Source organism: Bos mutus, chromosome X (assembly GCF_027580195.1).
Source record: "Bos mutus isolate GX-2022 chromosome X, NWIPB_WYAK_1.1, whole genome shotgun sequence".
Classification (NCBI taxonomy): domain Eukaryota; kingdom Metazoa; phylum Chordata; class Mammalia; order Artiodactyla; family Bovidae; genus Bos; species Bos mutus.
This window is the reverse complement of record NC_091646.1, coordinates 24,994,144-25,234,815: the sequence shown is the minus strand read 5'-3', so window position 1 is coordinate 25,234,815 and position 240,672 is coordinate 24,994,144. Positions and strand designations below refer to the sequence as shown.

General features: G+C 39.6%; 1 protein-coding gene and 1 non-coding gene across 13 annotated transcripts; one reads left to right on the top strand and one right to left on the bottom strand.

Annotated features, from left to right (window-relative positions):
* Positions 1-117,034: 117,034 nt before the first annotated feature.
* On the bottom strand, positions 117,035-237,891 carry MBNL3 (muscleblind like splicing regulator 3). 12 transcript variants are annotated; one of them, XM_070366665.1, is made up of 11 exons: positions 237,744-237,891; positions 186,778-186,834; positions 185,986-186,216; positions 153,848-154,012; positions 136,387-136,581; positions 134,883-135,119; positions 131,548-131,710; positions 130,070-130,105; positions 127,193-127,287; positions 126,216-126,289; positions 124,299-124,439 (listed from the first exon to the last, which is right to left on the bottom strand). In XM_070366665.1, the coding sequence occupies exons 3-10, from the start codon at positions 186,160-186,162 to the stop codon at positions 126,233-126,235; spliced, it is 1,125 nt and encodes a 374-aa protein (XP_070222766.1). In that variant the 5' UTR covers positions 186,163-186,216; positions 186,778-186,834; positions 237,744-237,891; the 3' UTR covers positions 124,299-124,439; positions 126,216-126,232. The 12 variants fall into 12 exon arrangements, with proteins under 12 accessions (XP_070222768.1, XP_070222770.1, XP_070222772.1 ...); XM_070366663.1 differs by lacking the exon at positions 237,744-237,891 and adding an exon at positions 236,848-237,092; XM_070366664.1 differs by having other exon boundaries at positions 185,986-186,834.
* On the top strand, positions 178,268-178,370 carry LOC138986612 (U6 spliceosomal RNA). The gene has a single exon (XR_011463416.1). It is a non-coding gene; the product is annotated as a U6 spliceosomal RNA (small nuclear RNA).
* Positions 237,892-240,672: the final 2,781 nt, after the last annotated feature.

The following is a 240,672-nucleotide window of genomic DNA, read 5'->3' as shown; positions in this document are numbered from 1 at the left end:
TAAAATGTTTTTCTTAAAAAAAAAAAAAAAAACAGTGAACATGGAGAAGAAAACAAAACTTACAAGTCCAAGTATCTCCAAATGGGACAAAAATAGTAATTCAGTTACTTTTTCCAAAAGCATTTATTGTTAAAGGCCTTTTGTGTTTCCTTTTGGGGCAAAATGTTTATATGCTAGTATAGCTATCAATCCATCTTCTATGTGTGTTCTTAAAGTAATCTTACTACACACACCATTCTGCACCTTGCTTTTTCCACTTACCATATCTTGGTGATTTTTCCATTTCAGAACATATGGACCCACTTCAGTTTTTTTTAATGGCTGAACCATAAATTAGTCAACCAGTTTCCTATTAAACAATGCTGGTTGCTTCTAGTTCTTTGCACTGAACATCTTGCATGTGTTCTTGCCAGTTTAATGTTTAGGGTGAATTTCCAGTAGCTCAGTAATGGAAACAAAGTGTACTTGCATTAAAATTCTTCTCATAAATATTACCAAATTGTCCTTCAAAGAGATCACAAGTAATTCACATTTCCTGTGAATGCAGTGTGACCAACACAGAAACATATCTGTTTCTTTATAACCTTGCCCTAGGCATTATTAATTGTAGTATTTTATAACTATTGTTACTTGCTTTAGGGTATTTTCCAGACTAACAAATACAGGCTAGTGTTACAGAAGGAATTTGGGTGTCAAAGTCAGACAGTCCTAACATTGCCCTTTGCCAGCTAGATCTCGATTCCCTTATTTATAAAGCTGGGCATAATAGCAGTATCTAATTCATAGGGCTCCTCTGAAGAATAAATGAGTCAATCCATTAAAAGCTCTTAGCCTTCCAAACACTAACTGCTCAATAAATGTAACTGCGCAAATAATAACTTTCCACTCCCAAGGCTCAAAGTCGGGAGGAGGGGTCACTTCTCCCAAGAGTGTGCCCCTGAGATTTAGAACTTTTGCTTTAATTCTGTATGAATCTCTACTCCAAAGTAACTATTGCTGGGGGAATCATTTTCAAGAACATAGCCGATTTTTACCACAGCCAAGAAATCTTAGAGTATAAACTGTATGCAGTGTATGTAAGTTACAGGTACATAATCTCATTTTTATGCAATTAGCTTGGCACAGGTTTAAAGTGTTAAACAGTTTGCTTCAGGCACTAGTTGTTCATTTCTCTTATTCCTCACTTTTAGTTTATACTTCCTTCCGTGGTGATTGCTGGAGTCATTAACTCTTCTCGTTAATTGAACCCTCTCACTTTCCAGGTCCTGGGTGGTGGGGGTAGGGGGAAAGACCAAGCCATGTTCTATCCACCTTGCAGGCTCTTCTCTTTTGCTTGAAGTTGCCTTTGAGTTAAACTGCAGAAGGCGGAGTCGGTAGTGTCTTTGGTCTTTGCCTACAGAAATCTTCAGCAGAGAATTGCCTCTTCTTATTTCAGTGTTTTCGGGAGGCCTCTTGCTATCAGATTGTCCTGGGTTCTTTCCAGCCTCAAAGATTCCAATCTTCTTTTTAAAATCTTGCCTCCAGCTACACCACCTGTTAGTTCTGCATGTCAGTCCCCGCCGGGTACACACAGAATCCATTTTATACCTTTGTTATCTTTTCCTCGTTATTAAAAAATGCTTTGGTAAAACATTTTAAAAAAAAATTTAAAGGCCATTCCACTAGCCAAAGAAAAAAATCACCATTATATTTTAATGCCATTCATATATTTTTTTCCTCTGAGAATGAAATAATACTTTTTAAACTAAGAATGGGGTCATATAATTTGGCAAGCTTCTGCTTTTACTTACTAAATCTTCATGTCTGTGTAAAGTATTAAAAATGCTCATGTACTCCTCATAGCCTGAGTATGTCTTTTCCCTCGTACCTTTAGCTTTCCAATTGGTATTTAACCTTGCCCACCTGGAATCCTTCATCCACCCAATGGGATTTCACCGGAAGGACTGCTCACCACATAGGCCGATACCACAGTCCAGCCACGCAAACAACACTCCTCTGGAGACACAAAACTCTTGTTTTCCAGATGTGACAGCTCAGAGAGCTAGTTCCTTGGAACTCAGAGGCCTACTAAATAGGTATGTACCTAAAACAGATCCGATCTCCTTAATCATTTTCCCTCTCCATTTCTTTTTTAACTTCAAAGGTAGAAGTAAGGAAAAAAGCCTTTTCTAATTAATTAAGTACCAAATAAATGTAAGGAATTAGTTTTAATAATAACCAGGATCTTTTTATTGTTTATATCTGCATGTTTATTGAAATTTTTAATCTGGTGTTTAACCATACTCTTCATTTCCATGCATCTGAATCACCTGGAGTTGTTGTTACATTACAGATGGCTGGATCTCAGCCCCAGAGTTTCCAACTCCAGGGCAGGGCCAATAATTTGCATGTCTAGATTCCCGGATGACGCGGCTGCTGCTGGTCCTAGGAGCACACTTTAAGCGCACTGTTCTAAAAAGTGGTAGGACTTTGTAGTTAGACCTTCCCTGATCAAAATTCATTAATCTAGTCACTCAACACACATTACTTGAATTCCTACTCTATGCCAAGCCCTTTGCTGCTGCTAAGTCTCTTCAGTCGTGTCCGACTCTGTGCGACCCTATAGACGGCAGCCCACCAGGCTCCCCTGTCCCTGGGATTATCCAGGAAAGAACACTGGAGTGGGTTGCCATTTCCTTCTCCAGTATGTGAAAGTGAAAAGTGAAAGTGAAGTCACTCAGTCGTGTCCAACTCTTCTCGACCTTGTGGACTGCAGCCCACCAGGCTCCTCCATCCATGGGATTTTCCAGGCAAGAGTACTGGAGTGGGGTGCCATTGCCTTCTCCGAAGCCCTTTGATAGATAGTGGGAGAAAAAAGATGGATAAGACAGAGTCCCCTAAAGAGTTCATGGCCATTTGAGGAACACAGACAATGAAGTCAATATTTATATTAAAGTGTGGTGACAGCCATGATAGAGACATGGCCAGGATGCTCTGAAAGACTTCTGTAGGGCATCAGGGGGAGGATGTGGGGAGTCAGTGATTTGCCTGTAGGCATCGAGGCCAGACAGGGTAGTAGGGGCCATACCCAGATAAAGAGAAGCCTTATGTAGTAAGCTGAGGTCTGACTTTTGCTCTGGAGGCTGTAGGAAGTCATGGAAGGTGGTTTTTCGAAGGTGGAGCAGTACTGCACTGAGCAAAAGCAGAGGATTCAGAATCCAGGCCTAAGTTCTAATATTGGCTGTGCTACTTGTATGACCTAGGGCGAGTTACTTAACCTTCGTTGGCTTTCCCTTTCCTCATGTGTAAAGGGGAAAATAGCATTTACCTTATTTAGGTGTTGTGACGATTAAGTAAGAAAAAGTTACCTAAATGCCTGGCATGTGTTTAATGAATGGTGATTATGATCAGGTTTGAACTTTAGAAAGCTAAAGACATGAAAGACATACCTCTCAGATAATTATTCATTTCTTTATTTGAAACTACCAGGCTAGTTCAAATATCAACTAAGTATTATTCATATTTATACATATTATATATTTTTAATTTAATATGTGTAAAATAAAAGACTTCTCAGCCATAAAAAATGAAGGAAGTACTGACATTTGTGGCAACATGTATAAACCTAGAGGGCATTATGCTAGGTGAAAAAGAAGTCAAACAGAGAAAGACAAATATGGTACGACCTCACCCATATGTAGAATCAAAAAAACAAAAACCTCACCGAAACAGAGAGTAAATTGGCGATTGCCAGGGGAAGTGTATGGGGGAAATGGGTGAAGGTGGTCAGTGTTCAAACTTTCAGTTATAAGATGAATACTTTCTACAGTTGGAATGCACAGCCTTGCAACTATAGTTAACATTACTGTATTGTGTACTTGAAAGTTGCTAAGAGTAAATCTTAGATGTTCTCACCACACAGACAAACAAGGTAACTAAGTGAGGTGCAGATGCATTAACTAACCTTATTGTGGTCACCATTTTACAGTATATACATATATGGAATTGTCTCATTGCACACGTGACCTTTACACAGTGTTCTGTGCTAATTGTATCTCAATAAAGCTGGGGATATAAAGAAGTCATTTCCCCCTCCCTCATTTACTAGTTCATTCTTTTTTACAAATGGTAGTTTACAGTAGTTCCATGCAGGCTAAATTTCACCTGTTGAGTATAAACCCTTAATGTGAACTTGAGGATTCTTCAATTGATGAAAGTATGGTTATGAAAACATTGTGGATTTTGGTCCCATCTGACTCAACTTCCGAGGGGAATTTATCCTATATGTTCACAACTTACAGAAAGGGAAATTCAGACTTACTTGGGCCTTCATGTGCTTTCAGGAACTTCCCCAGCAGGTAACCAAAATTGAGACTAGAAAGAAATTGCCTAAACATTGAATTCTTAGTCATTTAAAAGAACTGGTGCCTGAATGCTTTAAAAGGCTGGTACTGTATAAATCCTGTTAATTTTTTTAGAAAAAATTTGGAGGAGCTAGTTGAATATGCAGAGTTCCAGCACTAGGTGTCAGCAATAGATTAAATTAGAAACTCCCACTTTTTTTCTTTTATTTTCAAAGTTTTTATAACAATAAAAATAAAGTACATTTCCTGGATTTTAGAAAAGAAGACACAACACACTTCCTTGCCGCTGTGACATCAGTGGAAAAGATGCCCCTGAGAGAATAACCATGGCTCCAGAAACTGTAAGTCTTAGTTTGACCTTCAAATTTGAATGGCGTGGAACTCAATTTTATGTCAACCGAAAAGCTTCGGGATTAAAGTGTTGAGGTAAGGGTGAGCCAGTTCCTAAATGTCTAAATAATGAATTACTTCACACACAGAAATCTAATTTTCAAGCTGACCACAGCCCTGGTGCCATTAACTCATTGAATGCTCTTCCCATGTGGACAAGATGAACAAAATTAACATAAAGTTTCACTTTGAGCCCTGGGAGTTTGTCCCATGCTGTGTCTGGTCTGGTATGTAGAGAGATTTGAGAAACATTTGTGTGATAGTTCTTTCCTAAACTTTGTAATAACCTAAATAATAGTGTGTATATCTCTAATCCTCCTACACTTCACCAGTGTCATGAAGCAAGTGTGTTTGAAGCAAGTCTGACTACATCTTTCTGTTGATTTCAGCAATTCCCTATCAAGATAGACTGCAAATACGTATGCGTAGAATATAAGGTCGTCTATAATCTTGTCCCTGCTTACCTTCTGCATCTATTGAGATGATCATATAATCATATTCTTCAATTTGTTGGTATGGTGCATCACACTGATTGATTTATAGACATTGAAAAATCCTTTCATCCCTGGGATAAATTCCACTTGATCATGAATGTATGATCCTTTTAATGTATTGTTGGATTCAGTTTGCTAGTATTTTGTTGAAGATTTTTGCATCTATGCTCATCTGTGATATTGGCCTGTAATTTTCTTTTATTATGCTGTCTTTGGTTTTGTTATCAGGGTGATGGTGGCCTCACAGAGTGAGTTCAAATACATTCCTTCCTCTACAACTTCTTAGAATAATTTCAGAAGGATAGACATTAACTCTTCTCTAAATGTTTGGCAGAATTCGCCTGTGAAGCCATCTGGTCCTGGACCTTTGTTGGGAGTCTTTAAGTCACTGATTTAATTTCACTACTGGTAATTGGTCTGTGCATATTTTCTATTTCTTCCTGGTTCAGTCTTGGGAGATTGTACCTTTCTAATAATTTGTCCATTTCTTCTAGGTTGTCCATTTTATTGATGTATAGTTGCTCTTCCCTGCTTGCCTTCTAAGTACATCCCTCCCCTTCACATCCTTTATGTTTTATGTTTTAGTACAACTAAGCTCATCATGGTTTTGGTTTTAGTAAATTTTCACCCAGTCTCAAGGGCCCAAATACCACCTGTTATTCTGCAGAATCCCAAATTTCCACATGCAGTCCAGACTACTCCCTTCAGCTCTAGATTCACTGTTACTGTATAGTTACACTTGTCTCTATTCAGACATCTCAGATTTAACATATCCAACACTGAACTTTGACAACCACCTCTCCTCAAAAAACAAACAAAAAAAAAAAAAAAAAGAAGGAGAAGAAGAAAAACCCATGCTCCTTAGTGATCTTCAGAATCTTAGTAAATGGCAATTTCAGCTTCCAGCTATTCAGGTCAAATCCTTGCAGTGGTCCTTGAGTCTTTTGTTTCTCTCCTGCCATATCCAATCCACGTGGAGATGCTAAAGGTATTAACTTCATAATATATCCAAAATTTGCCTACTTCTGTTACCAAATCAAACTTGAGTCCACTCATCCATATGCAATAAAACCAACTTACTGACACTGGGTTAGAAGATGGGTTAGGTAGAGAATTAAGAAAAATAAGAGACTTCAAGACTTTGACCTGAAGGTGGAGAATCTAATTCAGAGTCACTACCAGGGATAGTCTCAGAATTTACAGTCTCCAAAGACTCTGTTTTTGCTAATCCACAGCATATTTCCCATATTATGGGCTTCCCTGGTGGCTCACGTGGTAAAGAATCTGCCTGCAATGCAGGAGACCGGGGTTCGATCCCTGGGTTGGGAAGATCCCCTGGAGGAGGGCATGGCAACACGCTCCAGTATTTTTGCCTGGAGAATCCCCATGGACAGAGGAGCCTGGCAGGCCACAGTCCATGGGGTCACAGAGTCAGACGTGACTGAGCCACTAAGCATGTGGCAGCTCATAGCATGTTTCCATGAGTTAAAAGACAAGATATTGAAGGTTTGTGGCAGTTGTGTTATTTAGAAATGCTATCTTTACGATTTGAAAAGTGACCCCAAACAACTAGCAAATTTGTACGTCAGGCTCCTCTGTCCATGGAATTTTCCAGGCAAGAATACTGGAGCTAGTTGCCATTTCCTTCCCCAGGGGATCTTCCCAACCCAGAGACAGAACCCACATCGGCAGGCAAGTTCTTTACCACTGGCACCACTGGGGACGCCCTGGTATGTTATTAAATATTAATTATCATGTGACATCCCTTATGTTCAGAATCTAAAAAGAAATGATACAAATGAACTTATTTATAAAGCAGGAACAGACTCACAGACTTAGAGAACAAATTTATGGTTGCCAGGGGGAAAGAATGGCAGGGGGGAAAGGGTAGTTAGGGAGCTTACACGATTGACATGTATACATTGCCATATTTAAAAATGGATAACCAACAGGGTCCTAGTGTATAGCACAGGGAACTCCACTCAATGTTATGTGGAAGCCTGGAGTTTGGGGAGGGATGGATACATGTATATGTACGGCTGAGTTCCTTTGCTGTCCACCTGAAACTATTACAACACTGTTAACCAGCTATACACCAATATAAAATAAAAAGTTAAAAATACTACACAGAGAAAAATATAACACAAGTAAAAATCTTTGGTTCTTCTGGTTGGACTTTTGCCTAATGTAGTCATAATATAATCACATCACATAATCACATCATTTAAACCAACATTTTGATTGAACACAACTTCGTATTTTGGGTGTTACTGGCAATTGGACAATGTTTACTTACTACTCCATATGGGCTGAAGGTAAACAAGCTGAATTATTTGTTTATTTTTATATCTGCTTATATTGATCCAAACCAATATGTCATTAATATCTGCTAATGCTATTATTTGAGTGGAGTAAAATTGGACATGTATTATTATGAATAATGGGGATTTTTGTGAAGTATTTGAGACTGACTGCTAGGTATTATAAAAGAGATTCTGCTGATCTTTGCCTGTACATCAAGAAAAGCCCATATGCAGTATCATGTTAGGAAATGAGTGGCTGGGGCTTGAACTGGGACCATTATACCAAAGTGTAATGCATTTCCAGCAGTAAATCAGAAGTCAGAGGAGTTACAGTGAATCTGAAGCCAGAGGAGTTACAGAAATAAGGCTGCCAACCCATGTTGGATATACAAAGTTCACTCAAATAATAAGCAACTAGGAGATCTTATCAACCACTGAAACGTGGCATGCTGGCTATAACAGGGCACAGAGAAGCATGAAGGTCTGGGCTTGAAAGCCTGCTTCTAAAACAGCACTCTAACTTCTTACACAACAGAAGCATCCCTTCTTCTCTCTGAGTTTCAATCTCCTAAGGCTCTTTCTAGCTCTGTTGCCTATGAATCTATGAGTCTACTCAGTATGAGGCACTGTGCTAGGTGCTTCAGGGGAGCCTAAGTTGTACAAGACACTGTCCATGTTCTTAAAAATCAAAATAAGGATTTGAATGGTTCTATGCATATTTAGCAAATCTGCTACAGGTACTCAAGAAGGCTTCAAGTACTGAGGCAGAGATGGAGTTTATATGACAATGACACAATTCCAACAGCATAACAAAGCTCTGATGTTTGTCTTAGCTTCAGTTTTGTTTATTCTGCTCCAAATATCTATTTATACATGGCTAATATGAAGTGATAACATTGATTTAAAAACAAACATGCCAGAACTGAAGCATGTGTTCGGTCTCTTTGAAATAATATCCTTGAAAGAGTATTCAGATACTTGATAAGTCCCTTCATAGCCTGTGGCACATGTTCAAATTTACTCGGTTGGAATAGATCTTGGTCACTGGAGAATAGACAAGGTGTTTGGGAATAGCCGTGTGTCACTTAGAGTGAAGTCAAATGAATAAGACGAGTGATAGATAGGCCATACATTTTGAGTTGAAAATGAAGTGTGACAATTAACAAATGAGATTGGTTTTCTTGACGGCCATGTAATTGACTCTGAAAGCAGTTCTTATTCCTAGAGATGTTTTGAGCATCACGAGAAAAAGTAGATATTCTCCCGAGGGAAACAGTTTGAAATGCAACAGTACTCCTCTGGCATGCTTGTGATTTCAGGGTTTGTTTCATTACAAACACAAGCTACATTATAAACAGTTATATATTATACCTGACTGATCCTTGCTGTTACAGTTTTGGGACAAATAGCATCTTTCATCTGAAGGAAGACCTCTTAAAGTAACACGTACTGAACCTCTCCCTCCACTCAGGAATCCATTGTGCTAAATGAGCTAGATAACTCCCACAGCAATTCTGTTTGAAGTAGGCATCATATCCTCCATTTTATAGATGAAAAAACTGAGGTTCAAAAAAGTTAAGTGGCATATCAATAGTAATCAAGATCTTGGAGTTCACCAAGTATCATAAAAGAACCCTTCTCCTTAGTGTATTTAAAGAGTTCTTGCACAGTTAGCAATGTTGGCAGTATTAGCACACTTTCTTTTGTGGGGTGGTTGTAACACCAGTTTAACCAACCCAAGTACACCACTGCTTCCATACTTGCCTGCCAGAGGGTAACGTAATCAACATGATTTTTTATTATTTATTTGCTACTTGTTTCTCAACACTAACCCTTTCAAATTTGCCAGTTAGTTACAAAAGGGTTGTCCCCTCTTTTGTCGCATGGTTTGCTTTCTGTTATTTCATTTCAAGTCTCTTGATCCATAGCACATATTTACCTTGGTTCCTGGTAATAGTTCTTTTAACTCATCTCCAGACTTCTAACATTTTGTACAGCCAAGAAAATGGTAACTATCCAACCCTGGGTAATTCACTGATTACCTAGGTAATAATTCTGAACTATTTTCTTATCTTGCACCTGGGGATAAAAATATTTACCTTACCTCCCGTTTCAGGATTGATGGATGGTCTGAACGCAGTAATGTATTTGAATGGATGTTGAAGTATAATGCATGGTGTAAAATGCACAGAGTTGTTTTTTTTTTTTCATTGATTATGTGATTGACTAACTACTGAACCAATGTGGCTATTGATGTAATTTGATCTAGGCTGGCTCCAGAGAAAGATTACTTTCTTTGTTTCAGCTCCAGAAAGCAGAAAGGAGTCATACATTACTAAAGACCAGGCCCTGTCAGATGTCCTTTGGACAATTAAGTATGGCAGCTGTTACTACGCATTGTCAAAACAGTCAATTACATTTTTTAATTTATACAAATACTGAATCATTATGTTGTATACCTAAAACTAATGTTATATGTCAATTATATCTCAATTTTTTAAAAGTTTAAAACATGCAAAGTATAGTTTTGAGTTGAGAAGTTTTCTTAAAGTCTACATTGTTGCTGCTTCGTGAAAAAGATACAGAATGTGGTATAAGATTTGCTGTAAGTTATGTTACAAGACAATAAAAGTTGAAATGAGTAGTACACACAAACACCCAAACCCCATTCAATTAGATATTCTACATCAATGAACCAAATGGGGACTATTCTCCCGAAAGGCACCTGCTGCAGAGGGAAGCTGGTTGGTCTAGACAGGAAATACCAGGGGAAGGACCAAAGGATCTCAGCACAAGAAACAGGGGCCCTCCCAGGGCTTTCAGCCCTGATTCTTGCCCACAATTTGAAGGCAGGCAAGGCTCTGGTGCATTCAGATCATCAGTTTTTAAAAAAACTAAAACAAGAAGAGGGACAGAGAATAGTGCTTTGCTTATCTCATTGGGTCACTGTGAAGAGATTTGTCAACTGTAGAGAGCTATGCATGAGTAAGGAACCAACAAATGGTTTTTGAGTGCCTATTGTACACAGTGCACACCAATGAAACATTCACCTACCCTCAAAAACTGGCAGTCTATCAAAGAAAGAATAAAATATATAAAAATGAGAAATGTGAGGTAGACAATTGTCAGTGCTACAAATAAATAAACTAGGTGGTGATTGGGATTGATCAATAAAATGATTAAAATGAGGAAATGACCCTTTTTAGGCAAACTGCTTTAGCATATTTGCTTTATTCCTTGTACTTAAGTAATGTATTTTTCAATTAACAAACATTTACTGAGCAACTACTATGTGCTGGTTCCAGTGCTAAAGGCTACAGATATACTGGGAGTTAAAAATGCAGGTTCCTGCTTTCAATGAACTTAAGAGAGAAGAAATAAACATGCCAAAGTGAAAGCGAAGTCGCTCAGTCATGTCCGACTCTTTGCGGCCCCATGGACTGTAGCTTACCAGGCTCTTCCGTCCATGGGATTTTCCAGGCAAGAATACTGGAGTGGGGTGCCATTGCCTTCTCCAGGAGATCTTGAGCCAGGGATTGAACCCAGGTCTCCCGCATTGTAGGCAGACACTTTACCATCTGAGCCACCAGGGAAGTCCAAACATGTAAAGACATGATACAAAGTTTCAGGTGTAATGGGGGACACTTGGACAGGTTCCAGTAAGGGGTAGCACAAAGGAAGCAGTGATTAGCTCTTGGGGGTTGGGATGAATCTGGAAAACTTCATGGAGAAGGTTCCCTTTAAATATTAAATATTTAAATATTAAAGAAGAAGGAGGACTCCTTCAAGCAGACAAGAGGCAGGAAAGGAAGAACATCTCTGGCAAAGGAAAGGCATGAACAAAAAGGCAGGGGTGCAGAGAGCCTGGGGAGTAAGTGGCACTACTGAAATGAACTGTGGGAAGGGAAGAGGCACAGGAAAAAAAGATGAGCTGACTTTTTTGAGGTGGTGTATCACTTCATGGCAAATAGATGGGGAAACAATGGAAACAGCGAGAGACTTTATTTTCTTGGGCTCCAAAATCACTGCAGATGGTGACTGCAGCCATGAAATTAAAAGATGCTTGCTCATTGGAAGAAAAGCTATGACCAACCTAGACTGCATATTGAAAAGCAGAGACATTACTTTGCCGACAAAGGTCCATCTAGTCAAAGCTATGGTTTTTCCAGTAGTCATGTATGGATGTGAGAGTTGGACCAAAAGCATAGAAGAAATTGATGCTTTTGAACTGTGGTGTTGGAGAAGATTCTTGAGAGTCCCTTGGACTGCAAGGAGGTCAAACCAGTCAGTCCTAAAGGAAATCAACTGTGGATATTCATGGGAAGGACTGATGCTGAAGTTGAAGCTCCAATACTTTGGCCACCTGATGCAAAGAACTGAGTCTTTGGAAAAGACCTTGAGCTGGGAAAGATTGAAGGCAGGAGGAGAAGGGGATGACAGAGGATAAGATGGTTGAATGGCATCACTAACTCAATGGACACGAGTTTGAACAAGCTCCGGGAGTTGGTAATGGACAGGGAAGCCTGGCGTGCTACAGTCCATGGGGTTGTAGAGTCCGACGTGACTGAGTGAGTGAACTGAACCGAACTGATTACTATCTATTGCATAGTTATCCCAGTTGGTTAAAGTCTCTCTGTGAATTCTTTTCCTTGTTGGGGGAAAAAAACAGTCATGAAAACTTCAAGTAGCCATTCAGGTTTCTAGAATTCCAAAGCAGTTATTACATCCTTAAATATTAGTAGTATTCTGGAATATTTGTTAACTGAAGCCTTCATCCTGCCCCCACCCCCGGCAGTGTGTGTCTGTATTTGCATACAGTTTACCAGCGTGCTGAGAATGAGTTCTTTAGCTGGGGAATCACCTATTGGCTACTGTGTAACAGTTCATAGGAATGAGTGCTTGATGCTCCTGAGAAGCCGACATGTTAGTGCTCTTTTGTGATCTATCTCCCTCTCAAAATGGCAGAGTCTTTATCTACAGTTGACTCCAGGCTATCTTGCAGGAGCATCATTCCCGCCTCTTCAAAAGGAGCTAGTCCTGGTTCAATAGCCATTTGCCAGAGGGGAATTCCATTACCTCCCCTTACCAGCAGGATAGATTTTGTCTGGTGTTTACACTGAAGATGGAGGAAATGTAATTAAATTCTTTCAAGTGCTAGATTTACTTACACTATCAATTTACCACTAAACGCACCATTCTCATTTTGGAGAAAGAGAATAGGACCATATGTCTCAAACTTATCAACTGTCGGCACTTGCAGTAATAGCTTTCTGCTTAAAATCAAAGAAAGATTTGAGTTTTTGAGTCCCCCCGAAGCCCTCTAGTTAGAACCTTATGGACTTCATGATTTGGAACTGAATTGGCTATACACTTTTGTTTCATGGAATGAATTTTGCAGTAAATCCAGTATCTTATTTGCAAAATGTCTTAGGGCAAATTTTGGCAACTTCTCCAAAGGGTAGTTCTCTCCTCCATCATTGCCCAGTGAAAACTATGTAAGAATTAGATTAAACAATACCACTGCCAATAAATCTTGTGCATGTTTGGCCCAGTGACAGAACACTGGCCTGTGTAGGAAAAAACAAAACAGAGAAAACAAGGATAAGTATACATATTCATTTCCATGGAATATTAAATAGAGAAACTTGGTAAAAATTTTTGACAGCAAAGGGAATGATTTCACAATTTTGTCCAAAAAATATTATGGGAAGCTTCTCCCATTGAGTTTAGATGACTATTTAATTTATAGATGGAACAGAAATACATATGCATGTTCACATTTCTCTAATTTGTATACAATATATCTGATATTTGGATAAAAGCTGGAAAAAAAAAAAAAAAACCTTGACCAAAATCTAATGGGGCATGGGACCTGTCCTCAAATAGCTTATAGTGCAGTTGAAAAGATAAGACTTCCAAAAATATCATCATTAAAGTCAAAGAAAGTTTATGAAGAGTGAAATGGGTATAACTAAAAGTAAAGCTTCACAGTGCAGGCACGCATCAGGAGCTCTGGGAAGTTAGGAAAATGAACAAAAGACTAATGGTAGCTCAAGTCTTAAAGTTTCATGAAGAATGTGTGATTTCAAAAGCTAGGAACAGTTTGAATGAGGCATTCTGATTGAAAGGGGGGCGGGAAAGAGCAAAAGCATGAGAGAGTGAATATGATGGGCAGAAAGCAAAGAAGAGGCCAGGCTGACTAGGGTGGAGGATGTGAGAATGTTGGCATGGTAGGGTAGACTCAGACTTGTCAATGCAGGCTTAAGAGTTTGGTCTGGGTTCCACAGGCAAAGAAGAGCCATCAGGATCCATTGAGCATTGTACCGACATTATGAAAGTAGTGTTGTGGGAACATTAGACCAGGATTTATGGGATTACATATGGCCATCCAGATGGCAAATGCACCAATTGCAAAGACACTTACTTGCCAGGACTGTGAGCAGTGAGATGACTGTGAAAGGAAAGAGGCTGAAGGCTGGCATGAAATCAGGCCATGATGGAGGCTAGGACCAACCTGGGTGAGTTCAGATGGGGAGAACAGATAGTTTCAACTGGCAGTACAGAAGCGGTGAGATGAAACATTCTGATCATTCCAATACAGCACACCCAACAGAAAACAAGGAAATAGAGACACTAAAGAGAATAAGAGAGCTGGAATAGTGAGGTCTCATAGTTTCTGACCCCTGCCTCTCTTTTCAGACTAATTTTGATTCTTGTGCCAGTCATATTGAACTGCCTATAGTTTTCAGAAAACTGTTTTCTCATCTCTCCAGGCCTTGCCCTGAACACTCTTTCTCCCATTTTTCCTGAATGCAATTGTTGTAGGCAGAATGGGACCCAAATATATCCAGTTCCTAACCCCTGGAACCTGTGAGTATGCTACATTACATCGTAAAAGGAACTATGCAGATATAATTAAGGTTATGGACCCCAAGATAGGTTAGATCTAAGGTATCTGGGTGGGCCCGATCTAAGCCCATGAGCCGTTGAAAGCACAGAGTCAGAGATATTTGGCAGAAGGAGGAGTCAGAGAGAGCGGAAGTGTGAGAGGAACTCAACTCACTCTTGCTGGAAGGAAGCCATATGGAAACCATGGGAAAGAATGAAGGTGGCTTCTAGGAACAAAGACTGGCCTCTGGCTGACAGCCAGCAAGGAAATGGGGACCTTGGTCCTACAACTGCAGAGAACTGAATTTGGCAATCAACTTGAATGAGCTTGGAAGTGAATTCAACTCCAGAGCCCCAGAAAGGAATGTAGCTGCCGACACCTTGGCATTACCTTATGAGACTCAAAGCACAGAAACCAGCCAACGTACCCTGTACCCACACTTCTAAACCTGCAGAACTAGGAAATAATAAATGGATTTTTTTTAAGGCAATGATATTATAGTAGCCATAGAAAATGAATATAGCACCCTTTAACACTCAGCTTAAACATCATACCTGGGAAGGCTTCCCTATAGCACTCTATATGTTTCTTTACAAGGGCAAGGATGACATTATGTGGATGTCATCTGCTGTACAGCTGCTTCCCTCCTTAAGTATCGAATGCCTTGAAGGAAGGGACCACGTCTTAGTCATTTTGTATTTGTAAACGTAGCAGTTAGCATAGTGCCTGACAGCAGGTGCTCAGTAAATACTGCAGTGGAAAGAGGAGGAAAACGTGGGCAGAATAAAAATAATAGTTTCAAATATGCAAGGTCTTAAAAATGTTGCCTATCATGCACCCTTGCTCAGGTGGTGACGCTCAACCAAAATAAAAATGTACACCGAAAAAGAGATTCACAAAACAGGAATGCCATCCAGGGGAGAGGTGAAAGGGATTTATAAGATAACAACTGCGCAGCAAGTTTAGAAAGAAAAGGGTTCAGATTGGAGCAGGGCAGAGGGCCCCAGGAGGGATATTTCTAGGGAGAAAAAGGCCTCAAAACCCAAACAAAACTAAACAACAATAACAGAACTGAGAGAGAATCTGAAAGCTCTGCTTTCCGAGTTAACTGCCTGGCTTACCAGTAAATAACATTTGTGTACTCATAATGAGGCAAACCGGAGAAGGCAATGGCACCCCACTCCAGTACTTTGCTTGGAAAATCCCATGGATGGAGGAGCTTGGTAGGCTGCAGTCCATGGGGTCACTAAGAGTCGGACACGACTGAGCGACTTCCCTTTCATTTTTCACTTTCATGCATTGGAGAAGGAAATGGCAACCCACTCCAGTGTTCTTGCCTGGAGAATCCCAGGGACGGGGGAGCCTGGTGGCTGCCGTCTGTGGGATCACACAGAGTCAGACACGACTGAAGTGACTTAGCAGCAGCAGTAGCAATGAGGCAAACTTTAAATTGTAATATAACTATTGCAAGAAGAGAGGAGGGGGGATTGTAAGAAAATTGAATCCCCATCTACTACCATATGACTCCAATAGATTAATCATAATGATTCAAAAGATAACAATGCATGCATGTTATTTAGCAATATGGAAGCAAATGTCAGGAAAGACAGCTAAAATATTGAAAGTGAGGTAGGGCAAATTGGGAGGAAAGGAAGGAAGACAAAGAGATGGGGTCTTGCTTTCCTTTTTCTTCAGTAGTATAAACCTTTAGACACAGTAGTATGTGATTGTAAATCAGCATATATTAGATAAAATAATGATTGATTTTAAAAAGAATCAATGGGGGTTAAACATAAGGACATCAGGTTTTTTAAACCTCCAGTCTAAATCCTCTTCCCACAGATAACCTGTGGTTTTGTACTGTTCATTTTCAGAGAGGATAAGTCTGATAAACTCTTTCATGCTGACATCCTAGATGCTTAAGGGGCTGTCCTTGAGGGGGAGTGTCCTGGGGAGTGGGGTGTATGTTTTTTAAATAGGAGTTTGGAGCAGGGCAATGCTAAGCAAGGAATAATTTCTGAATATGTATGCATGGGCATTAGCACAAGTCCTGATCAGTATGGGATTTGATCACATGGGTTAGTGAGTGATATACTTCGTAGCGTGGAAGATTTCACTGTGTTCTCAAATAGAGTCATATAATGAAACCAAACATTTGTATTGCATTTATAAAAGGTTTTCGCCTAGATTGTTTTATTTGAGGCCCATAAGTGGGAGTTCCCTGGTGGCTCAGTGGGTAAAGAAACTGCCTGCAATGTAGGAAACACGTGCTCAATCCCTGGGTTGCGAAAATCCCCTGGAGGAGGGCACAGCAACCCACTCCAGTGTTCTTGCCTAGAGAATCCCATGGACAGAGGAGCCTGGCGGGCTACAGTCCATGGGGTCGCAGAGAGTCGGACATGACTGAGCGACTAAGCACACATGCATAAGATCAAGATGATCCAGCTAATACGTGAATAAAGATGGAGCAGCAGTGACCCTCGGTATCACTCTGCCAAGGTGCTTTCCTCCCTGCTGCCCTTAAAACCCCCCTTGGCATTGAACTAATGCTGCACATGGCCCAGCTCTTCCAGAATGTCTCCACTAATCTGCCCTGGCCCCTGCTCCTTTTGTTTCCAAGGTAAGCAAAGGCAAGGTAAGAGCATCAGCAAAGAAAGGTCAGGCAGGTGAGGCTGAGTCGAGAAGCGGTTGGGGAGAAACAGGGCCCCAGTGTCCTTTCTGTTTGATGGCTGGAATTATAAACATGGCCCCTCTATATACTCAATGCTCATCTCATCTCTGTCTTAGTGACCAATCCAGATGGCTATAGATCACAGATTACCCCCTCTATCCATCTAGCAAAAACAATGAGATGAACAGACACTCATTCACATACAGATTCACAGACTTTAGCCCTTTCCAGTGCCTAGTACTCAAGGCAGAATATGGGCCTTTAGGGTCCTACGTACTAAGAGGAAAACGTGAACAAAGGCATAACTGGTGCTCTTTGATCAGCAAACCTCCCAAAGTGCAGGTGTAGCAGTCTTCACAGAAACTTTATCAGTCTTCCCAGCAAGGAACCAAAAGAGCATGAAAGGTCTGTCCCATCAGGGCTTCTCTGATTGCTCCAACCAGACACCTGGCAAGTTGGAGGCCATCCAGAGCAGTGTCCCAATCAGCACCTCAAGCAAACCTGCCAACTCTAGCCAACAGCCTGGAAGGTTCCCCCCTGTGGGAATATTGGGAGGCGCCAAGCCTGGGAAGTGAAAGAGACACGATGAGAACTTTGCTCCAGAGTTCTTCAAGGGGCGGCCTCTGGGAATGCCCTTGCATCCACTATTGGTCTGGTTTTGAGAATCTGATTTGGTTAACTGTTGACCTTCTAGTGCTTGCGTCTCCTCAGGCTGGCCTCCCTATGAAGCTAGGATGGAGGCTGGTGGTGCCTGAGCAGTAAAAATGCCTCTGCCACATTTTTTCCATTTTCTGATGGCTCCTTCTTGTCTGTCTTAGTGACCAATCCAGATGGCTATAGATCACAGATTACCCACTCTGTCCATCTAGCAAAAACAATGAGATGAACAGACACACATTCACAAACAGGTATTTGAGACTTTCCCTGGATGCTTTGCATTTTAACAGAGGAGACATGAGAGAGAGTAACTCTTTACATAGCACTTCAGATATTCAAAAACCCATGGAAGTTTAGAGCTAGCACAACTCCTGGAACTCACCTGTCCACAGCCTCCCTTTACGGAAGGGGAAACTGAAGCCCAGAGAGAGGAAGGGACTTCCTCATAGTGCTTATGGAGTTAGTGGCAGATAACCCAAGTTCTTCTATTTGTGGTTCCATCATCCCTTGAAATATTTTCCTTCTCTGAATAGTAAAACTGTTTCATCACTGCTATGTCTGTGGTTTTGTCCCTGGGAAGGGAAGAACAAAAGGGAAGTACAGGTTAAGTAATTACCTCTTTTTTTAGTTCTAGGATGGATTTTATTTAATCAAAATAGAAAAATAGTTGATTCACAATGTTGTGAACCATTTCATTTTAAGAAAATAACTCAGACATTGCAGGTATCACTTCCCTACACATACTTAGTCACATGACCACACATTGCTGCAATGGAGATTGGGAAATGTAATCTTTATTCTGAGGAGCCAGGTTCATTGCTAAATCTCAGAGATTTATGTTACTAAAAGAAATAAAACAAGAAAATGGACAGTGGTAGAAACATTGCAGTCTCTAGCAGGTGCTGATTTGCTTCCCTTGTATCAGATCAGATCAGATCAGTCACTCAGTCGTGTCCGACTCTTTGTGACCGCATGAATCACAGCACGCCAGGCCTCCCTGTCCATCACCAACTCCCGGAGTTCACTCAGACTCAGTCCATCGAGTCAGCGATGCCATCCAGCCATCTCATCCTCTGTCATCCCCTTCTCCTCCTGCCCCCAAATCCCTCCCAGCATCAGAGTCTTTTCCAATGAGTATAGGGAAAGGCAATTTCACTTTTAGAGGGAAAGTGGTTTGATGGTAGGCTAGGGAGGGTCTGAGGCAAGACCAACCAGAGTTAATAGTGATTCAAGGTTGCTGGCTTGGATAATAGGGCAGCAAAAGTATGCTTACACATTCTGGATTGGCTACTCGCCAAAATTTAGCAGGATAAGGTGACACAATCCTGACCAGAGTGTCCCCAGTAGAGTCACTGCTACCTTTAAACTGCATCATTCAGCCTTACTTACTCAGTTTTACTTTGCCTGTTATGAAAATGTCAGGTCAGTCTTCCTGTCTGTTCATATTCCCTGACAAGTGCGTATTCTCCCGATGGACAGAGAAGTCTGAGAAGGGGGATCTGAATATTTCGGGTCTGGTCCAGATCACTGATATCATTCTTTTAGGTTGGCATGTCAATTGCTGGGAGTCAGTGACATGGCACTGCTGTAGACACATGGCAAAACAGAAGCAGAGATGCGGGCTAGATCAGTCCACTGAAATGAGATGTAAAGCAGGGACAGGCACATATTAAGGCAAGCAATCAGCACCAGGAGGTCTGAGATGAAGGGGAAATGTGGCCTAACAGAGGAGTTCATGGAATAGAGTAGTCCAATTAGTGGACTGGTGCCATGGAGTAGAGGAGTCCAAGAAACTGACAGCCATCTGTCCACGGGGAGCAAAGCCTCCGCCGCTGACTAGGGCTCTGAGATAGGGCTCTGCCCCCAAGCACTGGGACAGATGTGAGCACCTCTGAGATTGCAGGAAATGAGTCAGGTAGAGACCAAAGCAGATGCAGAGTATTATGAGCTCTGGTGTTCAGGTAAGGAAGGAGGGATGGTGACTCAGAAGCAAGTATTCCAGAGCTTAAGCTTTGTCATACAGTGCAGGAGAGAAGGAGGTTATGCTTGCTTCTGAGAAGGCAACCCCCTCCCAGTGCATGTTATGTCTGTTATTCTCTATGTTCAAATTAGAAAACTGGGTGTCATCTTTGACTCTTCCTTATCATCTTAGCCTATACTATTCACGATTAGCAAATCCTATGTATTCTATCTTCGGATGTTCTCTTGAAGAAATCCAATTATTTCCAGCCCTCTGCCATTACTTAGTTCAACCTATAACAAAATCTCTTTCCTGAATCAAAGCAACAGCTCTCTCCCTGGCCTCCCTGACTCCCCTTTTGCTGCCTTACAATCCATCTGTTATGTGCTGAATTGTGTCAGCCCACCAAAATTTGTATGTAGCGGTCCTAACCCCCAGTAACAAAGAAGGTGACTATATTTGGAGATAGGATCTTTAAAGAGGTAATTAGGTATAAATAAAACCATTAGGCTGGGCCCTAATCCAATATGACTGGTGTCCTTAGAAGAAGAGATCTAAGAAATAGGTACAGAAGGAAGACAAAGTGAAGGCACAGTGAGAAGATGGTGACCTACAAACTCAGGAGAGAGGACACAGGAGAAAGATCAAGGTGCCAACACCTTGATCTTGGACTTCCAGCCTTCAGAATTGTGAGAAAATTAATTCTGCTGTTTAAGCCACTCAGTCACTGATCCTTTCTTGTGGCAACCCTGACCAAACTAGTACACGATCCTCCATACTGCCTCCAGAGTGGCTTTTATTAAATGCAAAGTCCATCATGTTGGTTCTCTGTTTAAATTCCTCCTGCTTTCAGTCTCCAGTAACAACTAGAAATGAAGCTAGAATTTAAACGTGTGTGCATAAAGGCATTGGAAACTGGAAGCAATCATCATGGTGGGGGGCAAGATTTCAAAGAGTGTTGTGTGTGTAGGAGATATTATTTCATACCTGTTAGAATGACTATTATCAGAAAGAAAAGAGATACCAATGTTAATGAGGATGTGGGGAAATTGCAACCCTTGTACAGCTTCTAAGCTGCCTTAGAAGTAGGGGCAAAAGTAAAGTAGATGGTTTTCCAATGTTGAACCTGGCTTTGATTCACCTTAGTCATGAATTCAGCAAAGGTAATCTGCCCTTACCTGACCTACTTAACAGAGAAAAGAGTGCATCTTCTCTGAGGGAAGTAACATCATCTGGAGCCTAGATGATTACTTATACACAATTGGTTAACACTCATTCAAAACTTTCTAGGAATTGTAAGAGACAAGGTCATATGACTGAAAACCTAGGAAGAAAATACAGACAGTAGACACAAGCCCACAAGTGATCCAGATATTTAGGTTCGCAGATAAAGAATTTCTAATAACTATGTGTTCAAAGAATAGAGGGAAAGGTAGAGAAATTATATGAAAAAAGAATTTAATCCAGTTGTTGAAATCTATAAAGAATCAAATGGAAATCTGGCCTGCGACTGGCAATAACCAATAGAAGGCAACAGAAGTGAAATGCCAGTTCTAGGCATATTCTTTAAGAAGACTGGCAATTTCCAGTCCCTCTCTCTTAGAACACTCACTCTGGGGAGCCTTGTAGGAAGCCTGGCTCCTCTGCTGAAGGTACCATGCGGAGAGGAGTGGCCTTGAGCTTTTATGTATAGGAACAGAAGGCCAGGCATCTCAGAGATGCAGCCTAGCCTCTGGATGACTCCAGTTGCCATCTGACTACAACTGCAGGTTAGATCCTGAGTAATACTGGCAGAAGGACTACCCAGTGGAACCCAGTCAACCCACAGAACAGTGGGAGAAAATAAGATGGATGTTTTAGCCATTATATTTTGGGGGTAGTTTGTCAGGTGACAATAGGTAATAGATATACTGTTTTTCATAACGGCTCCATACCCCATACTATGAGCTAGGGTACTGGGGATCTGAAATCTGATGCTTCCTCAGCACACAAGGCCAGTTTTCCTCGCTGGAAAACTGTTCAACTCTCCATGAAAAAGGCTTTGCCCCTAGATCATCCTCACTTCCGTCTGAGCCAAACCTCAGTATAATTTCTTCCCAGAAGGTAGAAAGTATTATTCCAAGTCTCCTCTTGAGCTGTGCAAGAAAGACTTCAGTCCCAGACATTGGCATTTCTAGCATCAGTCGGCAGGTGAGGAAGCTCACACAATGATTCCTAATCCATTGCCCAGTCGTCTCTTCCCTCTACTTGTTTGCCTGTCCAAAGGCTGATAATTGCTCAATGGTGGCTTCTCTGGCAGCTCAGACAGTAAAGAATCTGCCTGCAATGCAGAAGACCTGGGTTCTTCTGCAGGTTGGGAAGATCCCCTGGAGAAGGGTATGGCAACCCATTCCAGTATTCTGGCTTGGAGAATCCCCATGGACAGAGAAGTCTGGTGGGCTACAGTCCATGGAGTCACAAAGAGTTGGACACAACTGAGTGACTAAGCACACTGCCTTTCTAGGGCACCGTATCCATCCATGACCACTGCATACCCTTACAAGTACTGGTTTCACTCAAAAATTCTCCCATATGAATGCCTGATGTCATCCTGAGTGAGGTTTGAATCAGACTGAGTTCAGAGGCATGATTCTGCTGCTTATTTAGTAAAGACATATCTGATTTTCATTTCCCTAAGAGTTCTACTTCAACAGGTCCTGTGAAAACATTAATTTGCTACTGTGATAATTTCAGTGTATCTTCTTGAAATAGCTGATAAGCGTATAATCCAAGAAGACCATTTGTATAAAGAAATCTTCTATGCATTGTTTTATTTATTATGCACATCTTTATTTTGTTAATATAGCCAACTCGATTATCTAGGCTATGAAAGGGCTAAGTGGTGTAAATAATCCATAACATTGGAGAAAAGGTCATTTATATCTGCCTTAGGGGTGTAATATAGTTCACCCCCCTCAGCAGCAGCAGGTGTGCCTAATTGATTTTGCTTAGACTAATACTAGAATTAACTCACACACTCTGAGCACATATATACTAAAAACATGTTGGTAACTGAGCAGGGAGGGCTGATCCAGGATTCTTATGAAGCTGTTTGATGTACAATTTCCCTACAAAATCTTGAATCCTCTTTGTAATGAATCTATCAGATTCCCCATATGAACTGAGAGCTTGTCCTCATTTTGACAGGCTGCATACCAGTCCCAAAGATGCCATCATTTCTCATATTCTCAAAATCTTTCTTCATGATTCACCTCTGAAACCTGCCTTCCTTTCCCCCTGTCAGTCATGAGATAATCCAGGCTGCTGTATTCACTCATCCATTGTAATGTCTGTCCCTGATGAACTCTGGGGGCTAGATGAGAGGTTTGATGGGCAGGCAGGGAAGAACACATTGGGATCAGCCATAAACCTCCATGGCTTCAGTCCCCCTATTTATCCTGATTACTGCTAAACTCCTGTACCTGGCTCAGACCTCTCTCCCAAGATCTTCTGGTGTGTGGATATGCCTATTTATCTCCCCTGCATGTCCCACAGGACCTTCACCTGAATTTCTCTTCCTCACTGCCTTCCAAATCTACTCCTCTGTACTTTTATATCGATGGCTGGTACCACTGTCCATCTAGTCCTCAAACTAAGAACTTGGGAATCTCCCTTGTCTTCTTTTCTTCATCTCTGTCCTTCTCCACCTGCCCCAGTTCTTGGTGATTTACCCCTTGACTTTTACTTCTGTCTATCTCTCTCTGCCCTCTTTTCCCCTCAAACCAAGCCTCTATCACCTCTTGTCTGTTCAAAACAAACATTCCCATAATTGACTTACATCAAATCTTGCTCCCACCCCCATCCATCTTCCACACAGGAAAGACACACAAACACTGTTCTTCATTTTCTTTTTTTTTAATGCAGTTTAAAAAAAAAACTGACCCTCCTTACTCTCCTTCAGCTTCTCAGAAATTCTGCCAGCTAGTGTATACTGATCTTAGTAACTGAAGGTTTATTTTACTTTATTTTTAAAAATTTTATTTGTATAATTATATATATATATATATATATATATTTTTTTTTTTTTAACACCAAAAACATTTTGTATTGGTGTATAGCCGATTAGGACTTCCCTGGTGGCTCAGACAGTAAAAGAAACTGCCTGCAATGTAGGAGACCCAGGTTCAATCCCTGGGTCAGGAAGATCCCCTGTTAGAGGGCATGCTATGCTATGCTATGCTAAGTCGCTTCAGTCGTGTCCGACTCTGTGTGACCCGGTAGACAGCAGCCCACCAGGCTCCCCCGTCCCTGGGATTCTCCAGGCAAGAACACTGGAGTGGGTTGCCATTTCCTTCTCCAATGCATGAAAGAGAAAAGAAAGTGAAGTTGCTCAGTCGTGTCCGACTCTTAGCGATGCCATAGACTGCAGCCTACCAGGCTCCTCTGTCCATGGATTTTCCAGGCAAGAGTACTGGAGTGGGTTGCCAACCCACTAAAGTATTCTTGCCTGGAGAATTGCATGGACAGAGGACCCTGGTGGGCTATAGTCCATAGGGTCACAAAGAGCTGGACACAACTAAGCGACTCACACACAAACACACACAGTTGGTTAACAATGTTGTGATAGTTTGAGGTGAACAGCGAAGGGACTCAGCCATACATACACATGTACCCATTGGGAATCATTGTTCTAATATACAATATCTCATCAGGTCACTCAATGGCTTCCCATGGCCATCAGGACAAAGTTCAAAATCCTTGCTTCGCCTACAAAGGTCCTGCTGCTGCTGCTGCTGCTGCTGCTGCTAAGTCGCTTCAGTCGTGTCCGACTGTGCGACCCCATAGACGCCAGCCCACCAGGCTCCCCCGTCCCTGGGATTCTCCAGGCAAGAACACTGGAGTGGGTTGCCATTTCCTTCTCCAGTGCATTAAAGTGAAAGTGAAGTCGCTCAGTCATGTCCGACTCCTATCGACCCCATGGACTGCAGCCCACCAGGCTCCTCCATCCATGGGATTTTCCAGGCAAGAACACTGGAGCGGGGTGCCATTTCCTTCTCCGACAAAGGTCCTACAAAAAGGTAACTCCTACCTAGTTTATGTTATATCTCTCTTCCCTGTGGTCTCTCCACTTCAGCTGTGCTCTATTTTTTCTCAACCTCAGGACATGCCAGACTCTCTCATCTCTGAGCCTTTCTTGAGGCCTTTGTCTCTGTCTGGGGCACCTTTTCACTTTCCTCTTCATCTGGCTCTCTTCCTCCTTCAGATCTGGATCCAAATGTCACTGACTCAGGACAATTTTCTCTGATACTCTAGACTTTTAAGTCTTCCTGTTTTATGCTCTCATAGCCACCCTGGATGTTTCCTTTGTAGCTCTCCTCCTTCTGTGGGGGCCACAGGGTGACAGGACATGTATGTCTGTGTTCTCTGCTCAAGTTGTTAGCACAGTGGTTGGAACAGAAGAGGAGCTCAGTAAATACACTCTGGATGGCTGACTAAGCGATAGCTGCTTAACTGGTCTCCCTTCGTCCACAGTCTTCCCTTCCAGCCTGTCTTTTCCACTGCCCCCAGGGTGATCTCCTAAGCCTGGAATCTCCACTCAAATCGCATTTGAGATTAAAAAGAAAAAGAATTCTCCCCTTCTCCTTGAGAATGAAGTCCAAATGCTTTTGTATGATATGACGTCAAGATCTTCTGTAATCTGGTTCTAAACTTACGTGTTTAGAATAACAAATAACTTTGTCTCAGTTTCTGCTTAGACTAGCCTACACTCCAGTCAGATGGACCTGTGCTCTTTTCCGGGTCCATGCCTTACTCTTTCTAACCTCTGTGCCATTGCTTCTGGTGATGTATCCACCTAACAAGCCCTTTCTGTGTCCTGCCTGTTAGGTCCCATCTCCCTTTCATGAGCCGACTTAAAAGCCTGCTCTGAAGCTTTGGCAGTTCCCTCTCCCAGCTGCAAATGACCACTTCTTCCTCCCAACATCCCCAGCCCTTTTCACCTTCCCCTGTGGCACTGATCCCATTACACGCACACAAGGCGAATTCTACACTAGGCCGTAAGCTATGGGACAGAGGGCCCCGGGTCTTTTCTGTGTGGCTGACAAGACTCAGGCAACAGGAGAGGGGCAGGGCCTATTTGCAGGCCTACCGCTTGCTTCAGAATCTCCCAAGTGTGGCCCCAACACAAGCTGCTTCAGTATCACCTGGGGGCTCATTATTCATTCACCATCTTCCGTCTCCCAGACTTCCCGAGTCAGAATCTGCATTTTAACAAGATCCTCAAGTGATCCATGTGCATTAATGTTTAAGTAGTGGACTGTTTATTAGACAAGAGAACATGCTTTCTCCAGATAGGACAAACACCACATCTTATAATTCGTTGCTCTCAGACCTGGGACCGGTTTACAGTTTAGCTGCACAGTATGTGTTGCTCTATTTCAAGAGCTAGTTTCATCCGGCTTTTAGTTTGGGGTCCTCCCTTTCTCCAGTGTCGTGGGAGGAAGCCTATTTTAGGCAAGGGAGACCTTTGCTCCTGGTAGAAGGCTGTGGATGCACAGAACTGGCTCCAATCAGCAGGGGAGCTGGGATTCTTCACAGCTTGCCTTAATCAGTGCAGCCTCTGGCCAAGCTGTGCGTCAGGCCTGGTGTCCTCTGTTAATCATCAGTGAAAGGAATGCCACGGAATGATGTCAAGTGAGCTCTGGGGCTAACCACTCCTAGAAACATCTGGAGCTGGCAGCGGATCGTGACTATGAATACAGATGAGGGGGAGCAATTGAGTTTAATCATAGTTGTTAGTGTCTTGTACAAAATGTATTTGGGTTTTGATCTAAAGAGGCAAACTATTAAGCAATATTTGTGCTTCTTAGGTATTAGAAGAGAGGTCAAGACTCCATCAAAATAACTTTCTTTCCTGAACTTTCTCCCCAGATGGTTTGAACAAGAACACCCTTGTCTTCTTCTCACTTAATTATCAGCATAGCTCCAGTGTTGTGCTCCTGCACCCAGGCTGTCCGCAGATGCTGATGGGTCATGCAGAGCAACATTGTCTCACTTCTTTGCAGTTTTGGAAAGTGGCAAAACCTGCTGTTTTTGCCTCTGGCGTGTATTGGCTGATGAGTTCCTGTCCCCCAAAAAAACCTCCTCTCTCATTTGAGTTGCTTGGCTTCTCATCAAAACCACACCCAGGCTGAGTCAGGAGTGTCTTCAGACTAGCTTCTGTCTGTCACTGGGAAAGAAAGACAAAAATGTCCTTCTGCCACAGAGATGACAAAAAAAAGCAAGGCTTGCTGGCAACGGTGCTGTCACAGGCCCCTGAGTGTGTGCATTTAATCAGCACTGTCTGTTGTCACACAGGGTTTTGCCAGGCAAAGAAACAACTGGTTTGAATAAGAAACTGGAAGATGACCAACAGACCACTAAGGGAAGCTGATCTTTCCCTGAGAAACCTGCCGCTGGACAAAATTGGAAAACAGACACATTGAACACTTTCTCTTCACCTATTTCCCTTTACAAGGTGGATCAGTCAAAATTTTTGAGAGAAACAGAACCAATAGAAATATATCCATATATTCGTCTTGATATGTATATGTATCTTTTTTGAGGGAGAAAGAGAGAGGGAACAAATAGAAATCTTAAAGAGTTGGCTCACATGCTTGTGTGGGGCTGGCAAGTTCAGAATCCTTAGGGCAGGCCAGCTGGCTGCAAACTCAGGCAGGATTTCTGTGTTACAGACTTGAGACAGATTTCCTCCTTCTCCAGTACAGTAAGGCAGTGCTGGCATTTCAACTTCAGGTAGTAGAGGCCATCTTTTGGTCCATATTTTAGCTAAACAAGCTAGACTGGGTGAGTGCCTGCTGCCCTTTCTGGTTATCCAAGGTTGTTGGTGTGGTCCACAGAGGAAGTATGGTAGGGTTCCCTGTAGAACTAGAAAGCCAGGAGGGGTAGACAGGGACATTTGTCTGATGCTCCCAGCATGTATCACAAGAATCTCTGGGGCTGTGTCAAGAGAGCCATACTCATGGGTTGTCACGTCTCGCAGGAGAGCTCCATGGTAGGCAGTGACTGAAGAGCTTTATAAGGCCATCTTTTGCCTTTAAGTCACAATAGTTTGACCCTCCCTGTTCCATACTGCCCAGCTCCACTAAGCTGGCCAATTCTTTTGAAATGAAAGAGTACTCACCAGTCTCTTCCAGTTCTCAGTGCTCCAAGAAGCCAGAGAGAAGATCTGATTGTGCCTGGCTGCTGCCAGGAGGAAATTGTTGTGACCTGGGGTTGGGCTTCCCTGGTGGCTCAGCCAGTAAAGCATCTGCCTGCAATGCGAGAGACCCAGGTTTGATTCCTGTGTTGGGAAGATCCCCTGGAGAAGGAAATGGCAATCCACTCCAGCACTCTTGCCTGGAAAATCCCATGAACGGAGGAGCCTGATAGGCTACAGTCCATGGGGTCGCAGAGTCAGACACGACTGAGCAACTTCCATTTCACTTTCTGGGTTGGGTACAGTTCTCAAATATAATCCCCAAAGCACCACCTATAAAGTTAAAAAGTGATAAACTGGTCTTCATCAAAATAAAAATGTTTATGCTTCAAGAAAGGATGCCATCAAGAATGTAAAAAAGACAACCCCCAGAGTCAGAGGTAATTTTTAGAAATCATATATCTGATAAGGGTTTGTCAGAAGAAAGAACTCTCACAATTCAACACTAAAAAGACAACCCAGTGAAAATTTGAGCCAGGCTCTGAATGGAAAATTCTCCCCGCAAAAGATATAAGATGGCTAATAAGTACATGAAAGTATGCTCAACATTACTAGTCATAAGTCACAAATCAAAATGACAAGATACCGTGTCACACTTACTACGATAGCTATAATCAAAAAGAAGTAGTATATGTTGGCAAGGATGTGGAGAAATTAGAACCTTCCTATGTGTGCTGGTGTGGATGTAAAATGGCTATATCATTTGTAAAACAGTCTGGAAGCTCCTTAAAGAGTTACCACATCACTCAGAAATCCCACCTGTAGGTACATACCCAAAAGAAATGGAAATAAATATCCAGCAGTTGGTGTCGCTGCCCCTGTCCCACATCCAGGTCATCATGACAAGCTCCCCCGAGGTGACCAGCATCAACCAGGAGGCGCTGGTGCTCACCACCAAGGCTATGGAACTCTTTGTTAAATATGTCTGACTCTTTGCAACCCCATGGACTGTAGCCCACCAGGCTCCTCTGTCCATGGGATTCTCCAGGCAAGAATGCTGGAGTGGGTTGCCATCCCCCTTTCTGGGGGATCTCCCCAACCTGGGGACCGAACCCATGTCTCCTGTATTGTAGGCAGATTCTTTACTGCCTGAGCCAGCAGGGAATCCCCTTTGTTCAATATGTCACCAGCTATTCCTTCAGACATGGCAGTGGAAAAGAAAAGGAGGCACTCACCTCCAGTGACTTATCAGATACTGCAGAGGAGTCAGAAGCTTTTCAGTTCATTGCAGATATATTACCAAAGAAGATTTTAGCTAGTAAATATCTGAAAATGCTTAAAGAAAAGAGGGAAGAAGAAGAGGAGGAGGAGAATGACAACAATGATGAAAGTGAGGTCGATGAAGCAGAATTCTAACCCCCAAAAATCAGCCTGGTGAGGACCCTCCTGGATTAGCAACTTGACTCTGAAGCAGGCCTTAGTCTGTCCACCCCCCAGAGACTTCACGTACATTATGTTCTTTTCCGGCTGAGACCGAGCATAATGTACCTCTGCCATAAATAGCCAACAGGAAAGGAACCCAGACAACAGCCTCTCTTCCCCAGGCCCACACCGCAGCTGGAGTGGGAGGGGACCAGAATGGGCTGCCTACCGGGAGGGACAGTCAGTCTGCAGCTCTAAGCTGTAGAGGCAAAGACAACTTTGCTTAACTTTCTAGTTTACAGATAGATTTTGAAGAACTTCCAAATACCGCTTGTATAGAGTTACATATGTATATTTTGAAATTAGTTCTTGTAAAGAGCTAGATCCTGTTTTAGCTAAATATGTAGTCTGTGAATAGTGTCTTACATTTGAAATTTTGTATTTCAGAACAATCTGGCTTTGTATTCGCCCAAATACTGCATTTTTTAAAACTATAAAATAAATTTTTCTTTCTTATTAAAACAAACTTGCATAAAAAGTTCACAGCAGCGTTATTTAGAACAAAAGAGTGAAAAAGGGTAAACAACCCAAATATCCATCAACCAATGAGGGGATAAATAAAATGTGATGTACTCATACAATAGAATGTTATCGGGGCACGAAAAGGAATGAAGTAAATATACAAGCTACAACATGGAAGAACCTTGAAAACATTATGCTAAGTGAAAGAAACCAGTCACATAAGACCACATATTATATGATTCCATTTACATGAAATATCCAGAATAGGCAAACTTATAGATGCAAAAAGTAGATTAATGTGGGAGGAATGAAGAGTGACTCATCATTAGTTTCTTTGGCAGGTGATGAAAACATTCTGGAATTAGTGGTGATTGTTGCCCAACTTTGTGAATATACTAAAACCCACAAGTTGTATACTTAGAGGATATAAATATGAATGTATAGCACAAGAATTATATTTCAATAAAGTTATTACCAAAGAATTAAAAGGTCCATAGTTCTCTATTGCTGTTAGCATTAAGTCCAAGGTTCATTGCCTGGAACGTTCGAGCCTTCACTACTATATACGTGTCTAATCCTTGGCATGCACTGGGCCACATCTAACCATCGCCTTTTCTCTGTTCTCCCAACGGACTGTGCATGACTACACAATTGTGCCTTTGCTCCTGTTTTTCCCTCTAATGTCTCCTCTGCCTTGTGTGTTTGGTGAATGGCCACTTATTTTTTAGAAAGCATCTCAAGCCTCTTCTCTCTCCCTTATCTCCACTCTCCCAGGCCAAGAAGGGTTATTCTTCCCTCTTCTCTGCCACAACTGTTCACAGCACACACCTGTCTCACTGCTCTTCTTACATTGTGTGGCAGCTGTCTGTGTTTGTCTGTCTGCTTAACCAGATGATAAGTTCATTGTGGGCAGGAACCATGTTGGATTTACCTCTCTATACCCAGCACCTCGCAGAAGGCCTGATAACACAGTAGGCTTTAGGTACATATTTATTGATTGAAGGAATGAATCTAAGTAGATTATCAGTTACTCATAGCCTGTTGTCACTCCAATTCATCAAAGGGATATCCAGTGACTCGTGAGCTGGCAATGAGATTTGAACTCATGGAAGAGGAGGGCAGACATATCTGGGGAGCATGGAGAAGGCAAGCCTGGCCAGAACACTGCAGTGCAGAACCCTGAGCAGCCAGGAGGCCAACAAAGGCATGTGACTGGGGGAGTAGCTGTGGAGGGGTCACGGGTGTTGAAAGAAGTAGATAGAAAGGGGAGGGAACATCAGTACTGAGGACTCCTCTTAATCCCACTTGCCTGAAGTCATTGACTCACTGGGTAGGGACTGTGTCTGATTTCCTTCTGAAGCCCTATACCTAGCACAGTGTTAGTCTCTCAGTCATGTCTGACTCTTCGTGACCCCATGACCCGCAGGCTCCTCTGTCCATGGGATTCTTCCAGGCAAGAATATTGGAGTGGGTGGCCATTCCTTTCTCCAGGGGATCTTCCCAACCCAGAGACTGAACCTGGGTCTCCTGTATTGCAGGCAGATTCTTTACCATCTGAGCCACCAGAGAAGCCCTGGCATCAAATAGCTGTTTGATGAATGAAGGATCTTTGGTTGCCTCTCAAAGTCATAGCAAGTTTTCTTCTAGAAGCTTTAGAGTTTTAGCTCATACATTTAGGTCTGTCATCCATTTTGAGTTAACTATTGTGTATGATGAACACTAAGAATCTGAATTTGTCTTTTTGCATGTGCACATCCAGTTGTCCCAGACCAGTTTTTGAAAAGATTATCCCTTTCCAATGACTTGCATTGCGTGTTTGTTAAAAACTAATCAACCATAAATGGACTCTCAATTTTCTCCCACTGATATTTTTTTGCCCATCCTTGCCCCAGTATTAAACTTAATTGATTTGTTGCTGCTCTGCTGTGCTCAGTCATGTCTGACGTTTTGCGACCCCATAGACTGTTGCCCCCCGGGTTCCTCTGTCCATGGGAGAATGACATGCAAGAATACTGGAGTGGGTTGCCATTTCCTACTCCAGGGGAACCTTCCTGACCCAGTGATCAAATTTGCATCTCTTGTGTTTCCTGCATTGGCAGGTGGATTCTTCACCATTCTGCCACTGGGAAGCCCTTAACTGATTATTGTGGCGTTATACTAAGCTTTGAAACCAGGTAGTTCTTCATTTTCAAAATTGTTCAAGCTATTCTAGGTCATTTGTATTTCTCTACAAAATTTGGGACCAGCTTGTCAATTTCTACACAAAGCCCTGCTGTGATTTTGATAGAGTTTGGATTAGCACTGTACATCAATTTGGGGAGAATTGCCATCCTGACAATACCAAGAGTTTCAAATCCTGACTGTGCATTCTGTCTGCATTATTAAGATCTTTATTGTCCTGTCACTATAATAATTTATAATTTTCAGTACACTGATCTTTTTCACATCTTTGGTTACATTTATCCCTAAGTTCATATTTTTGATGCTCTTGTAAACGATATTTTAAACATTTAACTTCTGGTTTTTTATTGCTGAGATGTAGAAATACAATTGAATTTTGTATAATGATCTTTTATTCTGTGCCTTTTCTAAACCTTCTATTCAGTTCAGTTCAGTTCAGTCGCTCAGTCGCGTCTGACTCTTTGCGACCCAATGAACTGCAGCACTCTAGGCCTCCCTGTCCATCACCAACTCCCGGAGTTCACCCAAACTCATGTCCATCGAGTCAGTGATGCCATCCAGCCATCTCATCCTCTGTCTACCCCTTCTATTCCTGCCCCCAATCCTTCCCAGCATCAGAGTCTTTTCCAATGAGTCAACTCTTCCCATGAGGTGGCCAAAGTACTGGAGTTTCAGCTTCAGCATCATTCCTTCCAAAGAAATTCCAGGGCTGATCTCCTCCAGAATGGACTGGTTGGATCTCCTTGCAGTCCAAGGGACTCTCAAGAGTCTTCTCCAACACCACAGTTCAAAAGCATCAATTCTTTGGCGCTCAGCCTTCTTCACAGTCCAACTCTCACATCCATACATGACCACAGGAAAAACCATAGCCTTGACTAGACAGACCTTTGTTGGCAAAGTAATGTCTCTGCTTTTCAATATGCTATCTAGGTTGGTCATAACTTTCTTTTCTTTTTTTTTAATTTTTTTTAAATTTTTTTTCTAATTTTATTTTATTTTTAAACTTTACATAATTGTATTAGTTTTGCCAATTATCAAAATGAATCCGCCACAGGTATACATGTGTTCCCCATCCCGAACCCTCCTCCCTCCTCCCTCCCCATACCATCCCTCTGGGCCGTCCCAGTGCACCAGCCCCAAGCATCCAGCATCGTGCATCGAACCTGGACTGGCAACTCGTTTCCTACATGATATTTTACATGTTTCATTGCCATTCATACCTTCCAAGGAGTAAGTGTCTTTTAATTTCATGGCTGCAATCACCATCTGCAGTGATTTTGGAGCCCCCCAAAATAAAGTTTGACACTGTTTCCACTGTTTCCCCAGCTATTTCCCATGAAGTGATGGGACCAGATGCCATGATCTTAGTTTTCTGAATGTTGAGCTATAAGCCAACTTTTTCACTCTCCTCTGTCATTTTCATCAAGAGGCTCTTTAGTTCTTCTTTGCTTTCTGCCATAAGGGTGGTGTCATCTGCATATCTGAGGTTATTGATATTTCTCTCGGCAATCTTGATTCCAGCTTGTGCTTCTTCCAGCCCAGCATTTCTCATGATGTACTCTGCATAGAAGTTAAATAAGCAGGGTGACAATATACAGCCTTGATGTACTCCTTTCCCTATTTGGAACCAGTCTGTTGTTCCATGTCCAGTTCTAACTGTTGCTTCCTGACCTGCATATAGGTTTCTCAAGAGGCTGGTCAGGTGGTCTGGTATTCCCATCTCTTTCAGAATTTTCCACAGTTTATTGTGATCCACACAGTCAAAGGCTTTGGCATAGTCAATAAAGCAGAAATAGATGTTTTTCTGGAACTGTCTTGCTTTTTCCATGATCCATCGGATGTTGGCAATTTGATCTCTGGTTCCTCTGCCTTTTCTAAAACCAGCTTGAACATCAGGAAGTTCATGGTTCACGTACTGCTGAAGCCTGGCTTGGAGAATTTTTAGCATTACTTTACTAGCGTGTCTAGTTCTATATTTTTATGGATTCCTTGGAATTCCACATACAGGATCAAGTCACCTGCAAATAAAAACAGTTTTACTTCTTAATTTTCAATCTGGATGCCTTTGATTTCATTTATTTGTTTGTTTGTTTACTACAATGTCTAGAACTTGTGATTCAATGTTAAATAAAAGTGATAAAAGCATAGACTCTCACTTTGTTCCCCATCTTATGGAGAAACATTCAATCTTTCAACATCAACTGTGATGCTAAGATGTGGTTTTGTTTTGTTTTTGAAGACGATACTTATTCATTTTGACCAAATCTTCTATTTCTAGTTTGTAGACAGCTTTTACCATCACAGGGTATTGGATTTTGGAAAACGCTTTTTTTGTGTGTGCATCTATTGAGATGATTATAAGACTTTCCCCCATTATTCTTTTTATTTTTATTTAAATTTATTTATTTTAATTGGAGGCTAATTACTTTACAATATTGTATTGGTTTTGCCATACATCAACATGAATCCGCCACGGGTGTACACGTGTTCCCCATCCTGAACCCCCCTCCCACCTCCCTCCCTATACCATCCCTCTGGGTCATCCCAGTGCACCAGCCCCAAGCATCTTGTCTTTTGCGAGACAGCAAAAGAGACACAGATGTATAGAACAGTCTGTTGGACTCTGTGGGAGAGGGAGGGGGGGATGATTTGGGAGAATGGCATTGAAACATGTATAATATCATATAAGAAACGAATCGCCAGTCCAGGTTCGATGCAGGATACAGGATGCTTGGGGCTGGTGCACTGGGATGTCCCCATTATTCTATTAATATAATGTATCTCATGACTTATTATTCAAATGTTTAATCAACTTAATGTAGCTGGAATAATTTTCACTTGGTCATGGGCTATAATACATTTTACATGTTGCTGAATTTGAGTTGCTAATACTTTAATAAAGATTGTGTCTTGATAATGGGTGATGTTGATCTGTACTTTTGGGTTGTTCTGTGTATAATGTGTTTCTCTGGCTTTGAATCAGGGCAATTCTAACCCCATAGATTGAGTCGGGAAGTGTTTCCACCATTATTTCTTGAATGAGTTTGTGAATAATAAATATTACTTCTATTTTAAATGTTTAATATAATTCACCAGTGAATCCATCTGAGTCTGGGCTTTTCTTTGTGAGAAGATATTCAGTTGCTATATCAATTTCTTTACTTGGTATATGTTTCTTCAGACTTTCTATCTCTTCTTTGTCAGTTTTGATAATTCACGTCTTTTTAGAAAGTTTTCCATTCCAGCTTTGTTGTCTAATTTTTGGCATGAAGTTTTTCATAGAATTTCATGATCTTTTAAACTTCTGTCATGTTGAAAGTGAAAGCTCTTCTTTAATTCCTAACATTGGCAATTTGTGTCTTCTTTTTTCTTGGTCAGTCTAACTTAGTATTTGTCAATTGTGTGGATCTTTTTGAAGAACCAAGTTTTGATTTAATTGTTCTAATTTTTTTCCTATTTTACCAATTCAGTTTCTACTCTGATTTTAATTATTTCCTTTCTTCATTTTGCTTTAGCTTAGTTTTCTCTTCTTTTATTGGTTTTTGTAAAGTGGACACTTATGGATGAGACTTCTCATAGTCACTGAAAACTAATTATTTGCTAAGCTCTGTGTTAATTGCAATCCATAAATTTTCATGTGTTACATTTTCATTTTTCAGTTAAATATTTCTCATTTTTCTCATTTATTTCATGCTTTATTCTTTGACCTATGAGCTATTTAGAAGTGTATTAATTTTTTTTTAGTATTTGGAAGTTTACCAGATTTCTCTCTGTTGTCAACTTCTCATAACATTTTATTATTAAACATACTTTGATTAATTTCCATCCTTTAAAATTTTCTGAAGCTTTCTTTATTGTCTAGAATATGCTGTATACCGGAGAAGTTTCTATGGGTTCTTTGGTTGTTGGGTGGAAGTTCTTGATTTCCAAAGCACTAAACTTATTGTTTTTGTCAGTCTTGTTCAGTTGTATGGTGACTTATGTGGGAAGATTTGCCTGTCTCCTTATTCAGCCATAGGCATGTGGAAGGGCTGGAAATAAAGAAGTAACATCTAATGTTTTGCAGGATAGAATGACCAGTCTAACCAAAATATGGATGAAGGCCTTTGTAGGACCTGTCTGAAAGCAGAGAGACCACTTAAAAGGCTGTTGAAGAAACACAAGTGAAAAATAATAGGATGCTCAGTGGATTGTTGCCAGTAAGATGAAGAAAGCTGAAAGACTTGGACACTGATATTAAATGCCGAAGCCATGGGCCATTTCAGTGGTTCGGTTGAGAGGTTATAAGGCCAGAGCTAGGACAGTATAAGTAGAAATGGAAAGTAATAGGTACTTCTTTGGAGGAGTTGCAAAGACGTGATGCCTGATGGGAGAATTGAAATGTGTAGAGAGGGAGAGAGGGGAGAGTTTGGGACTGGATTACTGGTAGGATTAAAACATCAGACACTGAAGGAACAAAAATGGGGACTGGTTGTAGGGAGAAGGAAGATAATTTTTAAAAAATTACTTTTGAAAAGCCATGAGGACATCTGAACAGAAATGCCTGGTAGGCATAGGAGATTTAGATCTGTAGCTCAGGAGCAAGGTGAGTCTCCACATGTAACAGCACAGAAATTTTGACATTCATATTTGGGTAGAGATGTCTCCAGAAATCAAGACATCTTTGGTGTTCCTGTTTTCAAAAACAAAATTTGGCCCTCTGTACAGAATCTCTTTAAAAAAAAAAAATTTAAGATACATTCTATTACATCTAGAAGATAGGTACTCACTCTTTCCTTTTCAAAGACAAGACAGTGAAGAGAGGTAAAAAGATTCTCCCAAAGTCAGAGCTGAGTATCAGAGCAAGGATTTGAACGCTGGTGTTCTCATCCATTTCTATTAACCCAGGTTTCCACACCTTTAAAGTGAGAGTAATGATGATAGCTACCTCACCAGTGTATAATTTATTATAAATTATTTTAAAGTATTCTCTTCAATGGATTGTTGTTAGAGAAAAGGTTGGACCAGATCAAACAAAAAACTGTTGAGAAATTCTAGCAGGGAGGCTTCAGTGATGGAGGTACACAGGTCAAGATTCTTAATTTCAAAGGATTCAAACTGACTCTGGCCAAGTAAATCAACAAGAAATTTGTTGGCTGGGCATTGAGTGGTTCCCAGACATAGCAGGAAGGCTGGGGAGCCTGGTTTTGGCAACGGGCAGGAGCAAGGGAAGCTGAGTGGCCACATTCACAGCCAAAATCTCCATAATTTCTTATGCTTACCTACAACCCCAAGAAGGGTTTTTGCCGTTGTTTGGTATTTTTTGTTTTGTTTTTTGTTTGTTTAAGGAAGTTGGCTAGATAGTGGCCATAGCGGGGAGGAACATATAAAGATTAGGTGAAAGAGTGAGAGAGGGAAGAAAATGAGGTCATATGAGAAAGGAAGGACATAAGACATACTAGGAATTTCTTCTGTCATCAATGTCCTAAGATTGTGATGTGAGAACCAGGCCAGAGAGTGACTGTGTTCATTCTCCACATCCCTCACTCCCCAATTTTCAATGAAAGGCTCACCTAGTCTCATGAACATCTGTGTCTATGTCTCACTTGCTTTGGCCTCATCTTTGTCTTTCTCGGTTTTTGTCTTTCTTAGTTTCTTTGTCAGGCTTTTCCTCAGGGGACTTTTTCATTATTCATCAGCTCAATATCTCATCCTTGGGCTGGCCCATGTTTCTCTGAAAGGCTGGAAGCTCCATCTGAGAATGCAAGGGCCAATTGCCCCCACATACCTCTAAGCTGTGATACTTTGGCCGCCTGATACGAAGAGCCAATTCACTAGAAAAGACCCTGATGCTGGGAAGGATTGAGGGCAGGAGGAGGCAGAGGATGAGATGGTTAGATAGCATCACTGACTCAATGGACTTGAATTTGAGCAAACTCTAGGAGATAGTGAAGGACAAGGAAGCCTGGCATTCTGCAGTTCATGAGGTCACCTAGTCTTAATGACCTAACAGCAACACCTCTGAATTACCACTAGATGGCAGCATCTGGGAACTTTGCTAACCTGGCCTAGATCTTTACAAGTGCCTGACTGCTGAGTGGTGGGGAGTTTTACTTGGTTATTCTGCTTTTACACTCCTACAACCAGTGGCTAACAAAAGGCACTATACCTAGTAGGATTCCTTTGTCCACACAGAAGAAGATTCATGTTTGTAGGACACCCAGGGCTGGAAAATCCTGTCCTTTAAGCTGGTGTTTTCCCCCACCTCCATTCTCACACAGTTCCTAGCTGCAAACCTTCTCTAGATATCCTTTTTTTTCAAATTATTTATTTTTAATTGATTGATGATTGGTTTACAGTATTTGTTACATTTTTGTCATACATCAATATGAATTAACTAAGGATGGTACTGATCAATCTGTTTGCAGAGCAGCGATGGAGACGCAGTCATAGAAAACAGACTTATGGACAAGGGTTGGGGAGGAGAGGAAGGAGAGGGTGAGATGAATGGAGAAAATGGCATGGAAGCATACACTACCATATGTAAAATAAATAGCCAATGGGAGTTTGCTTTATGACTCTGGGAACTCAAATAGAGCTCTGTAATAACCTAGAGGGGTTGGAATGGGTGGGAGGTGGGAGGGAGATTCAAGAGGGAGGAGACATATGGATACCTAGATATCCTTTTATTACCTCTTTAGCTGTTGTTTGTTGTTTGGTTTGGTTTTGTTCAGTTCAGTTCAGTTGCTCAGTCATGTCCAACTCTTTGCGACCCCATGAATCGCAGCACGCCAGGCCTCCCTGTCCATCACCAACTCCCCGAGTTCACTGAGACTCACATCCATCGAGTCGGTGATGCCATCCAGCCATCTCATCCTCTGTCATCCCCTTCTCCTCCTGCCCCCAATCCCTCCTAGCATCAGAGTCTTTTGCAGTGGGTCAACTCTTCGCATGAGGTGGCCAAGTATTGTAGTTTCAGCTTTAGCATCATTCCTTCCAAAGAAATCCCAGGGCTGATCTCCTTCAGAATGGACTGGTTGGATCTCCTTGCAGTCCAAGGGACTCTCAAGAGTCTTCTCCAACACCACAGTTCAAAAGCATAAATTCTTCAGTGCTCAGCTTTCTACACAGTCCAACTCACAGATCCATACATGACTAATGGAAAAACCATAGCCTTGACTAGACGGAACTTGTTGGCAAAGTAATGTCTCTGCTTTTCAATATGCTATCTAGGTTGGTCATAACTTTCCTTCCAAGGAGTAAACGTCTTTTAATTTCATGGCTGCAATCACCATCTGCAGTGATTTTGGAGCCCCCAAAATTAAGTCTGCCACTGTTTCCACTGTTTCCACATCTATTTGCCATGAAGTGATGGGACCAGATGCCATGATCTTCGTTTTCTGAATGTTGAGCTTTAAGCCAACTTTTTCACTCTCCTCTTTCACTTTCATCAAGAGGCTTTTTAGTTCCTCTTCACTTTCTGCCATAAGGGTGGTGTCATCTGCATATCTGAGGTTATTGACATTTCTCCCGGCAATCTTGATTCCAGCTTGTGCTTCTTCCAGCCCAGCATTTCTCATGATGTACTCTGCATATAAGTTAAATAAACAGGGTGACAATATACAGCCTTGATGTACTCCTTTCCCTATTTGGAACCAGTCTGTTGTTCCATGTCCAGTTCTAACTGTTGCTTCCTGACCTGCATATAGGTTTCTCAAGAGGCCAGTCAGGTGGTCTGGTATTCCCATCTCTTTCAGAATTTTCCACAGTTTATTGTGATCCACACAGTCAAAGGTTTTGGCATAGTCAATAAAGCAGAAATAGATGTTTTTCTGGAACTGTCTTGCTTTTTCCATGATCCAGCGGATGTTGGCAATTTGATCTCTGGTTCCTCTGCCTTTTCTAAAACCAGCTTGAACATCAGGAAGTTCACAGTTCACGTACTGCTGAAGCCTGGCTTGGAGAATTTTGAGCATTACTTTACTAGCATGTGAGATGAGTGCAATTGTGAGGTAGTTTGAGCATTCTTTGGCATTGTCTTTCTTTGGGATTGGAGTGAAAACTGACCTTTTCCAGTCCTGTGGCCACTGCTGAGTTTTCCAAATGTGCTGGCATATTGAGTGCAGCACTTTCACAGCATCATCTTTCAGGATTTGAAATAGCTCAACTGGAATTCCATCACTTCCACTAGCTTTGTTCGTAGTGATGCTTTCTAAGGCCCACTTGATTTCACATTCCAGGATGTCTGGCTGTAGGTGAGTGATCACACCATCGTGATTATCTTGGTCGTGAAGATCTTTTTTGTATAGTTCTTCTGTGTATTCTTGCCACCTCTTCTTAATATCTTCTGCTTCTGTTAGGTCCATACCATTTCTGTCCTTTATCGAGCCCATCTTTGCATGAAATGTTCCCTTGGGATCTCTAATTTTCTTGAAGAGATCTCTAGTCTTTCCCATTCTGTTGTTTTCCTCTATTTCTTTGCATTGATCGCTGAGGAAGGCTTTCTTATCTCTCCTTGCTATTCTTTGGAACTCTGCATTCAGATGTTTATATCTTTCCTCTTCTCCTTTGCTTTTGGCTTCTCTTCTTTTCACAGCTATTTGTAAGGCCTCCCCAGACAGCCATTTTGCTTTTTTGCATTTCTTTTCCATGGGGATGGTCTTGATCCCTGTCTCCTATACAATGTCATGAAGTTCCGTCCATAGTTCATCAGGCACTCTATCTATCAGATCTAGTCCCTTGAATCTATTTGTCACTTCCACTGTATAATCATAAGGGATTTGATTTAGGTCATACCTGAATGGTCTAGTGGTTTTCCCTACTTTCTTCAATTTCAGTCTGAATTTGGCAATAAGGAGTTCATGATCTGAGCCATAGTCAGCTCCCGGTCTTGTTTTTGCTGCCTCTATAGAGCTTCTCCATCTTTGGCTGCAAAGAATATAATCATTCTGATTTTGGTGTTGACCATCTGGTGATGTCCATGTGTAGAGTCTTCTCTTGTGTTGTTGGAAGAGGGTGTTTGCTATGACCAGTGCGTTCTCTTGGCAAAATTCTATTAGCCTTTGCCCTCCTTCATTCTGTATTCCAAGGCCAAATTTGCCTGTTACTACAGGTGTTTCTTGACTTCCTACTTTTGCATTCCAGTCCCCTATAATGAAAAGGACATGTTTTTTGGGTGTTAGTTCTAAAAGGTCTTGGAGGTCTTCATAGAACTGTTCAACTTCAGCTTCTTCAGCATTACTGGTTGGGGCATAGACTTGGATTACTGTGATATTGAATGGTTTGCCTTGGAAACGAACAGAGATCATTTGTCGTTTTTGAGATTTCATCCAAGTACTGCATTTTGGACTCTTTTGTTGACCATGATGGCTATTCCATTTCTTCTGAGGGATTCCTGCCCGCAGTAGTAGATATAATGGTCATCTGAGTTAAATTCACCCATTCCAGTCCATTTTAGTTCGCTGATTCCTAGAATGTCGACGTTCACTCTTGCCATCTCCTGTTTGACCACTTCCAATTTGCCTTGATTCATGGACCTGACATTCCAGGTTTAGGATGCAATATTGCTCTTTACAGCATCGGACCTTGCTTCTATCACCAGTCACATCCACAGCTGGGTATTGTTTTTGCTTTGGCTCCATCCCTTCATTCTTTCTGGAGTTATTTCTCCACTGATCTCCAGTAGCATATTGGGCACCTCCTGACCTGGGGAGTTCCTCATTCAGTATCCTATTATTTTGCCTTTTCATACTGTTCATGGGGTTCTCAAGGCAAGAATGCTGAAGTGGTTTGCCATACCCTTCTCCAGTGGACCACATTCTGTCAGACCTCTCCACCATGACCTGCCCATCTTGGGTTGCCCCACACGGCATGGCTTAGTTTCATTGAGTTAGACAAGGCTGTGGTCTTAGTGTGATTAGATTGACTAGTTTTCTGTGATTATGGTTTCAGTGTGTCTGCCCTCTGGCAACACCTATTGTCTTACTTGCATTTCTCTTACCTTGGACGTGGGGTATCTCTTCACGGCTGCTCCAGCAAAGCGCAGCTGCTGCTCCTTACCTTGGACAAGGGGTATCTCCTCATCGCTCCCCCTCCTGACCTTGAACATGGAGTGGCTCCTCTCGGCCCTCCTGTGCCTGTGCAGCCACCACTCCTTGGATGTGGGGTTGCTCCTCTCAGCCGCCACCCCTGACCTCAGGCAGTTTTGTAGGCACACTTATTTCCCCTTCCCTACCCAACCTGATCATCAAATTAGGTTGATCTCCTTTCCTCACTTTGAGCATGGCCTTGAGGGCTCTTATAATTCATTTGAAGTCAGGGAAACTGAGGCATATAAAGAGCAGAAACTTGTTCAAGGTGATATAAAGAATTCAAGCAGTCATATGGGTCAGAGTCTCTTGACATACTTTAAAAAAATCAGTATAACAAACATAAAATCAGTTTGACTTATAAATTGTGCTAGCACAGCTAGATGCCTGGAAAGAGGACAGAGGCAAGAGATGGAAGACATGACATCTGTCCTCCAGGCACTTAGAATCTAGTCTGGAAGCCACACTGGTATACAATAAAAAGATACTGCTTTTGAGATAAGGTGGTATAAGAAAACAGCTAATGTGGGTGACTGGCTCAGGGATTCAGAGAAGAGAGAGCTCTAAGGGGAAACAAAGCCATGGGGGGAGGTGAAAGGGTAGAGAAATAGGTGAAGCTTGGAGATGAGAAATTCAACAATTATAATTATTCAGAGGTCAAGCCCTAGACTGACGTAAGCAGAAGATGATGCTCAAAGAGAAGTGAGAGATAAGGCTAGATTGGTGGGTTGGGATCATACTGTTCAGACTTTCAAATGTCTAATTGGAAATTAGTAGGCTAATTTCCTACTGGGCTTCCCTGGAGGCTCAGTGGTAAAGAATCCGCCTGCCAGTGGAAGAGATGTGGGTTCGATCCATGGGTTAGGAAGATTCCTTGGAGAAGGAAATGACAACCCACTCCAATATTCTTGCTTAGGAAATCCCATGGGCAGAGGAGCCTGGTAAGCTACAGTCTATGGGGTCACAGAAGACTCAGACAGGACTTAGCAACTAAAAAACAACAATTTCCTGCTAATACTGAACAGGAACTTTGAAAGGCTTTGAACCTTCAGATTTTCTAATTTCAGTGGGAACTTTCCCCTAAGTTTGAATCCCCGGAAGTAGCCTCTTCACTTTGCCCTACTTTCCTGCATTAGTCTCAGTGCCTCAGAGATGAAGTTGAGCTGAAAATTACTGGTGCTTGTTTCCATTATACCTGTTTCCTAGAGACATAACTAAGAGTAATGTGGACATTCTCTGGCTCTAAACCCTATTTACTTCATTTCCATTCCCTACCCACTCATAGGAGTCTGAGCAACAAGCCTCCATACCCCACAGCTCCCTTTGTCACCAGGGGCCTTCTAGAAGAGTTGGAGAGCTCTTGATAGCTAAGCAACACCTAAAGGAGGTGAGCATGATTTCACATCAATTCCAAAAGAGGCCTCCAAACAAAAAGGCTCTTTAAAAGCAATCTTAACATAGGAGCAATCAAAGAGCCCTTTCAGATTGTCAAGAGTCCATTAGGACCCAAGCAGTCTGACCAGCCACGTTTCAAAGCAAAACAAGCTTGCTCTCTCCCCTTCTGAACACTCCCTTCATATCCTCAAATGGTTCCAAGTCTGTTTTTCTACCAAGGTGCAGTAGATATTCCTGTCTCAGCTCCCTCCATCTATACTCCTGCCATTTGCTGCCTCTCCTCCCTCCCCAGAATGCTATGCCTTACATCTTGGCTTGTGCTTGGTTCAGGGCCTGGAACATAGTAAGTGCTCAATAAATAGCATTCTCTTTCTCTGGATAGGTCTTACAGATTATCTAGGCATTGGACTCCATGGAGTCACTTCAGGGGTCATTGGGAAAATAGGCCGCTGGAGAACAGGCAGGCTGCAGGCCCCCATGGCTGAATCAACAAAGGGAACTCTATATTTATATGTTAAGTAATGGTTTGGACACTGGATAGGGATTTTGTTTTGGAAGGAAAGGGAATGTTCTCACTGATCTAATCTCTTCAGTTTCTAAATGAGGTCAGTGAGGCTCAGAAACACTTTGAGTAGAATCAGGAAAGCAATCCCACTTATAATTGCAATAAAAAGAATAAAATATTTAGGAATAAACTTAACCAAGGAAGTGAAAGACTTGTACACTATAAATTATAAGACACCAAGAAAGGAAATTAAAGAAGACAGAGAAAAATGAAAAGACATCCCATGTTCATTGATAAGATGACTTAATATTGTTCAAACATCTGTACAATCCTCAGTTATCTACAGATTCTATGCAATCCCTATTGAAATCCCAATTGCATTTTTTACACAACAGAGAAAGTAAAAGAAAAATTGTATTGAAACAGAAAAGACTCTGAATAGTTTAAGTGTCTTGGAAAAGGAGAATAAAGCTAGGGATATCACATTTCTTGATTTCTAAATATATTATAAAATAGTATGGTACTGTAATCAAAATAGTATGGTACTGGCATAAAAACAGACATATAGATCAAGGGAAGAGAATAGACAGCCCAGGAATAAATCCCCACATTTATGGTCAACTGGTGTTTGACAAGGGTGACAAGAACATACAATGAGGAAAGGAAGGTCTTTCCAATAAATGGTCTTGGGAAAACTGGATAAACACATAAAAAATCAAAATGAATTTAAGATTTAAACATAAGACCTGAAAATGTAAAATTGTCAAAAGAATAACACAGGGGAAATGCTTCTTGACATTGATATTCGCAATGATTTTTTTAGATATGACACCAAAAGCAAAAGCAGCAAAAGCAAAAATAGACAAGTAGGACTGTATCAAACCTAAAAGCTTCTGCACAGCAAAGGAGATAGTCCACAGAGTGAAAAGGCAGCCTATAGAATGAGAGACAGTATTCACCAACCATATATCTAATAAGTAGTTAATATATAAGCTATATAAGGAACTACTACACCTCAATAGCAAAAACATAAATAAATAATCTGATTTAAAAATGGATGAAGGAATTGAATAGACAGTTCTGTGAAGGAGACATACAAATGGCCAACAGACATGGGAAAAGACTTGCAGCGTTACTTAATTTTCAGAGAAATGCAAATCACAATGACAGTGGAATATCACCTCACATCTGTTAAAATGAGTATTATCAAAAAGACAGAGGATAGCAAGAGTCAGCAAGCATATGAAGAAGAGAGAGTCCTTGTACACTTTTGGTGTGACTGTAAATTGGTGTACCCATACAGGAAACAACATGGGGATCACTCAAAAAACTAAAACCAGAGCTACCTTATGACCCAGCAATCCCAATTCTGGGTTTCAGTTCAGTTCAGTTCAGTTGCTCAGTCGTGTCCGACTCCTTGTGACCCCATGGAATGCAGCATGCCAGGCCTCCCTGTCCATCGCCAACTCCTGGAGTTTACCCAAACCCATGTCCGTTGAGTCGGTGATGCCATCCAACCATCTCATCCTCTCTTGTCCCCTTCTCCCCTTGTCATCAATCTTTCCCAGCATCAGGGCCTTTCAAATGAGTCAGTTCTTTGCATCAGGTGGCCAGAGTACGAGTTTCAGCTTGAGCATCAGTCCTTCCAATGAACATTCAGGACTGATTTCCCTTACGATGGACTGGTTGGATCTCCTTGAAGTCCAAGGGACTCTCAAGAGTCTTCTCCAACACCACAGTTCAAGAGCATCAATTCTTCGGGACTTAGCTTTCTTTATAGTCCAACTCTCAGATCCATACATAAGTACTGGAAAAACCATAGCCTTGACTAGACGGACCTTTGTTGGCAAAGTAATGTCTCTGCTTTTGAATATGCTGTCCAGGTTGGTCATAGCTTTTCTTTCAAGGAGCAAGCATATTTTAATTTCATGGCTGCAGTCACCATCTGCAGTGATTTTGGAGCCCCCCAAAATAAACTCTCTCACTATTTCCACTGTGTCCCCATCTATTTGCCATGAACTCATGATATCAGATGCCATGATCTTAGTTTTTGGATTGTTGAGTTTTAAGCCAACTTTTTCACTCTCCTTTTCAGTTTCATCAAGAGGCTCTTTAGTTCTTCTTCACTTTCGGCCAGAAGGTGGTGTCATCTGCATATCTGAGGTTATTGATATTTCTCCCAGCAATCTTGATTCCAGCTTGTGCTTCATCCAGCCCAGCATTTCTCATGATATACTCTGCATATAAGTTAAATAAGTAGGGTGCAATATACAGCCTTGACATACTCCTTTTCCTATTTGGAACCAGTCTGTTGTTCCATGTCCAGTTCTAACTGTTGCTTCCTGACATGCATACAGATTTCTCAAGAGGCAAGTCAGGTGGTCTGGTAGTCCCATCTTTTTAAGAATTTTCCAGAGTTTTTTGTGATCCACACAAAGGCTTTGGTATAGTCAATAAAGCAGAAGTAGATGTTTTTCTGGAACTCTCTTGCTTTTTCCATGATCCAGAGGATGTTGGCAATTTGGTCTCTGGTTCCTCTGCCTTTTCTAATTCCAGCTTGAACATCTGGAAGTTCATGGTTCACGTACTATTGAAGCCTGCCTTAGAGAATTTTGAGCATTGCTTTACTAGCATGTGAGATGAATACAATTGTGTGGTAGTTTGAGCATTCTTTGGCATTGTCTTTCTTTGGGATTGGAATGAAAACTGACCTTTTCTAGTCCTGTGGCAACTGCTGAGTTTTCCAAATTTGATGGCATATTGAGTACAGCACTTTCACAGCATCATCTTTCAGGATTTGAAATAGCTAAACTGGAATTCCATCACCTTCACTAGCCTTGTTTGTAGTGATGCTTCCTAAGGCCCACTTGACTTCACATTCCAGGATGTCTGGCTCTAGGTGAGTGATCACACCATTGTGATTATCTTGGTCATGAAGATCTTTTTTGTACAGTCCTTCTGTGTATTCTTGCCACCTCTTCTTAATAAATTCTGCTTCTGTCAGGTCCTTACCATTTCTGTCCTTTATTGTGCCCATCTTTGCATGAAATGTTCCCTTGGTGTCTATAATTCTCTTGAAGAGATCTCTAGATTTTCCCATTCTTTTGTTTTCCTCTATTTCTTTGCATTGATCACTGAGGGCTTTCTTATCTCTCCTTGCTATTCTTTGGAACTCTGCATTCAAATGGGTATATCTTTCCTTTTCTCCTTTACCTTTCACTTCTCTTCTATTCACAGCTATTTGTAAGGCCTCCTCAGACAACCATTTTGCCTTTTTGCATTTCTTTTTCTTGGGGATGGTCTTGATCCCTGTCTCCTATACAATGTCATGAACTTCCATCCATAGTTTTTCAGGCACTCTGTCTATCAGATCTAATCCCTTGAATCTATTTGTCACTTCCACTGTATAATCATAAGGGATTTGATTTAGGTCATACCTGAATGGTCTAGTGGTTTTCCCTACTTTCTTCAATTTCAGTCTGAATTTGGCAATAAGGAGTTCATGGTCTGTACTACATTCATCTCCCAGTCTTGTTTTTGCTGACTCTATAGAACTTCTCCATCTTTGGCTACAAAGAATATAATCAATCTGATTTCGGTGTTGACCATCTGGTGATGTCCATGTGTAGAGTCTTCTCTTGTGTTGTTGGAAGAGGGTGTTTGCTATGACCAGTGCATTCTCTTGGCAAAACTCTATTAGCCTTTGCCCTCCTTCATTCTGTATTCCAAGGCCAAATTTGCCTGTTACTCCAGATGTCTCTTGACTTCCTACTTTTGCATTCCAGTCCCCTATAATGAAAAGGACATCTTTTTTGGGTATTAGTTCTAGAAGGTCTTGGAGGTCTTCATAGAACCATTCAGCTTCAGCTTCTTCAGCATTACTGGTCAGGGCATAGACTTGGATTACTGTGATATTGAATGGTTTGCCTTGGAAATGAACAGAGATCATTCTGTCGTTTTTGAGATTTCATCCAAGTACTGCATTTTGGACTCTTTTGTTGACCACGATGGCTACTCCATTTCTTCTAAGGGATTCCTGCCCACAGTAGTAGATATAATGGTCATCTGAGTTAAATTCCCCCATTCTAGTCCATTTTAGTTCACTGATTCCTGAAATGTCGACGTTCACTCTTGCCATCTCCTGTTTGACCACTTCCAATTTGCCTTGATTCATGGACCTAACATTCCACGCTCCTATGCAATACTGCTCTTTACAGCATCGGTCTTTACTTCCATCACCAGTCACATCCACAACTGGGTGTTGTTTTTGCTTTGGTTCTGTCTCTTCATTCTTTCTTGTGTTATTACTCCACTGATCTCCAGTACCATATTGGGGATCTACCAACCTGGGGCGTTCAGCTTTCAGTGTCCTATCTTTTTGCCTTTTCATACATGCAAAGAAATGAAATCTGTATCTCAGAGATACCTGCATCCTCATGTTCATTGCAGCATTTTTCACAAGATGTGGGAACAACCTAAATATCTGTCAATAAGTGAATAAAGAAAATTTGATATAATTATACAGTGGAAAATTATTCAGCCACAAAAATAAAGGAAGGTTCTGCTATTTGTGACTATGTGGGTAAAACTAGAGGAACAACACTAAGTGAAGTAAGCCAGACACAGAAAGCCCAAAAGTGCATGATTTTATTTATATATAGAATCTAAAAGAGCCAAACTCTTAGAAGCAGCAAGTAGAATGATAATGTCAGAGGCTAGGAGGAGATGGAAGTGGTAAGATGTTGGTCAAGGAGTACAGTTTCAGTTAGGCAAGATGGATTAGCTCTGGAGATCTAATGTACAGCAATGAGAATAGAGTTAATAATCCTCTATGGTGTACTTGAAATATACTAATCAGATCAGATCAGTCGCTCAGTCGTGTCCGACTCTTTGCGACCCCACGAATCACAGCACACCAGGCCTCCCTGTCCATCACCAACTCCCGGAGTTCACTGAGACTCACGTCCATCGAGTCAGTGATGCCATCCAGCCATCTCATCCTCTGTTGTCCCCTTCTCCTCTTGCCCCCAATCCCTCCCAGCATCAGAGTCTTTTCCAATGAGTCAACTCTTCCCATGAGGTGGCCAAAGTACTGGAGTTTCAGCTTTAGCATCATTCCTTCCAAAGAAATCCCGGGGCTGATCTCCTTCAGAATGGACTGGTTGGATCTCCTTGCAGTCCAAGGGACTCTCAAGAGTCTTCTCCAACACCACAGTTCAAAAGCATCAATTCTTCGGCGCTCAGCCTTCTTCACAGTCCAACTCTCACATCCATACATGACCACAGGAAAAACCATAGCCTTGACTAGACGAACCTTTGTTGGCAAAGTAATGTCTCTGCTTTTCAATATGCTATCTACGTTGGTCATAACTTTCCTTCCAAGGAGTAAGCGTCTTTAAATTTCATGGCTGCAGTCACCATCTGCAGTGATTTTGGAGCCCAGAAAAATAACGTCTGACACTGTTTCCACTGTTTCCACATCTATTTCCCATGAAGTGATGGGACCGGATGCCATGATCTTCGTTTTCTGAATGTTGAGCTTTAAGCCAACTTTTTCACTCTCCACTTTCACTTTCATCAAGAGGCTTTTTAGTTCCTCTTCACTTTCTGCCATAAGGATGGTGTCATCTGCATATCTGAGGTTATTGATATTTCTCCCGGCAATCTTGATTCCAGCTTGTGCTTCTTCCAGCCCAGCATTTCTCATGATGTACTCTGCACATAAGTTAAATAAGCAGGGTGACAATATACAGCCTTGATGTACTCCTTTTCCTATTTGGAACCAGTCTGTTGTTCCATGTCCAGTTCTAACTGTTGCTTCCTGACCTGCATACAAATTTCTCAAGAGGCAGGTCAGGTGGTCTGGTATTCCCATCTCTTTCAGAATTTTCCACAGTTTATTGTGATCCACACAGTCAAAGGCTTTGGCATAGTCAATAAAGCAAAAATAGATGTTTTTCTGGAACTGTCTTGCTTTTTCCATGATCCATCGGATGTTGGCAATTTGATCTCTGGTTCCTCTGCCTTTTCTAAAACCAGCTTGAACATCAGGAAGTTCACAGTTCACGTACTGCTGAAGCCTGGCTTGGAGAATTTTGAGCATTACTTTACTAGCATGTGAGATGAGTGCAATTGTGCGGTAGTTTGAGCATTCTTTGGCATTGTCTTTCTTTGGGATTGGAGTGAAAACTGACCTTTTCCAGTCCTGTGGCCACTGCTGAGTTTTCCAAATTTGCTGGCATATTGAGTGCAGCACTTTCACAGCATCATCTTTCAGGATTAATAGGGTAGATCTTAAGTGTTCTCACCAAGATAAAAAGGAAGGGGGGAAATAGTAACTATGTGAGGTCATGTGTATGTTAGGTTGGTTGTGGCGATCATTTAACAGAGTATAAAGTGAAAGTGAAGTTGCTCAGTTGTGTCTGACTCTTTGCGACCCTGTGGTCTGTAGCCTACCAGGCTCCGCCATCCCTGGGATTCTCCAGGCAAGAACACTGGAGTGGGTTGCCATTTCCTTCTCCAGTGGATCTTTGTGACCCAGGGATCGAACCTGGGTCTCCCACATTGCAGGCAGATGCTTTAATCTAAAATGTAAGTTGTACATCTTAAATGTATACAATTCATATTTATCAATTATGTCTCAATAAAGATTAAAAAAGAGGAATTACACAGAATCTCTATTTTGTTTTACTACTGGCTTTTAAACTAAGAGCCTAAGAGTTCTCTGGTGGCCTAGAGGTAAGGATTCTGGGCTTTCACTGCCAGGGCCGGGTTCAGTCCCTGGTTTGGGAACTGAGATCCCAGACAGTCCTTGCAGCATGGCCGAATAAATGAGTAAACCCAGTGAGAGACTTAGAGTCCCCACGGCTCAATGGAAATGCCTTAGGCCTCACCAAGAGAATGATTCTGTACTCTTCCTCCCTCTCCCATCCAAGCAGCTCCACTTTACCTGTTTTCTACAATGTAATTCTGCATAGAATTAATTTAAACAAATGGCTAAACCTGACTGCTGCTGCTAAGTCACTTCAGTCGTGTCTGACTCTGTGCGACCCCACAGACGGCAGCTCACCAGGCTCTGCTGTCCCTGGGACTCTCCAGGCAAGAACACTGGAGTGGGTTGCCGTTTCCTTCTCCAATGCATGAAAGTAAAAGTGAAGTCACTCAGTCATGTCCGACTCTTAGTGACCCCATGGATTGCAACCTACCAGGCTCCTCCATCCATGGGATTTTCCAGGCAAGAGTACTGGAGTGGGGTGCCATTGCCTTCTCCGAAACCTGACTGCTCCTGCCCATAAATCAACTTAGACTTAAATACCAAAGGGAGAAATATCTCAACATCAAAATGAAAAGTACATTTCCAAATCAGGGAGCAGACTTCAAGACACCAGCCCAGAGATGATTTCATAGACTGATTAACCAGTCCAATAGATCTGAGATAGGTGGCAGAAAAAAGGTTCAGCAACTAAAAATAAAGAAGTTATACTGGTGCCATGGCTTTATCTGGGAGGCAAATAGGATACAAATCTAAATGAGGAAGCAAGGGAAATGAGTTCAGTGATGTTAAGCTAGTCGAGAATGACATTTTTGGGCCTGAGAAACTTAGGATAAACTATGTCTGAAAATAAGCAACTGAGGCTGTCATGGGCAAGGTCACGGGTAGCAAGTTCACGATGCCCTTAATGTTCCTGCTTTGCCATGTACTTGCTGGCACTCAACCTTTCCAATCTTGCCTTTCCTCCTTTTCATTTGTCAATAAAATTCTCTACCCTGTTTGCCTCAGGAGATTGAAGGAGGCTCAGATAATATACTGGATATAAAAGAGCTAAGGATATTTTTGAAGGCTCTGCAAATGGTAGTTACTGTTATCGCTTCCCTTATAGCTCAGTTGGTAAAGAATCTGCCTGCAATGTGGGAGATCTGGGTTTGATCCCTGGGTTGGGAAGATCGGCTAGAGAAGGGAAAGGCTACCCACCCTAGTATTCTGGCCTGGAGAATTCCATGGACTATATAGTCTATGGGGTCACAGAGAGTCGGACACGACTGAGCGACTCTCACTTCCACTTTTATTATGGTCCAAGTGTTCTTCAGCTTGGTTTTTTTGGAGGGGGTGCTGGTGGGGATTGTTTGTTTCTTTTTTCCACTTGGTTTTAAAGTTGATGTATGGGTATAACTTGAATGTCTGAGAAGCGTTGCCTGCTCTAGACCCATCATATCCCCCAGTCTGAAGTCCCTAATTAGGCCATTCATCAACTGGTGTTAACACCATATTGTCAATGAGCTTAGCACACAGCTGGGTACTGGGAGGGGGCCTGGCTCCCCGGTGGGAGAAGGAGATGCTGCCTAGAGAGATACTTTCTCTGGAGAATGTTCAAGATCTGGCATCAGGTACAGAATCACCAATGTTGTCAAACAAAGATATTTGTTTTATATATACGTGTGTGTGTGTGTGTGTGTGTGTGTGTGTGTGTATACACACACAAACACTTATAACAAAATAAGAAAGACAAAGGGCTTCCCAGATGGCTCAGTGGTAAAGAACTACCTGATAATGTAGGAGACACAAGAGATGCGGGTTTGATCCCTGGGTTGGGAAGATCCCTTGGAGAAGAAAATGGCCAACCACTCCAATATTCTTGCCTAGAAAATCCTGTGAACAGAGGAGCCTGGCAGGCTATGTCCATAGGATAAATCGGTCACATGGTCATAGCTGGTATTTATAGCAACCTTCTTCTGCTATTCATTCTATATTATTTTTGCCTTCAGCAAGCTCTTCAGGTGGTCATGATTCTTTACCTGATGGAGTGATCCAAATTCCTCATTCTTGAAGAGTCTAGGCCATTATTAGTCCTGTCTGTATTGAATGTTGTAGTTTTGCATTGACTTTAACCACAGGTCACAGTGATATTACCAGAAACTCTAAGGAATCTCTTATATTCCAGACATAGTCTTCCTTGCTTCCATTGTGGAGGAGTAGTCCAATTTCCCCTGGGTAGTCAGGAACAGTCACCCCAATGAGTTCAGTAACTCTTTTCTTTGCTTATGGAGTCAGAGGCACAAGGACCCCAGAGTGGCTATAGTGCTCCAGCTGTCCAGCTTGGGAATAGTGGTTGTAGATCATGCAGAGCCATTTGTAACCCAGAAGAGCCTTTTATTCCCTTTGTCAACTGATGATAAGGAACTCCAATGAGGCCATAGGTATAGACTGTGAGAAGGAAGGTACTGAAAGCTGGATTGAGGACATTGGGCATTTGGGCCACTTCTTTATGTAACTTATTAGTGCATTCAGGACCTGCATGGGCCCAGTCATGTAGATGTCACTTCCATTTGACGACAGAGTGCTGCTGTGCATGCCCAACTGTATGGCTTGGTGGGCCAGATCACCTGGTCCATGATGGGCAATGCAGGTCACACGGTAACTTGGTGGCCATAGTTAAGCATTCAGTCTTTACAAAGGCCCAGTAGTGCCAAGAGCTGTTTCTCAGAAGGAGAGTGGTTATCTGCAGAAGAGAGCAGGGCTTTGCTTCAGAATACCAAGAGTCTGTGCTGTCATTCACCTATGGTGGCTTGTCAAAGGCTCCAAACATCACCCCTTGTCTGCACTGATGCTTCAAGCACCTTTGCATCTGCTGGATCCTCTGGCTCACGTGGCAGAGCAACTTGCACAGCAGCCTGGACCTGGTGCAGAGACTTCTCTTGTCCTGGACTTCATTCAGAGCTAGCCAATTTTCAGGCCACTCAGTAAACAAGTTGCTGTAACACACCCAAATGAGGAATACGTTGCCTCCAAAATCTCAAGAGGCCCACCACGTGTTGGGCCTCTTTTTTGGTTGTGGGAGGGGCCAGATGCAACAGCTTAGCCATCACCTTAGAAGGGATATCTTGACACCCTCCAAACCCCTGGAACCCTAGATATTTCACTGATATAGAAGACCCCAGAATTTTTGTTGGATTTTTTCCCCACTCTGTAACAAGATGTCACTCCATGGTCTTTCCACTCACATAGTGTCCAATCTGCTGCCATCTATATCTTTGTTCTTCAACATAACCTGCCTTTATTCTCTGGCTCCTTTAAAGATTTCCTCTTTATTACTGGTTTTGGGCAATTAGATTATGATGTGCCTCACTCTAGTTTTCTTCATACTTCAGGTGCTTGGAGTTCATTGAGCTTCTTGGTCCTATGGGTTTACCATTGTCTTCAAATTTAGAAATGTTTCAACTGTTAGTTTTTGAAATATTTTTCTGCTCCCCATCTCCCCACCAAGGAGGGGAGATTACATTGTATATTAAGGCCACTTGTTGCAACCTCAAGGTTGATGCTCTGTTAATAAATTTTTTCCCTCTCTCTGTGTTTCATTTTGAACAGTTTCTACTGTTAGGTATTCATATTCACTAATCTCTTCTGCATTGTATGTGCTTTGTACTCAGTCGCTCAGTTGTGTCCTACTCTTTGCGACACTATGGGCTGTAGCCCACCAGGCTCCTCTGTCCATAGGATTCCCCAGGCAAGAGTACTAGAGTGGGTTGCCATTTCCTCTTCCAGGGGATCTTCCCAACCCAGGAATCGAACCTGTGTTTCTTGAATCTCCTACATTGGTAGGCAGGTTCTTTACCACTAGCGTACTCTGCCATTAATCCCAAACCACTGAGTTTTTCATCTTAGACATTGTCATTTCCATTTCTAAAAGTGCGGTTTGGCTCTTTTTATATCTTCCATGTCTCTACTTATGAAACATAGTTATGATAACTATTTTAATGTCATTTCCTGCTAATTCTAACATAGTTATTCTCCTCACCATGGGTCATGTTTTCCTGCCCCTTTGCATGTCTGGTAATCTTTGATTGGGTGCCAGCCATTATGATTTCTACTTCATTGCATGCAAGGTAATTTTGTATTCTTATAGTATGGACTTCTGTTGTGGGATGCAGTTAAGTTACTTGGAAACAAGTTGCTCCTTTCATGGGCTAGCCTTTACGATTTGTTGCTGCTGCTGCTGCTAACTCACTTCAGTCGGGTCCGACTCTGTGCGACCCCATAGACGGCAGCCCACCAGGCTCCTCCGTCCCTGGGATTCTCCAGGCAAGAACACTGGAGTGGGGTGCCATTGCCTTCTCCAATTTGTTAGGAAAGTCTAAAACAGTGTGTAATCTTAGGGCTAATTGTTCCCCACAACTGAGGCAAGGCCTTCCTGAGTGCTCTACCCAATGCCCTGGAATTTGGAGGTTTTCCAATCTGACTGGTTGGGAACAGGTACTCTGTGGGCCCTGTGGGACTGCTCAGCACTGTTACTCCTGCTCCTTGTTGGGGGCACTTTCCCCAGCATCAGCTAGTTGTCTCACATGCACTGTTCAGTATTCCGCTGAACACTGTTGAGGAACCCTTTGTAAATGCTGATCATTCACTCTCTGTGCAACCCTCTCTTCTCTGGTCCTCTGTTCTAAGAACCCTAGCCTCCTTGCTGTCTCATATTATCAGCTCCATCTTCTTAACTCAGGGAGTCTGTCACCCCTTCCTGTGCCATGGCCTTGAAGCTCTCTCTAGTAAAATGGGGCAACCATAGGGTTCACTTCATTTATTTCCAATAGCTCAGGAATTACTCTTCATTTCCTGATGTCCAGTGTATTGAAGAGTGTTATTTCATATATTTTAATCTAATTGTTTTGGTAATTTAAGGTGAGTGGGTTCCTATTATTCATCATAACCAGAAGCAGAAGTCCATCTTCAAGGAAAACTCTTTTAACAATCTCACAGCTTCTTCATTCATGCTGCCGGTGATCCTCCTCTTGACCTTGTCCCAGATATTTCATCTAGTTGCAGACCACTCTGAATCCATGGGCTACGCTCAGGACACACACAGAATAGAGGCCCCATGTCTCTTCACAAAAGGATATACCGTGCCTCTTCATCTCCACCCTGATGAAAACTGTCCTTGTCTCTTTAGATTGGTAAACCCACATCTCACTTGGCTATAGACTCTGACAGTTTTCTCAGAATGAAGATTGGTGCCTTCACGCCGCTCCACCCCGCCCCCACCAATTCCCTTGATTGTTCTAGTTTTCTTCCTTTAGATGTCAGGCCAGGGGATTCCATTAGATGCAGTCATGTCAGTTCAGTTCAGTTCAGTTCAGTCGCTCAGTCGTGTCTGACTCTTTGCTACCCCATGAATCACAGCACGCCAGGCCTCCCTGTCCATCACCAACTCCCAGAGTTCACCCAGACTCATGTCCATCGAGTCGGTGATGCCATCCAACCATCTCATCCTCTGTCGTCCCCTTCTCCTCCTGCCCCCAATCCTTCCCAGCATCAGAGTCTTTTCCAATGAGTCAACTCTTCGCATGAGGTGGCCAAAGTACTGGAGTTTCAGCTTTAGCATCATTCCTTCCAAAGAACACCAAGGACTGATCTCCTTTAGAATGGACTGGTTGGATCTCCTTGCAGTCCAAGGGACTCTCAAGAGTTTTCTCCAACACCACAGTTCAAAAGCATAAATTCTTCAGTGCTCAGCCTTCTTCACAGTCCAACTCTCACATCCATACATGACCACTGGAAAAACCATAGCCTTGACTACACGAACCCTTGTTGGCAAAGTAATGTCTCTGCTTTTGAATATGCTATCTAGGTTGGTCATAACTTTCCTCCCAAGGAGTAAGCATCTTTTAATTTCATGGCTGCAATCACCATCTGCAGTGATTTTGGCAGTCATGTCAGGGATCCTAAAACTCTGCTCCAACACCACCCAATCCTGGGTGGGAAGGATGATGGAAGGGAAGTTGGTCTTAACTGACTCAATGTAAACTATTTTACTTTTGCAAATCTTACAGAAATATGACCAGTGCTAGGGCCATTCCCAGGGTCTTGGAAGGAATCTGCACATGAGGGGCCCTGAAGATTTAAGATTTCTTAACTACATGGTAAATACATCTCTGCATGCATCAGCTTGATATTCTGCCTTAATTCATATGCTGGAATCTTCCTTTTAGGGCCCATCTCTGTCTCTCCAGTGACTTCTTGCCAAGCAACTGATCTCTGCATTTGAACTTTGTCTTAGTAATTTATTTTGGCCACTCAACTACCTGCTTTCCAAAATATACAAATAAGGTCATCTGCTCTTGATTAAGTTTTGAAAAATAATATGTACAAATATGAGATGTCCTAAGATTTTCAAGGGGACAGTGATACATGTCTATGAAAACTTTTGTCTCTACCTACCCATCCTCATGGTGGTTATGGTGGGCAAGTATGGAACTTGGCTCTTGAGAGGATGATAGGATAAATTCAAGCAAAATGTCTTAGAAATGAATACAAGACTAAAGAACAGAATAGACCAATGTGAATGGCATGACAAGGGTGATAAATGAAGGATAGAGTCCAGACTGAGGGATCAGGAAGAAACTGGATCTCAGTAGATGCATATCAGGAGCAAGCACATTTTCTTGGACACCAGTCAGTGTTCATAGTTCATTTTTATGGGCCAATGGCTGTGTGGTAGCCTCTTGAGGTTATTCAGTCCATTAATATCAAGAACTAGTCAATTCATATAAACAAAACCCTACATATCCCAAATCTCCCCCTATCCATGAGAAGTGAGCATTATTACTCTTTGGCTCTACATTTTAATCACATCTGTAGAATGAACTTTAAGCAAAGTAAAAACAGGAACTCTTATTTCATCAGCAACTAGGAATGACTAACACAAAAGAGTAAAAGTTTAGTGACTATATGTTGAAGCAAATTTATTACTCTGTATTATACTGATCGGTACATTCCTATCTCTCCCAACAGATGGGGACCATTCTTATTTATTTTTCTACCCTTGATGTCTAGCACTATGCCTGGAATTTTGTACATTCTTGATAAATGATTTCTGGATGAATGGGAAACCTTGAAAATGCAGTGCAATGCTTTGTGAATTACATCAGGGTGACACCTGTTGGAGTGTTTAATGCTCCTCCAAGAAACTAACCTAAAAATGTCCCCTCTATCCCCTGAGAAGGTAGGATTGATTTAAATAATAGGAGGGAGTATGGGATAAGCTGAACCAGAATTTCAGGTTTACCTTTTTCACCATAGCTCATGTACCCAAAAGGGAGCAGAGCCTATCCTATAGTTAGCTGTTGTCACCTCCAAGTTCATTAATCTTTTCTTTTGCAGCATATAGTCAGCCGTTAGGCCCATTCAGTGAACTTTTCACTTCAGATATTGTGTTTTTTTCATTATGGAAATAGTTTTGTTTTTTTAATATCTTCCAATTCTCTCCTCTTTGAGTTCATGTTTTCCTTTTATTTTTTACAATGAAATGCATTTATAATGATAACATTTATATTTATAATACCCTGTAAAAAGCCCTTGTCTGCTGATTCTATCATCCCTGTAAGTGCTGAATCTGTTTATATGGACTGATTTTTCTTCTGGATATGGGTCACATTTTTCTGCATTTTTTATGTTAGTAATTTCTTATTGATTGCTAGACATTGTGAATAATACATTGTTGAGGGTCTGGATTTTGTTGCAGTCATGGAGAGTGTAGAAGTTTACCCTGACAGGAAGTCAAGTTACTTGTGGATCATCTTGGTCCTTTCAAGGATTTCTTTTAAGTTTTGTTCAGGTGAGTCTAGCATAACCTCTAAACTAGCAGTAATTTAGCCCACTACAAATGCGTGGCCCTTCATTCTTTTTTTTTTTTTTTTTGAAGGATAGTTAATTTACAATTTTTTGTTAGTTTCTGGTATACAGCAAAGTAATTCAGTTATATATTCTTTTTCACAGCCTTTTCCGTTATAGTTATTACCAGATATTGAATATAGTTCCCTGTGTTATACAGTAAATCCTTGTTATTTATTTATTGCATATGTAGTAGTGTGTGTCTGTTAATCCCAAACTCCAATTTATCCCACCTTGCCCCTTTGGAAACCGTAAGTTTGGTTTCTATGTCTATGAGTCTGTTTCTGTTTTGTAAACAAGTACATTTGTATAATATTTTAGGTTTCACATATAAGTGATATCGTACATTTGTCTTGCTCTGACTTACTTCACTTAGTGTGATAGTCTCTATATATCACATCTTCTTTATCCGGTCATCTGTTGATGGGCACTTGGGTTGTTTCTATGTTTTGGCTGTTGTAAACAGTGCTGCTGTGAACATTGGGGATGCATGTATCTTTTCTAATTAGAGTTTTCTCCAGATATATGCACAGGAGTGAGATTGTTGGATCTTATGGTAGCTCTATTTTTAATTTTTAAAGAAAACTCCATACAGTTCTCCATAGTGGTTATACCAATTTACATTCCCACCAACAGTGTAGGAGGGTTCCCTTTTCTCTACACCCTCTCCAGCATTTATTGTTTGTAGATTTTTTGATGATGACCATTCTGACTGGCGTGATACCTCACTGTAGTTTTGACTTGTGTTTCTCTAATAACTGGTGGTGTTGAGCATCTTTTCATGTGCTTATTGGCCATCGTCTGTATGTCCTCTTTGGAAAACTGTCTATATAAGTCTTCTGCCCATTTTTTGATTGGATTTTTTTTAATATATGCTATATGCGTGTGCATGATCGATCAGTCCCTCAGTCGTGTCTGATTCTTTGAGACCCCATGGACTGTAGCCCACGAGGTTCCTCTGTCCGTGGGATTTCCCAGGCAAGAATACTGGAGTGGGTTGCCATTCCCTTCTCCAGGCTGTATGAGGTGTTTGTATGTTTTGGAAATTAAGCTCTTGTAGGTCACATTGTTTGCAAATATTTTCTCCCAATCTATAGATTGTGTTTTTGTTTTGCTGATGATTTCCTTTGCTGTGCCAAAGCTTCTAAGTTCAATTAAGTCCTGTTTGTTTATTTGTGCTTTTATTTATATTGCTTTGGGACACTGACCTAAGAAAACGTTGCTATGATTTATGTCAGAGGATGTTTTGCCAATGTTCTCTTCTAGGAGTTTTATGGTGTCACGTCTTGTATTTAAAGCTTTAAGCCATTTTGAGTTTATTTTTGTGTGTAGTGTGAGGGATCCTTTCATTCTGCTCTGGGTGTTGAATATGGCTTCTCTACTTTGGTCAGAATTTAAATGTCCCCTAGCCAGTGTTAGTTTTGAGAATTATTCAGATTATAGATCCCCAGTAGTTTTTCCTTGCCTGGCCTTGTGGAATTTTACCATATGCATGTCAGCTTCATATTCAACAAAAAGACTCAAGGGGATCCCAAGCAGTTTTCTGGGGTGTTTTCTCTGCACAGCTCCCTCTTCCCTGGTTTTCTGTCCCATAAATTCCAGCTATTTCATCTTCAGTGAACTCTAATCTTTGTCTTCTTAACTTAGCAAACAAGACTGCCGTGTTCTGCTTTGAGGTTCCCCTCCCTGAGCTAATCGTCTGGAAAGTACATCCAGTCAGAACGCTGAGACGATCACAGGGCCTGCCTTATTTATTTCTCACATCTAAGGAATCATAGTTCTGCACTTTTTGTTGCCCAGTGTTGGACAACAGCTGTTTATATATTTTGTCCAGTTTTACAATTATTTATGCAGATGGTCAAATCTGCTGCCATTTACTCTGTCATGGCCAAAAGGATTTCTGTCACCTTCATAATTCATTGATCCACAGATTTATACTCAGCATCTTCTGTATTCCCATTCTGTGTAAATCCCAAATTATATATAGAAGAGAAGTAAAACAGCATCCCTGACTTCAAGGAGCTTACAAATAAGCCAAAGGGAAAAGATAAACAGGTATGAAGTCACTGTTCCCTTTTGCGGTCTGCCTTTGTGCCTGGCCAGTATCTACTCATCTAGCTCAAAGCCGGCTTCCTGAATGAGGTCATTCCTTGGGTAGAAATAACAGCGCTTTCCTTTGAACCTAACACTATCCTACAGGTATTGTATCTTTGCTCTTTAAAAACTTCCTTATATTTCTTTGTTTACATGTTTGTCTCTCTCACTAAACTGTGAGCTCCTTTAAAACAAAGGCCAAGTATTTTCCCCAGTACCCAGAAGAGGTGGATCATGGAATAGAAATGTGAGAGTGAAAGTTGCTCAGTAGTGTCTGACTGTTTGCAGCCCCATGGACTCTGTAGTCCATGGAATTTTCTAGGCCAGAATACTGGAGTGGGTAGCTGTTCCCTTCTCCAAGGGATCTTCACAACCCAGGGATCAAACCCAGGTCTCCTGCATTGCGGGCGGATTCTTTACTAGCTGAGCCACCAGAGAAGCTCAAGAATACTGGAGTGGGTAGCCTATCCCTTTTCAAGTGGATCTTCCTGACCCAGGAATCAAGCCGGGGTCTCCTGCACTGCAGGCAGATTCATTACCACCTGAGGTACCAGGGAAGCCTGGAATAGATATGCAAGGCAATAGATACTAGTTAAACGTAGGAATTAGTTAGTGAATATTTGGATGTGATATAATTAATTAATGCTAATATAATCATATTCTACTGCTAATTTAATTAATCTAATCATATTCTAGTGCATAATCAGATGCTAAACAAAGTGGTACTCACTCTTAGGCAATAAAAATTGAACAAAAAGAGACTGTAGGGCATTAGGAAAATCAGGAAAGGCTTTGGAAATAAAATGATCTTGAGTTGGTGTGGTTGGCAGAATAGTGGTCTCTCCCAAAGAGGTCTATGACCTAATCCTCATAATCAGGGCAAAAAGGACTCTATGGATATGATTAAGTTAAGGACCTTGACACAGTGAGATGATCCTGGATGACTGAAGTAGGTCCAATGCAATTCTAAGAGTTCTGAAGAGTCACAGAAGGAGATGTGAAGAGGAAAGAAAAAACAACAGAGTCACGCAGTATAAGAAAAGACTGGATCTGCCACTGCTGGTGTGGAAGAAAGAGGAATAGAGCCAATAGTCGAGGAATTTCAGAATGGAAGCCTCTGGAAGCTAAAAAAAGCAAGAAGACTTTCTCCCTAGAGCCTCCAAAAGGAACAGTCCTGCCAGCACCTTGATTTTTGCTCAGTGCGACCCATTTGGTACTTCTGACCTCCAGAGCTGTAAGATAATAAATCTGTCTTATAGAAGCCACCAAGTGGTAATTTGTTAGAGAAGCAATAGGAAACTAATAAAATTAGACATAGAGAGTTGGAATGAATTTATTTGGGCCTACAAAGGAATCTGGGCTGATGCAAGAATTGGAGACATTTGATGAAGATCCATGAGATTATCAGAGTAGAGGTTAGCAACTCAAACGGAAGGCTTCTGGACAACTGGAAATGAAAACATAGCTAGAACTACTCTCCAAAAGTCATGCAGAAGTCAGGCATTTCCATCCACATGCAGAGATTTCACAAACGGCAGGAATAACTATTTTACTTCACTCTCTCTTTGGGGGCAGTTTTCTGAATCCGTTTACAAAGATGGATTTCCTTGCAACCAGTCTTCTCAAAGAAGTGTGCTGATGGAATATTCATACATGTACTTGTTCATTTTCTGCCCAAATATTGATGAGTCACTAAATGTTTTCACTTTGGAGACACGGTCCCTGCCCTTTAGGAAACCATGTGTAGAGGAAAAGATAGATAAGTTTAACATAAGTACAGTGAGAAAGGATTCTTTTTCTCCTTAGCTCTCATCATTTCTGCTCCTCTGTTCTAGTGGAGAAAGTGCTTTCAGTTATAATTTATAATGATGCACCAAAGTCTTGCCATTAAAGATAGTTCAGCACTGCAAGAAGAAAGATCTTATGGCTGTCATATGCTAAAGGCTTTAACAGACCAAAGCCTGCTCCCTAAAGAGACTGTAAGGAGCCACTGGATGGGAGGATCCACTATCATGCCACCTCCTCAATTTAGAAAGTCCAGCCTCAGCTACACCAGAAGCTTCAGACAGTATGAAAAACCTGCAGTATGCAGCTGGGAAGAGTTGAGGGGAGAAGAGGGAGACTGGGGCTCTCATCACAAACGGGCTTTGATTGGACTGAAAGGAAAGCTCATGGATATCATCCTCTAGAATCAGAGTGTGGTTATGATGGGATACTATTTGGAAACGGGCTCTCCTTGCAAATCATTCCAAGGTGTTATTAATACATTAAGGAAAATGTGTCAAGTGCTATCAGAGAGACAGAGTGACATGGGGGTTCCACATTGATGTAATCAAAGAAGTTTCAACCATGATTTGCATCCCACCAAATCTCTCTCCACTAAGAGCTCAGAATCTGAAGTTCTGCCACTGATCCCTAACACATCTGTCTTGAACATTGCTTTCTTCCCACATTATCTATTGGAAAGAGCAAGTCCCCTCAGTCTTAAAGAGTTGATGGAATGACAGATGAAGCTGGTAGTAAGAGGGAAGATGCACCTCTTTGTTCTCATTTGAAAAGGCTCTGCTTTTCATCATGTGTAGCTAGCTCACTGTTTCCTGCTGCTGATGTGGTCTTTGCCCTTTAAAATTCCCTGAATATGAAGTAAAACGCACATTAAAATGGAATGCAACTGAATTGCTCTGTGCTAGATTCTGGTCAAGGGAGAGATTGCTGCTCAGGTTTTGGTTCCTCTGAAAGTAAATCTCATACCTTGGGTGACAGACCCTACTATTTTTTATCAAATAGTCAATACGCTTATTCCTCATTCTGTGTGTGTGTGGGAGGGGTGCTTAATCTTTAAAAAATAGTTTTATCGAGGTATAATTTACATACCATAAAATTCACCACTTTTAAGGTTAAACTGTGAAGTCATCATCACAATCCAGTTTTAGATGGTTTCTTTTTTAAAAATTTTAATTTTTTAGACCCTACTTTTTTAAACACTACAAGATTTTCATTTTATGTGCTTAGAAAACAGGTCACTGAATAAAGGCAGCTACTCAGAAAAACTGTAGCCATGACATGCACAAAATGGTTACATTACCAGAGCAACTTTCATTTTCTACCAGAAATAGTGGTCTATATGCTGGCAGTCGGGGGCTGCTTTTGATGCTTCTAGACTGAACTTTATTTTTTTAGGCTCCAAAATCACTGCAGATGATGACTGCAGCCATGAAATTAAAAGACGCTTACTCCTTGGAAGGAAAGTTATGACCAACCTAGATAGTATATTCAAAAGCAGAGACATTACTTTGCCAACAAAGGTCCATCTAGTCAAGGCTATGGTTTTTCCTATGGTCATGTATGGATGTTCTTGAGAGTCCCTTGGACTGCAAGGAGATCCAACCAGTCCATTCTGAAGGAGATCAGCCCTGGGATTTCTTTGGAAGGAATGATGCTAAAGCTGAAACTCCAGTATTTTGGCCACCTCAGGTGAAGAGTTAACTTATTGGAAAAGACTGTGATGCTGGGAGGGATTGGGGGCAGGAGGAGAAGGGGACGACAGAGGATGAGATGGCTGGATGGCATCACTGACTCAATGAACGTGAGTCTGAGTGAACTCCGGGAGTTGGTGATGGACAGGGAGGCCTGGCATGCTGCAATTCATGGGGTCGCTGAGTCGGACATGATTGAGCGACTGAACTGAACTGAACTGAACTGAGACTGAACTTTATTCAGATTTTCCCTTCAGATTCCCCTGTCATGTTAATGCTCATCAAGTCCCACTTGCAAATTTCTCTTTCTCTCCTTCTCTTGAGGTGCATATCTTGGGTGGCTTCTCTGGTGGGGTCTATGCCTAAATACCCCTCTGCACTATTCTTGGGCAGAACCAGCAAAGCAGGGAGTGTAGGAAGTAGCTCACAAGAGACTAGCAAGTGACCCTCAGGTACCACCACCCCCCAGGCTTCTTCCCCTTTCCACTCTCAGTCACATCAATCCCAATAGAAGGGAATCAGGCCTGAGTTACATGATTAGAACAGCCTGCCATTGGTCAAAGTTGGCACTATCCCTTAGTAACCAGCAGAAGACAGCCAACAGCAGAACAGTGGAACCACAGAGGCAAATTAAAGGTACAAAAAGTACATTCAGAAACCCATCGTTTCAGCCCTACTGACCCCAACTCCTCTGACTCAGAGCTTTCTTTGGGGTTAAAGACTCGAGCAGTCTTGAGAACAGTTGACGAGATTGGACGTCTATGATCCCAATGACTTCATTTCCTTCCTTTATGCAGTTCCTCTTTATTCTCAAACAGAACCCAAGAAGTAGCATCATAAAGAGAAAAGAGCATTTGTCTGCAATTCAGAAGACTGAGTTCTAGTGAGCCATTATTTAGTTCTGTGGTCTTGAACGAATACCTTTCAATTCCTCAGCCTCAGTTTCTCCTGTAAAGTGAGAAGTGTAGTCTACATTGCAAAGGACCTTGAAATCTCTGACATTCCCAAGAGTCAAAATAAAGCATAAACACCTTCGCTCTACCCTGTGTATCTGATCTTAGGCAAATCATTTACCCTCTTTGTACCTCCTTTCTCCATCAAGAATGTGAAAGGCTGGACTTTGTCACTTAAAGCCCTGCCAATTCTGATATTCTACGCAACATTTCCTGAGGAAAGAGCCAGTGCTGACTATCTATGACAGGGAAGTCCTCATTAGGCATTTTGGGAGGAAAAAATTGTGCTGCATCCCAGCATATATGCTCACGTGTCTGGCATAACTCACTAGGTGGGTCCAGTTTTACAACAGTTCCCTTTTTGCTGGTTTGATTTCTTGTCAGGACAAGTGGGCAATCCATTTTGGGAATGTAATTAAACAAGCAGCTGGAGATTCTAGAGATTCTGGTTCTCCCTGAAGAAGGAAATACTTTTGCATTGAGAGCTGGGTCCCAAGGGGTGCCTCCCAGGAGCTAGTGTCTGCCAGGCATGAGACTCAGCCTTGTGGGGAGGTGACCACCTACGTGGTCACCTCACTACCTCATTGTGAGGAGTGGGGGTGGGGGAGTTTCCACTGCATAATACCATCTCCTTAGGTGCTTGTCATCATGCCTCCAAGGCTCCCATGTAAAATCCATCCACTTCATTATTTGCAGATTTCAGCTGGAGCTTGCATACTGGTGTCCTGGAGGCTAACTAGACCTGGCCAACAGAGCTTACTTGGCCAACACAAATTTAAGGAAGATTTGAATTTGAATACTTTTAGGCAGAGAAATGGTTCACCCATGGGCCATATCTTCACCATTCCTTTTTTTTTTTAAACTTTATATTTTGTATTAGAGTAAAGCCAATTAACAATGTTGTGATGGTTTTAGGTACACAGAGGAGGGACTCAGCCATACATACACACATGCATCCATTCTCCCGCAAACCCCCTCTTCCACCCAGGCTGCAACATAACGTTGAGCAGATTTCCCTGTGCTATACAGTAGGACCTTGCTTCACCATTCCTTTTGGTATTATAGAGATCTGATAGGTTCCAATGCCTTCCTGGATTCCAAGGAGAATTTGATGTCCTGGAATAACCTGCTTACCTTGCCTAAGCCCTTCCAGAGGGTTTTCAGAGGCCCTGTACCTCTCAGGGCCTAGATGTGAAGCTCCCTGGCCTGGGAGACTGCTAGCTCCTACACCAAGACTCAAGCGGCTTGGCCCAGCCCAGTCCTAACTGGAAGGGGAGCAGCAGGCAAAATGGCTCCCGGCCGCAGGAGCACGTCCCAGGGCTGGCCTTTGACTGGAGAGAGAGGAAGATGACAAAAAACACTGAAGAAACATTCCATATTCTGTAGCATTAAACATTGATTTAACTTCTCAGAACTTGGAAAGAAGCCTTTGGAAATGGCTTTTGGACATAAAGGTCAGATTTTCCTTGGAGTGAGGAGAACTCTTTCAGGTCATGTGCAAAAAGTTTCCTTTCAGTTTACCAATCACTTAACTGTCAAACTTGTTTTTCCAGCTCTGGGCCTCCGAGTTCCCTCCAAGTCATCCTGGAGAGACTTGACAAGAGATAAACAGTATGTTATTTAGGCTTGAATTGCTTCCTAAATAAACCTGTAGCTCACGTCCCACTCTAGAGAGGAAGGTCCATGGGAGCAGGCACTGGAAAGTGAGACTGGGGCTAGTTGTAGGGAAGTTGCTAATGGAGGAAACATTCTGACAGCAAAACAAAATCCTCTCAGCGTCAGAAACTCAACCTCCAGGACCATCAGGACAGCCCCTGCCCACCTATTTCACTGGCATTTTCTCATCTTTTCCATGATAAGGCTGAAGAAAGCAATGCTGTTCCCCAATAGAGCAGGGCTATAGAAACACCTGGAAATCTAAAAATGTCTGTCCCCAGGGTTTGGTACCCACCTCTACCTTCTAGCCCTGCTGCTCTTGCCAAATTTTCATCTCTAGTTCCCTTTGCTTACCAGAAAAAAATTCAATGATGTTTAAAGGAAGAAGATAATTGCATAATTCATTGAATAAATTATAATTAAGCTGGTTTCAATTAAAAAGAAAAATTTGGAGTCTTATAGTACATAGCTAAACTATCCAGGTAACCTTTCACTGAATCCCTGAATATGTGTTCTCCAGGGCTCCACCTCCAGCCACATTTTCTTAGCACTCTTTGTACCTCAGATACTATATTTCCATAATTTTAAGATGTCATGAATTGTAAGACATTGACTCAGTAATAGCTTTACAAAACTTCACTGTAAGATTCATGATTATTTCAGAAATACTAAAAAGAAAAAGGACTGCCAACAAAGGTCTGTATAGTCAAAGCTATGGTTTTTCCAGTAGTCATGTATGGTTGTGAGAGTTGGACCAGAAAGAAGGCTGAGTGCTGAAAAATTGATGCTTTTGAACTGTGGTGTTGGAGAAGACTCTTTAGGGTCCGTTGGCCTGCAAGGAGATCCAACCAGTCAATCCTAAAGGAAATCAACCCTGAATATTCATTGGAAGGACTAATGCTGAACCTGAAGCTCCAATACTTTGACCACCTGATGCGAAGAGCCAACTCATCGGAAAAGACCCTGATGCTGGGAAAGATTGAGGGCTTGAGGGGAAGGAAACGACAGAGGATGAGATGGTTGGACGGCATCACTGACTCAATGAACATGAGTTTGAGCCAACTCTGGGAGATAGTGAGGGACAGGGGAGCCTGGGGTGCTGCAGTCCATGGGATCACAAAGAGTCAGACATGACTTAGCAACTGAACAATAAAAATAAAAAATGTTTTCTTCAAATAAAGGACATATAGTATCACCTTCCTATTGATACTCCTGAACTTTTTTGTCTTCTTTGTTTTTCTTTTTTTTTTAATGGAAATACAGTTGATTTACAATGTTGTGTTAGTTTCAGGTATACAGTAAAGTGATTCGGTTATATATACATACATATATATATATACACATACATACATACATATATATATACACACACACACACATATATGTATATATTCTTTTGTTGTATTTTTAGATTTAGAGTTATATTTCTTTTAAAATATCTTCCATTTCTGCTGTCATGATTTTCATATGTTTTCCTTTGTTTTCTTGATCATGTTTAAAGTATTTATTTTCAAAGTTATTATTTACTAATTCCACCAGCTCTGTCATTTTGAGCTTTATTTCCATTGACTGACTTTTCTCCTAGTTATTGGTTATGTTTTCCTATCTCTTTGTAAGTTTAATAATTTTTGAGTTGAGAATAGTATGTTGTTGAGTGTTTGGACTTGTCTTTTTTCAAAGAATTTTGGACATTGTCTGGGAGGCAGGTATGTAACTGGCAGTTTATTGCCATACTTTTAAGTCTTGTTTTCACACTTTGTTATAGCACATCTATTGTAGACTTTCCTCAAGGCTTATTTAGCCCTAATACAAAATATTCCCCTTCTTGGGCCTCTACTAAATTCCCTGGGTGTTCAACAAGTTGTCTCTACCTGCTTGGAATTCAAATGTCTTCTATCCCTATGTGAACTCTGTGAATTTTTCAGCTTACACACTCTGTTAGTTTCTCTTTGGTCTGTGTAATTTTATCATATGTGTGTGTGTGGCTTAGCGTTCAACAATAGACTCTGGGGTATTGCTGTACGGATTTCTGAATGTCTTTTCCTTCATGTCTCCTTCCTCTCCTGTACCTTGTCCAACAAATTACATTCACTTCCTCTTTCCATAACTGTAATCCCTGTCTCCTTTAACTCAGTGTGTCTCCTGTATTCTGCTTCCATTCCCTCTCTTTATACTATTGACGAGAAAGTAGGGCTCAGTTTGATTTCTCTTTTGTACAGTTTTTTAGACGTTTATGGTGGGGTAATTGATTTGATACCAGTTACTTCACCACTGTAGAAGCAAAAGTCCTCTCGAAGTATTCTTATTTTTCAGGGTATTAGAGCACATTTCTGACCAGGTTCTTTCTGGTCTCTGTGCCTTTGCTTATGTCCAAATCATAACCATTCTTCAAGACTTGATGTGTGCTATTTCCCTAATGCAGCCTTTCAGTTACCTCTCAGTCAGAAGCAATTTCTCTTAGCTTTACTCACCAAGGAACATCTATACATTCCTTCATTTACTTGGGGAAAAAACAAACAATCATAAAGTGACCACTTTATTTATTCCTGGCTCATCTTATGATTGTTCACTTTTGATAAACTCTGAGGATATAGAAATACAAAGTCCATGTTCTTTAAAAACTCACATTTTATTGAAAGTGGAAGACCGTGTTGTAGAAATAATATGGCAGAAGGATGCTAACTGGACTGTGTGAGCCTAGTGGAGGGACACCAAGTCCACAGAGGGAATCAAGATACAATTTCCTCAGAAGACTGGATGAGAGCCGAAAGATCTGGGAGCAAAGAATATTCCAGATAGAAGGCATAGCATATGCTCTTAGTACTTTCTGCTTTGTATTCTTAATGTCTGTGTAAGTCTGACCCACACTATTACTTTTCAGCTCCCAGTGCCTTTAAGGTTTTGGAGTCCAGGGATTGTTTTCTATTTATCACCTTCCTATCCCCAAAGTGCAAGTATTAGTCACTCAGTCATGTCCAACTCATTGTGACCCCATGGACTGTAGCCTGCCAGGCTCCTCTGTCCTTGGAATTCTCCAGGCAAGAATACTAGAGTGGGTGACTATTCCCTTCTCCAGGATATCTTCCTGACCCAGGGATCGAATGCAGGTCTCCTGCATTGCAGGCAGATTCTTTACCATATGAGCCACCAGGGAAGCCCTCCTATCCCCAATATGCACACAATTCAAAGCACAGTGTGCAGAAATATTTAGTGAATATTTCAAGTATAAAATTGAAATAGCTTATTTTTTTTCTATGATGGAGCTATGGTCAGAAAATGACTTGGAAATGCCAAATTATCTCACATGGGGTACACCACTAAGGTCTAGATAAAGAATAGTTCCTCTGCTGAGACTCACTGATCCCTGGGACGCAGAGGCATCCCATTTTTGAGCTTTATAGAAAGAAGCATCTCCTGTATATGGCTAAGAAATCATATCCCCACTTGGCTACTACAGATTTTTGCAGTGGCTTCAGAAGGCTTTTGCACCTTCACCCAGATGTCTTAGGAGCAGTTGAGAAAACCAATGAATAAATTAAAAATCAATAGCCAGGTGTGATATGGAGACCAAAGCAGTGAGTAAGGTATTCTAGGATTCTCTCCTCCCTGCAAGCCAGGTGGAGAGATTTCTATTGTATAGTAGAGAGAATGGGCTTCCCTGGTAGCTCAGCTGGTAACGAATCTGCCTGTAGTGCAGGAGACCCTGGTTTGATTCCTGGGTTGGGAAGATTCCCTGGAGAAGGGTTAGGCTACCCACTCCAGCATTCTTGATGTTCCTTTGTAGCTCAGACGGTAAAGAATCTGCCTGCAATGTGGGAGGCCTGCATTCGATCCCTAGGTTGGGAAGATCCCCTGGAGGAGTGCATGGCAACTCACTTCAATTTTCTTGCCTGGAGAATCCCCATGGACAGAGGAACCTGGAGGGCTACAGTCCATGGGGTTGCAAAGAGTCGACACGACTGAGTGACTAAGCACAACACAGCACAGACAGGATATGGGCTTTAGATTCAGACAGACCTGTTCACAGTCATAACTTTCTAGTTGGTTAGTCCTAGCCAAGTGATATTACCTCTCTGAGTCTCAGCTTCCTCATCTGTACCTACCTAAATTGGATTTTTTTATTATAAATAGTATTTTATTTTTATTTATTATTATTATTATTTTTTTTACTTTACAATATTGTATTGATTTTTGCCATACATCTACATGCATCCGCCACGGGTGTACACGTGTTCCCCATCCTGAACCCCCTCTTTTTAATATTTATAATCACAACTTCCTACTGAAGAGGACATATATTCTATTATTCTATTATATATTATTTTTATTGTCAAGTATAGTTGATTTATAATGTTGTGTTAATTAATGCTATACAGCAAAGTTTTTCAGTTATGCTTATATATATATATATACACACACACACACACATTCTTTTTTATATTCTTTTCCATTATGGTTTATCCCAGGAGATTGGATATAGATCCCTGGGCTATACAGTAAGACTTTGTTGTTTATTCATTCTAAATATGATAATTTGCACCTACCAACACCTACCAAGCTCCTAGTCCACCCCTCTCCCTCCCCTACTCCCTGTTGGCAACCACAAGTCTTCTCTCTATGTCTATGAGTCTGTTTCTGTTTTGTAGATAGTTTCATTTGTGCCATATTTTAGTTTCTGCATAAAAGTGATATTGTATGCTATTCATCTTTCCTTTCTGACTTATTTCACTTAGTATGATAATCTCTAGTTGCATCCATGTTACTGCAAATGGCATTATTTTGTTCTTTTTTATGGCTAAGTAATATTCTGTTGTGTATATATATACTATATCTTTTTTATCTGTTCATCTGTCAGTGAACATTGAGGTTGTTTCCATGTATTGGCTATTGTGAATAGTGCTTCTATGAACATTGGGATGTATCAATGTATTTGAATTACAGTTTTGCCCAGATATATGAAGAGAGCATATCTTTTAAAATGGAATGTTCTTTTATCTGCTGAGTACCTCAAAGGAATTGACTAAGTAAGTGTGAGAGGGGTGGAGCCAGTGTCAGTTAAAATAAAATGATAGGAATTTGAGGTCCCAAGGCTATGGTTTTTCCAGTGGTCACTTATGGATGTGAGAGTTGAACTGTGAAGAAAGCTGAGCACCGAAGAATTAATGCTTTTGAACTGTGGTGTTGGAGAAGACTCTTGAGAGTCCTTTGGACTGCAAGGAGATCCAACCAGTCCATTCTAAAGGAGATCAGCCCTGGGACTTCTTTGGAAGGAATGATGCTAAAGCTGAAACTCCAGTACTTTGGCCACCTCATGTGAAGAGTTGACTCATTGGAAAAGACTCTGATGCTGGGAGGGATTGGGGGCAGGAGGAGACGGGGACGACAGAGGATGAGATGGCTGGATGGCATCACTGACTTGATGGACGTGAGTCTGAGTGAACTCCGGGAGTTGGTGATGGACAGGGAGGCCTGGCGTGCTGCGATTCATGGGGTCGCAGAGTCGGACACGACTGAGTGACTGAACTGAACTGAACTGAAGGGGTCTCTGCAGGAGAGAGAAGAAGAAACTGAAAAGGACAGGGGGAAAAGGGAATTAATTATAGTTCACAATGTAGCTCCATCCCCATGATTACCAAATATACTATTCACAAAGATTTTGTGAAGAGCCCTGGTGGTGAATGTGCATGCGTGTGTGCATGCATGTGTATGAACTAAACACAAACTGAATTTCACATGAGGGTTGCAGCTATGAGGACAGAGGCCATGTGAGAGGAAGCAGGGAGAGAGGAAGCTACAGGAATCACAAGAAATATAAGCTGAAGTCTTGCCTTCCAATGGTAGTGGATTTTGCAATTTGAATCTTACAGCCTCACAAGATTGTATGAGAATGAGAGATAATGTAAATAAACAGAGCACCTGAAACCAGGCCTGGCATACATGCTGCATTTTATAAGCAGTAACTTTTATTAAGTGAAATATAAGTGAAATTTAGTTGGTGAAGATTTAATCAGAAACACTATTTTGTCCCTTTTTCCTCTTTGTAGCTCCCAGATGGCTCAAGTGGTAAAGAACCTGCCTTCCAATGTAGGTGACACAAGAGATGTGGGTTCAATCTCTGGGTTGAGACGATCCCCTGGAGAAGGGCATGGCAACCCATTCCAGTATTCTTGCCTGGAAAGTCCCATGGGCAGAGGAGCCTGGAGGGCTGCATTCCATGGGGTCATAAAGAGTCAGAGACGACTTAGCAACTAAGCACAGAGCTCAAGTGCTATTCTACCCCACCTATTACATTAGAAATTCTTCCTTTAATTCCCACCTGCACCTGTTGTATTGACAGAGGGTTATCATTCTGTGATGTGACCTTTCAGTGCTAAAAGAGTAACCTCAGAGACTCCATTTCTCTCTTCCTGATCTTGTCCCCCTTGCTTACCATGATGTCATTTCTTTGATGTGCACGTTCCAGCTTTACATGTAAAAAATTATCCACTGTGTCTCTGCTCCTTCCCCAAGCCCCCAGACATCTGGAAGGATGACTGTTTAATCCTTGTGCTCCACCATCAGTTACAGTCAGAAACCTTTGATCTGTCCTGTTCACTAGATTCTATATCATGACATATAAAACTCCTGACAACTACATTTTTATTAAATTTGCTTTCCTGGGTTTTAGTCATAGCACTAAAAGTCAATCCCAACATACAATTATTTTTTAACGTATTATCAGTGTCATTTTACAGTTACTATAGCAGTAAAATCTATACGCAACAGCATTATTACTATTTTCCCTTACTTAGAGGCTATATTTGGTTCATGTTTTAAAGCCAAGGAGGGAACGAAGTAAATTAAATGATTGCCATCAAGACTACTGCAAGCTTTTCTATCCTTAAAAGTCACCACCAATGATACGTATAATAACAGATTGCCTGTAAACACACAAAAGCCCTTCTCGGAAAAAAGTAAGCTTTTGGTTTCCATCATAGTGAAACCCAGGTCCTTTGATATGATGATTGATGACAAAAAGACAGGGAAGGGTGAGAAGACCTACCTCTGTGCACTCCACACCAGCACCCTGTAGACACATGAGCATGAACAGTGGCCTGACCCCTCTTAGCTTCCTGAGATCAAGTGACCTGGACTACAATTAGCTATTGATTAATGGAGCAGCCCTGGGCTGTGGCAGGAGCAAGTGGATGATGGAATCTTGTCCACTCTTAATTAATCTTTCATTTTACAAAATGATCCTCTGGGCTGGAAGTTTAAGGGAATGGTAGATTGGGCCAACAGTTTTTATACTTGTGAGTCTCAGTTCCTATGACTACTGAGAAGCTGCGCATCTGGACCTCTTCTGGTTCATATACAGGAACTTCATCTGCAAGTTTCTATACACCTGCAGAAGAGTAGGGATTATCTGTAGGGAGATGGCTAGTTTAGAGACTGGTTTCTGGGTAATGCATGCTAAAATTGTGATAATCCATCTGAAGCAACACAGGGAGCATTAGACAAGGCAAACACTAATAAAAAAGTCCAGAAGGCCAGTGGTGACATGAAGGCTGAGAGTGGCAGCCAGCCAGTGGGTCCTGTTGGGTGTTTGCTCATATCCTTGCAGGTACCTGGATACATGGTGTGTGGGTTGATTGTGTTGACTTGGCTTACAGCACCTGTGCATCTAAAGTCTTATTACTTCAATTCTGTGTATCTGTGCTGTGCTTACTCACTCAATCATGTCTGACTCTTTATGACTCCATGGACTGTAGCCCACCAGGCTCCTCTGTCCATGGGGATTCTCTAAGCCAGAATACTGGAGTGGGTTGCCATGCCCTCCTCCAGGGGATCTTCTGAACCCAGGGATTGAACCCAGGTCTCCTACATTGCAGGTGGATTCTTTACTGTCTGAGCCACCAGGGAAGCCCAAGAATACTGGAGTGGGTAGCCTATCCCTTCTCCAGGGGATCTTCTTGACCCAGGAATTGAACCAGGGAAAGTATATCTATTGCCTAGCAAATATCCACTCACCAGACTCAACACTAGGACTCTTGCAGGAAGGCAAATGAGAGGCTCATTTTAATGGAGTCCTTTCTATTGTTTTCTTTCAAGAATAAAACCCATGACTCAATACCTTGGTTCTCAACTTCCCAGTTCCTGCCCCCTACCCCTCAAACTTGTTTCAGTTTCAGTATCCTAAAACAATAACTTTTTGATGAAATAGTCCTTTATTTCAGAAGTCTCTATTACATTTAAACTCTTAAAATATTTTTTCCTACTAAATATTCTTCTCAGAGCAAAAGTGAATCAAAAGGTGCTAAGCAGGAAAAATGAAAACTCCATTTCCCTTCTGTGCTGTTGGAGGCCCCTAAAACATGAATTTTAGAAGTCTTGCCATAGAACTTCCATAGAGTTGATTCTAGATAAAGTTTTCATTAAATCAGACTGACAAATACTGAAACACAAAGCAGAAAATAGTGTTAAAAATTTTCAAATGTTGTATGCCAGAAAAATAATGCATAGATGTGTGAATGATGTGACTTTATGTAGTAGAGGTGAACATATAATCTACAAATACAGGCTCATGTAAAGTTAATTAGTATAAGTAAGATATACTTCTCCATGGCAATCTAGACTCAGGAACAGTCAAAGGCTTTAAGACAAGCTCAGTGATATTTGCCTCTGAGCCCCACAACTTTTGGTTAATAAACTACAACCTTCTCCTTTATTTTATGCCTCTCATTTCCCCTTATAACCCAAGGAGCTCTTTCTTGGCATGAACTGGCACTCTGTAGCTGTGCTTTGCTCTGTAGGTCCACACCTCTGAGGTTCCACTTTCAAGGTTCTACTTTACCACTTTCAAAATTGGAAGTCAATCGTCACCCTTTATTGATTTGATTTCTTGGTGAAATATAAATTGTCTAGCATTCAGGAGACTACAACTTTTAAGCTTCTTCTGTCTACCCCCCAAACCCCAAGAGTACCTTTCAAATTTATCATCTTCTTTGAGGAACATCAGACAAGTTCACTTTGGACCATTTGTGGGAACATTTTAGTAACACCTCGTCATGCTGCCCTGGGAATATTCCTGTTACTCTCCCTGACTTGGAACTACAAAGAGGATGTTTTGACTTTTTGACTCCATGGTGAGTGATCTGACTTCTACAGTTACCATTCCATCCCCCTTCCAGAGGTTTTATTGAAAAGTCTTTTTGGTTGTTGTTCTTCAGTGCTTAAATCCCCTTCCCTATCTCTGCCAGGGGACCCCCTCGTAAACTCGAGTCCATTTAGTTGTTTCCTAATATCCTCAAGTTTCTAATATATATTTCAAATTAGGTCCACACGCAAGGATCTTGCAGTAGTCTCTTCCACCCAACCCATGACACTTTTACAGTCTCTCTGAAGCTTTCACATTCAGCCAATAACTCCCCTTTTAAATGATGCCCTTGGAAATGTTTATTTAACTTCAGTATCCACTCTGAACGCAGCACCTTGGCATTGATTAGGTACTCCGATACTTGCTGAATGAAATCAGTGATGAAATGATGGAAGGAAGGAATGATTGAAACAGATTTCCAAATCCCAAACAATATCAAATAGGCACTAGCAGTGAACCAAGACAAACGTTCACTTTGCGGTTCATCTTTCCCTATCTTTGTGGTTTTGTTTTTTAAAACCATGGTAGCTGCTGCTGCTGCTGCTAAGTCGCATCAGTTGTGTCCAACTCTGCGAGACCCTATAGACGGCAGCTCACTAGGCTCCCCCATCCCTGGGATTCTCCTGGCAATAACACTGGAGTGGGTTGCCATTTCCTTCTCCAATGCATGAAAGTGAAAAGTGAAAGTGAAGTCGCTCAGTCGTGTCTGACCCTCAGCGACCCCATGGACTGCAGCCTTCCAGGCTCCTCCGTCCATGGGATTTTCCAGGCAAGAGTACTGGAGTGGGGTGCCATTGCCTTCTCCGAAAACCATGGTAGAGGGAGCCCTAAAAGATTCCTAGTTTAGAGGTATTCTGCACCTTGCCAAGGTAGCAGTAGCTGTTTCCAAGTTGACAGGTATTTTTTAACAAATTAAAACGTCTTTCTGAGTCAAATCATTAGCCACTCCATCAGTCTTGAATTTGGCCCCATAATCACCAAGCCCTAATTTCAAGATATCCACAGATTGAGACTCACATGCTCCACCCCTGGTTTACAGTGCTGAGCCTAAGGGGCCAAAATCTTACATTAAAAATATGGTAAAAGACAGTTATGGCAAAGTCAACTTCACTCTCTGTGCTGATCCCATACCCTGGTTCTCTTACCATCTCTTCATCAAAGCTATTGAGCTCAGACTGAAGAGAAACAAAGAGATATTAATGGTCTTAACCTACTTTCCTGAGGACCAGGGAGATGTGGACTTCACTCTTTTCTATTTTGACTTCTCCCAAACATCACATACATTCTGACTGATGATGATGCATCCAGCCAATAGGTAACAAGTATTATCATAATAACAACACAGCAGCACATTGTCCTCAGAATTACTTGCGCTGTATATTTGGGTAATGCTTTTTCAATATCTGTTTGCTCCTTAAAACAAAAAACAGAATTCTATTCAAAGGAGCTTGCCCTGCATCTTAGGAATAGCCATATTTCAGAGTTCAGCCAGTTAAACGTAAACAGAAGTCTAATAGATAAGGAAGGCTACCAGGAAAGCTGTTTTCCTTCTAAGAAGATAGAGATTCAGCTATCATCCTTGGAGCATGGATGCAGTCCTTGGAGCTACAATAGCTATCTTAAACGCACAGGGAAAAAAGACAAATAGTAAGAAAGCAGAAAAAGAAGATGGGATCAGGACTGCTCTTGGGTAATTAAACCAATCCTGGGATGCCAACCACCAAACCCACTGTAAAAGGAGAAGGGGAAACCCCTTATTTGCAGCCAAACACTCCTAAGTGATATCTCTCTCCAACTCTGAGAGCCAGTGGGCTCTTTCTCAGGGCATATCTCTACCCTGCAAAGTTCTCATCTTCACTCACCACCAAGAGAGGCCCTGTTGAGAGTTTCTGTGACTGTCTCAGTTACTTTGGGTGTCCCTCTTTTCACCCCTCTTCTTCCACGGGTAGTTTTGTTTTCCATGGAAAGAGATTGAGAGGCACACGTTCTTCTTCCACAGGGGGAACAGCTTCCACTGAAATTGAGGGAACCCAACCTCAGCCTAATACACAGACTACCATTATCTATGGCAAAAGTAGAAAAGTAGTGATTGAAGGGGAATATTATGCCTGTAGAAGTATTTTGTGTTGGCCTGCTCAGTGTTTTAAGGCATTCGAATCCATTGCCAAGAATTACAAGTCAGAGGATTTTTCATAATTTCTGGATTTCCTGCATCTCATGAAAAGTCCAAAGAAGTGACAAGACTGGGCCCTCATGGCAACAATCGAGTAAAGTAGCACCTTCTCGATTTAGAAGAGAGTAGGCACTTTCCAGACTACCACAGTTCCTAGCCCTCTTCCACATGGCTCCCTCTCTGCTGACTGCACTCTGGACAGCTAGTGGCAGGAGGCTGGCTGGGGGGTGTGCAGCATGACCACATATCCAGTAAGTGTACATATTTGTCAAAACTCATTGAACTATGTACTTGAACTGTATGCATTCTACTTTTTTAAAGTTCTTTTTGGAAAAGGAAGGAATGTTGCACAGATTACGTGGTAAGCATGTATGTCAATCTAAGTAAACATTTTATGTATAAAATATTAATCATGTTTAACTTATTGGCCTAAAAAGAGGACAAAAATAAAATATTGGACCAAACAGCCTGCTGTAGGCAGGAATGGGGGGTAGGGTTGCTTAGAGTTAAAAGGTACTATCATGCATGGCTTTTTGGGGAGGGAGAGTAAGGTATTCTTTGTAATTTTAGGCTGTGTTATGAAAGAAAATGTACTAATAACTACCTAAAGAATATTACTTGAGGGACTTCCCTAGTGTTCCAGTGGTTAAGACACCATGGTTCTACTGCAGGGGGCATGGGTTTGATCCCTGGTCAATGAGCTAAGATCCTATATATCATGTAGTGTGGCCAAAAATATATATATTACTTGATGCATAAATTCCAAACTGTTACAAAAAGAGTGGAATATGAAAAAGAATAAAATACAATAATTTTACCATAAAAATCATGAGATTTTTATCTGAGAGAAAGAATTAGAAGAATGGAAAAAGAAGTTTGAATAGAAATGAAGCAGTAATATGGTGGCCCAGATGGTAATCTAGTCTGCCTGCAATGCAGGAGACCCAGGTTTGATCCCTGGGTTGGGAAGATCCCCTGGAGAAGGGAATGGCTACCCACTCCAATATTCTTGCCCGGAGAATTCCACGGACAGAGGAGATTTGTAGGCTACAGTCCACGGGGTCTCAAAGAGTCAGACATGACTGTCAGTCAGTCAGTTCAGTCGCTTAGTCGTGTCTGACTCTTTGCGACCCCAAGGACTGCAGCACGCCAGGCCTCCCTGTCTATCACCAATTCCCGGAGTTTACTCAAACTGTCCATTGAGTCAGTGATGCCATCCAACCATCTCATCCTCTCTTGTCCCCTTTTCCTCCCGCCTTCAATCCTCCCCAGCATCAGGGTCTTTTCAAATGAGTTGGTTCTTCACACCAGGTGGCCAAAGTATTGGAGTTTCAGCTTCAGCATCAGTCCTTCCAATGAATATTCAGGACTGATTTCCTTTAGGATGGACTGGTTGGATCTCCTTGCAGTCCAAGGGACTCTAAAGAGTCTTCTCCAACACCACAGTTCAAAAGCATCAATTCTTTGGTGCTCAGCTTTCTTTATAGTCCAACTCTCACATCCATGCATGACTACTGGAAAAACCATAGCCTTGATTAGATGGGCATTTGTCAGCAAAGTAATGTCTCTGTTTTTAATATGCTGTCTAGGTTGGTCATAACTTTCTCCCAAGTAGTAAGCGTCTTTTAATTTCATGGCTGCAGTCACCATCTGCAGTGATTTTGGAGCCCAGAAAAATAAAGTCTGACACTGTTTCCACTGTTTCCCCATCTATTTCCCATGAAGTGATGGGACCGGATGCCATGATCTTCGTTTTCTGAATGTTGAGCTTTAAGCCAACTTTTGCACTCTCCTCTTTCACTTTCATCAAGAGGCTCTTTAGTTCTTCTTTACTTTCTGCCATAAGGGTGGTGTCATCTGCATATCTGAGATTATTGATATTTCTTGCAGCAATCTTGATTCCAGCTTGTGTTTCTTCCAGCCCAGCGTTTCTCATGATGTACTCTGCATATAAGTTAAGTATGGTGACAATATACAGCCTTGACATATTCCTTTTCCTATTTGCAACCAGTCTGTTGTTCCATATCCAATTCTAACTGTTGCTTCCTGACCTGCATACAGGTTTTTCAAGAGACAGGTCAGGTGGTCTGGTATTCCCATCTCTTGAAGAATTTTCCACTGTGATAAACTGTGACTGAGTGGCTAACAAATATATATAATCTCAATAAGAAAATATTTCTAGGAAGGGTTGAAATAGTAGATTATCAAAACATACACTGAGGGCAGAAAAAATATGTACCAGGCAAAACAATAGAATAAAGAAAGCTATGATAGCACTATTACTAAATATAAAAAAAGACTAAGACAAAAAGCATTATTAAGGCTAGAGATGGTCACCACAGAACAAAGGCTGAATTCACCAGAAATATATAGTAATTCTAAATACAGCACATGTGTATAGTTTTGAAAATTCAGCAATGTAGAAAGAGAGAAACAAGCAAAAAAAAACAAACATATAGAAACAAATAGCTTACACAAAGTCCGACCTTATCAGTGATTATATTAATGTAAATAGATTAAGCACTTCAAAGAAAAGGTAGAAATTAGAAGAATGGATTTTTAGAATATGATCCAATTATATGCTCTCAACAAAATACATGGATTGAATTCAAGGGCACAAAGAGTAAAAGGAAAGATCAATGATCTAAATGTAAGATCTAAAATTGTAAAACTCTTCAATGAAAACATAGGAATAAATCTTTGTGATCATGAGTTAGGCAATAGATTCTTGGAGATAACACCAAATGTACAATGACAAAAGAAAGAAATAGTGAAATTGGGATTAATCAAATTAAAACCATTTCTGCTTCAAAAGATACTATCAATGAAGTGAAAGTTAACTCACACAATGAGAGAAAATATTTGCAAAGTATATATTTGATAAGACATATCCAGATTACATTAACAATTCTTACAAATCAACATTAAAAGCAAATAAAACTTAAAAGTCACCATCATATCCTAATAACAAGTAAAAAGCTGAACAGACTGAAAAATCAACAGCTCTTCTTGGACACATAATAGAGAGGCAAGGACACAGGACAAACCACTGCCCGCAAGATTAGAGAGGCAGACAAGCAAATACAGGGAGTCATGGCTTACTGGAGCTGACTCAAAAGTGCAAACTGCCGCAGCAACTTGTGCCAAGGTAGGAAAACCCAAACTGTAACTGACAAATTGCTGGAGATTCAGTGTAGACAAGACTGAGATTTAAAAACTCCATGGGGGTCCAGTCATAGAGGGGACCCTATGCTTTTGTGAGTTTTACATCCAGGAACTCAACCAGGTTCTGACAGTAAATGTTGGAGAAAATTTCTGTAAAATAAATAAATAAATAAATAAGAAACAAAAATCTCAGTTAAATAGAGTTGGGAAACCAGAAGGGGGAGCTCTCGTGCCCTGCGAAGATAGCAGAGCTCAACAGGAAGAAAGATTTCTCTTCTTTCCTGAAGACTCAGCCAATGAAAAGCCATAGACTGTTTATTATCACTGTCCCAAGTTCCTATTCCTCTCTGTAAAAGAGTTCTCCTTCCCCTGCTTGGCAGGACTTGGTTTGCCATTATTGAAGACTTCTGAATTGCAATTTTATGCTGATCGCCAATAAACCCATCTTTACTGGACAAATATCTGGCAGTCTATTTGTGTCTGATTCTCTTGTTCTTCTGGCAAGGGGGGAGGAGAAGAAACCATTTTGCAATATGCCAGACAGTGGAAATTAGTGAACAAGAGCTTAACCTGCTGGAATGTTATCAGAGCCTAACTGACCTGAGAGAAGGGACATACTCAGCTACAGCCCCCTCTAGCCAACCTGTCCCACCTTAGTGGGAATAGGGAGGTATGGAGAAGCACTTGTGAAGTTCACAGTCTTGAGGTACAGGTTCTCTTAAATAATGAGAACTAATCATAAGGTTATAGAATGCTTCCCTTCCCCTCACATCTCACCACAATATTACTAAAGGCCTATTTACCATAGTTCCTCTTACCTGGTACATCATGTCTGAATATAAATAAAATTACAAAGCCTATAAAAAATAAAAATATGTGATTTGAGGAGACAGAGCAAGCATAAGAACCAGACATGGCAAGGTGCTGAAATTATCAGATAAGGAATTTAAACAACAATAAACAATATGCTAAGGAGTCTAACAAAGTAGGCAGCATGCAAAAACAACTGGGTAATATAAACAAAGAGATGGAACTCCTAAGAAACAACCAAAAAGAAATACTAGAGATCTTTAAAAAATGAAATAAAAAATGGCTTTGATGGGCTTATTAGTAGACGACATTCCTGAGGAAGGAGTCTCTGAGCTTGAGGGTATCTCTTCAGAAGAAACTTCCAAAATGCAAATCTAAGAGAACAAAGACTGAAAAAAGAAGAGACTATCCAAGGACTGCGGGGCTACTACAAAAGCTGTAACATACATGTAATGGGCATACCCTCTCCAGAGGGAGGAGAAAGAGAAAAAAGGATAGAAGAAATATTTGAAAGAATAACAAAAACTTCTCCAAATTAATATCAGATACCAAGCTTCATATCCAGGAAGCTTGGAGAACACTAAGCAGGATGAATGCCCTTGAAAGACACCTACACAAATCATTTCAAACTACAGAAAATAAAACACAAACAAATAATTGTGAAAGAAGCCGAGAGGAGGAACACCTTATAAAAGAGCAAAGATAAGAATTATATCTGATTTCTCTTCAGAAAACATGTAAGAAGAGAGTGATGAGAAATATTTAAAGTGATGACAAGAAAAACCCCATCAATCTATGCTTCTGCACCCTGTGAAATTATACTTCAAAAGTAAGGATAAATAAATACCTCCTCAGACAAAAATTGAGGGAATGTGTTACCAGTAGACCTTGCAAATTTAAAAATTTGCAAGAAATTTTTAAAGTTCTTTAAAGAAGGAGAATAATATAATCAATGTAAAATAATAGAAAACCCAGAAACAGAAACATGTACATATAAGATCTTGATATATGACCCCCTGGAGGAGGAAATGGCAACCCATTCCAGTATTCTTTGTCGGGATAATCCCATGGACAGAGGAGCCTGGCAGGCTACAGTCCATGGGGTCACAAAGAGTCGGACACGACTGAATGACTGAGCACCATATGACAAAGGCATTAAACTCACTGGGTAAGAAAGATTTAGTTGTTCAATAAGTGGAACTAGCACAGTTGGTTATCCACATGGAAAATGAAATAAAACTACCACTTCACACCCTACAGCTAAATAAGTTCCATATGAATTAAGGACTGAAATGTGAAACAACTCAGAGTGAAAAGGATGAAACAAAACTATTTTTTATTTATAATTCATTTTCCAGGCAAGAGTACTGGAGTGGGGTGCCACTGCCTTCTCCAGTTATTTACATAGAAAACCAAAAAGAATCTATGTGCAAATTTTTACAAATAATAGAGTTTCTTACATGGCTTACAGTATGATCAATATATAAATTTAATTGCATTTATATATTATAGCAACAAATAGAAAAACATAATTTCTTTAAAAAGCTATCATTTATGGGAGCTAGGAAACTATTAAGGTACTTAGAAATAAATATAATAAAAGATGAACAAGATATCTATGAAGAAGTATCTGAACCTACATTTAATCACATTACAAAAGACCTAAGTAAATGGAGATATATTGCATGTCTATGAAATTCATGTTCATGTTCTAACACTTTTAGAAGAAACTATGGAAGAATATCTTTATGACCTCGTGGTGGTGGTAAATTGCTTCAGTCATGTCCAACTCTGCAACCCGGTGGACTACAGCTCACCAGGCTTCTCTGTCCATGGGATTCTCCAGGCAGGAATACTGGAGTGGGTTGCAATTTCCTTCTCCAGGGGATCTTCCCAACCCAGGGATCGAACCTCAGTCTCTTACATCTCCTGCACTGGCAGGCAGGTTCTTTACCACTAGCGCCACCTTATGACCGCAGGCTAGGTTACATTGAAGACCAAAAAAAAAAGACTACTATTAAAAAAAACAAAGTTTGATAAATTTGATTACATTAAAATTAAAATATATGTTTATGAAAATATATCATAAAGAAAGCGAAAAGATAAACTCTAGGTTGGGAAAGCATACTTGAAACATATATAATAGACAAAATTTTGATGTCTTAAATACAGAAACCATTTCTTACAAATCAGTAAAGAAAAACAAAAAATTCAGTGGATAAAAGCAGGGAGGGAGTGAAGAGAAAAAATAGGCATTTCACATTAGCAGAAACATGAATGACAGTATAAAAATAGGAAATGAATAATCTGAAAAGTGAAAATGAAGACCTCAGTAAGGTACTATTTTACAAGTGATTGACAGTGATTAAATTATTTGACAATCCCAAGTATTAGAATGTAGATCAATGGGAATTCTTATACAGTACTGCTGTTGGTATACATTTGTACAATCTCATTGAAAATAATATTTAAAATTATTAATAAAGTATTGAAAAATAATTTGACTTTATCATTAATGATGAAGAGTCACATAACCTTATTCCCAGAAATTCTGTTCCTAAGTCTTTACCCTATAGTGGGCCCACATGCTCAGTTGCTCCATCGTATCTGATTCTTTGCAACCCCATGGACTGTAGCCCACCAGGCTCCTCTGTCCGTGGAATTTTCCAGGCAAGAATACTGGAGCAGGTTGCCATTTCCTATTCCAGGGGATCTTCCCAACCCAGGGATCAAACTTGTGTCTCCTGCATTGGCAGGTGGATTCTTTACCAGTGTGCCACCTGGGAATTCCTTACCCTAGCAGCACATTCTAACAGAAATCTAGTATGAACCACAAATGAAGGCCAAATATGTCACTTTTAATATTCTTGGAGCTAAACAAAAAAATGAAGAGAAACAGGTGATTAATTTAATAATATATTTAATTTAAGAAATATATCCAATATATCACAAATTCAACATGTAACCAATATAAAACTATAAGTGAAATATTTTATATCCCTCTTTTTCACACTAAGTCTTTGAAATTCAGTGTATATTTTATACTGTTGGCATATTTCAATTCTTACTTGACCATTTTAAATGCTCAGTAGTGAAATGTAACTGGTGCATACCACATTGGACAGTGCAGCCCTAGAGAAAATCTTGTACATGAGCAACAAGAGATATGTACTGTTTAGGTTTATAGTAGCATTGATTGTAGTAACAAAGATAAAAAATAATCTATATGCCCATCAGTAGAGAGGTGTCTTCAGAGAGGTGTCAGTAGTAGTATCAATAATAAGCAGTCATATAATGAAATGCATTTTTACAGCAGTAAAGATGAGACAACTATAGCTATATAACAACATGGTTGAGTATTAGAATGATGAGTGAAAAATGCAATTCCATGAAGAATACATATAGTATGACTGCATTTTTATAAAGCTCAACATAAGCAAAACTAAGCCAAGTAAATTTAGGGAAACGTACATTATATCATCAAACTATTTGTTAAAAGCCAGAGAAGCAGATTTAGAGAACAGTGATGGCTGCCTGATTCTAAATTTCCTCCATACATTTCTCTTAAAAGCCCATAAAATCAACAAGGAGGACCTATTAAAGCATACATTACCCATACCTTCAGCATTTCTGGAAAATCAAGAACATGGCAACCTTAAAACTACCCCTAAAAAGAGAAAATAATAATATGATAAAATAATCAAATGGGCAGAGTTCTTGCTGCCTACTTGTTGCTTGAAGCTTGTGCATGCAGAAAATGGGAGAGGGATGGTTTAAGAAGCTTCTGGAAAAACAGTTCATGTAACCAGAGGACTTAGATGAAGCAGTGATAAAATTAACCCAAAATGTGAGCATTCAACATTAAATGACAAAAAAATGTTTAGATATAACATATGAATCAGTGTTTTTACATATTATGTAAAATATACCCACATCATATATTTTAGCATATATATAAACATATTTTGAACAAAATATTGAGACAATGTTGAACACAGGTTGGGACTTGGCATTTCACAGTGCTGATTGCAAGCAGGGGCTTGCAAGAGTGTGAGACCAGCAAGGCTGCCTCATATGCTTGTGTGGGAAAATCAGATACATAGAGTCGTGTCCGACTCTTTGTGACCCCCATGGACTGTAGCCTACCTGGCTCCTCCGTCCATGGGATTTTCCAGGCAAGAGTACTGGAGTGGGTTGCTATTTCCTTCTCCAGGGGATCTTCCCAACCCAGGGATCGAACCTGGGTCTCCCACATTGTAGGCAGACGCTTTACCATCTGAGCCACCAAGGAAGTCACAGAGGGGTGTCAGTAAACTAGAAAAATGAGGCTGTGTAAGGAGAGAGGGGAAGATCAGGGTAAAAATAAAGATGTTGCCAAAAAGAAAGGAAAATAAGACAGATCAACCCCTCTCTCTCTCCCTTGCACCAACAGCACTGTCCATAAAAGAAACCTCAAGGAAGAGGGCAGAATGGACAACAGCATTCTCTAAGAATTCTGTCCATGAAAATAACAGAAAAAAGTAGATCATATTCATACAAAGATACTGTAAAAATAATCAGAACATATGAATCAAAGAATTTTTGGTGGTGAAAGTTATCTCCAAAAAAAAAAAAGCCATGTAGTTAAGTAAAATTGAAAACAGTATTCCATTCTGAATTTTATATATCCCCCCAAAAGCTTTTAGATATATTTTTAAATACCTTGAATCATATATAAAAAAAAACGAACATAGACAAAAAAAAAAAGATATGAAATAAAAGTTGACTCAACTCAGGAAAAATAGGGGCTTCCCTGGTGGTCTAGTGGTTAAGACTCTGCCTTCCCAAAGCAGGGGGCCTGGGTTCATTTCCTGGTCAGGAAACTAGATCCCACATGACGTGACTAAGACCTGGTGCAGCCAAATAAATGAATAAATATAAATATTTTTTTTAACTCAGGAAAAATAGAAAAAATTTAAATTCATATAAAAATAGAGACAAGACAGCCCTTATGAAAGTCATCAGTGACCTTCATGCCACCAACTCAAATGGACACATTTTCCCAAGGGCTGCTTTGTTGGACTGGTAGAGAACAAATCAGAGTGGGTTGATGAATGAGGAAATTAATAAATATAGAAAAAATGTTAGAGAATTGTATTTATGAATGGGAAGAGAGAGATAAGGAGGCATCTGGAAAGGGCTGTATGATCTAGGGCAGGATTTTTAAATTAGGAATGGACTTTACAAGTCATAACTATTAATGAGGAAGGTCACAGTGAAAGAAGGAAGTTGACTTTACAAGAGATAGGATTTGATGATTGCTGATAGTGTAGGTTTCTCTAGAAAGCAGGAAAGGGGAGAATTTAAGGACAGAAATAGATCAAGAGGGTGGGAATATATATATAGTTATGACTGATTCATTTTGTTGTACAGCAGAAACCAACACAACATTGTAAAAGCAACTAACCTCCAATTTAAAGAAAAAAGAAATAGGGATTGCCTCATATAGGAACAGGGACATTTTCTTTGTTATATTAAAGGAGGGTAGAGTTGCTAATTAAAAAAAAATGTCATAGCTTATATGATATTATCCTATGATTACTCCATGAACAAAAGACATGTGTCAATTTAAATATAGGATAAAATGTGGAGAAACAGTTTAGTGGGCTGAAGTTGGAATCAAAAGATGGGAATAGTGATGACTTGAATACTCTATATTATGAATGATTTTAACTAACATTGATTAAGGGCTTATTGTACGCCCATATTTACCATGCTGTGCTGTGTTGTGCTCAGTCACTTCAGTCGTGTCCAACTCTTTGTGACCCTATGAGCTGTAGCCCACCAGGCCCCTCTGTCCATGGGACTCTCCAAGCAAGAGTACTTGAGTAGATTGCCGTTCTCCTCTCTAAGAGATATTCCTGATCCAGGGATTGAACCCTCATCTCTTATGTGTCCTGCATTGGCAGGTGGGTTCTTTACCACTAGCACCACCTAGAAAACCCCATATTTACTATATGCCTTCACTCATAGGTCAGTTGGTAAAGAATCCACCTGCAATGCAGGAGACCCCAATTCAATTCCTGGGTTGGGAAGATCCTCTGGAGAAGGGATAGGCTACCCACTCCAGTATTCTTGGGCTTCCCTTGTGGCTCAACTGGTAAAGAATCCGCCTGCAAAGTGGGAGACTTGGGTTTGATCCCTAGGTTAGGAAGATCCCCTGGAGAAGGGAAAGGGTACCCACTCCAGTATTCTGGCCTGGAGAATTCCATGAACTGTATAGTCCATGGGGTCACAAAGAGTCAGACATGACTGAGTGACTTTCACTTCATTTCACTTTATCATAAGAACAAAGGCAATGTTCTTAGCACTTTTGTACATTACCACATTTAATTTTCATAAATAACCCATGAAGTCAGTATTAACATGTTCCCTACTTTGCAGGGGAGGACACTGAAATTCGGAAAAGATCAGTATCTTATCCAGAATCACAAAATTAAAATGTGTTTGAGTAATACTGAAAGCTGAGATCTATCTGATTTCAGAGACATGCTTTGCACCAAAATGATACACTGAATTTCTATATATTTGTATCTTTAAAACAATGAACAGTTATAATTTTTGTAAGTAGAAAAATAACACATGTAAGGGTCAAGGTCTATAGTGAACATAATGCCTCTTAGATTCAGCCCAACAGTACTTTGTTTTAGGAACTATCCCTCCCTAATTACCCTATGTAAGTTGTTTTCACAAATAATACATTTCTTTCATGGACACAGAGATGGGTATGGTACTCAGAGTAGGCCGATCTTCACACTGAATTCCCATAGACATATCAATTTGTACAGAGAACAGCTCATGAGCCAAGTGGAGCCTGACTTGAGATTTTCTATGAGTATTTTGGGGGAGAAAAACTCTCTCTACCTTTTAAATTTTGAGTTATAAAAATAACTGCCACAAAACATCTTTCATGCCAAATGGAGAGAGCCCAGCAAAGAAATAATCAGCATGTAGAGAGGCACAGAGCTAGGAAATGAAAGGGGTCCCAGACTTCATTGTTGAGCAACTAGATCTAGCTTTGCCAGATCTCCGCTTGGACATGTGAGCCCATACACCTTTTTGTCGCTTAAGCTGTTTTAACGTTGGTTTCTGTTGCCTGTATCTGAAAGATTCCTGACTAAAGCAATGTTGGAAACAAAACCCATATCTAGAAAGTGATGGACCTATAATACGAAATTTGCTGCATTGACATGGAAAGCTGGACAACAGATCCCTACGTGGCTGACTGGAAAGATGATAATCTTTAATATGAATGTGCACGCCATCAGGTTAAACTGGTTTTGTTGATTCTTGTAGATAAGTTCATGTACCTATTTGTCTGAAGTTTGGAAAAGATGAAGATGCGAGGTGGTTGCTACTTTTTGTAGCTTTTTTAAGTGTCTGCATAGATAGAAGTTTTAGTCCATGCTGGCCCATATGTAAGTGGAAAGGAAAGAGCACAAAATTTGCTTTAATGAGGCCATATCTTCCTACTGCCAAAAATGTTAGATGGCTGAGAGTCATTGTATATGTTTAAGTATTTCCCATGTTAGAGAAAGAAAAAAGTAGGAAGTCTGGAAATATTGGTAAATCAGACTGGGACCAGGTGAGCCTTAAAATTGAGGGTCACTTGATTCATTAGCTCTATCCCCAAAATACTTACATACATTCCCTTCCTGAAACAAGTTAGTAATTATCATCCTTTGGAATACAGCCTAGGAACAAGGAATAAATTATCCCTGTCTCTACTCCAGCTCATTTATCAGAGATAGAGCCTGTTTCAAAGAAATCCTCAAGTGGGAGTTGGTCTGGATTTAAGGACCATGATTTAGTACTATCTCTTGCTTTGGTTACTAGCCAGTTGATTCAAACTGTACATTCTCCAGCAGCTGTCTAAATACATATGAACTATATTATTAGGTATATTCCTATTTACTTATACATATATGCACTCTTGAGTTGAGCTTTTTATAATTATAAAATTTTCTTATCTTACATAATACTTCACTCCTTAAACTATAGTTGGCCTGATGCTAATATAGTCACACTTCTTTTGATTAGTGTTTGCATAGTGCATCTTTTCCCTTAATTTTACTTTCAATCTATTTCTATCTTTATATTTAAAGTGTGTTTCTTGGGACTTCCCTGGTGGTCCAAGACTCTGTGCTTCCACTGCAGGGGGCATGAGTTTGATCCCTGATTAGGGATATAAGATCCCACATACCACATGATGTGGCCTAAAAGAAAAAAGTGCTTTCTGTAAATAGATATAGTTGAGGGCTATATTTTCTAAAATCCAAGTCTGATAATTTAGTTATTTGCATTGGAGTGTTTTGTCTATATTTAGTGTAATTTCTGATAAGCACGCATGCGTGCTAAGTTGCTTCGGTCATGTCTGACTCTTCGCAACCATACGACTGTAGCCTGCAAGGCTCCTCTGTCCATGGAATTCTCCAGGCAAGAATGCTAGAGTGGGTTACCATGCCTTCCTTCAGGGAAGCTTCCTGATCCAGGGATCAAATCTGCATCTCTTATGTCTCCTGTACTGGCAGGTAGATTCAGTTGATCTTAAGTCTACCACCTTGCTATTTGCTTTCTTTATGTCTCATCTATTTTAATTTCTTTATTCTTCCTTTTTCTACCTTCTTTATTTTAAAGAAGTGTTTTTTTATTATTCTATATTTTATCTCCTTTATTAGCCTTTTTCTTACGCCTTTCTGTATCATTCTTTTAGAAGTCACTCTAAAAAATTTTAAAAATCCATCTGTAACTTGTTACAATCTGTCTTAAATTAGTATTTCTACCACATTCAGAACAATACAAGAACCGTATAGCAGTTTGGCTCTATCTACCCCTCCAATCTTTTAAATTAACATAGTTTATTTTGCATTTAACCCTACAAAACATTATCATTGTTGTTTTAAATAGTCTTTTATAATTGCCAAAATATTTATACTTTCCATTCCTGTTCATTCTTTCTTAGACTTCCATGCTTGTATCTGGAAAAATTTCCTTTCAGTTTACAAGAACTTCCTTTAGTATTTTTTCTACTTTAAGGTGGCTGTTAAAAAATCTTTCAGCCTTTCTTGGTCTGAGAATGTCTCTTTTTCAATGACCTTTGAAATATATTTTTATTAGGTATAGAATTCTAAGTTGGTCATATTTTTGTCTTTCCTTTATTCTTTCTGGCAGTTTAAAGACGTTGTTTCATTGTCCTCTGCTTTCCATAGTTGCTGTTGATAAGGCAACTATTTCCTTGTATTGTTCTCCTAGGAAAACATGTTTCTTTTCCCTCTAGGCACTTCAAAGATTTTCACTTGAACTTTGGTTTGAGCAGCTTGACTATAATATACATAAGTGTGGAGTTTTTTTCCCTGACAAATGCTACAACAAGATGAACCTTGAGGACACTATGTTAAGTGAAATGAGCCAGTCACAATAAGACAAATATTTTATGATTTGACTCATATAAAGTATAAAGAGTAGTCAAAGTCATAGAGAAATTTGCATGGTGGCTGTCAGGGGCTGAAGGGAGGTCCAAGTGGAGAATTTTTTAATTTTTGTATTGAAATATGGTTGATTTACAATGTTGTGTTAATTTCTGCTGTACAGCAAAGTGATTTAGTTATATATATTATTTTAAAATATTCTTTTTCAGTATGGTGTATCTTAGAATACTGAAATATTATAGTTCTCTGTGCTATACAGTAGGACTTTGCTGTTTGTCTATGCTATATATAATAACGTATCTGTTAACCTTAACTTTCCATTCCATCACTCCCCAACCCTCTCCCTCTCAGCAACTACAAGTCTATTTTCTATGTCTGTGAGTCTGTTTCTGTTTCATAGATAAGTTCATTTGTGTCATATTATAGATTCCACATGTAAGTGATATCATATGGTATTTTTATTTCTTTTTCTGAATTACTGTTCTTAGTATGATAATCTTTAGGTTCATCCATGCTGCTGCAAATGGCATTATTTTATTCTTTTTATGGCTGAGTAGTATTCCATTGTAGATATGTACCACTTCTTTTTCCATTCATCTGTTGATGGACATTTAGGTTGTTTCCATGTCTTGGCTATTGTGAATAGTAGTGCTGTGGACATAGGAGTGCATGTATCTTTTTGAATTGGAGTGTTGTCTGAATATATACCCAGGAGTGGGGTTGCTGGATCATATGGTAATTCTATTTTTAGATTTCTGAGGAACCTTCATACTGTTTTCCATAGTGACTATACATTCCCACCAACAGTGTAGGAGGGTTCCCTTTTCTCCACATCCTTTCCATCATTTTCTATTTGTAGAGTTTTTAATGATGGTCATTCAAACCAGGGTGAGGTGGTACCTCATTGTAGTTTTGATGAATTATTTTATTAATTGAAGTGTAATTAATTTACAATATTGCATTAGTTTCAGTTGTACCAGTGGGGAAAGTGGGCAGGAATGAATTTGGAATTTGAGATAGACAGATACACACTACCATATATAAAATAGACAACAAAGATTTACTACATAGCACAGGGAAGTATAAGCAATATCATCTAATAACTTATAGTGGGAGAGAATTGTTTTTTAAAGCAAATCGTTTTATTTATTTTTTTAAACTTTTTATATTATATTGGAATATAGTTGGTTAACAATGTTGTAATACTTTCAGATATACAGCAAAGTGATTCAGTTATATATATATACATGCATGCTTCTATTCTTTTTCAAATTCTTTTCCCATTTAGATTGTTCCATAGTATTCAGCAGAGTTCCTTTCCCTGTGTTATACAGTAGGTCCTTGTTGGTTATCCACTTTAAAGATAGTAGTATGTCCATGTCAATCCCAAGCTCCCTAACTAGAGAACTGCTTTTTAATGAGTATAGAGTTTCAGTTTTGTAAGATGAAAAAGTTCTAGAGATTATTTGCACATCAGTGTGAATATACTTAACACTACTGAGTTGTACACTTAACAGTGGTTAAGATGGTAAATTTTATTTATGTTATGTGGGGGCAGAAAAGGGGTGTGAGCTCTGCTACAACTCTATTGATTGAGTTAATAGGAGTTGAGATTTCTCAAAGGAAAATCAGGATTTTGTTACTTAAAGAAGCAAAATAAGATGTTGGGCAGTTATAAATAGCAGTTGTTTATTTATAGTATCTTGGCAAAGCACAGTCCTAGATTTGAGTAACAAACTCTTTGGGAATAGAAGATTTGTGGAGCAATTTTTTTCTTCATGTCTTCCTTCCCACCCTGGTCTATTGAAGAGGAATTCTGACCCCTTCATAAATATTAGAGATTATGCTCTCTTTTCCTACCTCTCACTCACTGTTTCTGTCCAAGAGGAATGAGTTATGTGTTTGGTGAAACTGGGAAAAGAGATTATGTGTAGCTCAGACCTGCCTTCCCCCACTATGTGGCCATGTGGTAAATGCACTGAGTCTAGGCTGCTTTGTCTCGATAGCTAGTCAGTCCGGTTTGACTTGGGGAGGGGCAAAGCGACAGGTATTAGAATCCCGTTTGTGGCCACAGATCCAGGCCACATTTTCCAATCAAACCTTAGCAGAAGGAAAGCTGATATTTTGGTCTCTGACTCCATATCTATTTTTGAAATGTTTCTAAATGTGCATGGTCAAAGGGATATGACCACTTGAATTGGTGTGCAGTGATAGGAAGTATACCAAGTTGGAGATTAGGTGACCTAGGTCTCCAAACCAGCAGGTAGATCACATCTCTTCTCTAGGATTTAGCTTTCTCATTTGTGAAACAAGTAAGGGAGCTTTGGAGAGCTCTAAGGGTATCTCCAAATGTATCATGCCATGGCTATCATCGGGCTATAAAATGAGTCCTGAAGGGAATATATAATTCACATTTTTAAAGAGAAGGAGGTGAAGAGTTGGGGAGAATCTAACCGGGATGAAAGCATCAAAAGAAGAGTTAGTGTGGTAAATATGAAGAATAGAAAGAGGCAGGGCTAATTATCCAGCCCGGATGTTTGCAAACTGATTCACCTTGACAGCCATTAAAGTTTATGTACATAAAAGGATATAGATGATTTAGATATAATCACATGTAAGAGGAGTTTCACTGATGCATGTCTTGAAAAATCTTCTACTCATCTGATGAGCTTTATGATCTGATCTTAATAAAGATGCTAAGCAGGAAGTTGAAAAAAATCACTACATATACTTTTTTTAAAAATATAAATTTATTTATTTTAATTGGAGGCTAATTACTTTACAATATTGTATTGTTTTTGCCATACATTGACATGAATCCGCCACAGGTGTACATGTGTTCCCCATCCTGAACCCACCTCCCTCCCCATCCCATCCCTCTGGGTCATCCTAGTACACCAGCCCTGAGCATCCTGTATCATGCATCAAACCTAGACTGGCAATTCATTTCACGTATGATAATATACATGTTTCAATGCTATTCTCCCAAATTATCCCACCCTCACCCTCTCCCAGAGTCCAAAAGACTGTTCTATACATCTGTGTCTCTTTTGCTGTCTCACATACAGGGTTATCATTACCATCTTTCTAAATTCCATATATGTGCGTTATTATACTGTATTGGTATTTTTCTTTCTGGCTCTGTATAATAGGCTCCAGTTTCATCCACCTCATTAGAACTGATTCAAATGTATTCTTTTTAATGGCCGAGTAATACTCCATTGTGTATATGTACCACAGCTTTTATCCATTCATCTGCTGATGGACATCTAGGTTGCTTCCATGTCCTGGCTATTATAAACAGTGCTTTGGTGAACATTGGGGTACACGTGTCTCTTTCAATTCTGGTTTCCTCAGTGTGTATGCCCAGCAGTGGGATTGCTGGGTCATATGACAGTTCTATTTCCAGTTTTTTAAGGAATCTCCACACTGTTCTCTATAGTGGCTGTACTAGTTTGCATTCCCACCAAGTGTAAGAGGGTTCCCTTTTCTCCACACCCTCTCCAGCATTTATTGCTTGTAGACTTTTGCATAGCAGCCATTCTGACTGGTGTGAAATGGTACCTCATAGTGGTTTTGATTTGCATTTCTCTGATAATGAGTGATGTTGAGCATCTTTTCATGTGTTTGTTAGCCATCTGTATGTCTTCTTTGGAGAAATGTCTATTTAGTTCTTTGGCCCATTTTTTGATTGGGTCGTTTATTTTTCTGGAATCGAGCTTCAGGAGTTTCTTGTATATTTTTGAGATTAATTCTTTGTCAGTTGCTTTGTTTGCTATTATTTTCTCCCATTCTGAAGGCTGTCTTTTCACATTGCTTATAGTTTCCTTTGTTGTGCAGAAGCTTTTAATTTTAATTAGGTCCCATTTGTTTATTTTTGCTTTTATTTCCAATATTTTGGGAGGTGGGTCATAGAGGATCCTGCTGTGATTTATGTCAGAGAATGTTTTGCCTATGTTCTCCTCTAGGAGTTTTGTAGTTTCTGGTCTTACATTTAGATTTTTAATCCATTTTGATTTTATTTTTGTGTATGGTGTTAGAAAGTGTTCTAGTTTCATTCTTTTACACGTGGTTGACCATTTTTCCCAGCACCACTTGTTAAAGAGATTATCTTTTCTCCATTGTATATTCTTGCTTCCTTTGGCAAAGATAAGGTGTCCATAGGTGCGTGGGTTTATCTCTGGGCTTTCTATTTTGTTCCATTGATCTATATTTCTGTCTTTGTGCCAGTACCATACTGTGTTGATGACTGTGGCTTTGTAGTAGAGCCTGAAGTCAGGTAGGTTGATTCCTCCAGTTCCATTCTTTCTCAAGATAGCTTTGGCTATTCGAGGTTTTTTGTGTTTCCATACAAATTGTGAAATTATTTGTTCTAGCTCTGTAAAAAATACCGTTGGTAGCTTGATAGGGATTGCACTGAATCTATAGATTGCTTTGGGTAGTATATTCATTTTCACTATATTGATTCTTCCGATCCATGAACACGGTATATTTGTCCATCTATTAGTGTTCTCTTAGATTTCTTTCACCAGTGTTTTATAGTTATCTATGTATAGGTCTTTTGTTTCTTTAGGTAGATATATTCCTAAGTATCTTATTCTTTTTGTTACAATGGTGAATGGGTTTGTTTCCTTAATTTCTCTTTCTATTTTCTCATTATTAGTGTATAGGAATGCAAGGGATTTCTGTGTGTTGATTTTATATCCTGCAACTTTACTGTATTCATTGATTAGCTCTAGTAATTTTCTGGTGGAGTCTTTAGGGTTTTCTATGTAGAGGATAATGTCATCTGCAAACAGTGAGAGTTTTACTTCTTCTTTTCCAATTTGGATTCCGTTTATTTCTTTTTCTGCTCTGATTGCTGTGGCCAAAACCTCCAAAACTATGTTGAATAGTAGTGGTGAGAGTGGGCACCCTTGTCTTATTCCTGACTTTAGAGGAAATGCTTTCAATTTTTCACCATTGAGGATAATGTTTGCTGTGGGTTTGTCATATATAGCTTTTATTATGCTGAGGTATGTTCCTTCAATTCCTGCTTTCTGGAGGGTTTTTATCATAAATGGATTTTGAATTTTGTTAAAGGTTTTCTCTGCATCTATTGAGATAATCATATGGTTTTTGTTTTTCAATTTGTTAATGTGGTGTATTACATTGATTGATTTGCGGATATTGAAGAATCCTTGCATCCCTGGGATCAAGCCCACTTGGTCATGGTGTATGATTTTTTTAATGTGTTGTTGGATTCTGTTTGCTAGAATTTTGTTAAGGATTTTGCATCTATGTTCATCAGTGATATTGGCCTGTAGTTTTCTTTTTTTGTGGCATCTTTGTCAGGTTTTGGTATTAGGGTGATGGTGGCCTCATAGAATGAGTTTGGAAGTTTGCCTTTGCAATTTTCTGGAAGAGTTTGAGTAGGATAGGTGTTAGCTCTTCTCTAAATTTTTGGTAGAATTCAGCTGTGAAGCTGTCTGGTCCTGGGCTTTTGTTTGCTGAAGATTTCTGATTACAGTTTCAATTTCTGTGCTCATAATGGGTCTGTTAAGATTTTCTATTTCTTCCTGGTTCAGTTTTGGAAAGCTGTATTTTTCTAAGAGTTTGTCCATTTCTTCCAAGTTGTCCATTTTATTGGCATATAGTTGCTGATAGTAGTCTCTTATGATCCTTTGTATTTCTGTGTTGTCTGTTGTGATCTCTCCATTTTCATTTCTATTTTTGTTGATTTGATTTTGCTCCCTTTATTTCTTGATGAGTCTGGCTAATGGTTTGTCAATTTTATTTATCTTCTCAAAGAACCAACTTTTGGCTTTGTTGATTTTTGCTATGGTCTCTTTTGTTTCTTTTGCATTTATTTCTGCCCTAATTTTTAAGATTTCTTTCCTCGTACTAACCCTGGGGTTCTTCAGTTCTTCCTTTTCTAGTTGCTTTAGGTGTAGAGTTAGGTTATTTATTTGACTTTTTTCTTGTTTCTTGAGGTATGCCTGTATTGCTATGAATCTTCCCCTTAGCACTGCTTTTACAGTGTCCCACAGGTTTTGGGCTGTTGTGTTTTCATTTTCATTCATTTCTATGCATATTTTGATTTCTTTTTTGATTTCTTCTGTGATTTGTTGGTTATTCAGCAGCGTGTTGTTCAGCCTCCGTATGTTGGGATTTTTAACAGTTTTTCTCCTGTAATTGAGATCTAATCTTACTGCATTGTGGTCAGAAAAGATGCTTGGAATGATTTCAATTTTTTTGAATTTACCAAGGCTAGATTTATGGCCCAGGATGTGATCTATCCTGGAGAAGGTTCCGTGTGCGCTTGAGAAAAAGGTGAAATTCATTGTTTTGGGGTGAAATGTCCTATAGATATCAATTAGATCTAACTGGTCTATTGTATCATTTAAAGTTTGTGCTTCCTTGTTAATTTTCTGTTTAGTTGATCTATCCATAAGTGTGAGTGGGATATTAAAGTCTCCCACTATTACTGTGTTATTGTTAATTTCCCCTTTCATACTTGTTAGCATTTGTCTTACATGTTGCGGTGCTTCTGTGTTGGGTGCATAATATTTATAATTGTTATATCTTCTTCTTGGATTGATCCTTTGATCATTATGTAGTGTCCTTCTTTGTCTCTTTTCACAACCTCTTTTTTCACTTTGTTTTAAAGTCTATTTTATCTGATATGAGTATTGCTACTCCTGCTTTCTTTTGGTCTCTATTTGCACAGAATATCTTTTTCCAGCCCTTCACTTTCAGTCTGTATGTGTCCCCTGTTTTGAGGTGGGTCTCTTGTAGACACCATATATAAGGGTCTTGTTTTTGTATCCATTCAGCCAGTCTTTGTCTTTTGGTTGGGGCATTCAACCCATTTACATTTAAGGTAATTATTAATAAGTATAATCCCATTGTCATTTACTTATTGTTTTGGGTTTGAGTTTATACACCCTTTCTGTGTTTCTTGTCCTGAGAAGATGCTTTAGCATTTGTTGGAGAGCTGGTTTGGTGGTGCTGAATTCTCTCAGCTTTTGCTTGTCTGTAAAGCTTTTGATTTCTCCTTCATATTTGAATGAGATCCTTGCTGGATACAGTAATCTGGGCTGTAGGTTACTTTCTTTCATCACTTTAAGTATGTCCTGCCATCCCCTCCTGGCCTGAAGAGTTTCTATTGAAAGATCAGTTGTTATCCTTATGGGAATCCCCTTGTGTGTTATTTGTTGTTTTTCCCTTGCTGCTTTTAATATTTGTTCTTTGTGTTTGATCTTTGTTAATTTGATTAATATGTGTCTTGGGGTGTTTCGCCTTGGGTTTATCCTGTTTGGGACTCTCTGGGTTTCTTGGACTTGGGTGATTATTTCTTTCCCCATTTTAGGGAAGTTTTCAACTATTATCTCCTCAAGTATTTACTCATCGTCTTTCTGTCTTCTTCTGGGACTCCTATGATTCGAATGTTGGGGTGTTTAACACTGTCCCAGAGGTCTCTGAGATTGTCCTTATTTCTTTTAATTCGTTTTTCTTTTTTCCTCTCTGTTTCATTTATTTCTACCATTCTATCTTCTACCTCACTTATCCTATCTTCTGCCTCCATTATTCTACTGTTGGTTCCCTCCAGAGTGTTTTTGATCTCATTTATTGCATTATTCATTATATATTGACTCTTTTTTATTTGTTCTAGCTCCTTGTTAAACCTTTCTTGCATCTTTTTAATCCTTGTCTCCAGACTATTTATCTGTAACTCCATTTTATTTTCAAGATTTTGGATCATTTTCACTATTGTTATTTGGAATTCTTTATCAGGCAGATTCCCTATCTCTTCCTGTTTTGTTTGGTTTGGTGGGCATTTATCCTGTTCATTTACCTGCTGAGTATTTCTCTGCCTTTTCATCTTGTTTATATTGCTGTGTTTGGGGTGGCCTTTCCGTATTCTGGCAGTTTGTGGAATTCTCTTTATTGTGGAGTTTCCTTGCTGTGGGTGGGGTTGGACGGGTGGCTTGTCTAGATTTCCTGGTTAGGGAAGCTTGTGTCGGTGTTCTGGTGGGTGGAGCTGGATTTCTTGTCTCAGGAGTGCAATGAAGTGTCCAGTAATGAGTTATGAGACGTCAGTGGGTTTGTTGTGACTTTGGGCAGCCTGTATATTGAAACTCAGGGCTATGTTCCTGTGTTGCTGGAGAATTTGCGTGGCATGTCTTGCTCTGGAACTTGTTGGCCTTTGGGTGGTGCTTGGTTTCAGTGTAGGTATGGAGGTGTTTGATGAGCTCCTATCGATTAATGTTCCCTGGATTCAGGAGTTCTCTGGTGTTCTCAGGACTTGGACTTAAGCCTCCTGCTTCTGGTTTTCAGTCTTATTCTTACAGTAGCCTCAAGACTTCTTCATCTATACAGCACCAATGATAAAACATGTAGGTTAAAGATGAAAAGTTTCTCCACAGTGAGGGACACCCAGAGAGGTTCACAGAGTTACATGGAGAAGAGAAGAGGGAGGAGGGAGATAGAGGTGACCAGGAGGAGAAGAGGGGGAATCAAAAGAGGTGAGAGCAAGCTATCCAGTAATCACTTCCTTATGTGCTCTCCACAGTCTGGACTGCTCAGAGATGTTCACAGAGTTATACAGAGAAGAGAAGAGGGAGGAAGGAGACAGAGTTGGCCAGGAGGATAAAGGGGGGGAATCAAAAGGAGAGAGACAGATCCAGCCAGTAATCAGTTCCCTAAGTGTTCTCCACAGACTGGAACACACAAAGAGATTCACAGAGTTGGGTAGAGAAGAGAAGGAGGGAGGAGATAGAGGCGACCTGGTGGGGAAACAAGAGAGTCCAAAGGGGGAGAGAGCAGTCAAGCCAGTAATCTCTCTCCCAAGTAAAAATGGGTACTGAAGATTGGGTTCTTAAAGATACCAAATTGATAACAAATACCAAAAAGCAAAGATTAAAAATCTAGAGTAGAGGTTGGGTTCTCAAAACTATAATATTAAAGAAAGAAACAAAGTCACAAAATTTATAATATATATATATATATATATATATATGAAGTTTGCTTTAAAAAATAGGGTCTTTTTTTGCAAAGTAATAGTAGGTTATAAAAATGAAAATTAAAGGAGTAATAGGGAGAAATATCAATAACCTCAGATATGCAGATGACACCACCCTTATGGCAGAAAGTGAAGAGGAACTAAAAAGCCTCTTGATGAAAGTGAAAGAGGAGAGTGAAAAAGTTGGCTTAAAGCTCAACATTCAGAAAACAAAGATCATGGCATCTTGTCCCATCACTTCATGGCAAATAGATGAGGAAACAGTGGAAACAGTGTCAGACTTTATTTTGGGGGGCTCCAAAATCACTGCAGATGGTGACTGCAGCCATGAAATTAAAAGACGCTTACTCCTTTGAAGAAAAGTTATGACCAACCTAGATAGCATATTCAAAAGCAGAGACATTACTTTGCAAGCAAAGGTCTGCTAGTCAAGGCTATGGTTTTTCCAGTGGTCATGTATGGATGTGAGAGTTGGACTGTGAAGAAAGCTGAGCGCCAAAGAATTGATGCTTTTGAACTGTGGTGTTGGAGAAGACTCTTGAGAGTCCCTGGGACTGCAAGGAGATCCAACCAGTCCATCCTAAAGGAGATCAGTCCTGGGTGTTCTTTGGAAGGACTGATGCTGTGGCTGAAACTCCAATACTTTGGCCACCTCATGTGAAGAGTTGACTCATTGGAAAAGACTCTGAGGCTGGGAGGGATTGGGGGCAGGAGGAGAAGGGGATGACAGAGGATGAGACGGCTGGATGGACATGAGTTTGAGTGAACTCCGGGAGTTGGTGATGGACAGGGAGGCCTGGTGTGCTGCAATTCATGGGGTCACAAAGAGTCAGACACTACTGAGCAACTGAACTGAACTGAGAGAACTTAAAAATAAAAAAATTATTTTTTAAATTTAAAAAATGATAATAGTAAAAATGTATTTAGGACTTTCTCTGGTGTTGTTGTGGACAGTATGGAGTCAGTTCATTTTCAGATAGTTCCTTGATCCAGCTTATACTTCTCAAGATCTGTAGGCCCCTTCCTATGTAGTCGGTGCTAACTACAGAGTTTTAATCTATTCCACCTGTCATTTCCAAGGCAGTTCCCTCTGTTTGTTTTAGCTTCTTCTGTTTGCTGGTCTCTTCAGTGTCTAATTTCCGCCCTGACACAAGGGGGCAGTGGTGGACACTTTTTTAGGCTCACTTGTTCAGTGGTGCTGTGGGGAGGGAGGGACGCTGCAAACAAATAACCCTGGCGTGTGCTCGCAGTGTCTCGGCCACATTGGGTTTGCCCCATTCACGGTGTGTGTGCTTTCCCTGTCTACAGTGCTCAGGCTCTAGGTTGCTTTGCTGGGAACTGTCTGAGGCGGCCCTGGGTTTTATGCACTTCCCAGGTCTAAGCCACTCAGGTTCAGGTACTTGGGTACTCCACAAAGGTGCAGACTCGGTTGGGCCTGCATTTTGTGCCCTTCCCAGGTCTGAGCAGCTCAAGTGACCAAGTGCTTGGCGAGAGCAGTCTCTGCGACTTATCACCTCCCCCGTCCCTGCTGCTTGGTTTTCTGGGTGTACAACGGGTATGCCTTCTCATGTGTGCCATGTGTCTCTTCTGGGGAGCTAATCTCTGGCTGCGATCCTCCCGGCGGATGTCTACCATCCAGAATCCCAAGAAGTCTTGTTTAGCAGTGAAGCCTGCTTGCAGTTTGGTAGAGGATGCCTCTCTGCAGCCATGATTGCCCACTTCCGGCTCTGGCTGCCCTCGCCTGCCTGTCTCCGGTGGGGGATGGGCCGGTCCGCAGCTGGCTAGCTCTGCTCAGTGCTTTGTTCTGTGAGCGGGCCTGGTGGTGTCTTAGGTTAGGGCTTTTTATGGGATAGCTGTCCCACAGTCTGGTTTGCTATCTCAAGTTAGTTCCCTCAGATCGCCCTCGGGGCATTTAGGCCTCCCTGCCCAGCCCCCACTTGCTAATGGCGGATGCGGGCATTTGCACTGCTTCTCTGCTGGGAGTTACCGTGGGACACATAATCTGTGGGTTTTAATTATTTATTTATTTTTTCTCCCAGTTATGTTGCCCTCTGAAGTTCCAAGGCTCGCCACAGACTTACCAGTGAGAGTGTTTCCTGGTGTTTGAAAACTTCTTTTTTAAGACTCCCTTCCCAGGAAGGATCTCCGTCCCTACCTCTTTTGTCTCTGTTTTTATCTTTTATATTTTTTCCTACCTCCTTTCAAAGACAATGGGCTGCTTTTCTGGGTGTCTGATGACCTCTGCCAGCATTCAGAAGTTGTTTTTTGTCTACATATACTTTTAAATCTCTATAATTCCTATCTTAAAGAACACAAAGGGATAGAATCATGGGTTAACCACTTGTGATTACTTTTTTTGCCTGGATTCTTTGTCTAATAAACATAGCATGTTTTTTTCCTTAGGCTCAGTTTCATAAGGTTAACATCCACTATATCTGGTTTCTCTGATCTTGTCCTGTCTCTGATTCTGATTCTAGATCTAACGTTATTGTTATCATTGGGAAATGGTAAGAAAGAATACTAAAATATACTATATATAGTTATATATAATATAATATATATATCATATAATATATTAATAATATTCAGTTCAGTTCAGTCGCTCAGTCGTGTTGACTCTGTGACCCCATGGACTGCAGCACGCCAGGCTTCCCTGTCCATCACCAACTCCCGGAGCTTACTCAAACTCATGTTCATTGAGTCAGTGGTGCCATCCAACCATCTCATCCACTGTTGTTGATAGAAATATTAAGAATATAAATGTAATATATTAAAATATGTATATAATATGACCACAGCTTCTTTTTCTTGCTTAGTTACTCAAGTCCTGCATATAATAGCTCTGAGGAGCCCATTTGGGTAGATCATACTCATGCCCCAGAAAAGCTATGAAATGTGTTGACCATATCTTGTCCTATCTTCATATCTTCAGGCAAAAGCTCTGGCTTCCTAATCGAGAATTCTTCTGGCTGGTACCAGGATATATTCAGAGACATCTTTTATATTCATCTTTAGTATTTTGGGGGCTTCCCTGATAGCTCAGTTGGTAAAGAATCTGCCTGCAATGCAGGAGACCCAGGTTCAATTCCTGGGTTGGGAAAATCCCCTGGAGAAGGGATAGGCTACCCACTCCAGTATTCTTGGGCTTCCTTTGTGGCTCAGCTGGTAAAGAATCTGCCTGCAATGTGGGAGATCTGGGTTCGATCCCTGGGTTGGAAGATATCCTGGAGAAGGGAAAGGCTACCCACTCCAGTATTCTAGCCTGGAGAATTCCATGGACTGTATAGTCCACGGGGTTGCAAAGAGTTGGACACAACTGAGCGACTTTCACTTCACTTAGTATTTTCATTATTGATTTATTAGTTATCAAGAACTCTTATATGAGGCCATAGTCATCACTTGATGGAAGAAGTGTGGCAAGGAGGAACTTGTTCACCACCAGAAAATATTATTAAGTTGGGAGTTCAAAGATCTTGGACTTGGGTGCACTGATCATTGGGATACATGAATTTGGATTGACTCTCTGTATGGAAGCTATGAGTACATTTTCATTTGTATGTGGAATAGTGGCATTATATTAGTTGAAAATGTTTTGTGAATGATGTGGGCTATGAAGTTCATATGTTATTTTTGTCTGTTCGATATATATTCCCAATTATTCTGGTTTTCCTTTAAGGAACCAGCTCTCTCTCTCTCAGTCCATAGGTTTGTGCAGAGATGTCCCATTCCCTGGTTCAAAGAGGAGGTGAATTAGGGCAGTGAACCAGCCCTTGGAATTATAGGGGAACTATTGGAAACAATGTAGTCTCTTCTTCTAATCTAGTGAGGTGCAAATGTGGACCTTCCAGTGATAAACACAGTGCTTGAGTGCCAGCAAATAGCTGTGCCTGAAATGAAACCATGCATGGACCTTTCAACAATTTGACCTAATACATGCCCTTCTTCCTTAAACCAGTTTATTTTTAATTCTGTCACTTATAACCAGAAGAATTCTGACAAATAGATACCCATATCCCATAATGCCCCCCACTGCCCACATTATACTTATGCAAGAATAGTTTACTGATAGTAGCTTTCATTTTTTTCTCAAATCTATTGATATTTTTCCCTTCTACATTTATTCCTCCTTATCTGATCCACTTTTAAACTACATGTGAGAAGCCAATTCCCACCCTGTTTGTTGATGCAGCTTGTTCTTAAGCATTGCCTTGTGCAAAGAACTATTCTGGATAGTCCTAAAGGGAGAAGGAATAGAGGTGAAGGCTTGGAGTTGGAAAACACAGGAGAAGGCTAAATGGGAGAGAAGTCTGGGAAACTCCGTGGGAGACCTAAAGCACTAAATAGAAGGAAGGGCGTTCAGTTAGAAAGCAATTTCTATTTTGTTGCCCCCCCTGTACCCTTTCAGTGCTCCATGGCAGAACGCCAGAAGGAAATGACTGGGTGCTACAATGAAGGAGATATAGTAATGGGTAAGACATGTCTCCTGCATTGGCAGGCAGATTCTTTACCACTGAGCCACCTGGGAAGCCATATATACATACATACTTACAGACACACATACATACACACATGGTGATATACAGATATATGTATGTATATGTATATCACCATATATATATATATTGGAGTGGGTAGCCATTTCCTTCTCCAGGGGAACTTCCAAACCCAGGGATCGAACCCAGGTCTCCTGCATTGCAGGCAGATTCTTTACCGTCTGAGCCACCAGGGAAGTGCATATATATACACACACACACACATTCTACTTTCTATTTTTATGATTGCCTAATCTAGGTACCTCATATAAGTAGAATCAGAGTCTTTGTCCTTTTGTGACTGCCTTATTTTACAATGGCAACCCACTCCAGTACTCATGCCTGGAAAATTCTATGGATGGAGAAACTTGATGGGCTACAGTCCATGGGGTTGCAAAGAGTCAGACACAACTGAGCAAATGAAGTGAACTGAAGACCTGATACAAGAGGGATCATCCAATATTTGCCTTTTGTGTCTGGCTTATTTCACTTAGCATAATGTCCTCAAGGTTCATCCATGTTGTAGCATGTGTCAGAATTTTGTTCCTTTTAATGGTGGGGTGTATTCCATTGCACATGTGAATCACATCTTATTTATCCATTCATTTGTTGATGAATAATTGGATTGTTTTTACCTTATAGCTATTGTGAATAATGCTGCTAGGAACACTGGTGTGCAAGTATCTGAATCCATGTTTTCAATTCTTTGGGATATATACTAGGTGTGGAATTGCTGATTCATATGGTAATTCTATGTTTAAATTTTTGAGAAACTGCCAAACTGTTTTCCAAAAAGGCTATACCATTTTACATGGCTACCAGCAATGCAGAAGGGTTCCAATTTCTCTACATCCTTAACAACACTAGTTATTTTCCATTTTTAAAATTATAGCCATCTTAGTGAATGTGAAGTGGCATCTCATTGTAGTTTTGATTTGCATTTCCCTAAGATGATGGCATCCGGTCCCATCACTTCATGGGAAATAGATGGGGAAACAGTAGAAACAGTGGCTGACTTTATTTTTTTGGGCTCCAAAATCACTGCAGATTGTGACTGCAGCCATGAAAGTAAAAGACGCTTACTCCTTGGAAGGAAAGTTATGACCAACCTACACAGCATATTAAAAAGCAGAGGCATTACTTTGTCAACAAAGGTCCGTCTAGTCAAAGCTATGGTTTTTCCAGTAGTCATGTATGGATGTGAGAGTTGGACTATAAAGAAAGCTGAGTGGGAAGAATTGATGCTTTTGAACTGTGGTGTTGGAGAGTCTCCTCAAGACTCCTCAAGAGTCTTCATGAGAGGCCCTAGACTGCAAGGAGATCCAACCAGTCCATCCTAAAGGAAATCAGTCCTGGGTGTTCATTGGAAGGACTAATGTTGAGGCTGAAACTCCAATATTTTGGCCACCTGATGTGAAGAGCTGACTCATTTGAAAAGACCCTGATGTTGGGAAAGATTGAGGGCAGGAGGAAAAGGGGATGATAGAGGATGAGATGGTTGGATGGCATCACCGACTCAATGGACATGAGTTTGGGTGGACTCCAGGAGTTGGTGATGGAAGGGAGGCCTGGCATGCTGTGCTTCATGGGGTTGCAAAGAGTTGGACACGACTGAGCTGAACTAACTAAGATGATTTTGAGCATCTATTCATGTGTTTATTGGCCATTTCTTTACCTTCTTTGGAGAAATACCTGTTCAAGTCCTTCCTTTGTCCATTTTTGAATTATTTGTTTTTTTTTTGTTGTTGTTGAGCTGTATGATTCTATTTTTTGAATCACAATGTTAAATGCTGGAAATATAGTAATGAGTAAGACATAGACCCTGTCCTCAAGAAACTCACAAATTAGTGGGAGAAGCAGACAATATTCTAATGCAGTGTGGTGAACCCAGTGATAATTATATGCTCAAGATATTATTCGAGTTTCAAAGAGGGGTACACTAGTGGAGGTGGGACACAGACATGGAAGTTTTCCTGAGTGATATGGTACTTAGAATCTCAAAGGATGCTAGCTAGACAAAAAAGGGAAAGGGGTTCACATTCCAGGCAGAAAGGAAATGATGAGCAATGGTTTGCAGACATGGAACAGCAGGGCATGTGTTGGAAACTCCAAGCATTTCCCTGCTGATGGAATGGGAAGTCCACTGAAGGCAAGGACAAGAGATGAGGCTGGAGAGCTAGACAGGGATTGGATCATGCCAGATGTTATAAGCTGTTATAAGGTATATTTATGATTTATCCTGAGAGCTCTGGGGAGTCATTCAAGAATTTTAAACAGAGGAGTTACATAGTGAAACTTGCGTGTTAGATCAAATCTTCCCAATCTTTTTTTCATATTATATCATGGTATACATAGCATGATAAGTTTTGTATGGCATTCTGAAGTAGGTATACTTGCAGCTGCATGTTGCTGGAGATGACAAGCCCAGGCTTTAGCTTTCCCAGGTCCAACACAGCTGTCTCGAGAGCTAAGAGACTGCTGGGAAAGTGTTTTAGATAGATCATGGTGACAGTCATGTGAAGAACAGGTTGGAGGAAAACAGCACCAGAGGCAAAGTGTCAACCAGGTATAGCAGGGATAGAGAATATAACTAGGAGATAGAACTGATGGGACTTGATAGATTAAAGATAGAGGATGGGTTATCATTACCATCTTTCTAAATTCCATATATATGCGTTAGTATACTGTATTGGTGTTTGTCTTTCTAGCTTACTTCACTCTGTATAATCGGCTCCAGTTTCATCCACCTCATTAGAACTGACTCAAATGTATTCTTTTTAATGGCTGAGTAATACTCCATTGTGTATATGTACCACTGCTTTCTTATCCATTCATCTGCTGATGGACATCTAGGTTGCTTCCATGTCCTGGCTATTATAAACAGTGTTGCAATGAACATTGGGGTACACGTGTCTCTTTTAATTCTGGTTTCCTCAGTGTGTATGCCCAGCAGTGGGATTGCTGGGTCATATGACAGTTCTATTTCCAGTTTTTTAAGGAATCTCCACACTGTTCTCCATAGTGGCTGTACTAGTTTGCATTCCCACCAACAGTGTAATAGGGTTCCCTTTTCTGTACATCCTCTCCAGCATTTATTGCTTGTAAACTTCTGGATCACAGCCATTCTGACTGGCGTGAAATGGTACTTCATTGTGGTTTTGATTTGCATTTCTCTGATAATGAGTGATGTGGGAGACAGCAAAAGAGACACAGATGTATAGAACAGTCTTTTGGACTCTGTGCGAGAGGGAGTGGGGGGATGATTTGGAAGAATGGCATTGAAACATGTATAATATCATATAAGAAACGAATCGCCAGTCCAGGTTCAATGCAGGATACAGGAAGCTTGGGGCTGGTGCACTGGGATGACCCAGAGGGATGGTATGGGGAGGGAGGTGGGAGGGGGGATCAGGATTGGTAACACGTGTACACCCGTGGTGGATTCATATTGATGTACGGCAAAACCAATACAATATTGTAAAGTAATTAGCCTCTAATTAAAATAAATAAATTTAATTTAAAAAAAGATAGAGGATGGGGAGGAGGAGTCAAAAGTGATTCCCAGGTTTCCTGCTTGGACCACTGGATGGAGAAGCAGCATATTTAAGATGGAAGATTATGATTTAGGGCTGGATATAAAGATTTTATTTACCTTGATGGGCTGGATATGCCCAATAGATGGTCATTATGTTCTTACTGGCTCTATTGGCTATGGAGAAATGAACTGCATAGACCAAGAATCCAGTTCAGTGTGGAAATTCTTATGGGAATGACTCTACCAGAGATCCACCTGTGTTGAGAAGCTTCCCAGTCCACAGCCTCAAAAAAGGCAACCTTTTCTATATACCATGTGACTTCAAACTTTGTCCACAGCTGAATGTTATAGGGATAAACATTTGACCCACTGTTGAAACGATCTCTCATGAGAATCAGGCACTGGGGCCCCATGACTTTGTTTCATGGGGAATCGAACTTAAAGGTCAGATAGATCCATCATTCTCAAATTGCATCCCCAGATTATCGGAATCATTTGAGAACTTGTTAGAAATGTAAAATCTCATACCTCTTCCCCTGGCTACTGAATCAGAGCCTGTTGAATGGGTCTCAGTAATATATGTTTTACACACTTTCTTTCCAGTACAGGCTATCACTGATAGAGACTCTAAGGATAAGACTGCCATTCTGGAAGTAACCCTGATCAAGCAACCAAGTGCTGATAATAAGTTAGCAGAGAAAGCTGATTTGCAGAGAGAAGCAGGAGGCTGAAGAGAGACAGGCAGTCAGGCAAAGAAACAGAGAGAGGAGAAACAAGCTACCTGATAACTTCCCAGTTCCATGAGTCCTAGTTGTTCTTCCTGTAGTTGGAGTTTGTGAAATTTCCCTGCATCATCGCACAAATCCCTTTTATTTGAATGACGTTTTATTCTTTACAATAAAATGCCTGATTTCTTAGTTTTCTATTTTTCCAAAAATCTATTGTGCGTTGACTGTATGGCTACTGTACAAGACATTATAAAGGATAACATGATCAACTAGACCTACCTAGTTATTGCCCTTGCGAGGCTCCATTTAATGTAGGAGGAATGTTAGAAGCCCTGTAGGGGAAGTGGCTCCTGAACTCTGAGATTATCTGATAAAAACTAAATATAGATCTTCCATCATTTACAATGGAATTACATCCCCATAAACCCATTGGAAGTTGAAAATGCATTTGAAACATCGAGCCCACAGAACATTGAAGCTTAGCCTCAGTTCAGTTCATTCACTCAGTCGTGTCCAACTCTTTGCAACCCCGTGGACTGCAGCACGCCAGGCTTCCCTGCCTATCACCAACTCCCAGAGCTCACTGAAACTCATGCCCATTGAGTCCGTGATGCCATCCAACCATCTCATCCTTTGTCGTCCCCTTCTCTTCCCACCTTCAATCATTCCCAGCATCAGGGTCTTTTCAAATGAGTCAGTTCTTTGCATCAGGTGGCCAGAATATTGAAGCTTCAGCTTCAGCATCAGGTCTACCATTGAACACTCAGGACTGATCTCCTTTAGGCTGGACTGGTTTGATCTCCTTGCAGCCCAAGGGACTCTTAAGAGTCTTCTCCAACACCACAGTTCAAAAGCACCAATTCTTCGGCACTCAGCCCTCTTCACAGTCCAACTCTCACATCCATACATGACTACTGGAAAAAATATAGCTTTGACTAGATGGACCTTTGTTGGCAAACTCATGTCTCTGCTTTTTAATATGCTGTCTATGTTGGTAAACAAAACAAAACGAAAAACTAGTGGAGGTGATGGAATTCCAGTTGAGCTATTTCAAATCCTAGAAGATGATGCTGTGAGAGTGCTGCAGTCAATATGCCCGCAAATTTGGAAAACTCAGCAGTGGCCACTGGACTGAAAAAAGTCAGTTTTCATTCCAATCCCAAAGAAAGGCAATGCCAAAGAATGCTCAAACTACTGCACAGTTGCACTCATCTCACATGCTAGTGGACTTCCCTGGTGAGAGACCCGGGTTTGATCCCTGGGTCGGGAAGATCTCCTGGAGAAGGAAATGGCTACCCACTCCAGTACTCTTGCCTGGAAAATCCCATGGACAGAGGAGCCTGGTGGGCTACAGTCCATGGGGTCGCAGAGAGTCAGACACGACGGAATGACTTCACTTTCACTTTCTTTCACATGCTAGTAACTGCTGCTGCTAAGTTGCTTCAGTCGTGTCTGACTCTTTGCGACCCCACAGACTGCAGCCTACCAGGCTCCTCTACCCATGGGATTTTCCAGCAAGAGTACTGGAGTGGGGTGCCATTGCCTTCTCCGACATGCTAGTAAAGTAATGCTCAAAATTCTCCAAGCCAGGCTTCAATAGTACGTGAACCATGAACTTCCAGATGTTCAGCTTGATTTAGAAAAGGCAGAGGAACCAGAGATCCAATTGCCAACATCCACTGGATCATCAAAAATGCAAGAGAGTTCCAGAAGAACATCTACTTCGGCTCTATTGACTATGCTGAAGCCTTTGCCTGTGTGGATCACAACAAACTGTGGAAAATTCTTATAGAGATGGGAATACCAGACCACCTGACTCGCCTCTTGAGAAATCTGTATGTAGGTCAAGAAGCAACCATTAGAACTGGACATGGAACAATAGACTGGTTCCAAATAGGGAAAGGAGTATGTCAAGGCTGTATATTGTCACCCTGCTTATTTAACTTATATGCAGAGCACATCATGAGAAATGCTGGGCTGGAAGAAGCACAAGCTGGAATCAAGATTGCAAGGAGAAATATCAATAACCTCAAATATGCAGATGACACCATCCTTATGGCAGAAAGTGAAGAAGAACTAAAGAGCCCCTTGATGAAAGTGAAAGAGGAGAGTGAAAAAGTTGGCTTAAAACTCAACATTCAGAAAACGAAGATCATGGCATCTGGTCCCATCACTTCATGGCAAATAGATGGGGAAATAGTGGAAACAGTGACAGACTTCATTTTTTTTTTTTTTTTTTTTGGCTCCAAAATCACTGCAGATGGTGACTGCAGCCATGAAATTAAAAGGTGCTTGCTCTTTGGAAGAAAAGTTATGACCAACCTAGACAGCATATTAAAAAGCAGAGACATTACTTTGTCAGCAAAGGTCCATCTAGTCAGAGCTATGGCTTTCCCAATAGTCATGTACGGATGTAAGAGTTGGACTATAAAGAAAGCTGAGCGCCAGAAAATTGATGCTTTTGAACTGTGGTGTTGGAGAAGACTCTTGAGAGTCCCTTGGACTGCAAGGAGATCCAACTAGTCCATCCTAAAGGAAATCAGTCCTGGGTGTTCATTGGAAGGACTGATGCTGAAGCTGAAACTCCAATACTTTGGCCACCTGATGCGAAGGACTGACTCATTTGAAAAGACCCTGATGCTGGGAAAGATTGAAGGAGGGAGGAGAAGGGGACGACAGAGGATGAGATGGTTGGATGGCATCACCGACTCAATGGACATGAGTTTGAGTAAATTCAGGAGTTGGTGATGGACAAGGATGCCTGGCGTGCTGCAGTGCATGGGGTTGCAGAGTCAGACACGACTGAGTGACTGAACTGAAAGGAACTGAGATTGGTAAATGTGTTGAGAACACTTATATTAAGCAGCAGTTGGGCCCATTTACCTAACACAAAACTTATTTTACAATACAGTGTGAACTGCCTCATGTAATTTCTTGAATTCTGTGCTAAAGCTGAAAAACAGAATGGTTGTGTTTTGGATGTTTACTCTCGTGATCACCCAGCTGACTGGCATTGCAAAATCGAAAAATTGTAGGTCAGGGCCCATCTGTAGTAGCCGCATCTCAATATCTAGCAAGGCCAAGGAAGACCTCAAGGAAGAGGCGGTAGTTAATATATACCTTGAATAATGAGTGCAAAGAAGGGGAGAAAGCAGAAGGGAAGGTCTTCCAAATAGAAAAATAGCACAAAGATATGGGAACCCATGGGGTGTGTGAAACAGTGAGTGGTGTAAGGCAAATGCAGATTAAAAATGAGACCCTTAATTCTCCTGGTTGAGAATAAGGGAGGAAACTTTCTCCCCACTTCTCCCATGTGTTTCCAAATTTCATTCCCTGTCCCTTTCAAATGAATGTAAATCTTTTAAATGGCTAAAGAAGCCTCTCAAAGGTCTCACAGCTCTGGAATATTACTTGGAGGACCTGGGAACTCTCTCTTTGAAATGCAAATATCAAGGGAAGTATAGCCCCATCTCTCAGTTGCTGTAGGAGCTAGGAGTCTAACTTCTCTGAGCACCTTGCTCCAATTTGCAAAACTATCTCCTGTGGTAAAGATATGTTAAGTTTGTTTCTCCAAGCGATACAGTCTACATAGGTGGTCTCCCCAGTAGATGAGAAAGCTAGGACAGAGTCTGAATGACCACAAGTGCTCTTAATTGAGGATTAGTTATGGTGTATCCTGAAAACACGTATGGCATTGGTTCTGTTTGACCGCAAAAGAGGGGCAAGATTCCTTTCTGTCTCTGCAGTCACATAGTGGGTTGCCTCTGATGCTCATCCCATTCTGCTTTAATGTTTATTCAATAATAAACATGTTTTTCTTCATGACTATTTTTGTGGAGAGGATTTGGGGGCTGGAAGATCTCATTTTTTTCAATTTCCCCACCAGGGGTCTGGGGATTCCCTGGTGGCTCAGCTTGTAAGTCTGCCTGCAATCTGGGAAACCTGGGTTTGATCCCTGGGTTGGGAGGATCCCCTGGAGAAGGAAATGGCAACTCACTCCAGTATTCTTGCCTGGAACATCCTACGGATGGAGGAGCCTGGTGGGTTCCATGGGGTCGCAAAGAGTCGGACACAACCAAGCGACTTCACTTTCACCAGGGGTTTGGCTTGTTTGGAGTGTTCAGGTTTCAGAAGGTGGGTGAGACAGGAAGTGGGAGGGCGAGCCTAAGGCCAGAGCACAAGTGGGCTATGTGAGCAGATCAGTGTTATTCTAGACAGGAAGGAGCTATGGAAGAACTAAGCCGGGAAATGAAGTAATGTTCTACCTCAGAAAAATGACCCTGGCAGTAGTGTATGTGGTGGGTTGGAAGGGAGAAGCATGTAGTGACACAGCACCGCATGTGGACACAATCTTAGTGTATATCACCCAAAGATTATTCTTGGACGGACCTTTCCCTAAGCCCCCTACCAATATCTGCATTCCAGGATACAGAGAGTAGTGGACAATAGTGAATGTAGCTGCATGTCTGACGCTCCTTGGCTGTTTTTCCTCTATAGTTTGGGAGCTCCTCTGGCCCCACAGCCTCCACCCAGTGGCTCTTGAGGTCCTCAGTATCTTCAGATTCTAGACTATCTCTGGTGATTCCCATCAGGAGAAGGGGCTTGCTTATATTGCAGGGATGTCTACCATTGGCTGGTGCTTGGTTTATGATAAACACTTGCTTGATATTTAGGGAGGTCCTGTAAACCAGCCGCACTGAGGTGTGCCGGTTAGCTCAGATGCCTCATTTATTGGCAGCCCCTACTGGGAAGCCCCTGATTGTGACCATTGACTCCTTGGATCCATGTGAGTTCAGGCTTTCCTATTAAAACAACCCATTAAATGGATTTCTTTCACCTGGGACTTTGTAAACAGAAATTGAGAAGAGTCAAAACACTGTGAATGAACTCCATATACATTTATTAAACAGTTAACAAAGGCACAGCAATAACCACTTACTATATATAGTTAATACACATATGATTCTCCCTTAACTACCAGTTTCCCCAAAGAATTATTCACCTCTTCAGGTCACAAAGGCAAAAGGCAAAGTCTCAATCCCCACCCATTTCTTGATTCTCCATAGGTTGACCATCATTTCCTGTAGCCATTAATGTCTCTAGAAGCATGGAGAATGCAGAGATACCTCAGGTTCCTTCTGCATTCTCAGGTCCAGCTCATGAACAGGCTATCTGCTTTAACAGGTGCTGTTACTACTGCTTACTGCTATGCATCCAGTTATTCAATGATTTTCCACCAGATTTTCTCTTTGCACTCAGACATACATGCTGGGCGGTGTGCTAAATCACTTATAGGGTGAAACCTCACTTATAGGGTGAAAAAGCAAAACTCTGCTTTTTCTTGCATCTGCTTTGCCCGGGTGTCCTGCCTGCCTCTGCACTGCACTGTTAACAGGAAAAACAGAAAAATGCTGGGCTGACCAGAACTTCCTTCTTATCCAGGCTTCAGCATGCACTTTGGAATGGAGCATCTGTTTGAGAGGACAGAAATCAAATCTCCTGTTCCTCTCACAAACCTCACCCTTCTGTCAGGGTGGCTATTCTTTCTATCAGTGGAGCTGTTGGCTTTTGTTCCCCAGACTCCTACTGTCCTCCTGTTGACGGGAGTCCAGACACAGAGAAAAATCTGGGAGGGCTCGGTTAAACAGACACTTCTAGTACAGGAAAGCGTCAAGTAAAAAGGCCAAGTATGTGCATCCATCTGTTGGAGATTAACAAGTACAGGCATGAGGCTACTCCAGAAATGTCATCACTTGTAAGGCCTATCACTCTGTTATGCTCTTTACTACCAAAGTGGACCATGAGCGTGGATTCAGGTCTGTGGAATTTGGGGATATTCAGTATCAAGTCAGTATTTTAGACTCATTATTATATCAGAACTTTCCTGACCATGAGAAAATTACAGGAGTCTGCCTTTTTTGGCCTTCTTGAGGTAGTGAATGGCTGTACCGCCCATCCATAGCAATTTGGTTGCTGGTTAAATATTGTGATTCAAGTGCCCAGGGTTTTGCTTCAGTAAAGCGTTTCTCCCTCATCCGTGCATGTGGCCTCTGATACTTGACCACCAGAGTCATGCCTTTTAAAATATAAACACTCCCAGGAGGGGCCGCACATTAAGCACGGCTGCTAACACCTTAGTGTGTTTTGTCTCTTAGATCTCAGTGATGAGCTGCTCTCCATAGCCTGAGATAACCAATAGGAAAGTTCTAATGGGAAAAAAACCCCATATCTGGGGAAGCAGGCCTGATAAGTTGCTATCTTGGGGCTTCTGGAAGGCCAGGGGATGAGAAAAGGAGGGAGGGACTTAAAAGGATGTTGTGGAAATGGTCGGCAAATGCCAAGGTAAACTCAGTTAACACCTGGTTTTGCCCCTGGGTCAACTTCCCTCTGCCTGGTAGAAACTCCATTTTGATGACAGTCGAGAATGCCTGCCCTGAATTCTTGCTGTTATCATTCAGCAGCTTCAAAGAGAGAGACATTAGCTGAATTATTTAGAGGCCAAAGACCTCTTGTAAATGTCTATATACTGAACTGGTTTTAGTGTGGAATTATCAGTCACAGAAACATATCAAACACATCAAAGGGCTCAAAGTCAGCTTATCAAGAAATGCTGCAGTGGGAACCACACCGAGAAATAGTCTAGCAGGGCACAAGGGGCCAGGAAGCTAGTAGCTCTGTATGACTCAACTGATACTGGACAAGAATGCAGCCTCCTTTCTGGCCCTTTTCATTGTCCTAGATGTGTGAATAATACTTTGTTGTTCAGTTGCTCAGTCGTGTCCGACTCTCTGCGACCCCATGGACTACAGCATCCCAGGGTTCCCTGTTCTCCACTATCTCCTGGAGTTTGCTTAAGTTCATGTCCATTGAGTCAGTGATGCTATCTAACCATCTCATCCTCTGCCACCCCCTTCTCCTTTTGCCTTCAATCTTTCCCAGCATCAGGGGCTTTTTCACTCTGTCACAACCTCTTATCCAAAGTCTCTTCACCTCAGTTTTCTATAAGCCAACTACTGGACAGTGGAGAAGTTCCTGATTAGTGTTTTAAGTATTCAGAAATCTGACTAAATAAAGTGTTACCAAGTTACATTTTGCTTTCCTTAAAGAACAAAACTGATTATCCTTTCATTCCTGTGCCATTGGTTGGAGAAAGCCAATTTGAAGTGAGAGAAAACATTTAAAAGGAAAGTCATCCATCCTGGTGTTGTGAAACCAGTGATGCCCATCTTGAAAAGAATAAAATGAATGACACTGGTTTCATTCATGACACTCAAGATAAAGGATAGAAATCAATAACAGGAAAATACAAACTCCTAATAATAATATATCTTAGAATATGCCTCGGAATTTCTGAAGCACAATAGAAACCAGTGAGCATTATCTCACAATGTTTAGCATTCTTTTGCTAAAATATAAGTGTGTCTTTCTTGTGGTAGTGACCTCAATATTATAAGAATAATATAATACACTGGATGTATTAGCTATATAATTCAAAATACTGAAGGTATATATTTAGAAATAAATTTATTCTATGTATGAAATATAGCATTAAACCAAATCAAATTTTACATTAGAATTACTAAATATTAAGATTAATATACTAGAAGACAAATAGCTTTTAAGTGAACTCCTAATGTGTGAATATGGATTCATAAAAAAAGACAAAACCAGGAAATTTACACGTTTTATTAAAAGAACAAAAAATAAACAACATGGAAATAGCATACTAAAATGAATCGCATAATGCACACTTCTAAACACAAACAAGCAGTATAGCACTATAACTTGGAAAAACAAAAACAAGAAAATCAAAGCATCTGACTTACTGATAGCAGTTGAGGAAATGAGCTATTGCATTTTGGAGGCAAAATATTATGGGAACAGTCTATACTTATTAAATATTATGACCATTATTTAAATCTATAATTGTTGCACAGGGTTAATAATTTTATATTGTATGTAAATTGGCATTTTTCTGTCCAAAATATGTGCTTCCATTTTCTACATTATACCGGACTGCTGTTATATGAATGCATAGTTAGCATCTTACAAAAGAATATATTTAGGAGCATCTTTTAAAAGTCTTATTTAAATTATTGTAATTTTGGTGCATGTAACGAATGGTTCATTTTCTAATAATTAATGCAACTACAGTAATACAAGAAAATTGATTTTGACAATGGCAACCCTCAAATCCAATGATATAATAGTCATAATAATTCTCTCAACTGCTAGAGACAAAAGACACAGCAACAAAATAATTTGGTTTCCATCATTAACAAATAGCATCTGTATACAGAAATAAAGCTTTGTAATCATGCAGTTCTATGACAGATAAATGCTTAGGTTGTGTGTGGGGAAAGAGGACTGCTTAAAGTTGGGTTATTTTATAGAGGTTTTTTCTTAAAACAACTAAAGTAATACGATGCAGCTTGATTTATTTCACAGTGATACATTTCCTAAGTATGCTATAATTGAGGATGGTTAAAGAGAAAATGCCTCTGGGATAATCCTGCTTTGGGGTGTTGATGGGTAGTTCTCTTCCAGGGAAGAAGTGTAGCGGGTGGAAACTGAATTAACGAAACTAAATCCTTTTCTGGGTTTAACAGAGGTCCTTTTATCCTCTAATTTTACTTACTCAAAAGACAGCACTGTGTTTAAGCTCCAAAGAATGTGACCCGGTGGCTGTCAGTACGTACAACATGCCATCAGTGAACTGATTATCTTTTGTGATGCTTCTAGGTTCACTCTTACTATTTTATAGTTGATTCTGCCTAACTTAAAATCTTACTATATTTCTATTGACCTTATGAAAATATATCCGTGTGGCTTATATTTTCACAAGGAAATATTAACACAAGAACATGGGTTAAGCTGGGAAAATACGTTGGTGGTAACTACAAAATGAATGAATGCTTACATTTTACATCAATGGAAATGCTGATCAGATGGTCAGGCTGTTAGCTGTAAGTGATCATGGATTGAAGTGGGGGGTGGGGGGGAACAAATTTCTGACCAACTGGCCCTGAGCTATTGGACAACTGTAAGGCTTGGATTGCTTTCTGGCTTTGGCTTATTTTCATGTCTCTGTAAGTGAGAACTATCAAGATCAGTAACAATACTAACACCAACTCTGTCAACCCCAAGATGGGCTCCTTTTCCAGGGCAAGGGCAACGGGTCTCAAGATGGGAAGGACTCAAAGTCTGTATGATGATCTATCCTTAAACCTTTCTAATCTTGACCTTTTTCTAAGCCTCATTGCCTGGAGGCAACAAAAAGATAAATGGTGATTTGTAGGTGACGCGGGAGCTGAAAGAGATGGTCTGACATTCTTTTCTAGCTCCAGTGTATTAATATGTAAGATTTTGGCTGGTTCTCTTCTGTTTCATTAAAAGAGTAGGAGGCTGAAGTGGCACAGTGAAGTACTGTCTAATCTGCTAAAGCTAAGTCAGAAAATAGCTTCCACTGAACAGGTATAAAGTAAATATAAAATTGTGTCAGGAACATTTTTTTCCCTTTGTTGGAGGGGATCAAATGCTCTGTGCTGGCCATACTTAACTGTTAAATTATATCTTTCAATAGTTGCCAATTTGGTTTTGGCTTCTGGATCTTGAAGGGGAAATAGTGGCCGGGGTTAACAATTTGATTGTCACATAAATATATATTAATTGATGTAACCGATATATCTCAATTGATCATTTTCTGTGAAAGATGAAATCTAATTGGATCAGAATGGGAATATCCATCTTGCAGCTTACAAGGTACTTCACTGCTTGTAACCATTGAAAAAAGACCTTAGCACCACAAACCTGCCTGGGGTTGTGTGTGTGCATTTGAGGATTAATTCACAAAACAATCTTTGCTAGCGATCTTGCTAAAAGGTGAAGTACATGAACTTTTGTTTAGTGCCACTGGCTGAAGCTGACCTGTTACCTGCCACCAGTCTTGTCTTATGGTGAGCCGTAGCAAACTAGAAAGCCTCCACAACAGGAAAGCAACATCATGCTTTAGTTAAGTCTTGTAGGAAAGAAAAAACACCTTCTTCTCAAAGTCTTAGAAATAACTCTCTCTTACTAACTTTTCCACTATTATCACAGACTTCTTATATTAAAAAAAAAAAACTCCAAGGGTCACTTTCATGAACTATGTACATAAGTGCAAAAAAGGTGTGTCTCACACGTTCGCACCCTAACTGAGACCATCAGTTAACTGCAGCATATGTCTCTTCAACACTGTTATGGGGTCATTCCACAGTATCTGTATGAATGAGTTCACCAACGTGAATGAATGTAATCTGCGCTTTTGTCATTCTTTAACCCTCCTTTGGATAGATTTGAGTAAGAAAATTTTTGTAGCTACAGCTATGCCACTTGAGTAATTTTGAATAAGGTCATAAAAAGAGATCAGGACGTATTATGAATACAATTGTGTCTAAATACTGTGGAATAACCCTATCCACACAACAAATTCTATCAGCTCTAAAGCCTGATCTAGAATCCACATGTTGTAAACTTTTTGCTCAAAAAGTCACAGAAGGACGCAAATTCAGTTTTCACAGGGAACTTTGGGATTAAAAAGAAAAATCAACCATATCTATATCTGCGCTTTGAGTTGTATCTGCTACATGCTACACTGTCAAAAAAGCCACAGTTTTACAAGTAAAATTTTCACACACACAAAAATGTCTAAAGGTAGCCATGTTGTAGGTTTGTTGCTGAAGCAACAACTAAATATAATTAGTTAAAAATTATTATTTGTATATAAAGTTAACTTTGTTCTTAAATTGTGAACTGTAAGAAATAGTCATGAACTAGACTCTACACCTTGCTTCAGTGTCAGTTGAAGATCTATCTAGGCGGGTTGAATACACGTAGTAAAATCTTAAAATTTTCTCTAACTCTCCTTCAAGATTAAATTCGTGAACTACTTAAAGATATGAAAAAGGAACAAAATAAAACCTTTAAAAACAAGAAAAAGGAAAACATGGCACCGATTAGTGAGTTGGTGCTCAGAACCTTATTTGTAATTATATTTACAGTTGGATTAGGTGCTATCAGTTAAACTTGCAAAAAAAAGTTGTGATACTCTGTTACCTAGTGTTTATTCTATTGCCTTTGCCAGGCACTGATAAAATAAAAAGTGAGGCCACCATCTTCCTAAATCTAGTCAACAGAATTGGGAAATCATATGTACCTATTTCTATTTAAACATGTGTGAAATGCAGAAGGGATTCAAAGAAAGAAGATTCCAGTTTCTATTCATTCTGTGCATCACAGCCTACCCTACAGACTGAAATAACCTGAAAACCTATGGCTGCATTTCATCTAAGAGCATCCTCATAAACTCTCTAAAGGAGTAGCGAAAGGCTGAAATAACGTTCCAAGTAGCACATGGGCCTTCCCTATACGTTATTTAACAAAATTTAATGCCAATGTTGTCCTTAATTGGACCTCACTGTGCTTCTTGGTCGTATCATGAAAAAGAGATTCATGCTGTAATGATTCATTTTTATTTGGTTCCTGCTGATGGCAGGGAGGAGGTACTTGCTTTGCCCAAATTGGAAAGCTGGTGAGCTGAGGCTGCCCATTAGTGAACACAGCCTAGTGGTATAGGACAACACTTACGGCAAGATCAAAGTGCTTCAGTGTGTTCAGGAATGGATGGAGAAGATTGATGGAGTAGGCAGAAGATGGCTTTACACATTGCAATTAACTACAAATTAAAGACTCTAGACAAGTGAAATGAAATGCAACAGCTAGCTGAGGAATCATGCTCCAACTGCAAAAGCAAATACTATACTTTACATAGCGATTTTATGAATCCATTTAAATGTAATTGTAATCCCTCTTTAAAACGTACGTATGTTACGGTCACATAGTGCTTTTGGAAATTTGACATTACTAAAACCTTCTTAAACATTTAGATTATTTTCCAAGTTGCAGCACAGTTGTGTATTTTTGAAAGAGACTGAGAGAAGGGGACAAAAAGAATAATTTTGGATAAATAAAAAAGAGGCCCTTGTAAACTACAAAGCTTATAAAATGTTAACTAAGAATCACAAGTGATTAGAATTTTACATATATACACTTAATCTACTAATTGTCGTTTAGAGTCACTGATTAGTTTTGTGACTTCTCTTTTTCACCAGAACTTTATAGTCTATGACTTGTCTTTTCTTGAATAAAGATCATTTGAATAAGTCATTGCACAACTAAAGAGTGCTATCTTAATATTGCATTTTTGTCAAAATTCTTTCACATCAGAACCTTAGTGATTTGAGTTTTCTTTCTCTAAATTCACTCACAAAGCAACTTTTACAATGCCAACAATATAAAAAAACTGTGGCACCAAAAATACCACTACCCTGAATAACTCTCACTGAACCTCTTACTCAAAAACACATCACTATTCATGTCTTCCAGTGCTTAAGGCAACACGCAAACAGCTGTACTCTAGGTTTATTGTTCATGTACATCCTTGTCAGAAGTTTAAAAAATGAGACAGTATGCTGTATCAAAACGTCAAATGACCCAAAAAACTTTGTATCACACTGAAGATGTCTCTGTCTCTTTTAAGGAATACATCTAGAGTATACATCCTTCCTTGATCAAATCTGCCCTTCTGGAGAGGCCCGAGGACAGGTTTTATAAAACTCAGCTCCAAACACAAGTAACATTGCTAGAGTGCAGAGTCAAGATTTTGGGAAATAGAAATTAAGTGGTTCAAAGGACCAGTAGGTAAAATTCAACACGCCTCCTATTCTCTAACTCCAGACAATGCTGTTAGCAGATGACAATGGTGTAATACAAGCAAGGTCACTTAGAAATCACTGATGATCACAATTCAAATTGGTAATTAAGATCAACAGGATATGAGCCACTGAAGAGCTAATTTTGCTCTTTTGTATTCTGAGCCAAATTGATCTGCTTGGGGCTGGAGTCTCAAATGTTCTGAAGCACAGACAACATGAAATGGAGGAACAACCGGGGTCTGGAGATATTTCTGGGTCCAACTTCTACCAAGTAGCTAGGCAGTCCTGGACAAGTCACATGCCCTGGTGGTGAAAAGGTTTCTGCCAGTTCCATTGGTCTGTGCTTCAAATACTACTGGCTGGCTTGAGGTATCCAAAACCTGATTTTCCCTTGGCTTGTCATTTTCATGAAGGAGAATAGTAAACTTGGGACATACAACAAATTTGATGACTTTATACTTTCCAGTGAGGGAACATATATTTACTAGAAAATACTAAATCTATCTAAACCGATGCAAATTATCACGTGGTTCTACCACTGATCAATAATAGTAACTTTAATAACTGAGTGGGGTGGAGGAGGTATGTGACATACCATAGGAATTAATTACTCTTCTACTTGGCTATTCAATTATTTCAAAAGTATTAGTAGTGTGAATTCAGGTCAGTTCTGTGGAGTGCAGCCACTCCATTTCACCTAAAGGGTGTTACAAACTCTTACAATTTTCAAAACATATAAAAAAAGAAATCCAAAGAAACAAAAAAGAGGCTTGGTTGTGATATGAGAGATTCTGTTGCTAATAAAGTTTGGGAAGGCGAAAATGTATTAATAACATATATCCCAGGTGCTTGCTCCTTCACTGAAATGTTTTAACAAAATGGAAAACTCAGTTGAACTGAAACTAAAGACAACTGTGGCCATCCTTTCAAGAAAGTTTAAATGAATCGAAGAGTAATTTCAAGTGGCTCCCTCTCTCCCCAGCCCCGCCATTTCTCCAAGCCTATACTCAAAGTCTCCAACTGTGATCAACAGAAAAGACTGTCCATTTGGGGAGGAAAGGCCTCACTTGGAACCAATTTTCCTTCACCCTGACTGACTTTTCCAGATTGCATCTTCCTTGTTATTCAAAGAGTAGTGTAAAGAGCATGAGCCATTTCCACTTGGAAAATGGCACTTGTATCAAAGGTTACATTGCAATGGTTTTTACACACTTCCTCCAAAATGTAAAAACTATCTCCACGCCCCCCCTCTCTGTTTAATTTATAACCTGTAATTAAAATACCTTTAAGTTTCCAAGAACCACTTTTTCAGCTGAAGATTACAAATCGCTCAGTTTTAGACACTCAGCCTAGAAGACAGGATTCTTGAGCCACAAAAACTGTAATGGGCACTTTACACAATTTATAGTCTAAATGCTGAGAAAACCATTTAAAGGTAAATCCAGAATTTACCTTAAGCAGCTTTTGCAAGCTACTTAAGAAGTGAAATTCAGGTTAATGTTTTAAGACGTTCCTGGCTATTTTCAGGTAATTTTCCTCTCTCACAAAAAAATCTAGTAACGTTGACTGTACTATACAAAGTCAGATCTACAGGTACAAATTATATACATGCATGTTTATGGACAGGTTTTAGACATACTCAAAAGAGAGGCCTTTTAAATGTCTGCCTCAAGAAACCTACAGAAATATTCTAAAGAGAGAGCATATCAATATTAACCTGTCATGTTTTTCAAGCACGTGTGTTTCTGTTTCCCATTGATAACATTTTAGTTAAAATCAAACATCACACATTACAGTAAAACACTATATACTATGTAAAAACCTAACAACACACAACAATCCAATATGATACAATAATGAGGAAAATGGTACTGGACATACGTGTTACATTCTGAATCAGCCCAATAGACTACTGTGTAAACAAACTGGTAAGGTTAACACTTCAAAACAGAGGAATATTTATCCACCAAGAATGCACAATAAGCCAACAGTCCACTGTAGAGATTCACTCAGCATAACAGTTACTGGAAAATCACAGAGAAACACGTGATAAATTACAAAATGTTATGCTGTTTTACATAGTAATTCAAATAAGATAGATGGTAGTTATTTGTTTTCCATTTGTGTTTTAACATCTCCTTTGTTTAATGCTTTATTTTTTCTCTGAATGTGTTGGTTGGCATGTTTGTTTTAATATATTGACTGCACCACGCTTATTGTTGTGTTGGTAGAAGAGGACATACGTGAATGAATATAGAAAGGCCATGTGGAGGTCCTCACGGAGAGATTCTGGTAATCTGTAACTCTGTTGTTCAGAATTTCAACTGAAATGGAAAAAAAAGAGTGAGAAATATTGGATGGTTATAGAGGTAGGAGTCAGGATATTTGGTTTTTGTTCTAGTTCTGTGTGTGAACCATATGCCAAGATATTCCCCATCCTGAATTTCATAGTCTACATCTGTGAAAACTGAACTGTTGGGAATGTTTACTAAGGAGTCACATACCATGACAGTCCATGGTTCTCGCTGAATGCCAATGTAGACAGTTGCCCTTAAGTTATCAGAGAAGCACTCAACTGTTTCAGGTATTATCTGCACAATGCCAAAACTTTTTGATGAACATCCACCCATCCATTCACTTCCTCCAACAAGCATATATTGAGAAAATATATTTGATTCCATTTTGAAATATGCAAGTATTAAACAAACTTTTATTTGATCTGAATGTTTTGGACCTACACATGAATGGCCTAAGTGTGAATTCTGGGTACACAGTATTTTACAAGATTACATTTTTGCATTCTGGAAAAATGATCAACACGTGTTACATGTTGCAATGATTATGGTGTGCCAAATCTAACTTCTCTCACGGAATCAAGCAAAAAGGAATCACTATTCCCAAACATGTTCTGTTGGAAACTTAACTGTATTTGACCACTTTTGTTTACCTTGATGTAAAGCAGTCCATGAAAATCAGGCAAATGTTTATAAAACCTTTTATTCTCACATTTGGTACTATTCCCAAGTTGCCACTATAACAAACGATACCTCTGAAGATGACTACAATATACAGCTACTTCAGTTATTCTGTATATGCCAAGATGTCTTTTTAGAACATTCCTTATGATTAAGGGGACCTGTTTGGGTACTGTACAGTTGTCTATATGCTCTGTCCAGAACCATTAGTGTTCTGGGCCTGCATGTCCTCAGCAAGAAACAAATGCTAGTCAGCTTCTGGGGAACCAGTCCATCAAGAGATCGGCACTGTTGCCTGCTTCAACCAAGTCAGACACTCCCATGATGAAAACTTCAAGCTTTCACTGACTAATGGATGCAATTCAGAACCAGGGTATTGTTTTTTTTTTTTTAGTAACTCCCTATAATCAATTAAGATGCCTCAGAGTCTTAAGTGACTTCCAAAGTCACTCGTTCCAAGTGAAGGACTGCTCAATTTAAGTGCGTTGCTCTGGACCAGGCTCTGGACCAAGCATAGGAAATCAAAGGTGAAGGGGGGAATCTCTGAAGACAGCAACAAAAACCACAAAAAAAGGTGTCATGATTTGAATGAAAATAATGATTAAATTGCTAAATTAAGTTGCTGAAAATTGCAAACAGCTGGAGCAAATCTGCTAGACCTACATGGGGAGCGACACAAAGTGGCAGAATGTGGAGGCGCTCTTTAATTCTCAGGAGAAGTGCATTGCTTGCTATCTTTAAGACAATCATCTTCATCAAATTGTGACAAAATTACCTAGCTTTATTTCAATTGAAAAAAACAAAGCTAGAAAAATGTTAAAAGATTAAAATTCAGAAGCGATCTGTGTCTTTGGCTAACCAGTCATACCCCTTTAATAATGGGAAAACATTTAGGAATTTATAAGTTCATTGGGAAAATACAATACCAGCTGTCATTTTCATATTAAAAAATCGCATATTTGCTCTCCACAATTCAAGGTGGAAAATTTAGAATGCTTAAATTGAGCTCTAAAATGATAAGCAATGTCTATTAATGAAAATATTTACCAAACTCTTTAGCAAATGCAACTGCGTAGATAAAAGATATAACCTACAAATATTACATTAATACTTAAAGAAACTTACTGTTCTACTGGGAACTTCTACATCTGTGTAACAAACATGCTGTTATTCAGTTCATCTATTGATAATGGGGGTATCTATAGTAGTAAAAAAGATTTTAGATTAAAACAGTTTCTTGAGAGAATTCCATTTATTTTGTTCACTGCTTGGACATGGTAATCAAAAACCATAATCAATTTCATAGAAAAATTTTGACATATTAACCATATCCAGTAATAGTTAATGTTGCAAAGCACAGGTTAGAATGTGGTTTGTTTCCCCAATGAATTAATGCTCTGTGTCCTATAGGGTTATCAAACTTGTACTTAAAACAACAGTGGACTTAAAGTCTTAAATTGTGGTTACCATTTTAATAAGGTGAAATACCCATCATATTACACAATAATTATTTTAAGTATCTCCTTACAATTTCAAGACTTCCCCAAATTCATCATTTGTCTTGTGACTCTGCCTGTAAAAACCTCAAGCAAATGAAAATTAAAACATGACAAACACATCTAATGTATAAGAAGGAATTTCTGATGTAATCACTGGGTCATGATAAGCATATCTGTGCCTTGGAAAGAAATGTGTTATCTTTCTTTCCAGTAGACCTGAAGACAAAGGTGATGATAGTACTAAGCAAAAGTTCAAATGCAATAACTAGAAATGGTAGTAAAGTAAATTCTGTTCTCAACCAATGAGGAAACATTAAAAAAAATTAGTATATGCATTTGAGGATTGGTGTAGTAGCAACAACTGTATATATAATCTATTGGGTAACATCTGTAACCAATTAAAAGAGCCTATTCTGCTGATTCATCTCAGGATGTGTAGCAAAGCAGGAACATATGTCCAGAATATACAGAAAAAGAAAAATTCTAAATCTAAGAATGGCTTAAGAAAGACTAATATCTCTCACCAATCCCCAAAGCATATACTGTGCCTTATCAACACACTGTAGTTAGCTAGGTCCAAACAGGTGAAATAAATGGCCAAACCTGATTGCCTGGAGCTGTTGCAACGAAGGGAATGCTGGTAGCAGGTGGTGGTGCTGCAGACATAGTGGTGGGTGCAGCACTGTGCATCATGGGCACTTTCAGTAGGAATCATGGAAGCAACACACGAGAGGGTGGAGCAACCATGATATAAACGATGGAATGGGGCGTGGCAGGTATCGCAGCAACAAGCCATGTGACATCATCATGATGAATACGCCAGGGTGCAACATGCAATCACAGTCAGTGCAAAGCAACACAGCATGGAAGGGGGGAAAATTTAAAAAGAGAAAAGGGGAAAGCCAATTATAGTTACCATTAAGGAAAATGGAATCATTCTCAACATTTACCAATAGTTAGTTTTTGAACAGAATCACACTGTAGTTGACTTCAAGGGCCAAATTTTCAGAAGGGGTTACAACGGGTGCCTAGGACAAATCTGTTTTTACCAAGGCTATGTCTATGAATAGCTAGTCAAGCAGAAAAGTAACTTGGTTGTGTATTCACAATGGGAGTATGGAACTGTAAATTGGTATTTGGGTTCATTAACTCATGACAGACATGAGTGCTGTCACTAGATTTGTAGGGGCAAGGGACAGTTTCATATAAATATACTTACCTGATTTGCATACAAAAAGATTATAGTTTGGTGGGTATATGGTAGAGAGCATATACAAAGAATACAGTGGACTATGTGTGCAGGTTTTATGCACATCTGTGGCAAAACCCTTGGAAACTTGGGCTACTTATGAAACTACTCAGGCTGCTTATTTATTGTTTCATAAATAGCCCAAGTTTCCAAGGGGAACTTCATAGTAAATATCCAATGAAATCTTGCCTTCACTGCAAATAGTACAGCGACAGTGACTAGCAGCAGTAACAACTTTTTTCAGGCGGATTTCTCTTTGCCTTTTCTAGTTTCTATGTCATTTTCAAAGTTTCTTGGATGCTCTTCTTTTTTTCTAACTCATTTTGCAAAGCCAACCAAGGAATTAATGTGTGAATGGCAAGTGGGCATATGTAATACTTTGCATCTACATCGATTGAATTCAGATTTTCTGAAAGTTGACAGAGAAAGTGAATGGCCTAGGGAGAGGAAAATCAACGTATGCAATGTCATAGAAACCATAAATGTACCCCAAGTGGTGATTAACAGAAACTCTGCAATAATTGCTCATGCCCATCTATCTCTACCTCTCAACACCCCTTATTGTGAAAAGTGAAGTGAAAGTGTTAGTCGTTCAGTTACGTCTGACTGTTTGTGATCCCATGGACTGTAGCCTGCCAGACTCCTCTGTCCATGGAAATTCTCTAGGCAAGAATACTGGAGTGGGTAGTCATACCCTCCCCTCCAGGGGATCTTCCCAATCCAGGGATTGAACCCGGGTCTCCTGCACTGCAGGCAGATTCTTTACCATCTGAGCCATCAGGGAAGTCCATCCCTTATTGTAGCACATGTGAGTTCTAAAAACACTCTTGTTTCCCCTTTAGGAGCACAGCAATTGCACAGGGAGCAGTACCAGTGGAGCATGCAGTTTGCATTCCTACACAAAGCTCTTAGGCAAAAGGACAAGGGAGCAGAGGCACAAAATGGGTAGATGGAGACACATTTCATGAACTTGCAAAAGTCTGTTCTCCTAATCATATGCATATAATGCTTCTGTTAGTATCAGTGGAGACGTTTTTAATTCTGACAGGGCATCACTAATAACAGTGGCCTCACCTGTCAGTGAGTGCATCTACTATGTGGCTGTCATCTTGAGGTTTTTGCTTTATCTTGATAAACCCCTTGACTCTGCATCAACTTTGGCTGACCAATGAGATGGAGGTCAAGCTGTTGCAAACTCTCGAAAAGGATAAAAGGAACTGGATTGATAGGAGATGGTGGGGTGAGGTGGGGTAATTCTTCCCTGTATGGAACAGAGCTATTTTCCCCTGGTCTGTTCCTGGTGCCTATGGAAATGACAGGAGCCGTGAACTCCCCCGGAGTTCTGAGAGGCAAACCAGTCGCTTTCCTTGTTTTCTTTCTAGGTGGCGCTAGTGGTAAAGAACCTGCCTGCCAACGCAGGTAGATGTAAGAGACATGGATTCGATCCCTGGGTGGGAAAGATCCCCTGGAAGAGGGCATGGCAACCCACTCCAGTCTTTTTGCCTGGAGAATTCCCATGGACAGAGGAGCCCGGTGGGCTACAGTCTATGGGGTCACAGAGTTGGACATGACTGAAGTGACTTAGCACACACGCATGCACAGAATGGTTTTGAGATGGCTACCATATTGGATGGGTGGCTAATTAAACGTTCTGTGTGTTACTGGTTATTAAAAATCACATACCCCCAAAGAGTCATTTTGAAATGATTTTGTGGTGCCTTGTTTCTGTGCAGATGGCACTTCATCCTAGAACACTATAGACAGCATTACAAAACACTACAGAAGGCTCTAGTTTTGCTTTTTTGCAACATCTAAATATTGAATGATTTTGATCTTTTGGGTAACCTTTTTTTGGGAGGAATGGTTTTGTTGTACTTTACAAATTATACATTTGAAGTATTTTAAATATTTTTACAATTTCTTAGTTTCTTAAAACTGCCCATTCTGGCTAGATAAGGAAATGTTTCAAGATATTTTAGCTACAATTTTTAGCGTGAAAATACAGAAATGGCAAGGTCAGTATTCAACCACAGCAGCAATGAACTAGAACTTGAGAGTGTACGACTGCTGTGATTCCACAAAAACATGTAACAGACAGCACCATATTAAAACCGAAATACTCAGAAAATTTTCAGCTATATCATCCAGTTGCTTGTTTCTTTCACAGTCACAATAAAAAACACTTTTCTTTTCAGATTAGAAAAAGTTGAGAATTTTTGTACAAAACCTACCAACACTTGAAGCGGGTGCCATGCACAGTATTGGCCCTGGACACCATGCAGAAAAGCGTGAAAAGTAAAGAAAAGAGATATTTCATTATTAAAGCTTTATTGATAGAAATAATTTTTAACTAGAATGATATTCTTAGCAATATTAATGAACCAGCACATGCATATCCAGTAATCTCCCATGCTCATAATTACGGCTTAAGACCCCAAACCCAGGTGATCAGAGTAATTCTTGGATTCTTAGGTATAAAAATGAATGTTCATTTTTTCTTTAAAGGCATTAGCTCAACTTAGTTGTATATTTATTTTGGACTAATATATCCTAAGTGCTTTTGATTATGAAAGGGAGAGTTTTAATTTATTACATATATGATTTTCAAAGTATGCACCAAGACCTGGCAGCTGGTGCCAGGAAGTTCTACTTAGGGCACTAATCTACTGTTATGTCCCCCCCCCCCCCACCTAGTGATCAACGGCTTGACTGTGAACATACGGCGAACAGGATTTTCATCAAGGGGGGCTCTCAACCTGACAAGGTTTTATTTTGCCATAAATTAAGGGGAAAGGGATTCTTCTGACAGTTTTGCTTATAAATCTAGAGTTTTAAATTAGCCAAATCCAGGTCAAAAAAGGCTAAAAATTGTGTTTTTAAATGGTATCATGAAGAACTATTATGGTTAGTAACTAGACAGAAGTTAAGATTTTTATGGCTTCTTTCAAAATTAATTAACTGATTAATATATCAGTGAATCAATGGGTTTCTTTAAGTCCAGGCATATAATACTATTATATGATGTTTATTTTAAAAGACTATGGCTTAAATTTTTCAATTTTGTACAAAACTGTTATACTAGTAAATATAGTTGAATATAGGAGGTAATAGAATACGCTGCAAAGTATTAGGAAAATGTGATAAACTTCCATATATTTTATATTAACTGATTTAAGAGTAGAGGCTAAAACTCCCTGTTTTATATTGTATTATATAAATACACACTGTATTATACTGTATATATATATTGTGTGTGTATATATATATATACACACACTGTATTATTCTGTAATCTAAATTTAAAGGTAGTTTTATTATAGCTATCTTTGGCATATCAAAGACATACAGACTACCTATTTTTGCAATGCTGAAGCTCAGAAACTTTTTTGAGATCAGACCATTGCCTTTGAAAGTGATACCTAAGAGTCAAAGAATTAGTTTAAGACTGAAACAAGTGAATCAAACATGAAAAGCAAAAATTAAGAAATGCTCAAAAGAAAAATGCTGACAGCATTTCCTAGTTTGATTTCAAAACCATTAATTTTCAGGAATCACAGGAAAACAGTTGGTTCTGTATACAAACAGACTGAGCATAACTGCGTTGTTTTATTTCTAATCAAAATACCCATTGACCATTTCTTTGAAAGCTGGTGTAAAGTGTATTCACTCACAACACCACTCAACTTACAGGGCCCAGCCCCATTCTCACCTGTAGGAATGAACTGCGGCTGCGGCTGCGGCTGCGGCATCGGCACGTTAGGCAGAGCCTGTTGGCGGTGGAACACATTGGGATTAAAGACTGGTGGGGCACAACTGACCTTTTCAAGTGCCGATCTCTTTGGTATCAGTTGCAGTGTACCAGGCTGTAGGCCCTGTGAGGGAAGGATAGATTAATAAGTAATACCAAGGAAAGTAAAATATGTACTCAGACCAAGCAAGCAGCAGTTAAATAAAGTCTGGCCTGGGCACCCTTTGCGAGGGTCACCATTGAGCAAGGTAACCAACTAAAGAGATGAAGTCGTTCACTATATGACTACATACTCAGTCCAAAATAGAAAATGAACATATCGGGGGTGGAAGAAGTTTTTCAGCTTCACTAATTTAGACAAATGAGTGAAGTTGAAAAGGACTTCATCAGGTGGGCAAGATGTGACAGGATGCTGTTGACAGCAAAGAATCATTTAAAATTAACATCGAAGGCTTCCCAGGTGGGTCAGTGGTGGAGAATCTGCCTGCCAGTGCAAGAGACACAGTTCCGATCCCTGATGCAACATGCCTGTGGAGCAACAAACCCCAGCATCACAACTACAAAGCCTGTGCTTTAGAGCCCAGGAACTGCAATTACTGGACCCTGGGCACCCTAGAGCCTGTGCTCCGCCATGACAGAAGGCACCGCAGTGAGAAGTCTGTGCACCACAACTAGAGAAAGCCCGCACGCAGCAACAAAGACCCTGTGCAACCAAAAAGAAACAAACAAAAATGAAAAATACATAAAACTGACATCTAAGCAATGCTCATCTATTCACCTATTATAATGAGATTAGCAGAAGCAACTTATTAACAGGAAAGGGATTTTTGCCAGTTAAAACTGATCTAAATCAAGGAGATAAATGGCATATAGGTGAAAAAAAACAGATGTCAGTAGATCTGAGTCTGATTCTGTAGCTCCAAAATTCAATTTATACAAGGATTTCAGGTCCAAACCCTATAACTGTATATTTCCCAACTAATGTGTAAGGAAAAAGCAAATGAATGAATCGCCTGCACCATCCACCTCACCTAGAAACCATAGTTAGCAAAATGTACGCAATTCTCATTTATTTAGAGACCCGCCGGGCATTTCGGTATGTACCATTTGCTTTGTTAAGACCTTGTAAGGTTGAATTTAAGGTAAGAGGTTTTACTCTTACTGTGTTAAAATCTTCCTTTCATGTCTACAATTCTTTAAAATCCTACTGTGCTTATAATATTCAGTCAAACTTGCCCCTGGATCAGATTCACTAGAGAAATTGGACCTGACATTTTTCCCTCTACTAACTGCAGAGTACTTTAAAAACATGTCCTGCCGACAACTGGGTATGCTCTAAATTCTTAAGGAGATGGGCACATTTATGCTGAGTACCTAGCCTTCCATATGCCAAAGAGGGCATGCCATGACCTCCTTATTCCTGTGGATAGAGAAGGCCTAACAGTATCTCTATTTTTATTTGGGAACTTTATAGCACGTCTTCAAGTCTTTTATATGCATACAAGTTGCTTTCAGTGATTTCAACCTGAGCATGAACAAGAACAGAGTAAAAAAAAAAAAAAAATCTCCCTTTCAAAAAGCATTTCAACTGTGAATCCTTACAATACAGAAAGTTTAAACTTCTTCATGCAGCCCCCTTTGTTTAATCTTATCTCACACAAATTCCTATGTGGTAAATGCAACTTTTACCTTGAAGACTCTGCTCTGATGACTCAGAAAGGCATTTTATATTGATGTTCAAAAATATCAGTTGAAGGCCTATTATATAGTATATTTAACTCTACATGGAAATTTGGGACTGACATATATATCTTACCAAACACACCAAAATCATCAGAAATAGGCACATACATATGAAAGTCCCATGACTGAGCATGGGACAGATTTACCAAAGCACAGGCAAGCCATTTCTCATGCATCCCATGCATATGAGAACCTTTATTTTTAGGGAGCCAACTGTATTTCCTCTATGCCACCAACAGAAATAACTAACAATTGGAGGCTTAAATTCTGCATTGATATTCTGGATACCTTCCTATTTTCATAGCTAAAAACTCCCTCATTCAAAAGAATTTAAGACAAAAAATGTGAAGAAGTCTTTTTTTTTTTTTTTAACATTCATTCACAGATTCTGCTGTCCAGATGAAGGGAGAAAATAAGTGTGTTCTATGTTGGTGCTCAGCTCTTTCACAAAGTCGTGGGTTCAGTTATGAGAGAGCAGGGTTACTGAGAAAGAGGGACAAGTCCAACATTGGTGCGGTGGCCCCAAAGCTGTCATCTGTGAGAGAAGTCTGGAGAAATTTGGGGCATTTGGTTTAGAGAAAAGACATGAGAATCAGGTTCCTATGAAATAGGGATAGACGTTTTTTGGTAATAAAATAAGTGTATGTGCCAGTTAAAGTGAGGTAGATTTTAACTCAGTATGAGAAAACCTTCTCAATAAATAGGGATGCCTGAAAATAAATGTATCTCTCTTATGAAAAGGAAAGATCTCTGTCATGGGCTTCAGGGTCATGGAGGTGATTTTCTCCCACAGCCAGGAAAAATGAGCTTTCCTCAGAATGTTGTCCCTTATTTGGGTTATACCGTATTACATGAGGAAAGGTCCAGGATGTAAAAGAAATGGATAGCTTACAGCCTATCAAAATAATTGACAACTATGACAAACCTAAGTAATCATAATTCCTACTTTTCAGCCTATCACACAATAGTGTTATGAAAGTATTTTTTCTACCTCCTACCTTACATAGTTAAGTAGAACTAACTTTTCTCCAAAATTTACTTACTATGGCAACCCAATAGTCAGGTCTCTTCTCCCAACCATATAGAAATTCCCCCTCAAGCCTTGCCTGGCTGCTGCCTTGAAATCATCAACTTTTGGGAATCAGAACTTAATTACCAACTCATCCTCCAAGTCCTCTGTTTTTGAAAGTTACTAAGGATATTACCAGCAAAGTGCCCATCTAGGTGGCTCACAGGATATTAAGGTTAGTTGGGCTATAAAAATCACTCAAAAATAATTTACTGCTTAAGTTGTGTAATTCACTCCTTCTTAAAAAATGGGAGAAAAAGCACAGTAAGAATCATTAGGAAAGCTTTTAAATAATTACCTTTAGAAACTTTTAGTGAATTAGAATAAATAGGTTCTCTCCTTTCCAGTTTATATCCTAGAAGATTCATTTTAAGGCCCACTCATGACTATCCAAGATTGTGATTCCAGGGTATTAGACAAATTGAGGCATATATGAATCATTTATCCCCAAACAGAGAGTCGACAAGTCCTAGCCTGTTCTTACCATTGCAGTGGCAGCTGAATGGTTCATCTGGTAATGAGCTGCTTTGAGTTTGGCTTGCAAGTGCGCAGGAGGATGAAAATACTTGCATTTCTCCCGGGAGCATCGACCTTTGATATAATCCATGCAGATGGTCACAGTATTATCACTTGCCTCAATCATGGACACATCAGTAGGGTGAGCGTAGCGGCAATCATTCTCACCACGGGTACAATTACCTCGCTGAAATTCACGGCAAACCTTAAAAAAAAAAAAAATCACATTGACGCTTGGAAGGTTATCAGTTTTTATTTATTTTGCCAGTGAATGTAAGAGCAACAGTACATATTCTTTTGTCATCTATTTAGGAAAAATTTCAAAACTTGAAGGATAAAGTCAAGCCATAGTCACTATGAGACATAAACATAAACAAAATTTCTCTTCCAAGAAAGATAACAATCCATTGTCCCCAAAGGAAGTTTGTCAGCTTTCCTTACATTGAAATGAAAGTATTCTTGAAAATTAGGCTTCCCTGGTGGCTCAGCAATAAAGAATCACCTGCCAATACAGGAGACGCAGGCTTGATCCCTGGGTTGGAAAGATCCCCTGGAGTAGGAAATGGCAGCCCACTCCAGTATTCTTGCCTGGAAAATCCCATGGACAGAGGAGCCTGGTGGGCTACAGTGTATGGGGTTGCAAAAGAGTTGGATATAACTTAGCGATTAACCAACAGCAACCAATTATTGAAAACCAGTTTTTAATCCTCCACTTGATACACAGCCTAAAGTGTAATTAGCTATATTTGCAGGAGAGGATTATTTTGTTAAGGGCCAAGATATGTCTTTATCACACAACAATGTGCTTTTTACAAGCAGACGTGTGAACCATGACTAAAGGACATGTACAGATTCCAGTCCGATACATAGCCAAGCATTTGAGGAGCTGCCAATGGAGCTGACTTTGTAAGAAACTGACTAGTTATTTATTTCAACTTATGAAAAAGGACATAGTTTGAAGGACTTCCATAAATCAAAAAGCTGTTTGCAATTTTTAGTTTCCTTTTCTTAGGTATAAGGATATTTCTGATCTAGTACATCATTCATAATATGGAGAAACAGGTTTAGACTCTATGAGACTCATTTACATTCTGCATTCATAGGCAGTTAATGGGTCTTTTATTTTCAGTTTGATTATTCTAGCAAGTAGAGATCCACCAGTGAATACAGACTGTAATTCCAGACTGTAAAGCTGGAGCATGCCCACCAGACTCTCTGTGCCATAACAGAGGAGACACACAATTGGCAGCCGGGCAAACTAAGACATTGTTTGACCTACTGTACAACTGTGCACTTCATAACAGGGTAAAACTGCAGCAGTAAAACGTCTAATACTTCTCTGAGGTTATATTCCAGCAGCTTAAAACCCAGATGTACTTATTTAAAGCATTTAAGACACCAGGTTCTGGAAATGTTTATGCATAAGGCTAATATCTACCCTTATGAGTATTCATAGATTTCTACACAAATACCTCCAGTTTATCTGAACGTATCGGTTTTGGACCAACAGGCCCTGGCAGTGGCAGAGGTGGGTTTCCAGAAATCAGAACAGGTGCGTTTTGTACCAGTTCGGCGGGGACCAGGCCCATCCCAGGATGATGAGGTAAGTAAGGATTGTAAGCCATGGCAGGATTAGCTGCAATTGCAGGATTCACAGGAAAAGAATTCTGTATGTTTAAAAGAGGAAAAAAAGGTGTTAGAGGTCAATAGATTATTCCTATTATTACACAAAGAAGCAGTCTTTCAAAAAGCATAAGCCATATCAAAATTTACCACTGTATCTTCTGATTTATTTTTAGTATCATATTAATTCCCATATAAGAGTTCCTTTTAAACCAATAAATCTCTTTGAGTAACAAACTTACTGGTAAGCTGATAAACCAAGCCACATAATTTTAACAGTTATGAGTTAGGTAAATCAAATTGCACTGATGGAGTCTGTTCCAAACATGTTTTCCCTAGCACTTCCACTTTTACGTAAAAACCTTGTCACCATCGATATCATATATGTGGGCATTCTGAAGGCCCCATTCATTTCACTGTCCTCCTTTCTCTTCCTGGCAGTACTGCTTTGCTCCAAAGCTTCTGGTCCTACCATGGTTCCCACCTGCCCTACCGAACACTTGCTTTTCTTCCCAGCCCACTATCAATTATGAAGACAGGCAAAGAGGGAGGAAGAAAGGAGTGGATTTTAAAAGGTGAGAGCTTTCACAACTTCTTGCTGTCTACCTAAAAGGAGAATGGTGTGGTCATTTTTTTAAAAGAGGTCTTATTTTACAAACGAATCTGACTTGACTAGCCTTGTCTTTATCTAAGGGACCAGATAATATGCACAGTTTAAAAGAGGGCCCTAAATATCCTAAATAGGATTCCTGTTAGGCAGGGAGAGATAACAGGATTATAAGGTATATACACTAGAGTATAACTGGTAAAAGGCTTGGAAATGCAAAAGGCTATTACTGGGTTTTTAAATTTTTTACCAGTCCTGATCTCAAAGAGTGTAATATATGTATTGCCTTTATTATTATCTGTGATGAAATAATGTATCACTTTACTGTGCTGTTTTCCAGTGTGTTCCACATGGGAGCATCTTTTCTTCTCAATGTGGTGATAATTTCTTTGATAGTTCTCTTGCCTCCCCTACAGCACCCAATATACATAGTGAATGACTGATAAAATCAATGACATAATTTAAAAATAAATGTAAACGTTTTAATGAATGAATAACAAATCCTGGTTAAACGTAGTATATTTCTAATAGTGACTTTATAAGGTAGGTGCACTGTGGTACAACCGGTGATGTCTCATGTATTACTAAGAGCATGTGTTCTTGCTTTCTTTTTAATTTCTTTCACTAAAAAAAAAAAAAATCTGTTGCACTGTCAAGCTGTGCCCACATCCTGTGCTAGATCACAATAATAGGAACGGTTCTAAATGGAGGTAGAGTAGGACTCTGTAGAGTAGGAAGTGAGGGACAGTCTATATTCATGCAGCCACCCCCTAGCTGGAGTTGAAATTTTCACCAGCATAGCCTTCTCCATGAAACCCGTGTTATAAACCACATTCACCTTGGAAGGAAGGGCTTCCCCATTAGCACTCTACCTTAAGATGACTTTGTTGTTTAGTCACTAAGTTGTTTCCAAATCTTTTGTAATCACATGGACTGTAGCCCTGCCAGGCTCCTCCTGTCTATGGAATTTTTCCAGGCAAGAATACTGGAGTGGGTTGCCATTTCCTACTCCAGGGGACCTTCCCCACCCAAAGACTGAACGTGTGGCTCCTGTGTCTCCTGCACTGCAGGCGGATTCTTTACCACTGAGCCACTGGGGAAGCCTTAGATGAGTTTTGTTTACTTGCTAAGTTGTGTCCAACTCTTTGCAACACCATGGACTGTAGCCCACAGGCTCCTCTGTCCATGGAATTTTCCAGGCAAAAATACTGGAGTGGGTTATTATTTCCTTCTCCACAGTGAATTTATCATTAGCTAACTGGCAAATTAGGAACAATGGAAAGAACATGTCCTGCCCGCTTCCAAACTAGTAAGACTCATCACGGTAAGTAGAGAAGGCATGGTGGCCAAGAGTTTTAAGAGGAAAGGGGTGACACCACGTGGGAGGAAAGATGATGGGGCAGTCAGAGGAAGTGCCTTAAGGTTTGAGGACAAAAGCCAAAGGCTGACCCACCCTAACTAGCACTGTGATATAACAGGTTATAGGAACATATCATACTTCTCACAGAATGAGATACAAAGCTTCAGGAATTAACTGATGTGATATTATTTTATATAATGAGCTAAGACTTCGTCTGACAGAATGTGGTCCACTGGAGAAGGGAATGGCAAACCACTTCAGTATTCTTGGCCTTGAGAACCCCATGAACAGTATGAAAAGGCAAAATGATAGGATACTGAAAGAGGAACTCCCCAGGTGGGTAGGTGCCCAATATGCTACTGGAGATCAATGGAGAAATAACACAAGAAAGAATGAAGAGATGGAACCAAAGCAAAAACAACACCCAGTTGTGGATGTGACTGTTGATAGAAGCAAGGTCTGATGCTATAAAGAGTAATATTGCATAGGAACCTGGAATGTCAGGTCCATGAATCAAGGCAAATTGGAAGTGGTCAAGCAGGAGATGGCAAGAGTGAACGTCGACATTCTAGGAATCAGTGAACTAAAACGGACTGGAATGGGTGAATTTAAGTCAGATGACCATTATATCTACTACTGTGGGCAGGAATCCCTTAGAAGAAATGGAGTAGCCATCATAGTCAACAAAAGAGTCCAAAATTCAGTACTTGGATGCAATCTCAAAAACGACAGAATGATATCTGTTCGTTTCCAAGGCAAACCACTCAGTATCACAGTGATCCAAGCCTATGTCCCGACCAGTAACGCTGAAGAAGTTGAAGTTGAACAGTTCTATGAAGACCTACAAGACCTTTTAGAAAGATGTCCTTTTCATTATACGGGACTGGAATGCAAAAGTAGGAAGTCAAGAAACATCCAGAGTAACAGGCAAATGGGGCAAAGGCTAATAGGGTTCTGCCAAGAGAACACACTGGTCATAGCAAATACACTCTTCCAACAACACAAGAGAAGACTCTACACATGGACATCACCAGATGGTCAACACTGAAATCAGACTGATTATAATCTTTGTAGCCAAAGATGGAGAAGCTCTATACAGTCAGCAAAAACTACTGTGGTCATGAACTCCTTATTGCCAAATTCAGACTTAAATTGAAGAAAGTAGGGAGAATCAGTAGACCATTCAGGTATGACCTAAATCAAATCCCTTATGATTATACAGTGGAAGTGAGAAATAGATTTAAGGGCCTAGATCTGATAGATAGAGTGCCTGCTGAACTATGGAATGAGGTTCGTGACATTGTACAGGAGACAGGGATCAAGACCATCCCCATGGAAAAGAAATGCAAAAAAGCAAAATGGCTGTCTGAGGAGGCCTTACAAATAGCTTTGAAAAGAAGAGTAGCGAACAGCAAAGGAGAAAAGGAAAGATATAACCATCTGAATGCAGAGTTCCAAAGGATAGCAAGAAGAGATAAGAAAGCCTTCCTCAGCGATCAATGCAAAGAAATAGAGGAAAACAACAGAATGGGAAAGACTAGAGATCTCTTCAAGAAAATTACAGATACCAAGGCAACATTTCATGCAAAGATGGGCTCGATAAAGGACAGAAATGGTATGGACCTAACAGAAGCAGAAGATATTAAGAAGAGGTGGTAAGAATACACAGAAGAACTGTACAAAAAAGATCTTCACGACTCAGATAATCACAATGGTGTGATCACTCACCTAGAGCCAGACATCCTGGAATGTGAAGTCAAGTGGGCCTTAGAAAGCATCACTACTAACAAAGCTAGTGGAAGTGATGGAATTCCAGTTGAGCTATTTCAAATCCTGAAAGATGACGCTGTGAAAGTGCTGAACTCAATATGCCAGCAAATTTGGAAAACTCAGCAGTGGCCACAGGACTGGAAGAGGTCAGTTTTCATTCCAATCCCAAAGAAAGACAATGCAAAAGAATGCTCAAACTACTGCACAACTGCACTCATCTCACACACTAGTAAAGTAATGCTCAAAATTCTCCAAGCCAGGCTTCAGCAATACGTGAACCGTGAACTTCCAGATGTTCAAGCTGGTTTTACCAAAGGCAGAGGAACTAGAGATCAAATTGCCAACATCTGCTGGATCATGGAAAAAGCAAGAGTTCCAGAAAAGCATCTATTTCTGCTTTATTGACTATGCCAAAGCCTTTGACTGTGTGGATCACAATAAACTGTGGAAAATTCTGAAAGAGATGGTAATACCAGACCACCTGACCTGCCTCTTGAGAAATCAGGAATTCAGGTCAGGAAGCAACAGTTAGAACGGGACATGGAACAACAGACTGGTTGCAAATAGGAGAAGGAGTACATCAAGGCTGTATATTGTCACCCTGCTTATTTAACTTCTATGCAGAGTACATCATGAGAAACGCTGGGCTGGAAGAAGCACAAGCTGGAATCAAGATTGCCGGGAGAAATATCAATCACCTCAGATATGCAGATGACACCACCCTTATGGCAGAAAGTGAAGAGGAACTAAAAAGCCTCTTGATGAAGGTGAAAGAGGAGAGTGAAAAAGTTGGCATAAAGCTCAACACTCAGAAAACGAAGATCATGGCATCTGGTCCCATCACTTCATGGGAAATAGATGGGGAAACAGTGTCAGACTTTATTTTTGGGGGCTCCAAAATCACTGCAGATGGTGACTGCAGCCATGAAATTAAAAGACGCATACTCCTTGGAAGGAAAGTTATGACCAATCTAGATAGCATATTCAAAAGCAGAGACATTACTTTGCCAACAAAGGTCCGTCTAGTCAAGGCTATGGTTTTCCCAGTGGTCATGTATGGATGTGAGAGTTGGACTGTGAAGAAGGCTGAGCGCCCAAGAATTGATGCTTTTGAACTGTGGTGTTGGAGAAGACTCTTGAGAGTCCCTTGGACTGCAAGGAGATCCAACCAGTCCATTCTAAAGGAGATCAGTCCTGGGTGTTCATTGGAAGGACTGATGCTAAAGCTGAAACTCCAATACTTTGGCCACCTCACGCTAAGAGTTAACTCATTGGAAAAGACCCTGATGCTGGGAGGGGTTGGGTCAGGAGGAAAAGGGGACGACAGAGGATGAGATGGCTGGATGGCATCACCGACTCGATGGACATGGGTTTGGGTAAACTCCGGGAGCTGGTGATGGATAGGGAGGCCTGGTATGCTGCGATTCATGGGGTCGCAAAGAGTCGGACACGACTGAGCGACTGAACTGAACTGAAGACAGACTATCAATTTGATGATTCAGGCTGTCTCAAAATTAGCAAAAATCTCAAATGGTAAAAGTACAGAACCAAGAAGAGCCATTATTATATTTTCTAAAGCTATTGAATTAAAAGGAAAACTGGCAGATGAGTGAATTATCTAGATTACAAAATTATTAATCACTAATAAATACTGATCAATTAATAATATTTAGGAATAATGGACATGTAGCAATGCTTCCTGTTATAATAGCTCTGAACTTCTGTATTTTTTTCCTTCATTTTTTGGGGAAAATTTACTGGTTAACCTGGAATATATTTTAACCTTCTTAGGTTTGTTATATGTTCCAATCTCATGAAAACAAGCTGTAAATTAATTGGAAGTCTATATAAATAGTGCAAGGGGCTTGCTGAAAAAGCTTAGGGTTTGTAAGATTATACTGTATCATATTTACATTTTAAAGTTAGCATTGTATATTTTACAACTATTTCCTCTTTGGTATAAACTTGATTCTATAATGCTGTTTATTGAGAAGAAGTAGGTCTTTTTTTTTTTTTTTTTTTTTAAAATTCTCAACCCTTGGGCACAGCTGGAACTCCTGAGTTTCTTATTTATTTTCAAATGGACATTTCTGTTTTTCACCACCACCTCTGCCCCAGGGTAAGTATTCCATTTCATGAATTTGAACATTCAAGGGCTTAGCTTTATTTAACAGCCACCTGTTATATCAGGCAGCCGCAAGTTCACACATTCAATTTTAATAAGCAAATTTAATCCTTCCTGTACCTGTCTTGCAGCCCTTGATGTAAGTTGAGCTAAACATGAACCAACCTGTGGGGTAGTCTTAATTTTAAATAAAAAGGTACCTAACAGGTTGAATCTGATTTCTATATACAGCCCAAATTGACCAGGCACTTAAATATGTTTCAGATGTTCACTCAAGCCTACAAATCGTTTACTAAATATTTGAAAATATGAGAAAGCTTTTCTCTTAGAACAAAGGGTATGGATTTTCATCTTTCTTGAATCTTGTAAAACCAACAAGAATGATGGCAACAACTGACTATATGAATAAAAAGATCACCTAGACAATTATTTACCCTCAATGTGTCTTGCAGTATTAGCTGCTAGGGTAGGAATTCCCACAAGTTACTGGTTACTTGCACGTGTGTGTGTGCTAGTCGCTTTAATCACGTCTGACTCTTTGTGACCCTATGGACTGTAGCCCGCCAGGCTCCTCTGTCCATGGGATTCTCCAGGCAAGAATACTGGAGTGGGTTTCCATGCCCTCCTCCAGGGGATCGCCCCAACCCAGGGATCAAACCCACGTCTCTTCTGTCTCCTGTGTTGCCAGGCAGATTCTTTACCACTAGTGCCACCTGGGAAGCCCCAAGTACTTAGAACTATCGGGGCCTTAGGAAATGCATTCTAAAATTTGGCGAATTGTCTCTAGAACAGTGGCACCTAATATTTTTCAAGTCCTGAACTTCTCTGGGAGTCTAATAAGAGCTGTGGACCCTGCCCATGGAAAAATTCATATGGGTACAAACTGTGATCTCAAGAAGTTCAAGGACCTCATGAAACTCACCCCGGGATTATAGAGTACTTACTGTTCAAGAGCTTGTGTTCTAGGGTAATAGTTGGCAAACCACAGCCCCTGAACCAATTCAGCCTGCCCTGTTTTTGTATGGCCAGAATGCTAAGAGTGGTTTCTCTATTTTTATTTTGTTTGTAGTTGATATATACAATATTAGTTTCTGGTGTACAGCAAAGTGGTTCAGTTTTATATATTATATGCATATACTTTTAAATATTATTTTATCACAGGGTATTGACTATAGCACCCTGTGCTATACAGCAGGACCTTATTGTTTATCCATTCTAGTTATAATAATAATAGCTTGCATATAATAATAATAGTTTGCAGTCCCAAACTTTCAATGCAACCCCCTCACCCATCCTCCTGGCAACCACAAGTCTGTTCTCTGTATCTGTGAGTCTGTCTCTGTTTCATAGATAACTTCCTTTGTGTCAGATTTTACATTCCACACATAAACGATATCATATGGTATTTGTCTTTCTCTTTCTGACTTCCTTTACTTAGTATGATAATCTTTAGGTCCATCTATTTGCTGTAAATGGTATTGAAAAGTTCCTTCCTTTTTATGGCTAATATTACATTATATATATATATATATATATATTCCAATATACACATAATTAGCTTTTATATATATATATGGGGTACTATAAGATAGCACTGATATGAACATAGGGCTGCATGTATCTTTTCAAAGTTTTATCTGGATCTATGCTTAGGGGTGGTATTCATGGATCCATGTCATTGTTGTTGTTTAGGCACTAAGTCATGTCCGACTCTTTTTTGACCCCATGGACTGTAGCCTTCCAGGTTCCTGTGGGCATGGGATTTCCCAGGCAAGAACACTGGAGTGGGTTGCCATTTCCTGCTCCAGGAGATCTTCCAGACCCGAGGTTTGAACCCACATCTCCTGCACTGGCAGGCAGATTCTTTACCATCTTAGCCACCTGGGAAGCCTGTAATAGATCATATGGCAACTCTCTATTTTTTAGATTTTTGAGGCACCTCCTTACCATTCTCTGTAGTGGCTGGACCAATTTACAACCCCACCAACAGTATAGGAGGGTTCTCTTGTCCCACATCCTCTCCAGCATTTGTTATTTTCTACATTGTAATATCTCATAACACATGAAAATTATATGCAATTCATGTTTCAGTTTCCATAAATAAATTCCACTCTGCTCACTCGTAGACTGACATAACGAAAAGCATGGATATCTGTTTTTTCTCATTACAGAAGAACCTATGTAGTATCCTCAAATCTTGTCTCTTGTCCCACAAAGGCTGAGCTATTTGTTAGTCATTTAGAGAAAATTTTGCTGACCCTCATTCTACAGGATTCAAAAATATAAAGCACTCAATTTCTGAAGTAAAGCGCTAATTGTATTAAAATCTATGGATGTGAATTTAATACTTGTAGCAAGATTACACAAATTGAAGAAGTCAGACTTTAGAAACAAATAGTAAAGTGTTCACGTAAATGTTCTTTTACATAATTACTAAAATTCACATTCTTAACTATTTATTTATAGAATAATAACTACTTGGTAACTAAGAATGGGGAGATAGATGGAATCCTGTAAAGGAAAAACTTTAGGAGCCACCGCATTTTGATCTTAAAGGATTCTGAAGCACCTTTGAATAATAATACAATTCAGTGAAAAACGATGCCTCAAATAAATATCTCTAGTTTACACAGACATCTTAGGAACATTGATTTATTACTTAAAATGAGTTATTCCTCAAGGTAGTATAAAGAAATAAAACCTAATAACAGCCTAGATCTCTTTGTAGTAACTTGAATAATATCCAGTGTCAGTAAAATTATTGTTGGATGAATGCAAGATACTTAACTCACTTAGGCTAATCCTGGCCTGAAGTCAATATCATAATTGAGGCCTTCCCTCTAAGCTCCTGTTTAAAGGTGGACAACTAAACATTTTCTTTTATAAGATGGATATGCAGATGACACCACCCTTACGGCAGAAAGTGAAGAAGAACTAAAAAGCCTCTCGATGAAAAGTGAAAGAGGAGAGTGAAAAAGTTGGCTTAAAGCTCAACGTTCAGAAAACTAAGATCATGGCATCTGGTCCCATCACTTCATGGCAAATATATGGGGAAACGGTGGAAACAGTGTCAGACTTAATTTTTGGGGGCTCCAAAATCACTGCAGATGGTGACTGCAGCCATGAAATTAAAAGACGTATACTCCTTGGAAGAAAAGTTATGACCAACCTAGACAGCATACTGAAAAGCAGAGACATTACTTTGCCAACAAAGGTCCATCTAGTCAAGGCTATGGTTTTTCCAGTGGTCATGTATGGATGTGAGAGTTGGACTGTGAAGAAAGCTGAGCCTGAAAAATTGATGCTTTTGAACTGTGGTGTTGGAGAAGACTCTTGAGAGTCCCTTGGACTGCAAGGAGATCCAACCAGTCCATCCTAAAGAGGATCAGCCCTGGGTGTTCTTTGGAAGGAATGATGCTAAAGCAGAAACTCCAATACTTTGGCCACCTCATGTGAAGAGTTGACTCATTGGAAAAGACTCTGATGCTGGGAGGGATTGGGGGCAGGAGGAGAAGGGGATGACAGAGGTTGAGATGGCTGGATGGCATCACTGACTCAATGGACGTGAGTCTGGGTGAACTCCGGGAGTTGGTGATGGACAGGGAGGCCTGGCGTGCTGCGATTCATGGGGTTTCAAAGAGTCCGACACGACTGAGTGACTGGACTGAACTGAACTGAAACATTTGGTAACAATTTGTTGACTTGATTTTAATGCCAGAAATATAGCACTCTTAACTTTTAGCACTCATAATATCTTAATTTTATTACTCATTTACAAGCATTTATATAGTATAAAAAGCAGTCCCTTTCACCATCACCATGCATATTTCTATCCTTGGATAATCCCAAAGCACAATGAAATGTATCATTTTCATTTTCATCAGACTTTACTAGATGTTCACAAGGAGCACAAGTGAATCATTTTCAGTTTTTCCTTGGTCATCTCCACACTCTTCGACTGGTGTTACTGGGACACTGAAGGAGGCCCACATAATCTCCAGACTAGTTGATTGGTCCCTCAGTAATTGAGAGTGAACTTTATAAACAGATGCAAGCTGATAGTGGTGTTTATGTACTAATCATACTTGTTAATAAATAAGCCACTGTGGCCCAAAAGAGAGTGAAGAAAAATACATTCAAGAATCAAAAGTGAATAGTTATCCTCGACTAAACCTGGCTTTTCTGACCTTATTAATCATGGAAGTCTCCAAATAAGGGGAAGCATTGAAGGGAGGAAGGTAGGTGAAGGATTGATAGATTATTGTGGGTATCATAGGTATAAAGTTGAGCAAGCAAGAGGGAACAAGTTATGGTTTGAATCTCCCTGTAGGTGGTAAGAAGCTGTAGAGCAGGCCACGAATTATAACCAACAGCATAATAGCAGGTGATTCCTAGAGAAGGATCTGGTAAAAGGGTAAATGACTTTTTTCTTAGTTGGGGGTGGATTTTAACTTTGTTACTGAGACATGAACAAGAAGTGCCGTAAAAATTATTTGTTGCTAAATCACTATATAATAACATTGGTAATTCAATTAACTTCAGTATAGCACTAGGAAAGAAAAAGTATTTTAAAAATCAATGACTACTTAATTTTAACAACAGGCATGAGAAAAAGGGTTTGGGGGGAAGGGGGAAATAACAAGAGCTGAGAAAAGCAAAAAAGCCACAGAAAGCCTGGAGACTAGAGATATCTCAATGCAAATCCATGATAAATGGATGCAAGGGGTTTTAATTATCAGCGGTTTAACAGAGCACCACCACCACCAAAACAACACAAAATAAAACAAAACCTTTAATGGCTCATATAAAAAAAATCACTCTACAGAGGGGGAAAAAAAAAGCTCAAAGCTAAATAATACAAAGGATCAGGTAGAAATCAGAAACTAAGGGGATCAAAACCAAAAATTAATCCATCATCTTACTATTGCTAGATCATATATTCGTAGAGGATAGAGACTATTTCTAATTTACCTTTTTATCTGTTTCTTACTCTTTTAAATGCCTGGCATGAGTAGACACTCAAGAAATATTTAGTGAATTGAGTCAAAATGGATTCCTAAGCCATTGATTACTTTTAGGTTGACCAGTTACAAAAATCAAAATAAAAAACAAACAAAACAAGCACTCAGGGATCAAAACCAGTGGCAGAGAATTCCATCTGTTTTGCTCTCTGGTGGGGATAACTTTAAGCAGAAGACCACTCCCAAACTGTCTTTTGATACAGATGTGAAATGCTACATAAAAACAGTATGAGAACCACGGGGTATTGTATACATATACCTGCATGTGTGCATGCACACACCCACACATATGTATGCATGCAGTTTTTAACTGGAGTGGCTAAGTCATCACTATCAAAAGGTATCCAATGAAGAGTTTTGAAAAAAAAAAAAAAAGGTTTAGTGATATAGACTGAAATATACAACATATTACAAAAAATGTGGTTCCAGGGGACAAGTGAATTGCTAATGTGATATTCACAGAATGGCTGAAGAGAGGAGACTAGGTGAAGGAAGGTTTCAAATAATATTTAGTTCATCTATAAAGATTGTTATGGCTTCCCAGGTGGCCCTGGTGGTAAATAATCTGCCTGCCAATGGAGGAGACATAAGACACACAGGTTCGGTCCCTGGTTCGAGAAGATTCCCTGGAGAAGGGCATGGCAACCCACTCCAGTGTTTTTGCTAGGAGAATCCCATGGACAGAGGAGCTGGGCAGGCTACGGTCCATAGGGTCGCAGAGTCAGACACGACTGAAGTGATTTAGCACGCACATAAAGATTATTATGGCAGATTAGGATTATTGGGGGGAAAGATTACTGGGTGGGGAGGGCAGCCATGTTTTTTCACACTAGGTCTCCTCATGGCCCTGTCACTGACAAACCATTGAATTTTATTGATCTAGGCAAGAGTATGGTGTTAAGAAGAAAAAAAATCCTCTCTAGGTGAGGCTACCAAGCATTGGGTTTGTTTCTTGTTGCTGCTGTGATTTCTTTATCCTCCGCCAGGGAAAATGAGTTTTCACAGACCTTCCCAACTTCCTGCCTTCATCTCGATGGCGATGAACGGCAAACCATGGTGAGGTACCTGCTGGAGCTTAGACTGTGACCATGAGCAGGAAAGCTAATAGGCCCACATGGTCTCATTAGCACCCCACTCTCACCAACTGAGCTAACCGGCCCCAGAGGAGTAAGACACAAAATGGGCTGAGAGACGATTACATTTTAATTTATCCCCTGGGAATATACAAGGGAGGATAAAGGGAGAGTGTTGAGATTGGTTACTATCAAAGAAACTACGCACTGTGAAAGACAGCATGTACAAATGCCCTCTATTTGGTGGCAGAAGTGTAGCATTTTCGTTTCACTGTATTAAACCGAGTTGGGACAAGGCAGCAAAGCTCCTGCTGTTGTGATTTCTTTTGTTTTACTGTTAAAGGGGCTTTAAGCTGTGTGACATACACAGCCTCAGGAAGGGACCTCGATAACTACTCTACCCTGGACCAGTAATTGCAATCAGGAATAAATCCAGGATCTGAGGGGCCTGCAGTTTAGGTTGTTGGGTAGAGGAGGGGAGCCTTAAGAACAAAGAATATACAAATATTTTTGGCAAATTTTATAAACACATTGCTAGGCCTCCTCCCAGGACCTTGGAAGGAGACCATGCAAATAAGGGGCCCAGAACCTTCCTTTGCTAACCTCAAGGAAAGCCTGGGAACAATCTATAGAACAAACACATAATGTTAGGTCTCAGTTGCTATATCTAAAAGTAAAATCTTTTCTAATTTTTTAGAAAACTTAGTAAAATCTTGATAAAATTTGGGGCTCGTAGCATGGTACCACTTCAAACACTCCTGTGATATGATCTGATTAACCTCAAGTCACTGTGGATATTTACGACGTAATAGCCATAAATATATTAAGAGCATATTAATCTTATAACTACATAATGCCTGTCTTCTACTGACTTGAACATTTCGCAACAATCACTTTACAAAATACTGAATGTCACTACATTAAGATGAAAGAGATTAAATGTCATCATTTATTATTTCATGAGTAGGTAAACTGAGAAACTCATTGAAGAATCTTCATTAACTTTCACTGTAACTTCTGTACTGACCATGAGACTGGTAATCTAGAAAATTTTAATAATTTTTAACAGAAGAGCCCTGAAAACAGGGAGATAGCAGAAATACTTCCGCCAATAGTTTATATGAAATAGAAAATCTATAACTCTGATGTGACTATGTAAAATGTATAATGTATCATGGTGAGGAAAAGATATTATCCTTTCATCTTTAACTATGAAATGATTTAGCATTTTCAAAAATTAAAAAGTAAATAAATATTTTGCAATTTTACTTCTATTCGTTTAAATCTGTCCTAGTCCAAAAGTGCACAGAGTAACATAATATCTTAGAGCTCCTATTTAATTAAATAAAAACACTTGAAACACTGGAGTCTAAAAATACTGATATTATTAATTAGTATATATCCCTTCCTCCTATCTACTGGAACTTCCTACTTATCCCTGTTTGGTCCTGAAGTGTCACCTCACCTTTATTCCTTAGTACAGTTTCAGATAGACATATAAGCTTGTTTCTTTTTTTTTTTTTCCATATAAGCTTGTTTCTGAGAAATGTATGTGGTAAATAGAATTGTAAAAATGATGTAAAATGGTGGGGAAGGTCTAGACAACATCAGATGATTCTATCTGCGATAAAGAAAAAGGCTGAAGTCCTGTGTTTATAGACTCGGTGGTTTGGAATACTATGACTTGGCCACAGGAATGCAAGCCATGAAAAGCATACAGCAGACCAGAGGACTTGACACACTGCTATGGCTGAGCCAATAACCTCTATATAAATCATCAGGTGCATACACTCAACTGGGTCAAGTTTACCTTCATGTAAAGAACCGCCTCCACGTGAATCAACCACATTCAAACAGAGAAAGGAAAGGTATTTATTAGATTATACAAAATGTCTGATTCAAAAATATTTTTATAGCCTATAACATCATATCCACCACACACACACACACACACACACATTACATTTAGCAGTGAGAATCCTTCCTTGGAAATTTCTTTCTGTAATGAATATTCCAAATTATGAAAAGATCTGAAATTCCAAACATTATCTGTTCTCAGAAGTTGGAACCCAGTGTGTCCGCTTGCCCTAAAATTCTTCTCCAGTGCTGTTTGTCTCTTAATTATGCCAAAGGGAGTTCTTAATTGTATAATTTTTTTTTGCTGTGAACATCAGCAGCTCTGTCTCTTAAACTGCACTGAAAAATACTAGGGAGTCGCAGCCTTTGTGTCACTTACTAAACTTCCTCAATAAAGCTACCAAAAGCTTTCTGAGGTGGAATTTTATACTTGCAAATGTCAATTCAGATCTGTTAGATACAGTGAACAAACTTGCCTGCTACAGCAAGCATTCCACCCAAATTGACTAGGTGTGGCTTTTTTTTTCATTGTTCAGTCACACTGAACAGAATCTGTTCTCTGGCTACATCTAGGTTGTCATTCCCTTTATCTGTGGCCTTGTAATAAGCAAACCGTACTCAATTTTCCAAAAGCAGACATGCTCTTCCGGTATCCTAGAAACAGATCAAAGAGTGGTTTGTGGGAAGACATAAGGTTCAAGGCAGTGATACCAATGGGTCTTAATATGCAGGCAGACAAACAACAGGACTGGAAATTTAAACGTTAGCTTGAATATTTTAGGGAAAAGAATCAGATGATCAGAGCAGGAGGGATGTGCAGTTAGATGGGATAGACAGTTGTTTAGGGAGACTAGGTACCAAAGAAACAAAGTAAAATTATATGTTACTTCCATAGTAAAATCAAGATCCATAATAAAGAAAATTTCTTTCAAGTCAGACTGGTAAATGTCACTTAAAATTGCTCACACTAGCTCAATGACAACATGCCCACAAGGCAGCTTTCTAGACCACAAAAGAGGATCATATCAACCATCTCGAGGTTAGCTTTTTGTACACATAATAACTGAAGAAATTAATCTTTCATCAGTTTATCACATCATAACAGCTATTGTTAAATAATCTACAAGGTAGAAAAGCAATTTCCAATTGTTCCCTGGGGTCTTCTAAGTAATGTCTCATGTCTTCTGCTATGCTACAAAATAAATAGTACTCCTGTGAGTCATAACAGTCATATTCTGCAGCCTGAAATTACCCTCATTGAAGAAAAAAGGGAAATGTATTCTATTATAGAAAGCATGGAGAATCAAATTAGAAAGCATAAGAAGCTGAAAAACTCAATGAATCTCTCACTGGACTCCAAAAAAGTCACTCCCTGATCAATAATGCATGAAGGGTTGAGACTTGGCATGGAGATACTCAACAGGAGGCTCAACAGAAGATGAATAGTCTGCCTTCTGTCTTTACCCCTATTTTACCCCAGGCCCTTGCTCTCTGGTTCTCTGAAATAGGGCAGTTGATTGATGTCCCTTGACCTTTGAAAAAATATAGGCTCCAGCTGCATACGAAATGCTGGGCTCAGGTGTGTGATAAAATCTGGCTCCTATTCTTTGCTCAGTCTGAAAATGGGACATCCCACAAGAGGCCAAGAGTGGTAACGGTGGGTAAAAGGCTCCCTTGCTTTACTCCCTATCTACTCACATTTTCTGGACTCACCAAGCATATTCATTTCTCTGTGGCTTTATTTATACTATTCTCAGTATCTAGAACACTTTCTCTTCCCTATCCCTTCAAAACCAAGAACAAACTGAAATGCTTCAGCGTTTGAAAGCTAAGGACAGAGTTTGGAGGAGTTCAACCATATAAAGTATTACTAAAGGTCAAAGAGGAACTCCAGGGAGCTCACTGGTGACATTCTGGGAACGAATTTATCAATGTAATTAATCAGCACTGAATTCCAAGGCGAGTATTTTTGGCAAACGAGTAAACACATGAAATCTATTTATTCTACTTAACATTTTCTAGACATCCTGGAAAAAGTATCATGGAACAAAATTTTAGTGACTTGTTAATGCCCCTAGGACCCGTTTTTTGCATTATTCATAAAGATGTACCAATTAAGGGGTGCCCTATCTACACAGATGTCCTTGAATTCTGAGAAACAACTTTGTAATGAGATAGGTTTTGCTGAGAGCAGACTGACCTACTCCCACACTTTCCATGTATCTAAATATTACGTACATCTTTCAGTTTTCAGTGTGTTCATTATATAGTAGTCACCAATGAAATGGGTTACAAATAAAGATAACACAACCCTTTCCAAGTACTAGCCTGATAATGGTTTAAAGGAAGTAGGCCAGCTGGAATTAGAATGAGACACCATGGAACCAAATATGAGACCTGGAAGAACTCAGTAGACAGGGACAGTTTTCAATTCCATCTCAAAGAGTCTAAGGCCAAACTGCAACTGTATATTTTAAGGTATTAAGACAAAATGAATTCTCTGTAGGACACTTAAATCACTTTTTAAGTGATCCATTTAAACTCAATGATCCAAATACTAGACATTGGTCTAGAATGACACCAAAATATTAATTTCACCAAAGGGAAACTCTGTGGCTAGGTTAAGTTAAAACCCCCATCAAACACCTGGCCAGTATCCCTCAAGACTGTTAAGGTCATGGGAAACAGAAAGACCGAGAAACAATCACAGACCAGAAGAGAGAGCACAGATAGGATTCAAATAAATACACTGATACCCTGGATTGGACACTGTAACAGAAAGAGCACACTAGTGAAAAATCTGGTGAAGTCTAAAGAAAGTCTGGAGTTTAGTTAATAGTAATGTGTAGATGTCAGTTCCTTAGTTTTGACAAATAAACTGCATATAAGATATTAAAAGTGGGGAAAACCAGGTGATGGGTAATATGGTAAGTCTCAGTACTATCTTTTCAACTTTCCTTTAAATCTAAAGTTATTTTAAAGTGAAAAATCTATTTAAAAGTAACAACAGAACTATCAAAGAGCAAGGAAATTTATCTGAATATCCTAAATTAAAAGGTTTTTATGTAATAATCATCAAACCTCCTCTCAAAATGTCCCTGCTCCTTTTATTAGTATTCTTCAATAAATTACATTTTTTGATTTATTAATTTACTGCATTGGGTCTTAGTTCTGGCACTCAAGATCTTCAGTTCCCCGAACCAGGGATAGAAGCCAGGCCCCCTGCACTGGGAGCATGAAGTCCTAGCCACTAGAACACGAGGGAAGTCCCTATAAGCTACATTCTGGGTGCCTGCAACCCAGTGTTTAAATCTCACACCTGATTGCTCCCTTCACATGCATAACATCTTTGGAGTGTCAATTAACATATTAGTTCGCATCCTCAATCCTTCGGTGACAACTTCCCAAAGTCCTTGCCAGGTTATTCCAGTGTAGATATGCACCCTCAAAAAAAGGACATACATATGCAATTTTGAAAAAGCAGAGCTGTGACTTACAACTGATGGCATCTGAGCATTTTGGAACATAAACTGCATGTGCTGGGCGAACATGGCGGCGGCACTCTTTTGTTGAATCAGATTGTTCCGTCCATTAATTTCCAGCTGCGTCTTCAAATGTGGAGGAGGGTGAAGGTACTTGCAGTTCTCTCTGGCACACCGGCCCTAAAAATGAAGGATTTTATTAATTGACATTAATATATTTAAAAATCTGGTGTGGCTAAGAAAAGTTTATTAATCTCTTAGCATGCGGGATGAACTGTTATAAGTACTTTATGTGAATTAATGTATTCTGTCTTGATACACCACCCCTAAGACTGATACTCTCATCATTTTTATCTTCCAGATGAGGAGATGAAGAGGGGTTGCACAGCTAACAAGTGACAAAACCAGAACTAAAACCTAGTTAGTCTGACCCCAGAACTCATTCTCATAGCCACCTTGCTCTGCTCCACTTTGGTATGCATCAACTTACATTTAAAATATAAAATATCAGGGACAGTATATAATCATAACATTACAGACGTAAATAGAAATTTCCCAACGTGAGACATAAAATCAAATATGATCTAGGATGTGGATCTACATATGTAATCAGGAAAAATATGGAAAAATGTTAAATATATACACATAAATGTATCTTGTAACTTTTAGATCCATTATTCTGGACAATTTTGGCTCTAAAGTTCTTTTTCCTGAATCCATATAATGTGAGAAACTGCTTGAAATTCACTGATATTTTGTTAACTGAAGAATAAACCTCTTCTACCTCACAGTTATGCTGTTCTTTAGATTTTAGAGGGAATGGCCCCGGATCATTTGGATAACTGACACCCAAGTATATTTGGGAGTGTCAGGTATTTGAATGTTTTAGAGATGGTTTCAGCACTTCCAGACAGGATCATATGGCAGTCCTGTGGAACCAAACATGGCTTTGGTGTTACCTACATGCTGATGTGGCTGCTAATTATGGTGTTTACTCTGTGGCAGCAAAGGATGTCAGTGACCAGGTATTTATCACATTGTCAAATGTGTTATGTTGTGTTTGTTTAACTCAAGTACTGTACAAAGCAGCTAATGATGATCCCATTTGGATTACTAAGTCTGCCATAATCCCTTTAAGATAAGCACAACTGCAAGCCATTCTTTTTCCCACAGTTGCTTAGATGCTTTATAGCAGGAGCTTACTGGAGGGAAGGGTTGGGGGCGGGGCGGGAAGGCAACTTTTTTTGTACCCAAGAGTGCAAGTTGCTAGGCCACCTGAATTCCCAGGAGAAAATCAGTTCAAGTGTTTTCAACAAATGCTATGAATTTTCCGTATTTATGATGCTTGAATGGACTATATTAATCACTCCTTCATATTTAGTTATCTTGTTATTAAAGCACTCCCGTAATTTCACTGGGAACAAGGTGTGGCCCTGAAACTTAGAGTTACCTATAATGTTGGCCTTCCCTTGTGGATCAGCTGGTAAAGAATCTGCCTGCAATGCAGGAGACTTGGGTTTGATCCCTGGGTTCGGAAGATCCCCTCAAGGCTACCCACTCCAGTATTCTGGCCTGGAGAATGCCATGGACTGTATAGTCCACAGGGTCACAAGGAGTCGGATATTGACTGAGCGATTTTCACTTTCTATAATGCAAAACCAGAAGCACTGCAAATGCTCTTTTAAATATCAGGTCAATGGGATGAGGTGGCTCTTTTACCTCCCCTGGCAGGGAACTGAGTATAACTTAAAACATAGCTTGATAAATAAAGGTAGCCACTATTATTTTCCATTAGGCTTCTCATTCTGTTTCTCCAATTTGATCAATTTATTTTTAATCAAATTATTTATAAAATCAAACAATTTCTTAGTTTCAACATACCTTAGAAAAGAAAGCATTTATCGGTAGAGTTGAGGGTGGTATGAACTCAGTCCTCCTGAACTCATAAAGGTAGGAACAACCACATAATTTCAGCACACATAAGGACTGTAATTGAAGTGAAAGTCGCTCAGTTGTGTCTGCCTCTTCGTGACCCCATGGACAATACAGTCCAGGGAATTCTCCAGGCCAGAATACTGGAGTGGGTAGCCTTTCCCTTTGCCACGACATCTTCCCAAACCCAGGTCTCTCATATTGCAGGCGGATTCTTTACCAGCTGAGCCCCAAGGGAAGCCCCAAGGAAATCCTTATATGCACTAAAACTGGCGGAAATGGAAGTCCCCCCACTCCATTAACATGTCCCCCTAAGAGAAAATGTTAATTCTCTTTACATCTACTGCAAGGCAAAGATAGTCACAACGATTTCAGTCTCTAGATTCTTTACCCAGCGTAACTGGGATTATCTGGGTCAAAATTAACAGCTCAAGGGAACTGGTGGCACGTGGAGCCTTCCACAGCCAAGCATGGCAGTTTTAGGGTTTCTCTTTCTCCTCCTACTTCCCCAAGGGAGAGTCCTAAATCCTTTGCTCTCCTCTTTATTCTCTTTCCCCTGGAGAAATAAAGTCCGGGTAAAGTTTCATCTCTCACTGCAATTGCTCAGATCTTAAATCTCGATCTCTATCTCTGACCTCTCTTCTGAATTTCAGGCCTTTTTTAAAATCACTAACTGCAGTTGCATTTAGAAATCCTTCCCCCTAACCAGCTCTAAATAACTTACTCCTGACCTTCCTTCTCCTTAGACTATCTTTTGTCTTCCTGCCTACTAGCATTTAGGACTATTGCTCCAGTTCCCAGGCTTTGAGATAGGTGCATAGCAGCACTGAAAAAAGAAACCAGGCTCTTGCTGAGCAGGACTGCCTTAGGATCACAAACCCACCTTGATAGTTTACCCTGACCAGTGGCAAACACAACCATAACCATTTAAATAGGACACAATCTGTAACCCACCCCCAATCAGACGAGGACAGTCTCTTATACTCCGGAATTCAAAAAACAATAGATTATTTTTTTTTAAAGGAAAAGGAATACAATAAGTTTTTGCCATTTGTTAACAGTTTAGAGGGATCTTTTGATTAATTTATTTTAATTGGAGGCTAATTACTTTACAATATTGTATTGGTTCTGCCACGCATCAACTTGAATCTGCCCCGGGCATACACGTGTTCCCCACCCTGAACTCCACTCCCACCTCCCTCCAGGTAGGGTAGACTTTTAACATCATTTACATTGAATGTAATCAAGAGGGGAGAGGAGGGCGGGAGAGAACAGGGTTTATTTGGACCATTTCCTGCCAATGTACAGATAAAGGCTTGCTACCTGCCTCTGCGCTTTTACATTACTGTCCTTTACAAATAATAAGTTTTCTTAAGTTTTTTCTTGGGAAACTAATGAGATTTTTACCAAGCAAACACAGTATACAGAAATAGAAAAAAAAAAAAAGAATTACACTTTAAAAATCACATCAAGGTAGGTTATAAAACTAAAGTATGGAATATGACGCAGCCTAAGATTTTAAAAAAACTTACTCATCTTAGTTATGAGATTGTACTTGATTTATAAAGCATTCTTTTTTGAATGACAGAATCCATAATTTAATTCTATAACAATGCAAATGCACAACACTACCTTACCAGAGATTGCTGCTTATGTTAAAGAACACTTATAAAAGAGAAAAAAAAAAACCTGCATTTTCAATCGAAACAATAGATGAGACCAAATAATTTAATATCAATGTTATCTGTGAAATACAATATTTCAAAAGAAAGCCAAGCCCCTTAAATTTTTTCAAAACAACTTTAGGACTCAGGGTAATATATTTATATGTACAACACTTGGTAGCAATAAATCTCCTCTGTATTCATTCTTCAAGACGCCCAAACTTAATTATAGGGCAAAATACTTTTATTGGAGTTGGGGAGGGGGTGGCAAACTTTGTTTTTGACATTTGCTAACATTTGCTTTTAGTCCCTGTAGGGGATTAAGGATTTCATAAGCACGTATGGATGAGATGGGGTGGAGGCAAAGGATGGATTTGCCCACCACAGTATGTAATCACTTATTGTTTTTCTGTCCTTTGGAAAACCAGTGACTGTGAAGTTTTCCAGAGGCCAGCTAAGCACTGTGAATGGGCCACAAGACTATCACACCAGGTCTGTAACAGCCCAGAAGCTATCTTGGCAGGAAAATATCACCTGTTGGGTTTCCCAAGCCAAGTCAGTGGTGTCCAACCTCCTTCTAGACCCACAGGTTCAAGAGTTGCCATGTGCTCAGTGCAGACTCACAAAATTAAAGAAATCAGAGTGCAAGCTCATTTAGGCTTGCCTCAATTTCACGCCTTTTCCATTTCCTTTGGCCTTAAAAACAAATCATTCTCATCAGATCTTTCACTGTGATACTGAGTCAAGAAAATAGCAAAGTGATTTGATAAGAAAGTGATTCTCTGCTGAAATAAGTGTTACTATATCTACACATCTCCCTGCTCCCCTATTCCATCTACTCTCTTTGAAAAAAAAAAAAAAAACACCCAAAAAGCAGCACGGGGAGAAAATGACCAATGAAATTTCTGAAATACATCAAAAAGTTGATGACAGACAAAGGAAAAAGTTGCAGAGCATTCATAAAACCTCCAAAATTCAATCTATTCCTTTTCCTTACCTTCAGGCTTTTCACAGTACAAAGCCTTCGACTGAAAGAGAAAAGTAGCATTGTAGACATTCAAATCCCACCTAAGTCTTGGGAGTTTTGAGAATGAGTCTGTCAGAGACAAGACTTTCCAGGCACTTGGTGGTAGAAAACTCCTGTGAAAAGTACTTTTTTATGTTCATGAGACAAAGCTCTACCATCCATCAGAATAAGAAAAGGACCCCAGGAAGCTGAAAATTACCCTTTGTCAGTCACCAGTATCTTAACAGGAACAGCTGTTTGCAGAATGACTTGCTTCTTCAAATACATTAGGAATTATGGGAGGCGGAGGGGAACCTCTCAAATGCAATAATAACTGGATTACCTTTTCAAAGACATCTCATTGCTCTGCTACACTACCTAAATGTTAAATAAAGCCAACAAATAGGTGATTTGATTTCTATAAGAAAATGATTTCATTTTAATGATCATGTATTAAATGAAAAAACCTCTTGATTATACTGCCCAACTAAAACATACTTACATGCATGGACATGGCTTCTCAGAGGAAGTAACAGTGATTTTAGAATAACACATGATCCGTACTAGGTTGCCTGGTTCCTACAACCCTCATGGACCTTTTAAGGCTAGGAACAATCAACACATGATCCGTACTAGGTTGCATGGTTCCTACAACCATCACGGACCTTTTAAGGCTAGGAACAATCTGAAACAGCTAAAAGGCAACATCAACATAAACTGAGTATCACCAGATATCAACACACTAATGGCAATTTCCCACTTTCTTTCTCTTAAGAGTTGTTTTTATAAAAATGTGTATCCTCCAGAATTGTACCATTTATGAATATATGCACAAAAAGCATCCTTAAAATCTTACATACAACTCAATTTAAACTTGGGATACAGACAAAAAAATCTTTCTTTAAAAAGGCTTTAATAAACCACTTCCTGAGTATACTGAAGGCAAAATTAATGAGGCTGACCGTCCCTCCACCATGGAGAGGGCAGGCAAGCACTCTACCGCCCCCCCAAGTCAGCACCGCATCTCTTCTGAACTCTGCTTTCCTTTTTTTTTTGTTATTGAAGTCTAGCTGATTCACAATATTGTGTTAATTTCTGCTGTACAGCAAAGTGATTTAAGTTTTATATATATATATATATATATTCTTTTTTTCATATTCTTTTTTCCATGCTGGCTTATCACAGGATATTGAATATAGTTCTCTGAGCTATACAGTAGGAGCTTGTTGTTTATCCATTCTCTGTATAATATTTTGCATCTGCTCATCCCAAACTCATGAACTCTGCTTTCTTGACATCCCATATACATATACAGAGGGCAATGACTTTGGTGCAAACCAGAGACCAAGTCTGAATAAGTAAGAAGCTGGGAGGAGAGCAGAAGAATTTTCTTGCCTATCTGCCTCAAGAAAGCTTTCGAATGGTGACCTCCAAAAGATGAAGGGAGGAGGAACTCAACAATCACACTGTTGTTCTCTGCAACAGCCCACGAGATAACCTGATTACCAGAACTGAAACATGTAGGGCTGAACCGGATTTTAAGGAACATCTCCTGCACCTTTATCTTACAGAGAAAGTGAAGGCCAAATTGATGATGTGGCTCGTCCTAATTAACAAGCAGCTCAGTACGGACAGAAGCCAAGTTTCCAGACTCTCACTACCCAATATGGATTTTCAGTTCAAATGACTCTTTCTCTATAAAGATTTTCCTGAAACCATGTTCCCACCCCCACTCCTCCACTCCCTTTTATCTCTCCCTCGTTTGTGCTTCCAGCTGCATCTTGTACTCAGTTTTATCATGGCACTTATCACTGTGTACATTGATAAATTGTTTGCATGCCTATCTCCCCATTTGACTTTGAGTTTGTTTAAAGGCAAGACTGTATCTTCCTCATCTTTGAACCTCCAGGGCTGTTTCTGTGCCTGGTGAATAGTGACTACTCTATAAAAGTTTGCTGAGTGGATAAACTTTGTGGGAATAATTTTATAGGGTATCACACTAAGCCTGCCTTAGAAGCCTAATTGCTTCTCTTGCTATTTCCTTCCCTAAGTTCTTTCTTCTTCCTCCAGAAGAGAACAATAGCCAACACATGACTTGAGGCTGTTCCTGGTTTTCTGATTCAAATGAACCGTTATTTTATTCAGGTATAGTAAATAGTTCATTTGTTACTGCTTATTTTTTTAAATGAATATATACTCTGACATGTATGTGACCATCATGGCTGAAAATTCCTGGTCATTCAGTATACACTGAATCAGAAATGTTACGAACCCAAGGCACGCAGACACAAACCCTGGTATAATTCCCAGGGGTCTGTGGTCACAAGAACCGCCCAGGATATAGAGCCCCTATAAAACTGAATAAAGGAACCTGCAGCAGATTCATATTTAATCAGCACCTGGGCCTGCCCAAGGGGAGCACTGCTTTTCGAGGGTCAGTTTAGAATAAAGTGCCTCCTCCAACTGCTCCATTCCCACTCTTCATTTCTCTAACCAGCTGCAAGTCAAATTCCCTGAAGCTACTTAGACAAAGGTGGAATATAAGGCTTTAGGATAATCACACCGGGTGAGGCCTTCCTGTGCATCTCTACTGACCTCTTACAACAAAAATGTTTCTGCTGTGCTTAAGACCCATAATTCAGCTGTATTCACGTTGAACACTGATTCTCAAATAATCATGAGCTTGAACTTTTTCTGAAGAACAAATAACACCAAAAATCATAGTTGCTGTTCATAGTGAAACCAAGCCTGCCTCCCCAATACCCCAGGTCTGCTCCCTGCCCACTTCCCAATTTTTCCCCCTGTGGTCTAACACCTTCAGTTGCTTGAGAAAAATGTGATATCTGTTCAATATGTTCCTCAGGAATGTATCATCTCTGTTTACAAAACAGACAACCAGAATCAAATTAAAATCCCCAAACAACTGAAGCACACAGGTACCGAGTTACCAAAAGTCAGAGGCGTTTCTGATGCTAAGTATTCATGGAAGCTGTCTTTAAAGTAGTTGTTGGCTGCCAACAGAAAATGTCATTAAAACACAGAAAAAGAGGAAAGAATGAAAAGAATGACATTGAATTTGTTACTCCAAGAATTAAAATACACAGAAAATCATGCACCTTCAAGAAGCTACTTGCTACATAGGCTTCTTAGGAAGCAACATAAAAGGGGTGTCTCCCTCCACCCTTAGGCAGTCAGATCTCTGGCTCTCAGCATTGCCTCGGCTCCCTTTTCTGGACACCCGTCCAGTCACTACAGCGACTCAGAACCAGGACAGAATGGACACTGGCTGCCTGTACCCTTTCTTCCCGGCTAGGGCTTCCATCTGGGCTCACATCTACGGTTGCCAGATTTATCAAATGAAAACACAGGACTCCCAATCAAATTTGAATTTCCCATAAACAAGGACTCATTTTTTTTAGGATAAGTATGCCCCATACGAAATATTATCTGGCAACCCTCTCCCTATCTATTCGTCCACTCCAGTGAGTTAAGCTAAATAAAGTCAAATCCTCAAAAACCCATTTACCTCCCTTTACCTTAAGGTCATAAGCAGCCCCCTCCATTGGAAACAGCCTAGGCTCTACTAGGCCTTCAGTTCCCCCAGAGCAAAGCAGAAGGCCCTCTCAGTCCCAGCTTACCTGACCAGCTGCAAGGAATTTAAGGAAGTTGACTGTTGGAGAAAGCAATTTTTTACTCCCTGGCTCCTCCCACCAAAAGCTTCACACGGCTCCCTACCCAGTCAGCCACTCCACTTTCCCAACCACTGTGGCGCAACAACTGTGTATTCAAATGACTTTGATGCCTGCCTGCCAGAGCTCCTCCTTTAGACTAGGATGGGGGGAGGGCGTGGTGAGTGACCACTGTGCCGATCTCCTGACTCTTTAAGTCTATATAAATTTTCTTGAACATATGAATTATTACAGGAAGAGGAGGCTTTTATGTTTTAAAGTTGTTTTTTTTTTTTTAGCAGGGGGAGGGAGAGGAGAGCAGATTAACTTTCATTTCTTCAGTCCTGTCGGTGGCATACTCAAATTCAAGCAAAAGTCATCCAGTGAAGCCCAGGAAAACATCTGCTTAAGCATCATGTTTCTACAAGCACACAGAAGATGGATGCAGATACATATTCACAACGTGCAAAAAACGGCATGAATAGCCATTATTTGCATAGATGTCTTTTACAGTCAAGCCTTGATTACTCATATTAAAACAGAGGCAGATATAGAGGAACATGGTTAATTCTAATGAACAAAATAATATATTCAGGAAAAACGGTGATTCATAACAGCCCCGCATGACAGACTAGGTATAACACAAAAGTGGCAGTGGTGAAAATTCAGGAATCAGTTACGAGACACAGTCCTAAAGTTTTTTTTATTAAGATTTCAGGCTCTTTTGTTGGGATTATCAAAGAGTCAGAATTAGATCAGAGAGAAGGAAATTGCACTTCACTGGGGAAGCTTATATGTTTATAGACAACATGTCATAAAAACATTAAATGGTAAAGCTGGAAAGGCTCTTAGAAATCAGTCTGTGTAATATTCCTAAGAGAGGAGGCTCAGAAACTGAGCTTCCTGGTGAAATACTTGTAAGGAATGGCACACTCTGTTTCCCTCTTGGAGATGAACAGTCCACCAGAGCTGAGTAAAGGTTCCCTCTCACATGTCCTAAATAAAGAAATCGGCCGGTCTTTAACTAAGAAACACAGTTCAGTCGCAGAAACCATTCCCTCATTTTTTTTCCCCTAAGATACCCTGTAACATATTTCATTAGAGAATCCTTATGAAAATACTAATTTAACTTCCTCCTTTTAAAACTCAAAGCAAGCCCCATGGCATTCAGTGAACTCCAAGGAACTGGATGGCCTGTTAAAATGACATTGAACATTTCTGTCCATATTTGATCTCCACACAGCTAACAAGATGGAGATTTTTCCTATGATGGCTACAAAGATCCCACAGTCAGCTTCCCAGCACCCCTGGCCAAAGTTGTAAGTTCTGCCAGAGCTTTCCAAAAGGCTGCTGCACTTTCTTCTTTTGTTTGAATGCTTCACTCAGGCAACTTTGAAAACCACAACTTCAAGCCTTCTCTGTCTAACTGGCTTTCCTACACTGTGACTTCTAACCCTTGAAACCATGCCAGTTACCTTAGGTTTTCCATGACTTAAGGGTCTCTAGTGAGTTCTAACGGCACTAAAACTTGGGAAGTCAGAAGGTATTTGGCAATCCCTTCAATTCCTAAGGGTCTTAGTTGTGCACTAAACTTAAGCCTTGCGGTTTCCACTTGGCAAAATTAAATTTCCTGTCTCGAAGTAAAAAGAAAGTTTCAAAGAAGAATTAAATGTAGACAAGTATCTTGCAAACCGAGGGGAGTAAAAGGTGAGAAAGGCACTGATTATTGTTTAGATTTAAACAATTTATCTTTGCAGAGCTCAGTATGCTGCTAAGAATAAATTAAATAATTACATCTCTAGAGTCAGTCACTACCCCTCCACCCAGAGGTTATATAAAGGACAAATATAGTTATTGATTTACCTATGTATTTTTGAAATTAGAGGCACAGAGATGAAAATCAGTCCCCATCTCGCTCTTTTTCTTTTTCCTAAACGTAAGTTTTCTTTCAGATAAAGAAATTTAAAAGCATACCAAATGGCTGTTTACAGGGTCTTGCTAAATTCATAAGTAGAAATATTTCAAACAATAGAGCCAAATGTATGCACTTTAAAATAAGCTCACGCTCCTACCCAACTACCTAATTAGTAACAAATATGAAGCTTCCAAGCAGAAAGGTTTACTGGGTGACACGGACTGCCATGAGAATACTCAGAGGCATGGATTAAGTCTACATTTTGTTAATGATAATATATTTTTTATCACCAAAAGTCCTGCTGAAATATCCCTTTACACTAACTTGTTATTAAAACTGTAGGCATTTAAGAGTATCAGACAATCTCCAAAGAAAGCTCCAAATTCCAAATGCAGTGTGTATTTAAATAAAGTGGCTATTTTTTTTTGCCAAGTGATTCTTTATTAGGCCAAGTTGCTGTTTTTGTTCTGACATAAAAACAAGCAGTTTATTGATATAAATTCTTTCTCTTTAAAAATAAAGATCTATTCTGCCTGGCCTGAATATCTACCAAATATACTGTTTCATCCAAAGTGTATTTCAGAGATGTGAACAGAATTAGAAAACTTCTTGATGAAACTACTAAGACTACTTTTTTAAAAGAAATGTTTTACAATGATCTTCTCTCAGTTTCACTTGGTAAATATGGCAACCTTGTTAAACTCACCTTTTGCTTTCAGCGAGCAGTTAATATTTGATGATGATGAAACTGTTCCTGGTATTTAAAGAACTAAACAAGGCCATCCACAAACAATGTAACTAGAAATGGGCTTGTTTAAAGAAGATAAAATGATAAGTGGAAGTTTTATGTTTTAAAATAAATCAATCCCTCAACCATAAAACTCTCATAGCTTTACAGAGAAGTTGAAATAAGACCTCTGCCAGAGAATGCCTGTCTCCACATCTAAAACAAAGTGAAGCAAAGGACAGCAAAAGTTAATTAGTTTTAAAAAATCTATTAATTGTACTCCACAAGTCAGTTTAAGCAGTTAGAACAAGAATTATGGGGAGAACAGAATGTTTGTAAGGATGCAGTGTTTCTTAAAAACATAAACCCTCTAGAGCACAGCAAGGTTTCTGAGATCTAGTCCCTGCCTTTTAATTAGCTTTGTTGTGCCTTTCCTGAAAATCAGAATAAAATTAGAAAACTTCACAAAAGGTGTCTTGCCGAAATAGAGTCCAGTTTATGTGTCTCTTATACAAGGTAAACCAGATTTCATTCTAGAAGAATATTTGATCAAGTGATACAATGAAGTAAACTAGGCCATGTAAAAAAAAAATATATATAAGTGTGCTAATATTTCACACTTATTTTTCTCCTGAAGATAAGTGGAGCATTTAACGTTGTTTTATGTTTTACACTGATTTTATATACTAGACTCTGGCATATAAGGTCAAATGACCCCCTTCAGATGCGAACTAATTCTGACCTTTTATGAGTGGGCTACAGAGTAATGGTATCTACAGGTTTAGCTCATGTTCCTTGGCATGTGATGATTATTGACCCACATTTAGAGACCAGGTTGGGGCCCTTGTAAAATTATATTTTCTACTAATTTCATGAAAGTAGTCATAAAAGTACAACTCATTTGCGGGCTTTACTGAACGCTGTTTGGGTTGGCATCTTTTTCACACCATGTCCACTTGAATATCAGCTGACTTTGTAGTATATTTACCATATGTCAGACACTGTTCAAAGTGCTGTCTGTGCATTACCTCCTGTAATCTACACAGTATAACCCTAGGAAGTCAGTGCTCTACTGAAAAACTGAGGCACAGAGAGCGGAAGGAACACGCGCAAGGTAACAGAAGTAAGGCAGCAGAGCTGGGATTTGAACATGTACACGAGTGCTTCCCAGCATCTCGGTGTGCTAAACTGAAGAACGAACTTGTTCAAATATTTCCAGTGTTCTGGTCACTATTTTCCCGTCTAAGATTATAATAAAGATTACATACCAACTGGCTGTCAGCTATGTCCCCAAACTATTCAAATGGTGAATGTATGCCAAGTGGCCTGTTTTGTTAAGTACCTGGGCATCTTGGGTGACTTGAGAATGAGTAAGACAAGGTAACTGAATGTCCAGTGTTTTTTTTACACCACATCCACCTGAATAACTTTACTGTGTATTTACCATGTGCTGGGCACTGTTCAAACGGCTTTAAACGCATTATTAAGTCTTTTATCCTAACCAAAGCAGAACAATTAGTACAGATATCTCATCTCTTAGCACAGCTTTTTAGTAAATACATAATAGGAATGTTGCCAGTTGGTCTGGAAGAAGCAGTGTCCTGGAATCAGGAGCTGGGTTATGAAAACTTAAGCACAAATGACCACAGCCTGACAAGAGTAACAGTCCTGAAAACCCCATGGACATAGAGAATGGATAGAAGTGGGGCTCGGTGAAAGGTCTGGTTGTGTGCCTTTTGGGACTATTATTATTGCCACACTAAAAGAAGAATTAAAAACAGGAACACGGCAGGGCCATTTAGAAGCAGGTTTACTCAGACTACAAAAAGTGCTGAGGGCTGTAGGTTCAACACTATGACAAAGCAGAGAAGATCCCAAACAATGACAGAAGATTGAATTTATTGCAAAGAAGTACAAAGTGTTCTTCTGAAGCATTTCATTCCACAAAGAACACAGACAAATAAGAATTCACACACACCTCACGAAAGACATGCCACCAAAGGTTCAGTTTTAGGGGGGACCTGATTTTAATGACCAGACAAAGTGCTACATGGGGTGATGATATGGGAACCTGGGAACTAGGATTTGTTGTTTCCAGTGCTTCCACTCAGCCTGTAAGCAAGAGTTATGTTTATTTTCTTTTCTATATGGTCAATTTATTTTTGGTTAAGTAAACATTATTCACAAAATAAGACTGAAGACTTCAAATGCAAATTAACATGGGGATCCATCAGGTAAACATATAAATATGATGTCAACGTATCAATTCTATTCAATCTAACTTATCATTGAGGTTTTTCCACAGCTTAGAAAAGTCAAAATGTTCTAGATATTTACTGATGATATATATAGCAGGGAATCTAGATCTTATAAGTGACTACACAATTGAACATGTAGAGTCCAAAAGGGTATTTATACTTTCAAAGACAATTTGATGGGGAAAATAATCATGATAAATAAAACCAATGGTGAAATGAATCTACTGTTTGGAATCAGGTCACCGGCAGTTCACACTCTGACTTCTAATGCATTTATTCCAAGACAAAGCAGGAATAAACCTAAATTTTTAATATGAATGTAGTATTTTACTAAGTATAAATGTAGTATTTTATTAGGAAGAGGGCTAAACTGGGATTTAAATGCCCTGGATTCTAATTACCTTTAGATCACGACTAAATTATTTTCCAAATCTGTTAATTAGTTTTTCTAGGAATAATTCCTGCTCCTACACACTTCATAACTACTTTGAAAGGACAAAGGGAAAAAGTAAAGTTTAGTATGCTTTGGAGATCAAATCAGAAAAAAAAAATTTATTTTCATTAGTTCATTACAACAGAGCTAAAATTGTTGCTGTGAATTTTTTCAAAATTGATAGATTACAAACTGTTTTACCATTTGATTTCCCCACAAAAAATAATGCATCATTATATGAGGAATTTTTGATTTTGTAATACAACTTATCATGTGCCTAGGGAGGGAATTTATATACAGTGTTAAAAAACCAAGGACATTTCTCTTTTTAGAACTGGAGACTGTTATACAGTTGCTGTCCCGCAGCTCGCTGGTAATGGTAGGTGAAAGAGCAGAGGGTAAAGAAGCAGATCCAGGCTTTAATTTTATCCTTGGAAATAAGTGAAAAGAGAAAGGAATTATTGCTCCCTTTACAACTGGCAATAAGCCAGTGCCTACTTAGAAGACAAGTTTATCTAGTCAAGAGGCACTTCTCTACTATTACAAGCTTCTTACTTTAAGATCTCACACAACACAAATTCACTATAGAATTAATAGTGAATAAAACATTCAAAGTAATTTCTATCATATAAAAAAGTTTGGAGTGTCACTTTTTTTGGTTGGTACTTTCTATATTTTATTTTTGCCAAAACAGCTGTTGTATTTTATTTATGCTGTGCTAAGTCGCTTCAGTAGTGTCTGACTCTTTACAACCCCATGGACTGTCGTCCACAAGGCTCCTCTGTCCATGGGATTTCTCCAGGCAAGAATACTGAAGTGGGTTGCCATTTCCTCCTCCAGGGGATCTTCCCAACCCAGGGATTGAACCCATGTCTTCCGTGGCTCCTGCATTGCAGATTCTTTACCACTGAGCCATTGGGGCCATCTATATCTTATTTATAACACATATTAAAATAATAAAATCAGGCAAGTCATTTTTTCCTAGAAAGTTAGGAGGATAAAGCAAAACAAATAACAGGCTATAAAAGATATTAATGGTGCTTAAAATTCTAACACATAATTAATTATCACAAAGGGATTTTGAATATGATTCATCTAAGTTGGTAAAATAATAAAAATGAATCTCATTATAAAACGGTTTCTAAATATTTGAACTAGTTTTTCATTTTTCTTGTTTTTCTTCTCAATAGGCCAACTGCTTAGAAGCCAAGAGCAACTCACATAAATGTGAAACACATTTGAACATATTTATTCATTTACTGAATATTCTCATTATACTGAATACTATATTGAATATATTTCTATTATAAAGAATAATAAATATTATATACAAACGCATATTATATATACCATATACATATCTAGACCCTTTTTGTCCCCACACTTGCTGCATATAAAATTTTGAAAGTCCACCTGTGGCAGCTAGCGACACCTACATTAGAGCTTTTGGAGTATAAAAAACGTCACTAATCCTTCCAAAGTGTTACAATAGACAAATGATTAAAAGAATCTTTTTCTTTTCGGTTTCATACATTTACATACCAATGGTATTCTTGCCCAACTACCTGTGATGAGATGTTCCACGGAAAGTTTCCATGAGCTCCACAAAAAGAGGGTTCTGTGGTGAAATATTTTTTGAGAAATGCTGAGTGTAACAGAGTTGGACACAACTGAGCGACTGAACAGCAACAAAAGTAAACTGCTCTTTCGTGCAGTACGTCTCATGCAGTATGTCTTCTCTCAGCTAATAAGCATTGTGGTGCTCCCTGGGGAGAATAATATAACTTTCCCAAAGATATATGTCTTCCAGAACATGTGTCATTTTCTTTCCACCAGATCTGAATATAAACAATAAGCCAAGGATGAGGCCATTTGAAAAAAAAGTGGAAAAAAAGAAAAAGCATTGAAGGAATAATAACTGCTGAGAATTCTGAAACTGAGATACATTATTCTTAGTTGATACTCTCCTGGACTGTTAGACAGTGAAAGTGAAAGCTAGTCACACAGTCGTGTCCTACTCTTTGCAATCCCAAGGACTGTAGCCTGCCCAGCTCCTCTGTCCATGGAATTCTCCAGGTAAGAATACTGGAGTGGGTTGTCATTTCCTTCTCCAGGGGATCTTCCCAACCCAGGGATCGAATCCAGGTCTCCGGCATTGCAGGCAGATTCTTTACCAACTGAGCCACTGGTTTCTCTAAACTAGTGGTCCTCAAATTCGAGTGTTCAGGAGGGCCTTTTAAAACAGACTGTCAGATTCACCTTCAAAGTTTGTGATTCAGCAGTTCTGGGTGGGGCCCAAGAATTTACATTTCTACCAAGTTCCCAGGTGAAGGTGGTGCTGCCAGTCAGCCAACAACACTTTCCCAACACTGGGAACGCAGCTGTCTAATCCAAAAATAGATTGAGCCATTTACTGAGCATTTTCTTATGTTGCTGATAATTCAGTTTCTAAAAGGTCATATCAAAGGGCTTTTGATATCTTAATTCCACATCTCTGACCTCAGTAATGATGTTAGCAGTCGCATAAAAGAAGGCCAGTCCAGGTCATGCAAAAACAAGGACTGGACCTCTCAAAATTCTATTGTACTTACATTCATTTTCTGTTTACAAACGTAGTGCAATTAGCTATGGAGATAAGTACTTAAGAGCTCTGTACTACGTTGCCTGTATTTGCTCTACAAATCTCCCCAGGGTGTGCTTTTGAAATGTTTGTTAGGTACCCAAATTTAAGCAGGCAGAAGATTTTCTAGTAAATTCTCCTTGGCTCTCCAATAAATTAATACCTTTACTACACTGCAGAAACCACACTCATTTGAAAGCACTACCTCTTCTCTTCACTCCCAGAAAAGGTATTTGGAAAAAAAGGATAAGCTCAAAGGAAGGAAATACTTTTCACATTAGACAAGCAAACAACACAATGTTGACCACAGCATTTCAACATGGATAACCAAAAGGTGAAGTATTGGTAGACTCCCAAACCTCAAAGCAAGCACCAAAGTTCATCGGTTGTACCCTGCAGTGATGCAGTAAGGAAACAGGACATCTCATAAGATACGTTCGTCTTTTCATTGTGAAGAAAATACCTTGCTAAGGAGTTCCAAGTATTCGCTATTCTTTCCCTTCTGATTAAGAGTAGTCTCAGCAGCACGCAGTTTACTTCTGAGTATCACTGGCAGCTTACTTAAACTGAAGCCCCCAGTTTGCAATACCGTAATGCTTGTAATATATTGACATGTCAAAAATAAAAAACACTCAAACAGCTTAATAAGCTGCAAATAAGAAATTTGGAAATAGAATTAACCTCTTCCCTTGCCCTCTCACTAGTTACACAACTACATTCTCCCAAAATGGCTTGGAAATGTGTCCTTCTTATAAGAAGGACACATTTCCAAAAACACCATTATCATGGGCCTAAAGAAGGCAATGGCACACCACTCCAGTCCTCTTGCCTAGAAAATCCCATGGACGGAGGAGCCTGGTAGGCTGCAGTCCATGGGGTCGTGAAGAGTCGGACACGACTGAGTGACTTCACTTTCACGCATTGGAGAAGGAAATGGCAACTCACTCCAGTATTCTTGCCTGGAGAATCCCAGGGACAGAGGAGCCTGGTGGGCTGCCGTCTATGGGGTCGCACAGAGTCAGACACGACTGAAGCGACTTAGCAGCAGCAAAGAATCAGAGTGATGTAATGGGGAAGGTGGTGGCAATTACATCAAAAACTTCAAAAAGCTAGATAAGGTTAATCGCTTCAGCTGGGCCCTAAGTGTAGCTCTGAGCTTTCTGATAACTACTGTAGGGAGGAAAATGTATTGAACTGCATTGTTCTTATTGCTTGATAAAAGAAAGTACACTGGTTAATAAGCACCTCTCTGTAAAAAGACTGCTGGATACTATGGACGACACAAAGAGTAAGGCAGGGAACCTGCCTACAAGGAGTTTATACATCTTCTCTCTCCTGCAATTGCAGGGGCCTGGGGACTGTTGCTGAGAGGGGCTCTAGCACTTGACAGTAAGGGATAGAAATCAAAGGAAGACAGTGGGGTAGAAATCAAAGGTGGCTAAAATAGGGGTCTAGAGATGCTATTGAAGAGGAGGAGAAATCTGATGGGGAGAATGAGATGTCTCTGAGCCATAATTAATCACAGTTCTTCATTTTTGCTTCAAGGAAAGCCAAGGAGTTGATAATGGAGTTTAGAATCTGTGATAAAAATGGCACAAATAATTCTCTCTCTGGGGGAGTCTCCCTTTCTCTATCACCCCCTCTTTCATTAGCATGTTATTTTATTCATTACACTTTCATTCTGGTTTTGTTTCAAATACATTATTATTAGAGCTGAAGTATTTCAGAATGAAAAGCCTGTCTCAATAGATGAAAGAAAAGAAGAAAAGTGAAGTCGCTCAGTCGTATCTGACTCTTTGTGACCCCCATGGACTGTAGCCTACCAGGCTCCTCAGTCCATGGAAATTTTCCAGGCAAGAGTACTGGAGTGGGTTGCCATTTCCTTCCCCAGGGGATCTTCCCAACCCATGGATCAAATCCGGGTCTCGAGCATTGCAAGCAGATGCTTTACCATCTGAGCTATCAGGGAAGCGATAGATAGATGTCTCCAAATTTCTCTCTCTTTTTTCTCTACAATCTCTGGCTAGGAAGTAATGTTATTTTTTTTTTTTTTCTTATGTGTTTCTCTAGTAGGCGATTTGAGGGAGGAATAGTGAAATGTGATGATTAAATTTATCATGAATATTTCAGAGATGGAGTAAATGTCATGTGCCACCAGAGTGACACCTTTAGAAGTTGGGAAGAGTGAAAGAGAGTCTTGGCTTCATCTTAGCTGTCAGTCGCTTATTCAAATATGCAAGTTACAATTATGAACATTATTATAAACTATTAATGACATCAGCTGAATGCTGCTAAATACTTAAAACCAAGTTTTCTTCTTTTTCGAAACATTTTTCTAAAAATGTCCCAGGTACTTTTCTTATTTTTGAACTAGAGTCAGTTGCCTAACCCTGAATCATGTCTTGATTCACCCAAGGCCTCAGGATGTCTGTCCTGAAAAACTGAAATCACTATGTGAAATGGAGATGAAGATGGAGATGGTATAAGAGATTGAACTGACTGTACAAATATCAAGGTACAGCGCGTAAGCCTAGAAATCCCTTTTAAAAATTCCATCTTGAAATTACTTTCACATTTCTCATTATTTCCCCATGTCTTTGAAAAAGCAGATTGCTTGGTACATTTATTTTAGAATGTCAATACATGGGCTCTCTAAGAATTTTTCTTTGCCTTTCCATGCTCAAACTCTTTGGACTTTTAAAAGATCACTGTACATTCAGGACAGTCTTTATTGATTAAACTTTAAATATATAGTTTTATTGGAATAGGCAGTTACCTTTTACACAAAACACTTTTCTGCAGATTTTGACCTTGTAAGTGACTCAGAATGACCTTATTAGCACTAATTGTGCTTCCAAGAATACCTTTACTTGCAAGGTAGCCATTTGTTGTGAAATTAAATTTCAAACATTCAAAGGCAAAAAACGATGCTTGAATATTACTAGCTTATCACACTAATTACTTTAAGATATTAATGTTACAGTGCTTAGTTGCTCAACCATGTCCAACTCTTTGCAACCCCATGGATTGTAGCCCACCAGGCTCCTCTGTCCATGGTGATTCTCCAGGCAAGAATACTGGAGTGGGTTGCCATTTCCTTCTCCAGGGGATCTTCCCGACCCAGGGATCGAACCCAGGTCTCCTGCACTACAGGCAGATTCTTTACCATCTGAACCACCAGGGAAACCCAAGATGTTACAGTGGCCACTCAGCAATTTTTTAAAAAATCCACATAGAGGGTAAAAACACTCAAAATGCAACATTTGGAGAGCATCCAAGGTGCTTGGCCAAGGAACATTTCTATAATGCTAAGGGACAGAAATTCACAAAAATCAGCAATCGGTAGGCTATCGAATCTAGGTTAAAATGTGACTGAGTGAGGAATGTTGACACATGGGTGTACACAATTTTCATTCATATTCAGGTAAAAACTGAACTGGGAGTAGAAATATAGACACACGTGGAGAGATGACTCCCCTTGTAGGGGAGCCCATATTGGTTCTTCCTCTGTCAAAATGATGCAACAAAGTGGGGGTATGTTTCATTCAATGAACACTTTTCAAGCTCCTAATATGTACTGTGTGTGCTAGGCACAAAAGCTGTGGTGGTAAATGATATCATCTAATGTGAAACCCCCCAAAAAGTCTGAGAAATCCTCACTTCAAATGTGATGAAATTGGATATGGAGGTGAACACAACAGCAGTAGGCAGAAGTAAAATTTCAACCCCCTCTTATTTAACCATGTTGACTTGAACAACATCTCAAACCCATCAGTGGCTTTTCCTTCCCACTAATTCAAGTTCTTATCATTTCATTCCATCAATATGAAGCTTTCTAAGCTTCAATAGGAGCTTTCTAAGTGGTTCCCCTGTCGCCAGTCTCTTTGGCTCTATCCACTCATCTTACATAGGCTGGTGATGCCATTTCTCTACTTAAAAATTGTCAGATTCCTCAGAGCTACAAAATCAAGTTCAAATTCCTCACTTCCTTTTAAGGCTACTCCTCTACCAACGTACGATCTACACTTCAGAGGTTGACTTAACACTCAACTCCCCAAATCCATGCTACAGTTTTTCCTCTGTCTTTGCTGAGGTTATCCTTTCTGCCTGGAATCTCTTCCTATCCCTCCTTCCAAGAATATCTCACATGGTACCACTTTAATGACTATTTCTTTAACCACCACAGCTGGGTGTAATTCCAGTCCCCCGCCTTCCCCCTTGGATTCTTTTCATGATTAGTTTGTACCTGGCTTATGGCACATAACACAAGCAGCTTCCTACTAGGAGGTCAGGCAGGGACCACATCTTCCACAACTTTGCATTCGGTGCAGTCCTTGCCTAACAAGTAACATGTTTTAATAAATATTTGCTGAATGAATAATTTCTTTGAGGAACTGGGTGTATATAGAACTCTTAATGGATTTAACAGGACTTTCAGCATCAAATGACCCCTAATATTTAAAATCCTTGTAGTAAACCATAATCAATAAGCCTACAAATTAAGTGCTGCTCCATGCTCTTGTATGAAGAGAAACAGAGGTAGGAGGATTCTCATGACTTGCTCAAGGCCACACAAGGAGCCCTTTTTAGAGCTGTTATTACAAGGCAGCATTTTCTATGTTTATTCCATTGCTGATACCATGATTCACATCAAACATTTCCATGGTTACATCTGTGGTTCACTGAAGAAAGAGGTATTTATGAAGACTACCTCTAGGGCATCTTTGAAAGACAAGACAATATTCCAAACCATACACAATGGAATATTATTCAGCCATGATAAAGAAGGAAATCCTTTTTTGGCAACATGCATGTACCTTGACAGCTAGACACAGAAAGACAAATACTGTATCATTTCATTGACATGAGGAATCTGAAAAAAGCCAAACCCATAGAAATAGAGTAGAATGGAGGTTACCAGGGACAGGGGAGTACGGAAAATAGGGAGATATGATCTAAGGGTGCAAACTTCCAGTTAGAAGATGAATATGTTCTATGGATATAATGTACAGCATCATAGTGAACAGAGAGAGTGTTACTCACTCATTCATGTCTGACTCTTTTGTGGCCCCATGGACTATAGTCCTCCAGGCTCCTCTGATCACAGGATTCTCCAGGCAAAAATACTGGAGTGAGTTGCCATTTCCTCCTGAGGAGATCTTCCCAACCCAGGGATCGAACCCAGGTCTCCTGAATTGCAGGCAGATTCTTTACCATCTGAGCCACCAAGGAAGCCCATAGTGAACAAAACTGTATTATATACTTGATAGTTGCTAAGAGAGTAAGTCTGGAAATGTTCTACAAAAAGAGTAATTATATGAGGTGACAGAGGCGTTGACTAAGCATACTGTGGTAATCATTTCCCAATATATAGTTGTATCAAATCATCATGTTTTATACCTTAAACTTAACCAATGTTATAGGTCAATTATATCTCAATAAAGCTGGAAAAATCCTTTCTTTGTTGTAGTGCTAGCAGAATAAAAATAAACAAAAAATTTTTTTCGGTTGCTTGGAAGTTAAAATTGAATTTGCATCCATATAGAATGCTTTTCTGGCTAAGAGAAAAAGTGAAATAACCAGGAAATTGCAAAAAAAAAAAAAAAAAAACCTCTAGAGATTGTTTTTACAAATGTTGGTAAAAGATTTAAGTTCGTTTACCAAAGCATGTGCTAAGTATAAACATTAACAACAGAAAAACAACTTCTAGGACAGGTATTTAGCAAATGTTTTCAAACCACATAGAGTTTTTAAATATTCAAACTTCTCAAATGGCTACTTCAGGATTACTATTTTTTTTTTCATAAATAGGATGAACAAAAATTTTAAGACAGTACGACAGTGTGATCTTAACACAATGTCATCTTAAAAATATAATCTCCAAAATGTATTTGGAATGGAATAAGAGATGATCGATACTATAATGCTGCCTACTCACTGTACCCAGACACATATAAAAGATGGGTGAAGTTTAAAGTCACAGAGAAAAAACATTTTCTGTTTGCATTTCTGCATGCTAAAGACAGAAACCAGAACCTTAGTTTTAACTAGTTAGCAGGCAAATCATGCCTAACACACTGGTTATATCTTAGTTCAGGAAATTGGTTCTATCACTGTGGACTCTATGTTTTCAAGCCACTGGATGTTTTTCAGTGTGGAAACTGCCTTCACTGTCTACTGTGTACCCACAAGAACATGGGGAGGAGCAAAAGGCTAATATCTCTTTTCTACCAATTCCCACTGTGTAAATAAAAATTTGAGTTTCAACTACAATAAAATGTCTACTTACAATAGAAAAAATCCAACTGAAAGCATATATTCACATGCTTATGAACCAGTAACAGCTGCAAAAATTGATGGACCCTATTGTTACATCTATTTCACTAAACAGATTAGGCATGACACTAAGCCCTGGTGGCTCAGAGGTAAAGAATCTGCCTGCAACGCAGGAGACCTGGGTTCAATCCCTGGATCAGGAAGATTTCCTGGAGAAGGGAATAGCAATCCATTCCAGTATTTTTGCCTGGAGAATTCCACAGACAGAGGAGCCTGGCGAGCTACAGTCTATGGGGTTCCAAAAGAGGTGGACATGACTTAGCAACTAAGCAACACTAAGCCATATTATACAAACTCATCATGAATAATATTGGAAAAATAATTTACTTGAACTCTAAACAACATGGTTAATCTAAATGGTGGAGATTATTTACAAAATAAAAGGTTGTAGAACAAATGGAACTGTTTACTGACTTTTAAGAAAACAGTATCAAGAAAGATAGGAAAAAGCATGAGTTAAACTTCTCATTACGTCTAGCAGTAAAACTGGACCCTGTGGTGATAACTGAATGCACAGTAATAAAAACACTGAAAACCTAAGCAGGGCTGCAAATCTGGATTAGACACTAACAGGAACAAAAAACATAAATTTAAGAAACCAAAGACTTATTATACAGTGGAGGAAATACAGAAAAAAATGAAAAGATTATGTAGAAATATTGAGGAAAGAACAGACAGCTAAAATTCCTCTGGAATATATAAACCTGTAGGTCAACAATCAAGTGGCAGGCTGAGACAGAGGAAAACAAGACAACCTTGGGGATGTTACAATCAGAAAACTAATCTGTAAGGGCAAAAACAGCAGTGAGTAAATGATGTTATATGAGAAAAGTCATGTTCCTAGAAGAACTAATTGCTATTTCCAGATGCACAAAAGTATCTTGTGTCCACATTTCACAAAAAAGTGAAGTAGAGAAAAAGTATTTGTAATGATTATACAGTATGTGACATGAGAGAAGTATTAGATGATAAAGTAAAATCAGACATCTATGTCCCTAACATATAAAGAGCTTCTTCCACACATGAGTTGACATACAGTAGACAGTATTCAAACTTCAGATCACTCATACTAAATGGGGTTCCTGTGACAAAAGGTCCATCTTAATGGTATCAAATTGTGGTTGAAAAATACCTTCCTGGCTATATCACAACTCCTTTCTTACTATGCAGCCAACTGCAGCCTTGGCTGCAAGGGGTAGTGAGAAATGATCTTGAGCTATGCTTCCATAAAACAACATTTTAAATTCATTGGATTAGATTCTGTTTTCCTTTACAAAACTGTATTTGACCCATAACAAGGCTGACCTGCTACTGCAATATCTTCAGCTGATCTGTGACAGGTACCTCCCTAGCTGGCCCGGACTTTGTACTAATGAGTATATCTATAACGGCATCAGACATCAAAGAGTTTCTTGCAGTGAAGCTATACATGATCCACAGCCCATTATAATCCCCGATTCTGGCTAGCTAACTCAGTGCTGCAGGGTTTGGAGAGAAGGATGGGCAAGTGAGTAGAGACAGCTCAGTGTTCTGACTCTCAGTGATTTAAAAAAGCGCAGTATCACTAAGTTAGATAACTTGCTCTAAAAATAAAACACCCTAGCCCCTCTTCCTTCTTGTTTTCAAAATTAACAGCCAGAATAATTGTCAAAGAAATAAATAAAAGAATTTTAAAGTCTTCATCTAAACACAATATTGTGAAACAACAAATGAGGGAGATATTAGGAAAAGGAAAGATGACTTTTCCCCCTTTCTAAAGTAACAAAAAGTAAAGGAGAACCACACAACGTCGAAAGCAGGGCATCCCAGTGTCACATGGGACAGTCTGACCATAAGCGCTGGATGCTTTTGGTTTAGTAAAACAATAGCCCAATGCTTGCTTTGACAGCACATAGTCTAAAATTGGAAAGATACAGAGACGATTAGCATGGCTCTCGCACAAGGATGACATGAAAATTTGTGAAGCGTTCCATATTTTTAAGCAGTATGTTTCTATGTTTCTCCTCAGAATGAAATGAATGCTGCAAAGGTCAAAAACAGAAACAAAATACAATAATCCCAAATGATGTTTTCTCTTATCTCCTTTTTCTCCATGGGAAAAAAGACTGAAATGATTGGAAGAACACTGCAGTTTTCAGGTTCTTTTGATTATTGCTTATGTGACCCTGGGCAAGGGACTCTCCCTCTCACTAGATCCCTAGTTTCCTATCTGTAAGTTGTAACAATCTCAACTGAATATTCTACATTCGCAGGTTTTGATTTGCTAGGTTTGTGAAGCGCTATTATGGGTATGAGTGCTCTCATTAACTATTTCAATTATCTGACTCATCTAGCTGGTTGAGGTGAGTTTCAGGATCAGCCATTGCATGGATTTCAGAGCTTTCTCATTACCACACCCAGAGTTTAAAAGAAGAAGAAAGAAAAGCAAAAAAACTAATACTCCACTGTATTTCTGAGCACCAAAAAAAACAGAAGGTGCATGTGCAAGACTAAGAAAGTTCTTTTTAAAACATTTAACTTTGAAATTATTTTAGATTTACAGAGAAATTGCAAAAATAGTACACAGTACCCCTGCTGCTGCTGCTGCTAAGTCGCTTCAGTCGTGTCTGACTCTGTGCGACCCCAGAGACGGCAGCCCACCAGGCTCCCCCGTCCCTGGGATTCTCCAGGCAAGACCACTGGAGTGGGTTGCCATTTCCTTCTCCAATGCATGAAAGTGAAAAGTGAAAGTGAAGTCGCTCAGTCGTGCGCGACTCTTAGCAACCCCATGGACTGCAGCCTACCAGGCTCCTCCACCCATGGGATCTTCCAGGCAAGAGTACTGGAGTGGGGTGCCATTGCCTTCTCCGAGAGTACCCCTGGAGACCCTTAACTTAGATTCCTATGTCAATGACTTATACATCCATCATACATACCATAGTTATCAAAACCAGGAAATTAACTTTACTGTAATTCTATTAAGTAAACTGGAGACCTTATTTGAATTTCACCAATTTTCCCTCTAATGAGCTTTCTCCACTCCAGGATCCAATCCAGGATCCCACATAGGATTTATCTGTCATGTTTATTTTAATCTCCAATCTCTGACAGTTTCTCAGTCTTTCCTTGTTTTCCATGAGCTTGACACTTTGCTCACTGGGTGCTTCTTCAGGTTGGCTCCAGTGTCCAGCTATCAGGCCCCTTCCTTTTCCAAGCACTTCCTTACTTTCTGGAAGCACAAGATGTCACAGACTCATATTTTTCCTGCCTCAATCCAGCTATAGTCATTACTCTGAGGATTCCCTGGTTCCTTTAATGGAGAATGGAATTTATTTGGTGAAAAGACATGTCTGGAATGCTTGTGGTGTGCCAGGTTCTATTCCAAGTGCCTTAGGCGGATCATCACATTTGAATGCTTAGGAACGCAGGTGTTAGTCACACAGCTGTGTCTGACTCTTTGCAACCCCATGGACTGTGGCCCGCCAGGCTCTTCTGTCTATGGGATTCTCCAGGCAAGAATACTGGAGTGGGTAGCCATTCTCTTCTCCAGGGAATCCTCCCCAACCCAGGGATCGAACTGCATGGAGAATTCTTTACCGTGAGCCACCACCACATCTGAACGCTCAGGAACTCAGGAGGTACGTGCTAATAGGAACATTGTTTTCATAGGGGAGGAAATTTAGGAACAGGCAGGGTGGGTACTTACCCAAGACCATATAGCTGGTGAAACCTGACCCATCAGTGGGAAAGCCTAAACAGGGTTAAGGAATACAGTTGGCACGTGAAAAGTTTCTCGAACATAGTAGTCAATAGAAAGTGAAAGTGAAGTCACTCAGTCGTGTCCAACTCTCTGCGACCCCATGGACTATAGCCCACCAGGCTCCCCTGTCCATGGGATTTTCCAGGCAAGAATACTGGAGTGGGTTGCCATTTCCTTCTCCAGGGGATCTTCCCGACCCAGGGCTTGAACCCGGGTCTCCTGCATTGAGGGCGGACACTTCACCATCTGAGCCACCAGGGAAGCCCCAGTCAATAGAAGGTAGAATTTACTACTATTATTATTATTACATGGTTCTCATAAACATAATTTCTGATGGCCTCATAGAATTTGAAAAGTAATATATTTTAATTTAAAAATATTTATAAAATACCATTCATTCCTAAGTTTTAAAAGCCTTTTGCATTGCATGGAACAAGTGAAACATTTTTTTAAAAAAAGAAACAGTTCTCATTAAATATTGAAAGAACATATACCAACATGGGAAGGGTTTCACTGGGTAATGGAATTACAGGTTAGGTTTCATAATTATTTTTATCTCTATATTACAGTTTTCTAGAAAGCATATGTTTTTATTTTCTGATCAGAAAAAAAAATAACCATGATAATTGGTATATTTTTTAAAAGTCTATGATGGGAGAAGATCAAGTAGTATTTAGATATTTTCTGATACTCTGGGAAAAATCTGAAGCTGACAGAAAGGATAAAGGGAGGGAGAGGTTGACTTTGCAGGATCAGCAAGTGGGAGTGAGAGGAAAAGAGAGGTCTATAAGAAGGCAGAAGGTAAGGCAAGGTTTATGCAGCACACATACAATTCTATACAGAGTGAAAGGAAATGCAAAATGTTGGCAGTGGTACTGGGGGTGACATTTTATTACAGTTTATTACACTTTATTTTTATCTTCTTGTGTATGATTTAAAAAATTTCTTTTGTATTTTTCCTTCCCTTCATAAAGATGAATAACTTTCTAAATTGGGGGAAAATGGTATTTACCATGAAACAAAAGGCAGAAAGTCTGTTTCCTGATGCAGAAGTTAGAGGTGCTGGGGGCGGGGAGGGGGGGCGGTGCTGACTCCAGCACAGGGGCCGCTCCATAGGAGCAGGTGACAAGGACAAGCACATCACAACATTTCTTGGGCTTCCCATTCTCCAGGGTTCTGTCTTTCTGGTGGCCAGTAGTAATACTGTTGTTTCTCTCTTATGGTCCATTTTCTCCTATCTTTCTTGATTGACTGTAAGTAGAGACTTCTAAGATGGATACTTTTCCACATTTTGACAGCTTGGATACTGGGTGACCCTTCAATCAATGGTATGTTGAGGAGATGTTGAATAAATGAAGATATTTATCGATTTTCACAAAAGGAGAACTGATCACTTTACAGCAGAAAAGCCAGCAGACACCATGTTTAGCAGGTGATAAAGGTAACCATGAGAGAGGAGATACATCAAGTACCCTCAAGTATGCACATCATTTCTATGGTTTTCTTACCAAAAAATGCACGACCTCAATCAAATCATGACATTGCATTCGACAAACCCAAATTGAGAGGCATTCTATAAGATGAGTGACCAGTATTCAGCCAAAGTGCCAAGGTCATGAAAGATATGGCAAGACTGAGTAACTGTCACAGATTGGAGAAGACTAAGGAGACATGATCACCAAACAGAATGTGGGGTCCTGGATTGAATTCTGGAGCCCAGAAAGGTCATGAGGAGGGAAATTTGTGAAATTCAAATAACGTCTGTAATTTACTTAATAGTATCGAACTAGAGTTATTTCCTGGTTTTGATAACTGTGCTATGTATGGTATGTAAGTTGTTGACATTACAGGAAGCTGGGTGAAGGGTATGCAGGAACTCCTTATACTATTTTTGAAACTTTTCTATAAGCCTAAAATTACTTCAAAATAAAAACTTTAAATTGAGGCTGAGCCATCGATATGTATTTACTTGGATGCTGATTTTAATTCCATTTTTCTTTCAAGAGAGGTTTTTGAAATGTCCAAAATAGCATTGACTTTTACTGGTCAAAGATACTTCCTTTTTAACGTCAGTAATGTAAGAAGATCCTTAAGTAAAATGTTACTTTCCTTGAGTCTCAGGATGACAGGTGGTGTCTATATATTCTTTCCAGTGCAGGCAGACCTCTCTGATCAGCTCATAAATGGTTCTAAAACTTGAATAATCCAGAAACCCTTGGGATTATGTTGCTAGGAGTCTTCTGCTCCTGCTAAATTTTCCTTGAGCAAACAGGGATGTGGTAAATATTCAGTCAAAAATAATCAAATTTCAAATGGATGGAAATTGCTGTGACTAGTGATAATTACACAGAATATACTGGTAACTCAGGACAAAGTTAACTCAGGACCTAACAGGATATATTCACATCAATATACCTATACATCTGGTTTCAGTTGCCGAAATATTATTATTATGCTTGTGATCGTATGCAATATTTGAAGAAAGTGTGGCACTGCTTTCTGTTTTTCCTCGCTCAGTTCCCATCTTCTAGGAATGTATATAGGTTGACATGGCTGTCCTGTGACTATGCTAGCTGCTAAGGCCCCTGCCAGGAAATTTTTGTTAAAAAACTACACAAGGTAGTAAGTAGGGTGGGCAGATGTGATGGATGTTGACCTTTCATAATTAGATAATGACAGAATTTATATCCTTCCTGGATAACAAGTGGCAGATATCACACTGCTTCAAGTATGGAGGAAGATAATATTGGCTATGAAAACAATCACAGATTTTGGGTTGGGATTTTCTGTGACGATCTTTCGTTAAAGTCAAGGGAGAGTCACTAAAAATACTAACCTAGATTAATTGTGAACTGTAATATCAAGAATTTGGCACAGAATAGGTTAAGCAATACTTTCTGAAATCAATTTTGCCAAGTGGACAGGGCAACTGAGTTATAAGAAAAACAGCTACATATCAACATGAAATGAGACTCTTATGTAGCTGGAAATTAATCTATGGGCTGTGATGTCTAGATCTCTAACTGAAGATGGTGCATGCTTCATCACTGAATACTCAACATTCATAGAGTGATAGGCCCAGCACTTCAGCATAATGCACAATAAGCCATCAAGCTTAACCTCCTTATTTTCCTAACATTCCCTCATTATGAGATGAGTATAGGATATTGTGAACTATTATGCCTATTATGAAGGCAAAGAACCATCATCATCTGGTAGAGTACTTAGTGCTAATGGAATCCTTATAAAAACCAAAAAACCAAAAGCAGTCACCCAAAGCTCATCAAGTGATTGCTTCAGTTATTTAACCACTCATGGAAGAAGAAACAGTACACAGATACATTTCAAAAGTGTTTCAATCACAGAAACTCAAAGTGGTAGTGAACGCTGCAGTAACCATCGAGGTATGTTATTTGTATATTGTAGATATGGTAGTAGTACAACCCACTTAGGTCAACTGTTTTCATGCATAGTTTTCATGCATACCATGGTATGGTTTTTGTGTATATCAAGGATAAGGAATAATACAACAGGACTACAAAGCTTTTGTGCAGATATGGAACTGTGATGCATGTGCTATCTAAATGGCAAATTAATTTTTTAAAGGCATTGTATATTTGAAATTCTAAGATTTTCATTAAAATTTGAGAATGTAAGGATTATGCAAATCGTCTTTATCCTGTGTGTCTGGTCATCAAAATTTTAACATATCAAAAATTATTTAAAAAACACTGGATACAGTGAGTAAACAGTGTATTTAAATAATTAAGTGGCTTATTAGTATTCATTGGCCAGTATCTTTGTAGTTTTTGAACTAAACATTTTCCAAGCTTTAAAGTGGTAGTGCAGTATTGCATTTTGTTAACAATCATGCTCCGTATTACTTTTCTTCAAAATGTTTTCATTATGGCATTCTTTTGCCTTTAAATGGGAAAATCGATGTGAACTATATCAATGATTAGTAAGATCACACATCTCTTCCTGCCAGATGCCTGAAAAGATAGAATTTACAAAGCCTGCAAGGAACTCTATTTTTAAGAGCAAGCCATATAGACAGTGATACTTTGCTTGAGGATACGAGCATGTCCCTTTGAAACATGAATGTGTAGTTTTAAATAATAGAGCCTTAACTAAACAACTGTTTTGAAGAACTCCTAAAACAACAGTTTAGTTAATAGTAAGAAGGTAACTTTGCACTTAATTCACTTTTTGGGTGGGGAGGAGGGATGCCACTTGGCTAGTGGGATCTTCCCTGACCAGGGACTGAATCTGGGGCCATGACACGAAAGCACCAGGTCCTAACCACTGGACCGCCAGGGAAGGCCTTAATTCATTTTTATAGTGATACATGGTTTTTCATTTATGTCATCTTACTGGAATCTCAGCAATAATCATGGAAGTTAGGGAGAGAAGAATTATCCATGCATTAGAAATGAAGCAACTCAAGCTTTGTCTGGAACTTCTGAAACAAGATACGTAAAGTGCGTAGTGCAGTGGTGGACCCTCTATACGGACTGGCTAAAAGGCATTTCCTTCCCTCCTACTCCCGAACTAGTCCAGTGCTCTTTTCTATTCAAGGCACTGCCCAGTCCTTGATTTAAACAATACATAAATGATTTAAATAATACGTAAAATAATTATAGATGAAACTTGAATGAAAATGAAATAAAGAAAACAGAATAAGCCCTTTAGTCAGAATATCTGCTACAAAAAAGAGCAATTCAGACATTTTCAATGTTAGGAGTTGCCATTATCTTTATAACTAGTGACCATTCTTGAACTGGAATGGTTTGAAACAAAAACTAGCAATCAAAACATAAGCAAAAGTAACTACTTAAATAGGATATCATGATAAAATGTTTTCTGAATAAGTGATCATACAAAAAAATACATCTCTATTAGCCAATGCAGCCATAAATAAAAATGTTAATGAGATAAAATTGGTCTTGATAAAGTAAAACAGTATTAAGAAATTGAAAAGGTTCTTATTAATATCAATTCATTTTAACATATTTTGAAAAAAATCTCAAATGCATCATAGCAAATCTTATTAGTTAAACCAGGAATCTATGACCATTTTTAACTCCTATGCTTTAATTTGTACATGTTTACCCCTAATTTAAGGATAACCATGAATAAAACATGGAAATCAGTATATTTTTTGTTCTGCAATCATATATGTTCTATTCTATATAATATTTCATCCTCCCTCATATTTTATTTGTACTCTACTACATAATATTCAGGTTTGATAACCTTGGCAATAAAACTTTCCTTATAAAATGTGCTCACAAATCTGAAATTGGTCAATCAGTTATTTAGGAAGAAAATGATATGAACCTAGTATTGTAGCAGTAAGTTCAAGTTAAAGGTTCAAAGTAGACTTTGACTAAGAAAATTCAAAATGCCATCATTTTCCTCCTGGATGATGAGATTTTCACATTTTACTCTCTCCATCTGACTTTATTTACCCTCTGATTGGTCCCTGCCAAGTATCTTTTGGTAACACAGATAATAAACTATTTCAGTAAGGACTTCTCTAAGTTAATCTGAGGATTATGATCACTGCATTAAAAATCTAAATAATAAATACAGAAGTAAAGTAAAGCAAGGCTACAGTTTCTCCTACAAAAATTCTTGAACTTTTTTCTCTATCTATCTTGGTCAGTGAGCTTTGATGGGTGTGCTTTAGTCTGGCTTAGTTCTACAAATACAAAGTCTCCATCCTGCCTTAAAAAACAAACCTATCACTTTCATACTATTAACTTGACTAATTTCAAAGTACAACATATTTCAAAATGCCCAGAAATCAACAAGTGTCAATTTTAAATGATATGCATTTAGATGAGACTCACCTTTAGAGAATCAAAACAAGCCACCACGCGACCATTTTCCACATGGCAAATTCTTGGCGGATGGGCAAACTTGCAATCTGCATCAGCTCGAGAGCAGGTTCCTCTCTGAAATTCTCTACACACTTCCAAAGTCAGCCACTTGGCATCACGAACCAGGGCAATACTGAAAGCCGTCATATTGAAAGTGAACTCAAAATCAAGTACACCTTCTCTAGGGCACTATTAGTGCTGCTGTTGAAAGGTTAAAAATAAATTCCAGCTAAATGTGAAGAGCTAACAGGTTGCTTTGGTGAAATGCTTCTTTGTTAGCACTTAGGGTTGAATTAAGTCAAATTCGGTCTGAGTAGTCAAACAAAAGGCCCACCGTAAAATAAAAATTGTATCAGAATAACCAAAAGTCAAATTAGAGACCAACTCTTAAGAAGGCAACTGTCAACGTTAAGATATTGAGTGTTTTGTTTTTCCTCTGCCAAAGTTACTTCAAATAACTGGCAGAATTTCAAAAGGATTCTGTGCTCTCCAGTTGATGTTTTCAATTATTCTTACAAAAGAGCATATGCTGCTGGCTGCCCGTCAATTTGTGGAATGGTCTCAGATCAAGGGGAGAAAAGGTTTTCTCCCTATATCTTGGATTTAAAGATTAAGATTGGTAGGATGTTAGAACTGCAAGATTTTTCTTTTGGTTGCAAAATCAGGAGGAGAGAAAATGACTATGAAAATTAAGAAAATTTGGGGGCACAGGTGGGGAGAGGGGGCAGTGATGGTGGTAGGGACACGGGTTTAGAAAGATACAGCTCTGAGGTGGAATCCAAGTTGCAGCGTTTTCAGAAAAGGCACTTTTCCAGAAACCTGCAAAAATAAAATAAATTAAAATTAGCTAATTTAACACAATGCTTTTGTTTTAAACTCTAGATTTGGAAAGCAGTAACATAACCTCTTTAAAACAGGAAGCATCTAGATACTGGGGCTTCCCCCGTCACTCAGCAGTAAAGAAACTGCCTGCAATGCAGGAGCCACAGGAGACGCAGGTTCAATCCCTGGGTCAGGAAGATCCCCTGGAGGAGGAAATGGTAACCCATTCCAGTATTACTGTCTGGAGAATTCCATGGACAGAGGAGCCTGGTGGGCTATAGTCCATAGGGTGCCAAGAGTCGGACATGACTGAGGAACTAAGCACACACGCATTCATCTACATACCAAAGGTGCAGCGCAGCATAGTCAGCCATTGTCAGTAAGAAGGCCATTTCCCAGTGTAGAATTCTACTAGTAAAAGAAAGCCACCTCTTTTACTTACTGTTGAAATATAAGACTTGGCAACAGCCCAATTAAAAGGAAAAAAAGACTTGCATTTTGATCTGTTTGGGGGCAGAAATTCATCTGGGGTTCCACTGCACAGAAAATGCCAGACCCTGATGTGACATCCCTTTATGCACCTTTAGACACCTGTGTGTCTCCAGCTTTTAGAGGCTACCAAAGGCCTACCATTAAACTGGCTTTACTGTGGTCTGCTTGAAGGCTCGTTCTGCTCTCAGAATCCAGAAATCAGAAAGAGGACACTGTGTACTTGAAATGTAATTGTTGATGATCACATAAAACAGTCATGACATAACTAGCTGGAGACCCACTGCAAATGAGGTAGGGGAAAGACTGCAAAATGGAAATGTGCTTCAGTTCAAGAAAGAAACCCTTGAAATGATGCTGGATTTATTTTTTTCTGTGTATTCTCTATTTAGGTCTCAGTCTTTATGAAGGGATATTGAGAAACTCAGAAGGAAGTTTCAGCGTGGACAAATAAGTGAGACAGAACGCACTGTTCCATACACTGGTCATACATTGAATACTGTGCAGTTTTAGGGTTTGCACTTCAACCCACTGTCAGCCAGCAACAATTTCCAGGAACTCAGAGAAGATAAATATTAATTTGCCAGCATTCTACCATGAACACGTACCAAAATTAACTGGGATTTTCTACAGCCAAAGTAAGCTCGGAGTATCAGACAAATCAACCGATTGTTAATCCATCAAAAAAGCAGTATTAAAGTTCTTGAAAACATTTCATTTATTTTTTTTCTTTTTTTTTAAAAATTTTTTAACTTTACAATATTGTATTGGTTTTGCCATATATCAACGTGATCCACCACAGGTATACACGTGTTCCCCATCCTGAACCCTCCTCCCTCCTCCCTCCCCGTACCATCCCTCTGGGTCGTCCCAGTGCACCAGCCCCAAGCATCCAGTATCGTTTTTAAATAGTTTCTTCAGTAATTTTACAAAATCTGAATTTTTGGTTTATCTTTACATTCACCTGATTTTTTAGATACTATTAGGAAATTAAATATACGGAAAACCCAAGCTTATCCATTTAAGAGCAAAACGTGTTTCTCTAAGTCATTCTTCATGGAAATATTTCCAAAACGTATTATATGTAGCTTTGCCTTCTTAAAAAGTCCTGAGCATAATTTGACCTCTGGTTGAAGACTTAGGGTTATAAATGTCCTGGGAAGTATTATAATTCTCCTTCAGTAGCAGATTGTTAATCGTCACTTCTACTGGTAACTTCCCTTCTTGCCACAGTATCTGCCATGGTGGACTGTTCAGCTCCTTTCTGGACTACATAATCGTGAATGTTAATTAAGAGTTAGTTATTCACTATAAGAGAGGTCTGGGGACAAAGTACCAGGCTTTCATGCAGAAGGTGTGTGGTGTGTGACTACTCTTACAGATTTGGAAACCCTTTTGCAATATGTTCCATGCAGTATATTCTGGAGGGTTAAGGTTGTCAGGTGAATGACCTCTAGCAAAACATTTAAAGTATATTCTTTAATTAAGCAGCCAGATTGGGAAATACAAATGAAAATCACAAAGTGATACCACTTCATATCCATTAGGATGACTGCAATAAAAAAAGAGAAAAATTGGAGAAACTGGGGCTATTGAACATTGGTGGTGGGAATGTAAAACAGTGCAGCTGCTGTGGCAAACAGTCTGATGGTTCCTCAAACTGTTGAACAGTTACCATATGACTGAGCACTTCTATGCCTAGGTATAGACACAGAAGAACTGAAAGCAGGGTCTTGAAGACATATTTGTACACTCGTGTTCATAGCAGCACTATTCATAGTAGCCAAGACGTGGATACATTCAAAGTGTCCATCAGCAGATGGGTGGATATACAAAATGTGATATATCCACACAATGAAATATCATTCTATCCTAAAAAGGAATAAAGTATTGACACATGCCACAACATGAATGAACCTTGAAAAAATGATGCTAAGTGGAAGAAGCCAGTCATGATGGCCACATGCTGTATGGTTCCACTGATATTAAATCCTGAGTCAGAAAGCAAGTTAATGGTTGTAAGGGCCTGGAGAATAGAAGAAAGTGGAATGACTACTGAATGTGTATAGGGTCTCCTTTGAGGGCGATGAAAATATTCTGGAATTAGATAGTGGTAATGGTTGCAAGGTTTCAAATATACTAAAAGCCCATTCACTAAACTGTGTACTTTAAATGAGTGAGCTGGACAGTATGTGGATTATATATTGAAAAAGCTATTTATTAAGTCTAAAGAGACACGACAACAACAAAAAAGTCTCACAGGTGATAGAATTGGCTACCCCAATCTTTTCTTTCTTAGATACAAATTCTTCTAAGTAGTATTCCTAAGTTGAACTTCAAGAATAAATTCATTTCCACATCTGTATTATAGAAAGTACTTCTAAATGAGTATGTCATTTGAGTTTGTAAGTTTATATTTAAAGAAGTAGTCAAATTTAGTCCTATAACTAAATCATATAGGTTGCCTAAATATATTTGAAAGAAAAAATAACACAAAAGAATATATATCTATATAACATTTTTTTTCTCAGCGCATAAGACAGTGAGTAAGGTTCTGGAGGAAGATTTTTTTCTATTGGTCTATCAAGTACAGAAACAGTAATAAATAATAAATTTGAACTTTAAACTTTGACAAAGGAAAAATACAAACAGGAATTGAACTCTGGCCATGCATTTTATATAAGACAGAGGGAATGGGAGAAGGAATTTTCTTCATTTTTAAAATTGGCCTGTAACCTCTGATGGGCCCCTGGCCAGTTCCTCAAAACATTTCCAGCCAGAACTTGTCTGCATGTCTTCCTTCAGACTGGAACTATTTTTGGAGCTGGCACAGAACCAGCTAGGTGCAACAGCTAAAAAGAGCTGGCGTGACACTGCAGAGACGTTGGTTCCCTCGTGCAGCTTTGCTCATCTGTGTATAAAAGCCAGGGGTGAGGGGGTCCATTTTAAAAATCAACTTTGTTTGGGAGACAACACAACTTTATCTTAACTACTTTAGACTTGAGTAATAGGAATGCAATTTTGCTTTTCATGATTCTAAGGAAGAACTTAAGAAGTTACCATTTCTTAGTACATTTGTACTTGTATAATATTTTTATAGTGTTTTTATCTCATTGATCTTTGGAGCCCTAAAAAATACTCTACAGCATAGGAGATAACCCAAAAAAGACCAGAGAAAGAAATGAAGTTCAAGGAGGTTAAATTATTTATCTGAAGTTACACAGCCTTTAGTGGTAGAAGCACAGCTCCTGGCAAGATTCTCTTGACTCTAAATCTCATGCTTAGATCCTGGAAGAGAAATGTAGCAGTTTCCTATCTCTTATCTCTCTCAGGATTCTTAAAGAAGGAAAATCAAGCATTTCTGTGTAGTACTTATGATTCCTTCTCAAAGTTATGTTCACACATATTGTACTGCCATCTTCATAATATCTCCAAGTTGTACTATACCAACATTTATCCATGTCTACTATATGCCAAGCAGTGTTCTAGATGTGGAACAAGACAGATAAGGTCCCTGCCGTCATGGAACTTCCTATGCTCGTTTAAATAGAGAAGAAACAAAAGGCCTAGTTAAGTAGAATGATTATGAGAGTTTATGAAGGGCTGGAAGCAGACTCTAGGTATTCTAACATGAGCCTCCAATTCACCCATGAATGGTACATCAAGCACCGTAACTTAACGACACTCTTAAACACACACTCAAACATTATTGAATAGAAACAAGTCAAAAAAAAAAAAAGAAACAAGTCACTAAAAGCAGTATCCCAGAAATTACCAAGTTTTACTGCCTTTAGGATTCCTCTTGAAGACAGTACTACTGTTCCCATTTTATAGATGGGGAAACAGAGGTGGGGAAGGTTTGAGTCTTACACAACTTCATGTAGCTACCATCAAGACCTGGTTCAAACCCACCAGTCTGAGACCAGAGCCCACCTTCTTAATCATGTCACAATATTGTATCTCTCTTATGGTACGGATCACACTTTTTAGGCTCTTAACTTTTCTCCCTTATTAGACTGTAAATTCCATAAAAATAGAGACCATGTCTTACTTAGTTTTTCTCATTTCAAATTCGAGCATTTAAGCATTTCTTGGGATTCTTACTGTGAAAGGTCAAAGATTAAATGGTAACTAACCCTTTCAAGCAAGGAGTTTTGTCAGTTGAGAACCTTCTAGGCTGACTGAGCTTTGGCCACCTCTGTCAGTTTCATATCTATCAGACACGTAAAGTCGAGTATTTTCTCATAATTCTAGCTTTCAAGTTGAAGACACGACTGAGCAACTGATCTGATCTGATTAATATTTGAAATTATTGATATATACAGCACTCAGTTTCCATAAGGAATGGTCTATTACTGCTCTTTTGATAGCAACAATATCTTATCTTGGATTTTTTTAAATGTCATGATTATTTTGATCGGGATTGCATTAAATCTGTAGATTTCTTTTGGTAGCATGGCCAATTTTTCCAATACAAGAGCATGGGATATCTTTCTATTTCTTTAAATCATCTTCAATTCCCTTTAGCAATGTTTTATTGTTTTCAGAATATAAGTCTTTTATTTCCTTGGTCAGGTTTATTCCTAAGTATTTTTTCATGTGATTTTTAAAGGGGATTTTTTTTTAACAGAATTGGAACAAATAATCCTAAAATTAATATAGAGCCATAAAAGACCCCAAACTGCCAAAGCAATCTTGAAGAAAAAGAAAAAAGCTGGAGGTATCACGCTCCCTGACTTTAGGCTATACTATAAAGCTACAGTAATCAAAACAGTGTGGTACTGACACAGAAACAGACACATGTCAACGGAACAGAATAGAGAGCAAGAAAATAAACTGACACACCTATAGTCAATTAATTTTCAACAAAGGAGGCAAAAAGATACGATGGAAAAGACAGTTTCACTGCAGCACTATGTACAATAGCCAAGATAAAGAAAAAGTCCAAGTGCCCATCAACAGATGACTGGATAAAGAAAATGTGGTGTGTATATATGTGTATGTGTGTGCGTGCTTAGTCACTTAGCCACGTCAGACTCTTTGCAACCCCATGGACTGTAGGCTGCCAGGCTACTCTGTCCAAGGGGATTCTCCAGGCAAGAATACTGGAGTGGGTTGTCACACCCTCCTCCAGGGGATCTTCCCAACCCAGGGATTGAACCCAGGTCTCCCGCATTGCAGGCAGATTCTTTATCATCTGAGCCACCAGGGAAGCCTATATATATATATATATATATATATATATGTATGTATATATATATATACATATACACACACATAATGGCATACTACTGAGCCATAAAAATGAAATATTGCCATTTTCAGCAACATGGATGGACCTAGAGAGTAGCATATTAAGTGAAAAAAGTCAGACAAAGACAAATATCATATATCACTAATATGTGGAATTTAATATATGATATAAATGAACTTATTTATAAAAGAGAAACAGACTCACAGACACAGAAAACTAACTTACAGTTACCAAAGGGGAAAGGGACAGGAAGAGATAAATTAGAAATTTAGGATTAGCAGATACAAACTACTATACATAAACAAATAAACAACAAGGTCCTACTGTATAGCATAGGGAATCATATTCAATCTTATAATAAGCTATAATGGAAAAGAACATGAAAAAATATATATATTACATATATTTAAAGGTTCACACATTTTCTCATGGAATTTTTCTTGATGGTAAAACAAAATAAATAAATATTTTCAACTGATACAATGGAAATAGTACCTTGCTCCAGAGCGGCTTGCAAGGTCACTGACAGCAGCTACTTTCGCCCTCACTTTTTGCTACATTTTCCTCATCTCCTCCTTTCTTTTACCTCCCCTTCACAAGTCAGCACATAACACAGAAACATTGCCAATGCCTGGTCCAGAAGATCACAAAGATGTTCTCTGGCAGCTAAAGCAATATCTCAAGAGGCATTTCTTTAAATGCATTTATCAACCTCCTGAATAAACAATGAAAACAATGTTTTCTTTCTTTCCATTTTAAGCTTTCCTTACATCTGTATTACCTCGGAATTCCTTGTGGCCATTTATTTTGGCTCTATGAATATATGACATGCCTGCCACACACTGCTTGAATTGGCAGGCTGACAAAGTTTAAAAGCTTTCAAGTTTTCGAATTTGCTTCAAGTTCTATTTCCCTCACGTGTTTTGCTTAGTGGTCCACCAATCTGTGTTCTTCAAGCATATGAGAGGTCCTCAGATCTACATATGGAAACCATGATTTCACAAGCATCTGATGGAAAACTGAGTTTTCTATCTGAACAAAAAAATAGTCTCTGAAAATAAGGATATTTCACCTATGTGCAGAATTTTTTCATTAAGCTTTAAAAAAAAAAAAAAAGCCTCACTGAATTTTTTTCACAATATTCCCAGGATAATAGCTTTATCTTTTACAAAACTCAGGTAAGTCAAATTATTCTATTTCATAAAGCAATTATTTTATTATTTTATTTCATATTTCATTATTTTATTTCATAAAACCTCAGTTCATACACTGGTCATAAAAGGGAAAAAAAAAAAAAACAGGTGCTACAGTGTCTCTTTCAAACATACCTCTGGCAACAGATGTGATTGGTTTTGTTGGTCAGAGGAGTTCATCTTTTAAAAAATAAAAAAAGATCTATCTCTTTAAAAATAATATATTAAATTATGAGAATTTGCTAATAAATGCCGTGTGAATATTTAAAACTAATCCAGTTTAACGTAAAAACAACCTAAAACTGGATTCTGAACACAGTCGTTATATAAAAGCACTGGTTAATTGCTTATGTCTGTGGGACAGAAATCCCAGAGCCACTAAAAGATAACAAAAAAACTGAATTTAAAATTGAAGACGACAGGAACTTAATATACTTGGCAATTAAAACCCTATAATGTTCAAGCATTTGAGATGAAAGAAATACAAAATGTCACAAGACTGATTGCATTTAATATGTGTAGGGTGATTTTGCTGAAGATGCATTCAACAAATATTTATTGGGTATCCAACTGACCTAGGCACTGATCCAGGTGCTGGGGATGCAAAGGTGAACAAGATTAAATCCTGGTCCTGAGAACTGTACATTCAATTGGTTGGCCATGAATGGAGATGGGAGAGTGGCGAAAATAAACAAAAAATTGTACCATCATTCATTTTATCTATTTAAAAAATACCTATTATGATTCCCTAAAGTTCAAACAGATGAGGTCTTTAAAAACATTCATGTGGAATAATAAATGTTGGTGAAGATGTGGAAAAAAGGGAACCCTTGTACATTGTCAATGGAAGTGTAAATTGGTGCAGCCACTGTGGAGAACAGTATGGAGGTTCCTCAAACTAAAAATAGAACTGCCATATGATCCAGGAAATCCTGGGAATACATCCCAAGAAACTGAAAACACTAGTTTGAAAATGTACACGCACCCCCAATGCTCAAAGGAGCATTCTTTACAACAGTCAAGATATGGAAACAACCTAAGTGTCCATCAACAGATGAATGGATAAAGAAAATGTGGAATACATATACAATGGAATACAACTCAGCAAGAAAAAGGAATGAAATGTTACCATTTGCAACAACATGGATGGACTTAGAGGGTATTAAGCTTAGTGAAATGAGTTAGAGAAATACTGTATGTTATCACTTGTATATGGAATAAAAACATTAAATGAGTATCAAAAAAGCAGACTCACATAGAACAAATGAGTGGTTGCCACTGGGGAGAGGGAAGGGGAGGGGGCAATTTAGGGGTAGGGGGTTAAGAGCTACAAACTATTATGCATAAAATGAGCTACAAGAATATATTGTAGAGCACAGGGAATATAGCCAATATTTCATAAGAGCTATAAACAGAGTACAATCTTTCAAAAATTGTGAATCACTATGTTGTATACCTGAAACTTTTATATTAATAAGATCATAAATCAACTATATCTCAATAAATAAATTAAAAAAATATTCATGTGGGAAAATATCGGTTAATCAACAAACATTCATTATGTCCACCAACTATAGGCACAGACTTATGTCACACGCATCGGGGGAACCAGATGAGTTTAAAACACTGCCTGTACTCAACAAACCTCTATCGAGTTTGGGAGATACAAACAACATGATGTGAAATAAAAGCTAACAATGTAGACAACTGGGGCTTTTCAGGCGGCTCAGTGGTAGAGAATCCACCTGCCAAGCAGGAGACACAGGAAACACCGGGTCAGTCTCTGGGTGGGAATGATCCCCTGGAGAAGGGGATGGCAAACCACTACAGTATTCTTGCCTGGGAAATCCCATGGACAAAGGAGCCTGGTGGGCTCTATGGTTCTTGGAGTCACAAAGAGTCGGACACAACCCAGCGCCGAAACAGCAGCAGCAGTAATGTAGACAATTAACGGCAAAATTCAATGACATTAACAACAAACGGGATGAGAGTTCTGAGAAGAGGATATCACTCAGGCCTGAAGTTGTCAAGGGAGTTTTCTAAGAAGAGAAAGTGGAGCTGGACCTTAAAGAATGAGAAGGACCTAGGTGAGGGCAGAACCTAGGTGAGGGTGGAGGGTCAGAGAGACTTTCTGGAGAGAGGAACAGCACAGATGAGGATGAGAAGCTTTTGTAGGATGGTGAGCAGACATGGGCTAGCTAGGATAGCAGGTTATACTGTGGTAGAGAAACTATGGTGTAGGTAGTTTCTGAAGATTCTTAAAAATGGCTCCAGGAGTGTATGCTTACTACACAAATAAAAGATTTTAAGCAGAGTAGAAACTTAGTGGCCATAAACACAGTATGGTTAACAATGATCCGCCCTTGAAAAATTGTTTTATTTAAGGAGCACACAACACTATCAGAGCAAAGTTTACACACCTGACACACTCTGGAAGAAGAAAAGATGAGAGAGAAGTGGGTGGAAGCCAGAGTGTTTCTCTCTAGTTCACAGGCTTTGGGAGGATATGACAGGCAATGATTCAAATCAGGCTGGCATGAAAAGTAGATAAAGAAACAAATGGAAAGTGCAGCTTCCTGCTTTCATTTTAATTACACATTTATCAATGACCCCCATCATTAAGGTCACATAACTATCCCAATTTTACAAAGTAGCTCAAATGCTTTTCAATCTCAATCTTTTAAATTCCTTTTAAAAACATACTTGAAATTTCAACAAGGACTTTTTTTTTTTCAGATTTTCTTACAGAACAAGCACATGCCAGGAATTACATTTAGACAGCAATTTTTTGCCTGTAACGGCATCCTGTAAATTCTTGCTACAAGACTTTAACCAGTACCTCAGTGACTGGAAAATGTTCACACTCCTCCCAAAGTACATACTGAATTGAACTCAATTGAATTTTCATGGCCAATTTACTCACTGATAAGATTTGGTCGAACACTGACTATTCACCAACACACACACGTGCAACAAATTGCAAAACAATTATCAGAAGCTATCACAAAATGTTTAATTATCCTTTAAATACTTACAAACAGCTCAAGGAACTCTAGTCAAATTTGTGAGTCACATAAGAATGACTATTGTCAGAGAGGTAAACTAAAGTAGCATCTACATGATTTGATCATGTAAAGGGATTCATCACTATCTCATAGGCATCCTTACCTGACTTCATCACTGGTATTGTGTCCAATAAATTCAGACTCTCAATCTCAGTACAAAACCTCCAATCCTTTTTAGGAGCACTTATAAGACTAGTGAAAGGATAGAGGAAAAAAGCTTTATGGCTGAAAAAGCTGGACGAGGACCAAACACACCCTGATTTCAAGGATCAAGTAATTTAATACATCAATGCCCAAAGTTCTAGTAGACTTGAAGGGAGTTTTCTGGGAAAGTAAATTTCCTGAGCAAGAATACACAAGAGTTCTATCCTCTATCTCTGAAGTTATTGTTGCTAGAAGCATGATTTCACATTCACATTATACACATGGCTGTAATGTATATCTGTAAGCTAATTGCCTAGAGTTAATTGGAAAGCTGGCTACTTTAGTAAAGAGTTATTCACCAAGAAAAAAAAGGGAGAGGACTCAAAATTAGAAATAAAAGAGTAGATATTACAACTGATATCACAGAAATACAAAGGATTATAAAAGACTACTATGAGGAATTAAACACTAGCAAATTGGACAACCTAGAAATACTGGATAAATTCCTAGAAACACACTACTGACTAAGTCCAAATCATGATGAAACAGAAAACCAGAACAGACCAATAACAAATAAGGTGATTGAATCAGTAATCAAAAACCTCCCAACAAACAAAAGTCCAGGACCAGATGACTTCACTGGTGAATTCTACCAAACATTCAAAGAAAAATTAACATCAATCCATCTCAAAGTCTTCCAAAAAATAGAAGAGAATGGTTCTTTTCCAAACTCATTTTACAAGGCCAGCATTACCCTATCAAAACCAGCCAAAACTGTCACAAGAAAAGAAAATTACAGGTCAATATCCCTGATGCACATAGATACAAAAATCTTCAATAAAATATTAGCAAACTGAATTCAATAATACATTAAAAAGATCATACACCTTCATATAATATACAAATACCAAATCAGTATGCAATATATCTGAAACTAATATAATGTATGTCAATTATACCTCAATGAAATTTATTTTATTTTTTAAAATTTTTATTATTTATTTTAAAAATCCTGGTCAAGTGGGATTTATTCCAGGGATAGAAGGCTGGTTTAACATCTACACAACATTAACAAAATGAAGGATAAAAATCATATGATAATCTCAAGAAAAATCATCTGACAAAATTCAGGACCATTTATGTTAAAAACTCTCAACAAAGGGTATAGAGGAACATAATAAAAGCCATATACAACAAGCCCACAGCTAATATCATACTCAATGATTAAAAGCTTAAAGCTTTTCTGCTAATATCAGGAACAAGACAAGTGACATCTTCAGACATATTTTATTCAATGTCGTACTGAAAATCCTATCCAGAGAAATTAGGCAAGAAAAAGAAACAAAAAGAAATCCAAATTGAATGGGAAAAAGTATTTGCAGATGATGTGATATTATATATAGAAAACTCTAAAAACTCCATTAGAAAACTTTTAAAACTAGTTAAGTGAATTCAAGCAAGTTGTAGGATACAAAATCAATACAAAAAAGCTTGCTGTGTTTCTATACACTAATAATGAACTACTGAAAGAGAAAGTGAGGAAATAATCCTATTTACAATTGCATCAAAAAGAAGAAAATACATAGGAATACATTTAACCAAGGAGGTAAAATACATATATATTGAAAACTGTTAAGACATTATGAAAGAAATTTAAAAGACAGAAATAAATGAAAAGATACTCTGTGCACATGGATTGAAATAATTAATATTGTTAAAACGTCCATATCACCCAAAGCAATATCCAGGTTCAATACAAGCTCCATCAAAATTCCAGTGAGACTGTTTACAAAAATAGTGGATCAGTTCTAAAATTTGTATGGGACTATAAAAGACCCCAAGGAGCCAAAGGAATCTTGAGAAAGAACAAAGCTGGAGGGATCACACCATGGTATTGATTTCAAACTATATTACAAAGCTATAGTAATTACAGTATTCCATAAAAACAGACACACAGTTCAATGGAAAAGAATAGAGAGTCCATCAATAAACCCACTCATACATGGTCAATTAATATATAACAAAAGAAGCCAAGAATGCACGATGAGGAAAGGATAGTGTCTTCAATAAACAGTGTTGGGAGAATTGGATAGCCACATGCAAAAGAATGAAACGAAACCATTATCTTTACCACACACAAAGATTCACTCAAAATGGATTAAAGATTTAAACATAAGACCTGAAACCACTAAACTGCTGGAAGAAAACATAGGTGGTAACTTCCTTGATAAAGATCTTGGCAATGATTTTTTGAACCTGACACCAAAAATAGAAGCAACAAAATAAAAAATAAGTGGGACCACATTGAAATAAAAAGCTTCTGCACAGCAAAGGAAACCAACAACAGAATAAAAGGCAATCTACTAAATAGGAGAAAATATTTGCAAATCATATATCTGATAAAGGGCTAGCATCCAAAATACATAAAGAACTCCTATAACTCAAGAGCAAAAAAAGCCAAGGAATCTGATTTTAGAATGTGCAGAAGATCTGAATAGACATTTTTCCAAATAGGATATCCAGGTGGCCTACTGATACATGAAAAGATGCTCATTGTTAATCATCAGAGAAACCACAATGAGCTATCACCTCACACCTGTTAGAAAGGCTATTATCAAAAAGACTAGAAATATCAAATGTTGCTTTGGATGTGAAGAAAAAGGAACATTAGTGCACTCTTGGCGGTAATGTTGGAGGTTCCTCAAAAAATTAAAAATAGAACTACCGTATGATACAGCAATCCCACTTCTGGGTATTTATTTGAAGAAAATAAAAACACTAAATTGAAGAGATATATGCACCTCCATGTTCAATGCAGCATTATTTACATTAGCCAAAGTATAGAAAGAACCCAAGTGTACATGAATAAAGAAACTGTGATATACATGTATATATGATGGAATATTATTCAGCCATAAAAACGAATGAAATCCTGCCATTTGTGACAACATAAATGGATCTTGAAGGCCTTATGCTAAGTGAAATAAGTCAGAGAAAGACAAATACCATATGATCTCTTACATATGAAAAAAAATACATACGTACACATATATAAAACCAAAGTGTTCATACAGAAAAGAGATTGGTGGCTGCCAGGGGTGAGGGTGGCAGAAACGGATGAATATTTTTATTTGTTTGCTTCAATAAACTGAAATTTTTAAAAAGAATTAGAAGTGAAGAGTTTGGAGAACAGACAGGACAGACTCTTAAGTTCTCTATTTCCCAAACTTTATACTGTCCTGAGAATATCCTTAGTGGCCTCTAAAATAAGAATTCCATTTCTCTCTCGATATTTCAGAGTGATTTATACTGGATTGGAAATTATGAGTGTTTCTTTATAGAAAAATTTAGAGAAAATGTAAAATAGGCTGTTCTTTTAACATTTTTTAACCGAATTTTGGACAAGTAGTAAATGGCTTTGCTAACACTAAAGAAAGATGTGTAACTATAATACTATCATTATACAGTTGTCTTCCTGGCCCAGGTAGAATAGTTCTCTTCTATCTTTCAAGGTCAGTGTCAACAAGTCTCAAAGGAAAGATTACAAAACCCCCAAAGTTGAAAGGAATTGGAAAAAAGATCTCTTTAATTGTACCCTGAGAATGGAAAGCAACACCTAAACCCTGAAATATAATACTCATCTTCTATAAGAACAATTCTGAAATCTATCAACTTCAATTCTAGCTTGTCTCAATAAATGAGAAAATAACTTATGTTTCTACTTCTGTAAGGTGTATAGTTTAAATCCAGATTTCAGATTTTAAAAAGGAAGGCATAGAAAAATCAAGCCCATATCAAATATGAAAAAAACCCCAAATAACTGTAAATTACAGCAGAATTATCAAAGCCAGTAAGGAGCAAAGTAAACTATTGATTACTTCAGCCTTGAACAGAGCGGCCCAGAAAGGTTCATCTACTTGGCTAAAATGCCTGAAATTGTTAGTTTACACATGAAGAGTGCATAGTCTGATTTCATCATATTTGATATCTTATGGTCAGATGGGTGGGAAGATTCCAAACATTTAACCCAATTGTCCTGATTCATTTAGTTCCTTTCACTGACATCACGTTTCCATGTTTGAGCTTAATTCCTGGCTATGGGTGAATTTCACACTTCTGAAAACCAGAAGGGTGATCTCTGAAGCTTTGAATCCCTGGGAAAAGGTAGTCCCTTGGCACTAATATTAAAAGGACTTATTGACCCCAGTGGGCCTGTGTCTTCCATTAATTTCAATGCAACTGCCTCAACACCCTCTTTCAGTTTCAGAGAAAACCACCTTTGCACACATGATTTTGTCTAAATTTCCTCTCTACTGTGGACAAACTTTAGACTCTACTTTTCTACTACGGTCTACCTGGTCTTCTTTAATTTCTATAACCTTTTTAGAATCAGACTGAGCTCACATGCTTATAACCATCTGACCCTCCTGCTATTATAGCTAGCCAAAACATACAATCTGGCATATTCCTCCTGCTAACCCAATGTTTGGTTTTGGTTTCTCTTTTCGTACTTCTGTCTATGAGTCCATTTCTCCTTCTGTCCTCTGTGGTCAGAATAAATATACCAACTATTCCATTAAAAATATTCTCTATATCAATTTCAAATCAATTGAGATACTGGAAATTTTGAGTAAAAAATTCCAAGAGTGTGTTTAGGGTTCACAAAATAACCACTAAAACACAATGAGAAGGATAAATGTTTCGCTGAACAGACTTTAAGATGTATTCTAAAGTGGTATCTTAGTTATTAAACAACTGGTATTTCTAGATGTTAACACTTATGGAGCTCTATTTTGTGCCAGACACTGTGTTAAGAGTTTTATATTCATTATTTCATTCAATCATCCCAATATTCTATGAAGTAGATAATATTAACGAGCAATGTTAAAGTCTAATTTCAAAACAAAATCTGTCACAAATCTCAGTTCCAGACTTGTCACCAAATAGTGGTGCTGAGTTTTTCAATACTTAAAGTTCTCAGATGTCACAGTAATAGAGTCATGGATTCTAATCTAAAAATCACCAGTTTCTCAATTTTCTTCCCAGCTTCCTGTAATTACAATATGAAAGCTCATTACTGCCTATCCATGGAAGCCAGAGGATCGTGAATTGCTTAAAATTTTTTGAATATATCTTTTCACGCATGTCCGGCAAATAAGTTAGAAAATGCTTGACACATTGGGTTTAAAATCACCCATTCAAATGAACATGTGGTCCAGAAATCTGGCATCCAGCTGGCAGAAGGAAAGCATAAAAGCCTTTGGGCATACTAAATCCCTCCCCCAATAATAAAATTCTCTATAAGAAAAATGGCTATCCGAATCAAAGTGAAAACTGAACCAAGATGGAGAAATTATGAAAAAACTGTGAAGCTATAATACTACAGCAAAGTAGCCAGCACCTTTTAAATCTCCTCTCTCTGTGATAATTTGTAAACTTGCTGTATCAAAACCTGGAGGATGTAAATCAAAATGAGAAGGCAAAATAAAAATGATTTTTCTACATGAAGATTTCAGGACATGATCTGAGTAAGAGCCTGAAAAGAAAGCAGGATTTTAAAATAAAACTTAAGGAAATGGTGAAATCAAACCAACAAGGAACTCTGTTCACTAAGGTAAGCACCAACATATATGGAAAATAAGAAACTATTAATAACTTTAGATAAGAATCATTCAAAAATCAACTCAGTTTAAATGGCCAAGCAAAAAAGGGGGAGGAGGAAGAAAAGGAGTAATGGCTTAAACATTGAATTACAGAGAGTATTTACATTTATACTCAGGTGAATGGAATCTCACTAAAATGAATAAAATTCTATACTGCAGTTACCAAGTTGTGTTCATCAACTTAAAATCATGTGAGCATATCTTATATGAATGATAAGGAAATTAGGTTAACATGATATCATCTCTATCACCAAGCACTGAATGACTAAAATGACTAAATTGAACTGCCATATAATTCAATATATCAATGAAGGAAATCAAAATGCCTCGATTCTATTTTAAATAACAGTACTTGCCTGCAATGCAGGAGACTGGGGTTCGATCCCTGGGTCAGAAAGATCCCCTGGAGAAGGAAATGGCAACCCACTCCAGTATTCTTGCCTGAATAACTCCACAGACAGAGGAGCCTGGCAGGCTACAGTCCATGGGGGTTATGAAGAGTCAGACACGACTGAGCGACTAACACACATATGTCACAAAGGATCATAAAGGTTCTCAGCATAATAGAAACTTCTTCAATTTACACTGACATAAAACTGAGCTTAAATTCCCAGTGTCCAAATATGGATGATATCATCACTTGTACTTGTTCCACTAAAATCATTCAAGCCTCAAGGAAGAAAACAATTTTCCAATAAGTAATCACCAAAACAATACAACTTGGGTTATTAGTTTTGTCAAAAGTCAAAAAAGATTCTTTCACCAAGGGATAAAGACTTTAAGAATGCTGGAGTTGCAAATAATCCTGAAAGATCAAGTCTAGCTTCAGGCAAGTAAATGAAGGACTTTAAGCCAGTGAGGGTAGATGGCGCATGTCCAATTACTGAATACATATGGATCGTAGTTCACCATAATCTCTCTCATAAATACATTCTTCACACACTTATTATTTTTATTTATTTTTGGCTGTGCTGGGTCTTCGTTGCTGGACACGGACTTTCTCTAGTTGTGGTGAGGTGGGCTACCCTTCGTTGCAGTATACGGGCTTCTCATTGCAGTGATTTCTCTTGTTGCAGAGCACGGGCTCTAGGCACATGGGCTTCGGTAGTTATGGCATGTGGGCTTCTGTAGTTGAGGCTCAAGGGCTCTAGAGCACAGACTCAGTAGTTGTGGAGCATGGGCTAAGTTGTTCCTTGGCATGTGTGATCTTCCCAGACCAAGGATTGAACCTGTGTCCCCTGCAATGGTAGGGGGCTTCCCATCCATTGTGCCACCAGGGAAATCCCAGACATTTATTAAGGATTAACTTTGGTTATATATAACTAGATGTCAAGGCTATAAACATGGGAAAGTCACAGCTCCTCATGTTTGCATTTTATTTTCAAATTTTAACAAATTTGGAAAAGATAATCTTAATGGATAGATGACATGATTTTAGGAATTCAGATGTTACATACCTTTCATTTAAAAATAACTTATGACTTATGTTAAGGCCCACAAGGTTACTGTCTAACAGGCCAAACTATAATATCCTTAGGAATTCACTCACTCCATGTGTGACCATGTTCCTCAGGCATCTTCCTACAAATATCCATGCGACTTTTTACAGTTCAGCTCCGTGTCTGTCTCAAGGAAGACTTCCTAAGCCTTCATTGCTAGAATATCTTCCAACTGATACTTCCTCTTCCTCACTCCCAGTCATTCTTGCACTCACTACAAGATGACTTCCATTTCCACCATTCTATTAAAACTGTTCTAGATTCTATAACTGCACTCAAGAATAAAAGAATAATGCTACTGCTGCTGCTGCTGCTGCTAAGTCGCTTCAGTCGTGTCTGACTCTGTGCGACCCCATAGACGGCAGCCCACCAGGCTCCCCCGTCCCTGGGATTCTCCAGGCAAGAACACTGGAGTGGGTTGCCATTTCCTTCCCCAATGCATGAAAGTGGAAAGTGAAAGTGAAGTCGCTCAGTCGTGTCTGAATCTCCACGACCCCATGGACTGCAGCCCACCAGGCTCCTCTGTCCATGGGACTTTCCAGGCAAGAGTACTGGAGTGGGATGCCATTGCCTTCTCCGAATAATGCTAACACTGCCAGAAATATAAGTATGTTTAATGTTACCTCCCCTAGCACAGTACTTAGAGCAACTAGGTTCTCAATAAATGCTAAGTTGAAAACTATATAAATAATAAAGGTGGCAGTATACAAAACATAGTGTTCATTTAAAAAAATCTTTGAATTGTCCATTGTGTGCAAGAATGCATATATTTACAAAAATTATTTTTCCCCTTTATTTATCCTCGAAATATCTTTTAGGCACTATCTACAAGGCACTGGATAGGGTTCCTCTTCTTATGGACTTTTTTTATGTTTCATTTTAAATCTTTTACTGGAGTGTAATCGCTTCACAATGTTGTATTAGTTTCTACTGTACAACAAAATGAATTGGCTATATGAATACAAATACCCCCTCCCTCTAGGTTATCACAGAGGGAGGTGAGCTCCCTCTCATGGACTTTAATACTCTAGCAAACTACAATTGTGATGCCGCACACTTAATAAGACTGTTTATAGAAAGAAGGGTACAACATGATTTTATTAATTTGTATATTTTAAGGCAGAATAGAATTGTAGAATGTGCTTCCATAGAAATGGAGAAATCTCACTTGTTTCTCAGGGGGCAGCTTCTCACCTACATCAAGCAGAAGGCTTCAAACAGTTCTCAAACAGAACTCCTCATTATGAGCCTGTTAGATCATAGCTGTGCAACTATTTCTGTGAACCACTTTTGCACAGGACCTAGCCTGGTACCTGAAACTTAATAGGCTCTCAATCCATTTGTTTTCATTGCACAGATGAGAAAACTAAGGCCCAGAAAAATGAAAAGGTCAGTTCTGTAGCATATAGAATGAGCTTTAGAATCACAAAGACCTGGATTTAATCCTTGGTCAAGACATTTAACCTCATCATCTCAGTTTCCTAGTAGAATTCAATCATATGACAGATGTGAAAATCCCTGGTGTGAGGTAGACACTCCATAAATCGAAGATCCAGGCTGATGACATAGAACTGGTTTCAGACATGGTAGGCTGGTTGTTAGGCATTTAAAGAAAGTGAAAAATGTATAAATGACCAAATTATGGTATTAATTTGATGTTTAGGTTTGACTTGAGTCAAAGCAAACATTTAAATAAATTCAGTGTGGGAGAGAACAAAGGACCTAGATGGAAAAAAAAGTAAAGAGCTCCCCTTGGGGCAGAAAACAGAGCTGATGTAACTGTATCCTTAGAGACTGAAGTAGAACTTAACTAGATATTAGCACATCAGTTAATTAAAAAGGAAAAAGTTTTATATGATCAAAATAAAGGTACAGTGCTTCAAGGTGGCAAAAATGAACAGAATAAATGGAAGTAGAATTTTTTCAAATCTTTAAGCAGTACCTTTTTCAGACCTTATAAAGAAAACTTGAATAAAGTCTCATGAAAAATTGGAAAACTTTAAACAACTAGGTACTTACTTATGAGAACAAAAAAGAGAAAAAAATGAAATGACTCAGCTTAAAAAATTAAAAAATAAAACCTACCACAGCATAGTGGTTGATATAGAATTTTGAAACAAGAAGTCCTTGTTCACAATCACACCTCTCGCCTCCCAGTTGAAAGACCTTGGACAACTTATCTAAGTCATCTGTACTTCAGGTTCCCCAACCATAAAATGGTGCTAATGACTATCAATCTCAGAGGGCTGGTTTGCAGATTAAAATGTGTTAATATTAATATTTACAAAGCACTCTGGACAGTGCTTGGCACTAAAAAGTGCTTCTGAAATAAATCATCAGACTTGTCTTGTTCAATATGGAAATAGGAATCTGACAAACTTCATCCCATGACTACAATGACTAAAAATTTTTTTTAGTGTTTTGCTGTGAATTTACTCTGAAGCCATCAACTTCCTTATATACACACTTAGGAAATGAGGAACTCTGCAGATAAACAAGCAAATATAAAGGCAAGAAGCTTACGTGTTTTCTTTTTTCCAGATGGATCTAGGGGCGAAAATAGAGTGTGGAGATGCACATGTTAGCTCAACGCAGTGAAGAGCCAGCTCAGAGCCTGAGCTGTGCAACAGTGCATTGACCTGCTTCACTAGGTGATGTGCTTACTCCTCTGCGCTGCATGTCTATCACACTGCATTGGAAGTTGCATTAGAAACATCAAAATCGCCGTACTAAGACGCCATTAAGCCAGTAACTTTTTATCAGATAGGAAGTACATTGCTAGCTTGTAGGCTATATGCATAGCACTACATTTGGTCTTTGAGTAACAAAAAATATATTTAAGATAGATTCCCTTCCCTTAAGTAGTTTATAATCTATTTGGGGAGATAACCTTACCTCTCCAAATTATTAGAGGTAGCATACGATTAAGTTCTGAACGTCCTTTGTTTTATAACCACAAACTCCTAGAAATACAGAGACAAGCTGTGTCCTCTTAGAATACTGTCTTATCCAAAGGTAATATTTCTTCTAAATCAGAATGACTGCGTCTATGTGAATGAAAGAAATACACACTCCAGGGTTCCTGTTTTCCTTTAGTGTGAATATGAAAGTGTTATATCTACCAATGTCTCCCAAATGCGAAGCACTGCCTTGATAGCAGCAGGTCCAGGAAATAAAGGAAAGGAAAGGAGAAAGAGTGAACCTATACATCTTCATTATAAAAATGAAGGCACATAAAATAAGACACACAAAAATCTGTGCCTTATATTGGCAGTTGAGTTGTTTAGTCATGAACTCAAGCAGATCTGAAGCTAAGATACATTCCCCACATTTTTGCTTTAATATGAGCACAAGTCACAGACTTACAGCGTGGGCAATGATGATCTACAGGCCAGTTTCCTCATTTTGCTGACAAGATAACAGGACTATAAATGATAAATCACTTGGTGACAGTTACAAGAAAGTTAGTGACACAGCCAGCACAAGAGCTCAGTATCAGAATTGAACACTTTGTTCTACATCTTGGAGAAATTTTAATATCTCTCTTTCTTTCCTTCTCGGTCTGTGTGTGTATATGTATCTGAGTCTCCTCTCCCTTCTTCTCTTCCTCTATCAGTGTCATTCTCTCTGTCCTTTCTCTTCATATTTAAACTCTTGATTTTCACACATGAGAATACATGTGATCATAAGAACTGAAGCCACTGTGTCTCTACTTAATACCATTCTTTTTATTGAAAGGGAAGTTGAAACAAATGCTTTCAAAAGTTCAAAAGAAACAGAGTACTGGCCTCTTTCTACAAAGCAGCCTATAAAACTGCCAGGAACTTGCTAGGGAAGTTAATAGATAATCTTTACTATTTGATGCAAATTAGCTTTCAAAACAATACAAGCATCAAAGTCCAAAGGGAAGGAGGAGTTAGAATTCATGACAGTGGCTGGCAGTTAGCTGGTGGAAATGAGACCACCACAGGATTTTCTGAGACCAAAAGAAGATACAGCCACTTATCTACATGTGTATATTATATTGCTGGAAACCAGTGCATGAAGAGAGGGAAGGGTGCACGCACTCGGGCTGTGTGTGTGTGTGCGTGTTACTGAGGTAAGGCATAGAATGTTATAATTGCTGGCTACAAAGGAGCTAAACCTAGTGAGTAATCGTACTGAATACATGACATGCTTCTTTTCTATATAAAAAATGCCGAGAAATAATACTTCACCTGACCTAGAGAAACCAGGCTTAGTCATTTAGAGTAATTAGAACTAGCAGCAAAAACAATAACTAGGTCAGCAGAAGAGAGCTATAACAGAAAGCCTACAAGAAGCTGTATAAAGGCGTATAGCCTAAAGCTTCTTAAAACACAAAGTTAAAAGGAAGAGAAAAATTCTCCCTGAGGGAAAAAAAAGAAAGCATATGAGGTTATTAATAATAAAGTCTGATGGGATAAAGGTACTCATAATTATGTACTTTCATGTCTTTAAATATTATTTAAAGTGGTGTATTGACCTGTCTATAATTAGTGACTGACTGAATATTTATATTGAACAATTTAATAACTAATTAATTTTCATTGAAAAAATCTGATCCACATGTATACTATAAATTCATGGTCATTGTTCTTCATGCATTGGAAGCCCAGAAGGTGAAATTTACAAACAGGCACCACCTAATGGCAGCAAATAGAATTGCAAGCATAGTGGCTTGCCTTCATAATGCTAGCAGTACAAGCACAAACGCTACCAAACAACTAAGGCCATGCCTTTACAATAACTGCTTTTCTCACTTTTATAGTATTTCAAATATATTCATATTATTACAGCTGAATTAACTGGACATCAGCTTCTCTCAGTGGATAAGATTTAGAAAATGAGTGGATTTTTCATTCCTAAACAAATATATTCTGTATAGATAGTAGATTAAACAAAGGCTCAGCTATCACTGTACCTAAAAAGAGGTTGGGTAAAATTTTTTTAATGGATAAGAGGAGAATAATGTGGCAGTAGATTATGAACATATAAAATGAATGAATGAGAATAGCTTTTCCTCATCAGTTTTATGAAGAGATAAAGCATGTTATTGTATAAAATCTATAGTTCATATAAAATAGATTCAATTAATAAAAACACTGGGTGAGCCTTTTTAAAAATTGTGGTTACTAGAAACCACTTTGGTAAAAATCTTTTCAATATATGTTCTTTTTTTTTAAATTTTGGTCTTAATAAACAACATACAGTTCAGTTCCGTTTAGTTCAGTCACTCAGTCATGTCTGACTCTTTGTGACCCCATGAACCTCAGCACGCCAGGCCTCCCTGTCCATCACCAACTCCCGGAGTCCACCCAAAGCCATGTCCATTGAGTCGGTGATGCCATCCAACCATCTCATCCTCTACCATCCCCTTCTCCTCCTGCCCTCAATCTTTCCCAGCATCAGGGTCTTTTCCAATGAGTCAGCTCTTCGCATCAGGTGGCCAAAGTATTGCAGTTTCAGTTTCAATATCAGTCCTTCCAATGAACACCCAGGAAAGTAAACCTAATTCAATCTTTCTCTTACTACTGGACATACTTTAATGGCTTAAGGGCAGCATTCCTATGCATCAATTTTTATTAAAGTTAATAGAAGCTGTTGGGGTTTGGCTTCAATATGAATTGACCTTAGACTACAACATGGATAATTTTCCTTATAATCTCTGGTACATTCATGTTTTCTCTCTCCTAATAACCAAATGCAGATAAAATTCTTATTGATTGTGGGTTTTGGACCATTGAGTTCCATTTAGCAGCTCACTCTATTTGAAAAAAATGTATAAGCAACCCTCAGTAAAAGGAAAACTATGATCTTACAATGTAAATGCAAAATTAAATATATCTTATGTGTGTGTGTGTATTAAGACTCTTCAGTTGCGTCCGACTCTTTGCAACCCTATGGACTGTAGCCCACCGATTGGGGCTCCTCTGTCCATGGGATTCTCCAGGCGAGAATACTGGAATGTGTTTCCATGCCCTCCTCCAAGGGATCTTCCTGACCCAGGGATCGAACCTCCATCTTTTACGTCTCCTGCACTGGCAGGCGGGCTCTTTACCACTACTGCCACCTGAGAATCGGTAAGACAAATAATGCTAGCTAAAAATCAAGAAACTTCGCTCTTCACAATTGCAAAGGTTGATATGATAACGTAAAGAATGGAAGAACATTCAGTTTTCAAATCTAGTAGGAATCAGAAATGACTTAAAACCCGAGAAAAACAACACTCATTCCATATTCCATTCCTTTACCAGGTTATTCATACCAAGAGAAATGATTAGTAATTAAGTGGAGTAGTGCTGTGCCTGCTGAAGATGGTACTGGGTTTGCTATCCAAATATACCAGTTATGCTAAGCAGAGGTAAGAAGAGCCTGCTTTTAAAACTATCTGATGCAACACAAATGCCATTTTCTAAAACCAGATGTAAGCTGAAATGATAGAATTTAAAAGGAAAAGGAAAGGGAGTAATGTAGAAGAAAGGGAGCTATAATAGACTTTTTAGTGCTGAGTGCATCGTGTGTGTGTGTATGCTCAGTCGTGTCCCACTCTTTGGGACCCCATAGATTGTAGCCCACCAGGCTCCTCCATTCATGGGATTCTCCAGGCAAGAAAACTGAAATGGGTTGCCATTTCCTTCTCCAGGGGGTCTTCCCGACCCAGGGATCGTGCCTGCGTCTCTTGTGCCTCTGGCAGTGGCAGGCGAGCCTTGACCACTGCACTACCTGGGAAGCCCAGGAGTGAATAGTGAAAGTGAAAATGAAAGTGAAGTCGCTCAGTCGTGTCGACTCTATGCGACCCCGTGGACTGTAGCCCGCCAGGCTCCTCTGTCCATGGGATTCTCCAGGCAAGAATACTGGAGTGGGTTGCCATTTCCTTCTCTAGGGGATCTTCCCGACCCAGGGATCGAACCCAGGTCTCCCACATTGCAGGCAGATGCTTTACCCTCTGAGCCACCAGGGAATAGTAGGTTTTCACAAATACATGTTAGCATAAATATCAATTCTAACATAGAGCCGATCAGAAAGCCTCCCTCAAATACATTGAGTATATATATTTGCACCTAGAAAACTCTACGGTACATCTTGTAAACTAGTATGTATTTATTTTGTTATGATACCAGGAACTTAGTAAAAATAAATTAGAATAGTTGTTGTTCCTTACAGTGTGAATGAAACAAAGCTGAACTTAACTTTCAAAGTTCTGCTTCTGAAGAAAACGCATGTGGTTTTTCATCAAGCATACACAAGCGACATGTCCATCTATATGGCACGCTCTTCAGGAGATTACTACCTCTAACACAGGATAGCATGAAAATTCCATCCACACAGCCTTTGCAGGATAAGCAAAGTGTTACTGTCATTTGAAAAAACTTCCACTGGCAAACTGAAACTCAAAAAAAATTTTTAAATATTTATTTTAGCCCACACTTCTATTTCTTAATTATTAAAGAAAGATTTGAGTATGTTATGATATTAATGAAAGAAAATATTTTTTTCCTCCAGATACAAATGCATATTTACAAGCAAAAAGGTGCACATGCAAAAATTCAATAGTGACACCAGTTTTAGCCTTTTTCATCAGGCTCCCTTAAACGATTATTAGTGAGAAAATAATTCAATTATATTTCATTGAAAAAGAGGACACAGAAGATTAATATTCTGTATTCTTTACCCCCAACAAACAAACTCTATGAATTTGGAAGTGCTTTTAATGAAAGTAGTTACCTCTTTATACTACTGATTCTGGTCCCATATAATTTCTATGACAAATAATTTTTATTAATATTGCTGGCCCATCAGATACTACAAAACTGCATAAGTTCACATTAAGGTCTTATTACAGTAACACCTCATTTCTTGGAACACTATCAGGCAAGGAGGTGTTCAACAAAAATTGATATTTCAAAAAATAAAATTCAAAAACATAAATATTTGTCTCTTATCATCGATCTGGAAACAAATCTTTCTGAAATGCTTTTTAAAATTTTGTTGCTTCCTTAGACACAGGAGAGCAAAAAAAAAAAGTTAGGCTTTTTCTGATAATTCTAGATTATCATTACAAAGAAAACATTGGTCATGCCTTGAAGGAAATGTTCAACACTTTTTAAATGTCCCAAACGCCTATATGCTTGGAATTCTTGTGTTTACTTTTGTAGTTTGTATGTCTTTGTCCTCACTGGCAAATGCTTATTAGCCATGACTTCAAGAGTACAACTGCCTCTGTCACCTCCCAAACACACACACTGATTAAATCTTCCACTTTACAAAATCAGATTTAAACAAAGAAAACATGGCAACAACTGCTCTGTGTAAGGTCTTAACTTAGACACAAATGACGTGGTTTCTGGAATGCTCTCAGGGAGAGCTTGGGGGCTTCTCTATGAGGACAGTTCAAATGCTTTAGGATCTGGCTTTCATAAGATCTCAAGTGTCTGTTTAGAAGCTGAGGTCTGGGAGTAGCGCCCCATCTTTTTATGGGACATGACTCTTCTCGCAGAATGCTAGTTAGCATTTAAGATGCAACCGGGGACAAACAGTCCATGAAATGAAAAGACTGTGGAGGCCTCAGAGCTCCAATCGCATGGGTGGTGGGAAGGGGACAGATCTCACTGTTGGCTATGAGCCAGAAATGAAATCCAAAATATTAAACATGCATCCAAGCCAAGCAGGACTGATCATGGGGGTGACCAGTGGAAAGGGTGCTCTGGTCAGTGTCTATCTACCAGCCAATAAGGAATTATTCTAATAAATATTTCAGAAAAATATGCCTATACAGACATACACTGCTGGACTATCACAGATAGTTTGCACTAGGTGCTTGCTAATGCAGGCCATATACTCAGGTCCCTTGACATTATAAAGGGATGTAAAAGGGCTTGCTTGAACTTAAGTTGTTGAGCAAGAGGGAGGCTTAGATTTTCCAGGAAGCCAACTAAGAGAAAGCATAGTTTGAATTCCTAGGGAGAGACAGAGCCCGCCTTAAATCTAAAATGTGACTAAAAGGCATGCCAATGATTAGGAAATACAAGGGAACTGGTTATTGCTGCTTCTGTTTATTTACCTTAGTACAAGCTCTAGATTATTAGTCACTGAACACATGATGATTTCTAGAGATAATTACAGTACGTTATAAAGACTGTGGGTGTGTGCTCAGTCACTCAGTTGTGTCCAACTCTTTTCGACCCCATGGACTGTAGCCCACCAGGCTCCTCTGTCCATGGGGATTCTCTAGGCAAGAATACTGGAGTGGGTTGCCATTTCCTTCTTCAGAGGATCTTGCCAACCCAGGGATCGAACCTGTATCTCCTGCATTGGCAGGTGGATTCTATTTGTTAGTAAATATTTAAGCCCAACTTAACTGTTTACATATTTTATCTAAGGGAACTTCAGACTAAAAATTGATAATGACCATATATGTGAAAGCTATAATTAAGCCATTTGCTTACTGCTACTGAGAAAGCTTTCTTAGTGGGCACAATATAAATACGCTAGCATTTAATGACAAAGATAAAATTGTAATCTAAGTATAATGATGAGGATATTGCAACAACTTGGTCCATAAAGGTTAAAAGAACAAAGTGGATTTCCCCGGGACCCTGGACTGAGCTGCACTTACTATAGTGTCTAGTTTCTCCAGTCTTCTGTTTTCTGTGCCAGACTGGCTCCCTCACTCCTCCCTGTCGTTCTCAGTATTTTTTCATGTGCTTAAACCTGAAAATGACTATATCATCATTGTACTAGAAATAATGTGACACAATATAGAAAGAAGAAAGGCTAATGATACCATAAATTAAGACAAAACCTGTAATCTCAATGTTAATTTATTATTATTCTAAATGACTGTATCTGTCAATTGTTTGAGCCAAGTAAAAACCTTTATCAGCAGTAGGAGACTGAAAGTCACCACTAAATCCTAGCTCCTAGATAGCATACTGGCCAATGATGCTGCTGCTGCCTCAAAGTTGCTTCAGTCGTGTCCGACTCTGTGCGGCCCCATAGACGGCAGCCCACCAGGCTCCCCCGTCCCTGGGATTCTCCAGGCAAGAGTACTGGAGTGGGTTGCCAATGATGCTAGTGGCTGACTAAAAAAATGCCCATGTAAACCTTGCCAACAGAATGGCATCAATGCAGTCAAGAAATGTAAATCCAACTCTGTGGTATGCTCTATTTCTTGTGGTTTATAAACTACACATCAAACATTCTAAAAGCACTGATCCCTTAGCACGAGTAGTGTGTGAGCTATGGAAATTTTATCAAGATAATTGACAGATAGCCACGTAATTTACTGTAAAATTCTGCGGCCTTGTAAAAGGAGCAGAAAGGAATGTCAAAGTTGACCTCTCATTTCCAAGTACAGATAATGGAGAATCTGCTTGGCTTTTGGGGTGAAAAGACTCAAAGGACTATAGAGAAAACTTCACATCAACCTCCAGTGATTTAAATTTCATTTAAAGGTGAGTATGTATGATTTATGAAAAACAGAATACTAAAGCATAAAATTTCAGATGACTTGAAAATATAACAACAGGAAACATGCACATTGTGTTCACTAATCTTAGCCTGGCACTAATCTTAGCATTTTCATGTACATTAATTCATTTACTGCTCATAACAATCCTATGAGGTAGACACCAGCATTTTCCCAATTTTACAAATGGGGGAACTGAGATTCTGAAAGACTAAGTAACTTGCTCCAAGGTCACACAGTGGATTAGTGGAAAAGCCCTTGTCAATTTGGGACATGCTCTAGAATGCTTGCTGCAATCACTAGTCTGTATTGCCTCCCACGGGCACAAAAGTACACAAACATAACCTAGAATTTATAGGCGTATTCCTAGATATTTGGGCACAGAATGAATCCCAGTACTTTTAGGTTCTATTAGGATATCATTTCTGGAGGTGCCAAGCAATACTAACAACAGTTCTACTTAAGCTTTATTTACAAATGAAGTATGTAATTGCATTGTATTCATAGATTTAATGTCAAAATACATGGCATTTGGTAGATGAGAAAAATGCAGTTAAACTTCACCATGTCGGTAAAAGGGGAAAGCCTTCTTATTATGTGCACGTGTGCTTAGTCACTCAGTCGTGTCTGACTCTTTGTGACCCCAAGGACCACAGCCTGCCAGGTTCCTCTGTCCATGGGGTTTCTCTAGGCAAGAATACTGGAGTGGGTTGCTGTGCCCTCCTCCAGGGGATCTTCCCGACCCAGGAATTGAACTGGGGTCTCCTGCATTACAGGCGGATTCTTTACCAGCTGAGCTACCAGGGAAACCTTCTTACTGGATGTGTTGAAATGTAGAGGAGAATGCCTCAGCCGTGATACGCATATCAGATGAGTGGATGAATGAGATCCAGATACAGAACTATACTCAGGATTTCAGCATCCCCATCAAACACATCTGCCCATCTCTATCTCAACAGTTGTCATACTATAGTGGAATCCTTGCTTATCTGCTCAACTGTGAGCTCCTCAAGGGCATGTGTTATTCATCTTCAGTGTTTGGCTCAATACCTCATATATACTAAGTTACTGACAAAACACTTCCTAAACCAACTTAAGCAGTGAGTATCTGCTATATGGAAGACACTCTGCTGGTGGGGGAGAAAAAGATCTGTTCCATGTGGAGGGTAGCATGGCAAAGTGGGAGCAACAGTGGCGGCGCCCCAAATAACAGAAAAGGTGAGCGTGAATCTTTCTGTAACAAATCAACTTTCCCCATAAAGGTTATAGAATGAGTGCGAATCTCAACATGTCCCAATCCACTGCTTCTCTTTAAAAGAAGATCAACAACCCCCTCCCTTTAGCTGTTCCTTAACTTTTGTAATTCTTAAAATGGGAATAATATAACTGTCATCATACATAAGTCAATATAATTTCTAGTAACAGCTTTATTGAGATACAATTCACATACCATGACACTCAGCCTTTAAAATGTACAATTCAGTGGTTTTAGTATATCCACAGATATGAGCAAAATCATCACAATTTTAGAATATTTTGATCCCCTAGCCAAAGCATTTCTGTACAAGCCCCTACCCTTCCATTTCTGAGCAACCACTAATCTACATTCTGTCTCTGTGGATTTGCCTATTCTGGACATCTTATATAAAAGGAATCATGCAGTATGTAGCCTTTTGTGTCTGGCTTCTTTCCTAAGAATAAATTTTAATAATAAATAATAAATAAAATTTTAAAGGTTCGTCCATGTTGTTTAATACACATACCCTTCCTTTTTATTCCTGAATGGTATTCCATTGTGTGAGTATACCACATATGTTTACCTATTCATCAGCTGATGTGCATTTGGATTGTTTCCTATTTTGGGCTATTATGAATAAGTCAGTACAATTTTAAAACAACATGATTAGGCTAAAGAAGGAGACCCAAGGCATTATGGATAATGATGCTTTGTGATGCTCAGGTTATTTAAAAAAAAAAAAAACTAGGTTCTTTATCTTAATACTACAACTTATCTGAATACTTTCTCAGAGTTAAAAGCTCAGCACCAAGAAATATGGCTGATTCATGGGATGTGCTCAATAAAGATATGCTGAATGAATAACCAATGCAAAAAAAAAAAAGGAAGAAAGAGAGCTGAAAGTGGGATAGAAAGCAGAGTGAAACAGAAAAAGTCCTGGGAAGTCAAGTATCAGGGAAAAATCAACCTGAGATTTAAAATGTGTGTGATAACTACATGCATTCAGCACAACTGACATGAAAATCTCCTAAACAAACAATTCCTATAAAAATACCAGGCACTACCACCATTAAATAATAGTATATGTTATTTACAAAACCGAAACAGACTCACAGACTTAGTCAACAAACTTATGGTTACCAAAGGGAAAAGGTGGGGAGATAGGTAAATTAGAAGGTTGGGATTAACATATATACTCTATATAAAATCATGAACAAAGTCCTACTGTATAGGACAGGGAACTAAACTCAATACTCTGTAATAACCTAATCAGGAATTAATCCAGAAAAGAATAAATGTATACATATGTATAACCAAATCAGTTCGCTGTACACCTGAAACTAACACATCACAAATCAACTATACTCCAATATAAAATAAAATAAATTAATATTCTATCTCACCATAATATGACTTTTAAAAAGTCTGCTGTTACTGACAATATTGTGCCAAGCAGACTTATTCTGCACAAAGGTATTATTGACTGAGTGATGCTTTCTCCCTCCCACTTGTAGCAGTTTGTAGGTCTGTAACTTAGAAGTGTACTGCAAAGTCTACAGCGTCTGGTCATTCCAGATCTTTACTTCCTTCAAGCAGCACTGCTTTATCCAGTGCTCAGTCCCAGATCACACAGTGAAAGCGACAGGCAGCAAACTCAGGTTCTCAATGAAACCTTTTCTATATTTCCACAATATAAACAGAGTATGGAGTCACAGTTGAAAAACTTCAAGTTTGGACGCTGCTGTTTACTAGCAGAACGTCTTTGGGCATGCTACCTAATCTCTTTGAGCCTCAGGTTCACCATCTGTAAAAAGGAGATATAACACCGACCTCACAAGGTTGCAATGAGGGTTAGATGAGATAATACGTGTATAGTGCTTATCACAGTGCCTGGCACAAAGTCGGCAGCTGTTTCCATTAGCAAACAGTACAAAATTGCATCACCTCTTCCTATCACTTCTTAATATAGTCTTAATATTAGTTCCATTTTCCTCTTTTCTTCCTAGTAAATTGTTCTAGGGTTAGGCCTTCTCTGACACTAAAAAACTGGTTGTCAGTTAATGTTATGTTTAAAGAAATAAGTATGATTATTTTATTTTAGGTCAGATGTTACATAGGAAGATATACTTGAAAAAGATCCACAGATACTACAAATCTATAACCTAAGTTAAAACCGTTCCTGTGTATGTTTGTGTGAATATGTGTTGTGGAGGGGGTGTGGGAGTGGTGCCAGGGTTGACATGCTGTAGAAAATCAACAGCACAAATCACACATAGCTGGTATACCTAATTTTTCTCCATGTATGTTTTGCAGATTTGCTTTTTTTCCATATGAATTTGTTTAGCTTGTTGACTGCAGTCAGATAAATTGCCCCTTCCCCCTTCTCTTTGTCAACTGCTCTGCACATATAAGACTATGGTTTTCAATTTGAATATTGAAGAATCAAATTCCTGCCAAGAAAAGAAACTACAGACCATTGGATGTCAACATGGATGTTGAGGAACATTACTGTTGTTCCAGGAACTGAGGCTAAAGGGACAAATGCAAGCTTACCTTTTGAGATAAAAGGGAGCTCCAGTGATGAACAGACACAAGAGAAATCGAATAGAAGTGGAATCTGAAGAAATGAGTAACTACCTCTCAAAGACAGACGGCTAGTGCTTTCAAAAAAAAAAAAAAAAAAAAGCAAGTTTGACAAAACCAGACTTCCTTAGCTTTGAAAAAGACAAGTTACTTGGCATTCTAAAGTAAATTAAATGTTTCTCGCAACTTAATGCAGCTGGGCAGAAGTGGACACAAAGGCTTTTACTGAAAAGCCATTTTAAGAGAGGTTTGTTTGGAAATACTTTCTCATCACTCACTTTTGTCTTCCTTGCTGGAATTTCTCCACTCAAAGCTCGACAAACAAGTTGTCATTTCTTCGGCATTTATTACAGTATTAATCATACATGCAAACACACATACAAAGATAATGCATTAAAGACTTTGGGGAAAATACATTTTCTATATATATTTTAAATTATTTTAATCACTAATTGTGAAAAATTCAAATGAGTATCAATAATTTTGATTATTTAATTTCAATGTGTAAACATCATTGTTCAAAAATATAGTTTCAGCGAGGTTGTTATTATTGATACTATAACCCCCAAAGGGCTCATTTGCAAATTCAATGTCTTTCCTGAATCCAATAAATCACTGTAACAGTAATAAACCAGAGAGCAGACTCTGGAGAAGGGGCTCAGATGCCTGTGAGGTGTTGTTAACTGGTAACACGGAACATGGCCTTTGAAGACATATCAGATTAAATTAACTTGTTAAGAGATGCACAGAGTTCACAACTTGATTATCAAGCTGTCTGGTTCCCTCAAAACAATAGCCTTAATTTAAACCAACCATATAAACTTGTCTTCATTTGCAGTTCTTCCAATTATCAAGCAAAGAGTTTTAAATTGTTGATCACAGATTTAATCAGCCCATTCAGGCTATTATTTCAAGTTTGGATCTGCTGCCTGTTTTTACCAGAACAAAGTAAAAAGATACTATCAGTAACTTAAATGTGAAACCAATTCGTTTGCTTCTTTATTTAGGATAGTATAGAAATACTATTTTCTCCAGTATAAAATGGTAAGGAAGAAGCTGAAACTAGAAATCATAAATAAGAAATTAAAGGCAAATTCTTCATAGTCATTTTAGAATTATACTTAACAAACATTTCCCTTGCAGCGGAGGGGGGCATCTTTTAATCTAAGTTACTGCTGACTTTGTAGAGTGTGTCTTCTTGGCAGGAATATATTATTAAACCATTTTGATTTCTGTTGATGGAGTATTCTTAAATTCTTCTCAACAAGTCATGTTTGCACAGAATTTATAATGTAGCATTAAAAAAGCTGAAAAAAATTATTTACACATACATACCCACTCATATGTATGTATATATGTATCTATACATATATGTGTGTGTATACATATGTATGTGCATATATATATATGGGGCTTCCCTGGTGGCTCAGATGGTAAAGAAACTGACTGCAATGTGGGAGACCTGGGTTCAATCCCTGGGTTGGGAAGATCCCCTAGAGGAGGGCATGGCAACCTACTCCAGTATTCTTGCCTGGAGAATTCCATGGACAGAGGAGCCTAGTGGGCTACAGTCCATGGGGTCGCAAAGAGTCAGACACGACGGAGCAACTAAGCACACACACATACATACATAGTTTGGGAGTGGGGGGAAAAGGGATGGTAACTTTAGTATAATTTAATCCTCAGAATATGGTATTTATTTTAACCATCAATTCCCAGGCATTCCACTTAAGAAAATATGGCAAAATAAACACAGTTTGGCAAATGCTGATTTAGCTCATCAGTACCTTTACAGTAACTTCAAAGATTTAAGTTTTTCAACATGACACAAAATTTGCATCATTTTGTCTTCTCTCCAGAGTAAAAAGCATTTTCAGAATCTCAAAGCAGCAACCATTTCTTTTTGTCTAGAATCAGACATCACCCTAGACATCAAATACAAGGCTTACATTAGAGATATTCGTACCAATTATCATCAGCTTCTAAGAAAGGAAGAACAAAATACATCCTAGAAGAGAACTGGGAGAGTGATTAAAATGAGGGGAATTGAATCTGGACCCAAAGTTTATTTTTTAAATTACATATTAAAAAGTATAAAATCCACAAAAAACTAAAGTTGCCAGATACAACTTAGGGAAGCTGCTTACCATGTTAAAATTTCTAACTTGATGAAGGACTGACATTGAATCTGAGTCTAAAGGGAAATCACAGAGTAAAAGTCCATCCTTGGCAGTTATATTGGAATCATTATTTTTTATAGCTTTTACCACCTTCTCTTTCATTTTCATTGAGCCTGACTTATACAAAGATGTCAGTCACATTTTCACTAATTCAGTAGCACTGACTTGTCTCTAAAGCTACTTAAAAACAACCCTATCTATTATTTTGGCTGAGTTCCACTGTCTTGTTTTTGTCCAAACCTATCCCAGTTCTTTTACGATGGGCTTAATCCTGTACAAAGAGAATAAACACCAGAGCCCTTCACAGATTACTCAATCAGATTGCACAAATAATACTGTGCATATTAACCGAGACGCAAGGCAAGTAGGGTAGGCACTCAATATCTATTTGGTGACTTACAAACATTTCTCGTATTCTACATTTGAAGAGTAAAAGTAGGATGAAAGAGCGCTTCACCTCTGCCTCCCTGCCAGCCAGTAAGCACATTTCAGCCACTCCTACCCTAAAACAACAACAAACTCTTCCTTCCCTGGATCCTATTTCCTTGTTAAGTTTCAACATTTTTCATTCTTAATCAAGTGTCTCAAAAAAGCAATCATTACCACGTTCATTTCCCAATTTTTCATTTACTCCTCAACCCTCTGCAAACTGGTTTTGTGTCTTTAAAAAGTCACCCATAACATTTAAAATACCAAAACCAAATACCAAAATACCAAAACTCAACTTACATAATACCTTTGATATTGGTTGATATCACACTCTCCTTCTAAAAACTTTCTACTTTGCTTCTGTGGCACAAAGCAATTCCTCCTCTGATGCTCCCTTTGGGCTATGCCGGACCACTCCTAGGGGTAAGAGACTGACTCCAAGGCTTTACTCTGCTATGTCTCTGCATTTTAAAAAAGTTTCATACAACTTTGTTCTAGGCTTTTCTACGTAGCTGTTTCAGCAGCACTTTCACTCAACATCATTTCACACTCCTGACTCCTTATGCTTCATCCTCTGTTATTTCCCACCCTACTGTAGAACTTGAAACTCAATATTAAAAAAACTAAGATCATGGCATCCAGTTTCATTCACTTCATGTCAAACAGAAGGGTAAAAAGTGGAAAGTGACAGATTTTATTTTCTTGGGCTCTGAAATCACTGTGGACTATGACTGCATGCATGCAATTAAGGGACGTTTGCTCCTTGGAAGGAAAACTGACAAACCTAGACAGTGTATTCAAAAGCAGAGACATCACTTTGCCGACAAAGGGCCATCTAGTCAAAGCTATGGTTTTTCCAGTAGTCATGTATGGATAGGAGAATTGAACCATAAAGAAGGCTGAGTGCCAAAGAACTGATGCCTTTGAATTGTGGTGCTGGAGAAGACTCTTGAAAGTCCCTTGGACAGCAAGGAGATCAAACCAGTCAGTCCTAAAGGATATCAACCCTGAATGGTCATTGGAAGGACTGATGCTGAAGCTGAAGCTCTAATACTTTGGCCAGCTGATGTGAAGAGCTGACTCACTGGAAAAGACCCTGATGCTGGGAAAGATTGAAGGCAAAGCAGAAGGGGGCAGCAGAGGATGAGATGGTTAGATAGCATCACTGACTCAATTGACATGAGTTTGAGCAAACTCTGGGAGCTAGTGAAGGGCAGGGGAGCCTGGTGTGCTATAGTCCATGGAGTCATCAAGAGACGACACAACTTAGCAACTCAACAACAACAACAACTGTAGCACCATCCACCAGTCATTTGTTCTATCAAGATGATTGAGAGACTAATGTTGGCTTGACTGAAAAGGAAATAAATTTCTTCACTGATGGAAGAGGGAGGCCATAGGTCATGAGATGGTCCCCAAATAATGAAGACAATATGACTGGACAATGAAGAAATTAGTTTGTGTTTGTGAGGGTGGTATGGGGTTGTATTAAAAAGTGAGCGAAGAGCTGAAGGTACAATCTTTAGCCCAATATCTACTGGTGTGAAAGAGCGTACTTGCCTAGCTAGAACCAACTGCATTTTGTAGCTAGAGGAAATGTCATAACAACAATGAAAGCACCTAGCAGGGCACAGGCAATGGCACCCACTCCAGTACTCTTGCCTGGAAAATCCCATGGACGGAGGAGCCTGGTAGGCTGCAGTCCATAGCGTCGCGAAGAGTCGGACACGACGGGCGACTTCCCTTTCACTTTTCACTTTCATGCATTGGAGAAGGAAATGGCAACCCACTCCAGTGTTCTTGCCTGAAGAATCCCAGGGACGGGGGGAGCCTGGTGGGCTGCTGTCTATGGGGTCGCACAGAGTCGGACACGACTGAAGTGACTTAGCAGCAGCAGCAGCAGGGCACAGAGCATCTGGCTCCAGTAACTATTCGATAAATGTCAGCTGACTCTAAATAAACACCTATTATAGGACCTTTTTATTGGCTGTGAAAATGGGGGTTCAAATTTTATTCCTATATATAAACTCCTGCCTACAGATATTAAGATTTAAAAACTATAATACATTACTAGAGGCAAAGGTGGTAGTAAGCACTGCCACCCAAGAACTCCGGGCCTGCCAGCATAAGAAGGTGTCAAGGGAAGTTGCAAGCCTCTGACATCTCACATGCTTAAGTTTTATACCTAGCAAATCAGAAAGGGACCCTTCATGACACAAAAGCAATGGGTGTTGATTTTACTTTCTGACTTCTTATTGCCTCAGTTCTGTTCTGCTCTAGGAAGCTAAAAGTTTAATGACTCCGAAGTCTGGATGTGTCCTCCACAACACTCCCTCTACAGGGATTCAAGGAAATCAGCTTATTTTCACTTAAGAACAAACCAACCAGTCAACCTCTCATTTCAAGAGGCGTTTGCTTTGTTTTGTTTGAATTATTACCCGACATGAGGAACAATAGGAACCAGAGCTCCTCTCCTGAAACCGAGAGGACCAAGCTTTTGTTTTTCCTATGTCCAATTGTTGCAGGCTTCCTGAAATAAAATGGTGGCAATTCTTAGAACCAAGAAGCTTTCCTCACTTAGGAAAAATTCTGCCAATAGGAATACCAACATCTTAATTTTTCTTGGCCATTCAGTTCAGTTCAGTTCAGTCGCTCAGTCGTGTCCGACTCTTTGCAACCCCATGAATCACAGCACGCCAGGCCTCCCTGTCCATCACCAACTCCCGGAGTCCACTCAGACTCACGTCCATCGAGTCAGTGATGCCATCCAGCCATCTCATCCTCTGTCATCCCCTTCTCCTCCTGCCCCCAATCCCTCCCAGCATCAGAGTCTTTTCCAATGAGTCAACTCTTCGCATGAGGTGGCCAAAGTACTGGAGTTTCAGCTTCAGCATCAGTCCTTCCAATGAACACCCAGGACGGATCTCCTTTAGGATAGGGTCCCACAAAAATGAGGAATAAGTTATAGGGAATTACAAAAGCAAAAGACTAGTAAGTATAGCATCTCTTTCTTTCTTTCAATCTTCCTTCTTCATTCTAGAAGACAGTATGCCCTCACAGTCTCACTGCCTTCTGAGGGAAATAGTCATTCACAATCAACAAACTCACCAACTGAGGGTCTTATGTTCCGTGTATACCTTGAGGTTTTCAATGAAATTTGACAGATGTGTTACACAAGAGATCATTATATTTCTCAGACTTGAGAAAAGCTAGGATGATGTGTGAAATGAATGACAGATTGGGGTTTAGGCAGATGTAACACACCTTCTTCCATAGCTTCTTTTTATTCCTATTAATTTGCCAAGTATTTACAAAAAACCCCACAGGGCTAAAGTGAAAGAGGCAGCTAAGTGTCCATCAGCATATGAAAAGATAAAGAGGATGTGCTACACACACACACACACACACACACACACACATACACAATGGAATACTACTTAGCCATAAAAAAGAATGAAATAATGCCATTTGCAGCAACAGGGATGGCCCTAGAGATTATCACACTAAGTCAGACATAGAAAGACAAATATCATACAATATCACTTAAATGTGGAATTAAAAAAAATTATACAAATGTACTTATTTACAAAACACAAACAGACTCACAGACTTCAAAAACAAACTACTGGTCACCAAAGGTGGGAGTGAGGGATAGATTAGGACTTTGGGATTAATATGTACACACTACTATATATAGACTAGATCATATATATAGTAGGAATATATATAGATATCATGTATAGATCATATATCACTTTGCTGTATACAGAAAACTAACATACTGTAAATCAACTACACTGTAATAAAATTTAAAAATAAAAATAAATACATATACTGAAATACTACTCAGCAATGAACAAAGAATGAAATTTTGCCATTTGCAACAACATGAATGGACTTGGAGGACATTATGCTGGACATATGCTAAGTGAAACAAATCAGACAGAGAAAAATAATTATTGTATAATATCACTTATGTGTGGAAAATAAACTAGTGAATATAACAAAAAAGAGGCAGACTCACAGATACAAACTAGTTATTACCAGTGAGGGGAGGAGCAACAGAGGGGTGAGGGAGTGGAAGGCACAAAATATCAGGTATAAGAAAGACTCAAGGATGTACTGTACAACATAAAGAATATAGACAATATTTTATAGTAACTATAAATGGAATAGAACCTTTAAAATTGTATTAAAAAATTTAAAAGTAGCTGACATCCCAAATCAATGGCAAATTTTGTTTGCCCCAAACACACAAAACCATCACATCCTTGTTGCAGCTGAAAATCCTGAATAACTCACACTTAAATGGCCCACATCTTATTTTAACTACTCTAGCTACTAAAATGTTTATGATGAAACAGATGCTATAGGCAAAGTTATCCTGTGGCCTAAAAACATACATATTAGTGCTCTCTAAACAGCTTTAATGAACAGAATAAGAAATAGTTAAAACCTGTCACTCCAAAGATAGGGAAATATATGCAGATTCAGCCATCATTTTTTAGTTTTTATCATCATGAATAGAGTAATTCACGGAACATTTCTGTCAGTGATGGTATAACACTTTATTACAGTGCTTAATTTGTTTTACATCCCATTTAATAAATTGATTGCTAATTACACAACCATTAGATGTGTAAGCCTTTCTCTATTCTTAAGTTTTAAATATGGTATATCTGAAGAGGGAGATGAAACTCATTTACAGTGACAGAGTTTAGTTATCAACTCATTAGAACTAAGATTGTATTTTATTTCCAGAGCAGTAACTTAAGTTTAACATTTAAATGTCTGTGATGAAAAGCCTAATTTCATTTCATATTCTTAGTGTGGAGAAAACAGCAGTGCTTAAAGGCTCTGAAAGATGTCCACAGTAAAAGACCTTTGGGAATGAAGTCAACATGTCCAGTCATAAAAGGCTTCACGGCACTGGGAGAGAACTGGGGATGGGGGTGGATCCTTATGATCCTACTGGACACACAACAGTACCCTAGATGGCTATGTTGTACTCTCCCTAACAATGATTTAATTCAAAGGAATATGCACAAATTGTCCAGATTTCTAAAGCTGTTTCCAACCTCTTAATGGATTATACTCAGTACCTTATGTGAGTAAATCCTTTCTTCTCTAGTGCTGGGTTTAATTCTTATCAGTGAAAAGCGAAAGTGAAAGTCGCTCAGTCGTGTCCAGCTCTTTGCGACCCCATGGACTATACAGTCCATGGAATTCTCCAGGCCAGAATACTGGAGTGGGTAGCCTTTCCCTGCTCCAGGGGATCTTCCAACCCAGGGATGGAACCCAGGTCTCCCACATAGCAGGTGGATTCTTTTACCAGCTGAGACACAAGAGAAGCCCCAAAAAAGTAATTAGGAAGGCTCTATGACTATTGTCGTCTTTATTTGTGTAATCATTCCCATCAACAGGACTTTCTTGATAGCTCAGTGGTATAGAGTTGGACGCGACTGAGTGACTTTCACTTTTTCATCAACATCCTAGGTATATTTAACTTCCATCTTACACCTCCCATCCACAATTTTACAATTCATTTTAATGTGTGCCTTTGTTCACTGCAGAAAAAAAAAAAAGCCACTCACAGGTTTTTCTTCCAACATATGGTAAATGTGTACATTTACAACTTATTTAAAAATCAGTTTTATTCTTTCTTGATATGACCATTTTAGATTTGTAAAAACCAATTTTTAAATTTTTTACACTTACATTAAATTCATCCTATAATAATGTGAGCTTTTTTTCTACACATAAATTTTTTGACCATTCTTTTGCTGCTAGAAGCACCTCACATCCAGCCATCTCAAGATTTTTAGTTATTGTTGTTGTTTTTCTAAGATGTCCTCTTTTGACTTCTGTTCATAGGTACCATTGTTTCCTGTGTCTCATGGTCTATCAACATCACTTGGTAAAAACATAATACTTACATAAAGTGCATACCCTGAGAACTACAACAATATCATAGATGTTAAATCTTACAGCATTCCTACAGCAATGTCTCACTTCTTAGTTTGAAAAACAGACACACAACTGTCAGGGTACTTAAACAACATCATTCAATATGTCAGCAACCAAGTCCCTTGTATCTCTTGACTACCTTCCCTTCAAAAAAAAGAGGAAAAATCATTTTTGACCTGGTTTGAAATAAAATCTACTAAAACATTGACTTTTAAACTTTTAAACAACAGCAACAAATAATAAGAAACACAGTTCAACATCTTAAGTATATATATATGTATAGATCTGAAATAACAGTCTCATCAAAAATATTTAAATGTATTACCTGATATATTTTGATGTTTTCTTGCTACATATTCTATTCAATTTTGTTTAAAAGAAATGCTAGTCATAACTTCCTAAGTGGATTTCATTATGCACATGACTTGCTGCCCACCACTTGAAGACTGCACTGATAGAAAAAATAGACTTACCACATGACACACGGTAATGATATTAGCTCTGCTAATAGTTGGGTAAATCTTCATTAATTATGAGGCCACTAGTACAGACTACAGTAACTGAATCCGAACCAGCATGAAATATATTTGGGGATAACCCACAAAGAAAGGGTTTGCTAAACAAAACATGATGTCAAGAAGATGGAAGGGGTATTTAACCTCTTAGAACAAGATACCTCTAAGGTTTCTGGATCATTATTTAAACGCAGCCGTGTTGCTAACTATAAATGCATGTTAATATTCAGGTCATTGGGACATCTACTCAGAAGAACCTTGTTTGTTCTTAATCCAAAACATTTTATAAATCAGAATATTATATTGAATCTGAGCTTGAAAAATCTGAGTGTATCTTAACATTCAAATGCAAGAATTCTCAACAATAAAATCATGTTGTAATTTTTTGTTTAGTTCATCCAAGTCACTTTTTTGTTTATAAATGTGTTCGAGGTATCATCTAATAATAACAACAGTAACTGGTATACAGTTAATTTGTAGAGTGTTTTAAACTTCAGAAAACTCTTTTCATTTTGGAGCTGGTGATGACCAGCAATCTTTGGATTACTGAATATTTAAAAAGCATATAATGACATTTTCCAGACCCAAAAATGAAACTTAATATTTGGTGTGCTCTGCCTGTGACAGATGACTCAATCCCATGAAGAAATCCAGGTGCCTGGCCTATTACAATCGCCTGTTTTTCAGAGGCCGGGCCCACCCCTGCCATTCCCCTACCAAATTTGGAAGATATGGAAGGAAATTTCAAGGTAAAAGACTAAGCCAAGTTCTGAAGTGGGGGTGTCCCAGAACCCCCTTACATGGAGGTATCTATTAAACAACTTAGAGCAGATGTTTACCCTTTATAAACATTTAACATTTTTGCAAAATGAAGGCTTAAGAAGCTAAGGGAGTGAAGGACAGGCCAGGAAGTCAGGGATTCCTGGATGTGAACCTAATCTTGGGCCTATTCTGCTTTTGCTCTAAATCAATGCCAAATGCTTCACACCTCAGCTGCTTTATAGCAGGCAAGAATTATACTTGTGACGAAACTGTTTCCTGAGAATGTCTTAGGTTAAATGGTCACTATTACAGCCCTCAAAGATACTTCCTTTCACAAGAGGTGAAGCATTCTTCATACATATTATTTACCTTCTTTATATTAGGAAACTGAAACAGAATATTGGTGTCCTGCTTAACTGACCTTGAAAAGAGATCATTCTTCCCATCCCTAAATGCCTGTCCACTTCACAATGAATTGGTTATCCAACCAGTTAGGAAATTCAATCCTGTGATCTTAAAGGTTTTTAAGGGCACTGTAACACCTGTGAGTTGACCATTTCGGCAGCTAATCCTGGGCCAGCTCAGGGCCCTCATCTTTCTCTGTCTTCTCTCCATGGGTCATCAACCTGCAGGAAATGCCCTCCTCATCCACGTCTTGATTGGGTACCCTCTTGGGAAAGTCACTTGGTCCTGGTCATGAAAAAAAGGTCCATTTTTCACACCACAAAGCAGCACCTCCATATCTGGCTCTGCTTGCACTGCTTTGGGCTCTTCAAAAGGCAGACTGTGTTTTCACTTTCTCCCCCCCACTTCATGATAAAAGCGTCCTGGTCCCTTCGTGGCATCTAATGAATGGTCCTCTCTCCCTGGATTTGGACCGTTGGCCTTTCCGACCAGTCATTAACTGGCAGGAAATGCCCTTCTCAGCAATCACTATTGTGTAAATAGAGCTATAAACTTTTGAATGCCCCTGCAACCCCAGACCCTAAAGCTGCACGTGGTGGGGGGGTGGTGAGCAGATCTTTATTGTAAAAGCACTGCCTTCCAAATTAAACTCAAACCACATGATACAGTTCATAAAATATACAAAATATACAGTCCAGTGACAGATTTACCGTGGCCCTACATAATAAAGCCAAAAAAAAAAAAAATCATCTCTATACGGAAAACACTGCTACTTTTGACCCAAATAGCCCCCAAACAGGAAGCGAAAAGCAAATAGGCAGCTGTGGCCTCACTAAGTTATGAAGGAGACCAGAGCAAACGGCATTTCCTGTCATTGCTTGTCACTATTTCTCAGTGCCTCTGTTGGAACTGTTTTCATAGATGGCTAAAAATATTATGGAAATTTCTTTGGGGATAAGATGGAAGGCAATGAAGGGAGCTGTTAGATGATCTAGACTTGAAAGTGAAAAATGTAACTTTTACCAAAAAATTTCCTTAGGACTGGTCACACAACCAGTCACTTGAACTTCTGCATTTTAATGAATACAGGAATAACAGACCACATGAGAAAAAGTAAAAAGTAAAAGTGTTCAGGATCAGACATTAGATAACCTAGATGTTTCCTGTTAATTTCAGGTCAGTTTTCAGAACAATTTGCATGCACCTGATGAGTAAAGAGAGAACTGCAGACTATAATACCCCAGAGAAGAGGAACTAGCGTCTTCAATTTGGTTTCTCTCTCCCTCTGTCTCTCACCAGCCCACAATATGACCTGTGTAACCTCAAAGTATGTGCAGGTATGAGAGGTCTCTAAGGGAATCACATTTTAGATCCTTCACTATTGTCAACACACACTTCACACCATATGGAGGGATTCCTGTCTTTTTTCTAGAACTGTGAAATGCCAAGCCCTATGTCACATTTCTGTAGCCTCTCAACTTCTCAATCACCAAAGATCTTTGGAGGGGAAGTTTAACTGGAAAGTACAAGCGTTTTGCTCTCATGTTATTGCTACACTGAAGCTCTCGGGATGTCCAAATGAATCCCCCAGCAAAACCAGGTTTATCAAAGAAAGAGGATTACTAAACGGTAGCAGGGCAGCTAGTTGGCCAAAGTTCTGCCAAACTCTTTCTCCGAAAAAAGGCCTTCCCTTGGGGAGACACTGTGAGTGTGATCCCAGCCCAGACCCTGGCTTCAGAAAGCCGGCAGAACACTTATAGACAGTCCCTTCCCGTGGCTGTGGTCAGTGCTACAGGCATTTATAAAAGATCAGACTACCCAGCACCTCCTCTACCCCCATGGTTTTCTACATTTTGAAGCTCTTAGACATAAAAAGTGACCCTATAATCTGTATATTTTTCACCTCATACTTCTGGGTGAGCTAAGAAGGTTTTCTTCATGCTATCCAATCACTTAGGAAAGATGCTGACATCAACAACTTGAGAGTTTAAATTTTGCTCAAAATCACCTCTGAAAAGAATCCACTCCTCTTCTCTGGGAGCCTCACTGATAACAGATAGCAAGGACGGGGGGACACATCAATGTGTTTGTTCTTTAATAAAAACTTGGGCTATTTATGGAGTGCCTGCATTTCGGTGGACAGTAGGGTGCTGAGAAGGAATGTGATCTCTGCCAGCGTGTCACGCATCTAGTTGAGTGTGTTTGTATATATTTTAAATAGAACTTGGAAAAACCACTACAGAGTACATGGATCCAATCATAATAAAGCAACCACCCTAACATTATGTGAAAATCTCATTTTCTCAGTTTGTAAAGCAAAAAAAAGTGAGAAATTACACTATGGGACATATGTCCAAATTAATATACATGGTACTTTTCTTCTGCTTTGTTTTCCAGCGTGAAGGCTGAAGACTAAAAACAAAAGTTGAAATGCAAGCTCTCTGGTTCTTCCACTCTCTTGGTTTCTGCTAACAGGCCAACTGCCCCCTGCCAAATAAAAACACAGCCCCTTGTCTGGTTTCTTCATGCTGCTATATAAGGAGAGACTGCAAAAGCTGTACCTAAAGCCTCATGGTCCTCTGGGCACAAAAGATGATTGTGGTGGATCTGAAATGGCAGCTCGTCTCTTCCACTGGGTGGACTTTGCTTTCTGGATACAGTAAAAAGAGGCGCTATTCACACCTGTATCTTGGTAAATAAAAACCTATGCAAATTCACCCTCTAAATGGGCAATCAGTGTTTTGAGTGAAAATGAGACAGCTCTCAGTGCCCTTTTGGGGTTTTGTCTGACTTCATCACTTTCTAAACTATACATGACACGAGGCATCTGAGTCACGGTATTTCTGATTTTGTTCCTTTTTTTTTTTTTTAACCTGGTAAAACGGTTTGAAGGACTGTTTCTACACAACTTCTGGTTGCGGACTGATTTCTCTGGGATGTGCTAGGGATACACTAAATGCAAATACAGGTGACGGGAAAAGAGCAGCTGGCTTTCAGGCTACTCCTTGAGGCCTCAGCCCAAAGGCTGCCATTGCCTGCTTTTCCCTGGACTTGTGGCAGAGCTGCTACCATGGCGTCAAGCACGATATCCTGTTTGTTGTTGTTGATAATTTTTTGTCAATAAAAAATAGATAACACTACCTGAAATCACAGAAAGGCTGTTCATAAAATAAAACAACAAGTTAGAAAGAATATTCTCCCATTTACTTAACCAAGTTTTACTGAGAGCCCTCCCTGTAGCTCAAATGGTAAAGAATCTGCCTGCAACTCAGGAGACCAGGGTTTGATCCCTAGGTTGGGAAGATCTCCTAGAGAAGAGAATGGCAACCCACTCTAGTATCCTTGCCTGGAGAATCCCATGGACGGAGGAGCCTGGGGAGCTATAGTCTGTGGGGTTGCAAAGAGCTGGACACAATTGATTGACTAACACTAGTACCAGCTACTATGTCCAGGCACTGGGGATATAAAGGAGACCCAGGAACTTGCCTAATAAGGAGTTACTCATACTTCACTTTCACTTTTCACTTTCATGCTTTGGAAGAGGAAATGGCAACCCACTCCAGTGTTCTTGCCTGGAAAATCCCAGGGACAGAGGAGCCTGGTGGGCTACCATCTATGGGGTCACACAAAGTCGGACACGACTGAAGCGACTTAGCAGCAGCAGCAGCATACATTCAAGGAAACCTGAATAAGCCTTAAGAAAGTAGTCTCAAATTTCCACACCAGTTGCAGGCGATGCCAAGGAGCTCAAGATTCAAAAAAACTGGTGGGACAATTTTAAGTTAATTTGAGTAATCCACATTGGACAACAAGATGAAGCAAACTGCCGGTCTCTAGGATGCTCCTACGGCCTTAAGGAGATCACACAGCCTGTCAGAAGTCCAGTGCCAATCTCCTGCAATTCTGCCCAGACTGCCTTTCTCAACTGGAGGCCCTTTCCTTCTGGGCCCTTCAAGTTCATCCACTGTGTCGTCATAAAACTGACCTCTGTCTAATGTTAAAAACAAATCACTCCTTCTACTCATGAGCCAATGTAATGCTGATTAAAAAAAGGCCCTAAGAGTAGACATAATATTTTAAATAGCATGCCTAATTGATTTCTAAATCTCTATTAATCAGTCTCCTTTTTTTCCCTTAACACTTTGGTCTCATGGCTATCATGAAGAGTTCTGGGGTTACTATGCTTGAGTTCCTTGAAAAGGATCATATACATATAGAAGGAGAAAAAAATATATATATGTATGTGTGTGTGACATGTATGTGAATATATAACATACATGTTATATATACTGTACATGTTATATACATTCACATGTATATTAACTTACATGTATACACCCCTACACACACACATACTTAAATCAAGCTTTCTCATTTCTGCTTCCTCTTGAGTTCTAATCAACATATTCTAATTAACTTACTGGAGTTCAACATACAGAGCCTTGGAGAGACATAGTGTAATGCAAACATTTACTATAGTTTATTGTGAAGTTTTTTTCTTTCATTCTTAGAATTGGAGGAGTGCTGTAAAAATAGGTATTTTTCTATAATCATCTGGGAATAAATCAATGCATGGTTGTATAAACTGTCCTAAGATGAAGACTATTTTGTACACTGTGCACATGCGTGTGCTTCTATGTGCCCAGACAACCTGGGCGTACCTTTATTTCGCAAATAAAAATAAGGTCCTTCTTTCCAGTTGTATTATTTCCCCATCCCTCTTTTCTTTTTTTCTTTTTTTCCCCATAGTCGCTCAACTTAATACCAAGGAGAAGTAAATTATGGTTTTATCTTGTGTATTTATTAGAAGGATCTGGGGCAAAAAACTTTTCTGACCCCTTTTAGGTCAAAGGGATAGCATTAACACCTGATAATGTAATTGATAACTTATTTATCCTAATTCTCAAAGTTGTCTTTCCAACACTGTCATCTGGCTGTCTTCAAGCAATATATAACCATTCAGGAAGAGCAGGATGCTTCAGAACCAGGTTCCATAAGATCTAAAAGCCTACATTAATATGGCTCTATTTGCTTTCTTTTGGGTCATAATTTGTGTTTGTTTTGGGTTGGTCAGCAATTAAAGGTACTTGCTCCCAGTTTATTCTCTTAGAGGGAAAGGGCCCACATCATTTCATCTGAGGCACAGGTTTCCTTTTATTTTTGAATTGAGAGCTCTGTCACATGGACCGAGGGACAGAAAAACCCCCCAAAAGAAACAAAACTTCTGAATTATACTCTCCTGACATCACATACATTTATAAAGGGAGAAAAATCCATCTGTTGACCCTACTACACTGTTATAAGAAAACTCAACCATATGGAGCACCTTGACAAAGTCAAGGTGTACGTAGCCTGCATGCTCTTTCAGACACTTGAGAGCTGTAACATGGCAGTGATCATTATCTAACTTTAATTACGGGATCAAATTACTTGTCAAACATGGACTGTAACTTATTCTTGTCTGCTAGGCCCCAATCTCTGTTTGTAATCCTATCAGACAGTTTGATTTATTTCAAAACAGAACAACTCTGCCACCTTCCTGAAAGGACTGTGCTATTAATAAGCAGGATAAATGTGCAGTTTTCAGAAGGAAAATCTTCATCACATTAGGAGTTTTTACTCTTTTCTTCCCTTCCCTTCCCTCTCACATATAAAGACATCTGGGGAGAGACAAAACTGTACCTCCAGCTACACAGTAAGCATCTGCACAGCAGCCCAGACACGGCCACTGTTCCAAGCACGTGCAGTACTGTACAGCCTCCAAAGGCAAGACCTTTCTTTCCCCAGGCTGCTGTGATTACTTTTTCATATGGCAGAGCTGGGTAGATAATAGTACACCTACCGGTCAGAATGATGAATTACACAGGAGCCTAGCAGTGCAGTGAGAAGCGAGGGAACCCATTTGAGGCAAATGCAATGCAGGAAATGAAGGGAAAGAATGTTCTAAATGACTTCAAATGTTGAGGTTCTAGCCAGGGCACAAAAAGCAAACTATCTTCTGTTTAAATTAAAAGCTGAGCACAAAATCTGCTCCTCTGTGAGTTTACCAACTACTCATTTTTCTTTTTAACTCAACATGTATTAAGCACCTAATTTGTGCCAAGCATTGCTTAGGTAGGTGCAGGAGATTACCAAAGAGAATTCGGATACCAGCTCAGAATCATAGGTGTTATCCCCCATAAAAGGCACCTGTTGTGAAACGCGTGGGCTGAACAGTTGAGGGGAATCATTAAAGCAGCAAAGGAAATTGGAGAAATGAAGTACCTAAGAGGTAAGAAACAGAGTGAAACATGCAGTCACTACCTCTAGCCCAGCACCATATCAATTCTCTCTCAAAATATTTTTTTTTTCTGACAAACTCCTTTGCTTATATTTTCATACAAGGTCTCCAATCTCATCAGTCTAGAAAGCCACTGAATGTGTAACTGACAAAATGTCTTCTAATGTCTGACACTAGTTCAGCTTGTCTATTCTGTCCCCAAGGTTTAGCCCTCCACCCCATGCCACCCCCACTCTTTTAAGGATACATTTGCCCAAAGTCATTCAGCAACAAGGCAGGATGTGAGGAAGCAAAGCTTCATGAGCTGGAGTCTAAGGATGTAATCACTAAAAGCTAGAGAAGGTCCTTTGTGTCATCGCTGCTCTCTTGCACAAATGCAGGTATCTATTTCTCTACCTGCAAGAGGAACTCTCCTTTTCGATGTGAAGTGATGAACTTCCCTGAACACTTCTGCCACCAATAATCTGAAAAATGGATTATACAGTAAATTCCACTGCAAACAGTGAAGTTCTTTCTAGGCACACCACAGCACCTAGACAGGAAAACTGCAGCATTTCGCACAGGTGCAAAACAATCTCTTCACCCCCACCACTCCTGGGGGAGCTTGCTTATTTTAATAACAGGAGAATCTGCCAGCCAAGTTGCTCCTATTGCTTTGGGAGAAGTCAAAAGTGGACAGAGGTAGAAGAATATCACCTGGGTTATGGGTAGAAGCCCTTTTAGGCTATGTTCAGGGAAGTTTCAACAAATATGAAAGCATTTCCCTGAAGTATTACACATTGAGAAACATTTCAAAAACAACTTTTAACAGTATTTAAACATTAAGGACTAGATTTCTCATAGGCAAAATGGAAAAATGTGATTATAACCAGAAAAATCCGAGGGCGCTGGTAAGCTCCATGGTCAATATGCCTTTCATCGGAGGGGAAAAACCTCAGGTGAACTGTATTAAACACTAACGTGTGGTCATTAGTACAGCTAGTTCAACAGTCCAGTTTCCAACCATTATACCAGTAACTACCCAAAGACTTATCAAGGGGTCAACACAGTGAAAAATTAGCAATTATTTCAAAATTAAATCTTGCAAGTTTTGTTTTAATTGGTGTTTTCTCGTCAATTAACCTGTGGCATTATGCTGTGAGGATTCATACCCAATTCAAAAACACCAGCAATTTAGGAACATCTGAAAAGAAGAACTTTTGGAAAACATGCTATCTTAATTACAGCAACAATAAATTCACCCTCACTGTTGTATTAAGCTCTACCAACTAAGGGTCAGCAGACAGAAAAACACACAGTAGGTCTTCTAACGATAAAACTACACAACTGAATCACCCGAATGTTAACTTGGGTTGCTGGTCTATTTAATTTCATTTTCTGACCGTAAAAGCTTATCGTGTGAACGCTAAAAATGAACGTTCTCTTTTCAAGAGTCTCCTGAAATTTACCTTCAGTCCCTTTCGGATGCCGATAGTAAAAGCAAGCTGCCTCAATGTGTTGTTCTGCAGCGGGAAGAGAGACCAGACCGCGCACCAGGAAAGCCAGGGCACTGCCCACGTTACCGCACTGCCCCGGGAACGTGAGCGGCTAGAAGCACTTGCGGATGGTATGCCATACAAGAAGTTCCTTTCAATAACAAAATAGGCATTATATATGCCATACAGATATACAAAGGAAGGAGAAAAAAGGAAGCAGAAAAAGAAGAAAGATTAAAGCCCCTAACGTTAACAAACTTGTAGGACTACTTTTCCTTCTACTTGCCATTTTGAAAAATAAAAGTTTAAAAAGCATTCGATTTCGCCGGCGCCCTAGAAAGGCAGCCACGCTCGGCAACCCCAACTCCTCGCCGGCCTTACCTTCTGCTGCTAGCGCGAACCCAGGGGCTAAGGGGTCCCGCTCTCAGCGGCGGCGGTGGCGGGGACAGTGGCACATGCCATCTGTTAGCGACAGAAGCAAAAGCCGCGCTGGGCTAGGTGGCCCCGATGCGGGGAGAGCCTCTAGCACGGGTGGCTACCCAATGCCGCCATTTTAAAGCGAGGCTCCTGAAATCATTAGATATAAGCAAATTAAAGCCCGCCCCACCTACAGAACTTCGGGGCTGGGACGGGCAACCCGGCTTCGAGTCGGCCGCGGTGGGGTAGAAATTGTCAAGTGAGAGACGCACACAGGGACTCCGGGACAGAGGCGACATCCCTCCGACCCCCTCCCCCCTCGCCGCCACCCCCCGGGCTCGGGCGAGCCTCCTTGCGAGTCCAGAGACCTGAGGATTTTCTTTTTCTCCACTACTCCGGGACCCTTTCCTGGGGCCCGCCGGCGGGATGGGGGACAGTGGGGGCCCGGGGGCGGCCCTCCCCGCGCCTCCCGAGCGCTTGGTTTAGTCCACTTGGAGCACACCTCGCGCTCCCGGCTCCCCGGCGGCAGGCGGGCGGGCGCGGGGCTCCGGGCCCGGCGAGCGGCTGCCATGGCAACCCGGGACCAAACCCCGCCCGGCCGCAGCCAAAGGCGTGCCCTCCGCCGGCCGGCCGGCCGGCCGGTCGGTCCTCGGCAGCGCCCGCCGACCCGGCGGCCCTCGCGGTGCCCCGCGCCCGGCACACGCGCGGCGCGCCGAGGGCACGGCGCCGGCAAGGGGACTCCCGGCGCCCCAGCGGCAACTCCCGCCCAACTCCGGCGGGCTGGGAAGCGGCGCGCTGCCCCGCCCGGCCAGGTAGCGCGGCGCGCCCCGCACCGGCCCCACCGCCGCCGCCGACCTCACCTGGCCCGGCGCGCGCGGCTCCCAGCTCCGGACGCGGCGGGAATCCAGCGGCGTGCAGCCCCCGACTTCGCGCCCAGCCCGGGACTCTCGGTCCTCCGCCTCCCTCGCTGCTCCCGGAGAGCGCCAAAAAGTAGCGCTCCAGATCCCGCTCGCTCCGAGTGTTGGCACTGTGTTCCTGTAGCGATGTGTATATTCTTTGAGTCTTTCTTTAGCTCACGGGTCTCGTGGAGCGGAGCGCGGGCTTTATTCTCAGGGGGTGTGGCGCCTCTTCCCCCAGCCCGCCAGCCCAGCCCCCACTTCAAGGGCTTTTTGCCATTTCATTATTAAGGGAAGGGGCTGGGGCAGCAAATCATAACGCTCAGGTTTTGCAAAAGCGAGAACAGAACTTACACACTGCCCCAGAGGGGATGGGGGTGGGGGGGTGGGGGGGGGGGAGGGAGGCAGCAAAGTTTGTAGAGCTGCAGGAACTGAAGTGCCAATGAGAAATGCAGTGCGGTTCGAAGCTGGACGCTTCTAGACACTCTGGATATAAGATGAAATAGGTAATTCCAAAAATGACCTTAGTCAATAAATACGTCGGCCCACTGAAGACAAAATACATATATATTTATATACTCACCAACACTCATCAGCTGCCTTCCTGAGTCCTCTCTTTTCTATAAATTCTTTATTTCCCTTTAAAACCCTGATCTCAGAAAGGGAAATGTTGGTCTGTACGAATAGCTCCCCTCTTTAACGGAGTTTGAAGGGGAGGAGGAGCCCTAAGGTAGAGTTCTAGATACTTTTGAATGACAAGTGGACAAAGCAAATGCAATTATATATTTTGATTTTTTCAAAAAATGTACATCTGGATAGCTAAATTACAAGTTTCTTTTTAATGCAAGTGTGATAGGAACACCAGCTGTTCCTTAACTGGAGCCCAATGGTAATCAATGCATGCTTTTTATTTAATCTTAGGAGGACAATTGTAGTCTGAAACACACGTATATGCAGGATGCTCCGTGACAAGCTCATAGCAATTCATGGGCTGCTCTCCTGCCATGAACTGCTTCACCCCAGTAACAGAGTTCCACGTGCCCTGCAGAAAGTGCAGAAACGTCACAGGAGGTATTCAAGCAGCAGTTAAATCGAAGAGTGGGGTGAATTCTCAGGCTAATTACATTTTTAAAAATTCTACCGGACTGATCTAAATAGAATTCTCCAGCTAATATTAGGCAAGAAATCAATCTCTGTTAAATGTGAGATAATAGGAGCAGGATCATAATGGTTGGAAGAACACTGGCACAAACTGTCCTTTAAATAATTGAGAAAAACCCTCTGTGGCATTTGACAAGCATTGTGAAAGTTATCAGGACAACAGGCAGGGGTGATGTCTGATAGGTTTGTAATACTGAGTAGAATCCTAAGCATGAGTCAAACAAAAGGCAGGAGTTTCTAGTTATTTGAAAAGAAGGAGAGGGGGAAAAAAGAGACTAATTCCTAGCCACCTTTCTGCACCTCCCTTCCAACTTACCAAATGACCTGCCCTACTCTAAAAGTCAAATTTGGCTGATGTATAGGAAGTGGCTTTTGCAGTCCAGAGACTAAAAGTAGGAGGTGTTGGCTACCGCAGTAGGCTGGAGAGAAGGGCAAGGCTGAATTATATAACTCTATACCCAATGATCTAACAAATGAGGAACTGTTATCACAGCAAGTCAACAAAGGACTCTTTATACTAAACGTAACTTGGGTCAACACCAGTTCCCTTACCTCTGCCCACCATTGCAAACCACATCTCCTATGGGACACTGGCTTTCCCTAATTCCACACAAGCTGGCTTGATTTTATTGTTCCTTCATGGCTGAAATAATTGTTTTATCATAAATTTCAGGTCACAAATAGGACAGCTTGGTTGTTCTCTGGGTAGCACAGCTTCAACACTGTCTCTTGCTGGACATTTCTGACTGGTGAAAGTTGCAAATGAGACTTCATTATTCTCTATTCTCCACACTGAAGGGAAGAAAAACCTTATAAACAAATTTGAGCCTGGTAAACTGTCCTCCTTGTATCCAGGCTGGTGTGACAAATGAAGGTAGGCAAATTTCCATGCTAAGGGTTCATTAGGGAGTGTTTTCAAAAGCGGTAGGAAATTGCTGTCCCCTTCCCTCAGCATTTTAAAAGGGTCCATTTACTCTCAGGGGGTAGACTCACCTTGGAATTACTTTCCAATTTAGTAGAGTGGGTAGAGCTAGACAACATTTTCTTTTATTTTCTTTTCCTTAGGCATGATTGGAGGGGACGACCCAGGAAAAATTAAGTTGTATACTCACTGATCCACTAGATGAGTTCTTAATGTATGTACATTATAGTCTCTGAATACTTAACACTTCTTTTCCCCTTGCATTTTGGGCTAGTCTCAGAACCACTAGTCCTAATGGATCTTCACTCTCCCTCCGTCAGTCAAATAGAGGTGGGTAACCAAACATTTAAACACACTTAGGGAACATACTCTCCGTATTCTCACATACAGATGTAAAAGCTAAGACTGGAGGTAAGGATGTAGAAGCCTCTCAAGTGGCGTGTTCTTCCAATAAATCTAATTAACTTTGACTGATACAGGAAAGAATTCTAAAAGTTATGTAGTGGTTTAGTAACAAAAGGATTATTGTAATCCACCACTGAACAAATGTTGCTGTATTTTTTTTTAAAGATACTGAATAGGTGAAAAGTTAAACTCTCTCATATATCAGTGCACCATGCTTCCGAGGGATTTTTGAATTCTCAATTTATTCTATCAGAATTATGCTTTTACTCCTTTCCTAAGTCACATAACTCATTATTCATTTTAAAAGATGGTCAGCTGATACTGCTAGACATGCAGGCAGGGTCATGCTATGCAGAGAAATGTGAAACATCACCTTCCTCTTTTGAACTTGTGTGATAATTACCT

Bases quoted from the DNA above. Each gene is read 5' to 3' on its own strand.
- MBNL3 (XM_070366664.1), bottom strand. From the start codon at position 186,162: ATGACGGCTTTCAGTATTGCCCTGGTTCGTGATGCCAAGTGGCTGACT. The intron at 154,013-185,985 runs GTGAGTCTCATC...CTTCATTTTTAG, and splicing joins CTTGTTTTGATTCTCTAAAG to GGCCGGTGTGCCAGAGAGAA. The intron at 131,711-134,882 runs GTAAGAACAGGC...CTTCCCTCACAG, and splicing joins ATTCAGCTGCCACTGCAATG to GGCCTACAGCCTGGTACACT.